The sequence below is a fragment of the Oncorhynchus nerka genome, linkage group LG22, assembly GCF_034236695.1.
Source record: "Oncorhynchus nerka isolate Pitt River linkage group LG22, Oner_Uvic_2.0, whole genome shotgun sequence".
NCBI lineage: Eukaryota > Metazoa > Chordata > Actinopteri > Salmoniformes > Salmonidae > Oncorhynchus > Oncorhynchus nerka.
In genome coordinates, this window is record NC_088417.1 from 90,034,607 (window position 1) to 90,322,964 (window position 288,358).

Genomic DNA, 288,358 nt, shown 5'->3' on the forward strand with positions numbered 1-288,358 from the left:
GTAAGCTGCTCTAACAGCTGATGCTTAAAGTTAGAGAGGGAGATAAGTCTCCAGCTTCAGTGAATTTTGCAGTTCGTTCCAGTCATTGGCAGCAGAGAACTGGAAGGAAAGGCAGCCAAAGGAAGTGTTGGCTTTGGGGATGACCAGTTAAATATACCTGCTGGAGCGTGTGCTATGGGTGGGTGTTGCTATGGTGAGCAGTGAGCTGAGATAAGGCGAGGCTTTACCTAGCAAAGACTTAGATGACCTGGAGCCAGTGGGTTTGGCGACGAATATGTAACGAGGGCCAGCCAACGAGAGCATACAGGTCGTAGTGGTGGGTAGTATATGGGGCTTTGGTGACAAAATGGATGGCACTGTGATAGACTACATCCAGTTTGCTGACTAGAGTGTTGGAGGCTATTTTTTAAATGACATCGCCGAAGTCAAGGATCGGTAGAATAGTCAGTTTTATGAGGGTATGTTTGGCAACATGAGTGAAGGAGGCTTTGTTGCGAAATAGGAAGCCGATTCTAGATTTAATTTTGGATTGGAGATGGATTGTAATGGCATTCCTCCTCCTCTTCTGAGGAGGAGAAGCGAGAAGGATTGGAGGACCAATGCACAGCGTGGTAAGTGTCCATAACGTTTATTTAAAGACATAAACTGAACGCTACAAAACAATAACCGTGAAACGAACTAAACCGAAACCGGACCGTGTGGCAACAAACACACACACGGAAAACAAACACCCACAACTCAAAAGTGAAACTCAGGCTACCTAAGTATGATTCTCAATCAGAGACAACTAACGACACCTGCCTCTGATTGGGAACCATACTAGGCTGAACTCAAAACCCCAACATAGAAAAACACACACAGACTGCCCACCCCAACTCACGCCCTGACCATACTAAATAAAGACAAAACAAAGGAAATAAAGGTCAGAACGTGACATGGATGCTGCACATCCACACAGACAGATTGATTCCTGTCATTTCTTTAAGATCAGCACTTCAGCTGAAGAGTGATATGGAGGGACAGGGGAAGGAAAGATGAGGAAGGAAGCATAGGTGAAGAGGAGGGGAGTTAAAAAGTTGAGCAATGTGGAAGAGAGAATTCCACTCTGTTTTCAAATTGAACTGATGCTGAAGTGGTCTGTTTATGTAGTCACTTCACTTGAAGATTGTTTTACTCACATTTTCAAGTGTCACTTTGATGCATCTCTGAGGCCACTAACACAATGGTTGACAACAGCAGGTGTGGTTAGTAATGGCCAGTGGCGACCCGTCAATCTCCCCACCTGTTTTGAGCCTCACATTGTTTTTTTGGATGGGGGCTTCCCTGTTTTGCATATTATTTTGGCATTAATACATCATATATCAGTTAGCAAACAATGTACAATATATATATATATATCATTGAATTAATAAAGATGCATACAAACATGGTCTCTTGTGTTTTCTTGATTAAGGCAGCTCCGAAATGCAGGTGTTTCAGCCTAGCTCAGTACTTTCTGTGGTGGTGGGGCCAAAATATGGAGCGTTGCACCGTGATTGGCTCAGTGTTCTGTAATTCATGGGGACACTAAGTCACCCCCAAGTCTAAGGGTGGAGCTTCAAAATTCTAGCCCCATGGGTGCTGCCATCCAATATGGCTCAAGGTCATTGGCCTCAGACAAAAGGACCTCAAATCACGTTATATATACAGCTTCTTTGATTGCACTGATGTCAACATCATACTTTCAAAATCTTAGTTAGCAGAGGCGTCATTACAGACACCCTGGTTTGAATCCAGGCTGTATCACAACCGGCCGGGATTGGTAGTCCCATAGGGCGGCGCACAATTGGCCGAGCGTCATCCGGGTTTGGCCAGTGTAGGCCGTCATTGTAAATAAGAATTTGTTCTTAACTGACTTGCCTAGGTTAAATTTAAAAAAAGATTTGCAGTTGTTTTGAAAACACCATACATCCAGAGAATGCCAGACTTTGATGACAAAATTTTCCCACGAAGGACCGTTGCGCCACCTTCCTGTTCAAGTGAGCATAGCACAACAAGGTGAGTCCAAAAATGTATTGTATGCTACTGCATAAATTAGGTAATATGCCAGATATGTATACTGTAACTAAGAAAGTAATACTATGTGATTGTTGTGTAGTAAGATGTTAGTAGCCCATGTGCCTCACCCTAATAATTTGGTCTATTTACCCTTCTAATTTCACCTACTGTTCTGACTTGGTGGTGCACATGTAGCCTATAACCTGTTTTAGAGAAATGTCATCATCGAATATTGTAAGTTTCATTGTCTGCTTATATGCCCCATTTATTTATCCTATGGTTCTGACTTGGTGTACAGGGAGAACACTGTAAGAACGGCCCATGTTCTGAATTCTGTCACTGTAAATTTCAAAAGTGCTATACATATAGTTACATTTACTACGTCCGTCCTAGCTCACTCATTAATGTCTTAATCGAAATTACGAATACCTCTTATCCGCTTGTCATCACCTTATGCCATAGTTTGTACATTTCAATTGTCATTAGAAACCACATTTGTTTAAGCAAGTCACCCATATCAGCCTTGTTTTTTTTAAAGGCATTAAATTACGCCGAATGAACTATTTCACTGCCAGACAAGGCTCCACTGATTGCCAGGTGTAACAGTGGTAAGATGTTGGGACTGCGGTAGGGACAGCTTTATGTAGACCCTAACCATTTGTAGGCACCGTGTGTCACCGTTATAGTGCAGTTCATGTATTGTTTAGTGTTGTGTTGTGTAGTGTAGTGGCTTTGCTGGCATGCATCCCACTTTTTTCTTTTGCCCCAACAAGATCTACATGCTAAAATCTCCACTGCTAATGGCCCCACTTCCACTGGCTACATTGTGAAAACAGTTACACAGATGCACTGTCATCAACAGCTCAATTCACTATTTATAACATTCCTCTTCAACATACCTCAACCCTAACAATGAGAAACTAACTATGGCCATTGGAAAGCCATTGCAGCCAGGGCACAAACAGAGCTTTCAGCCAACACTGTAATGCTTGGGTCAGCCCAGCTGAACAGTGCACAAGTTCTTAGAACTCGTTACAAAGATTCTTTAAAACTTTGGAATCGCATTTAATTATCCATCAACAGAACTGCGTTAGATATTTTAGTAGAAATGTACTTACTTGTAAGTGCCATGTTATAACCAAATTATTCTGAGCTGTTTTTTTAATATATATTTTTTTTAACCTTTATTTAACTAGGCAAGTCAGTTAATTAAGAACAAATTCTTATTTTCAATGACAGCCTAGGAATATTGGGTTAACTACCTGTTCAGGGGCAGAATGACAGAGTTGTACCCTTGTCAGCTCGGGGATTTGAACTTGCAACCTTTCGGTTACTAGTCCAACGCTCTAACCACTAGGCTACCCTGCCTCCCCTGTAGTGTAAAGTGCAACAGGTTACTTATTTTCTTGTGGCTTTCAGTATACCTCAGCTAGTCAGCACTGGGGCTTATTGTGGCCTAGACACTTCACACTCCTGGTGACTCAGGGGCTGAGGTAATGATGAGTGTCCATCCAGTCCAGTAAAATCTGGATTTCATATTCCCTTTGGGCAGACGGTTAAACAGTATGAACAGAAGGTATTATGCAAGAGTGCATGACGCTCTTCTCCTCTCTTCTCCACTCCTCACTTTTCTTCTCTGCTCCTCTCTTCTCCACTCCTCACTTCTCTTCTCTTCTCCTCTCTTCTCCTCTTTTCTCCCCTCATCTCTTCTCTTCTCTTCTCCTCTCTTCTCCACTCCTCTCCTTTCCTCTCCTCCTCTTCTCTCCTCCTCTTCTCTCATCTCCTCTCCTCTTCTCTCATCTCCTCTCCTCTCCTCTTTCCTCTCCTCTTCTCACTTCTCTTCTTTTCTCCTCTCCTCACTTCTCTTCTTCTCACTTCTCTTCTCTCCTCTTTCCTCTCCTCTCCTCTCCTCTCCTCTCCTTTTCCTCTCCTCACTTATCTCCTCTCCTCATCTCCTTTTCTCTCCTCTTTCCTCTCTTCTCACTTCAACTATCTCCTCTTCTCTCCTCTTTCCTCTCTTCTCACTTCTCCTCTCCTCATCTCCTCTTCTCTCCTCTTTCCTCTCTTCTCACTTCAACTCTCTCCTCTTCTCTCCTCTTTCCTCTCTTCTCACTTCAACTCTCTCCTCTTCTCTACTCTTTCCTCTCTTCGCTCTTCACTTCTCTTTGCATCTACTCTCCACACCTCTCCTCTCTTCTCCTCCAGAACAGTAAGTGCCTATTTGAACCATATTGAATGATTTCTCACTCTGTGTTGCTGATTAAATGAATTAGCATAGTCTACTGAACGTTGACAACTGCCTAAAGCACCAGGAAGAGGAGCAGTAAGTGCCCATTGCCCAACAAACACAGGGTTAGAGGCTGACAATTAGCTTGATTCTTAGGGTAAATCAAAATATGGTAACTAATGGTTAATTTAAAAATAATTCTGTCCCAAACCAGGAGGCAGATAGCCTCAGTATTTTTGTATTTACTAGGGATCCCCGTTAGTTCCTGCTCAGGCAGCAGCTACTCTTCCTCGGCTCCAAACACATTAAGGCACTTACATTACCCATAAAACAAAAGATAAAACAGTACAGCATAAAACATTATTACACCACTACATATCTACAATGCAAAATGTATAATACCACCATATAACAATATTACAATGTAATGTGTGTGTAGAGTGCATGTGCTAGCGTTTGTTTGCGTATGTGTGTGTCTGTATCTGTGTGTGTCTCTTCACAGTGTAATGAAAACTCAGGGAGAAAAAGGTGTAGATTCACACGCAGAGCATGGCAGGTGTTTATTTCGCCTTTGCAGAAGGCAGGAATCAGGGTCACAAACAGGCAATGTTCATACACAGGTAGACAAACAGGCAGGTGAATCAAAACTAGGACTGAAGGCTATAACTGGTTCTCACAAACGAGATAGGAAAAGGCTTGGTAGAGTCAAATTGAACAATACCTCATAAAGGCCCAAACAGAATGATCTGAACTAAATAAGGAGCTGATGAGATAGGCGAGTGTCACGCCCTGGCCTTAGTATTCTGTGTTTTCTTTATTATGTTGGTTAGGCCAGGGTGTGACATGGGTGATTTATGTGTCTTGTTTTGTCTAGGGGTTTTTGTAGTCTATGGGGTTGTGTTCAGTTGAGTGTTCTATGTAAGTCTATGGTTGCCTGGAGTGGTTCTCAATCAGAGGCAGGTGTTTATCGCTGTCTCTGATTGGGAACCATATTTAGGCAGCCATATTCTTTAGGTATCTTGTGGGTGATTGTTCCTGTCTCTGTGTTTTGCACCAGTTAGGACTGTTTTGGTTTTTCCACGTTTTCTTATTTTGTATAGTGTTCACGTTTTCATCTTTCATTAAAGATGTTTATAAATAACCACGCTGCATTTTGGTCCTCCTCTCCTTCCCAGGAGGAAAGCCGTGACAGTGAGTAACTAACGCAGGTGACATCAATGAACAAAAATGAAAGACAGGGCTACATTCAAGAACACAACGAAACAGAACACAAGGTTGACTAAGAAAATAAATACAAAACCTTACACACAGAGCTCGCTGTTCCATAACATTCATTTTTATCAGTTTTTAAAAAATCTGATTCTTCTGCTTGCATCAGTTACCAGATGTGGAATAGAGTTCTATGTTGTCATGGCTCTTTGTAGTACTGTGCGCCTCCCATTGTCTGTTCTGGACTTGGGGATTGTGAAGAGACCTCTGGTGGCATGTCTTGTGGGGTATGCATGGGTGGCCAAGCTGTGTGCTAGCAGTTTAAACACACAGCTCGGTGCATTTAGCATGTCAAAACTTCGTATTGACGTATTGATGAAGTCAATCTCTCCTCCACTTTGAGCCATGAGACATTGACATGCATATCATTAATGTTAGCTCTCCATGTAGATTTAAGTGCCAGCCATGCTGTCCTGTTCTGAGCCAATTGTAATTTTCCCTCTTTGTGGCACCTGACCACACAACTGAACAGTAGTCCAGGTGAGACAAAACTAGGACCTGTAGGACCTGCCTTGTTGATAGTGTTGTTAAGAAGGTAGAAACTAGGGCCTGTAGGACCTGCCTTGTTGATAGTGTTGTTAAGAAGGTAGAAACTAGGGCCTGTAGGACCTGCCTTGTTGATAGTGTTGTTAAGAAGGTAGAAACTAGGGCCTGTAGGACCTGCCTTGTTGATAGTGTTGTTAAGAAGGTAGAAACTAGGGCCTGTAGGACCTGCCTTGTTGATGGTGTTGTTAAGAAGGTAGAAACTAGGGCCCGTAGGACCTGCCTTGTTGATAGTGTTGTTAAGAAGGTAGAAACTAGGGCCTGTAGGACCTGCCTTGTTGATAGTGTTGTTAAGAAGGTAGAAACTAGGGCCTGTAGGACCTGCCTTGTTGATAGTGTTGTTAAGAAGGCAGAAACTAGGGCCTGTAGGACCTGCCTTGTTGATAGTGTTGTTAAGAAGGCAGAAACTAGGGCCTGTAGGACCTGCCTTGTTGATAGTGTTAAGAAGGCAGAGCAGCGCTTTATTGTGGACAGATTTCTCCCCAATTTAGCTACTGTTGTATAAATATGTTTTGACCATGACAGTTTACAATCCAGGGTTACTCCAAGCAGTTTAGTCACCTCAACTTGCTCATTTTCCACATTATTCATTACGGTTTAGGTTTAGTTGAGGTTTAGGGTTAAGTGAAGGATTTGTCCCAAATACAATGCGTTTAGTTTTGGAAATATTTCAGGCTAACTTATTACTTGCCACCCATTCTGAAAATAACTGCAGCTCTTTGTTAAGTATTGCAGTCATTTCAGTCGCTGTAGTAGCTGACGTGTATAGTGTTGAGTGATCCACATACATAGACACTCTGGCTTTACTCAAAGCCAGTGGCATGTTGTTAGTAAATATGGAAAAAAGAAGGGGCCTAGACAGCTGCCCAGGGGAATTCCTGATTCTACCTGGATTATGTTGGAGAGGCTTCCATTAAAGAACACCCTCTGTGTTCTGTTAGGTTACTCTTTATCCACAATATAGCAGGGAGTGTAAAGCCACAACACATACGTTTTTCCAGCAGAGACTATGATCAATACTGTCAAAAGGCGCACTTAAGTCTAACAAAACAGCCCCCACAATATTTTTATCATCAATTTCTCTCAGCCAATTATCAGTCATTTGTGAAAGTGCTTGTTGAATGTCATTCCCTATAAACATGCTGAAAGTCTGTTGTCAATTTGTTTACTGTAAAATAGCATTGTATCTATAAACACAATTTTTTTCCCAACCATTTACTAAGGGTTGGTAACAGACTGATTGGTCAGCTATTTTAGCCAGTAAAGGGGGTTTTACTATTCGTAGGTACCGGAATGACTTCTGCTTCCCTCCAGGCTTGAGGGCACACACTTTCTAGTAGGTGTAAATTGAAGATATGGCAAATAGGAGTGGCAATATCGTCCGCTATTATCCTCAGTCATTTTCCATCCAAGTTGTCAGTGGCAGTCTGTTTGTGCCATCATGCCAACTCCTTGTCCCTCATTGTCATGCCAATGTTTGGTTTGACAATGACTGCAGTGGAGTTGGCAAGAGTACAAACAGATCTGTGGCACAGCTGTTTACCATTTCAAGACTAAATGCCCTGGTCTCAGCAATTACTGTAGAACCAAATCACAATCAGTGAGTAACTCTTAAACTGTTTAGTAAGTAGACTAAAATTAGACTAAATACCCAGAAGGGACCGGGACCAGAACAAAAACTAACTGTCCCAAAAACATTCTTGTCCCACATGCAATGTTTGCTGTGACAAGATGTGATGCATTGTTTGCTGTGACAAGATGTGATACACTCATTGTTGAACCAGACCAGTTCAGACTTCTCTTGTGGGGGAGGGAGGGCAGGCGGGCGGGCAGGCAGGGGGGGGCTGTAGGAACAGTTCTGTCTAGGGTGTTCTCTTCTAGTTTCCTCATCTTCCTGAACGCCCCCTTCTCTTCCCCGTTCCCACCCCATTTATGTCCAAATCAGGTCAAGTTACCAGACACATGAGACACACACAAACCCTGCCCCTTGTGCACACAGACTTCAGTAAACAGAATGGTTCACTTGGAGCACTGACTCACTGAACTTTATCATCTCAAGTGTCTGGAAGAGATTATACTGACAACTCAATATAACACTGGTGTTCTCAGATTGAGGATTATCTCTCTATATAGTGACGGTCGTGAGTTCAGGGTGTCCCACACAGCAGGCCTGCAGGGAACACACTGCTTCCTGTTTGTCACATTCATATGCCCCATGCACCTGCAGCAAGGCACATGGCCCTGGCCGTGGCTGAAAACACTTTCAGCCCAATTACTTTCTACCAGGCAGAGAGAGAAAACAAAGCAGCACATGTTGTGAAACAGTAGCATGGTGTAAAAACACTCCTTGCCACTGGAGTAAATATAGTTCAACTAAACCCCATTGTACAACGCTTACAGACTGGTCCTGGTTTAATAAAAGAACGCAATGAGAGTTTGTTGTGGATGGATATAAAGTACTAGGTATTTTCCACTAAAACTATAGTCTTGAGTAGCTGGCCAATGGATGCCATGATCACTAAAACTAGGAGCGCTATTACTACATTGTGGTGAATGCACCAATTTGTAAGTCGCTCTGGATAAGAGCGTCTGCTAAATGACTTAAATGTAAATGTAAATGTCTGTAGACTGCAGCAGCTACAAGCATAGTTTACAGTAAACTGCAATAAATCCTTGTATAGCTTACAGTAAATCACCTTCACAGACGTGAATGTAGACCCAATAGACCATTCCTATTGGGCCACCTCCAAATATACACATGGCTTCTCAGTTCTAAGCCAATTAAACACATCTTCTTGAGTTTCTATCACAATATTCTCCAACGAATATGTCTGCATGTGACATGGAAGTAATGGTGCATGATCTCCGGGAAACAGGGGCTCTCCTCCACTGACACTTTCCATTTACCAGAAGTCCTCATTGAAAACAGACAGGAGGGGGAAACAGAGGGTGGAGGAGGTGGGCATAGTGTGTGGGGGCGTATAAAACCAGATTCTGCCAAAAGAGTGTATAACTTCTGGCTAGAAACTCGGTCCCTCGTCACACTGACACACAAAGAGCTCTGTAATCATCCATAGTGCTGTGTGTGTGTATGTATCTGTGTGTGTGTATATATATATATATATCATTATTATTGTCTAAAGGGAAGCTGGTTTGATGTTGATTTGTTTTCCCGTGTGCCAAATACGGCAGATATTGTTGTTGTGGGGGGAGGCCGGGGGGAGGGGCTCCTTTTGGAAGTGGGTTGTTCAATTGACAGCTCCATGGAGCAGGCCTTTGCCAAGAAGCTGCTTAAATACCAGCCCCTCGTGGCACGCTGGGATGCCTCGGGTGTAGGTGCAAGCTGGTGGCGCTGATATTTGGCAGTCTCGGCCAGGTACACAGGCTTGCAGGGCGTGGCCTCCAGTATGCAGCCTGACAAAAAACTAGGGCAAAGCAATTGTCTAGGTACTGCTCTGTTTCAGCTGTCGTGGGCAGCCTAGCTGTTTGGACAAGGAGATTCTTTCTGTAGCAGTGGCTATTCAAAAAGCTAGTCCGAGCAGGCTGCTTTTGATGAGGGTCAGGTCCTTGAGTGCCACGCATACAGGGACCTTTGAAATGTTTGGATCCTTTTCTTGTCTGTGTGCGTGTGTGTGTGTGTGTGTGTGTGTGTGTCATTCATACCAGTGTTGCATGCAGAGTGAATGTGTCAGTTGACACCCATTAGGCCTTCCGTCAGACAGTGGCTGGAGACAGAATACTTTGCAGGGTCGTTAAGTCTAACTTGTCTAACAGAGAAAGCTCCATGTTGGACCTAGTCGGGTAAAATGGGAGAGATCGGCTGCTGACTCACAGGCCACTGGGGAACTATAGGACTTACTGAAAGATTTCTGAGTCAGATAGGCACCCCTCCCTCATCCACCAGTCTCCCCCCTCTACCCCAGCCAGTCTATCCTCTGATCTCACAAAGTGGTCCGTCTGTAATCCCACTTACACAATAACACAGCCATGCTACGCTGATGTTTGTGTTTTCTACAGTTTTTTTTTTACAACAAACAAAAACATACATAAACAAAAACAATACACAACATCACATCAATGGAGGACCATCCTCAGTGAATTTCATTTAAAAACAATTGTAAAACATTTAAAAAGTTATCCTTTTTAGATTAAACTTAACTAAATATAATCACGTCACCATATAATTGATTAAACACACTATTTTGCAAAGGTCTACAGTAGCCACAACAGCACTCTGTGGGGTAGCACCATGGTGTAGCCAGAGGACAGCTAGCTTCCATCCTCCTCTGGGTACATTGACTTCAATACAAAACTTAGGAGGCTCATGGTTCTCACCTCCTTCCATAGACTTACACAGTAATTATGACAACTTCCGGAGGACATCCTCCAACCTATCAGAGCTTGCAGCATGAACTGACATGTTGTCCACCCAATCAATGGATCAGAGAAGTAATATAGTACTGAAAGCATAAGCTACAGCTAGCTAGCACTGCAGTGTATAAAATGCGGTGAGTAGATGGCTCAAAGAGAGAGAAGGACAATAGCTAATTCATTTCTTCCAAAATGAAGGAGAAGCAAGAGAGAAATATATATATATATAGAGAGAGAGATTATCATTTTTTTCAGTTTCACTTAATTAGCTAGCAAATGCAGCTAGCTAGTTTAGCCTACTGAAACACCCTGCTCAAACAGAGAGATGCTATGTTACCTGGCTGGCTATGACTTTCCAACACAACACTGAAACTCTTCCAAGTCAATGTAAACTTTTGAATTTGCTCATTTATTGCCACTGGGGCCCACCGGTGTAACTGCTTACTGACTATACACTGTAATGTTACTGCATGATTGTAGAGGGTTTACTAATGCGTTAGTTCTATTAGCTATGCTGACTATGACGTTACTTTAGCTAATATCGTGACAACGATGTAGGCTGTGTGTAGCGGTTAGTGGTTATGATATGAAGGTTTTCTCACCTGGTCACAAACAGCTGATGTGTTGTGCATTGAAGTTCACAAGTGAAGGGAACAGGTGAGAAGAGTGCATGGATGCGAGAAGGAATAAAACATGGCTGTGTGTTTACGCATGATCAGGGGTGTATTCATTCTGCCGATTCTGCTTAAAAACTTTTCTTAAATGGAAGCAAACAGAACAAAACGAGGATAAACATACTTGAATAGAAACTCTCGTTTGCAACTGTTGGACAAATGATTACATCCTATATCAGCTAGATGCAGACAAGAGTGTGCAAGGTGGTATTAAATGTGTCACTGTCTGTCCATGTGTCACTGTTTGTCACCTCAAATTTGTCTCTCGACCTGTGTGCACCTACGTTGCAAACTTTCATTCATAAGCTAGGTTGTAGAAAATTCTAGTTTCATGCAGTAGCCTAAACCTATCGCTGTTACATTGAACTGGGTGGATGGAATATGAATGATAGTCATCCACTATGCTGTAATAGAAATAAGACCAATAATCCTCCTCCCTCATTTTAAACGGCACTGATCGCCACTGCATTACATAAATACATTTCCACAAACATTAATGACATCACACTTGCTCAGACTTACATGTTCCCACCGCGTCCACATCCAACTCTGTTTCTAATACTTGCAAGACTCTGCCTCATATGACTTCAAATTGTATTATGTTGTTTCTGTCTGTAGACAGATACTTTTAAATATTTAAATAATAAAGCATTTTATTCTTCCATTCTCTTAATGTTGGAGAATCATGTGTTTTCTTCCCTGTACATTATTATGATAAGTGATAATGAACAATGCAATGGTGGTGTTATGTTGGTACTATGAAGTCAGACTAATAGAGGTACAATACCATAAATGATGTGTTTCTTACTGTTAAACAAAACTTTATAAGACATTTAAAACATCAACTACAAAACATCCTGGATTCTACACTAAACCAAACAATACAACTCCTCCAGATTTATTTTCAACCAACAGAACACAGTAAACAACATCCCTTCATCATCACGTAACTGAACATCAAGCATCCTCAGTAATAGAAGAGAGGTCCATTGTGAAGTGATGAGTCCTGCCTGGGTTTCACCTGAGAGGAGAGATAGGGGGGGAAGAGAGAAGGGGGGGAAAGAGAGAGGGAGAGGGGTGAGAGCAGAGAGTGAGGGGATAAAGAGAGGATGGGGAGAAGGGAGAGAGTGGAGATTGAGGGGAGAGAGAGGGGTGAGGGGAGAGAGAGGGAAGAGATATGGGAGAGAGAGAGGGAGAGAGGAGTGAGGGGATAAAGAGAGGAAAGAGAGAAGGGTGATAGGGGAGAGATGGGGGAGAGAGAAGGGATAAAGAGAGAGGAGTGAGAGGAGGGAGGAGAGAGCGGGAGGAGAGAAGAGAAGGGTGAGAGGGGATAAAGAGAGGGAAGGGAGATAAGGGAGAAAGAGGAGAGAGAGGGTGAGAGGAGAGAGTGAGGGGATAAAGAGAGGAACGAGAGAGGGAAGAGATATATGGGAGAGAGGAGTGAGAGAGAGAGGATAAAGAGAGGGAAGATAGATATGGGAGAGGGGGAGAGAGAGTGGAGAGAGGGAGGAGAGAAGGGGTGAGGGGATAAAGAGAGGGGAGAGAGGGAGGAGGAAGAGAGGAGAGAGAGAGGGGCGAGAGGGGAGAGAGAGAGGGGGCGAAAGGAGAGGGAGGAGAGAGAGAGAGGGGTGAGAGGAGAGAGTGAGGGGATAAAGAGGAACGAGAGAGGGAAGAGATATATGGGAGGGAGAGAGGAGTGAGAGGAGAGAGAGAGGGGAAGAGAGAGGAGAGAGTGATGGGATAAAGAGAGGAGAGAGGGGATAAAGAGAGGAAAGAGGGAGGGAGATAAGTGAGAGGGAGAGAGGAGGGAGGAGAGAGGAAGAGAGAGAGAGAGAGAGAGAGAGAGGGGGGGTAAGAGAGAAGAGATGGGAGAGGGGAGAGAGTGGAGAGAGGGAGAAGAGAGAAGGGTGAGGGGAGAGAGGGAAGAGAGAAGGGTGAGGGGAGAGAGGGAGGAGAGAGCGGGAGGAGAGAAAAGGGTGAGAGGAGAGAGGGATAAAGAGAGGAAAGAGAGGGAAGGGAGATAAGGGGGAGGGGAGAAAGAGGGGAGAGAGAGGAGTGGGAGGAGAGAAAGGGGAGATAGAGAAGAGAGGGGGAGGGAGAGAGAGAAGGGAGAGAGAGTGGAGAGATGGGAGATAGGAGAGAGAGAGGGGTGGAAGGAGAGAGGGAGGAGAGAGAGAGAAGGGTGAGAGGAGAGAGTGAGGGGATAAAGAGAGGAAAGAGGGAGGGGAGATAAGTGAGAGGGGAGAGAGGAGGGAGGAGAGATCGGGAGGAGAGAGAAGAGAGAAGGGTGAGAGGAGAAGGAGATAAAGAGAGGGAAGGGAGATAAGGGAGAGATGGGAGAAAGGGGAGAGAGATGGGAGAAAGAGGGGAGAGAGAGGAGTGGGAGGAGAGAGAGAAGAGAGAGAGGGAAGGGAGATAAGGGAGAGATGGGAGAAAGGGGAGAGAGAGGGGAGAAAGAGGGGAGAGAGGAGTGGGAGGAGAGAGAGAAGAGAGGGAGAGAGGGAAGAGAGAGAGAAGGGGGAGAGAGTGGAGAGATATGGGAGAGAAGAGAGAGGGGAGAGAGAGGGCGAGAGGAGTGAGAGGAGAGGGAGAGAGAGACAGAGAGAGAGAAGGCTGAGAGGAGAGAGTGAGGGGATGAAGAGATATATGGGAGAGAGAGGGGAGAGAGTAGTGAGGAGTGAGAGGAGAGGGAAGAGAGAGGAGAGAGTGAGGGGATAAAGAGAGGAGAGAGGGGATAAAGGGAGGGGAGATAAGGGAGAGAGGGGATTGATAGGGGAGAGATGGGAGAGAGGAGTGAGAGGAGAGAGGGGGGAGAGAGGGAAGAGAGAGAGAAGGGAGAGAGAGTGGAGAGATATGGGAGAGAAGAGAGAGGGGAGAGAGAGGGGCGAGAGGAGTGAGAGGAGAGGGAGAGAGAGACAGAGAGAGAGAAGGGTGAGGGATAAAGAGAGGAAAGAGAGAGGGAAGAGATATATGCGAGAGAGAGGGGAGAGAGTAGAGAGGAGAGGGAAGAGAGAGGAGACAGTGAGGGGATAAAGAGAGGAGAGAGGGGATAAAGAGAGGAAAGAGGGAGGGAGATAAGTGATAGGGGAGAGAGGAGTGAGAGGAGAGAGGGGGAGAGAGGGTGGAGGGGAGAGAGAGGGGGAGAGAGAGGGGGAGGGGAGAGAGGGGAGAGAGAAGGGATAGAGGAGAGAGAGAGGGGGAAGAGAGAAGGGACAGAGGGAAAGAGGAGAGAGAAGGAAGAGGGAGAGGGGGAGAGGGAGGAGAGGTGAGAGAGGAGAGAATGAGGGGATAAAGAGAGGAGAGAGAGGGGAGAAAAGAGGGAGAGATGGGAGAGATAGGGGAGAGAGAAGGGAGAGAGGGGAGAGAGGAGGGAGTGAGAAGAGGGAGAGGGAAGAGAGAGGGAGAGAGTGAGGGGATAAAGAGAGGAGAGAGGGGATAAAGAGAGGAAAGAGGGGGGGAGATAAGTGATAGGGGAGAGAGGAGTGAGAGGAGAGAGGGGGAGAGAGAAGAGAGAAGGGTGAGAGGAGAGTGAGGGGATAGAGGAAAGACAGAGGGAAGAGGGATATGGGAGAGAGGGGGAGAGAGAGGGGAGAGAGAGGATAGAGAGGGGCAAGGGGAGAGAGGGAGGAGAGAGAGAAGAGAGAGAAGGGTGAGGGGATAAAGAGAGGAGAGAGGGGATAAAGAGAGGAAAGAGGGAGGGGAGAGAGGGGAGAGAGGGGAGAGAGGAGTGAGAGGGGTGAGGGGAGAGAGAGGGGAGAGAGAAGGGGTAGAGGAGAGAGAGAGAGGGAAGAGAGGAGTGAGAGGAGAGAGAGGGAGGAGAGAGAGAAGGGTGAGAGGAGAGAGTGAGGGGATAAAGAGAGGAAAGAGAGAGGGAAGAGAGAAGGGAAAGAGGAGAGAGAAGGAAGAGGGAGAGGGGAGAGGGGGAGAGGTGAGAGAGAGAGATAGACGGGAGAGAGAGAGGGGAGAGAGGGAAGAGAGGGAAGATAGAGAAGGGTGAGAGGAGAGAGTGAGGGGATAAAGAGAGGAGAGAGAGGGGATAAAGGGAGAAAAGAGGGAGAGATGGGAGAGAGAGGGGAGAGAGGGGCAAGGGGAGAGAGGGAGGAGAGAGAGAAGAGAGAGAAGGGTGAGAGGAGAGAGTGAGGGGATAAAAAGAGGAGAGAGGGGATAAAGAGAGGAAAGAGGGAGGGGAGATGAGGAGCGAGGGGGAGAGAGAGGGGTGAGGGGAGAGAGAGAGAGGATAAAGAGAGGAAAGAGAGAGGGAAGAGAGATATGGGAGAAAGAGGGGTGAGAGAGGAGAGGGGAGAGAGGGAGGAGAGAGAGAAGAGAGAGAAGGGTGAGAGGAGAGAGTGAGAGGATAAAGAGAGGAGAGAGGGGATAAAGAGAGGAAAGAGGGAGGGGATATAAGTGATAGGGGAGAGAGGAGTGAGAGGAGAGAGAGGGGAGAGAGAGGGGAGAGAGGGGAGAAAGAGGGGAGAGAGAAGGGATAGAGGAGAGAGAGAGGGAAGAGAGGAGTGAGAGGGAGGAGAGAGAGGGGGAGAGAGAGGGAGAGAGAGGGGAGAAAGAGGGGAGAGAGGAGAGAGAGAGGGGGAAGAGAGAAGGGAGAGAGGAAAGAGGAGATAAAGGGGAGAGGGGGAGAGTTGAGAGAGGAGAGATAGACGGGAGAGAGAGAGGGAGAGAGGGAAGAGAGGGAAGAGAGGGAAGAGAGAGAAAGGGTGAGAGGAGAGAGTGAGGGGATAAAGAGAGGAGAGAGAGGGGATAAAGGGTGAAAAGAGGGAGAGATGGGAGAGAGGGGCAAGGGGAGAGAGGGAGGAGAGGGAGAAGAGAGAGAAGGGTGAGAGGAGAGAGTGAGGGGATAAAGAGAGGAGAGAGGGGATAAAGAGAGGAGAGGGGATAAAGAGAGGAGAGAGGGGATAAAGAGAGGAAAGAGGGAGGGGAGATAAGTGATAGGGGAGAGAGAGGAGTGAGGGGAGAGATGGGAGAGAGAGGGGAGAAAGAGGGGAGAGAGAAGGGATAGAGAAGGGTTAGAGGAGAGAGAGAGAGGGGGAAGAGAAGGGTTAGAGGAGAGAGAGAGAGGGAAGAGAGGAGTGAGAGGAGAGAGAGGGACGTGAGAGAGGGGGGAGAGGTGAGAGAGGAGAGATAGAAGGGAGAGAGAGAGGGGAGAGAGGGAAGAGAGAGAAGGGTGAGAGGAGAGAGTGAGGGGATAAAGAGAGGAGAGAGGGGATAAAGAGAGGAAGGAGAGAGGGAAGGGAGATAAGGGAGAGAGGCGATTGATAGGGGAGAGATGGGAGAGAGGAGTGAGAGGAGAGAGGGGGAGAGAGGGGAGAGAGGAGAGAGAGGGGAGAAAGAGGAGAGAGAGGAGAGAGAGAGGGGGAGAGAGGAGAGAGAGGGGATACAGAGAGGAGGGAGAGAGAGGAGAGATAGAGGGGGAGAGAGGAGAGAGAGGGGATACAGAGAGGAGGGAGAGAGAGGAGTGTGTGGGTGGAAGCTCAATCTGAGTGTTTATGGAAGGCAGGAGTCAGTCAGTTCACTAGCTTATGATGTCAGTGTGTGTGTGTGTGTCAGTCGAGTTATATACTGCCTCTCTTTGAGGGAAGCTGTGGCCCCCGTGCCCTAGCACTGTGGGTTGAATCTAATCGAAAGGCTCCACAAGGGCCCTCACCGAGCTGAAGCCAAGCCGGAAGCCATCTCCAGCTAGCAGTGCTTTCAGGTGGCTGGCGTGAGTGTAGGTGCAGTAGAATAGAACGTAGCCTATAGGCATTGCAGGCTTTGGCTTTTCCTGCGTGAACAATGATGTAAGACTATGATTGAGAGGCTGTAAATGAATACCACCCACAACCTGGGGCCCACACTCTGTTCTCTGTAAATCATGAAACCATCCTTATGTAATATGACTCAAATCAAATTGTATTCGTCACATGCTTTGTAAACAACAGGTCTTGACTAACGGTGAAATGCTTCCTTACCCTTTCCAACAATGCAGAGAGAAAGAAAATAGAGAAATATTAGTAAAAGTCAAATAAGATCAGCTCTTTTGTCTTGCTGATGTTGAGGATAGAGTTTGTTGTCCTGGCAACACACTGCCAGGTCTCTGACCTCCTCCCTATAGGCTCCAATTTTAAGAGGACATGCCCACTGTTGATGGAGGCGGGTCATTGCTACTAAAACATCTGTAGCTATCAGGAAAGATGTTTATTTCTCAAGTTCCATTGATCAACTTTCAATGGTCATGATTTATGCTGAATTTGGCATTTCAATTGATTTATGTCCAATTGATGTATCATTTTTTTTATTACCAATACATTGGTAACATTTATAAACTTTCAGTTAATAGATTATAAAGTCAAACTAATCATCAGTAATGAAACACTAGTTGAAAATGTGTGATTGTTCATTTGGTTCTTGCCAAAATGTGTAATAATTGCATGACTGTAGTGCTTTAGTGTCACGAGTGACCAAGGCCCAGCGGATGTTGAGATCCAAATCATTTTAATGATAAAGTGAAACTTACAGAGACAAAAACAAATAAACAATAAACTAACAACGAACCGTGACTACAGAGATGCTACGTGCACTAACTCAAAACAATATCCCATAAACACAGGTGGGAAAAACAGCTACTTAAATATGATCCCCAATTAGAGACAACGACTACCTGCTGCCTCTAATTGGGAATCATACACAATCACCAACATGGAAAAACAAACCTAGAACCCACATATAAATAAACTAGACTACCCCCCAGTCTGACTACCCCCTGACCTACTATACCATAGAAAATAAGGACCCTTTATGGTCAGGACGTGACATTTAGTATTTTTTATTCCTACTGTAAAGTGTTTTCAAATGTAAAACCACAAGGTCTGAGACAATTTAGACAGTATGTACCAGTCAAACGTTTGGACACCTACTCATTCAAGGGTTTTTCTTTATTTGTACTATTTTCTACATTGTAGAATAATAGTGAAGACATAAAAACTATGAAATAGCACATATAGAATGATGTAGTAACCAAAAAAGTGTTCAACAAATCAAAATATATTTTAGATTCTTAAAAGTAGCCGCCCTTTGCCTTGATGACAGCTTTGCACGCTCTTGACATTCTCTCAAACATCTTCACCTGGACCGCTTTTCCAACAGTCTTGAAGGAGTTCCCACATATAATGAGCACCAAATGACAGATTTCCACTGTTCTAATGTATGTTACTCGTGTTTCTTGGCCCAAGCAAGTCTCTTCTTATTATTGGTGTTCTTTAGTAGTAGTTTCTTTGCAGCAATTCGACCAAGAAGGCCTGATTCATGCAGTCTCTTCTGAACAGTTGATGCTGAGATGTGTTACTTGAACTCTGTGAAGTGTTTATTTGGGCTACAATTTCTGAGGTACAGTTAACTCTAATGAACTTATCCTCTGCAGCAGAGGTAACTCTGGGACTTCCTTTCCTGTGGTGGTCCTCGTGAGAGACAGTTTCATCATTGCGCTTGATGGTTTTTGCGACTGCACTTGAAGAAACTTTCAAAGTTCTTGAAATGTTCTGTATTGACTGATCTACTTTGAAGAATCTCAAATATATTTTGATTTGTTTTGGTTACTACATGATTCCATATGTGTTATTTCATAGTGTTGATGTATTTACTATTATTATATTTAGTAAAAAAGAGTAAAATAAAGAAAAACATTTGAATGAGTAGGTGTGTCCAAACTTTTCACTGGTACTGTATTTCACACTCCATATGGTGGACCAGCGCAAAAAACCTGGCCATGCCATATGCCTTCACACACTCCCCCTATCTCTCTAGCAAATGTCCTTTTCACTTTTTCCTTCTCACAAAACATTATATGTAACATTATGGTCCTATGTCGTTCAAAGAGAATCGATGGCTGGCAAACTGACCAATGAGAGTGCGCTAACGTTTCGCTTTTTCTGATTCTTCACTGTGATTGGCTTACTGCCATGCAGAACGATCCGCCTCTAAGCCTATTATAGGCTGTTTCACCGCTTTCTGTAAGTCATTTGAATACGGCTGGTCGTGGTCACAGTTTCAAATTACTTGTGATTCGAAGGACTGCATGGACACAATGGATGGACCATACGAATAGGAATTTCACGCTCTGAAAACACTGATCGGTAGTATTCATATGCTTTTTGTGATTTGAAGATGAATTTCTTACATATGATATTATTTTGCAAAGACTTGGAATAGCTGTATTTGATACACATAGTCTGTTAGTTTTTTCTAGTCGGGGTAAGTTGATCACAATATGTCCATTATGAAAGTCTTATTATTTGTAACAAGGAAACATGCTGGGAACTTTCCAGACAAGTGTTAGGCTATCCTATGCATTCCCAATAGATTTCTAATGACCGTGCTTTCAATGGGGTTGAGGGTTGCACTTTGAATGGAGGCAAAAACGGCTTATGATGGCAGATCTTGACTTTTACAAACAAAAATTCTTTGCAAAATCACTTACAAATCCCAGTCACTTATATATGATATAATTACAGCTAATTTCAGTTGTTTTGTACTTTAATTGTGTTATTGTTTTGCTTTAGTCTGCAGCATAATGCCTGCCTGTGTAATTACTTGCCTGGCATGCATTAGCCTACGTTACTCACTAGTGTTGTGACAGACTGTGGTTCAGCTCAAGTTCTATGGAAGACTGCTTTCCACATAATACGACCGCGCGAGTCAAGAGTAATAAACAGTACCAGGGGAGTGGGTTGGGTGGGTTGTGATTGGTTAGTTAGCTTGCTACAGTTAGCTGGATACTGGGCTGAGAAACATAACAGGGTGAGACATGAGATTTTTAGATACTATGTCCAAGAGGGATATAGCATATCTATCTTATTTTATTACTCTACATTTGCTTCTCTATCAGATTTTAGTTCTTATCTTTTTCTAGACTAGGGAACAGGCAAAACAAGGTGGGACATGTGTGGGAATGAGATATTTTATTCCCTCCATTTTATAAACAGTATCCATCTTATTGGACGTTATATCCAAGATAGATACAGTATAAGGTACTGTAAATCAGTCTTATTTTCTGACTGTTATTTTATTGGCTCCTTTATCAGATAGATTGAGTTCTTATCTGTTTCCACCTAAACCTTTAAACCCATTCAACCCCAGCCAGGCTAGTTTAGTGTAAGCCTGTTGAGTCAGTCAGAGAATGTCACTTTCATTCAAATGTAGTAGGTCTATCTAGTACACTGTAAAGGGGTTACTGTGAATTTGATAGTAGCTTCCAGGCAGCTCGGGGGCAAGTAACATTCTATATTTCATATTACAGTACTCCTACTTTAATACAAAGACGTATCAAAGCAAGTGCTATGTAATGACACAAGAACAATACCGTAAAATTGACTGTATTATATGGTTTTTAAAAAAGAAGTAAATGCTACCGTAATCGGATTGGATGAATGAAATTCATTGAGGGGAGGGGTTTGTATTTCACAGTAATTTACTGTCAATACAAGGGATTGGTGCAAGCAGGTTGGCTCCTAAGGTAAAGTGTTTTTACACATAACAGTATATTATTTCATATTTGGTGTTTTAGATCACTTGCACTTCTAGAGGCCTTAAGAAGGGCTTCCAAACTGCAGCGACTACAGGGCAAAACAGACCAAAAGGACATGAAAACAAATGCTCAAACATTACTGTTTAAGACTTGCTGCCATTCCAATCTGTCCCCTATACAAATTGATGGGGCACTATAACCACATATGCGTTAAATTGGTACAGCATTTTCACTCACTGGTGCAACAAATATAGCCTCTTACAAGGCACTCCTCAAAATATGTCAATGAGCCAGAAACAACAATAACATGCACCCACTAGTGGTCACTGTATTATGTGGCGTGGAATTACAGTACCATTCAAAATACAGCAATTATTTCCCCGTCCACAACATTTTCCCACAATGCATCATCATTTACAGTATGATACAGTATTGTTGATAATACGCAACATTACCATATCATTGACTGTTTTCCAGTTACAGCGTAGATCTAATCTTTACTGTCCCTGTAGTAGTAATGCTGGGTGGTGATTGGTTGAATAGCTCTTGTGTTTCAGATCGTCAGCTCCTGTTGTAGCAGGTCACCTTAAAGGCCACGTTGCAAACTACGCGAACGCAGCGACGGAGTGTCGTTTTCTACGTCGTTCTACGCACTTTTGTGCGGCTCAAATATTGGAATGGACTGTATACAACGCTCCGTGGCTCTGTTCGCGTTGGCTCCTTTAGCCCTGTTTAAACAGAGTAAAGAAGAAAACACCTTTAATCTCTTAACAGTGGAAGCCAGCAGGGAGAACGAGATCAGGGTTAGAATGTGCCAGGATGTCGGATGAATGAGACAGTGGTATAAGCAGGCTTATACCAGCATGGTGTAGACTAAAGACTCAGCAGTAGAAGGGATATGAGACAGTGACACAGTCAGGCTTATACCAGCATGGTGTCGACATACAGTAATAGGGTAACATTATAGTAACTTCACACACACTGCTAGTACTTATTACATAAGTTGTTACAGTTCAGCTTTTCTCTCTCTCTTACACACGCAAGCATGCACACACACACACACACACACCGCGCGCGCACACACACACACACAGACACACACAATAACACTGAATTGAAACCATGAAAAATAAAGTGATCAGTTAGGAGTTTAAGAGAAGAACAACAAAGATTGAACATGGTTTTTATATTTTCACATCTCTTCAACAGGTCAACATGCCTCCCACGACACCGTATGCTGGCAAGTTCAGTACCAGCACTTATAACAACAACATTCATCCCCACAAATACCACCAGCCCATGGAAGTGAGCTACGGGGACATGTGCTACCATGACAACAGTCTTGTTTCTGGCTCCCTGGAGGCCCTAATACAACATTTAGTTCCCACAGTGGACTACTACCCTGACGTGAGTGCTATCTCTGCTCCAAGAACAACAACAACATAAAACATGAACAATGGAATCATACAAACATATTTGGGGTTATGATAGGGTAAAAACAGGCTCAATGCATTAGAAGTTCTATTCTTCAAGAACATGATGCTAGTGGTGTTATCTCTGGTCCAATACGATCTCTTAGGGGGACTCTAATGACAACAACAAAAACATAAATTATGGACTTTTATTATGGACAAATAGAATACAGCTATATTCTGTGTTGTGTGTACTAATTAAGTCCATAAAGCATTCATAAGTTCTATCCTCCAAAAATGAATGGGTACAGTATACAATATATTATTAGCTGATTTCACAACTGAATAGCAGGAAAGGTGCCAGTATGTGCTGGGTTTATGCTGAGTTGATACTGGCTTTATGCTGGGTTGATACTGGCTTTATGCTGGCTTTATGCTGGGTTGATACTGGGTTGATACTGGGTTGATACTGGCTTTATGCTGGGTTGATACTGGGTTGATACTGGCTTTATGCTGGGTTGATACTGGGTTGATACTGGGTTTATGCTGAGTTGATACTGGGTTTATGCTGAGTTGATACTGGGTTTATGCTGAGTTGATACTGGGTTTATGCTGAGTTGATACTGGGTTTATGCTGAGTTGATACTGGGTTTATGCTGAGTTGATACTGGGTTTATGCTGAGTTGATACTGGGTTTATGCTGAGTTGATACTGGGTTTATGCTGAGTTGATACTGGGTTTATGCTGAGTGGGTTTATGCTGAGTGGGTTTATGCTGAGTTGATACTGGGTTTATGCTGAGTTGATACTGGGTTTATGCTGAGTTGATACTGGGTTTATGCTGAGTTGATACTGGGTTTATGCTGAGTTGATACTGGGTTTATGCTGGGTTTATACTGGGTTTATTCTGGGTTTATTCTGGGTTTATTCTGGGTTGATACTGTGTTTGCTGGGTTGATACTGTGTTTGCTGGGTTGATACTGGGTTTATGCAGGGTTGATACTGGGTTTATGCTGGGTTGATACTGGGTTTATGCTGGGTTGATACTGGCTTTATGCAGGGTTGATACTGTGTTTATGCTGGGTTGATACTGTGTTTATGCTGGGTTGATACTGTGTTTATGCTGGGTTGATACTGGGTTGATACTGGGTTGATGCTGGGTTGATGCTGGGTTTATACTGGGTTTATGCTGGGTTGATGCTGGGTTGATGCTGGGTTGATACTGGGTTTATGCTGGGTTGATACTGGGTTTATGCTGGGTTGATACTGTGTTTATGCTGGGTTGATACTGGGTTTATGCTGGGTTTATACTGGGTTTATTCTGGGTTGATACTGGGTTTATTCTGGGTTTATGCTGGGTTGATACTGGGTTTATGCTGGGTTGATGCTGGGTTGATACTGGGTTTATGCTGGGTTTATGCTGGGTTGATATTGGGTTTATGCTGGGTTGATACTGGCTTTATGCTGGGTTGATGCTGGGTTGATACTGGGTTTATGCTGGGTTTATGCTGGGTTGATATTGGGTTTATGCTGGGTTGATGCTGGGTTGATACTGGCTTTATGCTGGGTTGATACTGGCTTTATGCTGGGTTGATATTGGGTTTATGCTGGGTTGATACTGTGTTTATGCTGGGTTGATACTGGGTTGATACTGGCTTTATGCTGAGTTGATACTGGGTTTATTCTGGGTTGATACTGGGTTTATTCTGGGTTGATACTGGGTTTATTCTGGGTTGATACTGGGTTTATGCTGGGTTGATACTGGGTTGATACTGGGTTGATTCTGGGTTTATTCTGGGTTGATACTGGGTTTATGCTGGGGTGATACTGGGTTTATTCTGGGTTGATACTGGGTTTATTCTGGGTTGATACTGGGTTTATGCTGGGGTGATACTGGGTTTATGCTGGGGTGATACTTGGTTTATGCTGTGTTGATACTGGGTTTATGCTGGGGTGATACTGGGTTTATGCTGTGTTGATACTGGGTTTATTCTGGGGTGATACTGGCTTTATGCTGGGTTGATACTGGGTTGATGACAACATGAGTTGTTGTTGATTATCTTTTTTCTTGTTCTCCATCAGAGGTCCTACGTCTTCACCTTCCTGCTGAGTTCTCGTCTCTTCCTCCACCCCTACGAGCTCATGTCTCGGCTTTGTCACCTGTGTGTGGAGCAGCATCGATCTGGAGACCTGCTGCTTGATAAGGTAGCTAACAGACACACACGCATGCATACACAGACAAACACGCAGACACAAATCTGCAGGAACGCACACACAAACACACAGCGCAGACACACACACACACACAGGTGTTCTTAACAACCAGGAGTGGACACCACCTCCTTACAGTCTGTCTCACACTTGTCTTTCTCCTTGTTGTCCTCAGATCAGAATACGGGACGTTGCCCCAAAGATCGTGCAGCTGCTGACTGAGTGGACAGAGACGTTTCCTTATGACTTCAGAGATGAGAGGATGATGCACTGCCTGAAAGAGATGAGCCATCATCTGGCCAGAGGAGATGAGGTCAGCCCCCTGACATAACCTTTAACTGACTGACTCATTAGAGATGACAATAGACGTGACATCAGACATCTAATTTGACCAGTTACAGTTGAGTTTGACATCAGACATCTAATTTGACCAGTTACAGTTGAGTTTGACATCAGACATCTAATTTGACCAGTTACAGTTGAGTTTGACATCAGACATCTAATTTGACCAGTTACAGTTGAGTTTGACATCAGACATCTAATTTGACCAGTTACAGTTGAGTTTGACATCAGACATCTAATTTGACCAGTTACAGTTGAGTTTGACATCAGATATCTAATTTGACCAGTTACAGTTGAGTTTGACATCAGATGTCTAATTTGACCAGTTACAGTTGAGTTTGACATCAGATGTCTAATTTGACCAGTTACAGTTGAGTTTGACATCAGATGTCTAATTTGACCAGTTACAGTTGAGTTTGACATCAGACGTCTAATTTAGACACCTACTCATTTCAGGGTTTTTCTTTATTGTTACTATTTTCTACATTGTAGAACAGTAGTGAAGACATCAAAACTATAAAATAACACATATGGAATCATGTAGTAACCAAAAAAGTGTTAAACCAATCTAAATATATTTTATATTTGAGATTCTTCAAAGTAGCCACCCTTTGCCTTGATGACAGCTTTACACACTCTTGACATTTTTTTGACTGGTACTGTGTGTGTCACTCATGTGTTACTGTATGTCATTATATGTGTTCTGTGTGTTCCATGGGTTCCACGTGTTCCATGTATTATATGTGTTATATCAGTATAGACACAGATGTCAGATCTTAATTTGAGCCCGTTTGCTACAGCAGGAAAATTATCCTGCAGCAACAGGAAATGTGAATTATTTATGTGTATTTTTAATGGACATTTTTTTGTAGAGTTTTATACACTTTTTGTTAGGGTAAATCAAGTCTGATATTAAGTGGAAATGACCAACTTTAGAATACTTTTTAAACCTTGAATACACAATAAGTTGAATGTTTTGCTGTGCAGGAAAATTGTCAGCAACAAAAGAGTGATCAAATTAAAATCCTACATTTGTAGCATAGGAGGTGAAAATACACACTCATAACAAGTTCACACATTCCAGAGCCAGATAATGAACTCAGTGCCCTCGTCATTGTATCAGCACAAATAAAAATATTCCTGGATATTGATTTCTCTCTCTTGTGACTATACAAGTATACATTGATGTACAGATGTAGGATCGTAATTTGAGTGTGTTTGCTACAGCAGGAAAAGAATCCTGCAACAACAGGAAATGTTAATTATTATGTGGATAATTAATGAACATTTGTAAGGGTTGATACATGTTTCACAAGGGAAAATCAAGTCTGAAATTTCAAAGTGGAAATTACAAACTTCAGAAGCCTTTTAAAACCTCAAATACACTACAAGTTTTAAATGTCACGCCCTAACCTTAGAGAGCCTTTTTATTTCTCTATTTGGTTCTCTATTTGGTTAGGTCGGGGTGTGATTTGGGTGGGCATTCTAGTTTCTAACGACGGACGTAACGTTAAGATCTTACATCTGTAAGTATATGATATCTATAGATATTGATTTTCCTTCCTGTTTGTGCTGAACTAGAATATGTAGAAATATACGATACATATATTACATTTAATATCCTCTTTCTGTTGTGTTAAGTACATAACTTGAGCTCCTCTTTACGTTGTTATGTCAGTATGCGTATACAGTACATTCTCAATTTATTAGGTACACAGTTTATTAGGTACACCCATCTAGTACTGGGTCAGACCCCCCTTTGCCTCCAAAACAGCCTGAATTCTTTGGGGCATGAATTCTATAAGGTGTGGCGTTCAAACGTTGCTCAATTTGTATCAAGGGCCGTAACGTGTGCCTGGAAAACATTCCCCACACAATTACACCACCGCCACTAGCCTGTACCGTTGATACCAGGCAGGATGGGGCCATGGACTCATGCTGCTTACGCCAAATCCTGACTCTGCCATCGGCATGACGCAACAGGAACCAGGATGTGTTTTTCCACTCCTCAATTGTCCAGTGTTGTTGATCGCGTGCCAACTGGAGCCGCATCTTGTTTTTAGCTGATAGGAGTGGAACCCGGTGTGGTCGTCTGCTGCAATATCCCATCTGTGATAAGGACCAACAGGTTGTGTGTTCCAAGATTCTATTCTGCACACCACTGTTGTACTGCACCGTTATTGCCTGTTTGTGGCAGGCCTGTTAGCTTGCAGGATTCTTGCTATTCTCTTTAGACTTCTCATCAACGAGCTGTTTTCGCCCACAGGACTGCCGCTGACTGGATGTTTTTTGTTTGTTTCACCATTCTCTGTAAACCGTAGACACTTGTGTGTGAAAAGCCCAGGAAGCAATCGAACAGTAACTGAATACCTTGATGCCTGTCTGCCTGCTTTATATAGCAAGCCCCGAGCCATGTGACTCACTGTCTGTAGGAGCAAACCATTTTCATGATCTGGGGGGTGTAACTAATAAACTGGTCACTGAGTGTAGGTAGATTAACTCTACCTACATGTACATACTACCTCAACTAACCGGTGCCCCCACACATTGACTCTGTACCGGCAACCCCGGTATATATATATATTTTTTTTACTGCTGCTCTTTAATTACTTGTTACTTTTATCTCTTATTCTTATCCACATTTTTTTTAAACTGCACTGTCGGTTAGGGGCTCATAAGTAAGCATTTCACTGTAAGGTCTACAACAGTTGTATTCTGCGCATGTGACTAATAACATTTGATTTGATTTCTCTCTTGATGATGATTTATATCAGTACTCATATCTCTATGATGTTTTATATCAGTACTCATATCTCTCTATGATGTTTATATCAGTACTCATATCTCTCTATGATGTTTTATATCAGTACTCATATCTCTCTATGATGTTTATATCAGTACTCATATCTCTCTGATGTTTTATATCAGTACTCATATCTCTCTATGATGTTTTATATCAGTACTCATATCTCTCTATGATGTTCATATCAGTACTCATATCTCTCTATGATGATTATATCAGTACTCATCTCTCTATGATGTTTTATATCAGTACTCATATCTCTCTATGATGTTTATATCAGTACTCATATCTCTCTATGATGTTTATATCAGTACTCATATCTCTATGATGTTTATATCAGTACTCATATCTCTCTATGATGTTTTATATCAGTACTCATATCTCTCTATGATGTTTATATCAGTACTCATATCTCTCTATGATGTTTTATATCAGTACTCATATCTCTATGTTTATATCAGTACTCATATCTCTATGTTTATATCAGTACTCATATCTCTCTATGATGTTTATATCAGTACTCATATCTCTATGATGTTTTATATCAGTACTCATATCTCTCTGATGTTTATATCAGTACTCATATCTCTCTCTGATGTTTATATCAGTACTCATATCTCTCTCTGATGTTTATATCAGTACTCATATCTCTCTATGATGTTTATATCAGTACTCATATCTCTCTATGATGTTTTATATCAGTACTCATATCTCTCTATGATGTTTTATATCAGTACTCATATCTCTCTGATGTTTATATCAGTACTCATATCTCTCTATGATGGTTTATATCAGTACTCATATCTCTCTGATGTTTATATCAGTACTCATATCTCTCTGATGTTTATATCAGTACTCATATCTCTCTATGATGTTTATATCAGTACTCGTATCTTTATGATGTTTATATCAGTACTCATATCTCTATGATGTTCATATCAGTACTCATATCTCTGATGTTTATATCAGTACTCATATCTCTCTATGATGTTTTATATCAGTACTCATATCTCTATGATGTTTATATCAGTACTCGTATCTTTATGATGTTTATATCAGTACTCATATCTCTATGATGTTTATATCAGTACTCGTATCTTTATGATGTTTATATCAGTACTCATATGTCTATGATGTTCATATCAGTACTCATATCTCTATGATGTTTATATCAGTACTCATCTCTCTCTCTGATGTTTATATCAGTACTCCTCTCTCTCTATGATGGTTTATATCAGTACTCATATCTCTCTATGATGTTTTATATCAGTACTCATATCTCTCTATGATGTTTATATCAGTACTCATATCTCTATGATGGTTTATATCAGTACTCGTATCTTTATGATGTTTATATCAGTACTCATATCTCTCTGATGTTTATATCAGTACTCCTCTCTCTATGATGTTTATATCAGTACTCATATCTCTATGATGGTTTATATCAGTACTCATATCTCTATGATGTTTATATCAGTACTCATATCTCTATGATGGTTTATATCAGTACTCATATCTCTATGATGTTTATATCACTACTCATATCTCTATGATGTTCATATCAGTACTCATATCTCTATGATGTTTATATCAGTACTCATATCTCTCTATGATGTTTATATCAGTACTCATATCTCTATGATGGTTTATATCAGTACTCGTATCTTTATGATGTTTATATCAGTACTCGTATCTCTCTGATGTTTATATCAGTACTCCTCTCTCTATGATGTTTATATCAGTACTCATATCTCTATGATGGTTTATATCAGTACTCATATCTCTATGATGTTTATATCAGTACTCATATCTCTCTGATGTTTATATCAGTACTCATATCTCTCTATGATGGTTTATATCAGTACTCATATCTCTCTGATGTTTATATCAGTACTCATATCTCTCTGATGTTTATATCAGTACTCATATCTCTCTGATGTTTATATCAGTACTCGTATCTTTATGATGTTTATATCAGTACTCATATCTCTATGATGTTCATATCAGTACTCATATCTCTATGATGTTTATATCAGTACTCATATCGCTCTGATGTTTATATCAGTACTCATATCTCTCTATGATGTTTATATCAGTACTCATATCTCTATGATGTTTATATCAGTACTCCTCTCTCTATGATGTTTTATATCAGTACTCATATCTCTCTATGATGTTTATATCAGTACTCATATCTCTCATGATGGTTTTATATCAGTACTCATATCTCTCTGATGTTTATATCAGTACTCATATCTCTCTATGATGATTTATATCAGTACTCATATCTCTCTGATGTTTATATCAGTACTCATATCTCTCTATGATGATTTATATCAGTACTCATCTCTCTCTATGATGTTTATATCAGTACTCATATCTCTCTATGATGTTTATATCAGTACTCCTCTCTCTATGATGTTTATATCAGTACTCATATCTCTCTATGATGTTTATATCAGTACTCATATCTCTCTATGATGTTTATATCAGTACTCATATATCTTTATGATGTTTATATCAGTACTCATATCTCTCTATGATGTTTATATCAGTACTCATATCTATCTATGATGTTTATATCAGTACTCATATCTCTCTATGATGTTTATATCAGTACTCATATCTCTATGATGGTTTATATCAGTACTCGTATCTCTGATGTTTATATCAGTACTCATATCTCTATGATGTTTATATCAGTACTCCTCTCTCTATGATGTTTATATCAGTACTCATATCTCTCTATGATGTTCATATCAGTACTCCTCTCTCTATGATGTTTATATCAGTACTCATATCTCTCTGATGTTTATATCAGTACTCCTCTCTCTATGATGTTTATATCAGTACTCATATCTCTCTATGATGTTTATATCAGTACTCATATCTCTATGATGGTTTATATCAGTACTCATATCTCTCTGATGTTTATATCAGTACTCATATCTCTCTATGATGATTTATATCAGTACTCCTCTCTCTATGATGTTTATATCAGTACTCATATCTCTCTATGATGTTTATATCAGTACTCCTCTCTCTATGATGTTTATATCAGTACTCATATCTCTCTATGATGTTTATATCAGTACTCATATCTCTCTATGATGTTTATATCAGTACTCATATCTCTCTATGATGTTTATATCAGTACTCCTCTCTCTATGATGTTTATATCAGTACTCTATGATGTTTATATCAGTACTACTCTCTCTATGATGTTTATATCAGTACTCCTCTCTCTATGATGTTTATATCAGTACTCATATCTCTCTATGATGTTTATATCAGTACTCATATCTCTCTATGATGTTTATATCAGTACTCATATCTCTATGATGTTTATATCAGTACTCATGGCGGGCCATGCAGCAGATGACTCAGCTGTTGATCCAGAGATTGGCGGCTCTGGGTCAGTATGAGGAGGCGATCGCCACGCTCAACGCCTCCGCAGCAGAGAGACCCACCGCTCTGAAGGCCAAGCAGCAGAACGGACATCGGCATGATGTCCTCAGTGTCTGTGATGATGCCTTTATACTAGCCCAGCAGCTCACACACATTGAACTGGTAAGGAGAGATTATATTGTATATGTACCTTCTAGACATGTGGTGTTCAGAGAAGTTGAAACTGAATGGCATTTCTGTTTGAATTAGAAGTTATTGTTAACTTAAAGTTTCTCTTATACATAAACTTGATCCATCAAGTAACGTGAATGTAAGAATATTGAGTTTATACCTTATGATTTTTCCAATTCCAGGACAGACTGAGTTTTATTGGACCAGAGGAGTTCATCCAAGCCTTTGGTGTGAAAGATCCCCTGGTTAACCATAAGGTAGGCCTGGTCCACTACCGTGTACATAACATTGTCCACTACCGTGTACATAACATAGTCCACTACTGTGTACATAACGTTGTCCACTACCGTGTACATAACATTGTCCACTACCGTGTACATAACGTTGTCCACTACCGTGTACATAACATAGTCCACTACCATGTCTATAACGTTGTCCACTACCGTGTAGATAACATTGTCCACTACCGTGTAGATAACATAGTCCACTACCGTGTACATAACCTGGTCCACTACCGTGTACATAACATTGTCCACTACCTTCCACTGGTTGCATAAGAGACCATATGTCAGTCATTAGGGGGAGGTTACCGAATGTGTTGTGGCTGACTATCATTGTGTTAGCCTGTTAACAATCATCAACAGAGTACCTCACAACAAGTAGCCAAGAACTGACTGAGAGAAACAACTCTAGACCACGTTAATTTTACAAGACAATTAACAGAATTCACTGGATTGCTCCATCAGCAGTTTAATGTTGTAATTCAGCTAGATAATAAGTTGAAAAGTAACCATGAACTTTCTTTCCCCCTCAGAGTTTCTTCCGAAAACGCAAGACTACTAACCTGGAGGCTTATGTAGCTTGGTTTAACAGACTCAGCTACCTGGTGGCTACTGAAATTTGCATGGTGAGTGCTCTGTCTTTCTCTCTTGTTCTCGCTCTTTAGCTCTCTATCTCTGTCTCTCTCCCCACAACCATTATTTTTTGTCATCCATTCTTTCTGACTCTGTTCCCATGGTTTTGTGTTTTTCTTCCTTCCAGCCTGTAAAGAAGAAGCATAGAGCCCGGGCCTTGGAGTTCTTCATAGATGTGGCTAGAGAATGCTATAACATCGGCAACTTCAACTCACTCATGGCCATCATCAGTAAGTTACAATACAGGGCTCTAGAATAATTTATATATTCTGCAATAGTATGCTAAGAATTTGAATTTCAGTTTACTTCCTGAATTCCCTGAATTGAAATGGAATTGATCCCCAAACCCTGAATTGAAGTGGAATTGATCCCCAAACCCTGGTCTCTTCTCCACATAGGCGGAATGAACATGAGTCCTGTGTCCCGACTGAAGAAGACCTGGAGCAAAGTCAACACAGACAAATTTGACATACTGGAGCACCAAATGGACCCCTCCAGTAACTTCAGCAACTACCGTACTGCCCTGCGAGGAGCCACCCAGAGGTCTATTACAGCACACAGCAACCAGGAGAAGATAGTCATTCCATTCTTCAGCCTTCTCATCAAGGACATCTACTTCCTCAATGAGGGATGTGCCAGCCGACTACCCAACGGTCATGTGAACTTTGAGGTGAGTCTTACTGTAATGTACGGGATGCATTATTGTTGGGGTTATTGATAATGACAATACTCATCTTCTACTATGCTTTTAGTAGTGGGCAAAAGGGCGATGTTGTCAATATTGTTCATTTCCTGTTTGTCTATAGAAACTGTGGGACCTGGCGAAGCAGGTCAGTGAGTTCCTGGTGTGGCGTCAGGTGATGTGTCCCTTTGAGAGAGACAGGAAGATCCTCCAATACCTGGTCACTACACCTGTCTTTACCGAGGATGAGCTGCACTTGGCCTCCTATGAGACCGAAGGTCCAGAGAACCACCTGGAAAAGGACAGTCGGAGGTCTCTCAGGTGTGTAACTTTACTTTAGTTCACTTTACTTTAGTTCACTTTACTAACTTAATGTCAACTTCAATCGAGGTTTTGCACTCATACACGGCACAGTTTTTATTTAAATAATACCATTGTGTGATGTGTCCTGTGTTTCAGGACATCCCTACTGCATAGAGAGCATCGTTGAGTGACGGTCATGAGTGTGACACTGGGCGATCCTCTTTCGCTACGAGAGGCTCGCGGTTGACAGGGTCTGGAAGATTAAGATTTTCACAAAGGATGGGGAGAATAACTGTTTCAAGCACTCAGATTAATGATGCCTCCTATGGCTGGAGAACTGAAAATCCTGCCTCTCGCACTGTACATTAACAGATGATTCATTTGTAACTCGTCTACCCACACAGTATTACAGTTCTTTTACAGATGATTCATTTGTAACATGTCTACCCACACAGTATGACAGTTATTTTTTATACCAATGGGTCGAAATGGTTACTGGTGATTTTCTAAGCTTTTCTGAAGTGGCATGAGCTTGTTGCTGGTTGGCTTGCTCAGTGTTCTTAAAATGTCATCTATTTTTCTTTTATGTTTTTGTTCTTAGTAAATTGTGTGATTGGTATGTCATAAATTACTTAAATATTTGTGCTGAACATAAAAACATGCTCATCTTTGGTGAAAGGAATATGACCCAATAGCCTGTGAATAGTTAACTCTGTTTTTAAATGTTTTTGTATCATCATGTGTTTGTTTACCTTACAGAAATTACTTTTTATAAATATTTTATTTTTATGTATTCTCATCTTTTTTTAACGATTTGGTTTTGTATCGTGTATATTTTGTTCCCCCCCATGTGTTACTTATCAGGGTACTCTATATGAAGTTCTTATGAAATAATAGGTATATTTTTCTTTCAAAATAAAATAGAAAAATTGAAGCGAGTTTTTTTTCTGTCCCTGTAAATAGCTCTCTGGCACCATCTAGTGTTCGCAACTGACCTTACAATCAAGTCATAACACCTAAAATATTGTAATTTGTGTGGAACATAAGCATTTGATGGAAAAATATATGGCATTCAAAAAATGACACATTTTACAGAATTCTGAGAAAATTTTACTATAAAATGTCATCGGCTTGATAATTTACATTATAATAATTAACATAGTTTGTTTTATTAGTTCTCCAATTAGTATCTTCATCAATATGATGACACATTAAAATATCAAGATCTTACCAATGATAATAACTAATTGAACTGAACTCATGTGTGAGAGGTCAAGTGTCCCGCAAGGTGATGGCGTTGTCTGAAGACCTCGTAGATGCAAGACTTGAGCCTCTCCTCTCTCGCCCTTGCTGCTGTTGTTTCACCCCAGACCCTGACTCTGTGGCGTCCACCGCCCTCTTGTGGTGGGACCTCATTGTTGCACCAGGTCTGAGGTCAGGCGGAAGGAGACGTTGCATTTGGCACACCAGTTCTGAGCCGTCAGGCAGAGGGGCGAGAGCCGTGAGACGGAGGGGGACAGGAGCACCGGGGATAGGGTAATCTGGGGGTGGGATCAGCCTGTGGTCCTGGTCCAGAGAGCTGCTGGGCTGTATAGAGGGCGCCTCTGTTTCGAAACACCCTGGGCCAGCACCGGTCGGTGGAGATCAGTAGTAAAGGGAGTGATTGAGGTTTAAGCCCTCCCAAGCAGGGGGGTAGTTTGGGGAACGAAAACAGAGCGTGGGGGGCTGGGAGAAGGCACTCCTCCTGTTCTCAGACAGAGACCTGGCTGAAGGCAGAGGTGACAGTATCAGAGTCAGTGAAAGAAGACAACTCCTCTGAGTGAGATGGGGACCGTAGTGTTTCTGTCTTTGTTTTCTTTGGGTCTCTCTGAGGCTCTACTAGGCCACTAGCTAGTGGATGCTCTGATTCCTTAGGCTGGATGAAGATCTGAGGTCTTCAGGCCCAAAACCTTGTAAGTGTAGTTGGGTTGCTCTGTCTTTGGTGATGTTGTTCTTGTTGATGTTACTGGACAGGTGACGGGAGACTGGGCTGGGTTGTCTTTTTATGGTCAAAGTACAGTATCCTGTGTCCAGTGGATCCTGCGTTATCACCAGATGCTGGCTCACTGCACCTGTCCTCCTCTACCTCTGTGTGTTTCCCTATGAGGGAACCTCTAGTCTCAGAGTTCCTGGTGCTGGACGACCCTGTCTTAATATGATCCATATCCCGGGCTAAGTTATGGAAGTCTGTTGCAGGTTTGCTATCCAGTGGACTTGTTTCTGGACGGCTCTGTTTGAAGGCAGCAGCAGGAAGGGAGTCAGGTTTCACATGGTCAGTGTTGCCTTGACCAGGTTTGGTGCTGTGGCTGTTTGGTTGTCTCTGTGTGCAGAACTCAGTCTCAAAGCATTGGTTACAGTTGGCATATGTGTACGGACCAGTACCTGGTTATAGAGATGGATATGGATTAATATCACGTTATTCTGACAATATTGCTTGACATAAACCTTTGCCAATACTGTTTAAATTGTACAAATGTAATGAATAAATATAGTTATGTATAATTTCAGTCAGTATTAAAATCATGAAAATTGATATGAACAATGTGTATCTATAATGTAATAGATCATATTTGATTACTATGTAATAACACATAGAGTATGTAGACACACCTTTGCTTTGTATCTGCAGTGGGTTTAGGAGAAGAAGCTTGGCCAGGTGTTTCCCGTACCACACCAACCGCTCCTCTTCCTTCTGGATCGTCCTGAGGGCCCTAAAGAATAGGTGTCCGTTCTTCACATAGTGCTCCGGGTTCTGTTCTTCAGCGTTCCAGGCTGACTGGACCAGCCGCAGCCACATTGGACCATCAATGCGCTAAGGCGTCTGCCTGTGTAGCCAAATAGAAACGGGTCTCTGTCATACAAAAACAAGTAAAATACACAATTTTACTACCTGAAATGTTCTATGCATTTCAAACAATGATGCGGGCATGAGAAACTTGCCAACCATTGGTTTGGAACACATTATTTTCAGACGCACGGATTTGGTACGTGTTCTCACCCTCAAAATGTATGGTTCCGTTCTTCGGTCCATAGACTTGAGAGCAGTGAATGCGATGCTGTCATAAACGGATGTGTGTTTCAGCTCATACGGTCCAAAAACGGCGTTCTCGGGAACGTCGTAGGAGATGCGGACGCGCGTAAAAATGTCAGTTATCCATCGTTGCTGAGCTCTCGCCTCTGCGTTCCAAAATAGTTTCGACAGAATATCTGCCTCCAGGGTCTCCTGATAAACATATAATTTATATTATTAGGCTAACAATTGAGAATACATCATTTTAAAATGAGTTTGACAAACGCCAAAGAAACCGTGCGTAAACCACTCTAAATCCAAAACAATACAAAAAAATCTGCGATAAAGTTTGCTCTTCACTTATTTGCACGGTCCTTGCGTGTATTATACAGCGCGCGGTTTCTTGTAGATACCCACCAACACCTGCAATGGAACTGGTCTACTGGAGGAGCTGGTTTTATAATCTAGTCTAATCTGTACAATGAGATTTGACAGTTCTTGTTAGCTAGGTTACATGAATGATCTCTGACAATCAGAGAGTGTCGGTGGACAGTCTAAAGAGGTCATGGGTGTCAGGGGCCAGTGTAGAAGAAGCCCATTTCGATTGGATATTGAATTCATGACATTTGGTAAATAGGGACGAAATATAGTGTATTTAGGTGACGGTGGGTGATGTTCTGGTGTGCATGCCCCGAGGCCACGACGACAAACGCGGGTGTGTGTGCCATAAACGCGCTTTTCTGCGACCTCAGGCGATAGAGAAACCCTGGTTTTTGATGGATCACGCCAATGTTGGAATTCACTCTACACAGTATTCTAATGAGTGATGTCCATATTGTCACGTCCACAATGGCATGGACATTAGAATCAGTCGAATTTAAGTTTTCAAACGAAACAATGTTTTTGTTCAGTGTGTGGAATTAAATTAAAAGTCATATCCACGTCTTTCTATGGTTTGGCTATAATTAATTGCGTATCAAGCTTCAATAAAGTTTGGTTGTTGAACTGAAATAGTTACCTAAATTGTTAATTTAACAAAACATGTTGTCACCTGCTGTCTCCCCAACGCTGGTGAGGGAGCGATAGAGGTAAAAAAAATAAAGGTAAAAAAATAAATAATCATAAATAAATAGGGTTCGAAGTGTCCGGATATCTTGCGCATGCCCACTTCAGATGGGATGGTACAGTATCCGCGGTGATGCGACCGGCCAAATCATTTTATTCTCTCAATTCAGACAATGTATAGTTAACAACTATGCGAGTGGCAAGGACAATCATCGGTATTTACAAAGACATATGCTAGTAACATGTCGCGTAAAAGTAATGTCAGTTTCTTGTCCATTTTTTCGTTGGAAAATCAGTCAGTCTTGAGCCTTGATTTATCTTGTTTAACATACAAGGAAGCGCATGTAAGGTAGACAGTGAAATGTGCAAAATATAATTGAGAAAATATGATTTTTATCAAGGCAATGATCCTCAACGGACAAGGGATTGTATTTCTTCTTTCCTTTCTAATAAACACATTATTTTGTCAAAGCGAAGAGGCATCTTGCCATGGAGCTTTTGATATTTATTTCGTTTTAGATAGGTAAGTATTCTAGCCTCTAAACTAAATGGAAGATGTCGTTGATATGAACGTGACTTCTTGTTCTATTTTTTTATGTTGAAGTATCTTGTATCAACATAATTCAATAGCATCTATCAGGTGTCAGAGTGCACGTATCAAACATTTTATTATCAAGTTATGTGTGTGAAAAAAACAAATGTGTAACAAGTAGTCAAAATGCTAATGTAAATAGTATTAAAATGACTAATGTTCTTTTTCAGTCTGTATAGTCCTCGTATGGGTTTGTTTGGTTCAGAGAGTTTCATTGTGTGCTCTACAGGTCTGGTAGTGTGTATGATAACTGGGGAGAGATCTATGAGTTTGTGGAGCAACTCACCAACCGCTTTGTGAGGTAAACTGTCTATGCTCTCAGGTCAAGCTCTCTATGAGGTTAAATTTGCTTTGAACATGTCACAATCCATCAGGACAAAACCCACACAACTCTCTCTCTCTCCCTTTCTCTCATGATACAAGTTTTCAGTATATTGACTGTTTGAGCCCCTTTTATCAATGATTTACCAAGGGCATGTTTTCACAGCTGGAATCAATAGATAAACTGTAGTAAACACGGTCCTGTGAAAGTGGGGCATATCTTTATCGAGCAGAAGCCTAGGCATTTAACAAAAAGTAGGTCCACCGAACACTAGGATACTGCATGACTGGGATTATTTTTAAACTTAATAATGGGGTACTAAATTTAACTCCACAAAACATTCGGCACATCTGGCTGTGGTGGCAACTGGTGTATAATTGTAGGCTAATGTAGAAAAAAATGGTTAGCCCCAAAGGGTGTGGGGAATAGGGCTATGTAAAGCTACTGTTAGTGTAGTATTTTAAATACAAAATGACCAGTCATTGCTGGAGTTAATCTGCTTCTGCATCTTCTTGGGTGTTTAATCCCGTTTATCCCCTTGTGTATCTGTGTTTGTTCTAGTCCAAAGATGAGAGTTTCCTTCATAGTTTTCTCATCTAGAGCGGAGGTGATTCTACCACTAACTGGAGACAGGTACTACTACAGTAAACATATTTCACCTAACGAGACAGCACACACACTCTCTCGCAGTACACATCATCTCTCAGATAATATAGGACCTAAAATGCATATTTCTTGTTCCTTTGTAGGTATGAAATAGAGGAAGGCTTGAAAAAGTTAAGTGAAATCAGACCAGCTGGTGAAACATACATGCACGAAGGAATGAAAGTGGTATGAAGTTTTGATTCATAGCAGTTATATATATTTTTGTAGTTGTACTGTATGTGTTGTCCATTAAAACATGGCTTCCTACATGTAGGCTTCAGAGCAGATAAAGGCCCAGGTCACACGGTCATCCAGCATCATCATCGCTATGACTGATGGGAAACTGGAGGTCTATCCCTATGAACTGACAGTAGAGGAGGTAATGCCATTATAATAGACTGATGAGCAATAACATAGTACTTACTTTGCTTTGAGCTCTTACTAGTACACAGCTATTTTCCATAAATTCATCTATTGGTCCTCTCTTTTTGTTTCAGGCTAACGCGGCCAGGGAGTTTGGTGCTAGAGTGTACTGTGTCGGTGTGAAGGACTTTGATGAGAGACAGGCATGATTTTGAAGTCTCACTTTATCAATTGTAGGCTGGAGAAGCAGTCACAAACTGCACACAGCCATGCACAAACAGTATCCCTGCTGAAATATTTGTTTACATTGAAATCTGTTGGATAAGCATGCACAATGCTGTAACAGCTGATTGATATTGATAACATAGTGAAAGGAAAATGAGAGTACCAGTTTAATGATTTGATCGTCTGTCCCTCTCAGCGAGCGTTAGCAGTCTGGACAGGAAGTCCGTTGTACTGTAATCATCTAATAAAATCACGATCGTGCCAGCCCTGCTTCCTGTTATAGTTTCATTACATTAGATGAGAGCCTTGGAAAACCGGCAGGAAAACATCAATAGAGAGACAGAGTAATGTACTGACAATGAGGGAGAGAGTGCTATGTCGTACGTTAGATGTGGGAAGGCAATCTCTCAGATGTTGTGTAACATCATAGAGTATGCTTGCATTCTTATCTCTACAGCTTGTTGACATTGCAGACAGCAAAGACCAAGTATTCCCAGTGCTGGCTGGATTTCATGCACTCAAAACCATTGTGAATTCGGTGAGGTCAGAATAATTACATAGAACAATATGTCAGAATAAACTTTAAGACACATACCATGTAATTTACATCATCGTTATTTATATTTTTCACAGATTTTGAAGAAATCCTGCACAGAAATATTCAGTATAGAGCCCACTAATGTTTGTGTGAACGGTATGTTGCAAATATTTAGTTTGTCGTTATACTGATTAAATGTGATCAATATTGGTTAACATTATTATTAGTTTGTTCCCGAAAATCCTAACATTGTGACCCTCCATAACATTCCAGAATCTTTTAACATTGTGCTGAGAGGATATGATTTCACCCGTGGGAGGAGCCAGGAGGGGGTGATCTGTGTTCTCACAGTCAACCAGAAGACCTACAGTTAGTATACCCTACCACAAGCTCCATAATGCATCACATTCTGCATTCCAATATTGACACACCGACCTACTGTAAGAGTGCAAATTGACAATAACACCCCCTAACCGCTTGTTACATCACATTCATTCATGTATAGTACCAGATGCCACAGTCCTTTGTAGTTGTACACCAAACAATGCACTTCAATGCCATTCCTCAGGATTCAATCAATTTCATCATGGAAAGATGTTGGCCACCCTGTTCATTCTGTAGCCATACTAATAGAGTAATGAGGCCATGGAGTGAATGTTGGGGCTCACTATTTTCCCAAACCGGAGAGAACAGAACAGTGTCTTATTTAGTAGCTAGAGAACAGAGACGTCATTCTGTAGCCAGCTGAGTGCATGGAGCTGGTCTCTGTCTCATTGCTTAATATAGAACATAACAAACAATGTCTCTTCACTGAGAGGGCATAGAGATCACACACCCCTCCCTTTCACACTTTCTCTCGCTCCCCACAACCCCTCCCTCTCGCTCTCTCTCTCTTTCCCTCTCTCCCAGATGAGAGCCCTAGTGTGGTGCAGGATGGCTATCTGTTGTGTCCAGCACCAGTGCTGCATGAAGCCGGACAGTAAGTGCTGCACTTGATTCTCTCCTCGTGGAACTTCCTGTAGCCATAAATGGCCAGTGAGCTACTGAGCGCGTTCAGATGGGCAGATCAAAGGAATGGCATGTTGTCTGTTGGTTGCCGTGAGAGAAGAACCATGCTGAAACCCAAGCTCCACTGTCGAAGACTACACACACTTTCATTCAGGGTGGGCAGTTGGTTCGACGGGTAACGGATCGATTTCTTTATAAAAACAACAAAATAAAATAATTCAAGTATAAAAATAGAATAGAAGTTTGGTGGAGATTGGAGAATAAATCCGGTTCAGTCCTATTCCATTACAGTTACCTGCCTGGTTTCGTAATAAAATATAAAACGAATAGGCTGAACCAATGTGTAGTGGTGAGACACACCAAAATGGTTTGGCATACTGTCATTTAAACAGTTTAGTACATGAGGATGTTTTTGTGAGACTTTGTGACCCTGTTAGTGTTTACCCACTGGGCAAAAACGCATCGTATCAACTTTGTTTCCACGTCATTTCAACCCCCAAAATCTTTGTGATAACGTTGAATCAACGTGTCAATCTGATTGGAAAAGCACAGAAAAAGTCATCAACATAAGGGCAATTCTTTTCTCCCAACTTTTACCCTAAATCCAATGACATGGTGACACTTGTTGTTGATTTCACTTTGAATTCACGTTAGTTGACAACTCAACCAAATGTTAATCAAAACTAGATGTTGAACTGACGTCTGTGCCCAGTGGGTACCCACCGTTGACCATGTAATAGTGTTTACCCTGCCACCAGCATGCCTGTTTGCTATGGCACAGTGCCCTGGCATTTCAACGTTTGGTCTGCCAGGCCGATTCATCAATTAAGTTCGACTTGAACTACTTTGTTAGTCTCTTTCTCTCTCAGCAATAACATAGAAATGGGCTGGATTTCCTTTCTCTCTCAATAGATCGATAGATGTGCTGATCAGCTTGAACAAGGGTCAGTCCTACATCTCAAGTCCATTCACTATCTACGCTACAGAATGTGTGAGTATCAGTATTACAGACAACGCCAACACTCAAAACAAACAGCCTCACTCCACTGACATTCAGTTTGGTCAGTCTTAGTTCACCAAAGTCTAGTCTGATAAAGTCCATTAAATATTTAAGCAATAAGCCAGAGGATGTGTGGTATATGGCCAATATACCTCAGCTAAGGGCTGTTCTTAAGCACAACGCTACGTGGAGTGCCTGGACACAGCCCTTAGCCGTGGTATATTGGCCATATATCACAAACCCCTGAGGTGCGTTATTGCTATTATAAACTGGTTACCAATGTAATTAGAACAGTAAAAATATATGTTTTATCATACCCATGGTGTACGGTCTGATAAACCACAGCCTTCAGCCAATCAGCATTCAGGGCTTGAAACACCCAGTTTATCAAGTATTATATATTATATTTATGTTTGGTATAAAGTAATCTGTTCAAGTCTGTGTTGCGTACCAGGCTGCTTTGTTTACCATTCAGACTCAATGAGGGATTCAGATCAAATGTATATTCCACAAGAGGGAAATTAACTTGGTCATGTGCTTAATAAGATGGTACATAAAACATGAAAACACAGAAAGTACACAATAGAATTCATTCAGAGTGCTAGAGCTACACATTTAAAGTGACAGTGTCTCCTGATGCAGTCTGATGGGACAGTGGTGCTGGTGCTGGTCTTGGTCCTCCTCCTGCTACTGGCTCTGATTCTGCTGTGGTGGTTCTGGCCGCTCTGCTGCACTATTGTGAGTGGTTCAACACAGCACTTTTCCCCTTGACAAATAGAAACAGTATGAGTGAATCAGTTAAAATGGTTGTTGGTTGATAGTATATAGTAATAGAAGAAGGCTTCTATTTTACAGGTGATCAAGGACCCCCCTCCCTGTCGCCCCCCTCCTCCCCTCCTCCACCAGTACCTGTGAGTGGACTGTCGCTTAGATCCTTAAGACTGTTGTTTAAATCAACATGAATGTCAGTTCATTCAGCTCTTCACAGGGTTAATGCAGTGGTTTCGCTGTGTCTCCTCCAATAGGAGCCTGAGGAGGACCCTCTACCCAAGAGGAAGTGGCCCATGGTGGATGCATCCTATTATGGGGGAAGAGGTATCGGAGGAATGAAACGCATGGAGGTATGTCAGAATGAGTATTACCCCATTCAACCCCATCTATTTGGGCTGCACTATATCTTGACAGTGAGTTGTGTTACTTTATTTTGAGTGATGTTAGTAACTCTAAATGGTTATTTTGTGCTACAAAAAAATATATAAACAGTATAAAATGAAAGGTGAACTGTATAAAATAACCTAATGTAAAGTGTGTATTAGGTTCGATGGGGAGAGAAGGGTTCCACGGAGGAAGGTGCACGGCTAGAGAAAGCTAAGAACGCAGTGGTCACAATGGTGGAAGAGGAGGTGGATGAAACCATTGGAAGAAAACCAATGCCTCAGAGTCCACACCCCACCTATCACATCCCAGAACAGTCCAGATGGTACACACCCATCAAGGTCAGTTCGGATGCTTTCAAACCCAGTTGACAATGGCAGTCAGTAACTGACTTGATATCTTTAATATTTTTTACCGGTTTCATCATATCTTTGTTTAGACTGGTTTCATCACCACAATTCTCATTGTTTCTTTCTCTCAGGGGCGTTTTGATGCTCTAGTAGCATTACTCAGGCGCCAGTATGATCGAGTTGCTGTCATGAGACCAACAGCACAGGACAGGGTAAGGTACCCCCTTCTATAAAGGTTTCCAGATTACTTCCTGAATGGACTGCATTTAAATGGGATTGACCAAACCCTGACTGCAACAAAAGAAAGAGAAAGGAAGAGAGAGAACAGAAGAGAAAGAGAGAAAAGAAGAGAAAGAGAACGAGAGAAAGAGAAAAGAGAAAGAGAGAAAAGAAGACTGAGCTCTCTGTTTGGTCATTGTCATTCAGTTTTCACACGTTAGTAACCTTGTCTAGCTCATCAGTGGTGAGGGGTAGTAAGGGAGAGAAAGAAAACCTAGAAGGTTAGTTATGACTCTCCACTGAGAGAAGAGGATGGATGTCCATGTTGGTGTGACTGGCCACCCTGACCCTTAATGTCTACAGTGCATTAGGAAAGTATTCGTTCCACTTGACTTTACATTACAACCTTGTTCTAAAATGGATTAATTAAAAATATATATTTTGTGAAGTGCACCAGTCCCTCCTGCAGCAAAGCACCCCCACAACATCATGCTGCCACCCCCGTGCTTCACGGTTGGGATGGTGTTCTTCGGCTTGCAAGCCTCCCCCTTTTCCTCCAAACATAACGATGGTCATTATGGCCAAAGAGTTCTATTTTTGTTTCATCGGACCAGAGGACATTTCTCCAAAAAGTACGATCTTTGTCCCCATGTGCAGTTGCAAACTGCAGTCAGGATTTTTTATGGTGGTTTAGGAGCAGTGGCTTCTTCCTTGCTGAGCGTCCTTTCAGGTTATGTCGATATAAGACTCGTTTTACTGTGGATATATATATACCTTTGTACCTGTTTCCTCCAGCATCTTCACAAGGTCCTTTGCTGTTGTTCTGGGATTGATTTGCACTTTTCGCACCAAAGTACGTTCATCTCTAGGAGACAGAACGCATCTCCTTCCTGAGCGGTATGACAGCTGCATGGTCCCATGGTGTTTATACTTGCGTGCTATTGTTTGTACAGATGAGCGTGATACCTTCAGGCGTTTGGAAATTGCTCCCAAGGATGAACCAGACTTGTGGTCTTGGCTGATTTCTTTTGATTTTCCCATGATGTCAAGCAAAGAGGCACTGAGTTTGAAGGTAGGCCTTGAAATACATCCATAGGTACACCTCCAATTGACTCAAATGATGTCAATTTGCCTACCAGAAGCTTCTAAAGCCATGACATCATTTTCTGGAATTTATCCAAGCTGTTTAAAGGCACAGTCAACTTAGTGTATATAAACTTCTGACCCACTGGAATTGTGATACAGTGAATTATAAATGAAATAATCTGTCTGTAAACAATTGTTGGAAAAATTACTTGTGACATGCACAAAGTAGATGTCCTAACCGACTTGCCAAAACTTTAGTTTGTTAACAAGACATTTGTGGAGTGGTTGCAAAACAAGTTTTAATGACTCCAACCTAAGTGTATGTAAACTTCCGACTTCAACTGTATGAAGAGCAGTTAATCAAGGAGGTGATGGAGTCCAGGTGAGTCTCATTATGCACCTAACGCTGTAACGCTTATGTAACGCTTATGCACGTGACAGGTGTGCGCCCTAACGAGCAGCCTGGTGACCTAGAGGCCGGAGAGGGAGCACACGTGACAGACTGTATTTGGGGAGTTTCTCCCATTCTTCTCTGCAGATCCTCTCAAGCTCTGTCAGGTTGTTTGCGGAGCGTCGCTGCACAGCTATTTTCAGGTCTCTCCAGAGATGTTAGATAGGGTTCAAGTCCAGGCTCTGGCTGGGCCACTCAAGGACATTCAGAGACTTGTCCCGAAGCCACTCCTGCATTGTCTTGGTTGTGTGCTTCGGGTTGTTGTCATGTTGGAAGGTGAACCTTTGCCCCAGTCTGAGGTCCTGAGTGCTCTGTAGCAGATTTTCATCAAGGATCTCTCTGTACTTTGCTCCATTAATCTTTCCCTCGATCCTGACTAGTCTCCCAGTCCCTGACTCTGAAAAACATCCCCACAGCATAATGCTACCACCACCACCGTGCCAGGTTTCCTCCAGATTTCCTGCTTGGCATTCTGGCCAAAGAGTTCAATCTTGGTTTCATCTGACCAGAGAATCTTGTTTGTCATGGTCTGAGAGTCCTTTAGGTGCGTTTTGGCAAACTCCAAGCGGGCTGTCATGTGCCTTTTACTGAGGAGTGGCTTCTGATGTCCACTCCCCCGATTACTCAGTTTGGCCAGGTGACCAGCTCTCGAAAGAGTCTTGGTGGTTCCAAACTTCTTCATTTTTATGAATGATGGAGGGCATAGTGTTGTTGGAGTCCTTCAATGCTGCAGATATTTTTTGTTACCCTTCCCAAGATCTGTGCCTCGACACAATCCTGTCTCGGAGCTCTACGGACAATTCCTTCAACCTCATGGCTTGGTTTTTGTTCTGACACTGTCAACTGTGTGCCTTTCCAAATCCAATCAATTGAATTTACCACAGGTGGACTCCAATCAAGTTGTAGAAAAATCTCAAGGATGATCAGTGGAAACAGGATGCACCTCAATTTTGAGACTCATAGCAAAGTGTGTTAACATTTATGTAATAAGGTATCTGTTTTTTATTTTTAATAAATTTGCAAACATTTCTAAAAACCTGTTTTCACTTCGTCATTATGAAGTATTGTGTATAATTTGATGAGGAAAAACAATTATTTAATCAATTTTATAATAAGGCTGTAAAGTATCAAAATGTGGAAAAAGTCAAGGGGTCTGAATACTTTCCGAATGCATTGTATTATCACCATTATGTGAGGCCTCTGCCCTGTCACAGTTAGTAAACGAAGATGGGGGGATGTCATACTGTGTTCTTATACTCTGTCACGCTGTGTTCGTGTACTCTGTCACACCGTGTTCGTGTAGTACGTGTTAATTAAGACACTGGTCATTCATACTATTGTCCTGTCATTATAGACCAGACACTCTAGGTAAGTGCAGGATGCTGGTCATCGTCTTTCCATTAGTAAGGGAGGTGGGGTCTGTCTGGGGTGTCAGTTCATGTGATAATACTATACTGAATTTGTTCTGAATTACTACACTACATTTACTATAACAACCTTTTGAAATAAATGTTTTATTACATGGTTATGGTTTTGTAAGTTACAGGTCAGTTGAGGTCAAATGTAACTTATTATTATGGTGCCAGATTTCGGTTTCAACTTAAAACTGCAACCAAAATGTACTATTTCAAGCAAAACTCCGTAAAACATCTTGGCTTCAATAAGTAATTGATAAATGTGAACACTGAACAGGCATACTAGCTGTAAGCATGCGTTTAAACATGCACCAATTCCTCTTCCTGGTGTGCGGCTATAGGAGGGCTGGTACTTACAGTGGCTTGCGAAAGTATTCCCACTTTTTTCCTATTTTGTTGCCTTACAACCTGGAATTCAAATGGATTTGGAGGGGGTTTGTATCATTTGATTTCCACAACATGCCTACCACTTTGATGGTGCAAAATATTTTTAATTTGTGAAACTAACAAGAAATAAGACAGAAAAACAGAAAACTTGAGCGTGCATAACTATTCAACCCCCCAAAGTCAATACTTTGTAGAGCCACCTTTTGCAGCAATTACAGCTGCAAGTCTCTTGGGTATGTCTCTATAAGCTTGGCACATCTAGCCACTGGGATTTTTGCCCATTCTTCAAGGCAAAACTGCTCCAGCTCCTTCAAGTTGGATGGGTTCCGCAGGTGTACAGCAATTCTCAATTGGATTGAGGTCTGGGCTTTGACTAGGCCGTTCCAAGACATTTAACAGTTTCACCTTAAACCACTCAAGTGTTGCTTTTGCAGTATGCTTAGGCTCATTGTCCTGCTGGAAGGTGAACCTCCGTCCCAGTCTCATATCTCTGGAAGACTGAAACAGGTTTCCCTCAAGAATTTCCCTCTATTTAGCACCATCCATCATTCCTTAAATTCTGACCAGTTTCCCAGTCCCTGCCGATGAAAACATCCCCACAGAATGATGCTGCCACCTCCATGCTTCACTCTGGGGATGGTGTTCTCGGGGTGCTGCTGGTACACTCTGTTTATCATATATGCATAGTCACTTTAACTATACATTCATGTACATACTACCTCAGTTGGGCCGACCAACCAGTGCTCTCACACATTGGCTAACCGGGCTATCTGCATTGTGTCCCGCCACCCACCACCCACCAACCTCTCTTTTACACTACATTTACATTTACATTTAAGTCATTTAGCAGACGCTCTTATCCAGAGCGACTTACAAATTGGTGCGTTCACCTTAAGACATCCAGTGGAACAGCCACTTTACAATAGTGCATCTAAATCTTTTAAGGGGGGTGAGAAGGATTACTTTATCCTATCCTAGGCATTCCTAGGTATTCCTGGTACACTACTGCTATTCTCTGTTCATCATATATGCATTATCACATTAACCATATTTACATGTACATACTACCTCAATCAGCCTGACTAACCGGTGTCTGTATGTAACCTCGCTACTTTTATAGCCTCGCTACTGTATATAGCCTGTCTTTTTACTGTTGTTTTATTTCTTTACTTACCTATTGTTCACCTAACACCTTTTTTGCACTTTTGGTTAGAGCCTGTAAGTAAGCATTTCACTGTAAGGTCCACTGTAAGGTCCTGTTGTTTTCGGCGCACGTGACAAATAAACTTTGATTTGATGAAAGGTGTTGGGGTTTGTGCCAGACATAGCGTTTTCCTTGATAGCCAAAAAGCTATCTGATTAATGCCCTCCTTGCCTGGTCCATGAGTTTTGGCAGGTTTGTTGTGGTGCCATATTCTTTCAATTTTTTAATAATCGATTTAATGGTGCTCTGTGGGATGTTCAAAGTCTCCTTTGTCTTCATGGTGCCGCTTGCTTAGTGTTGTTGCAGACTCTAGGGCCTTTCAGTGTATATATACTGAGGTGTATATAGGTGTATATAAACAGGTGTATATATACTGAGATCATGTGACACTTAGATTGCACACAGGTGGACTTTATTTAACTAATTATGTGATTTTTGAAGGTAATTGGTTGCAACATATCTTATTTAGGGGCTTCATAACAAAAGGGTTGAATACATATGCACGCATCACTTTTCAGTTTGTTTGTTTTTAGAATTTTTTGAAACAAGTGATTTTTTTTCAATTCACTTCACCAATTTGGACTATTTTGTGTATGTCCATTACATGAAATCTAAATAAAAATCCATTTAAATTACAGGTTGTAATGCAACAAAATAGGAAAAACACCAAGGGGGATGAATACTTTTGCATGGCACTGTACCTGCTCTATACTCGCCTGGAATAACGATGGGGGCTCCCTTCTTGACCGAATGGGAGTGGCTGTCTGTTCAGCCAGTTATGCTCTCGTGCTTGATTGGCTAAAATTGATGTTGTGTCAATGCGCCGGCCCATTCACCATCTCCTCCTTACCCATTACAGGCTGCCTCAATTGAGTTTAATTATGATATATTATTGTAAATTCCAACTCTGCATTGTTCAAAAATGTCCATGATATGCCACGTATATAGCGACTCCCATTAGGAGCTCATTTTGTAACTGATGTACCTTATTTATCTGAGAAACAAGTCCATACATGGTGGGGAGAATGGGTAGATGCAGCCATGCACTATTGTTCATGAGGATTGGGCTGATATGGAGGTGGGGCTGGGGAGGTGTTACTGCTGTAATGAAATATAGTGTATGCCAAGGAAGTACTGCTGTACATTTTTTAATAAGTGTAGAATACAATAGGTACATTTAAGCCTAACTGCTCTCTATTGTAAAAAGAATGATGTGTTCTTAATAACTTACCTGGTAAAGTGAAAGGTTTAAATGGAATAAATAATCTGCATTTTGTTTTGTTTCAGGGGCGCTGTATGAATTTCACCCGAGTTCCCAATCATTAGGTCAAACACACCATAATCTGTGGACTATGAGGCTATGGAGAGAACAGGAGCCCGTATCCGTGGGAAGAATGGGTGCTGAGGGTGCTCTCGGCCCCCTGAAAAAAATATATATATAAAACATTTATTAATACATATTTTATTTTTATTTATATATATTTTATTTTTTAAATACTTCACAAAAGTAGTACACTGGGGCTTTACTAGTCCTGGATTTGCGGACCGATATAGCCGTCTGTATCAGCACCCCCACCCTCAAACTACTTCCTGCGGCTATGCAGGAGCCTATGGACAACATACCTAAAACATCCAACTGTAAATGTGCCTCTCCTAGGACTGATTATTTAACATGTATTTATCTGGAATAAAACAAGGCTGTTCAGTAGCATTCAACAATGTTAGCTCCTCATGTCACCGTTTCATTTATTGCCAGGAGTCATTCAAGTTCATGTCTGTTTATTGGTCATATAAACATGATATACGTGGATATACAATTAAATACTTAACTTACAGTTTCACCTCTTGACAATAAAATAACAATCGTAAGTAATTAAGTGAATAAAAGAGTACTAAAAATAAAGCTCAGTGAATTAAAAAAAAATTGGATACAAAATGTTTTTGTACACTTAGTGTATTTCTCTTATTTTTTATTCAAGCTCTGCTGTTTCGAATGTGGTTTTCTAAATAAAGATATTTTTCAACATTCTGTGGAAAGATTGTAAGGGTTTCACTTTCAAGTAAAACTACAACTGTCGTAGATAATTGTTACAGAAATATAATACTGTCTATAGAAATATAATACTCTCAGAAGAAACTGTTGAATTCAATGTAGACTTTAATGCAAGTTATCAAAGCCGTGCTGATCCGCGGAAAAGCCGCCGCTTCTTAGCACTGGCTCTACTTTTATACATACATAGTATTGGGGTACATCACATATGTAAATAAAGTTACTCCCCCTTAGTATCCGGTTTTGGTAACAACGATGGCAGAACTCTTTCCATGTTCTAAAAATAATGTATATACTGCATGCCCATGTTTAGTCATCAGTTATCTTGCCTACATCTTTCTTCCTATACCCTGCTGACCACTGCACGTACAGCTGTCATGGATGCACGTATGGTTTTGGTTAAAAATAGAGTATGGTCTGGGTGTCCTATGGCCTGGATATCATCTTCTCTAAATGTACATGTGCTAGCTACTTCAGCCTAGCAGCCAAGCATGCAATGCTGAGCTTACTTCAATGGTTTTCTCCAACACAACAGGGTCATATTTTTCACAAGCTGCAGGCCTAATCTCATTCATGTTGCTAAATGCCATAATACAAATCACATTGTTTATCTAATCCCATTGACCTAATGCTTATTGTACATAAACACCCTGCTTCGGTTTCCAGGCCCCGAGGACAAACAGAACAAGAGAGAATAATGTCAGATCCGCGTTTTATTTTCTAGAGGAGGTATTTATGGGAAAGACTATTATAATTGCAGAATGCAATGGGCTTGATACACATCATTTGCATGTAAAATCCAATGGGAATCCCAAAATAATTGATTTACATGATAAAAATTTACATAAATAAACAGTACGCCTACTCCTAAATTTTCATCAGTCTATGTGGCTACTTATTTTCCCATCATTGTAGCTGCCTATGATGTGATCATAAAATCTGGTGAATTTGCTTATCTACAGTACCAGTCAAAGGTTTGGACACACCTCAAGGGTTTTCCTTTATTTTTACTATTTTCTACATTGTAGAATAATAGCGAATACATCAAAACTATGAAATAACGCATACGAAATCATGTAGTAACCCAAAAAAGTGTCTAACAAATCAAAATATATTTAAAATGTTAGATTTTTCAAAGTAGCCACCCTTTGCCTTGATGACAGCTTTGAACACTCTTGGCATTCTCTCAACCAGCTTCATGAGGAATGCTTTTCCAATAGTCTTGAAGGAGTTCCCACATATGCTGAGCACCTGATGGCTGATTTTCCTCCACTCTGCGGTCCAACTCATCCCAAACCATCTCAATTGGGTTGCGGTCTGGTGATTGTGGAGGCCAGGTCATCTGATGCAGCACTCCATCACTCTCCTTCTTGGTCAAATAGCCCTTACACAGCCTGGAGATGTGTTGGGACATTGTCGTGTTGAAAAACAAATGATAGTCCCACTAAACGCAAACCAGAAGGGATGGCGTATCGCTGCAGAATGCTGTGGGAGCCATGCTGGTTAAGTGTGCCTTGAATTCTAAAAATATCACTGACAGTGGCACCAGCAAAGCACACCCACACCAGCACAACTCCTCCTCCATGCTTCACGGTGGGAACCACACATGCAGAGATCATCCGTTCACCTACTCTGCATCTCACAAAGACACAGCGGTTGGAACCAAAAATCTCCAATTAGGACTCACCAGATCAAAGGACAGATATCCAAATCAAATCAAATGTATTTATATAGCCCTTCGTACATCAGCTGATATCTCAAAGTGCTGTACAGAAACCCAGCCAAACAGCAAGCAATGCAGGTGTAGAAGCACGGTGGCTAGGAAAAACGCCCTAGAAAGGCCAAATCCTAGGAAGAAACCTAGAGCGGAACCAGGCTATGAGGGGTGGCCAGTTCTCTTCTGGCTGTGCCGGGTGGAGATTATAACAGAACATGACCAAGATGTTCAAATGTTCATAAATGACCAGCATGGTCAAATAATAATAATCACAGTAGTTGTCGAGGGTGCAGCAAGTCAGCACCTCAGGAGTAAATGTCAGTTGGCTTTTCGTAGCCGATCATTAAAAGTATCTCTACCACTCCTGCTGTCTCTAGAGAGTTGAAAACAGCAGGTCTGGGACAGGTAGCAGGTCCGGTGAACAGGTCAGGATTCCATAGCCGCAGGCAGAACAGTTGAAACTGGAGCAGCAGCACGGCCAGGTGACTAGGGACAGCAAGGAGTCATCATGCCAGGTAGTCCTGGGGCATGGTCCTAGGGCTCATGTCCTCTGAGAGAGAGAATAAAGAGAGAAAAAGAATTAGTGAGAGCATACTTAAATTCACACAGGACACCGGATAAGACAGGAAAAGTACTCCAGATATAATAAACTGACCCTAGCCCCCCGACACATAAACTACTGCAGCATAAATACTAGAGGCTAAGACAGGAGGGGTCAGGAGACACTGTGGCCACATCCGATGACACCCCCGGACAGGGCCAAACAGGAAGGATATAACCCCACCCACTTTGCCAAAGTACAGCCCCCACACCACAAGAGGGATATCTTCAACCACCAACTTACCATCCTGAGACAAGGCCGAGTATAGCCCACAAAGATCTCCTCCACGGCACAACCCAAGGGGGGGGCGCCAACCCAGACAGGAAGATCACATCAGTGACTCAACCCACTCAAGTGACGTACCCCTCCTAGGGACGGCATGAAAGAGCACCAGTAAACCAGTGACTCAGCCCCTGTAATAGGGTTAGAGGCAGATAATCCCAGTGGAAAGAGGGGAACCGGCCAGGCAGAGATAGCAAGGGCGGTTCGTTGCTCCAGAGCCTTTCCGTTCACCTTCACAGTCCTGGGCCAGACTACACTCAATCATATGACCCATTGAAGAGATGAGTCTTCAGTAAAGACTTAAAGGTTGAGACCGAGTTTGCATCTCTCACATGGGTAGGCAGACCATTCCATAAAAATGGAGCACTATAGGAGAAAGCCCTGCCTCCAGCTGTTTGCTTAGAAATTCTAGAGACAATTAGGAGGCCTGCGTCTTGTGACCATAGCGTACGTGTAGGTATGTACGGCAGGACCAAATCAGAGAGATAGGTAGGAGCAAGCCCATGTAATGCTTTGTAGGTTAGCAGTAAAACCTTGAAATCAGCCCCTGCTTTGACAGGAAGCAAGTGTAGAGAGGCTAGCACTGGAGTAATATGATGAAAATGTTTTGGTTCTAGTCAGGATTCTAGCAGCCGTATTTAGCACTAACTGAAGTGCTTTATCCGGGTAGCCGGAAAGTAGAGCATTGCAGTAGTCTAACCTAGAAGTGACAAAAGCATGGATTCATTTTTCTGCATCATTTTTGGACAGAAAGTTTCTGATTTTTGCAATGTTACGTAGATGGAAAAAAGCTGTCCTTGAAACAGTCTTGATATGTTCGTCAAAAGAGAGATCAGGGTCCAGAGTAACGCCGAGGTCCTTCACAGTTTTATTTGAGACGACTGTACAACCATTAAGAGTAATTGTCAGATTCAACAGAAGATCTCTTTGTTTCTTGGGACCTAGAACAAGCATCTCTGTTTTTTCCGAGTTTAAAAGTAGAGTGTTTGCAGCCATCCACTTCCTTATGTCTGAAACACAGGTTTCTAGCGTGGGCAATTTTGGGGCTTCACCATGTTTCATTGAAATGTACAGCTGTGTGTCATCCGCATAGCAGTGAAAGTTAACATTATGTTTTCGAATGACATCCCCAAGAGGTAAAAAATATAGTGAAAACAAAAGTTTTAAAACGGAACCTTGAGGAACACCGAAATTTACAGTTGATTTGTCAGAGGACAAACCATTCACAGAGACAAACTGATATCTTTCCGACAGATAAGATCTAAACCAGGCCAGAACTTGTCCGTGTAGACCAATTTGGGTTTCCAATCTCTCTAAAAGAATGTGGTGATCGATGGTATCAAAAGCAGCACTAAGGTCTAGGAGCACGAGGACAGATGCAGAGCCTCGGTCTGATGCCATTAAAAGGTCATTTACCACCTTCACAAGTGCAGTCTCAGTGCTATGATGGGGTCTAAAACCAGACTGAAGCATTTCGTATACATTGTTTGTCTTCAGGAAGGCAGTGAGTTGCTGCGCAACAGCCTTTTCAAAAAATGTTGAGAGGAATGGAAGATTCGATATAGGCCGATAGTGTTTTATATTTTCTGGGTCAAGGTTGGGCTTTTTCAAGAGAGGCTTTATTACTGCCACTTTTAGTGAGTTTGGTAAACATCCCGTGGATAGAGAGCCGCTTATAATGTTCAACATAGGAGGGCCAAGCACAGGAAGCAGCTCTTTCAGTAGTTTAGTTGGAATAGGGGTCCAGTATGCAGCTTAAAGGCTTAGAGGCCATGATTATCCTGTTTGGCCCTGTCCGGGGGTGTCCTCGGATGGGGCCACAGTGTCTCCTGACCCCTCCTGTCTCAGCCTCCAGTATTTATGCTGCAGTAGTTTATGTGTCGGGGGGCTGGGGTCAGTTTGTTATATCTGGAGTACTTCTCCTGTCCTATTCGGTGTCCTGTGTGAATCTAAGTGTGCGTTCTCTAATTCTCTCCTTCTCGCTTTCTTTCTCTCTCTCGGAGGACCTGAGCCCTAGGACCATGCCCCAGGACTACCTGACATGATGACTCCTTGCTGTCCCCAGTCCACCTGGGCATGCTGCTGTTCCAGTTTCAACTGACCTGAGCTCTAGGACCATGCCCCAGGACTACCTGACATGATGACTCCTTGCTGTCCCCAGTCCACCTGGCCATGCTGCTGCTCCAGTTTCAACTGTTCTGCCTTACTATTATTCGACCATGCTGGTCATTTATGAACATTTGAACATCTTGGCCATGTTCTGTTATAATCTCCACCCGACACAGCCAGAAGAGGACTGGCCACCCCACATATGCTCTCTCTAATACTCTCTTTCTTTCTCTCTCTCGGAGGACCTGAGCCCTAGGACCGTGCCCCAGGACTACCTGACATGATGACTCCTTGCTGTCCCCAGTCCACCTGGCCATGCTGCTGCTCCAGTTTCAACTGTTCTGCCTTACTATTATTCGACCATGCTGGTCATTTATGAACATTTGAACATCTTGGCCATGTTCTGTTATAATCTCCACCCGGCACAGCCAGAAGAGGACTGGCCACCCCACATAGCCTGGTTCCGCTCTAGGTTTCTTCCTAGGTTTTGGCCTTTCTAGGGAGTTTTTCCTAGCCACCGTGCTTCTACACCTGCATTGCTTGCTGTTTGGGGTTTTAGGCTGGGTTTCTGTACAGCACTTTGAGATATCAGCTGATGTACGAAGGGCTATATAAATACATTTGATTTGATTTGATTTTGATTTATTTTCATCATTGTGTCAAGAGATATAGTACTAAAACACTTGAGTGTCTCTCTTGATCCTAGGTCCTGGCAGAGTTGTGCAGACTCAGAACAACTGAGCGTTGAAGGAATACGCAGATATAAAGAGGAGTCCGTAATTTGCTTTCTAATAATCATGATATTTTCCTAAAAGAAGTTCATGAAATTATTACTGCTGAAGTGAAAGCCATCCTCACTTGGGGAATGCTGCTTTTTAGTTAGCTTTGCGACAGTATCAAAAAGAAATTTCGGTTTGTTATCTGCTATGACTACAAGGTCCAATAGGAATTCAGGGAACTCAATGATGAACGCTGTATATGGCCCAGGAAGGCCTGTAAACAATAGCTATAAAAAGTGATTGAGTAGGCTGCATAGATTTCATGACTAGAAGCTCAGCTCGTAAATGTTAGCAACACCTCCGCCTTTGCGGGATGCACAGGGGATATGGTCACTAGTGTAACCAGGAGGTGAGGCTTCATTTAACACAGTAAATTCATCAGGCTTAAGCCATGTTTCAGTCAGGCCAATCACATCAATATTATGATCAGTGATTAGTTCATTGACTATAATTGCCTTTGAAGTAAGGGATCTAACATTAAGTAGCTCTATTTTGAGATGTGAGGTATCACGATCTCTTTCAATAATGACTGGAATGGAGGAGGTCTTAATCCTAGTGAGATTGCTAAAGCGAACACCGCCATATTTAGTTTTGCCCAACCCAGGTCGAGGCACAGACACAGTCTCAATGGGGATAGCTGAGCTGACTACACTGACTGTGCTAGTGGCAGACTCCACTAAGCTGGCAGGCTGGCTAACAGCCTGCTGCCTGGCCTGCACCCTATTTCATTGTGGAGCTAGAGGAGTTAGAGCCCTGTCTATGTTGGTAGATAAGATGAGAGCACCCCTCCAGCTAGGATGGAGTCCGTCACTCCTCAGCAGGCCAGGCTTGGTCCTGTTTGTGGGTGAATCCCAGAAAGAGTGCCAATTATCTACAAATTCTATCTTTTGGGAGGGGCAGAAAACAGTTTTCAACCAGCGATTGAGTTGTGAGACTCTGCTGTAGAGCTCATCACTCCCCCTAACTGGGAGGGGGCCAGAGACAATTACTCGATGCCGACACATCTTTCTAGCTGATTTACACGCTGAAGCTATGTTGCGCTTGGTGACCTCTGACTGTTTCATCCTAACATCGTTGGTGCCGACGTGGATAAAAATATCCCTATACTCTCTACATTCGCCAGTTTTAGCTTTAGCCAGCACCATCTTCAGATTAGCCTTAACGTCGGTAGCCCTGCCCCCTGGTAAACAGTGTATGATCGCTGGATGATTCGTTTTAAGTCTAATACTGCGGGTAATGGAGTCGCTAATGACTAGGGTTTTCAATTTGTCAGAGCTAATGGTGGGAAGATTTGGCGTCTCAGCCGGTTGAGCATTCCTACAGCATTTCCTTCCAGAAACCATGAGAAAGTTGTCCGGCTGCGGAGACCGTGCGAGGGGATTTATACTAACGTTACTATCTGTACTATTCATCCTTTCGTTCACTGAAATTACCCTTGCCTAACTTTATTTATTTATTTATTTTATTTCACCTTTATTTAACCAGGTAGGCTAGTTGAGAACAAGTTCTCATTTGCAACTGCGACCTGGGCAAGATAAAGCATAGCAGTGTGAACAGACAACACAGAGTTACACATGGAGTAAACAATTAACAAGTCAATAACACAGTAGGAAAAAAAGGGTAGTCTATATACATTGTGTGCAAAAGGCATGAGGAGATAGGCGAATAATTACAATTTTGCAGATTAACACTGGAGTGATAAATGATCAGATGGTCATGTACAGGTAGAGATATTGGTGTGCAAAAGAGCAGAAAAGTAAATAAATAAAAACAGTATGGGGATGAGGTAGGTAAAAATGGGTGGGCTATTTACCGATAGACTATGTACAGCTGCAGCGATCGGTTAGCTGCTCAGATAGCAGATGTTTGAAGTTGGTGAGGGAGATAAAAGTCTCCAATTTCAGCGATTTTTGCAATTCGTTCCAGTCACAGGCAGCAGAGAACTGGAACGAAAGGCGGCCAAATGAGGTGTTGGCTTTAGGGATGATCAGTGAGATACACCTGCTGGAGCGCGTGCTACGGATGGGTGTTGCCATCGTGACCAGTGAACTGAGATAAGGCGGAGATTTACCTAGCATGGACTTGTAGATGACCTTGAGCCAGTGGGTCTGGCGACGAATATGTAGCGAGGGCCAGCCGACTAGAGCATACAAGTCGCAGTGGTGGGTGGTATAAGGTGCTTTAGTGACAAAACGGATGGCACTGTGATAAACTGCATCCAGTTTGCTGAGTAGAGTGTTGGAAGCAATTTTGTAGATGACATCGCCGAAGTCGAGGATCGGTAGGATAGTCAGTTTTACTAGGGTAAGTTTGGCGGCGTGAGTGAAGGAGGCTTTGTTGCGGAATAGAAAGCCGACTCTTGATTTGATTTTCGATTGGAGATGTTTGATATGAGTCTGGAAGGAGAGTTTACAGTCTAGCCAGACACCTAGGTACTTATAGATGCGTCTGAAGCTGGGCCTGTAGCACAGCTATCTGCGCCGTAAGGCGATCGTTCTCCTGTATATTATGAGTACAGCGACTGCAATTAGAAGGCATCATGTTAATGTTACTACTTAGCTTCGGCTGTTGGAGGTCCTGACAAACCACGTCCAGATAAAGCATCCGGAGTGAAAAAGTTGAATGAAAAAAAGTTGAGTGAGGGAAAAACCAAAAATATAAACGGTAATTAAAAGGTAAAAAACGTAAAGTTGTCAGGTAGCAAAGTAAGGTTGGCAACAAAACGCACAGCAACACGTAAACAAGTCTGCAAGTTCCACGGGTCTAATGTCCATTGCTCGTGTTTCTTTGCCCAAGCAAGTCTCTTCTTCTTATTGGTGTGCTTTAGTAGTGGTTTCTTTGAAGCAAATCGACCACGAAGGTCTGATTCACGCAGTCTCCTCTGAACAGTTGATGCTCAGAGGAAACCCTAAAAATTGTCAGACTCCAGTCACCCTAGTCATAAACTGTTCTCTCTGCTACCGCATGGCAAGCGGTACCGGAGTGCCAAGTCTAGGTCCAAAAGGCTTCTCAACAGATTCTACCCCCAAACCATAAGACTCCTCAACATCTAATCAAATATACTACCCATACTATTTGCATTGCACCACCCCCTCACCTACTCTTTTACGCTGCTGCTATTCTGTTTATTATCTATGCATAGTCACTTTAACTCTACCTACATGTACATATTACCTCAATTATCTCGACTAACCAGTGCCCCTGCACATTGACTCTGTACCGGTACCCCCTGTATATAGCCTCACTACTGTTATTTTACTGCTGCTTATGAATTATTTGTTACTTTTATTTCTTATTTTTTTACTTAACAGATATTTTTCTTCAAACTGCATTGTTGGTTAAGGGCTTGTAAGTAAGCATTTCACTCTAAGGTCTACACCTGTTGTATTCGGCGCATGTGACAAATGCAAGTTGATTTGTTTTGATGTGTCTGTTACTTGAACTCTGTGAAACATTTACTAGGGCAGCAATCTGAGGTGCAGTTAATTGCCGATTTCTGAGGCTGTTAACTCTAATGAACTTATCCTCTGCAGCAGAGGTAACTGGGGCTTCCTTTCCTGTGGCAGTCCTCATGAGAGCCCGTTGCATCATTGTGCTTGATGGTTTTAACGACTGCACTTGAAGAAACTTTCAAAGTTCTTGAAATTTTCCAGAATGACTGATCTTCATGTCTTAAAGTAATGATGGACTATCATTTCTCTTTGCTTATTTTAGCTGTTCTTGCCATAATATGAACTTGCTCTTTTACCAAATAGGGCCATCTTATGTATGGCAACCCTACCTTGTCACAATACAACTGATTGGCTCTAACACATTAAGAAGGAAAGAAATTCCACAAATTAACTTTTAACAAGGCACACTAGTTAATTGAAATGCTTTCCAGGTGACTACCTCATGAAGCTGGTTGAGAGAATGCCAAGTGTGCAAAGCTGTCGTTATTTACCTTTATTTAACTAGGCAAGTCAGTTAAGAACAAATTCTTATTTTAAATGATGCCTAGGAACAGTGGGTTAACTGCCTTGTTCAGGGGTAGGACTACAGATTTGTTTTTACCTTGTCAGCTCGGGATTCGACCTTGCAACCGTTCGGTTACTAGTCAAAGGCAAAAAGTGGCAACTTTGAAGAATCTCAAATGTTTAACACATTTTTGGTTACTACATGATTCCATATGTGTTATTTCATAGTTTTGATGTATTAACTATTATTCTACGATGTAGAAAATAGTCAAATAAAGAAAAACTCTTGAATGAGTAGGTGTGTCCAAACTTTTGACTGGTACTGTAGGTCATTTCCATCATGTCCAGATGATCATATCCAGATGGGCAATAAAAATACATTTCATTTCTGGACACAGACTTCTTCAACTGCGGTTCATGAAATCGTATTTTATTCAAGTAGTTTATAAAGTACAGGGGGGGGGTCCATGGGCACGTCTGTCGCAGGGCTATTGTGTAACTTCAGAACGACGATTTTTGGTTTCGTTGATGGACTAGCTAGCATGAGCTGCTGGGCTAGCCAGCTGCTTAGCATAGTGTAGTGTGTCATTGATTTAACTATAGTCAATTAATTAAAAGCTTGCTAGATCACAAAGTAAGGTGTATTGTAGCTAAATGACACCACGTAGACATCGATAGCATGCAACAAAAGGTAATTTTATATCTGCTAGCCAGCATGAAAGCTATAACGTTAGCTAGTTCGCTAGCTAGCATGCCCGGCTAAATTTTCAGTTGAACTTCATGTTATGAGAGGAATGCATATATTTCGATCAATCGCTTAGCTCTGATTTATTCCTAGAAACTAACTTAGCTATTGCCAAAAGCATGTTGACTTTCTGATTTTATTAGTCATATCCTCAGATCCTCTGTTAAATCTGCTATCAGCAGAATAGTACCTTGTTGTTGAACTACAAAAGCGCTCCATCTTTGTCAAATTTAGATTGCAATGAAACCGTAGTGCCACGCTATAACATTACCCTGGTGTGTGCCCCTTTCATATTTTCAGCCTTAAAACGGTGCCAGAACTCTGAAATCTGATGGTCCAAAATGCCTCAAAAACTTAAGTTACACAAGAGTAGTCACTACATTGAGCTGGGGAGTTACCAGTACTGGCCAGTTCTGGTGCCTCGGGGAATCCGCTTGTACACATTTGAACAGATCCCGTTATTCTTGAAAGAAAACCCATACATTACAGATGGATACAGAGCACACTTGACATCAAAACTATGTTTAAAAAGGTATGTAAAATCAAGAGAATAAGCCTAGTTGTAGCTTCAGTTGTAGTAATATATAGATAGTTGTTGTGTAGCCTGGTCCCGGATCTATACTGTCTTGCTAACTCATATGGTCCTCGTCACACCAAACAAAATTACCATAGCAGTTGGCAAAACAGCACAAACAGATCTGGAACCAGGCTAGTTGTTGTGTATTGTTTTCCACCCCTCTAGCATCTTTGTGCTGTCCAATGAAACAGTCAACATATGGACTCATCTGTTGGGCTTCCTCCTGTTCTTCCTACTGGGGGTGAATGACATGTCTACAGTCCTGCCGGCTTCAGGTGCCAACAGAGAAGACTATGTCATCTACTGCATAGGACTTTTCTGCTTTCAGGTGTGTGTGTGTGTGTTTGTGTGTGTGGGTGGGTGGGTGCATGTGACAGAGGTCACAGCGATCTGTCTTATGTCCATGAAAATCTTCATCTACTTTGCTTTTGTGCCTACACACCTGTAATGTTCCATTCTGCAGCTCTGCATTTAGTACTGTTGTAGTATTGCTACCTGTTGTTTTTCTAGGTGTGTATGCTGTGTTCAGTGGGGTATCACCTCTTTTCCTGCCACCGCTCAGAGAAGACGTGTCACCGCTGGTTGGCGCTGGACTATGCTGGAATCTCTGTGGGAATCCTGGGCTGTTACATTCCAGGGGTCTTCTATGCCTTCTACTGCAACATTGTATGTTGGACAATATAATAGCCATTTCAGCCCATTGTTTTTATTTCACCCATACTGGTATATATATATTTTTTTTTTCGCCCATAAAATATATAAATATATAGCCTTGTGAAACCAGACTGATCTGTCTGGTTTAACAAGGCTAATAAAGATAACATGTTAAACTTACTGTGAAGATATGCCGACATAAACGGTCTCTGAAATGTAATCCCTTCTCCTGCTCTTTTCTTTATTCTTGTTTTCCAACTCCCCCAGTTCTGGAGACAGGTGTACTTGGTGATTGTTCTAGCGTTGATATTGGCCATATTCTCGGCTCAGATCCACCCTCACTACCACTCTAAGGAGTGGCAACACCTGCGGACCGTCATCTTCTGCTCTGTGGCTGGCTACGGGGTCATCCCAGCTGTCCACTGGGTCTGGCTCAATGGAGGCTTCAGCTCCGCTGTCGTCCAGGTGAAACTGCAGAATTGTTATACAATTATTACAAAGATGAAATGCATACGAAGATTTATAAATACAAATATTACAATGCCAGAAAATATTCTGCACAGGAGTGAAGTATTTCTTACCGTATTGCAGTTGTTCCTCCCTCGTGTGATTGTGATGTATTTGATAGCTGGAGCTGCGTTCCTCTTTTACATCTCTAAAATCCCAGAACGCTGCTTCCCAGGTGAGCCTTCATGCTTGACACATCTATTCCACAATATTACAAATTACCTTGTATAGCAAATAACCACTCATGTGATTAAGATGAGTAATTGTGCACCTTGCTTTCCCAGGTGAGCTTCATGCTTTTGACCCATTTATAAGACATGTATAACATAATACTCTTTCCATTTGTTACTGTACACTGAGTGTACAAGATATTAGCAACACCTGCTCTTTCCATGACAGAGTGACCAGGTGAAAGCTGTGATCCCTTGAATGGGGTATGGTAGTAGGTGTCAGGTGCACCGGTTTGAGTGTATCAAGAACTGCAAAGCTGCTGGGTTTTTCACGCTCAACAGTTTCCCGTTTGTATCAAGAACGGTCCACCACCCAAAGGACATCCAGCTAACTTGACACAACTACGGGAAACATTGGAGTCAACATGGGCCAGCATCACTGTGGAACGCTTTCGACACCTTGTAGAATCCATGCTGTTCTGAATGCAGAATGGGGTGAAACACAATATTAGGGTGTTCCTAATGTTTTGCACAATGTATATTTCAGTCACCTTTTTTTTGCAACTTTTGATTGGCCAAATAGCCTCTGTCTTCCATTTCCTTATTCCAAGCTCAAAAAACTTTGAACACTTCATATTTGAAGTGACCTTTTGATGACCTTGTGATGCCCTTTGACCTCCACAGGTCAGCTGAACTATCTGGGTGCCAGCCACCAGGTGTGGCATGTCCTGGTAGTGTTTATGTTCTACTGGTGGCACCAGACTGCTGTGTATATAATGAACTTCAGACACAACCAGCCATGCCCTCCTCTCTACATCAATAGTGGCTAGCTGGAGCCACACAGACTAGCATCCAGCCACCAAGCAACCACAGCCTGTACTGTAGCCACTCAATGCAATCAAACCAGACTACAGACCTCCTATATAAGCCTATTCTACAGATGCCCAGTCAAGACCCATATCCAAGAATACCCATGACAGTACTGTTAAACCTTGTAGAAAGCTTGAAACCATCTCTGGTTTTAAGGTTTGCTATTGGTGGTATGCAATCGTATCTGCTTTCTGCTGAGACTTCTGTAAGGCCAGGTTATAAGAGATGGAAAGACAGGTCAATCATAGCCTGGTCGCAGGTCTGGGAAGCAAGATGGCACAAACAGATCTAGGACCAGGCAGGGTAAGTCACTAGACACACTGTACACAATACATATACCACTACAGCTGAACATTTTCTGTGCTTCTCCAATGATCTTTTCATATTCAAGATTTTTTTAACCTGATTTGTATCTATTAATTTGCATGTAAGCTACTGTTTGAATGTTACATACTGTGAAATGCTTCTCTGCTGCCTTGAGCAAATGGGACCTTCCAGAGGGTTATGTGCAATCTACCTACCTACTATCCTATGGAAATGGAACAACAACAAAAAAAGTTATTTTTGCTTGAGTAGTTTTATCTGTATTCATTAATACTTGAATTGTTTGTGTGTTGTATTATTGCCTCTGGCACAAACTTCATTGGGTTCTATGGTGGGGTTGAGTAGTTATCTTACTGTTTTTCATTAATGGTGGGGTTGAGTAGATATCTTACTGTATTTCATTAATGGTGGGGTTGAGTAGTTATCTTACTGTATTTCATTAATGGTGGGGCTGAGTAGTTATCTTACTGTATTTCATTAATGGTGGGGCTGAGTAGTTATCTTACTGTATTTCATTAATGGTGGGTTACTTTTAGTATTAGTGGTCAACTGACCTCCTTCCTCTCACAATCCACTTGAATCTAAGGGCTGATTCAAGAACTGTTTAGAGAAATGTAACCAACTAAACATAAACCCAATAAAATAGATTGGGATTAAATTCCCCTCGCTTTAATTTGTTAGTGTCCCTGTGTCACTCACGGGTGTGAACAACTGCATAAGAACAAAAGTCCTAATGGCCAGTATTATCGATTGTATATTATACACCACAATAGTGTAGTACACTTGAATTCAGGTTAGGTCAAATTACTACCCAGTCTCTCTCTATGCAACAATATACTGTACATCTTCTGCCATTTTAAAGCAGTTCCCAGTCATTTAATTAAAGGAAATGTATCCAGCAATGCAATGACATTTTGGTCACACATTTTTAGATTGTCTCCAGCTGACATACTTAGCCTCTAGTCAGATAAGGATGCTCTGACAGAGTCGTGTGTATAGGTGGCAGGGAAGTCGTGACATGCTCAGAACATATCACAGCCTGTAATGACTGGAAATGTAGCAGACTGTTTGCCTTGTAAATTCACTTTTGTTTTTAAGTATGACTTTCATTATTTACTGTGTAATTACTGTATTATTTTACCTGTCTGTCTTGTTTGTTACGTTGTTCAACATTTGTTTTTAATTTATTTTGGCATGGTTGATGGACCTTTAGTCAGTGCCAGTATTAAAAAGTAAAGGGGCACATTATTTTAATTATCTGTTATATGACATGTTTCTCTTTGATTACGATCGATAAATAAAGAATGCCTCAAGAAATATCACTGTTGAAGTTATGTAATGAGAATATTAAATTCATTTGCAATGACATTTACTTTTACTTGTAGCTACAGTTTTCAGAAAGTGCCCTCGTCCTCAAAATTGACTATATCATCATCTTCTCCTTGCAATCAAACGTCTTCCAGAACATAGGCTAATTTTGGCATATGAGGATTATATTTTCTCTAAACTCATTCTATAATATAACCTCCCAGCGTAAATTGAGGGATTATAATCTACAGCCATTGTTCTTTTCTTGCAGCCACTAATTAGAATTTTGTAAGGGTTTGAGTTGTCAGATACTCCCAACCTGGATTTCAAATCTCCAGATTACAGCCTTGCTGTCACGACTTCTGCCGGAGTCCTGCCCCTCCTTGTTCGAGCGGCGTTCGGTGGTCGACGTCACCAGCCTTCTAGCCATCACCAATCCATTTTTCATTTTCCATTTGTTTTGTCTTTGTTTTTTACACACCTGGTTTAAATTCCCCCATTTACATGTTCATTATTTAACCCTCTGGTTTCCCCCATGTTTGTGTGTGTGTTTGTTTTATTGTAAGGCTGTATCTGACAGCTGGTATATTTGTTGCTGGGTTTTGTTATTTACAGCCGTTTATTTCGTGGTACCGGTATTTTTCCAGCACCATAGTATTGTGTTTATACTGGTGTTTTCTTGAATTAAATACCTTGTCCACGCAACTCAGCTCTCCTGCGCCTGACTCCTTTCACCAGTTACCCACAGCCTTGACAGAAACACGCACCCCTTCGGAATGGAGTCAGCAGGAGCAGGTGCCCCTGCAGTAAGGGTTGAGGAGCGAGTCCAGCAGCACGCTGTCATGCTGCAGCATCTCGGCAGCGCCATGGATCGCGTTCTACAAACCATGGAGCGCTGGGAGAGAAGAGGAGTCCCTCCAGCGTCTCCACCAGTCTCACCATCACTCTCCCCTCCTTCACCCGGACCCAGTGGGATTCGGCTCGCCCTCCCGAGGGAGTATGATGGAACGGCGGCAGGTTGTCAGGGGTTCTTGCTCCAGCTAGAGTTCTACCTGGCAACCGTCCACCCGGCTCCTTCGGGCCGAGAGAGCGTTGCCACCCTCGTCTCCTGCCTCTCAAGGAAAGCCCTGGAGTGGGCCAACGCCGTATGGGGGGGGGGAGAAGCGGTGTTGGACCACTTCGAGGATTTCACCCGCTGCTTCCGAGCAGTCTTTGACCATCCGCCTGAGGGTAGAGCGGCGGGGGAACGTCTCGTCCACCTGAGGCAGAGGACGAGTAACGCACCGGAGTTCGCGTTGGAATTCCGGACCCTGGCCGCAGGAGCGGGATGGAAAGACAGGGCCCTGATCGATCACTACCGGAGCAGTCTGCGCGAGGACGTCCGTCGGGAGTTGGCCTGCAGGAACACCACTCTCACAATCGACCAGCTGGTGGACCTGTCCATCCGGCTGGATAACCTGTCTGCTACCCGCGGACGTCCAGATCAGTGTCTGTCGGTTCCATCCCCCAGCACCACCGCTCCGACGTTCCATGCACCATCTGTGGCCGCAGAGGGCACACTGCCGGTTGGTGCTGGGGAGGTTCCTCTGGGAGTCAAGGCAGCAGGCACTCTCGAGCACTCTCGTGTCACCCCAGGTGAGTCAGCACCAGGCTCACCCAGAGCCCCCTGTTGCTCACATGTTTTTGATTATTACTTTTCCTGAGTTTTCCCCGCATTCCCAGCATAAGGCGTAGATTCAGGCGCAGCTGGGAATTTTATTGACAGATCATTTGCCCATAGTTTAGGGATCCACATTGTTCCTGTGGATATGCCCTTCCCTGTGCACGCCCTAGATAGTCGACCATTAGGGTCAGGGCTAACTAGGGAGGCCACCGCTCCACTGGGCATGGTTACGCAGGAGGGTCACAAGGGAGAGAATCACTCTATTCCTTATTGATTCTCCTGCTGTTCCCATGGTGCTGGGCCTACCCTGGTTGGCCTGTCATGACCGCACTATTTCGTGACAACAGAGGGCTCACGAAAGTGCTCGGGAGGTGTTTAGGGGTTTCTGTCAGTGCTACTACGGTGGAAAGTCCAGACCAGGTCGCCACCGTGCGCATCCCCTCTGAATATGTCGATTTGGCTCTCGCCTTCTGTAAAAAGAAGGCGACTCAATTACCACTCCATCGACGGGGGGATTGTGTGATAAATCTTCTAGTAGACGCAGCACTTCCTAGGAGTTACGTGTATCCCCTGTCGCAAGAAGAGACGGCGGCTCTGGAAACATATGTCTCCGAATCTCTGGTGCAGGGGTACATTCGGCCCTCCACTTCACCTGCCTCCTCAAGTTTCTTGTTTGTGAAGAAGGATGGAGGTCTGCGCCCGTGTATTGACTATCGAGGCATCAACCAAAGCACTGTGAGGTACAGTTACCTGTACAGTACAGTTTCAGTTGCCTCTCATAGCCAGTGCGATCAAGTCAATGCACTGGGCGCGCTTCTTCACAAAATTGGATCTCAGGAGCGCTTACAACCTGGTGCGTATCCGGGAGGGGGACAAGTGGAAGACGGCATTTAGTACCACCTCATGGCACTATGAGTACATCGTCATGCCGTACAGGTTAATGAATGCTCCATCAGTCTTCCAGGCCTTTGTAGATGAGAGTTTCCGGGACCTGCACGGGCAGGGTGTAGTGGTGTATATCGACGACATTCTGATATACTCCGCTACACGCACCGAGCATGTGTCCCTGGTGTGCAGGGTGTTTGGTCGAGTATGACATATACGTCAAGGCTGAGAAATGCCTGTTCGTTAAACAGTCCGTCTCCTTCCTAGGGTACCGCATTTCCACTTCAGGGGTAGAGATGGAGAGTGACCGCATTTCAGCCGTGCGTAATTGGCCGACTCCCACCATGGTAAAGGAAGTGCAGCAGTTTCTAGGGTTTGCCAACTACTACCGGAGGTTTATCTGGGGCTTTGGTCAGGTAGCGGCTCCCATTACCTCACTGCTGAAGGGGGGACCTGTGCGTTTGCAGTGGTCAGTTGAGGGCTCTGTTTACCTCAGCTCCCGTGCTGGCTCATCCGGATCCCTCTTTGGCATTCATAGTGGAGGTGGACACATCCGAGGCTGGGAAAGGAGCCGTGCTCTCTCAGCGCTCAGGTACGCCACCGAAGCTCTGCCCCTGTGCCTTCTATTCGAAGAAGCTCAGCCCGGCGGAGTGAAACTATGACGTGGGGGACCGGGAGTTGTTGGCTGTCATCAAGTCTTTGAAGGCATGGAGACATTGGCTTGAGGGGGCTAAACACCCTTTTCTCGTCTGGATGGACCACCGCAATCTGGAGTACATCCGGGCGGCGAGGAGACTGAACCCTCGCCAGGCAAGGTGGGCCATGTTCTTTACCCGTTTTGTTTTCACCCTGTCCTAGAGACCAGGTTCCCAGAACGCGAAGGCAGACGCACTGTCCCGGATGTAGCACTGTCCCACAGAGCAGTGGTCCATGGATCACACTCCCATACTCCCGGCCTCTTGCCTGGTGGTACTGGCAGTGTGGGAGCTGGACGCAGACATCGAGAGGGCGTTACGTACAGAGCCCACTCCCCCCAGTGTCCAGCTGGGCGTCTGTACGTTCCGTTTGCTGTCCGCGACCGCTTGATCTATTGGGCCCACACGTCACCCTCCTCTGGTCATCCGGGCATCGGTCGGACAGTGCACTGTCTTAGTGGGAAGTACTGGTGGTCCACCTTGGCTAAGGATGTGAGAGTTTATGTTTCCTCCTACTCGGTGTGCGCCCAGTGCAAGGCCTCTAGGCACCTGCCCAGAGGGAAGTTACAAGCTTTACCCATTCCTCAACGGCCGTGGTCATACCTGTCGGTGGACTTCCTGCCGGATCTGGCTCACTCACAGGGTAACACCACGATCCTGGTCATTGTGGATCGATTTTCTAAGTCCTGCTGTCTCCTCCCTTTTCCCCGTCTCCCTACGGCCCTACAGACTGCGGAGGCCCTGTTCACACACTTCTTCTGGCACTACTAAGCTCTTGCGGTGGACGAATGGTTTAAGCGCATGGAGGAGACGTGGGACGCCGCTCATGTGCACCTTTAGCGGGCCGTGAGGCATCAGAAAGCCAGTGCAGAACGCCACCGCTGTGAGGCCCCGGTGTTCGCACCGGGGGACCGGGTTTGACTCTCGACCCGAAACCTGCCCCTCCGCCTGCCCTGCCGGAAGCTGGTTCCGCGGTTTGTGGGGCCATTCAAAGTCCTGAGGAGAGTGAACGAGGTCTGTTACAGTTTACAGCTTCCCCCAGATTACCTTATTAACTCCTCGCTCCATGTGTCTCTCCTCAGGCAGGAGGTTCCTCCGCCCCCTCTGGACATCGAGGGGGCCCCGGCGTATGCAGTCCGATCGACACTGGTCACGAGGCGTCGGGCGAGGGGCCTTCAGTGCCTCGTGGAACAAAGAGAAAGTTAGACGCACAGATATCATATCGTCCAAAAGATGCTAACTTCCCCTGTTATTGTAATGGTGAGGTTCGCATGTCTCAGGGGTATGATATTTTGTGTCTAACTTTCTCACTCATTATTCACGATTCATTCAGGACTATCCGTAATTATGGGAGAAACTCTCAGGTTCAAGTCCAGGCTTTGGCTGGGACACTCAAGGACATCCCAGAAATGTTCCATACTCACAAAATTAACATTTCCCACAAATATGCCCAAATTTGTTTAGTGGGCATTTAGGCTTTGCCAAGATAATCCATCCACCTGACAGGCATATTAAACAGCATGATCATTACACAGGTACACCTTGTGCTGGGGCAATAAAATATCACAAACAATGTGAAGTTTTGTCACACAACAAAATGCCACAGATGTTTAAGATTGAGGGAGCGTGCAATTGGCATGCTGAATGCAGTAATATCCACCAGAGCTGTTGCCAGATAATTTAATTCATTTCTCTACCATAAGTCGTTTTAGAGAGTTTGGCAGTACATCGAACCGGCCTCACAAACACAGACCACATGTATCGTGTTGTGTGGGCGAGTGGTTTGCTGATGTTAACGTTGTAAACAGTGCCCCATGGTGGCGGTGGGGTTACGGCATAAGCTACGGACAATGAACACGCATTTTATCGATGGCAATTTGAATGCAGAGAGATACCATGATGAGATCCTGAGGCCCATTGTCGTCCGCCGCCATCACCGTGTTTCAGCATGATAATGCACAGCCCCATGTCACAATGATCTGTACACAATTCCTGGAAGCAGAAAATGTCCCAGTTCTTCCATGGCCTGTATACTCTCCAGAGATGTCACCCATTGAGGATGTTTGGGATCCTCTGGATTGACGTGTACATCAGCGTGTTCCTCTTCCCGCCAATATCCAGCAACTTCACACAGCCATTGAAGAGGAGTGGGACAACATTCCACAGGCCACAATCAACAGCCTGATCAACTCTATGCATAGTCACTTTAACTATACATTCATGTACATACTACCTCAATTGGGCCGACCAACCAGTGCTCCCGCACATTGGCTAACCGGGCTATCTGCATTGTGTCCCACCACCCACCAACCCCTCTTTTACGCTACTGCTACTCTGTTCATCATATATGTATAGTCACTTTAACCATATCTACATGTACATACTACCTCAATCCGCCTGACTAACCGGTGTCTGTATGTAGCTTTGCTACTTTTATAGCCTCACTACTGTATATAGCCTGTCTTTTTACTGTTGTTTTATTTCTTTACTTACCTATTGTTCACCTAACACCTTTTGTGCACTATTGGTTAGAGCCTGTAAGTAAGCATTTCACTGTAAGGTTGATACCTGTTGTATTCGGCTCACATGACAAATAAACTTTGATTTGAGATGTGTTCCGCTGCATGAGACAAATGGTGGTCACACCAAATACTGACTGGTTTGCTGATCCAGGCCCCTACCTTTTTGTAAAGGTATCTGTGACCAACAGATGCATATCTGTATTCCCAGACCATGTGAAATTCATAGATTAGGGCATTAATGAATTTATTTAAATTGACTGATTTCCTTGAAATGTGAAATTGTTGCATGTTGCGTTTAGATTGTTGTTTATTATACAATAGATGTGACTCCAAAAGAACACAATACATCATTTACCTTCATTTCTATTGGCCACAAAATCTGAAACACAGCCAAAACAAACAGCAGATGCGTCCCACAAGTTTGTAGAATCACAAGCCTGACGTAATCATTGCGACCTAGGAATATGGGACCAAAACTTTTGACTACTTTAATACACAAGGGAATTTGTCCACTAAAATGGGGGGACTGTACACAAAAAGTGCTGTAATTTCTAAACATTTCACCTGATATGGATGAATTTCCCTCAAATTAAAGCTGACAGTCTGCGCCATCATTTCAAATCCAAAGGTCTGGAGTACAGAGCCAAAACCCCAAAAAAGTACTTTCCCAAAATGTTTGGAGCTCACTGTATATATATGTATATTCCAGTCTCTCACATTGCTTGTTCTGATATTTTTTATTTTATTCATTTTTTTGCATTATGTGTGTATTGTTTTTTTGTGGTTCTAGGTATTACTGCACTGTTGAAGCTGAAAACACAAGCATTTAGCTAGGTATTACTGCACCGTTGAAGTTAGAAACACAAGCATTTAGCTAGGTATTACTGCACTGTTGAAGATAGAAACACTAGCATTTAGCTAGGTATTACTGCACTGTTGAAGATAGAAACACTAGCATTTAGCTAGGTATTACTACACTGTTGAAGCTAGAAACACAAGCATTTAGCTAGGTATTACTGCACCGTTGAAGTTAGAAACACAAGCATTTAGCTAGGTATTACTGCACTGTTGAAGCTGAAAACACAAGCATTTAGCTAGGTATTACTGCACCGTTGAAGTTAGAAACACAAGCATTTAGCTAGGTATTACTGCACTGTTGAAGCTGAAAACACAAGCATTTAGCTAGGTATTACTGCACCGTTGAAGTTAGAAACACAAGCATTTAGCTAGGTATTACTGCACTGTTGAAGCTGAAAACACAAGCATTTAGCTAGGTATTACTGCACCGTTGAAGTTAGAAACACAAGCATTTAGCTAGGTATTACTGCACTGTTGAAGCTGAAAACACAAGCATTTAGCTAGGTATTACTGCACCGTTGAAGTTAGAAACACTAGCATTTAGCTAGGTATTACTGCACTGTTGAAGCTGAAAACACAAGCATTTAGCTAGGTATTACTGCACCGTTGAAGTTAGAAACACAAGCATTTAGCTAGGTATTACTGCACTGTTGAAGATAGAAACACTAGCATTTAGCTAGGTATTACTGCACTGTTGAAGATAGAAACACTAGCATTTAGCTAGGTATTACTGCACTGTTGAAGCTGGAAACAAACATTTAGCTAGGTATTACTACACTGTTGAAGCTGGAAACAAGCATTTAGCTAGGTATTACTACACTGTTGAAGATAGAAACACTAGCATTTAGCTAGGTATTACTGCACTGTTGAAGATAGAAACACTAGCATTTAGCTAGGTATTACTGCACTGTTGAAGCTGGAAACAAGCATTTAGCTAGGTATTACTACACTGTTGAAGCTGGAAACAAGCATTTAGCTAGGTATTACTACACTGTTGATGCTGGAAACAAGCATTTAGCTAGGTATTACTGCACTGTTGAAGCTGGAAACAAGCATTTAGCTAGGTATTACTACACTGTTGAAGCTGGAAACAAGCATTTAGCTAGATATTACTGCACTGTTGAAGATAGAAACACTAGCATTTAGCTAGGTATTACTGCACTGTTGAAGCTGGAAACAAGCATTTAGCTAGGTATTACTACACTGTTGAAGATAGAAACACTAGCATTTAGCTAGGTATTACTGCACTGTTGAAGATAGAAACACTAGCATTTAGCTAGGTATTACTGCACTGTTGAAGCTGGAAACAAGCATTTAGCTAGGTATTACTACACTGTTGAAGCTGGAAACAAGCATTTAGCTAGGTATTACTACACTGTTGAAGCTGGAAACAAGCATTTAGCTAGGTATTACTACACTGTTGAAGCTGGAAACAAGCATTTAGCTAGGTATTACTGCACTGTTGAAGCTGGAAACAAGCATTTAGCTAGGTATTACTACACTGTTGAAGCTGGAAACAAGCATTTAGCTAGGTATTACTACACTGTTGAAGCTGGAAACAAGCATTTAGCTAGATATTACTGCACTGTTGAAGATAGAAACACTAGCATTTAGCTAGGTATTACTGCACTGTTGAAGCTGGAAACAAGCATTTAGCTAGGTATTACTACACTGTTGAAGATAGAAACACTAGCATTTAGCTAGTTATTACTGCACTGTTGAAGATGGAAACAAGCATTTAGCTAGGTATTACTACACTGTTGAAGCTGGAAACAAGCATTTAGCTAGATATTACTGCACTGTTGAAGCTGGAAACAAGCATTTAGCTAGGTATTACTACACTGTTGAAGCTGGAAACAAGCATTTAGCTAGATATTACTGCACTGTTGAAGCTGGAAACAAGCATTTAGCTAGGTATTACTACACTGTTGAAGCTGGAAACAAGCATTTAGCTAGGTATTACTACACTGTTGAAGCTGGAAACAAGCATTTAGCTAGGTATTACTGCACTGTTGAAGCTGGAAACAAGCATTTAGCTAGTTATTACTACACTGTTGAAGCTGGAAACAAGCATTTAGCTAGGTATTACTACACTGTTGAAGCTGGAAACAAGCATTTAGCTAGATATTACTGCACTGTTGAAGCTGGAAACAAGCATTTAGCTAGGTATTACTACACTGTTGAAGCTGGAAACAAGCATTTAGCTAGGTATTACTGCACTGTTGAAGTTAGAAACACAAGCATTTAGCTAGGTATTACTGCACTGTTGAAGATAGAAACACAAGCATTTAGCTAGGTATTACTGCACCGTTGAAGTTAGAAACACAAGCATTTAGCTAGGTATTACTGCACTGTTGAAGCTGGAAACAAGCATTTAGCTAGGTATTACTGCACCGTTGAAGTTAGAAACACAAGCATTTAGCTAGGTATTACTGCACTGTTGAAGATAGAAACACTAGCATTTAGCTAGGTATTACTGCACTGTTGAAGCTGGAAACAAGCATTTAGCTAGGTATTACTACACTGTTGAAGCTGGAAACAAGCATTTAGCTAGATATTACTGTACTGTTGAAGCTGGAAACAAGCATTTAGCTAGGTATTACTACACTGTTGAAGCTGGAAACAAGCATTTAGCTAGGTATTACTACACTGTTGAAGCTGGAAACAAGCATTTAGCTAGATATTACTGCACTGTTGAAGATAGAAACACTAGCATTTAGCTAGGTATTACTGCACTGTTGAAGCTGGAAACAAGCATTTAGCTAGGTATTACTACACTGTTGAAGATATAAACACTAGCATTTAGCTAGGTATTACTGCACTGTTGAAGCTGGAAATAAGCATTTAGCTAGTTATTACTGCACTGTTGAAGCTGGAAACAAGCATTTAGCTAGGTATTACTGCACTGTTGAAGCTGGAAACAAGCATTTAGCTAGGTATTACTACACTGTTGAAGCTGGAAACAAGCATTTAGCTAGATATTACTGCACTGTTGAAGATAGAAACACTAGCATTTAGCTAGGTATTACTGCACTGTTGAAGCTGGAAACAAGCATTTAGCTAGGCATTACTACACTGTTGAAGCTGGAAACAAGCATTTAGCTAGATATTACTGCACTGTTGAAGCTGGAAACAAGCATTTAGCTAGGTATTACTACACTGTTGAAGCTGGAAACAAGCATTTAGCTAGGTATTACTACACTGTTGAAGCTGGAAACAAGCATTTAGCTAGGTATTACTGCACTGTTGAAGCTGGAAACAAGCATTTAGCTAGGTATTACTGCACTGTTGAAGCTGGAAACAAGCATTTAGCTAGGTATTACTTCACTGTTGAAGCTGGAAACAAGCATTTAGCTAGTTATTACTACACTGTTGAAGCTGGAAACAAGCATTTAGCTAGATATTACTGCACTGTTGAAGCTGGAAACAAGCATTTAGCTAGGTATTACTACACTGTTGAAGCTGGAAACAAGCATTTAGCTAGGTATTACTGCACCGTTGAAGTTAGAAACACAAGCATTTAGCTAGATATTACTGCACTGTTGAAGCTGGAAACAAGCATTTAGCTAGGTATTACTACACTGTTGAAGCTGGAAACAAGCATTTAGCTAGGTATTACTACACTGTTGAAGCTGGAAACAAGCATTTAGCTAGATATTACTGCACTGTTGAAGTTAGAAACACAAGCATTTAGCTAGGTATTACTACACTGTTGAAGCTAGAAACACAAGCATTTAGCTAGGTATTACTGCACTGTTGAAGCTAGAAACACAAGCATTTAGCTAGGTATTACTGCACTGTTGAAGCTGGAAACAAGCATTTCCCTGCACCTGCGCTAACATCTGCAAAGGGTGCTTCTAAAGCGGCTAGATGTTCTTTACCATTCGGCCATCAGATTTCCCACTAATGCTCATTATAGGACACATCACTGCACTCTATACTCCTCTGTATATGGTCATCTCTGTATACCCGGGCAAGACCCGCTGGTTGATGCTTATTTATATAACCCTCGTAAACCTCCCTCACCCTATCTGAGATATCTATTGTAGCCCTCATCCTCCACATATGTAACAGTATACCTTCCATCCATCCCCTCACCGGGCTCGAACCAGGGACCCTCTGCACACAGACAATAGTCACCCACAAAAGCGCAAGGGGAACCACTACTTCAAGGTCTCAGAGTGAGTGACGTGACCGATTGAAACACTATTAGCGCGCACCACCACTAGCTAGCTAGCCATTTCATATCGGTTACACATACAACACCCATTCTTCCAGTCACATTCTGTTAAAGGTCCCCAAAGCACACACATCCCTGGGTTGATCCTCTTTTCAGTTCGCTGCAACTAGCGACTGGAACGAACTGCAAGAAAACATTCAAACTGGACAGTTTAATCTCCATCTCTCTACATTCAAAGACTCAATCATGGACACTCTCACTGACTGTGGCTGCGCAATGTGATGTTGTTTTTGAACCATTTTGTCCTTCGTGCTGTTGTCTGTGCCTACAGTGCATTCAGAAAATGTTCAGTACTTTGTTGAAGCACCTTTGTCAGCGATTACAGCCTAGAGTCTTCTTGGGTATGACGCTACAAGTTTGGCACACCTGTATTTGGAGAGTTTCTCCCATTCTTCTCTGTAGATCATCTTAAGCTCTGCCAGGTTGGATGGAGAGTGTCGCTGCACAGCTATTTTCAGGTCTCCAGAGATGTTCGATCAGGTTCAAGTCCGGGCTTTGGCTGGGACACTCAAGGACATTCAGTGACTTGGCCTGAAACCACACCTGCGTTGTCCTGTTGGAAGGTGAACTGTTGCCCCAGTCTGAGGTCCTGAGCGCTTTGGAGCAGGTTTTCATCAAGGATCTCTCTGTACTTTGCTCCTTTCATCTTTCCCTCGATCTTGACTAGTCTCCCAGTCCCTGACGCAGAAAAACATCCCCACAGCATGATGCTGCCACCACCATGCTTCACCTTAGGGATGGTGGTGCCAGGTTTCCTTGGCATTCAGGCCAAAGAGTTCAATCTTGGTTTCATCAGGCTACAGAATCTTGTTTCTCATGGTCTTAGAGTCCTTTAGGTGTTTTTTGGCAAGCAGGCTTTTACTGAGGAGTGGCTTCCGTCTGGCCACTCTACCATAAAGGCCTGATTGGTGGAGTGTTGCAGAGATGGTTGTCCTTCTGGAAGGATCTCCCATCTCCACAGAGGAACTCTGGAGCTCTGTGAGGCATCAGGCATCCCGTACCAAGGCGCCCACCCCCATTGCTGTGTGTCTGGGCAACCGGCTCTAGGAAGAGTCTTGGTGGTTCCAAACTTCTTCCATTTAAGAATGATGGCAGCTACTGTGTTCTTGTGGACCTTCAATGCAGCAGAAAATTTGCCTCGACACAATCTGGCCTTCGACCTCATGGCTTGGTTTTTGCTCTGACATGCACTGGTCAATGGTTGGACCTTATATAGACAGGTGTGTGCTTTCCAAATCAGGTCCAATCAATTGCATTTACCACAGGTAGACTCCAATCAAGTTGTAGAAACTTCTCAAGGATGATCAATGGAAACAGGATGCACCTGAGCTCAATTTCGAGTCTCATAGCAAAGGGTCTGAATACTTATGTAAATAAGGTATCAGATTTTTTAAAAATAAATTTGCAAAAATGTCTAAAAACCTGTTTTCGCTTTGTCATTGTTAGGTAGTGTTTGTAGATTGATGGGGATTTTTATTTATTTAATCTATTTTAGAATAAGGCTGTAACTTCGGTCTAAGGTACTGCATCTCAGTGCAAGTGCCTTAGACCACTGCACCACTCGGGAGCCCAGTTACAGCCTACAGTCCCGTCCCTGGTTCGATTCCAGGCTGTATCACATCCGGCCGTGATTGGGAGTCCCATAGGGTGTGCACAATTTGCCCAGCGTTGTCCAGGGTAGGTTGCCATAAAGGTTAAATACCTTTTTGGGGAAAAGTCAAAGGGTCTGAACACTTTCCGAATGCACTGTAACAATGTTTGTGCCATCTCTGTACTGCTACCATGTTGTGCTGCTGCCATGTTGTCACACTGTGTTGCTACCATCTTGAGTTGTTGTCATGATGTGTCGTTGTCTTAGGTCTCTGTTTTATAGTGTTGTAGTGATGTGTGTATTGTCCTACATTTCATTTTGTTTATAGCAGCCCCCGTCCCACAGGAGGCCTTTTGCTATGCAGTCATTGTCACAGTCATTGAAGAAGTAACTATTTTTCATAAAATTGTACAGTTATCTTAGCTAGCTGAATTGCTAGCTGAATTGTTTACTTGTTGCTAAGCAGTTGCTAGGGACTCTCCTGGAAGAAGCTAGCTAGCTTACAAAGAATAACAACAAAAAATATCTAGTTAACAGAAGAAAGGAAGACAAAATAAGGACAGAAGAAAAGGGAAAAGAAAAAGGACAACAAAGTGAAACCTCTAAAGAAACAAGAGACCATAATACAAGAAACAGCACTATAGAGAGATAGAACAACAACAACGCAGCCACTGCCAGCTAGCCTACTTCAGCAGTACTGTATCATTTGAATTATTTTAGTCAATAAGATTCCTGCTACGTAAGCTTAACTTTCTGAACATTCGAGACGTGTAGTCCACTTGTCATTCCAATCGCCTTTGCATTAGCGTAGCCTCTTCTGTAGCCTGTCAACTATGTGTCTGTCTATCCCTGTTCTCTCCTCTCTGCACAGACCATACAAACGCTCCACACCGCGTGGCCGCGGCCACTCTAATCTGGTGGTCCCAGCGCACGACCCACTTGGAGTTCCAGGTCTCCGGTAGCCTCTGGAACTGCCGATCTGCGGCCAACAAGGCAGAGTTCATCTCAGCCTATGCCTCCCTCCAGTCCCTCGACTTCTTGGCACTGACGGAAACATGGATCACCACAGATAACACTGCTACTCCTACTGCTCTCTCTTCGTCCGCCCACGTGTTCTCGCACACCCCGAGAGCTTCTGGTCAGCGGGGTGGTGGCACCGGGATCCTCATCTCTCCCAAGTGGTCATTCTCTCTTTCTCCCCTTACCCATCTGTCTATCGCCTCCTTTGAATTCCATGCTGTCACAGTTACCAGCCCTTTCAAGCTTAACATCCTTATCATTTATCGCCCTCCAGGTTCCCTCGGAGAGTTCATCAATGAGCTTGATGCCTTGATAAGCTCCTTTCCTGAGGACGGCTCACCTCTCACAGTTCTGGGCGACTTTAACCTCCCCACGTCTACCTTTGACTCATTCCTCTCTGCCTCCTTCTTTCCACTCCTCTCCTCTTTTGACCTCACCCTCTCACCTTCCCCCTTTACTCACAAGGCAGGCAATACGCTCGACCTCATCTTTACTAGATGCTGTTCTTCCACTAACCTCACTGCAACTCCCCTCCAAGTCTCCGACCACTACCTTGTATCCTTTTCCCTCTTGCTCTCATCCAACACTTCCCACACTGCCCCTGCTCGGATGGTATCGCGCGGTCCCAATCTTCGCTCTCTCTCCCCCGCTACTCTCTCCTCTTCCATCCTATCATCTCTTCCCTCTGCTCAAACCTTCTCCAACCTATCTCCTGATTCTGCCTCCTCAACCCTCCTCTCCTCCCTTTCTGCATCCCTTGATTCTCTATGTCCCCTATCCTCCAGGCCGGCTCGGTCCTTCCCTCCTGCTCCGTGGCTCGACGACTCATTGCGAGCTCACAGAACAGGGCTCCGGGCAGCCGAGCGGAAATGGAGGAAAACTCGCCTCCCTGCGGACCTGGCATCCTTTCACTCCCTCCTCTCTACATTTTCCTCTTCTGTCTCTGCTGCTAAAGCCACTTTCTACCACTCTAAAGTCCAAGCATCTGCCTCTAACCCTAGGAAGCTCTTTGCCACCTTCTCCTCCCTCCTGAATCCTCCTCCCCCTCCCCCTCCTCCCCTCTCTGCAGATGACTTCGTCAACCATTTTGAAAAGAAGGTCGACGACATCCGATCCTCGTTTGCTAAGTCAAACGACACCGCTGGTTCTGCTCACACTGCCCTACCCTGTGCTCTGACCTCTTTCTCCCTCTCTCTCCAGATGAAATCTCGCGTCTTGTGACGGCCGGCCGCCCAACAACCTGCCCGCTTGACCCTATTCCCTCCTCTCTTCTCCAGACCATTTCCGGAGACCTTCTCCCTTACCTCACCTCGCTCATCAACTCATCCCTGACCGCTGGGTACGTCCCTTCTGTCTTCAAGAGAGCGAGAGTTGCACCCCTTCTGAAAAAACCTACACTCGATCCCTCCGATGTCAACAACTACAGACCAGTATCCCTTCTTTCTTTTCTCTCCAAAACTCTTGAACGTGCCGTCCTTGGCCAGCTCTCCCGCTATCTCTCTCAGAATGACCTTCTTGATCCAAATCAGTCAGGTTTCAAGACTAGTCATTCAACTGAGACTGCTCTTCTCTGTATCACGGAGGCCCTCCGCACTGCTAAAGCTAACTCTCTCCTCTGCTCTCATCCTTCTAGACCTATCGGCTGCCTTCGATACTGTGAACCATCAGATCCTCCTCTCCACCCTCTCCGAGTTGGGCATCTCCGGCGCGGCCCACGCTTGGATTGCGTCCTACATGACAGGTCGCTCCTACCAGGTGGCGTGGCGAGAATCTGTCTCCTCACCACGCGCTCTCACCACTGGCGTCCCCAGGGCTCTGTTCTAGGCCCTCTCCTATTCTCGCTATACACCAAGTCACTTGGCTCTGTCATAACCTCACATGGTCTCTCCTATCATTGCTATGCAGACGACACACAATTAATCTTCTCCTTTCCCCCTTCTGATGACCAGGTGGCGAATCGCATCTCTGCATGTCTGGCAGACATATCAGTGTGGATGACGGATCACCACCTCAAGCTGAACCTCGGCAAGACGGAGCTGCTCTTCCTCCCGGGGAAGGACTGCCCGTTCCATGATCTCGCCATCACGGTTGACAACTCCATTGTGTCCTCCTCCCAGAGCACTAAGAACCTTGGCGTGATCCTGGACAACACCCTGTCGTTCTCAACTAACATCAAGGCGGTGGCCCCGTTCTTGTAGGTTCATGCTCTACAACATCCGCAGAGTACGACCCTGCCTCACACAGGAAGCAGCGCAGGTCCTAATCCAGGCACTTGTCATCTCCCGTCTGGATTACTGCAACTCGCTGTTGGCTGGGCTCCCTGCCTGTGCCATTAAACCCCTACAACTCATCCAGAACGCCGCAGCCCGTCTGGTGTTCAACCTTCCCAAGTTCTCTCACGTCACCCCGCTCCTCCGCTCTCTCCACTGGCTTCCAGTTGAAGCTCGCATCCGCTACAAGACCATGGTGCTTGCCTACGGAGCTGTGAGGGGAACGGCACCTCAGTACCTCCAGGCTCTGATCAGGCCCTACACCCAAACAAGGGCACTGCGTTCATCCACCTCTGGCCTGCTCGCCTCCCTACCACTGAGGAAGTACAGTTCCCGCGCAGCCCAGTCAAAACTGTTCGCTGCTCTGGCCCCCCAATGGTGGAACAAACTCCCTCACGACGCCAGGACAGCGGAGTCAATCACCACCTTCCGGAGACACCTGAAACCCCACCTCTTTCAGGAATACCTAGGATAGGATAAAGTAATCCTTCTCACCCCCCCCCTTAAAAGATTTAGATGCACTATTGTAAAGTGGCTGTTCCACTGGATGTCTTAAGGTGAACGCACCAATTTGTAAGTCGCTCTGGATAAGAGCGTCTGCTAAATGACTTAAATGTAAATGTAAATTGTAAATAAGAATTTGTTCGTAATTGACTCGCCTGGTTAATAAATAAATAAAACAATTTAAACATACAAAAAGTTAAGCATCAGAATACCTCAGATCTCTTACCTCCCTTATAAACTCTCCTTTATACAACTTACACGTGCATACTGTTCAGAGTCATATTGTAATTCATGTTTATCCATAGATCAAAATGGCATACTGTGTTAGGAGGAGAACTGTGTTCTTGAGAGCCTTTTTGTGTATTTTCTTATCAAAAAATGAAGTGTCAAATAACTTTCTCTTTCTTATTCAATGTGTTTAACTTCTGTTTGCGGAAAGCTTGTGCTAATAAAGGGTTTCATTTTAAACTCAAAACAACAATGGGTTAATATTGTTCCCCAGACCGTAGGCCTATAATCTCATTCATGTTGCTAAATGCCATGATATAATCTCATTGTTTAAGAATGTGACCTAATGCTTACTGTACATAAAAACCCTGCTTCTGTTTCCTGTCCCTGAGGACAAACAGAAGAAGAGAGAATTATGTCAGATCCTTCTTTCATTTTCTAGGAAGGAGATAATCATTTTATGGGGGAAAGACTAAAAGATGGCTGTAAAATGCATTTGGCTTGATACCTTTTTTTTGCATATAAGCCTTTGTCAAAGAACCTGTAAATCTACAGCACCACCTACAATCCCACTCCAGTCGGATGGAGGCACAAGTTGTCTATTGCCCAGAGAATGAGAGGACGAAAAAGGACTGTAAGATGTCTGGAGAAGCAGTAAAGGGAGGCCTCACTGCTGATGAACATGTTCTTCAGACCATTTGGTGTAATAGTTGAAGATGGACAGAAGATGGGAAAAGGTGCCACTGTTGTGGTGCCATCATCATCATCTGCATGTCCTGCTACACCATCTTTGTTAACCTGCAAAGGCTAAAGCAGAGAGGAAGAGCGTGGAGGCCATCTTAATCATTGGTTGACAAATAGTGCCTCCCACTAGCCAGGTTGGCCAGGATGGCTGCATGGTGCAGCTGGTGAGAAGCAACTGCAGCGACACTCTAACCGGGACGACGCTGGGCTAATTGTGCGCCGCCCTATGGGACTCCCAATCACGGCCGGTTGTGATACAGCCTGGAATCTATTCAGGGTCTGTGTTGACGCCTCTAGCATTGAGATGTAGTGCCTTAGACCACTGCGTCACTCGGGAGCCCCATATTAATTTGACTATTCACAATAATCATATTATTTTGTGCATACTCAGTGCCGGCGGGTGTTCCTATTGATCAGTCAAACCGATCGGCTCGTAACACCAGCCACACTACATGATAAAGACAAAAAAACTGGGACACTGCTAGAACTTTGTCGGAACCTACAGCTGCATGTAGTGGTACTTAAATCAGCAGACCTAGACCCAGTCACACTGAACGAGCCAAGACATAGTGGTACTGAATCAGCAGACCTAAACCCTGTCACACTGAACGAGCCAAGACATAGTGGTACTGAATCAGCAGACCTAGACCCTGTCACACTGAACGAGCCAAGACATAGTGGTACTGAATCAGCAGACCTAAACCCTGTCACACTGAACGAGCCAAGACATAGTGGTACTGAATCAGCAGACCTAGACCCTGTCACACTGAACGAGCCAAGACGTAGTGGTACTGAATCAGCAGACCTAGACCCTGTCACACTGAACGAGCCAAGACGTAGTGGTAGTCTAGAGCGACTTCCTAGGTTAGTTAGCCAGCTATTGTCGTTCTTTTAACGCAACGTAACGTAATCAACACTGCTAGCTAGCCAGCTAGCCCCGAATAGCAGCACAGTAGAAACTATTACACTCAACGGAACGACTTGATTAGTGTAGTGTCAACAACGCAGCCAATGCCAACTAGCCTACTTAGTCAACAACGCAGCCTCTGCCAGCTAGCCTACTTCAGCAGTACTGTATCATTTTAATCATTTTAGTCAATAAGATTCTTGCTACGTAAGCTTAACTCTCTGAACACTCGTGACGTGTAGTCCACTTGTCATTCCAATCTCCTTTGCATTAGCGTAGCCTCTTGTGTAGCCTGTCAACTATGTGTCTGTCTATCCCTGTTCTCTCCTCTCTGCACAGACCATACAAACGCTCCACACCGCGTGGCCGCGGCCACCCTAATCTGGTGGTCCCAGCGCGCACGACCCACGTGGAGTTCCAGGTCTCCGGTAGCCTCTGGAACTGCCGATCTGCGGCCAACAAGGCAGAGTTCATCTCCGCCTATGTCTCCTCCAGTCCCTCGACTTCTTGGCACTGACGGAAACATGGATCACCACAGACAACACTGCTACTCCTACTGCTCTCTCTTCGTCTGCCCACGTGTTCTCGCACACCCCGAGAGCTTCTGGTCAGCGGGGTGGTGGCACCGGGATCCTCATCTCTCCCAAGTGGTCATTCTCTTTTCCCCTTACCCATCTGTCTATCGCCTCCTTTGAATTCCATGCTGTCACAGTTACCAGCCCTTTCAAGCTTAACATCCTTATCATTTATCGCCCTCCAGGTTCCCTCGGAGAGTTCATCAATGAGCTTGATGCCTTGATAAGCTCCTTTCCTGAGGACGGCTCACCTCTCACAGTTCTGGGCGACTTTAACCTCCCCACGCCTACCTTGACTCATTCCTCTCTGCCTCCTTCTTTCCACTCCTCTCCTCTTTTGACCTCACCCTCTCACCTTCCCCCTACTCACAAGGCAGGAAATACGCTCGACCTCATCTTTACTAGATGCTGTTCTTCCACTAACCTCGTTGCAACTCCCTCCAAGTCTCCGACCACTACCTTGTATCCTTTTCCCTCTCGCTCTCATCCAACACTTCCCACACTGCCCCTACTGGATGGTATCGCGCCGTCCCAACCTTCGCTCTCTCCCCCGCTACTCTCTCCTCTTCCATCCTATCATCTCTTCCTCTGCTCAAACCTTCTCCAACCTATCTCCTGATTCTGCCTCCTCAACCCTCCTCTCCTCCCTTTCTGCATCCTTTGACTCTCTATGTCCCCTATCCTCCAGGCCGGCTCGGTCCTCCCTCCCGCTCCGTGGCTCGACGACTCATTGCGAGCTCACAGAACAGGGCTCCGGGCAGCCGAGCGGAAATGGAGGAAAACTCGCCTCCTGCGGACCTGACATCCTTTCACTCCCTCCTCTCTACATTTTCCTCTTCTCTCTCTGCTGCTAAAGCCACTTTCTACCACTCTAAATTCCAAGCATCTGCCTCTAACCCTAGGAAGCTCTTTGCAACCTTCTCCTCCCTCCTGAATCCTCCTCCCCTCCCCCTCCTCCTCCCTCTCTGCAGATGACTTCGTCAACCATTTTGAAAAGAAGGTCGACGACATCCGATCCTCGTTTGCTAAGTCAAACGACACCGCTGGTTCTGCTCACACTGCCCTACCCTGTGCTCTGACCTCTTTCTCCCTCTCTCTCCAGATGAAATCTCGCGTCTTGTGACGGCCGGCCGCCCCTACAACCTGCCCGCTTGACCCTATCCCCTCCTCTCTTCTCCAGACCATTTCCGGAGACCTCCTCCCTTACCTCACCTCGCTCATCAACTCATCCCTGACCGCTGGCTACGTCCCTTCCGTCTTCAAGAGAGCGAGAGTTGCACCCTTCTGAAAAACCTACACTCGATCCCTCCGATGTCAACAACTACAGACCAGTATCCCTTCTTTCTTTTCTCTCCAAAACTCTTGAACGTGCCGTCCTTGGCCAGCTCTCCCGCTATCTCTCTCAGAATGACCTTCTTGATCCAAATCAGTCAGGTTTCAAGACTAGTCATTCAACTGAGACTGCTCTTCTCTGTATCACGGAGGCGCTCCGCACTGCTAAAGCTAACTCTCTCTCCTCTGCTCTCATCCTTCTAGACCTATCGGCTGCCTTCGATACTGTGAACCATCAGATCCTCCTCTCCACCCTCTCCGAGTTGGGCATCTCCGGCGCGGCCCACGCTTGGATTGCGTCCTACCTGACAGGTCGCTCCTACCAGGTGGCGTGGCGAGAATCCGTCTCCACACCACGTGCTCTCACCACTGGTGTCCCCAGGGCTCTGTTCTAGGCCCTCTCCTATTCTCGCTATACACCAAGTCACTTGGCTCTGTCATAACCTCACATGGTCTCTCCTATCATTGCTATGCAGACGACACACAATTAATCTTCTCCTTTCCCCTTCTGATGACCAGGTGGCGAATCGCATCTCTGCATGTCTGGCAGACATATCCGTGTGGATGACGGATCACCACCTCAAGCTGAACCTCGGCAAGACGGAACTGCTCTTCCTCCCGGGAAGGACTGCCCGTTCCATGATCTCGCCATCACGGTTGACAACTCCATTGTGTCCTCCTCCCAGAGCGCTAAGAACCTTGGCGTGATCCTGGACAACACCCTGTCGTTCTCAACTAACATCAAGGCGGTGGCCCGTTCCTGTAGGTTCATGCTCTACAACATCCGCAGAGTACGACCCTGCCTCACACAGGAAGCGGCGCAGGTCCTAATCCAGGCACTTGTCATCTCCCGTCTGGATTACTGCAACTCGCTGTTGGCTGGGCTCCCTGCCTGTGCCATTAAACCCCTACAACTCATCCAGAACGCCGCAGCCCGTCTGGTGTTCAACCTTCCCAAGTTCTCTCACGTCACCCCGCTCCTCCGCTCCCTCCACTGGCTTCCAGTTGAAGCTCGCATCCGCTACAAGACCATGGTGCTTGCCTACGGAGCTGTGAGGGGAACGGCACCTCAGTACCTCCAGGCTCTGATCAGGCCCTACACCCAAACAAGGGCACTGCGTTCATCCACCTCTGGCCTGCTCGCCTCCCTACCACTGAGGAAGTACAGTTCCCGCTCAGCCCAGTCAAAACTGTTCGCTGCTCTGGCCCCCCAATGGTGGAACAAACTCCCTCACGACGCCAGGACAGCGGAGTCAATCACCACCTTCCGGAGACACCTGAAACCCCACCTCTTTAAGGAATACCTAGGATAGGATAAAGTAATCCCTCTCACCCCCCCCCCTGAAAAGATTTAGATGCACTACTGTTCCACTGGAGGTCATAAGGTGAATGCACCAATTTGTAAGTCGCTCTGGATAAGAGCGTCTGCTAAATGACTTAAATGTAATGTGGTACTGAATCAGTAGACCTAGACCCTGTCACACTGAACGAGCTAAGACGTCCGACAATCATTTACAACCTAAGAATTTGCCCACGACATGGACATTTTGTCTGGGATGTAAAAATTATGGCAAAAGACAGCTAACATCGTACAGTCTGCAAAGGCCTTAACAGAACCTGCTGTGTATTGGCGTCCTAGCTAGCTAGTAATGCCTGCCGAACACCTGCCCTCGCAGTCGTTAACAGAACTGTTGGAAAACAGTGCCCGACAGGCGGGGATGAAGTACACTATCGGTGTGCTCGCTAGCTAGATACCTATACCACCAGAGTCCTAGCTAGCAGTGTCCTTCGCTCCCGCCTGCCGAACACCTGCATTCGCCGTGGTTAACAGAACTGCGGGAATGCATTGCCCAACAGGCGGGGTCGACAGTCTACCGTTGTCCTAGATATCGCTCCCGCCTCTTCTTATGATGCATTACCACCTACTGTACTGGAGCGCCCCCAACTCCCGCCTGTGTACCGGAGTCCTAGCTAAAAAAGGTACCAAGGGAAGTAGAAAGAGGGGTTCCTGCATACGATGCGGTCTGATTGAGACATGAAAAAAGGAAGGATAGCAGCACACTATAGGAGCTCAGATGCAATTACTTAATAACCTAATAACCAACGTAACGTAATAACAGACGTTGGTTATTATTGCATGTTGTCAGCAGCTTAGGTTATTATTAGGTTATTAACTGATTGCATCTGAGCTCCTAGAGTGTGCGGCTCTCTTTTCTGTTTTTGTGTGTTCTATTCTGCTAGCCAGAACATTGCCTAAACTGGTGTGCGTTTCTTTCGCCTCCAGTCTCATGGAGACATAACATGCGCAGTTTGATCTACTCTAGAGATATAAGAAAGGAGGAAATAGGAATCCCATTGGGCAATGAATGGAGGTAGTATAACGCCCCACCCAGCAGACTGTCGACCAATCGCTTTCACGTTCACGCGTCGTGCTACGCCATGTGGTTGCTAAGCTAACGTACCTATTTTCCTCGAAAGTACGCAATGTCACGATTTCAAAGCCATACAATATTGCATAGGAAATTAATTATCTTACATCTCGGAAAATATTTGTAATGTTGTACTTGATAACAAAATTCATGCTAATGTGTGTTTTTAAGCTAGCGCCCAATTGACTCCCATTCACTCCATGAAGGAGAGCTCTCCCTGTCCCAGAATCGTCCAGACTGCACCGTATGGCCCACTGACGTACAATGGGCAACGTACACAATAGGCGGTAATACGATTGCAATGGAGATTCCTATCTCCTCAAAAGGACTGTATTTCTGGCTACTCCAGAAAGTGATGTTGCACGCAACCTCAGTAACTCAAGCACAAGGCCAACCTGGGTAGTCTACTGCTGGCTGCTATTAGCAAATACATGATCCTTATAACTTCTTCTGTGAGCGATTTAAATAAATTGTTAAAAGGACATAGATCTGGTGTATTACAATAAATTATTGGTAACATAATTGTCTTGGATTTTTTTTTTTTTTACACAAAGATATACATTTTTCCATTCACTATAATGGGGCCTAGTTCTGCTAACAAATGCCTGCAGTACAGCGGTCGGACTTGAACTTCCGTGACTTCAAGAGGGAGCAAGCCGTCTCCTCCATAGAGAATGATAGATGCCTCTAATGGCCAAAATGCTATTTTAGCGTGGGTAGCGCTATTGCGGCAGCCACTATGCTTCCACCATTTAAAAGTAGTCAAAATAGTCATCTGGGTGGGGTTTCCTATGGGTTGTAGCCATAATGGCGCTGTGGCTGTCCATGCTGTCACAGATGAGTCCTCTATCTATCTCTATGTTCTCCCCTAGTCTGCTGCATACTTTTTTAGGGGGACAGCTGGGATACCTTTCTCGGCAATCAAAGCCAATCGAGGAACACGGCCAAACTGATCTCAGTACTTGAGTACTAGGCTATTGGAAATCAAAATGATTGATTTAGATTATGTATTTGGATAAATACCACAAAAAAATTTACAAATAATATTCTACATTCTTCAATAAATTGACTTGTTCATATCTTTCTATCTCTCCAGTATAGCTATTCATTGTAGTAAAATGAAATCATTGCTGTAGCTGTATCAAAAATCATATACATTTGGCCATTTGGGCCATTTCCATAATATCCAGATGGGCCATAAAAAAAGCTTTTATTCATGATCAGATATTTGGAGCCACCCAGACTTCAACTGGTGTTCATGAAATCGTATCACAGAGTTACTGTCTTTGATCGTATTGTATTCAGGCAGTTTATAAAGTCCAGAGAGGGGGTCCTCGGGCAAGACTTGCGCAGCCATGTCCATTGTGTAATTTTAGAACTCTGTTTTTTGTTTTGTGCTTATGTATTTTCTAGCATGAGCTGCTGGGCTAGCCAGCTGCTTAAAATATTGTATTAATAGCTTGCTAAATCACAAAGTAAGGTGTATTGTAGCTAGATGACACTACGTAGCCATCGATAGCATGCAACAAAAGGTAATTTTCTCTCTGCGAGATCAATTCCGCATGCTAGCATGTCCGGCTAAATTTCAAGTTGGAATGCATATATTTTGATCAATCGCCTAGCTCTGATTTATTCCAATAAATGATCTATTACCAAAAGCATGTTGACTTGCCAATTTTATTAGTCATAGGTTCAGATCCTCTATTAGTCTTTCCTAAAAAAAAGCGATCTAACGTTATGCTTGCCAGAATATACTGACCCCTACCATTATGCTTGTTTACACTGAGCTGCACCGGGGTCGGAACGCAATCATGGTTACATTAAAAGACAATGTATTCTTGATCTGTCAATGCCATCAGGAGGCTCCATGTGGAGGTTATGATGCAAAATTGCAGAGCCTCTGGGGGCTTGAAAAGGCCAAATCTAGCTCCATATTGCAATACATAGGGCTCAACAGCTCCACATAGCCAGTGCTTAATATTGTCAGGAGCTGAGTAGGGAAAGGGGGGATACCTAGTCAGTTGTCCAACTGAACGTATCTTCCACATTTAACCCAGAGAGCTGCAGGGGGCTGCCTTAATCAATGTCTTCAGCACCTGGGGAACATTGGTTTAACTGCTTTGTTCAGAATGACAGATTTTTACCTTGTCAGCTCAAGGATTCAATCTAACAACCTTCCAGTTCCTGGCCCAACGCTCTAACCACTAGGCTACCCACTAGTACCAGCAACTCACATTTTCTACTGCTTGAGCTCCTGTTCCTCTTACAGAATATTAGCTCAAAAGTATTGTAGAGCTGCTGCACGTAAATATAAACCGTACCGGCACCTATTTCAGTCCAAGTCAAGCACTGCATATAGCTCCACAATGACATGATTGGTTGATGGTAGGTGGGGGTGCAGTTCATCCTGTATAAACACAAACTCGCTTACTTCACAAAAAAACATGGAGAACTTTGACGAAAGACTATCATAACAAATTCACCAATATAATACATCTTTATGTAGGGATTTCAAAGACACAAAAATAAGTTTGAACTCCTGGAAAGACATTGTGGAGGAAGCTCCCGAGTGGCGCAGCGGTCTAAGGCACTGCATCTCAGTGCAAGAGGCATCACTACAGTCCCTGGTTTGAATCCAGGCTGTATCACCTGGCCATGATTGGGAGTCCCATAGGGCGGCACACAATTTGTCCCGCGTCGCCGGGGTAGGCCGTCATTGTAAATGAGAATTTGTTCTTAACTGACTTGCCTAGTTAAATAAAGGTTCAAAATAAATAATAATAGGTATACAATTTAAGTTGGGAGTTTACATACACTGAGGTTTGAGTCATTAAAACTCATTTTTCAACCACTCCACAAATGTGTTGTGAACAAACTATAGTTTTGGCAAGTCGGTTAAGACATCTACTTTGTACATGACACAAGTCATTTTTCCAACATTTGTTTACAGACAGATTATTTCACTTATAATTCACTGTATCACAATTCCAGTGGGTCAGAATTTTACATACACAAAGTTGCGGTGCTTATAAACAGCTTGGAAAATTCCAGAAAATTATGTCATAGCTTTAGAAGCTTCGGATAGGCTAATTGACATCATTTGAGTCAATTGGAGGTGTACCTGTGGATGTATTTCAAGGCCTACCTTCAAACTCAGTGCCTCTTTGCGTGACATCATGGGAAAATCAAAGGAAATCAGCCAAGACCTCAGAAAAACAATTGTAGACCTCCACAAGTCTGGTTAATCCTTGGGAGCAATTCCCAAATGCTTGAAGGTACCATGTTCATCTGTGCAAACAATAGTATGCAAGTATAAACACCATGGGACCACCAGCCATCAAACCGCTCAGGAAGGAGACTCGTTCTGTCTCCTAGAGATGAACGTACTTTGGTGCGAAAAGTGCAAATCAATCCCAGAACAACAGCAAAGGACCTTGTGAAGATGCTGGAGGAAACAGGTACAAAAGTATCTGTATCCACAGTAAAACAAGTCCTATATCGACATAATCTGAAAAAACGTTCAGCAAGGAAGAAGCCTCTGCTCCAAAATCGCCATAAATAAGCCAGACTACGGTTTGCACATGGAGAAATGTCCACTGGTCTGATGAAACAAAAATAGAACTCTTTGGCCATAATGACCATCATTATGTTTGGAGGAAAAAGTGGGAGGCTTGCAAGCTGAAGAACACCATCCCAACCGTGAAGCACGGTGGTGGCAGCATGATGTTGTGATGGTGCTTTGCTGCAGGAGGGACTGGTGCACTTCACAAAATAGATGGCATCATGAGGGAGGAGAATTATGTGGATATATTGAAGCAACATCTCAAGACATCAGTCAGGAAGTTAAAGCTTGGTCGCAAATGGGTCTTCCAAATGGACAATGACGCCAAGCATACTTCCAAAGTTGTGACAAAATGGCTAAAGGACAACAAAGGCAAGGTATTGGAGTGGCCATCAAAAAGCCCTGACCTCAACCCTATAGCAAATTTGTGGGCAGAACTGAAAAAGCGTATGCGAGCAAGTAGGCCTACAAACCTGACTCAGTTCCACCAGCTGCCAAGAGGAATGGGCCAAAATTCACCCAACACATTGTGGGAAGCTTTTGGAAGGCTACCCAAAATGTTTGACCCAAGTTAAACAATCCTACCAAATACTAATTGATTGTATGTAATCTTCTGACCCACTGTGAATGTGATGAAAGAAATCAAATCTGAAAGAAATCATTCTCTCTACTATTATTCTGACATTTCACATTCTTAAAATAAAGTGGTGATCCTAACTGACCTAAGACAGGATTAAATGTCAGGAATTGTGAAACACTGAGTTTAAATGTATTTGGCTAAGGTGTATGTAAACTTCCGACTTCAACTGTAGATGCAGTAAAGAGGTCAATGGAATGCAGACCATGGGGGATAGAAGGGCAATGGATTGGAGCACATTCAACAAATTTGATCTAAGTGAATATTTGTCAAATCCACCATGATTGATGTATTGTAACAGGCCCACAATCTGGGTACTAAATTCAGATTTGGATATATTTAGCTGTTTTCGCTGCATAACATTTAGAAGTTGTCCCTTTTCAGGTTTAGAAGAAGTGACTAGTAAATGCTAACTCCCGTTTGTTTAAGCAGGTTAGCGTAGCTAGTACATAGAAATTGGTGGTGTAGTCAAAGTCGTTTTAAACTGTAATGCAGTTGATTGATGACATGAACATGTATTGGGGTTGACCTCCATACAAACATATAGTGTGAAATACACATAAACAACAGCCTAAATGTAGGCTGATTTAGCTGGGGGGCAGTGAGGAGATTCGGGATAGAGATGCTGGTGGGAAAACGGTGCATCCTTTTCATGCTATTTTGGCTGAGCTATGTCAAGCAGCGGGAAACGGACTCCAACAACTCAGAAGAGGTAAGGTATTTTCTTTTTGTTTAGCCAGTTGCTCGTAATTAGCTGGATGGCTATAGAGATGAATCCTGAATCACTACGAGTGGTGCGGTGCAGACCAATTTATTGGATGCGTATGACAGCTGCCCGAAGCTCAAGATGTATGAATGCTCTGACTTCTGCGGCGGCCGCATCGCTGTAAACGCTGTACAGCCACTGCAGACTCGGATTGACCATAAAATCAGCTTTTAAGACACTGTAGCTGGCGCGAGATATGGATCGGAAAGCATTCCTCAATGCAGGATTGGATATGCCACTAAATTTGACCTTTATCCACACTGATACATCGAGAAGATTGAAATACTGCTAATTTTCCCAGAAAACTGCCCTTTTTGTTCTCATGTTAGCTAGCAGTAGCCACCGCAGTCATTTTGGAATGTAGGGTCAGCCAATCAGCTCCTTTGTTGTTCAACGCCACGTGCCATTCCATAATGGCTGCTTTGGCTGATGTTAGCTAGCCTGATAACACAAAGGACTGTTTTCCAGTTTTTCAGTGTGGATGTGTGTACAGTGTAGAGGAAGTGTGGATGAAGGTACAACTTGCAGTACAGTACCCATCCCTTTATTGAGGTACGTTTTCCGACCCGTATCTCCTGTCAGCTCCACAGTGTCTTAATGTAACCATGATTGCGTTTAGACCCCAGTGCAGCTCAGTGTAAACAAGCATAATGATAGGGTCAGTATCTTCGGCCAACCTTAGATTGCAGTGACCCCTTAGTTCCATGCCATAACTTTACCCTGTTGTGCCCTTTTCATCTTTTCAGCCTTAAACCTGTGCCAGAACCGTGAAATCTGATGTTCCAAAATGCCTCATAAACTCCTCAAGTTACTCCTGGGAAGTTACCAGTGGCTGGCCAGTTACTGGCCCGTCCTTATGCCGAGGGGAATCCGCTTGTACACATTTGAACAGATCCCGTTATTCATGAAAGAAAACCCATACATTACAGATGGATACAGAGCCCGTTTACAATCCAAACTTTGTTTAAAAAGGTATGTCAAGAGAATAATATAGCTAAGCTCAATGTAAAGTAGATGTTGTTGTACAGTGTTGTTGCTAGTTGTTGTATAGCCTGGTCCCAGGTCTATACTGTCTTGCCAACTCATATGGTTATTGCCATGTCAAACAAAATTAACCATAGCAGTTGGCAAGACAGCACAAACAGATCTGGAACCAGGCTAGTTGTTGTGTATTGTTTTCCACCCCTCTAGCATCTTTGTGCTGTCCAATGAAACAGTCAACATATGGACTCATCTGTTGGGCTTCCTCCTGTTCTTCCTACTGGGGGTGAATGACATGTCTACAGTCCTGCCGGCTTCAGGTGCCAACAGAGAAGACTATGTCATCTACTGCATAGCACTCTTCTGCTTTCAGGTGTGTGTTTGGGTGGGTGGGTGAGAGTGAGAGAGATGAACAGAAAGAAAGAGAGTGAGAGGTCACAGCTATCTGTCAGTCTTATTTTGTTGTGGTTTATAGGTCTTACCTGTGTTCAGGAGAAGTAATGCTGGTGTATTTTACCTGTTTTTCTAGGTGTGTATGCTGTGTTCTGCAGGGTATCACATGTTCTCCTGCCACCTCTCAGAGAAGACGTGTCACCGCTGGTTGGCGCTGGACTATGCTGGAATCTCTGTGGGAATCCTGGGCTGTTACATTCCAGGGGTCTTCTATGCCTTCTACTGCATCACTGTATGTTCAACAATACATTCCATTATTTGTTTTCTTTTTCCACTCATACTGTTTGTTTTTGTAAATGTATACTTGTGCAAACTGTCTCTGAAATCCCATCTCTTCTCCCCACATATCTTTCCCCGTTTCCTGTCTACTACCCCCTCCCTTTTTCTCTCATCAATAGTTCTGGAGACAGGTGTACCTGGTGACTGCTCTAGCGTTGATATTGGCCGTGTTCTTAGCTCAGATCCACCCTCACTACCACTCTAAGGAGTGGCGACACCAGCGTACTGCCATCTTCTGCTCCGTGGCTGGCTACGGGATCATCCCCGCCGGCCACTGGGTCTGGCTCAATGAAGGCCTCGGCTCAGCTGTCGTCCAGGTGAGGCAACAGATTCCTGAATCAACACTTTATTTGAAAGTGGGTTGACTTCATAACACATTCATAAACAGTACAATTATGCATCAGAGTCAAGTATTGTTACCCTTACCATGTGTTCTCTCTGTCTGCAGTTGTTCCTCCCTCGTGTGATTGTGATGTATTTGATAGCTGGAGCTGCGTTCCTCTTTTACATCTCTAAAATCCCAGAACGCTGCTTCCCAGGTGAGCCTTCATACTTGACACATCTATTCCACAATATTACAAATTGTATAGCAAATAACCACTCATGTGATTAAGTGCACCTTGTCTTGCTCAAGTGACCTTGTGATGCACTTTGACCTCCACAGGTCAACTGAACTATCTGGGTGCCAGCCACCAGGTGTGGCATGTCCTTGTGGTGTTTTTGCTCTACTGGTGGCACCAGACTGCAGTATATATAATGAAATTCAGGCATAGCCAGCCATGCCCTCCTTTCTACACCCAGCCTGGTCTCATAGACTAGACGTAACATAGTAAAAGTAAATCCGGAACACTCAAATTAGTATGATATGTTACGTTTGGTATGGGTGGTTGGTCGAGGTGGATGGGTGGGTGAATGCCTAGCTATCCAAAAGGTTGTGTGTTCAAATCTCATCACGGACAACTTTAGCAAATTTTCAACTACTTGAACTTTTTAGCTACTTTGAAACTACTTAACATGTTAGCTAACCCTTCCCCTAACTCTTTTAGCCAGCCCTTCCTCTAACTTTAACCCTTTAACCTAACTCCGAACCTTAACCCGTAGCCCTAAACTAGCTAACATTAGCCAGCTAGCTAACGTTGGGGACAACTAATTGGTATTCGTAACATATCATACGTATTACAAATTCATCCTAACCCTAACATATTGTACATTTACAGATTCATAACAAATTGTACATTTAGCAAATTCTTAACATATCATCCAAATTGTAATTCATAATTTATCATATGAAATGGATGATGACATCCACAAATTAATACATACAATATGAAACGTAACATATCATACTAAATGAAGTGTCTCAGAATTACATACAGAATAATACAAAATGCTGAGAGACCAGATTGCTACACAAGCAGTGACTAGAGCCTCAAGCTGGCCCAGCCACCGACTGAGCAACAACCTGTACTGTAGCCACTCGATGCAATTAAACCAGACTACAGACCTCTATCATACAGATGCCCAGTCAAGCAGACAAGAGAGTAGCCTCCCTACCAGAACAACTATAACCATACCGTTAGACCTAGCAGATGTCTGTAGAAAGAGCGAACAAGTAAAAGAGTGTAACCATCTCTCTGGTTTTAAGGATTGCGATTGGTGGTATGCAATCGTATCTGCTTTCTGCTGAGACTTCTGTAAGGCCAGGTTATAAGAAGGAAAGACATGTCAGCCATAGCCTGGTCGCAGGTCTGGGAAGCAAGATGGCACAAACAGACCTGGGACCAGTCTTGGTGAAGTCACTAGGACACACAGTACAGCTTCAACTGAACATATTCTGTTATTCTCTGATTATCTTTTCGTATTCAAGATTGTTTTTTTTAACCTGATTTGTATCTATTAATTTGCATGTAAGCTACTGTTTGAATGTTACATGCTGTGAAATGGTACTTCTTGAAATGCTTTCTTGAGCACATGGGACTTTACAAGGGTTATGTGCAATCTAGAATATATATCCTTTGGAAACCGAACATAGAGCCTATTTTCAGTTGTTTTTGCCTGCATAGTTATCTTACTGTATTTCATTAATGGTGGGGCTGAGTAGTTATCTTACTGTTTTTCATTAATGGTGGGGCTGAGTAGTTATCTTGCTGTATTTCATTAATGCTGGGGCTGAGTAGTTATCTTACTGTATTTCATTAATGGTGGGGCTGAGTAGTTATCTTACTGTATTTCATTAATGGTGGGGCTGAGTAGTTATCTTACTGTATTTCATTAATGGTGGGGCTGAGTAGTTATCTTACTGTATTTCATTAATGGTGGGGCTGAGTAGTTATCTTACTGTATTTCATTAATGGTGGGGCTGAGTAGTTATCTTACTGTATTTCATTAACGGTGGGGTTGAGTAGTTATCTTACTGTATTTCATTAATGGTGGGGCTAAGTAATCTTACTGTATTTCATTAATGGTGGGGCTGAGTAGTTATCTTACTGTATTTCATTAATGGTGGGTTACTGAACCCCTTCCTCTCACAATCCACTTGAATCTAAGGGCTGATTCAGGATTTGTTTAGAGAGTTGGTTACATTTAAACATAAACCCAATTAAATAGATTGGGAGTAAATGACCCTTGCTTTAATTAGTTTGTGAATAGACTATTTATGGATCCGTCCCTCTATTCACTTACTATATAACCTAACGTAGCGACGTAAAAGAAACACCTGAGTAGAATACCCCACATTCTGGTCCTGATGATATTTATTTTTTTAAATAACTTGTGGGAGGTTCTCTTCTGCACTATTCAACCAATCCAGTAAATGTGAAGGAGGAGTTAAGATGGAGCGTCGCCTTTTTAAGCGTCCAAAAGCTGAAGTCGCGTCACAGGCTCTTCCATTTCCACTGAAAACCGGTTGCACCCAGTGTTTGCAACCCCGCTGATGGTGCTTACTATATAGTACATGGGTGTGTGAACAACTGCATAAGAACAAATACTTTAGAGGCCAGTATTATCTATTGTATGACTAATACTGTACGGTATTACAATCACATTACTGACAGGTCTATCTATGCACAATATGGTGTCCTGTAGATCACAGGTGGCTGGTGGCACCTTAATTGGGGGGGCGAGCTTATAGTAATTGGCTGGAATTGATTTGATGGAATGACATAGAAGTGTTTTAATACCATTGTTATGAGCCGTCCTCCCCTCACCAGCCTCCTGTATTGTAGATCTCCTACTGTGTAGCTAATACCCATAGAGGTCATTCGACCGTGTCAGATAATGATGCTCAGAACATATCACAGCCGTTAAAGGCCCACTGTGACATTCACAGCCTATATTGACTGTTCGTTAGCCTTGTTTGTAAATGAGCTTTTGTTTCAAGTATGCCTTGAATTATTTCACTGTATTTTACCTGGTTGCTATAATGTCGGTCTTTGGTTGTCCAACATTTGTTTTTCCATTCATTTGGGCATTATTGATGGACTTACTTTTGAATGCTGGAATGCACTGACTAAAGGGACACATTATTTTAATCTGTAATATGACATGTCTCGAGTATTATAAATGAATAAAGAATGCCTAAAAGGATTGTCATTGTTGAAGTCAAATGTCAGAAAAAAGAAGCCATTACTCTCATTATTTACTTTCACTTGTGGCTATATACGGTTATTAGAAAATGGCATCCTCCTCAAAGTTAACGAGAGCATAGTCTCCTTGCCATCACATTTTATACAAAGGCATAGTTGTCAAAACAATATTTTCAATTAATCCCATTCTACAATCTGTTGTAATCTCTGACCTCCCAGTGCAAATTGAGGGATTATAATATACAGCCATTGTTCTTTTCTTACAGCTACTAACTGGAATTTTGTAAGAAAGGGTTAGATACTCCCAACAGACAACAAATCTCCAGATTAGACAGTCTTGTCTGAGATAACGACTAAGCATATCTTTCTTTATGACAATGTTGGCAAAACATTGCAGAGCAGGAGGATTTATCACACTTTGTCTCGCTTGACAAATTGCCTTTATTCTCGGGTGCAGACAGAGATTAAATGATCAGAATTAGGCTAAACAGCTTTACCTGCTTAATCACCGCATGACATGTCAACATTGTTTTGAGGATTACAGGATGAGATCTGGGCTTTGTATTAAAAGAAAAGCTCAATTTCACATCTGATTCAGAAGCATTGTCAGTGAATCCAATTCAAGTCTTTGTAAAAACCACTTTACAAGAAAACTGAATTTAACATTTCTAAACTGAATCACTGATCGACATGATATTCTGCAGATTTGCTTTCTCACCACCCACTGGACAAAAGACCACATGACAAGCAACTGTTAGTAAACATTTTTAATAGCACTTCTCATTCAAGAACAGATAGAATACCTTCCTGATATCTATAATAATGTGGATAACACCAATAAAGGTTTGCCTTAATGAGATGCATTCAGGAATGGAAATGTTGGCAACACATGAAAAAGAAATAGGTGACTGGCTAAGGAATCCTGGAGTGTGTCTGGGATGGCTGCTCACATGTTCCAGGTTACACATCCCAATGTCAAACTTTGTGAACATTGAAACAAACATATCCATGTTTCTCAGGGTAACAGTGAGTGTGTCTATAATAAATTGAACCTGTGCAGTGCAGTCTTCACATTGTTATGATCCTTCGGTGGGAGGCTCCTCAATGCCAAGTAGACAGAACCTTAGTCGTCTTCCCCACACAGCTTCAGCAGAGCTTGTCCATAACTTCCAGCAGTTTCAGACTACAATTGAACACAGGGATGGAGGGGACTTTTACATGGCTATGACAGAGTGATCAATTTCACAGATCTTATTAGTCAATCGTCATTTCCTCCACAGAGAATCTTCAGAGCGTTGCCAGAGTAACTGGACACTTACGACTGACCAGGCAAGAAAGAAAACATCACCAAAAAAAATCCCCAAATCACAATAAAAAGGTCTGATTCGCAATCGCATGCAGATCAGATTGGCTGACCAAATAATAAAATCACAAGATGGAGTGTGAAAATAAATACATTCCAATCATGTTTATTTCAGCAGCCATTCAATTAAAATCAGCAGATGCTTTGCATTCGGAAAGTATTTAGACCCCTTGCCTTTTTCCACATTGTTACGTTACAGCCTTATTATAAAATATTCTCCCCTAAATACACACACAATACCCCATAATGACAAAGTGAAGACAGAAATACATTATGTAAATAAGTATTCAGACCCTTTGCTATGAGACTCAGAATTAAGCTCAGGTGCATCCTGTTTCCATTGATCATCCTTGAGATGTTTCTACAACTTGATTGGAGCACCTGTGGTAAACTCAATTGATTGGACCTGATTTGGAAAGGCACACACACACACACACACACACACACACACACACACACACCTGTCTATAGAAGGTCCCACAGTTGACAGTCCATGTCTGAGCAAAAACCAATACAGGATTCTGTTGAGGCAAACATCTTGGAAAGAGTATCAAAATAAATTCTGCAGCATTGAAGGTCCAAGGTCACAGTGGCCTCCATCATTCTTAAATGGAAGAAGTTTGAAACCACCAAGACTCTTCCTAGAGCTGGCCGCCCGGCCAAACTGAGCAATCGGGGGAGAAGGACCTTGCTCAGGGAGGTGACCAATAACCCGATGGTCACTCTGACAGAGCTACAGAGTTCCTCTGCGGAGATGGGAAAAACCTTCCAGAAGGACAACCATCTCTGCAGCACAGCACCAATCAGGCCTTTATGGTAGAGTGACCAGACGGATGCCACTCCTCAGTAAAAGGCACATGACAGCCAGCTTGGAGTTTGCCAAAAGGCACCTAAAGACTCTTGGACCATGAGAAACAAGAGTCTCTGGTCTGATGAAACCAGGACTGAACTCTTTGGCCTGAATGTCAAGCGGTACGTCTGGAGGAAACCTGGCACCATCCCTACAGTGAAGCATGGTGGTGGCAGCATTTAAAAAAATGTATTTCACCTTTATTTAACCAGGTCGACCAGTTGAGAACAAGTTCTCATTTACAACTGCAACCTGGTCAAATTAAAACAAAGCAGTGCGACACAAACAACAGAGTTACACATGGGATAAACAAACGTACAGTCAATAACACAATAGAAAAAACTCTATATACAGTGTGTGCAAATGAGGTAAGATTAGGTAAGGCAATAAATAGGCAGTAGTGGCGAAGTAATTACAATTTAGCAATTAAACACTGGAGTGATAGATGTACATCATGCTGTGGGGATGTTTTTTAGTGGTAGGGACTGGGAGACTAGTCAGGATCAAGGGAAAGCTGAACGGAGAAAAGTATAGAGAGATCCTTGATGAAAATCTGCTCCAGAGCACTCAGGACCTCAGACTGGGGCAAAGGTTCACCTTCCAACAGGACAACGACCCTAAGCACACAGCCAAGACAATGCAGGAGTGGCTTCACGACAAGACTGAATGTCCTTCAGTGGCCCAGCCAGAGCCCGGACTTACACCCGATTGAACATCGCTGGAGAGACCTGAAAATAGCTATGCAGTGACAATCCCCATCCAACCTGACAGAGCTCGAGAAGATCTGCAGAGAAGAACTCTCCAAATACAGGTGTGCCAAGCTTGTAGAGTCATACCCAAGAAGACTTGAGGCTGTAATCACTCCCAAACATGCTTCAACAAAGGACTAAGTAAAGGGTCTGAATACTTATGTAACCTGTTTTTTTCCTTTGTCATTATGGGGACGTGTGTAGATTGATGAGGGGGAAATCAATTTATTCAATTTCAAAATGAGGCTGTAACATAAAATGTGGAAAAAGTCAAGGGGTCTGAATACTTTGAATGCACTGTAACTAAATTGGTCAAAACAAATCCAGCTGTAAAAGATCGAAAATTTACCCCATGAAATGTAGCTATGGGACAAGTATGTTACCAGTCAGCAAGATTATCAGCAAATACCTTGATGGTGGAGTAGAGAGAACAGCCAAACAGCTTTTTAAACTCTGCCCTGATGTCCAGCATGTCCATCTCAGAGCGGCCAACCATGATCCTGGTCAGAATGGACTCGGTGGTCCCCACGCCCTGAACACACAACCACTGGATTAATCCCAAAACCCCACAGATTAACGTTCTACACCACCGGAGCCCACTGGATTAGAAGAAATGAAACAAAAAGAAAACATGTCAGTCCCAGATCTGTTTGTGCAGTTTGGCATGACAATAGGAGTTGTCAAGACAGCACAAACAGATCTGACGTCAGGCTAGGCACCGTGCACTAGAGGTCGACCGATTATGATTTTTCAACGCCGATACCGATACTGATTATTGGAGGACCATAAAAGCCGATCCCGATTAAATCGGCCGATTCTATTTATTTATTTGTAATAATGACAATTACAACAATACTGAATGAACACTTATTTTAACTTAATATAATACATCAATAAAATCAATTTCGCCTCAAGTAAATAATGAAACATGTTCAATTTGGTTTAAATAATGTAAAAACAAAGTGTTAGAGAAGAAAGTAAAAGTGCAATATGTTCCATGTAAAATATGTGCCATGTAAGAAAGCTAACGTTTCAGTTCCTTGCTCAGAACATGAGAACATATGAAAGCTGGTGGTTCCTTTTAACATGAGTCTTCAATATTCCCAGGTAAGAAGTTTTAGGTTGTAGTTATTATAGGAATTATAGGACTATTTCCCTCTATACCATTTGTATTTCATTAACCTTTGACTATTGGATGTTCTTATAGGCACTTTAGTATTGCCAGTGTAACAGTATAGCTTCTGTCCCTTTCCTCGCTCCTCCCTGGGCTCAAACCAGCAACAAAACGTCAATTAGCGCGCGCTAACTAGCAAGCCATTTCACTTCGGTTACACGAGCCTCATCTCGGGAGTTGATGGGCTTGAAGTCATAAACAGCGCAATGCTTGACGCACAACGAAGAGCTGCTGGCAAAACGCACGAAAGTGCTGTTTGAATGAATGTTTACATGCCTGCTTCTGCCTACCACCGCTCAGTCAGATACTTGTATGCTCAGTCAGATTATATGCAACGCAGGACACGGTAGATAATATCTAGTAATATCATCAACCATGTGTAGTTAACTAGTGATTATGATTGATTGTTTTTATAAGATAAATTTAATGCTAGCTAGCAACTTACCTTGGCTTACTGCATTTGCGTAACAGTCTCCTTGTGGAGTGCAACGAGAGAGGCAGGTCGTTATTGTGTTATACTAGTTAACTGTAAGGTTGCAAAATTGGATCCCCCGAGCTGACAAGGTGAAAATCTGTCGTTCTGCCCCTGAACAAGGCAGTTAACCCATGGTTCCTAGGCCGTCATTGACAATAAGAATGTGTTCTTAATTAACTGACTTGCCTAGTTAAATAAAGATTTTAAAAAATATATATATTCGGCAGCAAAAACTTGAAATCGGCCCTAATTAATCGGCCATTCCGATTAATCGGTCGACCTCTACCGTGCACTATGACCTTGTATCCCGTTGGGCTCTGCGGGTGGAGAATAGTGCATGAGGCTTAAAAAATAAAATGTATACCGTAAGCAATTTGTAAAATGCATAAACAAGAAGACTTCTGCTCACCTTTGTGCTTTTGAACAGTCTCTCAGCCAGGTAGGCAGGAACACTCTTCACACATTTCACTGGAAAGTCAAAGGGTTTGTTAGCGATAACAGTGCATGACATCTTTGAGCGTGATAGGCAACAAGACCTGTGAATAGTCCTTCGTACCAATAGCCACCAGTAGATCCTCTAGAGTCCCTGACATCTCCCTCTCAATGCTCTCCTGTAGAGTTTTGTTGCTCAAGGCCTTATACTCCACTAGGGCTGTAAGGGGAGGGAGAGGATCACACATCATCATCATAGAAGACTACAGTATTGAGTCAGTCAGTGCTTTGCTAGACCAAGGTTACTAACTCTGTCTCAGCTGAGGAACACTCCGGTGACACAGGATGTCAATGAACTTGCTTTCATCAGTCCCCCACTTCTTCTCTCCTGCCTCGTACAGGGCCTAGAGAGGGGGAGGACACAGAGAGAGAGACAGAGGTAGTACAGTACTTGTTAGGCACTATCGTGCACTGGCTTGAGTGAGCGAACATGGAAGAGGAACAAACCAATATTTTTAATTACATTAAAGGTACACACTTAACGATAACAAGTCTTTGGCAGGACGTCTGAGTGAGTCACTCCCAAAAGCTTAAAACCAAGACCAGTAAAATACTGAGCATGGTTGTAAAAATCATCATATCTTAATGTACCTTAGCGTCCGCTTTAGCTTTAGCCGGGTCCACATTCGTACTCTCATCTCGCTTTCCCTTAAATGACAGACACCGAACCGAAAGATTGAAAAAGTCATCGAAGATTTACAGGTCACAAGCAGCTAAAAAAAACGATGTAACAGAAATACCACTGTTACTTGTAAGTCCAAGTCAAATTCCCCCTGGGGACAAAGTTCTTATTTTACCTCAGCCAAGATGAGAAGTGTTGTAGCGTAATCCCCAGATACCTCAGACTTGAGGTCGTGAGTCATCGATCGCCCAGTTTCTGTGGTCAAATACAATATCTTTATAGTATCCAACTAACAGATGACTGACAATCAATATGTAACTTTAGGCGACCGACCAAATTCACAAAAATGTGGGTTATAGATCTATCATTCTAAGAGGAGTAAACCTGTTTTACGTGCGCCATTTCTATGCTTCCCATTCTTAAATTTAGTTTTTGCATCTTTTACTTTCAGTGTAACTTCAAACAGCTAATACAACAATATTTTTCGTTATGGAAAATATAATTTCACAGTGGTTTGGATGGTACAATGATTATCTACACTATACTTGCTTATTTTATCACACAAACTGAAATTATGCAAACTATTAAGAGTTTTAGCAACCAGGAAATGGTTGTAAATTAGAACAAATTATAATTTACAATGACGGCCTACCCCGGCCAAACCCTAACCACGCTAGGCCGAATGTTGCTGCGCCCTGTAGGACTCCCAATCACGGCCAGTTGTGATACAGCCTGGAATCGAACCAGGGTCTGTAGTAATGCCTCTAGCACTGAGATGTGGTGCAGCAGTCTAAGGCACCACTCGGGAGCCCTTAGTAGTACATACTAAGATAGTTTAGAGACTACTAACCTGCTAAGTAAGCATCAGATAGAGCCTTGATTTGCTTGTTGGATCTTGAGGCAAATATCTCTGTTAAAGTCTCCTCAGTTGTCCCAGGACCCTGTGTGTGTGTGTGTGTGTGTAACAGGCAGGTTTGCACAAAGTACATGATAACTGGTCATTTACAGTAATGTTTGGTACCAGATAGGTACCTAATACAGATAAATGTCCCTTACCTTGATGGCTCCGATGACCTCATGACAGTCAAAAAGAGCAGGAGGCGTGACCAGAGCAACCAACAAGTCCTCAAAGTCCCCATGGGTGTCCCCCTTCAGGTCATCCACTAATGTCTGGGGGGGGGGGGGGGGGGTCAAAGGCCATGGGTTATCAACAGGGATGGATATTGACTCATGCAATATTCAGGGATATCTGGACAAGATGTTTTATATAAATTCTAATTTAAAAAACTATCATGCTGCTAATATTTAGAGTAGTAGAGGGATAGTTGTACCCTGTTGGCAGCTTCCTGGTACGCTTTACAGATGAGCTGACGCTGGGCATTGCTCCTCCCGGTTAGAACTTCAACTAGAGTCTGCTCAGTGGTACCTGAGAACATCAACACACAATGTTTATAGAAACTGAAATGTTACATTTTAGTCATTTAGCAGACACTCTCATCCAGAGTGACTTACAGTAGTGTGGGCATACATTTTCATACTTTAAAAAAATACTGGTCCCCTGTGGGAATTTAACCCACATCCCTGGCGTTGCAGGCACCATGCTGTACCAACTGAGCTACACAGGATCACATGGAGAGAAAATTCCTATCATGAGGCATCAAATAAGTTATTTCTTGGTTGGTATGTGGTAGAGTACAGTGAAGAGCTTAGAGAATACAGTGGGTTGATTGACATTCCTACCTATTCCCTCTATGGCCTTCCGTAGAGCAACTACATCCTCTGCTGCCAGTGAAGAGCTTAGAGAATACGGTGGGTTGATTGACATTCCTACCTATTCCCTCTATGGCCTTCCGTAGAGCAACTACATCTTCTGCTGCTTTGAATCCCGCTTTCTCTTTAATGGTTCCTCGGGCGGTGGACTGAGAAACAGAAACACATATCAAGAAACAGCAAAAACGAGTTACACTAAGGTACATAGCCCATAGTTGAAATACAAGTGTAACTTAGTAGGCTTACCGTTACTGTCAAAGAGGAAGGTGAATCCAAAAGGAGATCCAAGTCACCCTGAAAAGGAAGATTACCAGAGGATCGTTAGACAAAGACCAGCAGTCATCCTCCACTGAGTTCTTTCCCCCCAATCAACCTCCGACTCGCTGCGTGTAGACACTTCAAAAATGTCCATTCTTAAACTCTTGCCGTGTCCGTATGATTTGACCTCTTATTGCCTTTGTTTGCTGAAAATCATACTTTAATCATCAAATACAACCAACCACTATTTCCTTGTTAAGATTAAATTGCCACAATTTGTGTGGTTGTGGTACATTTGATTAACGTTTTATTAAAACGTATGAATTTCAGGAAACTAGGAATGGCACGCAACAGAGGACAAACATAGGTACATGGTAAGGGTGGAAGAATTTACATTTTGGAAGTATCAAGGCATAGCTACTCGAAAGGGTCTTGAGGTTCATTGTTGTTTTTTTTAAAGATGTGAGTCTGCTCTCAAGACTGTGGAGGAGTGAAGTTACTTGGAAACAAGTCAACAAACACAGGCCACGGACAGAAGTGGCTTAAGAGATGTGTAAACAGAACCAGCAATCATCTGAAACAATTAGTAGGAAAAAGTATTTCCTTTACAGAAATTAGAGACATATCTGGTAACTTACCCAAACATTGGCCATTACAGCAGTGGATATTTTACACCTGAGGGGGGAAGGAGCTGGGTAACAATTCATAGATTCATATTTATTTGATTATGCTCTGCATAGGCCTAATTTGTACAGCAATTTAAAAATCCATCTTCATTGACAGTGCAATGTTTCACATTCCACCGTACTGGTAGGTTAGCCCATTCATAGACATTAACGCTAGCACTTTTGTAAAGAGCACCGATACCTGCTATACACATTAAAACACATCCCTTGCAGTGTGGTTTTAGAAACATAAAAGAACACGTCTTTAATACCAGAAAGAAATCATAAACAAGTTAAATTACTAGGCCTTTATAGGGTAAAGGTTAGTGTTCCCACATGGCCATATCTCCATGTTACAGCGCTTGTTTATGTAAGACAGAGCTGACAACTTGTACCTATTTGCTATCCAACATGCGTCAAACACCTGTGTGGACGCGTCACTGAGGAGGAAGTGTAGTTCGTCACCTGGCGGCACAGTTTATGGCTCTGTGAAAATCTGCTACAGTAAGTATAATGTAAGTATCATTTTAATTTGAAAGATTATTTCTTGCTGATATCAAAAAGGGGCATATGTTTTTCGAAAACAGTTTCGCAAGCGATGATTGACATTTCTAAATGTTAAAACAGCTTCGGAATTATAGTTCACATGGAGCCAGCCGTGGGCGAAGTTATTAACCAGTGAAAACCCTACGGAGAGAAGGGGTTTTCGAGAACTATGGTAGGTGTGTTACTTTAGGCATTTAATCAGAATAATCTAAATCAATTGCGTATGTTAACGATTTTAAATACAACAAATATTTTTCGGAGATTGACAAACTGTATCACATCTGGTGAAAATAATTATTGTCGAGAAAAATAACTACTTGACGCACTTCACTAAACTTGAACAATAGCGTGGCATACCTTCGATAGTCCTAAATTTTCCGTGTTATAATTTGTTAAATATCAGAAAAAGCTGTTTCGCCTTACCTGAGCTATAGTTGTCAACTGGTCACACCTTTTTACTAGAGTGTAGAAGCCAACGCCCATAGGCACAACGGGAAATGAAGTCACTACCGGTAATATTCCCAAATCCCTCCTCGTTTTTAAACGGATAGAACAGTCAAATACATCTGTGGTACAGTCATACTAATATGATCAATTATGGTGGTCCTGGTGCATTTTTATTATCTGTCATGATGGTACTGGAGTTGCAAATACATTGTCGGACAACATTATTACATTGTTGCACCGCATAACCATATACATTGAATCAGCTGATCACAACCTGACGATGACCAGTCACTATTATGTTTCTCTTTGACAAAATATTTAACTGTGTCCTGGTGAAAATCTCACAGTCATGTAGCCACTGTCTATCCAATATAATGACTGCATTTGAATGGACATGATTTGAGAAACATAAGCATGCAGTATTGTAGAGATACTCCATAGAGACTCCCTTTTAAGGAATCTAACATAATACACATGTAGGAATAATGAGTCCAAAGTTCTATTTGCATTGTGAGGGAACAGTCGCAGATGTGTCTGTCCAAGTACTGAGTTACTAAGTTATTAATCAGTGAAGTTATTAATCAGTGAAATGAAAATAAATGCCTGCAGAAACAATGGTCAATGTGAAACCTTTTAGATACCAAAACAAGGTGTGGGAAATAGATGTATTTTTTATATACATGTCTTACTGCTATGTTTATCATGACTGAGAAACTATTTCAAATTGTTTACATAGATAGCCGCACCCAACGTTTAAAGTCCACTTACAATTTGTAACTTCAGGCCAACACCCCTAAACCTTATTTCTGTATTTGCAGATAAATAAAAGCTGTGAGGATGACACCACACATAGTAATTACACATAACAGTCTCAATTGTGAGTTGAGCCATAATACAATTGTGTATGGTATGAGGACAGGGGGAGCTATATCAATCTCATAGCACCCAGTGGCCCTACACCAATACCCTGCACATTTCAGACTCTATTACAAACGTTCAGAATGTATCTAGGCAATATCTAGTGGTCACTTGAGGCATGTTATCATACTATGGAAGGAAGGAGGTGAGGGGGAGACCCAGATGTCATATCCTCACACACATCTTTGCTTACAATCATATCATGAGTAACCTGCTTAATTACTCACAAGCCTCAACTTGTGACAATCCAACCTTGAACTGACTGAACATCCATCTGTACTCAAAGTAGCAAATGAGTCACTGTTCTCATTGTTCAATTGAAAGTTGTATCAGTTGGTTTTAATATATAATGTATAATTAAGCAATAAGGCCCGAGGGGCTGTGGTATATGGCCAATATACCATGGCTAAGGGCTGTTCTTAAGCACGACGCAACACGGAGTGCTAGGACACAGACCTTAGTCATGGTATATTGGCCATATATCACAAACCCGCGAGGTGCCTTATTGCTTTTATAAACTGGTTACCAACATAATTAGTGTAGTAAAATAAATGTTTTGTCATACCCATGGTGTACGGTCTGGTATACCACGGCTTTCAGCCAATCAGCCATTTGGCTTCTAAGCCATTATGTCTTTGTAACCATTTGCTGTTGGACACTAGGGCTGTTATCCCATCCATGTTAGCCTCTGGTGCTGTTAGCCTCTGGTGCTGTTATCACATCCATGTTAGCCTCTGGTGCTGTTAGCCTCTGGTGCTGTTATCCCATCCATGTTAGCCTCTGGTGCTGTTAGCCTTTGCATTTTTACATGACTACTTGTATCCTGAAAAGCTTTGTATTAAAATGTTTACTTCAACCAGATCCTGGAACTCAAGTCTCCTCTTCTACCTTGCCAAAGTCAACTTTGCTACTGCACAATTCAATCTACAGAGGGTATGTAAAATCAAATCAAAGTTTATTTGTCGCTTACACAGATGAGCAGATGTTTAAGCAGGTGCAGTAAATGCTTGTGTTTCTAGCTCCAGCAGTAAATGCTTGTGTTTCTAGCTCCAGCAGTAAATGCTTGTGTTTCTAGCTCCAGCAGTAAATGCTTGTGTTTCTAGCTCCAGCAGTAAATGCTTGTGTTTCTAGCTCCAGCAGTAAATGCTTGTGTTTCTAGCTCCAGCAGTAAATGCTTGTGTTTCTAGCTCCAGCAGTAAATGCTTGTGTTTCTAGCTCCAGCAGTAAATGCTTGTGTTTCTAGCTCCAGCAGTAAATGCTTGTGTTCTAGCTCCAGCAGTAAATGCTTGTGTTTCTAGCTCCAGCAGTAAATGCTTGTGTTTCTAGCTCCAGCAGTAAATGCTTGTGTTTCTAGCTCCAGCAGTGCAGTAAATTATTGTGTTTCTAGCTCCAGCAGTGCAGTAAATTATTGTGTTTCTAGCTCCAGCAGTGCAGTAAATGATTGTGTTTCTAGCTCCAGCAGTGCAGTAAATTATTGTGTTTCTAGCTCCAGCAGTGCAGTAAATGCTTGTGTTTCTAGCTCCAGCAGTGAATGTCTAACAGTACAATACTAATACACAAATAATCCCAAGAAGAAACAAGAAATTAAGAAATATCAGAACGTGCAAAGTCAGAAATACATATAAATGTGTGGTGTGTATAGATAATGTATCCTAAGTAGGAAATAGGTATGTACAGCAGTAGATATATAGGATGAGCTTTGTCGAGAATACAGTATGAGTGAGTAATCAATTAGCTTCATTTCTCAGAGATCAAATTACATTTCAACAGAATATTGTTGCAGGAATGCTAATGGTATCTCTATCTAACTACAGAAACGATTTCAGAACAATAAACAAGTGACCAATGTTCAATGAGTACGGTTATATGCACACACAATACGATTATTATGGATACTCAGATTAATATAATAGTTAGTTTAAAATGTTTACTTAAAGAACGATTTCTCTAATAATCCTGTTTACATGAACACATCTGACATCAGACTACCTGATGGGACTTATTTACCACCACAGACAGATGCTGGCACTAAGACCGCACTCAGTCAGCTGTATAAGAAAATAACCAAACAGGAAACCACTCACCCAGAGGCAGCGCTCCTAGTGGCTGGAGACTTTAATGCAAACTTCCGGCGCCGACTGAGATGGCCGCCTCGCTTCGCGTTCCTAGGAAACTATGCAGTTTTTTGTTTTTTTACGTGTTATTTCTTACATTAGTACCCCAGGTCATCTTAGGTTTCATTACATACAGTCGAGAAGAACTACTGAATATAAGATCAGCGCCAACTCACCATCAGTACGACCAAGAATATGTTTTCCGCGACGCAGATCCGGTGTTCTGCCTTACAAACAGGACAACGGAATGGATCGCATGCAGCGACCCAAGGAAACGACTCCGAAAAAGAGGGAAACGAGGCGGTGTTCTGGTCAGACTCCGAAAAAGGGCACATCGCGCACCACTCCCCAGCATTCTTCTTGCCAATGTCCAGTCTCTTGACAACAAGGTTGACGAAATCCGAGCAAGGGTAGCATTCCAGAGGGACATCAGAGACTGCAACGTTCTCTGCTTCACAGAAACATGGCTTACTGGGAAGACGCTATCCCCTCGGTGCAGCCAACGGGTTTCTCCACGCATCGCGCCGACAGAAACAAACATCTTTCTGGTAAGAATAGTGGCGGGGGCGTATGCCTCATGACTAACGAGACATGGTGTGATGAAGGAAACATACAGGAACTCAAATCCTTCTGTTCACCTGATTTAGAATTCCTCACAATCAAATGTAGACCGCATTATCTTCCAAGAGAATTCTCCTCGATTATAATCACAGCCGTATATATCCCCCCCCAAGCAGACACATCGATGGCTCTGAACGAACTTTATTTAACTCTTTGCAAACTGGAAACCATTTATCCGGAGGCTGCATTCATTGTAGCTGGGGATTTTAACAAAGCTAATCTGAAAACAAGACTCCCTAAATTTTACCAGCATATCGATTGCGCAACCAGGGGTGGTAAAACCTTGGATCATTGTTACTCTAACTTCCGCGACGCATATAAGGCCCTGCCCCGCCCCCCTTTCGGAAAAGCTGACCACGACTCCATTTTGCTGATCATTGCCTACAGGCAGAAACTAAAACAAGAGGCTCCCACGCTGAGGTCTGTCCAACGCTGGTCAGACCAAGCTGACTCCACACTCCAAGACTGCTTCCATCACGTGGACTGGGACATGTTTCGTATTGCGTCAGATGGAAATATTGACGAATACGCTGATTCGGTGTGCGAGTTCATTAGAACGTGCGTCGAAGATGTCGTTCCCATAGCAACGATAAAAACATTCCCAAACCAGAAACCGTGGATTGATGGCAGCATTCGCGTGAAACTGAAAGCGCGAACCACTGCTTTTAATCAGGGCAAGGTGTCTGGTAATATGTCCGAATATAAACAATGCAGCTATTCCCTCCGCAAGGCTATTAAACAAGCTAAGCGTCAGTACAGAGACAAAGTGGAATCTCAATTCAATGGCTCAGACACAAGAGGCATGTGGCAGGGTCTACAGTCAATCACGGACTACAAGAAGAAACCCAGCCCAGTCACGGACCAGGATGTCTTGCTCCCAGGCAGACTAAATAACTTTTTTGCCCGCTTTGAGGACAATACATTGCCACTGACACGGCCTGCAACGAAAACATGCGGTCTCTCCTTCACTGCAGCCGAGGTGAGTAAGACATTTAAACGTGTTAACCTCGCAAGGCTGCAGGCCCAGACGGGATCCCCAGCCGCGCCCTCAGAGCATGCGCAGACCAGCTGGCCGGTGTGTTTACGGACATATTCAATCAATCCCTATACCAGTCTGCTGTTCCCACATGCTTCAAGAGGGCCACCATTGTTCCTGTTCCCAAGAAAGCTAAGGTAACTGAGCTAAACGACTACCGCCCCGTAGCACTCACTTCCGTCATCATGAAGTGCTTTGAGAGACTAGTCAAGGACCATATCACCTCCACCCTACCTGACACCCTAGACCCACTCCAATTTGCTTACCGCCCAAATAGGTCCACAGACGATGCAATCTCAACCACACTGCACACTGCCCTAACCCACCTGGACAAGAGGAATACCTATGTGAGAATGCTGTTCATCGACTACAGCTCGGCATTCAACACCATAGTACCCTCCAAGCTCGTCATCAAGCTCGAGACCCTGGGTCTCGACCCCGCCCTGTGCAACTGGGTTCTGGACTTCCTGACGGGCCGCCCCCAGGTGGTGAGGGTAGGCAACAACATCTCCTCCCCGCTGATCCTCAACACGGGGCCCCACAAGGGTGCGTTCTGAGCCCTCTCCTGTACTCCCTGTTCACCCACGACTGCGTGGCCATGCACGCCTCCAACTCAATCATCAAGTTTGCGGACGACACAACAGTGGTAGGCTTGATTACCAACAACGACGAGACGGCCTACAGGGAGGAGGTGAGGGCCCTCGGAGTGTGGTGTCAGGAAAATAACCTCACACTCAACGTCAACAAAACTAAGGAGATGATTGTGGACTTCAGGAAACAGCAGAGGGAACACCCCCTATCCACATCGATGGATCAGTAGTGGAGAGGGTAGCAAGTTTTAAGTTCCTCGGCATACACATCACAGACAAACTGAATTGGTCCACTCACACTGACAGCGTCGTGAAGAAGGCGCAGCAGCGCCTCTTCAACCTCAGGAGGCTGAAGAAATTCGGCTTGTCACCAAAAGCACTCACAAACTTCTACAGATGCACAATCGAGAGCATCCTGGCGGGCTGTATCACCGCCTGGTACGGCAACTGCTCCGCCCTCAACCGTAAGGCTCTCCAGAGGGTAGTGAGGTCTGCACAACGCATCACCGGGGGCAAACTACCTGCCCTCCAGGACACCTACACCACCCGATGTTACAGGAAGGCCATAAAGATCATCAAGGACATCAACCACCCGAACCACTGCCTGTTCACCCCGCTATCATCCAGAAGGCGAGGTCAGTACAGGTGCATCAAAGCTGGGACCGAGAGACTGAAAAACAGCTTCTATCTCAAGGCCATCAGACTGTTAAACAGCCACCACTAACATTGAGTGGCTGCTGCCAACACACTGTCATTGACACTGACCCAACTCCAGCCACTTTAATAATGGGAAATGATGTAAATATATCACTAGCCACTTTAAACAATGCTACCTTATATAATGTTACTTACCCTACATTATTCATCTCATATGCATATGTATATACTGTACTCTAGATCATCGACTGCATTCTTATGTCACTAGCCACTTTAACTATGCCACTTTGTTTACTTTGTCTACATACTCATCTCATATGTATATACTGTACTCGATACCATCTACTGTATGCTGCTCTGTACCATCACTCATTCATATATCCTTATGTACATATTCCTTATCCCCTTACACTGTGTATAAGACAGTAGTTTTGGAATTGTTAGTTAGATTACTTGTTGGTTATCACTGCATTGTCGGAACTAGAAGCACAAGCATTTCGCTACACTCGCATTAACATCTGCTAACCATGTGTATGTGACAAATAAAATTTGATTTGATTTGATTTGAGGGAAACTTAAATCAGTTCTACCAAATCTCTATCAACATGTTAAATGTGCAACCAGAGGGAGAAAAAAATCTAGATCACCTGTACTCCACACAGAGACTCGTACAAAGTCTCCCTCGCCCTCCATTTGGTCAATCCGACCACAACTCTATCCTCCTAATTCCTGCTTACAAGCAAAATTTAAAGCAGAAAGCACCAGTGACTCGGTCTATAAAAAAGTGGTCAGATGAAGCAGATGCTAAACTACAGGACTGTTTTGCTATCACAGACTGGAATATGTTCCGGAATTCCCCTGATGACATTGAGGAGTACACCACATCAGTCACTGGCTTTATCAATAAGTGCATTGAGGACGTCGTCCCCACAGTGACTGTACGTACATACCCCAACCAGAAGCCATGGATTACAGGCAACATTCGCACTGAGTTAAAGGGTAGAGCTGCCACTTTCAAGGTGCAGGACTCTAACCCGGAAGCTTACAAGAAATCCCGCTATGCCCTGCAACGAACCATCAAACAGGTAAAGTGTCAATACAGGGCTAAGATTGAATCATACTACACCGGCTCCGACGCTCGTCGGATGTGGCAGGGCTTGCAAACTATTACTAACCGGTGTCTCTATATAGCCTTTCTACTCTTATTTTCAAATGTCTTTTTACTGTTGTTTTATTTCTTTACTTACCTACATACCTACACACACACACACACACCTTTTCTTCGCACTATTGGTTAGAGCCTGTAAGTAAGCATTTCACTGTAAGGTCTATACCTGTTGTATTAGGCGCACGTGACAAATAAACTTTGATTTGATTAAATAAATGCAGAAAATTGGCAATATATAAACATTATACCACAATAACCAAGTAATTTTGCAAAGACCATTTGATTTTAAGTTCAGACATATAAAGTTTGTATAGGAAAAATTATAATTATAATTGCATACTTTCAGTTTTTTCACAAATTTACTTCACTCGCATATAACTCGCATATAGGTAGAGGCCTGCACAGGCATGAATTTTAAGCCAGAGCCCAACCCATGCCCACAACATTCAGGCCATACCCTACCAATGCCCGATTGCTTCTGCCAAAGCTCTGTCTGTCACTCGCTCTCTGCACACAATTTGTTCTCTATGCGCTCTGCTCATGGCGGCTATGAGTTTGTGAGTATCCATATTAACAGCTCCGTTTGGGCTGCTCTGCTCAATGAAGAGACATGAGACAGCAGTTAGCTGTTTCTTTTCATCACTCTAAACTCTGACAAAACTCAAGGAACATTATTTTCTGTGAAATAATCTCTGCCGACTTATATTTGACGAGGTTGAAGCACTTCTGTCACCATGTTGTGATCTTAGTCGGCAGGGTAGCCTAGTGGTTAGAGCGTTGGACTAGTAATTTGAAAGATTGCTCAGAAAACCAGGTGTTTTAATTAGCATATACTGACCTTACTCTGATTAAGACAAGCAGTGTAAAATGTTTAAATAACTATTGCCATACTCAGTTTACATGAACACTAATAATTCGTTATTAAACGTGACTATGGCAGCAGTCTCTAAAGTGCAGGGCAGGGTACAGGCCGTGGCTCAGATGGCGGAGGTTCTTGTTGATCTTCTTGGCCAAGTGCTGTAGATATCTTGGAGGGCATGCAATGTGCCCCCAGTGATGCGTTGGGCTGACCGTACCACCTTTTGGGGAGCCCTGCGGTTGCGTGTGGTGCAGTTGCTGTATCAGGTGGTGATACAGCCTGACCGACTGTTCTCGATGGTACATCTGTAGAAGTTGGCGAGGATCTTAGCCAAATTTCTTCAGCCTCCTGAGGTTGAATTGGCGCCTTCCTCACCACACTGGCTGTGCGGAGGGACCATTTCAGTTCCTCAGTGATGTGCATGCCAAGGAACTTGAAGCTTTTGACACTCTCTAGTGGCCCCATCGATGTGGATGGGGACATGCTCTCTCTGCTGTTTCCTGTATTTCACAATCAGCTCCTTTGTTTTGTTGACGTTAAGGGAGAGGTTATTTGCCTGGCACCACTACTCCCTGTAGGCTTTGTCGTTGTTGTTGGTAAACAGGCCTTCCACTGTTGTATCATCTGCAAACCTGATGATTGAGTTGGAGACATGCATAGCCACGCAGTCATGGGGGAACAGGGGATCAGGAGGGGGCTCATCACCCACCCCTGTGGTTCCCCTGTGATGAGGATCAGCATGACAGAGGTGCTGTTATTCAAAATGTCAGTGAGTAACAATAATATACCTTTGAAAGAAATTATTCTAAACTAACCCTCACATTTTTCATGTTTATGCAAAAATATATATTATACTGAACAAAAATATAAACAACATGTAAAGTGTTGGTCCCATATTTCATGAGCTGAAATAAAATATCCCAGAAATGTTCCACAGACACTAAAGCTTATTTCTCACAAATGTTTTGCAAAAATTTGTTTACATCCCTGTTAGTGAGCATTTCTCCTTTGCCAAGATAATCCATCCATCTGACTGGTGTGTCATATCAAGAAGCTGATTAAACAGCATGATTATTACAGAGGTGCACCTTGTGCTGGGGACAATAAAAGGCCACTCTAAAATGTCCAGTTTTGTCACACAACACAATGCCACAGATGTCTCAAGTTTTAAGGGAGCTGCAGGAATGTCCACCAGAGCTGTTGCCAGAGGATTTACTGTTAATTTATATGCCATAAACCGCCTCCAACTTCGTTTTAGAGAATTTGGAAGTACGTCCAACTGGCCTTACAACCGCAGACCATGTGTAACCAAGCCAGCCCAGGACCTCCACATCTGGCTTCTTCATCTGCGGGATCGTCTGAGACCAGCTACCCAGACAGCTGATGAAACTGAGGAGTATTTCTGTCCGTAATAAAGCCCTTTTGTGGGGGAAATCCATAGATTAGGGCCTAATGGTTTTCTTATATGAACTAAAGTAAAATGATTGAAATTGTTGCGTTTTTATATTTTTGTTCAGTATAATATGTACAAATGTCCTGTCGCTCAAATTAAAACAAGTCATAAAACAAATGTTTTAAATGTAGTTTCAGTATGAAAGGCATGGTTTGGAAAAGCCCTTTCATATATCACCCTGTAGTTCTCATCACAAGGCGAGACAATTTAATATGTAAATAGTATACATGTAAAACATGCCAGTATCTAACTACTTGACTAACTAACTAAACATGTAACTACTGGACTAACTAACTAAACATGTAACTACTGGACTAACTAACTAAACATGTAACTACTGGACTAACTAACTAAATATGTAACTACTGGACTAACTAACTAAATATGTAAGTACTGGACCAACTAACTAAACATGTAACTACTGGACTAACTAAGCATGTAACTACTGGACTAACTAAACATGTAACTACTGGACTAACTAACTAAATATGTAACCACTGACTTAACTAAACATGTAACTACTGGACGAACTAACTAAATATGTAACTACTGGACTAACTAACTAAATATGTAACTACTGGACCAACTAACTAAACATGTAACTACTGGACTAACTAAGCATGTAACTACTGGACTAACTAAACATGTAACTACTGGACTAACTAACTAAACATGTAACTACTGGACTAAATAACTAAATATGTAACTACTGGACTAACTAAACATGTAACTACTGGACTAACTAACTAAACATGTAACTACTGGACTAGAATTTTAACTCTCACTGTAAGTACACCTGATCAGTTTGTCTCCACTTAGGACTGGGTCCGCCACTTTGGCATCTCTAGATAGAATAAATATATATTATAAACCGGGTCGTTCGAGCCCTGAATGCTGATTGGCTGAAGGCTGTGTTATATCAGACCGTATACCACAGGTATGACAAAAATGGCTTGACTACTGTTCTAATTACATTGGAAACCAGTTTATAATATCAATAAGGCATCTTGGGGGTTTGTAGTATATGGCCAATACACCACGGCTAAATGTTGTATCCAAGCGCTCCATGTTGCACGGTGCATAAGAACAGCCCTTAGACATGGTATACTGGCCATATACCACACACCTCCGGGCCTTATCGCTTAAATAAGAGGTACTAAATAAGGTTTCATCTTATTGTAAGAAAATAAATTATACTTACCAGTGATAAGGTTGCTTGGGGCAAAAGCAAAGAGAGACAGAAAACTGGAGGGTCGCCGGTTCAAATCCCAAGTCTCTCATGAAAAGATGATGGGAAGTGAGCATCCTAATTACATCTCCTACCATTGTGCCCTTGAAAAAAAAGCAGCATTCCCCAAGAGAGGATGACTTTCACTTTAGCAGTGATAAATTCATGAACTTCTTTGAGGAAAAGATTATGATTATTAGAAAGCAAATTATGGACTCCTCTTTAAATCTGCGTATTCCTCCAAACCTCAGTTGTCCTGAGTCTGCACAACTCTGCCAGGACCTAGGATCAAGAGAGACGCTCAAGTGTTTTACTACTATATCTCTTGACACAATGATGAAAATAATCATGGCCTCTAAACCTTCAAGCTGCATACTGGACCCTATTCCAACTAAACTACTGAAAGAGCTGCTTCCTGTGCTTGGCCCTCCTATGTTGAACATAATAAACGGCTCTCTATCCACCGGATGTGTACCAAACTCACTAAAAGTGGCAGTAATAAAGCCTCTCTTGAAAAAGCCAAACATTGACCCAGAAAATATAAAAAACTATCGGCCTATATCGAATCTTCCATTCCTCTCAAAAATTTTAGAGAAGGCTGTTGCGCAGCAACTCACTGCCTTCCTGAAGACAAACAATGTATATGAAATGCTTCAGTCTGGTTTTAGACCCCATCATAGCACTGAGACGGCACTTGTGAAGGTGCTAAATGACATTTTAATGGCATCGGACCGAGGCTCTGCATCTGTCCTCGTGCTCCTAGACCTTAGTGCTGCTTTTGATACCATCGATCACCACATTCTTTTGGAGAGATTGGAAACCCAAATTGGTCTACACGGACATGATCTGGCCTGGTTTAGATCTTATCTGTTGGAAAGATATCAGTTTGTCTCTGTGAATGGTTTGTCCTCTGACAAATCAACTGTAAATTTCGGTGTTCCTCAAGGTTCCGTTTTAGGACCACTATTGTTTTCACTATATATTTTACCTCTTGGGGATGTTATTCGAAAACATAATGTTAAGTTTCACTGCTATGCGGATGACACACAGCTGTACATTTCAATGAAACATGGTGAAGCCCTAAAATTGCCCTCGCTAGAAGCATGTGTTTCAGACATAAGGAAGTGGATGGCTGCAAACTTTCTATTATTAAACTCGGACAAAACAGAGATGCTTGTTCTAGGTCCCAAGAAACAAAGAGATCTTCTGTTGAATCTGACAATTAATCTTAATGGTTGTACAGTCGTCTCAAATAAAACTGTGAAGGAGCTCGGCGTTACTCTGGACCCTGATCTCTCTTTTGAAGAACATATCAAGACCATTTCGAGGACAGCTTTTTTCCATCTACGTAACATTGCAAAAATCAGAAACTTTCTGTCCAAAAATGATGCAGAAAAATTAATCCATGCTTTTGTCACTTCTAGGTTAGACTACTGCAATGCTCTACTTTCCGGCTACCCGGATAAAGCACTAAATAAACTTCAGTTAGTGCTAAATACGGCTGCTAGAATCCTGACTAGAACCCAAAAAATGTATCATATTACTCCAGTGCTAGCCTCTCTACACTGGCTTCATGTCAAAGCAAGGGCTGATTTCAAGGTTTTACTGCTAACCTACAAAGCATTACATGGGCTTGCTCCTACCTATCTCTCTGATTTGGTCCTGCTGTACATACCTACACGTACGCTACGGTCACAAGACGCAGGCCTCCTAATTGTCCCTAGAATTTCTAAGCAAACAGCTGGAGGCAGGGCTTTCTCTTATAGAGCTCAATTTTTATGGAACGGTCTGCCTACCCATGTCAGAGACGCAAACTCGGTCTCAACCTTTAAGTCTTTACTGAAGACTCATCTCTTCAGTGGGTCATATGATTGAGTGTAGTCTGGCCCAGGAGTGGGAAGGTGAACAGAAAGGCTCTGGAGCAACGAACCGCCCTTGCTGTCTCTGCCTGGCCGGTTCCTCTCTTTCCACTGGGATTCTCTGCCTCTAACCCTATTACAGGGGCTGAGTCACTGGCTTACTGGGGCTCTCTCATGCCGTCCCTGGAAGGGGTGCGTCACCTGAGTGGGTTGATTCACTGTTGTGGTCATCCTGTCTGGGTTGGCGCCCCCCCTTGGGTTGTGCCGTGGCGGAGATCTTTGTGGGCTATACTCAGCCTTGTCTCAGGATGGTAAGTTGGTGGTTGAAGATATCCCTCTAGTGGTGTGGGGGCTGTGCTTTGGCAAAGTGGGTGGGGTTATACTTCCTGTTTGGCCCTGTCCGGGGGTGTCCTCGGATGGGACCACAGTGTCTCCTGACCCCTCCTGTCTCAGCCTCCAGTATTTATGCTGCAGTAGTTTATGTGTCGGGGGGCTAGGGTCAGTTTGTTATATCTGGAGTACTTCTCCTGTCCTATTCGGTGTCCTGAGTGAATCTAAGTGTGCGTTCTCTAATTCTCTCCTTCTCTCTTTCTTTCTCTCTCTCGGAGGACCTGAGCCCTAGGACCATGCCCCAGGACTACCTGACATGATGACTCCTTGCTGTCCCCAGTTCACCTGGCCATGCTGCTGCTCCAGTTTCAACTGACCTGAGCCCTAGGACCATGCCCCAGGACTACCTGACATGATGACTCCTTGCTGTCCCCAGTCCACCTGGCCATGCTGCTGCTCCAGTTTCAACTGTTCTGCCTTACTATTATTCGACCATGCTGGTCATTTATGAACATTTGAACATCTTGGCCATGTTCTGTTATAATCTCCACCCGGCACAGCCAGAAGAGGACTGGAGGACTGGCCACCCCACATATGCTCTCTCTAATTCTCTCTTTCTTTCTCTCTCTCGGAGGACCTGAGCCCTAGGACCGTGCCCCAGGACTACCTGACATGATGACTCCTTGCTGTCCCCAGTCCACCTGACTGTGCTACTGCTCCAGTTTCAACTGTTCTGCCTTATTATTATTTGACCATGCTGGTCATTTATGAACATTTGAACATCTTGGCCATGTTCTGTTATAATCTCCACCCGGCACAGCCAGAAGAGGACTGGCCACCCCACATAGCCTGGTTCCTCTCTAGGTTTCTTCCTACGTTTTGGCCTTTCTAGGGAGTTTTTCCTAGCCACCGTGCTTCTACACCTGCATTGCTTGCTGTTTGGGGTTTTAGGCTGGGTTTCTGTACAGCACTTTGAGATATCAGCTGATGTACGAAGGGCTATATAAATAAATTTGATTTGATTTTGATTTGAGCAAGGCACTTAACCTCTGGAATGAGGACAAAGTATTCTTCCCCTTTTCTGTCATGTTCTCACAGGATCTCTGTGATCTCAGCAGATGTAACCCCTGAACTCTCCATGTCAGTTTCCTCTCCCTGGTTCTTCCAGCACAGGGAGCATAGCAGTACCACACAGGTAGACAGCCAACACCACCCCAAACAGCATGAAGGACAACAGGTTACCGTCCATGGTCCCACTTGTTGTGGCGCGGGAGGGAAAGAGCGGGAGGTGGGGACAGAAAGAGGCTCCTTTGACCTTCCAAATGGACAGACATTGTGCAGACCGTAGTGACCAAAAGGAGGATGATAGAATAAGTCTGTGTGTGTGTGTTCATGCATGCATGTATCTGTGTTTACATGGGAGACTTAAGTATTCTGTAAAGAGGACATAGTTGGTTACCTAGAAGCAGGTGAGTGTTTAAATGATGCCATTATCTTAGTGCAAACAGAAAGCACATTATTCTGTCAGTTTCCAACACTTTAACTACATGACATAGACTGACCAGGTGAATCCAGGTGAAAGCTATGATCCCTTTTTGATGGCAAATCCACTTCAATCAGTGTAAGGTGCGTGCAACTCAATATTAGGAAGGTGTTGCTAATGTTTGATATACTCAGTGTAAATACTATCTGCTTATCTGTTCAACCCAGATTAAATATAGAAACACACTATAGAAAACCTGTCACCCATGCCACATGGAATATTAGTGCAGCAAAGGTAGGCTACAGATTAGTAGTTACTTCTATGTGAGACTATCAGTCTCTGTCTCCCTCTGTTGGCTAAATGAAGCGGTGAAGGCAAACGAAAAGACAAAACAACCAATTGCTGAACACCACAGCTCAGTCAGGTGTAAGAACACTGAGTAGCCAGTAGCAGCCTTCTTTGTTTGAAGCCAACCATCCTATTTCCTCCCTCATATACACAGGTATGGAGCATGTTACCCTACCAAGGAGAAGAGGTAACATTGAGACATCACTGCTAGAGGGAAGCCAACTGGATCTCCCACCTAAAAACACTGACCCCTAGTGGTTTGAATATTGACTTTGATCTCAGGCCCTTTCTATGAACATTTCAACCCAATGAACATGTTTTGCCCACAGTTTATTAGCTGATACTGCATATCATGTTTCCCATGTTGATGATATTCATTATGCATTATGTTTGAACCACGAGAAGATATTAAATCCAGGCTGTGTCCCATAGGGCAGTGCACTGTTGGCCCAGGGTAATCTGGGTTTGGCCTGGGTAGGTTGTCATTGTAAATAATCATTTGTTCTTAACTGACTTGCCTACTTAAATGAAAAATATATAATTAAATTATGAAAAAGATTCAAGTAAATGAAATGTAAACAATAATGATTGATATTAACATGATGTATTCTATTTTTTTATTTTATTTTTTTATTTCACCTTTATTTAACCAGGTAGGCAAGTTGAGAACAAGTTCTCATTTACAATTGCGACCTGGCCAAGATAAAGCAAATCTAATCATAAAATTATATTAACATGATGTATTGTATTAAATCTAATCATGTTGACATAAAATTATATTAACGTGATGTATTGTATTAAATCTAATCATGTTGACGTAAGATTATATTAACGTGATGTATTGTATTAAATCTAATCATGTTGACATAAAATTATATTAACGTGATGTATTGTATTAAATCTAATCATGTTGACATTATGTAAATAACTGCCTCGTGTATTCAACATCTTGACACACGCAGTAAAATAAGAGTTTAACAGTTCGACTTTTTCATCCCTCATTACCTTAATTACTATGACACGCCCCTCACTGTGTTCATTGGCTGCACAGTTTCGCTTCATAACCTGGTTCAAGTGTTTACCAAGAAACCCTGAAGAAGGTACTGTGTGCTGAAACGTTGGTTGTCATGCCCATTCAACATTTGGGAGCATAATTAGAATGTGTGACTTTCTTTCTTTGTATAGTTTACACTCAGTTAGTCCAAATCTCTACAAAACATTTTTTGGGCGTGGGCTTCAATTAATGCATTTTTACTAGGCTAAATGAAGAATTACACAATTGTTTCTAGTCCTCCCTGACTCTTATGACAAACTCTATCTTAACTTCAGATTGGTCATTTGAGAACTCAACGGATGACATGAGTTCCATTACATTATAGACAGACCATCTCTGGCGTAAGGAGGGCTGTAAACATAGAAAAGGATATTGAGAATGAGTTGTCTTCTCAAAATCCTTCTCAGAAGTTTTCATCTTGTACGTCTTCTAGCTCCAACACGCGTTTAGTAGAATTTATTCACTCAAGATGGTATTTTCCTCTCATGAAGTGCTCTGCGTTTTTGGTTGGTTGCTTTTTTTAACGGCACCATTTGTCTATATTCTAATCTTGACTGTAGCAGCACTCAGAGAGACTGGGTCTGGAGATAATGAGGTTGAGGGAGGGGTTCTCTGTGATTCAGAACAGAACAAAGACTTTCATCACTGATGATTCTAGAACACTGTGAGAGTGTTCCATTAAAGAGAGAGAAACCTCTCAATACAACTGAAGGAGCACAGAGCTGAGCTCCCCAAGTAGCATAAAGACTCTATAGTCCACTGGGCCTATTCAGTCACAGACGGGCAGATAACACTAATTCCTTAACTTAAATAACAATAGCGTAACCACAGGAGTTATAGCAGCAGTTATAGCAGCAGATATATATATATCTTACTGGACTCAATGATTACAAAACAGAATGGTGTTTTTGGAACAAGATACATGGGAACACATATTGTATCCCCCTCTGAGTGTTTGTGGCAACCAGATAGTTAGTTTATGTGCTGTCACAAGGTGGTGCCCTCTCATCTCCTTGTAAACACATTTACAATGATGCTGAGAGGATGTGGACTCATGGTTACTATGGAAACCAACCATGCCTTAATAAACTACAGGTGAGAGGGTGATAGAAAAAAAAGTGTGTTCACAATGGATATAAAATCAATTCCCGATCTGAAGCATGTAGTCTGTAGCCTAGCCTACATCCAGTTTGACACTGGCAGGTTCCATGGCAAGTGGATACCTGGGTAAATTCCACCTGCACAGGTGAGAGAGGGAGGGGGAGTTAGAGAGAGCGAGACTGTGTAACAGAGGAATCCCAGTCTCAGACTTTTTACCTGCAACGTATCTTTAATCAGATCTGAAATAAGCCAACAGAAAACATTTCTGTTAGACACCAATCGGAGCAGAACATATGTTCTGCAGATTTCTGCTTTCTGGTCTTTCCTGTTTGCTGATTGACTTTTCGCATGTGACCTATGAAGAAATTACATGCTCCAGAACATTAATCCGCTAGCCTGTGCCACAAATACTTCTATAGCAGCCTGAGCCTAGATATTCAGATGGGCTGTGTCCCAAATGGCACCATATTCCCTTCATAGTGTACTACATTTAACTAGTGTCCATTAGGTGCCATTTGGGATGGGCCCCAAGGCTTCTGAGATCCTCCAGTCCTAAAAATAAAACAATTCTACATCCTCTGGAACTGGAACTCCTCACCAACTGTCTGATCTCCTCCTCCCACAAAATGACAGTTAAACCCATCAAATAGGACTTCTTCCTATACCCTAGGCCCTACTTCCTCCAACAACATCAACCATGTGTCTCAAATGGCACTGGGCAGGCACCATATTCCCTATTCTCTGTGGTCAAAAGTAGTGCACTAGGAAAACTATTTGGTCATTAATATTACAAAGGAAAGGGGCGGAAAGCATCAGGAACCAATTATTCAATAACGCTTTCCCCTCCTCTTGCCCTATTGGCGATGTCCCAAATCCTTATATGTTGCACTACTTTTGACCAGAGCCCTTTGCACTATATAGGGAATAGGATGTCATTTGGGACTTTTGACCAGAGTCCTTTGCACTATATAGGGAATAGGGCGTCATTTGGGACACAACCCTTGTATTCTAAATGAGAGGGATAGAGAGCAGGTAGATCTGTGTCGGGGTACGGCTCGGCGTCTCACCAGTTGCCATGGCCTTGAGTCAAGACTAGGGGTCCAGTATCACTACGCCACCATCAGTCAAACCTGGGTTCAAATACTATTCCAAAAGATTTAAAATACTTTATCTGTGCTTGATTGAGCTTGCCTGTTGCAATGGAACCAGAAGAAAAGTCCAACCCACAAACCCTGTTGCATCTGACTGTCACCCAAGGCAGGTTAAAGCGATCGCTCAAAGTATTTGACAGATTTAAAACACTATTTGAACCCAGGTCTGATCACTCCACCACCACCAACCAACTCACTGAGGTAATTGAGATCAGATGGGCTGTTGAGGCGAGGCAGGGTGTAGAGGCAACCTGGGCAAGGCAGAGTAACCTGGAAGCATTTATTTTATGGGAAAGATGTTTAGTTAAGTGCAGTGCTGCGACCTAATGAGTCTGGGCCTGCCCGGGCCGACCGGCTGTGATGAATATGATTGGTGAAAGATCTCAACGCTGGTTCCTGAGTCCTTCCTTCCTGCCGGATCAGGTTTCAGATTAACCAACTTCCTGTTTTATCTGTGGCCTTTGGAAAGCAAATGATCACTTCTTTTTTTATAAGGGAATTACAATGTATTAGTCTAGTTCAGGATATCTCAGAGGATGTCTCAGGATCGGTTAGAGTTTGAGCGACCTAAGGATTGGAGTCAAGTGGTGGACTGTGTGCTGAGGCATCTTTTAAGGGACTTTTGGGATGGGTTAGGAGGTAGTTTTGATTCACTTGATCTTTTAGGAGGTTAAAAAAACAGTCTTGGAGTAAAGATGCTGGGGTGTCTGTTAGAGATGGGAAGACTAGAGTCAACATACACAGACACTAGCAATGTGTCCAATAAACTGTTGTAGCACAAGTTAGTGTTGTAATTAACAGGTATCACCTGTTTGCAAGTTGGCCTTCAAAATTTCATCACAGTCCGGAAGAACGGCAAGTACATTCTCAATCATAAAATAGGCTGTTGAATCAACTGACATGTTGAAGCTTTAAGAGCACTAACGGCCACGACAGGCCTCGCACATGTCTTTATGTACATAGAGACAAGGCCACGAGTGAGAGGTCATTCACAAGGTCACAAAAGTCAAGAAGATGGTCAATGCAATAATATGTCTTGCAGCAACATCAACTATCAACATGTTTTGCTCTCTCAAACTGGTGAAGCCTTGCTATGTATGGGTGGGCTGTAACATTATAAACTATATACAGTGGGGCAAAAAAGTCTTTAGTCAGCCACCAATTGTGCAAGTTCTCCCACTTAAAAAGATGAGAGAGGCCTGTAATTTTCATCATAGGTACACTTCAAATATGACAGACAAAATGAGGGAAAAAAATCCAGAAAATCACATTGTAGGATTTTTAATGAATTTATTTGCAAATTATGGTGGAAAATAAGTATTTGGTCACCTACAAGCAAGCAAGATTTCTGGCTCTCACAGACCTGTAACTTCTTCTTTAAGAGGTTCCTCTGTCCTCCACTCGTTACCTGTGATGAAAATTACAGGCCTCTCTCATCTTTTTAAGTGTGAGAACTTGCACAATTTGTGGCTGACTAAATACTTTTTTGCTCCTCTGTACCATACATACTGTAACAAAAGGGTGTTTGTGAGAGTGGGGGACTGAACTGAACACCTCCATACATTTTCAAATATAGCCTTAGCCATTTACTTATGAATGTCTGTGCTGTAGTAGGGGTCATATTAGCATAGGAACACAGAACATTGTCATTTATGATACCCCAGCCCCATCACACCCTCGCCGTGCTGAGATCCTTGATTACAGTGTTCCCAGGGGATGAGGTCAACTCCTCAGAGATAGGAACCATTGAGGGTACCAATCACTTAAGATAAAAAAAAATGGGGGGGGGGGGAGAAATCACGGCGGACATAAAGCTAAATATATAATTCCTCTTGTGCCGGTAATCACGACGTCCAGACGATTTGGAATGAAAAAGCATCGCTCTGTTAGAAGGGGATCGGTCTTTCCTTACTGCGACGGGTGCACGGGCAGCCGAGCCCGTGGCGAGACGTGCATGGACGCGCCCAGGGACCCCCCCAAACGAGCGCACGTTCCACCTGTGACACTGAAATGGCTTAAAGGCCACAAGGCCAGGTCAACACAGTCATCACAGGCCACAATGCCAAGTCAACACAGTCATCACAGGCCAGGTCAACACAGGCCACAAGGCCAGGTCAACACAGTTATCACAGGCGATAAGGCCAGGTCAACACAGTTATCACAGGCCACAAGGCCAGGTCAACAGTTATCACAGGCCACAAGGCCAGGTCAACAGTTATCACAGGCAATAAGGCCAGGTCAACAGTTATCACAGGCCACAAGGCCAGGTCAACACAGTTATCACAGGCCACAAGGCCAGGGTAACACAGTTATCACAGGTGATAAGGCCAGGTCAACACAGTTATCACAGGCCACAAGGCCAGGTCAACAGTTATCACAGGTGATAAGGCCAGGTCAACACAGTTATCACAGGCCACAATACCAGGTCAACAGTTATCACAGGCGATAAGGCCAGGTCAACACAGTTATCACAGGCCACAAGGCCAGGTCAACAGTTATCACAGGCGATAAGGCCAGGTCAACACAGTTATCACAGGCCACAAGGCCAGGTCAACAGTTATCACAGGCCACAAGGCCAGGTCAACACAGTTATCACAGGCCACAAGGCCAGGTCAACACAGTTATCACAGGCCACAAGGCCAGATCAATATAGAGGAAATGAAGCAGTTTTCTTCCCCAGTATTAGTTACCTGATGATTAAGATGCCCCACCTCCTGCTAATGGTGTTTCATATACGCAATAACAATTTCCATACTATAATAAATATTTCTGAGTGGGTGGAAAGGCTTATAAGGCCTAGATTAGACCCAGTAGAGCATCATATAGGCTCAACACCCTCTGCATTAATGTATATCAGTCATCCTACATACTCATTTGACCCTATGACCCCAAAGTCACACATTCCAGTCTTCAGGTAGTCCTCACATGACATTCCATTAGCCCTGAACCGTATGCATAGCATGCCATCAAGATTGTAGCCTATCACAGTAGACCTACAAAGGCACTCTTTCTTATCTGAAAACAGACTTAATTGTACCGAACAAAAATATAAAAACACAACATGCAACAACTTCAATGATTTTACAGAGTTTCAGTTCATATAAGGAAATCAGTATATTGAAATAAATGAATGAGGTCTATGGCCTAAATCTATGGATTTCACAAGAGTGGACAGGAGAGCAGCCATTGGTGGGCCTGGGATTCATATTTGGCCCACCCAACCAGAATGAGTTTTTCCACACAAAAGGCCTTTATTACAGACAGAAATACTCCTCAGTTTCATCAGCTGTCCGGGTGACCTGGGCTGGGAGGTCCTGGGCTGGCGTGGTCACAAGTGGTCTGCGGTTGTGAGGCCGGCTGGACGTACCTCCAAATTCTCTAAAACAAAGTTAGAGGCGGAATATGGTAGAGAATTGAACATTCCATTCTCTGGCAGCAACTCTGGTGGACATTACTGCAGTCAGCTGTGGCATTGTGTTACAGTGCCTTGCGAAAGTATTCGGCCCCCTTGAACTTTGCGACCTTTTGCCACATTTCAGGCTTCAAACATAAAGATATAAAACTGTTTTTTTTGGTGAAGAATCAACAACAAGTGGGACACAATCATGAAGTGGAACGACATTTATTGGATATTTCAAACTTTTTTAACAAATCAAAAACTGAAAAATTGGGCGTGCAAAATTATTCAGCCCCTTTACTTTCAGTGCAGCAAACTCTCTCCAGTAGTTCAGTGAGGATCTCTGAATGATCCAATGTTGACCTAAATGACTAATGATGATAAATACAATCCACCTGTGTGTAATCAAGTCTCCGTATAAATGCACCTGCACTGTGATAGTCTCAGAGGTCCGTTAAAAGCGCAGAGAGCATCATGAAGAACAAGGAACACACCAGGCAGGTCCGAGATACTGTTGTGAAGAAGTTTAAAGCCGGATTTGGATACAAAAAGATTTCCCAAGCTTTAAACATCCCAAGGAGCACTGTGCAAGCGATAATATTGAAATGGAAGGAGTATCAGACCACTGCAAATCTACCAAGACCTGGCCGTCCCTCTAAACTTTCAGCTCATACAAGGAGAAGACTGATCAGAGATGCAGCCAAGAGGCCCATGATCACTCTGGATGAACTGCAGAGATCTACAGCTGAGGTGGGACACTCTGTCCATAGGACAACAATCAGTCGTATATTGCACAAATCTGGCCTTTATGGAAGAGTGGCAAGAAGAAAGCCATTTCTTAAAGATATCCATAAAAAAGTGTTGTTTAAAGTTTGCCACAAGCCACCTGGGAGACACACCAAACATGTGGAAGAAGGTGCTCTGGTCAGATGAAACCAAAATTGAACTTTTTGGCAACAATGCAAAACGTTATGTTTGGCGTAAAAGCAACACAGCTCATCACCCTGAACACACCATCCCCACTGTCAAACATGGTGGTGGCAGCATCATGGTTTGGGCCTGCTTTTCTTCAGCAGGGACAGGGAAGATGGTTAAAATTGATGGGAAGATGGATGGAGCCAAATACAGGACCATTCTGGAAGAAAACCTGATGGAGTCTGCAAAAGACCTGAGACTGGGACGGAGATTTGTCCTCCAACAAGACAATGATCCAAAACATAAAGCAAAATATACAATGGAATGGTTCAAAAATAAACATATCCAGGTGTTAGAATGGCCAAGTCAAAGTCCAGACCTGAATCCAATCGAGAATCTGTGGAAAGAACTGAAAACTGCTGTTCACAAATGCTCTCCATCCAACCTCACTGAGCTCGAGCTGTTTTGCAAGGAGGAATGGGAAAAAATGTCAGTCTTTCGATGTGCAAAACTGATAGAGACATACCCCAAGCGACTTACAGCTGTAATCGCAGCAAAAGGTGGAGCTACAAAGTATTAACTTAAGGGGGCTGAATAATTTTGCACGCCCAATTTTTCAGTTTTTGATTTGTTAAAAAAGTTTGAAATATCCAATAAATGTCGTTCCACTTCATGATTGTGTCCCACTTGTTGTTGATTCTTCACAAAAAAATACAGTTTTATATCTTTATGTTTGAAGCCTGAAATGTGGCAAAAGGTTGCAAAGTTCAAGGGGGCCGAATACTTTCGCAAGGCACTGTATGTGACAAAAATGCACATTTTAATGGCCTTTGCCCCAGCACAAGGTGCACCTTTGTAATGATCATGCAGTTTAATTAACTTGTTGATATGTCACACTTGTCAGGTGGATGGATTATCTTGGCAAAGGGGAAATGCTCACTAAACAGGGATGTAAACATATTTGTAAACAATATGAGAGAAATAAGCTTTTTGTGAGTATGGAACATTTCTGGTGATCTTTAAAATCAGCTAATGAAACAGGGGACCAACACTTTACATGTTGCGTTTATATTTTTGTTCAGTATATTTCAAACATCACAAAATATGAATTACAGATCAGAAACTGTACAGAGCCTATTATTTTTAGTCTGTGCCTATCCCTCCAATTTAGCCCCCCTCTCTCCTAACACCTCAAATCTTTCTGAACATCAAATCCATGATAATGTACAGTCTGATTTACACATGCAGTGAATCTTCCCCTATGACACAAACTGCCGGGCTGAAAGTCATCCCATCACACCAGAGGTGTATTCTACATCATCACTGATTGGATTCTTGATGAGATTGTCGGGTGGCTCGTACACTTCACAGGGTGCGGACGCGATAGGCATATGGGACACATTTCCATGGCCGCTGAAGTGCTTCACTGCCCTCTCTCTCGCTCTCTCTCGTTACCACCATTCAGGAACATGTGTTGGGTGTGTAATCAGAGCGGCACTGGCAGGGAGGTTTGATCGCCTGCACAACCCCTCTGCCAGGCGTTAGTGAAGTATACTCACCAAACCTAACCGATATATCAATGTTACACCATTGTCACAAGCATCTCACAAGACTCCAAAACTGTATAATTCAAACTTGCAAAATCTGCATGTAAAGTACGAGGACAAGGCCCCTGCGAGATACTTACAGTTCCTTGCTTCAACTGAAATAATATGTAACATCAGGGACTACAGCCAGGTAGTTACAGTAAGTCTCCTTACTTTAACCTCCCAGCCAGATGTTGGTGTCCAAAGGGAGTGCACTAACACTGTCAATTCAAAAGTTTACTGAGCCAATTAGACTTGTGCCGCTGGTAAAAATGTACAAGAAAATCAATTTCCTCTCTCCTCACCGTCCCTCTATTCCATGGCAGCAGTAGTAAAACAGAGCGAGGCTGCGAGCGGAAGACCAGAAATTCAGTTGATAAATGTCAAATGAAATTAAAGTATTCAGCTGAAAGCAATTTCCAGAGCTGCGTTCGGGGCCAGGGATTTGAGTCTTTCACTCCTCCATCGATCATGTTCTGGGCCAAGGTACACAATGCCCCCAAATTACTGACATATGGACCCAGACTCACAAGAAACACTGCCAGGTCCCTCATCTGTGCACTCCTCTAAACTGTTGTTTATCCAATGACCATCTGTGTGTGTGTGTGTGTAGCATCTCAGGGTAGGGCCACGCAAACCACCATATTAAGACCCTGCCTAATAGATGAATGGTGTGATACATTATAATTTAGTACAGAGGAAGAAAGTAGACCATTACCACTCACTAATCTAACATCTAACTCACATCAAAGGTAAAGAAGAAAAAACAGAACAGAGATGACATACAAAGCAGTGTTTCAGTTAATGGCACCCATACAGAATGGTAGTAGCCACTTTATTGTGTTGTCATTGGTAGCTGTAGGATTCATCCTGGACAAACTGACAGAACGAATCAGTGAGTTTGGTGTGGCGCTACAAGGGTTGCAGTCACTATGTCGAGAAGCTGCTTCCAAGTGGAAGGAAACAAATGTCATGTGTAAAATGGCTGAACTATCCCTTTAAGGGTGAATCTGAAACAAATGCTGGCACCACGTACATATCTCTTCTTCCTGTCCTCTGGGAGATCGTCTCTGTCTCAGAGATGCTTCCTACATAAACACAGCTCTCTGTAGCATCAGTTTGATTAGGAGGCTCCCAGAAGCCATTAAAAGTCCATTTCTCCCCTCTGTGTTTGTTTGAAGAGGAGAGTGAGTGAGGAACCCAGCAGCTGCTGTTGTGCGATGCCAACTTCTGGAACACACAAACAAGCCCCCAACGAGCGCCAAACAAACCTCCAACTAGTGTCCAGTATCGTGTGCAGTCATATATGCAGGAGGAACCGTTGCAAACGTGACAGTATCAAAAATAAAGGTGTGGTGCTGTTAGTCGTCATCACCCCAGCAGCTCTTTCGTCTTGGTAGTCAACTGCTTGTCTACATCTGCTGCAAAGCTGTCCGCCATCTGCCCAACCTGAGAGGTGGAGAACAGACACATTCTTATTAGACAACTATTACTATTATAGAAATACTGTAAAACGATTCGGGGTGCCACAAAAAAACAGTAAGGATTCATCTGAACGTTTGTAGCCTTCTGACTATTATAACCATTGTATTTCTGTCCTCCGATAGGACAGGTTGAGGTATCTCAGTACCTGTTTCTCCACCAATCGGATGGTGTCCTCGGAGACGGTGTCCTTGGCCTTCTTCACCTGAGTGATAGCGTTGGACCTCACCCTCCTCAGTGACTCCTTGGCCTTGTTACCGAACTGCTTCGCTAGCTTAGCCAGGTTCTCCCTGTGTTCCCGCGTCACCCTGCATGGATACATTAGCACACAGTGTTACGAGCGATAAACACACACACAGTCGCACGCACAAAGCATGAAAACACACACACACACAAAGCATGAATACACACACACACACTGTTTAATATTCTCTCTATGGGAGAAAGTAGGCACAAATCATATTAATGCCCAAAGCATTAAATTCCTTAAAACAATACCTGGCTAAATGACTGGCTCTCTTAATGCCACAACGTATTATGGTCACAGAACAGTCAACAACTTTGTTTTGCTGGTGTAACAGCTAACACTTTATTTTCTGTAATTGGTATTTTTGCCTGGGACTATTTGCAAACAATCCAAGAGTGGTATCTATTTACTGCAAACAATAATGTGTAATTACTGATTCTGGGCCAATCAAGACGCTCGCTCTCTTTGGAAATGCAAATGTTGTTGCGTGCTGAGACTGATTGCAGAGGAAGAAGGCGTCCGTCTGTCCGTCCCCCTATCCTGCGCTGCCAGACAAGCACCTGCTGCTGAGCGTACTTATTAATCACACAGCCTGCATCCCTAATGTATTCACTACAGGGTCAAAAGCAGTGCACTACATAGGGAGTAGTGTGCCATTTGTGACGTAGCCACATGTTTTTGTGGTTAAGCGAGTGACGGCTGCACATCAAGCTATTTGATTTGGCAGGGAGCAGAATTGGTCAGAGAACTGAAGACTTCTGACCACGGTTGGTGTTGTAGAACTGTTCCAGTTGGGTGACAGTCAGATAAATGTGTCAGAAACTCCTGGAAACCACAGACAGATCCATGCATTTCTTTACAAGGAGATGGATGGTCAGGGAAGGGACTGACAAGATAATTCATTACTGGAAAGAGAAAAAGTAGGAGGATAAAATATAAAGACATGGAGAGAAATGGTAAAACAGAGAGAGTGATGAAATTGAGAGGAAAAAGAGAGCGAGAGTAGAGACAGTGTTCTGGCCCAGCCTGGTTGACTCACTTGGGAATGGCCACCCTGATTATGGTTCCATCCACCTCAGGGTTGAGTTTCATGCTGCTCTCTCGTAGGGCGCGGGTGGCAGCAGCCACGGCCTGAGGACACAAACACACATTCGACCTGAACCTAATGACTGCCAGGTGGGACTGGGGCAGGAGTACTCTCACTGCAGACACAGGCGGTCCTTGGTCATGCTGGCTTTGATCCATGGCGAGCTGGGTGAACTGTGTAGAATCTCTGGTAGAGGGGGTTGGGGGGGGCTAGGGTGTGTGTGTGTGTGTGTGTGGGGGGAGTACATGCAGTGTGGAAGTGCTGCGGGATGCTGTCAGAGCGGGGTCTCCCGGGAACAGGGGGGGGGTATCTGGCCTGGTACTCACTATGCACTGGAAAAGGAGATTCTGAGTAGTTTCTTTCCACTATAGAATATATTCTATACAGCACAACAGTCTGGTGCACAACAGTCTGGTAGACAACCGTCATTATCTAGGAGATGAATGTTAGAACTAACGGTGGTTGAACTCCAATAGACAATTAATGAAAAGGCTGTAATCTGGATATATGATTTGTCTGTGGTGGTGGGAGAGGTGCCCGAGGGAGAGCGTCAGAAACAGGGAAGACAGAAAGGAGAGGTGCCCGAGGGAGAGCGTCAGAAACAGAGAAGACAGAAAGGAGAGGTGCCCGAGGGAGAGCGTCAGAAACAGGGAAGACAGAAAGGAGAGGTGCCCGAGGGAGAGCGTCAGAAACAGGGAAGACAGAAAGGAGAGGTGCCCGAGGGAGAGCGTCAGAAACAGGGAAGACAGAAAGGAGAGGTGCCCGAGGGAGAGTGTTGAACGGTGTTTCCTCCGACACATTGGTGCGGCTGGCTTCCAGGTAAAGTGGTCGGGTCTAGGCGGGTCATGTTCCGCAGGCCTCTCCAGAGCCCGTTGGGGAGTTGCAGTGATGGGACAAGATCGTGATCACGAAATTGGGGAGAAAAAGGGGGTTAAAAATTAATTATTAAATAAACAGCTTCTCCCATTCTCTGGTTCTCTCCTATTCTCTAGTTACTCCAGAGAGCCATCCCATACCTATGTTTGATTGTTCTCAGTACTGAATTCATCATTACTTCCTACAGCTCTAGCCATTAGGGAAAAGTGGGGGAATGCTGTGCTCTGTTCTGGCCAGCTCTGTAAACACCAGGCATGTTCTGGTTAATATGTTCAATTGTGGAATTACACTGAAGTTTGTGAATAAACACAGCCAGTTCAAAGCCACAGTCCAACCGAGAGGAATGAACAGAGCCAAAGTAAACAGCTGGTTAATGATGTTGAGGATCCCACACAGACCTTTTACATCCATTTGTTCCTTCAGATCCAAGTGGTTTAATTCATGCTGCCATCACCACTGCACAAAAGCCACTGGGGGTTTGCAGTAACACTGAACTGCAGTACTGAATGGCTGGAAAACAATGGCCTCTCGTTAGGATCATGGGTAATTGATGTGAATAATTATAATCCTATTTGCTCTGGGTGCTGTGCAGTCACCCCTGTGTTGCATTAGCAGGGCTGTTAAGACTATTAGGTAATGGGAGTGCTTTTGTCACTTCTAGGTTAGACTACTGCAATGCTCTACTTTCCGGCTAAAGCACTAAATAAACTTCAGTTAGTGCTAAACATGGCTGCTATAATCCTGACTAGAACCCAAAAATGTGATCATATTACTCCAGTGCTAGCCTCTCTACACTGGCTTGTTAAGGCCAGGGCTGATTTCAAGGTTTTACTGCTAACCTACAAAGCATTACATGGGCCTGCTCCTACCCATCTTACCAATTTGGTCCTGCCGTTCACACCCTTTGTTCATGCCAAGGGGGAGATCTTCTGCCTCATCTTAGGATGGTAAGTTGGTGGTTGAAGATATCCCTCTAGTGGTGTGGGGGCTGTGCTTTGGCAAAGTGGGTGGGGTTATATCCTGCCTGTTTGGCCCCATTCGGGGGTAACGTTGGACGGGGCCACAGTGTCTCCCGACCCCTCCCGTCAGCCTCCAGTATTTATGCTGCAGTAGTTTGTGTCGGGGGGGGGGGGTCTCTGATAATGACAATATGTTTATCCGCATGAGTTTATCCGTATGAATATTCACAAAAACAAATCTGCAAATCTAAAAGCTGTGATCTCTCATGAATAATGTATTAGTACACCTACGGTGACAAGAGTACTACGTTCCAGGTTCAGCTGCTCTGCAGTACTAAATGGATCTGAGCCAAGGCCAAACAGCATCAACCTCCCTTTAAAACTGATCCCAGAATTAGACAGGGACAACCCTCATTAACAACATAGGATGCTGGAGGGAGAAAAGACCAGGGGAAGGAGAAACCCAGGGAGGAGAGGGAAAGAGTTGTTCCCTTTCAGTGTGTCTGTGAGAAAGAGAGAATCTATTGGAGCAGTTAGCTCTCCTCCTTCCCAGAGGGCAAAGCACGGTCACTTCCTGCTGATGACAGCTGACCACAGAGTCTTGGCATTTGTTTCAATCTTATCCCAGAACAAAGAGCTTCCCTGAACCATCGATCACTAACCGACTCAAGTTTCAGAGAAGGAGAAAGGAGTAAGAGAGAGATCGATGGAGGTTGTGTGTCGACACTTAACACTGCTCAACCTTCCATGCACTGGATGAGACAAGAGTAGGAGATTTCAGTCCAGGTTTCTAAAATGACATGCCAATTTCAAAATGTGTTGCCATCAGCCCAGAGTGTGGTTCATACAGTGTGTGTCTGTACTGTGCATTTGTGAGCTCACCTCTGGGAAACCAGTCATGTTGACCACGATGAGCTGAGGGGACTTCACGGAGATCTGACCCAGCTGGTTCAGTGGGAACTTGCCGTCTGCCGTGGACACCACGATGTGATCCAGAGCTCCTGAAAACCCAAAAGGACCAGGGCCCATATTCATACAGCAGGTCAGAGTAGGAGTGCAGATCTAGGATCAGGTCCCCACTGTCCATGTCATGTTACTCCTCTGAGATGCTTTATGAACAGAATATAAAAACAATAAACGTCATTCTTGAGTCCCAGCATAAAACAAGACATGACCAAGACAACTAAACCGTTGTATGATCACTATGAAGCCTCAGACTGTTGGCAGAGAGTGGGATGCAGGTTTGGTTTCAGCTGGGGTGCAAGAGGTACCCCCCAACCCTCATCTCCTCTCTCGGTCACCCCCTAACAGTGCAGACTGCAGAACCAAAGCTTCAACATGGATCTCCTCTTCTCATCTGGCTTACCTCAGACGCTGCCGTTTCCTCCCTCGCCGTCCTCTGGCTTACATCACCAACTCTATCCCTCGCTAGTGGAGAAGTGTGGAGGGTGGGGTGGACCATAGAGTAATCTACCTTTTTTAGCCTGCGTTACTCGAGCCCTAACCTCGTCCCCAGGCTAACTGCTAGAGCCGGCTGGTCGACCAGAGACGACCTGGCTGCCTGCACATCTGCTAGCGCTTCCAGAGGGCACACAGGCATTTCCTAAACGGCATGAGGAGGGATGAGGATCGACTGGAAAGCCATTAGCCAAATGGACTCTTCCTGGGCAGGGCACAGGCAGTTGACCCAACATGGCCGAAGGTAGACTACTAGTCAACAATACAGGCCTTCGCCAAAAAAAAAAAAACATTTACCATGGGTTTTGTTCAGTAGGGCACACTGTAGAAAAACATTTTGCAACAGAATACAAAAATGTATCCTTACAGGACATATTCAGGTAAGAGCTACCTCCCCTTTCCTCTCTCTAGTTCTCGACCCGACCCGGGGTTCCTCGTGATAAAGTCCCATCAGACAGCAGACTTCCAGGTGGATCCTGTGTGACTTTACACTGGCGATGTTTAGTGGGTGGGTGCCCTGGGGTACCTTATGATCGTGAGGATGACATTAACTAGTTGTTTTGAACTATGGAAGCTAATGCTCTGACCCATCTCTGGGAGACAGACTGGGGTTGTAAATATGTGTGTTTGGGTTGAGGATGTCTGGCATCCAGACCTGATACATATATGGGTTGAGAAAATGCTCTTGTTTCAGTATATTCATCTGAGGCAGTATACACCGAGCTGTTCAGGGAGGACTGGATAGCCTGACGTTAGTCCAACGTTCCCATGGACAAGAGAGGTTAGTCTTCTAGCAGAGGAACTGAGAGGAACAGGCTGTAATACCTCCACGCTGGCTGAGAGTACCCAGATGCCTGGTTCACCATATTAACATGTCCTATACAACAGCCCTTCCTTCAGCTAAGCTGACTTTACTTACAACAAAACACACCACATAATGAGGCCCAGATGAGACTATCGAACACACACAAGAACAAAATTATGTCATGATTCCCCCCATTCAAGAATCTTTCCAGTCAGAATTTCTGTCAGCTCTAAATCCTGCCGCTTCCACAGATTACTGTGCATCTGGACCGAGGGGCAAATAGGTGGAGGAGGGGGGAAGAGGGGGAGGATGAGGAATAGAAGGAGAATGTAAGGAGAGAGGGATGGAGAAGGAAGAGGGGAGGGGTATTTAATCTGTGTATAAATCCTGGTATTACAGCTTCCTCCCCCTGGGGCCCTCCCTTCAGCTCCCCTCTCAGGGTTGGTCTGCCACGAGGGGAGAGGGGGAGGCTTTGAACTGGATGTAGTTCAGGAAACAGGGGTCAAGGTAAAGGGCAGGGATCACTCTTCCCCCCCTCAGGCCATTTGTCAGGGAGAAAGTAAACAGATGGAGATGCACTTTTTCCTCATCTTTTAACCAACAATCAATAGTGAAAACCAACAGTTGACTTTGGTCTTTTAAAGCTTACAAAGAAGGGCAACACTTAACGTCAGGCCTTCAGAGCTTTGCATCCCGCATTGAAACATCAGACAGTGGTACTGACAGAACCGAAAGGTTTCCTCTACTGACAGAACCGAAAGGTTTCCTCTACTGACAGAACCGAAAGGTTTCCTCTACTGACAGAACCGAAAGGTTTCCTCTACTGACAGAACCGAAAGGTTTCCTCTACATAATCTCAGCACCTAGAACCGAGTGCACTGGCCAGATAATCAACAGTCGGTCATGAGAGACTATCCTCTCCATGGAAATAGCCCCTACCTTACAGTCCACGGCCCCTACGCACCTGGAGAGGTTCTGATGCTCAGGTTGCGGCTGAAGTCGTCCTTCAGGGTGGTGAGGACGGCGGCCATATCCTCCTTCGTTTCCTCCAGACTGATGATATCCTCCACCAGCGAGGAATTGATGTTCACTTTGGAAGCCTGGCCCTTTGCTGTCTTCGCTGAGGGAAAAAATAAAAGCAGGCAGTTTTCAGAAAGACTTCAAAAGGGGAAAAACAGAAGGGGAGGATGGAGGGGAGGGCTGGTATTCTTGTCTATCACTGTTATTACAAATAAAAGCAAGGCACAGTGAAGTGGGGTTTTCAACCTCCTGAATGTTCTGACCACTTCAGTAGGTCTTGATCCCTACCACTATATTTCCTTTGATGGTAACACTACTAGCTAAATCCTTCAGCTAAAATAAAAAGCTACTGAGGCAAGCGGCCCCCCACTCACCTTTACTCTTCTTGGTGGCGTAGAAGCGTACGCAGGAGGCAGCAGGGGGGACCATGTTTTGATGAAAGATATTTGGGAGCGGCAGTTGGACCCTGGAGATGACTACCAGCTGAGGAGACCTCACCATGGGGACGAGGGATCGGCACAAAGCCGGCCGCATTAGGCCCAGCAGACTCAGTGTCATAGCTGTCAGACAGTGACAAGGAGAAATAAAGAAGAAACAAAGATGAATGGACAAGACATGATTACTGTCTGATGACAAAACACGACTGTCCAGCTAATAAAAACACTAAAGCTCTGAAGTGATCATATATCAGTTTGTAGATCTGGTTACAATTCTCTTTTCATCAGTACTGTACCACGCATGCCCAGTAGTAGCATCTGTAATACTTACCAGAAGGTGTCTGTCTATCTACATACTGTATGCTACTGCTTCAATTACAACAGTATGAGTCATAACTAGGGTTGCACATTTTGGGGAATATTCAGAGGTGGAAACTGTCTGTGGGAATTAACGGAAATATATGCAAATTAATATTAATACCATTTAAAATGTAGATGTTTCTTGCATTGGCTAAATGTACCATATCACATGGAGACAGAAACATAAACCTTTTACCTTATAAGTAGACAATCCCAAATTATTAAATCATTCCAATAGAAATAAAAATGTAGTAACAAACTGAACTTTAATTAAATGAGTTGACTCTTCACATGGGACGGCAGGTAGAGCGTTGGACTAGTAACCGAAAGGTTGCAGGATCGAATCCCCGAGCTGACAAGGTAAAAATCTGCCTTTCTGCCCCTGAACAAGGTAGTTAACCCACTGTTCCTAGGCCGTCATTGAAAATAAAAATGTGTTCTTAACTGACTTGCCTAGTTAAATAAAAAGGTCAAATAAACATGGGATGATTTCACTGAACTAAAGAGAATATGGAATGATCCCTCGCATCTCCCAAAAATGTTTTCAACATCAGAAATGAGAGTCTAGAAACTAAGGCTTTGGTTGTCTTCCTCTCAGGCTTCCATGTCTTCTCCCTGGACCTCAATGTTCACCTCTTGGACAGCAGACTGAGGTCTCATCTTCACTGTCACTTTCCAACTTTATTTTAAATGTTTCTAACATTCCCTATGGAAAAATTAATTGTGGAAAAATTTATTAGAACCATTTCCCTGTTTGACCTCTAGGTTGTATGGGTATGACACCTCCACTGTAGGGCTCTAAACAGTCAAATCAATCTGTTACGAATTTCCTCCCAGGGACTCTTAAGGGCTATTTATACCCTACGGAGACAGACCCTACGGAGCGTAGCGTCGCAATGTCATTTTTCATCACAAAAGGGGCGGCCCCCAAGTACAGCACTCCAACCATCTACATACTGCCGTGCCATATTAAAAGTGCAACAAGCTGTGTAATGGGGGCAGTGTTGTGTAGGCAATGAAGCTCACTTGGTTCCTTGATTTGATCTATAGGCTATGCATCAAAGTAACCCATTTTGCAGGTTTCCACACAAACCTTAAGCACACACTCTCATTCTAACAGCCCTCTCTCTGGGACACAAACTCTGCAACTTTTCTAACTCCTGCAGTAGGCTCCCCTCCTCCGCTGGAGCTTAGCAGGCTAGTAGGCTATGGGTAGTAAATTGGCCCTTCACGCCTCTGGCCATAGCCATCGATTGGTCGCTAGGGGTCAGGGGCCTTATCACACAGAGGGGTCAGCCAATCATAGGCATGCATCTTGGGTCCCAGATCCCCAACTCCTGTCTCCTTTTTATTTATTTATTTATTTTATTTCACCTTTATTTAACCAGGTAGGCTAGTTGAGAACAAGTTCTCATTTACAACTGCAAACTGGCCAAGAATAAAGCAAAGCAGCTCAAGACATAACACAGAGTTACACATGGAATAAACAAACATACAGTCAATAACACATTTGGAAAAGTATATATATACAGTGTGCAATTGAGGTAAAATAAGGGAGCTAAGGCAATAAATAAGCCATGGCGGTGAAGTAATTACAATATAGAAATTAACATTGAAGTGATAGATGTGTAGAAGATGAATGTGCAAGTAGATACTGGGGTGCAAAGGAGCAAGATAAATAAATAAATACAGTATGGGGAGGAGGTAGTTGGATGGGCTATTTACAGATGGGCTATGTACAGGTGCAGTGATCTGTGAGCTGCCCTGATTCTTAAAGATAGTGAGGGAGATATGAATCTCCAGCTTCAGTGATTTTTGCAGTTCGTTCCAGTCATTGGCAGCAGAGAATTGTTAAGAAAGGCAGCCAAAGGAGGAATTGGCTTTGGGGGTGACTAGTGAGAAATACCTGCTGGAGAGCATGCTACAGGTGAGTGCTGCTATGGTGACCAGTGAGCTGAGGTAAGGCGGTGCTTTACTTAGCAGAGACTTGTAGATGACCTGGAGCCAGTGGGTTTGGTGACGAGTATGAAGCAAGAGCCAGCCAACGAGAGCATACAGGTCGCAATGGTGGGTAGTATATGGGGCTTTGGTGACAAAACGGATGGCACTGTGATAGACTGCATCCAATTTGCTGAGTAGAGCGTTTGAGGCTATTTTGTAAATGACATCGCCGAAGTCGACGATCAGCATGGTCAGTCCTTCAAGCAGTCAGAGAGCGCAGCAAACTCATCTCTCTGGACTTGTGGGATGTGTGAATAAATAAATCCTTGTGTGTAACTTTGAGGTTGCCTTATTCCCCTCTGATGGGGGGGTGTGTGCTAGTCAGTGGGTCACAGATCAGCCCAAACATAGAGTCACCATCTTTCATAACAACAAAAAACATATAGTTCTGAAAATGGCTCTTTCAAATCTTTAACACACTTCACAACATTTCCCCCCAGGGACATTTTTCCTGAGGCAGGGGATCTCCATTCCAGGGTGCAGAACAGAAGAGCCCAGCAGCCACCCACCAAAACTCCCTCAAACTCTACTCATCCATGAGGGTCTTTCTGAACCGTGCCTTTCATTGGCAACGGGTGTGAACAACCAGCCGTGTATCATACCCTGGATGACTTCCTCCATTGTGTGTGATGAACACACCGTTAAGAGAAATGGGGCACTACACTATCACGCAGGTGGATACACACTGTCAACGTCACCCTCGTAAATCACCTCAACAGAATGTTTGTGTCCCATTTCCTACATAGGACTCTGGTTAAAAGTAGTGCACTATATAAGGAATAGGGTGCCATTTGGGACACGCCCTGCATCTGGGTGAGGGGCTTGGCTTCTAGTCATAATACCACCTTGCTTTGTGTGTGTATAGAGACTGAACATTAAGCAGGCAGGGGGATCCAGCACAGCCTCACCTGAAACATCGGTGTTGAGTACAGTCTGTAGCTCTTTACTCTATCAATACTAGAAGGCAGAGGCCATACACATGGTTTATTCTCTAAACAAACCCAGGTTGGCTGCGATTGTATCACTCCCTTCACAAAGCCAGCAGCCGGCCGCCTCCCTGAAAAACACGGCTAGTAGTAACGCTACAGGAAGATATCGTTTTTTTTAAAGCATGACTCTTTTGTGTCTCCACTGAGCGTCAGTGTTTATCATAGATATAACCATTGGCTGTGCCTCTGAGTCCAGTGGAAGGGATAGCGGGGGGATGATGGTTGTCTTTACACGTGAAGTGAGGCAGAAAAACTGTAGCACAGGTGTTCAGTGAGATATTGTATCTCTTTGATATTTCATAAACGGCAAGGGGCCAGCTGGCATGCCCACATTGCATGACACCTCTGAATAATTCAGGTTTATGTTGTTTTAACAGTTTAATACTGATTGTAAAATTGATGCCCTGTTACACTGGACTGAAGACTTTAAATTCAGAACAACAACAAAGAACATAAATGCAGTCAGAATACTTCCCTTTAATTAAAGGGCACGCCATCGTTCTACTCGCCTAAGGGCACTATTTGGTTACCTTATTATTTAACCTTAATCTGACTAGGCAAGTCAGTTAATGAAGAACAAATAATGATTTACAATGACGGCCTACTTCAGTTGGCTATATATCAATAATATCACTCATGCATGTTACACAATGTTAAACAAAAGCAAGCTAGCTAATATGATAGCAATGCCTCCATAGTCTTTGATGATATTTAACTAAAGCTAGCTAGCTAAACGGTGGTGGCATTTAGCTATAGAAAGGTCGTTGCGTACGCAGTCGAACTAAAACATAAATAATGGATCGATGCAGGAGAATATTTGGGATTGGAACATGTTTACATTGTAACTACTAGCTATATCAAGAACAATTGGCCTACATTTTAAAGTAGTTACTTACTTATATCTTGTCAAATGTGTCTACTTGCACATGGCTGTGACGAGCATAGGAAAAAGTTGAACCTGACGCTTGTGTTCGTCGTCATCATACATTAAATGCTATGTGTAGACTGTCATTAATTTGTGTGCTCTCAATGGGGTGAGGTTGTGCACAACGTCATTAAATGGCGCCTTTGTTTTGCAATCTCGCGGCTAGCAGCTAGCTCACCGGAGTACTGTGTACCGAAGTATTTTAACGAAATTATAGATGTCTATTGACGTACTATATGTACAGTAATCACCAGACGAGGAGTAGTTGAACTGTTCGCTGTCAGGCGAATGTTTCTACCGAATAGGGTAAGTTAAACGTCTGATACAAACACGTTAGCTCTATGGCAAAGGCTCATGGCAAATCCATATTGTTTACATTTACATTTACATTTAAGTCATTTAGCTATTGTAAAGCGAGCATAAACATCATACAAACAACTGTATTTTATAGTTTATCTTTAGTCATCTAGTTCTATCCCTTGCCAATAATAGTTAGCTGAATTGCTAACGTCAACTAGCTTGCTAGCGAATGTTTCTGGCTAAACAATGCAGTGACAAGTAGGTTATGATAGCAATAATGTATAACTTGTGGTTAGGCTACTTGATAGCTGTTTTTATTTTAATAGGGATTTATCAGTATTTATTCTTGTTTTGGGTCACATTATTTTGTCAAAAGCTTTGTGAGTGTATTACTAAAATGTGTCCTCCCTCTCTTAGGAGACCCATGGAGTCTGCAGTGGAGAGTTCCCCCATTGTTACAGAAAACAAAGGCATCACACTGCCTGAAGTGGAGAGTGCGTCCATTGTTTCAGAAAGAGAGAAACCTATTCTCTCTGCAGTAGAGACAGTGGAGAGTCCCTCAACCATTTCAGAAAACAAGGAACTCACACCTTCAGCAGTGAAGGACAAGGATGTCTCCATAGTTTCAGAATGCAAGAAAACTACCCCTTGTGCAGTGGAGACTAACGACAATGAGGATATCACCATTGTTTCAGAAAGCAAGAAACCCACGAAAGCACCGTCAGCAGTGGAGAATGCCTCTATCATTTCAGAAAGTTCGTCACATGAGGGCCATCGCCTGTGGATCGGTAACATCGATCCCAAAATCACAGAGTGAGTGAATCCCTGTGGCCCATGAATCCTGGGCTCACTCTCAATTAGTCTTTCTAATTGTCATTTACATCATTGTCCTTGCATTCTATCTCCTCACATCCTTGTACAATGCATTTTTGAAAAGGTGAGGAGAGAGGATGTGAAGAATCAAGAAAAGATTGATTGAGACGGAGCACGTCTTGCTTCTTACTCCTCCCAGCCCAGTGGAGTGGCCGCTGTGACTAGCCTGTATGATTGATTAGCTATGTGTCTGTGAGGGCTGGAGAATGAGCAGATGACGTTGGGCGTGTGAAAGAGAGGCACTCGGGCATGGCGACCTGTTCTGCTGAGGGGCTGCCATCATTTTTCACTCATCTGGCCTGTTTACTCTGTCAACCTGTAGCTCGCTGGCTGCTCCCTTTTGTTCAGGAGCAGGGTAGAGGAGGTGTGTGGAGGGGCAGCACAAGGTGGGATTGGCTGGTGGGCTCCTGGAAAATGTACAGCTTCCTTGGGCTGGTGTCTAGACAGGCGTTTCCTTCCAAACTACCTTCTGTTTTTCTTTAAATAACCTGGTGTACCTCCCCAATGGCAACCTATTCCCATAGTGCTCTAGACAAAAGTAGTGCACTGGATTGGGAATAGGGTACCATTTGAGATGCATGCTGCCTGGTAGAAGAAAAACAACAGAATATGCCCACAGGCTGTTGATTGGTAAGATTCATTAGTTCACATGCACCCAGTGTTTGTTGTAGCAAGACCCACTTCAGGGCTCTCCCTCAGAAAATTAGCATACAGGCATATGTCCATCCGTCTGTCTGTCTGGAGCCCAAATACGTGGGTAATTGAGATGTGAGTTAAAAAGCTGTGCTGTAATTTCTTATTTTTTCCCCTAATGTATATTCTCTGTCAGAGATTGATTGTGGTGGTGATAAGGAGATGGGCAGGGGCTTAGTCTGCCTCCCAGATATGTGGTGGGCCCTGGTTAAATATAGGGTGCCATTTGGGACAAAGACTCAGAGCCATTGATCACTCATTTCTCTAAGGAAAGTCCAAACTGGAAGATTCCCCCAGGGCTTCTGGAGCTACAGTAGCACTAAGAAACCTGGCAGGAAATGTTAACTCTTTTAAACCACCACATGGTTCCTACAACTGCTGCTAAACTATGTTCTCTCTCTCTGTTTCTCTCTCTCTCTCTCTCTGTTTCTCTCTCTCTACCTCTGTTTCTCTCTCTACCTCTGTTTCTCTCTCTCTCTCTGTTTCTCTCTCTCTCTCTGTTTCTCTCTCTACCTCTGTTTCTCTCTCTTACCTCTCTGTTTCTCTCTCTTACCTCTCTGTTTCTCTCTCTACCTTTCTGTTTCTCTCTCTCTCCCTGTTTCTCTCTCTACCGCTCTGTTTCTCTCTCTTACCGCTCTGTTTCTCTCTCTACCTCTCTGTTTCTCTCTCTACCTCTCTGTTTCTCTCTCTACCTCTGTTTCTCTCTCTACCTCTGTTTCTCTCTCTACCTCTGTTTCTCTCTCTCTCTCTCTCTGTTTCTCTCTCTTACCTCTCTGTTTCTCCCTCTTACCTCTCTGTTTCTCTCTCTTACCTCTCTGTTTCTCTCTCTTACCTCTCTGTTTCTCTCTCTTACCTCTCTGTTTCTCTCTCTCTCTCTGTTTCTCTCTTTACCTCTGTTTCTCTCTTTATGCAAAAATATATTTATTGTCTCTTGTTATTTTCCATGCGAATGAATCCAGGTCTTAATGATGTCAAACCCTCAGCACCATCACCATTCATGCTCCCAAGCCCTCCAGATCTCTGAAATGATCGAGTCTCGGACACAATGCTGAGAGATTGCTAAATTTCCCCTTTTCTCCTTGTTTTTGGAGAAACTAAGAGTGGTGGAAAAGCTCAGTTGGGAGATCATCTTAGTTTTACTAGTATCATTCCCAGGTCACAGTCTGCATTCTGTCCACACCTTTGAATGACATGGGCTGCATTTCATCCAGGTGTGCTACCTCCCGCTATCTCAGGGAGGTGCATCACAATAGCATACAGGGCACTACAGTGTGACCATTTTACTCGCATATGTGTCTAACTGTTTTGCTGTGCGACCTGGAATTATAATTTAGTAGCACCAGTGCGCCTAGAAAAAAATTGCCCCGATGATAATGGTTGCAATGATTACTTCACTGTACTGCAGCCCCTGAGTGCCATGGAGAATACACTGAGCGCAGATTCATGACTGTTTCACCATTACTATAAAGAAAACGGCTTATTACCTGCTCCTAAATATCTTTGTGCTTCTACATTTTTCAACTTTAAGGAAAATTACACCCAAAATCTATGTTATATTTTTTTAATTTGTCCATTGTTGACATAGTTTGTTCTATTCTATCCTCCCTAAGTTTGTTCTATTCACTGCTTTAGCACACTCTGCCAACCCAGATGTTCTAGCTGTGTCTGAATCCTGGTTTAGGAAGACCACCAAAAATTCTGAAATTTTAATTCCAAACTACAACATTTTCAGACAAGATAGAACTGCCAAAGGGGGCGGTGTTGCAATCTACTGCAAAGATAGCCTGCAGAGTTCTGTCCTACTATCCAGGTCTGTACCCAAACAATTTGAACTTCTACTTTTAAAAATCCACCTCTCTAAAAACAAGTCTCTCACCGTTGCCGCCTGCTATAGACCACCCTCTGCCCCCAGCTGTGCTCTGGACACCATATGTGAACTGATTGCCCCCCATCTATCTTCAGAGCTCGTGCTGCTAGGCGACCTAAACTGGAACATGCTTAACACCCCAGCCATCCTACAATCTAAACTTGATGCCCTCAATCTCACACAAATTATCAATGAACCTACCAGGTACCTCCCCAAAGCCTTAAACACGGGCACCCTCATAGATATCATCCTAACCAACTTCCCCTCTAAATACACCTCTGCTGTCTTCAACCAAGATCTCAGCGATCACTGCCTCATTGCCTGCATCCGTAATGGGTCAGCGGTCAAACGACCTCCACTCATCACTGTAAAACGCTCCCTGAAACACTTCACTTCACTTTCTAATCGACCTGGCCGGGGTATCCTGGAAGGATATTGATCTCATCCCGTCAGTAGAGGATGCCTGGATATTTTTTTTAAATGCCTTCCTAACCATCTTAAATAAACATGCCCCATTCAAGAAATTTAGAACCAGGAACAGATATAGCCCTTGGTTCTCCCCAGACCTGACTGCCATTAACCAACACAAAAACATCCTATGGCGTTCTGCATTAGCATCGAACCGCCCCCGTGATATGCAGCTGTTCAGGGAAGCTAGAAACCATTATACACAGGCAGTTAGAAAAGCCAAGGCTAGCTTTTTCAAGCAGAAATTTGCTTCCTGCAACACTAACTCAAAAAAGTTCTGGGACACTGTAACGTCCATGGAGAATAAGAACACCTCCTCCCAGCTGCCCACTGCACTGAAGATAGGAAACACTGTCACCACTGATAAATCCAACATAATTGAGAATTTCAATAAGCATTTTTCTATGGCTGGCCATGCTTTCCACCTGGCTACTCCTACCCCGGTCAACAGCACTGCACCCCCAACAGCAACTCGCCCAAGCCTTCCCCATTTCTCCTTCTCCCAAATCCGTTCAGCTGATGTTCTGAAAGAGCTGCAAAATCTGTACCCCTACAAATCAGCCGGGCTAGACAATCTGGACCCTTTCTTTCTAAAATTATCTGCCGAAATTGTTGCCACCCCTATTACTAGCCTGTTCAACCTCTCTTTCGTGTCGTCTGAGATTCCCAAAGATTGGAAAGCAGCTGCGGTCATCCCCCTCTTCAAAGGGGGGGACACTCTTGACCCAAACTGCTACAGACCTATATCTATCCTACCATGCCTTTCTAAGGTCTTCAAAAGCCTAGTCAACAAACAGATTACCGACCATTTCGAATCTCACCATACCTTCTCTGCTATGCAATCTGGTTTCAGAGCTGGTCATGGGTGCACCTCAGCCACGCTCAAGGTCCTAAACGATATCTTAACCGCCATCGATAAGAAACATTACTGTGCAGCCGTATTCATTGATCTGGCCAAGGCTTTCGACTCTGTCAATCACCACATCCTCATCGGCAGACTCGACAGCCTTGGTTTCTCAAATGATTGCCTCGCCTGGTTCACCAACTACTTCTCTGATAGAGTTCAGTGTGTCAAATCGGAGGGTCTGCTCTCCGGACCTCTGGCAGTCTCTATGGGGGTGCCACAGGGTTCAATTCTTGGACCGACTCTCTTCTCTGTATACATCAATGAGGTCGCTCTTGCTGCTGGTGAGTCTCTGATCCACCTCTACGCAGAAGACACCATTCTGTATACTTCTGGCCCTTCTTTGGACACTGTGTTAACAACCCTCCAGGCAAGCTTCAATGCCATACAACTCTCCTTCCGTGGCCTCCAATTGCTCTTAAGTACAAGTAAAACTAAATGCATGCTCTTCAACCGATCGCTACCTGCACCTACCCGCCTGTCCAACATCACTAATCTGGACGGCTCTGACTTAGAATACGTGGACAACTACAAATACTTAGGTGTCTGGTTAGACTGTAAACTCTCCTTCCAGACCCATATCAAACATCTCCAATCCAAAGTTAAATCTAGAATTGGCTTCCTATTTCGCAACAAAGCATCCTTCACTCATGCTGCCAAACATACCCTTGTAAAACTGACCATCCTACCAATCCTCGAGTTTGGCGATGTCATTTACAAAATAGCCTCCAATACCCTACTCAACAAATTGGATGCAGTCTATCACAGTGCATTCCGTTTTGTCACCAAAGCCCCATATACTACCCACCATTGCGACCTGTACGCTCTCGTTGGCTGGCCCTCGCTTCATACTCGTCGCCAAACCCACTGGCTCCATGTCATCTACAAGACCCTGCTAGGTAAAGTCCCCCTTATCTCAGCTCGCTGGTCACCATAGCATCTCCCACCTGTAGCACACGCTCCAGCAGGTATATCTCTCTAGTCACCCCCAAAACCAATTCTTTCTTTGGCCGCCTCTCCTTCCAGTTCTCTGCTGCCAATGACTGGAACGAACTACAAAAATCTCTGAAACTGGAAACACTTATCTCCCTCACTAGCTTTAAGCACCAACTGTCAGAGCAGCTCACAGATTACTGCACCTGTACATAGCCCACCTATAATTTAGCCCAAACAACTACCTCTTTCCCAACTGTATTTAATTTATTTATTTATTTTGCTCCTTTGCACCCCATTATTTTTATTTCTACTTTGCACATTCTTCCATTGCAAAACTACCATTCCAGTGTTTTACTTGCTATATTGTATTTACTTTGCCACCATGGCCTTTTTTGCCTTTACCTCCCTTCTCACCTCATTTGCTCACATTGTATATAGACTTGTTTATACTGTATTATTGACTGTATGTTTGTTTTACTCCATGTGTAACTCTGTGTCGTTGTATCTGTCGAACTGCTTGGCTTTATCTTGGCCAGGTCGCAATTGTAAATGAGAACTTGTTCTCTTGCCTACCTGGTTAAATAAAGGTAAAATAAAAATAAATAAAATAGTCCCAAAATGTTTTGCTTGTCAACAATCACATTTTCAAAATATGTAACCTTCAAAAATGATCCCAGTATGATGCATAATACATCATACAGGGATGATTTCTGTATTTTGAAAATTACAAATGTTGAAAACTTGATTGCTGACAAGCAAAATATTTTGGGATTATGTCAACAATGGACTAATGAAACAAATTCCAAAACATAGTTTTGGGTTGTGAAAAAGGTCATTTGTTTTTGGAGAGGAAGCTGGGCTGTTGAGCAGCAGATCTGATATGAAACATGTTGTGCACCGGTCTCCAGCTACCGGCTGCCTTAGCTAAAGCAGTGTGTCTTTACAGATGGTGTCAGTCAACAGGTGACAGAAACAATGAAGAGACCGTTCAACAACATCAACACCTCGAGCCGCCTGCTCGACCCGCATGCCCAGGCAGGTTTCCCTCACACACACACACAGACGACTCCACCCACTCCATTCACACAATGAGAGGGGCTGCTGCTGCAGTCTTGATTAGGCGCTGACATGTTGACCTGTCTGTCCATGCTCCATTGGGGCCCATTCATGACCAGTGATGGATCCAGCATGTGCTGTCTGAGCTGCAGGTTGTTTGTGGTACTAGACTGGGGGGTCTACAGACTGGACACAGGGCCATGCCCACACTGTGGATGCAGAAAAGATGGAAGGAAGGACCTGGCTGGGAGACATCACTGCCCTCTTTAACTTACCCTTTACCAGGAAAGACCAGCTTGGAAAGACTGCCTCTTTTACCTCGTGTCCACATGAGATAACCATGAAACATGACCTCTGGGTCATGAGATAACCATGAAACATGACCTCTGGGTCATGAGATAACCATGAAACATGACCTCTGGGTCATGAGATAACCATGAAACATGACCTCTGGGTCATGAGATAACCATGAAACATGACCTCTGGGTCATGTCAGACATTGGACCAGTGTAACGGATGGCTCACCAATCAAACAGATGTTTCGTTCTATCCTTGTCTTGCTTTTCCCCCTGTTTCTTTCTGGTGCCCAGTTTGAGAGTGAGTATTCAGATCCTCCCTTAATGACTCACTCCTCAGTCCTCAAATAGATGGCCTTAGAGTGGAGGACTTGCAAGTGCTGGGCCCTTTGTTGTTCTTTAGACATTTAACAGATGTCTTGCTTGGCTCAGCTTCATGCTTTCACAGAAGAGCACCCTCAAGCAAGGAAATCACTCTTCCCCTCAGTGGACCTTTCCTCCCTTCCACCTCCCCCTACCACCTCCTCCTCCTGCCGACCGGCACGCTTTATAGCCCCCAGGAGAAGTGCATTGTGGTCTTGTTAAAGGCCAGAAGTGGTTTGTCCCCTCCCGTGGTCCTTCCCGGTGTATCAGTCCACTATCAATTCTTCAATCTGTGCCAGCAGGTCGCAGGAAGACCCACCATTCCAGCCTGCAGAGGGTGGAGTCTGGGAAAGTGAGAAATTCTCCTTGGAGAAAAATCTCCTGGGAGGCCAAGGGAAGACATTAATACATCCAGGGCTGTGGCCCAAATGGCATCCTATTCCTTATATAGTGCACTACTTTTGACCAGAGTGGTCCCTGGACAAAGGTAGTGCACTATATAGTGAACCATTTGGGATCCAGCCCAGGACCCCCTGTACTCCCCCTCCTAGGCTACATACCTTTCTAGGATTAAATATAACGGTGCTGGACAAAAACTGTAAAAGTAACTTTGGCCCTAGCTTCTCAACATAATTCCCAGGCCGTCTCTCTGTGACTATCAAAGAAACTAAGTGATTAGTCTTCAAAAGGGAACATGTTGTGACATATCCCACTTTGTTTCTAAGCTTGAGATCAATAAATACCTGATGTTAGACCTAGGCTAATGTTAGACTTAGGCTAATGCCTGACCTGAGGCTCTATTGCACTGTGAGGAATTCAACATCTGCCAATGTACAGGGAACTGCCAAAATAATGGAAACACTTGAGTAAATGAGGGATACAAAGTGTATTGAAAGTGTATTCCACACAGGTGTGGCTCCTGAGTCAATTAACATCCCATTAGGGTCATGTATAAAAATGCCGGGCAGGCCATTGTTTTGGCTACCATGGCTATGCCCCCATAGGATGACAATGCCCCATCCACAGGGCACAAGTGGTAACTGATGGTTTGATGAGCAGAAAAACTCTCAAACCATAAGCCATGGCCGTCACAGTCACCACATCTCACACCAATTGAACACTTATGGGAGATTCCACCTGAGACAGAGTTTTCCATCAACAAAACACCAAATTATGGAATTTCTTGTGGAAGAATGTTGTTGCGTCCCTCCAATAGAGTTCCAGACACGTGTAGAATCTATGTCAAGGTGCATAGAAGCTATTCTGGCTCATGGTGTCCCAACACCCTATTAAGACACTTGTTCGTTGTTTCCTTTATTTTGGCAGCTACCTGTGGCTTAATGTCTTGCTTCCAACATACCTGTGATGACTATTAGTGCTGCGCGGGTCAGCTGTTTGTACAACCGCACCCATCTGCCACCCGTATATATGTGATAGGTTAGTTAAGAGAAGGCAGGACGTATATATGTGATAGGTTAGTTAAGAGAAGGCAGGACGTATATATGTGATAGGTTAGTTAAGAGAAGGCAGGACGTATATATGTGATAGGTTAGTTAAGAGAAGCCAGGACGTATATATGTGATAGGTTAGTTAAGAGAAGGCAGGACGTATATATGTGATAGGTTAGTTAAGAGAAGGCAGGACGTATATATGTGATAGGTTAGTTAAGAGAAGGCAGGACGTATATATGTGATAGGTTAGTTAAGAGAAGGCAGGACGTATATATGTGATAGGTTAGTTAAGAGAAGGCAGGACGTATATATGTGATAGGTTAGTTAAGAGAAGGCAGGACGTATATATGTGATTGGTTAGTTAAGAGAAGGCAGGATGTACAGTGGGGCAAAAAAAAGTATTTAGTCAGCCACCAATTGTGCAAGTTCTCCCACTTGAAAATTATAGGCCTCTCATCTTTTTATCATAGGTACACTTCAACTATGACAGACAAAATTTACATTTACATTTACATTTAAGTCATTTAGCAGACGCTCTTATCCAGAGCGACTTACAAATTGGTGCATTCACCTTATGACATCCAGTGGAACAGTAGTGCATCTAAATCTTTTAAGGGGGGTGAGAGGGATTACTTTATCCTATCCTAGGTATTCCTTAAAGAGGTGGGGTTTCAGGTGTCTCCGGAAGGTGGTGATTGACTCCGCTGTCCTGGCGTCGTGAGGGAGTTTGTTCCACCATTGGGGGGCCAGAGCAGCGAACAGTTTTGACTGGGCTGAGCGGGAACTGTACTTCCTCAGTGGTAGGGAGGCGAGCAGGCCAGAGGTGGATGAACGCAGTGCCCTTGTTTGGGTGTAGGGCCTGATCAGAGCCTGGAGGTACTGAGGTGCCGTTCCCCTCACAGCTCCGTAGGCAAGCACCATGGTCTTGTAGCGGATGCGAGCTTCAACTGGAAGCCAGTGGAGAGAGCGGAGGAGCGGGGTGACGTGAGAGAACTTGGGAAGGTTGAACACCAGACGGGCTGCGGCGTTCTGGATGAGTTGTAGGGGTTTAATGGCACAGGCAGGGAGCCCAGCCAACAGCGAGTTGCAGTAATCCAGACGGGAGATGACAAGTGCCTGGATTAGGACCTGCGCCGCTTCCTGTGTGAGGCAGGGTCGTACTCTGCGGATGTTGTAGAGCATGAACCTACAGGAACGGGCCACCGCCTTGATGTTAGTTGAGAACGACAGGGTGTTGTCCAGGATCACGCCAAGGTTCTTAGCGCTCTGGGAGGAGGACACAATGGAGTTGTCAACCGTGATGGCGAGATCATGGAACGGGCAGTCCTTCCCCGGGAGGAAGAGCAGCTCCGTCTTGCCGAGGTTCAGCTTGAGGTGGTGATCCGTCATCCACACTGATATGTCTGCCAGACATGCAGAGATGCGATTCGCCACCTGGTCATCAGAAGGGGAAAGGAGAAGATTAATTGTGTGTCGTCTGCATAGCAATGATAGGAGAGACCATGTGAGGTTATGACAGAGCCAAGTGACTTGGTGTATAGCGAGAATAGGAGAGGGCCTAGAACAGAGCCCTGGGGGACACCAGTGGTGAGAGCACGTGGTGTGGAGACGGATTCTCGCCACGCCACCTGGTAGGAGCGACCTGTCAGGTAGGACGCAATCGAAGCGTGGGCCGCGCCGGAGATGCCCAACTCGGAGAGGGTGGAGAGGAGGATCTGATGGTTCACAGTGTCGAAGGCAGCTGATAGGTCTAGAAGGATGAGAGCAGAGGAGAGAGAGTTAGCTTTAGCAGTGCGGAGCGCCTCCGTGATACAGAGAAGAGCAGTCTCAGTTGAATGACTAGTCTTGAAACCTGACTGATTTGGATCAAGAAGGTCATTCTGAGAGAGATAGCGGGAGAGCTGGCCAAGGACGGCACGTTCAAGAGTTTTGGAGAGAAAAGAAAGAAGGGATACTGGTCTGTAGTTGTTGACATCGGAGGGATCGAGTGTAGGTTTTTTCAGAAGGGGTGCAACTCTCGCTCTCTTGAAGACGGAAGGGACGTAGCCAGCGGTCAGGGATGAGTTGATGAGCGAGGTGAGGTAAGGGAGAAGGTCTCCGGAAATGGTCTGGAGAAGAGAGGAGGGGATAGGGTCAAGCGGGCAGGTTGTTGGGCGGCCGGCCGTCACAAGACGCGAGATTTCATCTGGAGAGAGAGGGGAGAAAGAGGTCAGAGCACAGGGTAGGGCAGTGTGAGCAGAACCAGCGGTGTCGTTTGACTTAGCAAACGAGGATCGGATGTCGTCGACCTTCTTTTCAAAATGGTTGACGAAGTCATCTGCAGAGAGGGAGGAGGGGGGGGGAGGGGGAGGAGGATTCAGGAGGGAGGAGAAGGTGGCAAAGAGCTTCCTAGGGTTAGAGGCAGATGCTTGGAATTTAGAGTGGTAGAAAGTGGCTTTAGCAGCAGAGAGAGAAGAGGAAAATGTAGAGAGGAGGGAGTGAAAGGATGCCAGGTCCGCAGGGAGGCGAGTTTTCCTCCATTTCCGCTCGGCTGCCCGGAGGGGGAAAAAATCCAGAAAATCACATTGTAGGATTTTTAATGAATTTATTAGCAAATTATGGTGGAAAATAAGTATTTGGTCAATAACAAAAGTTTATCTCAATACTTTGTTATATACCCTTTGTTGGCAATGACAGAGGTCAAATGTTTTCTGTAAGTCTTCACAAATGTTTCACACACTGTTGCTGGTATTTTGGCACATTCCTCCATGCAGATCTTACCTATTGCAGATTCAGTCTTCCCAGCCTGGTGCAGGTCTACAATTTTGTTTCTGGTGTCCTTTGACAGCTCTTTGGTCTTGGCCATAGTGGAGTTTGGAGTGTGACTGTTTGAGGTTGTGGACAGGTGTCTTTTATACTGATAACAAGTTCAAACAGGTGCCATTAATACAGGTAATGAGTGGAGGACAGAGGAGCCTCTTAAATAAGAAGTTACAGGTCTGTGAGAGCCAGAAATCTTGCTTGTTTGTGGGTCACCAAATACTTATTTTCCACCATAATTTGCAAATAAATTCATTAAAAATCCTACAATGTGATTTTCTGGGGTTTTCTCATTTTGTCTGTCATAGTTGAAGTGTACCTATGATGAAAATTACAGGCCTCTCATCTTTTTAAGTGGGAGAACTTGCACAATTGGTGGCTGACTAAATACTTTTTTGCCCCACTGTATTTATGTGATAGGTTAGTTAAGAGAAGGCAGGATGTATTTATGTGATAGGTTAGTTAAGAGAAGGCAGGATGTATTTATGTGATATAACCTGCTAATATAGAACATAGGTTAGTTAAGAGAAGGCAGGATGTATTTATGTGATATAAACTACTAATATAGAACATAGGTTAGTTAAGAGAAGGCAGGATGTATTTATTTGATATAACCTGCTAATATAGAACATAGGTTAGTTAAGAGAAGGCAGGATGTATTTATGTGATATAAACTACTAATATAGAACATAGGTTAGTTAAGAGAAGGCAGGATGTATTTACGTGATATAATCTGCTAATATAGAACATAGGTTAGTTAAGAGAAGGCAGGATGTATTTATGTGATATAACCTGCTAGTATAGAACATAGGTTAGTTAAGAGAAGGCAGGATGTATTTATGTGATATAACCTGCTAGTATAGAACATAGGTTAGTTAAGAGAAGGCAGGACGATTTGACAGGTGTTGCAGGATTCTTTTTTTGCCTGGTTTTAAATATGTTTCTGCTTTTAATTCTGCAGGAGTTAATGTTAAGGCAATGTGAGAGGTTATAGACCTACAGTCAGTGTCCAGATTTCAGTTTCCATTTTACCCATCTGAACAGTAGGCTACAGTTCCCTTGGCCTGTCATTGGCCTATTTGAAGTCCGATCTTGTGACTGTTGAATTTGTATAGCACCTCACAATCATCACACATAACATAACCGACACTGCTATCATCCTCTTACCACTTCACCAACTCTTTCCCAAATGTCTGTTCTGGCCCTCCCTTCTCTCTACTGACAAACCCTTAACCAACAATGCAGTTCAAGAAATAGGGTTAAGAAAATATTTACTAAATAAAGTCAAAAGTAACCCAATAAAATAACAAGGCTATATATAAGGGTACCGGTACCAAGTCAATGTGCTGGGGTACAGGTTAGTCGGGGTAATTTGTACATGTAGGTAGGGGTAAAGTGATAGATAATAAACAGCGAGTAGCAGCAGTGTAAAAACAAGGAGGGGGTCAATGTAAATAGTCTGGTGGCCATTTGATGAATTGTCCAGCAGTCTTATGGCTTGGGGGTAGAAGCCTTTAAGGAGCCTTTTGGACCTAGACTTGGCATTCCGGTACCACTTGCCGTGCGGTAGCAGAGTGAGCAGTCTATGACTTGGGTCATTGACAATTGTTTGGGCCTTCCTCTGACACCGTCTGGTATAGAGGTCCTGGATGGCAGGAAGCTTGGCCCCAGTGATGTACTGGGCCGTACGCACTACCCTCTGTAGCGCCCGGATGCCGCCATACCAGATGGTGACGCAACCAGTCAGGATGGTCTCGATGGTGCAGCTGTAGAACATTTTGAGGATCTGGGGACCCATGCCAAATATTTTAGGGGGAAAGGTGTTGTCGTCTCCTCTTCACGACTGTTGTGGTGTGTTTGGACCATGATAGTTTGTTGGCGATTTGGACAACAAGGAACTTGAAAATCTCAAGCCGCTCCACTACAGCCCTGTCGATGTGAATGGATATGTGTTCGGACCTCCTTTTCCTGTAGTCCACGATCAGCTCCTTTGTCTTGCTCACATTAAGGGAGAGGTTGTTGTCCTGGCACCACGCTGGCAGGTTTCTAACCTCCCTATAGGCTGTCTCATCGTTGTCGGTGATCAGGCGTCAGCAAACTTTATGATGATGTTGGAGTCATGCTTGGCCACGCAGTCATGTGTCAACGGAGAGTACAGGAGGGGACTGAGCACGCACCCCTGAGTGGCCCCCGTGTTGAGGATGAGTGTAGCAGATGTGTTGTTACCTACCCTTACCACCTGTGGGCAGCCTGTCAGGAAGTCCAGGATCCAGTTGCAGAGGAAGGTGTTTAGTCCCAGGGTCCTTAGCTTAGTGATGAACTTTGAGGGTACTATGGTGTTGAATGCTGAGCTGTAGTCAATGAACACCATTCTCACATAGGTGTTCCTTTTGTCCAGGTGGGAAAGAGCAGTGTGGAGTGCGATTGAGATTGCATGATCTGTTGGGGCAGTATGCGAATTGGAGTGGGTCTAGGTTTTCCGGGATGATGGTGTTGAAGTGAGCCATGACCAGCCTTTCAAAGCACTTCATGGCTACCGACGTGAGTGCTACGGGGCGGTAGTTATTTAGGTAGGTTACCTTCGCTTTCTTCGGCACAGGGACTATGGTGGTCTGCTTGAAACATGTAGGTATTACAGACTCGGTCAGGGAGTGTTTGAAAATATCACTGAAGACACCACTTACCAGTTGGTCTAGCAAAACAGTCCTGTAGCGTAGCATTCACAAGAATAATAAATTAATGATAGATGAGTGACAGATGAATGGTAGATTAATGATGGATTGATGATGGATTAATGGTAGATTAATGATGGATTAATGATGAATTAATGGTAGATTAATGGATTTTTTTCAAGGCATTGCTATATTTTTATTCAATCCACACAATATTTCCTGACCCACCCGCCCAGCTGATATAACCCAGAGGGCTGTTTGTGAGTCAACCCTTGCATCACAAATGACTATGACACAACGACGACCCGTTTTAGAGTGAGGATTCCATGAGAGATAATGAATATAAAGGTTATATTATGACTGTATGACAACGTAACCTTTCTATTCATGATCTGGTCATGCCCAGTCTACGCTGGAGATGCTGTTATAATGACCCCCGTGAATGAGTAGCGTGCAGCACAGACTCGTGACGTGCATGGACAGTGATATTTGGCTTGGATAACAGAGAAAATACACTCTCCTACGCACAGACTGCATGCTAGGCTGCCCACTAATACAGACAGTCGACATGGACATATGAAATTGTCTGCATCTTGTTCAGACTGCTCCTCCCCCATTTATATTACAGCTCGGACTAGACATACAGTATATCCTTTACTGTTTTCTTAACTTCTCTCTCTGTTCTAGGCTACTGTAGGGATGTTTGAGAGAACTCTCATAATCACTTCTACTTAAAGGGATAATCCACCCTGTAAACCACTACTTCCTATGATTAACAGTGTTAAACAATGTAAAATAACACTAATATGTGAAAATATATATTTTTTTATAAATATTACATTTTGTTATATCAAGGATGCTAGAAAAATCGTTATGGAAATCTGTTGAGGCTCAAGTTGACAAAACCCACAATGTCTCTCTCTCTGGGCTGGCTAGCTCACTAGCTAGCAAACGTAGCTACACACAATAATATCAATGTCAGCATGTGAAGTCGCTAGTTGGCAGTAAAATTGCCGTAAACAAACTTCACTCAATTTAGGAGTCTATCCCACCGAGTTCAGCTTACAGTTGGTCTCTTGCCCAGAGCCAGTTCAACTTGCAGTTGGTCTCTTGCCCAGAGCCAGTTCAGCTTGCAGTTGGTCTCTTGCCCAGAGCTAGTTCAACTTGCAGTTGGTCTCTTGCCCAGAGCCAGTTCAACTTGCAGTTGGTCTCTTGCCCAGAGCCAGTTCAACTTGCAGTTGGTCTCTTGCCCAGAGCCTGTTCAACTTGCAGTTGGTCTCTTGCCCAGAGCCAGTTCAGCTTGCAGTTGGTCTCTTGCCCAGAGCCAGTTCAACTTGCAGTTGGTCTCTTGCCCAGAGCCAGTTCAACTTGCAGTTGGTCTCTTGCCCAGAGCCAGTTCAGCTTACAGTTGGTCTCTTGCCCAGAGCCAGTTCAACTTGCAGTTGGTCTCTTGCCCAGAGCCAGTTCAGCTTACAGTTGGTCTCTTGCCCAGAGCCAGTTCAGCTTACAGTTGGTCTCTTGCCCAGAGCCAGTTCAGCTTACAGTTGGTCTCTTGCCCAGAGCCAGTTCAGCTTACAGTTGGTCTCTTGTCCAGAGCCAGTTCAGCTTACAGTTGGTCTCTTGCCCAGAGCCAGTTCAGCTTACAGTTGGTCTCTTGCCCAGAGCCAGTTCAGCTTACAGTTGGTCTCTTGCCCAGAGCCAGTTCAGCTTACAGTTGGTCTCTTGCCCAGAGCCAGTTCAACTTGCAGTTGGTCTCTTGCCCAGAGCGAGTGCAGCACTACGTTTTATTTCATCCACTGATACAACATAGGCTTTCGCCAAATTGACAGTTTCATGATTGTTATTTCTGGGGTATGGATTATCCCTTTAAACGTCAGTGTGTAGGCTGTGTAGAATGTATGTATAGTCGTGGCCAAAAGTTTTGAGAATGACACGAATATTAATTTTCACAAAGTCTGCTGCCTCAGTTTGTATAATGGCAATTTGCATATATTCCAGAATGTTATGAAGAGTGATCAGATGAATTGCAATTAATTGCAAAGTCCCTCTTTGCCATGCAAATGAACTGAATCCCCAAAAAAGAGCTTGCTCAGGAATGGCAGCAGGCAGGTGTGAGTGCATCTGCACGCACAGTGAGGCAAAGACTTTTGGAGGATGGCCTGGTGTCAAGAAGGGCAGCAAAGAAGCCACTTCTCTCCAGGAAAATTCTGCAAAAGGTACAGGGATTGGACTGCTGAGGACTGGGGTAAAGTCATTTTCTCTGATGAATCCCCTTTCCGATTGTTTGGGGCATCCGGAAAAAAGCTTGTCCGGAGAAGACAAGTTGAGTGCTACCATCAGTCGTGTGTCATGCCAACCGTAAAGCATCCTGAGACCATTCATGCGTGGGGTTGCTTCTCAGCCAAGGGAGTGGGCTCACTCACAATTTTGATTAAGAACACAGCCATGAGAGAGCAACTTCTCCCAACCATCCAGGAACAGTTTGGTGACGAACAATGCCTTTTCCAGCATGATGGAGCAACTTGCCATAAGGCAAAGTGATAACTAAGTGGCTTGGGGAACAAAACATTGATATGTTGGGTCCATGGCCAGGAAACTCCCCAGACCTTAATCCCATTGAGAACTTGTGATCAATCCTCAAGAGGCGGGTGGACAAACAAACCCCACAAATTCTGACAAACTCCAAGCATTGATTATGCAAGAATTGGCTGCCATCAGTCAGGATGTGGCCCAGAAGTTAATTGACAGCATGCCAGGGCGGATTGCAGAGGTCTTGAAAAAGAAGGGTCAACACTGCAAATATTGACTCTTTACATCAACTTCATGTAATTGTCAATAAAAGCCTTTGACACTTATGAAATGCTTGTAATTATACTTCAGTATTCCATAGTAACATCTGACAAAAATATCTAAAGACACTAAAGCAGCAAACTTTGGAAATTAATATTTGTGTCATTCTCAAAACTTTTGGCCACGACTGTAGGCCGTAATCTTCTTACAATGTTGAGACTCTTCTGTCTGGAGGCCCTCTGTATCACTGGTACAATTGTTAGCCATGTTTATGACTAATGAATCCAATTAGTCTATTGAGTCGTACAAGGCCGGGCTGGTCTAGTACAGCATGTGCCACTGTAGAGGACTCCTCCTAGCCTAACGTGTTCACAATGAGGCTATAGTCTAGACCTTCTCACAGTCAGATGGTCAAATAATTAATATTAGATTCTAGCTATCTGGGATCCTTGGGATGTACCAACTCTGACATTACCACATTGAAGTTGAAATGTTTTAGATAAGGGTTAAGGTTAGGGTTATGGTAGGGGTTAAGCTGAGGGTTATGGTAAGGGTAGGGGTTAAGGTTAGGGATGTCCGAACGGGATAGCACTAACCATTCATATTATTAATGGTTCCTGGATGTTGGTGAGAATGAATCCCATTGCTAATAACATAACATTTCCCACGAATTCTATAGGTTACAGCAGCATGGCAGCTAGCCTAATGCACGCAGTAGTGGATGTTTTTCTTGAATTAGAGTCTGTTGGGAATTCAGGCTTCCTCTGTTTTATTTTGTCATTGTCCTGCTGCCGTATCCTCTGCATTGTGTGGATATAAGATTTACTGTGCCTAAAAAGGTGTTAAGAGACCTGTCATTCTAATCAGGGTCAGCTGACCGGGATGCCTAATATACTGTAGTTATGTTACATGGGTGGATGATGTATATGTTAAGAATAGAATAGCACTGTCTGTGACAAAGGAACATTAACCAATTATGTTCTCATGTTCTTAGTTGATAGTAGACATTCATAAAGGCATATAGGCCTGTATTGAGAATGACATTCATGTGTTTGGAGATTACAAAATGGTACTTCAAAGTGACTTAAGTACTTTGAAACAGCAAATTAAAACTGAGAGACATGATTTTTTGGGGGGGACATTTTAGTAATTTAGCAGCTGCTCTTATCCATACCGACTTACAGAGCAATTTGGGTTTAAGTGCCTTGCTCAAGGGCACATTGACAGATTTTTCACCAATTCACCTTGGGGATTCGAACCAGTAAACGTTTGGTTACTGGCCCAATGCTCTAACCGCAGTATTGTTTGTGTTTTTCTCCCTCCCTCCCTGTACAGGTACCACCTGGTGAAGCTGCTGGAGAGGTTTGGGAAGGTGAAACAGTTTGACTTCCTGTTCCACAAGTCTGGACCAATGGAGGACCAGCCCTGAGGATACTGCTTCGTTAACTTCCACACCAAAGAGGTACAACACCAAACCAACCATTTCACATCTTTCAATTCCAAGAAAAGATTAGCTCACGAACGTGAAAAGTTAGGGCTAGTCAAAAGCTATAGACGGCATAGACAAGAGGCACGATATAGCCGACCATTTCCCATCTCTCCCCGTGAAAATATTGTTTCAAACTTAATAAGGCTCCACCAACGGTAAGATGGAGATCTCTTGTTTAGTGTGATGGGAGGCAGTCCCCTGGGTGTTATTCAGAGGAACTATGTGTATTAGCCTCATACACACACACAGACACATCATCATCAGCCATTATTGTCTCTGTTGTCATCACTCTATGAAAAGGAATGATGATATAATGATTTGTGTAAGAGGTCTTGGATAAGAGTGTCTGCTAAGTGACTACAATGTAATGATACTGACCTAGTTTCAGATGGGGGAAATTATGATTTTCATGAGGATCAAACACGTACTATTTTTCCAATCTCCAGGAAGCAGAGTGGGCGATCCATTGTCTGAATGGGAAGCTGGCCCTCTCCAAGAAGCTGGTGGTGCGCTGGGTACACGCACAGGTAAAGGTAAGGGTCCCTCTCTGAAACCTCGTCAAATCAAATCAAATTGTATTTGTCACATACACATGGTTAGCAGATGTTAATGCGAGTGTAGCGAAATGCTTGTGCTTCTAGTTCCGACAATGCAGTAATAACCAACAAGTAATCTAGCTAACAATTCCAAAACTACTACCTTATAGACACAAGTGTAAGGGGATAAAGAATATGTACATAAAGATATATGAGTGAGTGATGGTACAGAGCGGCATAGGAAAGATACAGTAGATGGTATTGAGTGCAGTATATACATATGAGATGAGTATGTAAACAAAGTGGCATAGTTAAAGTGGCTAGTGATACATGTATTACATAAAGATGCAGTAGATGATAGAGTACAGTATATACATATACATATGAGATGAATAATGTAGGGCATGTAAACATTATATTAGGTAGCATTGTTTAAAGTGGCTAGTGATATATTTTACATCATTTCCCATCAATTCCCATTATTTAAGTGGCTGGAGTTGAGTCAGTGTGTTGGCAGCAGCCACTCAATGTTAGTGATGGCTGTTTAACAGTCTGATGGCCTTGAGATAGAAGCTGTTTTTCAGTCTCTCGGTCCCAGCTTTGATGCACCTGTACTGACCTCGCCTTCTGGATGATAGTGGGGTGAACAGGCAGTGGCTTGGGTGGTTGTTGTCCTTGATGATCTTTATGGCCTTCCTGTGACATCGGGTGGTGTAGGTGTCCTGGAGGGCAGGTAGTTTGTCCCCGGTGATGCGTTGTGCAGACCTCACTACCCTCTGGAGAGCCTTACGGTTGTGGGCGGAGCAGTTGCCGTACCAGGCGGTGATACAGCCCGACAGGATGCTCTCGATTGTGCATCTGTAGAAGTTTGTGAGTGCTTTTGGTGACAAGCTGAATTTCTTCAGCCTCCTGAGGTTGAAGAGGCGCTGCTGCGCCTTCTTCACGATGCTGTCTGTGTGGGTGGACCAATTCAGTTTGTCTGTGATGTGTACACCGAGGAACTTAAAACTTACTACCCTCTCCACTACTGTTCCATCAATGTGGATAGGGGGGTGTTCCCTCTGCTGTTTCCTGAAGTCCACAATCATCTCCTTTGTTTTGTTGACGTTGAGTGTGAGGTTATTTTCCTGACACCACACTCCGAGGGCCCTCACCTCCTCCCTGTAGGCCGTCTCGTCGTTGTTGGTAATCAAGCCTACCACTGTTGTGTCGTCCGCAAACTTGATGATTGAGTTGGAGGCGTGCGTGGCCACGCAGTCGTGGGTGAACAGGGAGTACAGGAGAGGGCTCAGAACGCACCCTTGTGGGGCCCCAGTGTTGAGGATCAGCGGGGTGGAAATGTTGTTGCCTACCCTCACCACCTGGGGGCGGCCCGTCAGGAAGTCCAGTACCCAGTTGCACAGGGCAGGGTCGAGACCCAGGGTCTCGAGCTTGATGACGAGCTTGGAGGGCACTATGGTGTTAAATGTCGAGCTGTAGTCGATGAACAGCATTCTCACATAGGTATTCCTCTTGTCCAGATGGGTTAGGGCAGTGTGCAGTGTGGTTGAGATTGCATCGTCTGTGGACCTATTTGGGCGGTGATATGGTCCTTGACTAGTCTCTCAAAGCACTTCATGATGACGGAAGTGAGTGCTACGGGGCGGTAGTCTTTTAGCTCAGTTACCTTAGCTTTCTTGGGAACAGGAACAATGGTGGCCCTCTTGAAGCATGTGGGAACAACAGACTGGGATAGGGATTGATTGAATATGAATATGCTTGCCTTTACACACACGCACACACGCATACGCATGGCCAGTGATTCATTGTGGCTTCCTCAGTTAGGGTGCAAGGCTAGCCCAATACAGGTCATTAAGTTGTACAGAGTTAGCCTGTATGTTAGCGTCATGCATGCAACTATGTTTGCCTATGGTCTGGTCAGTGGTGTGACTGTTTTTGGGTGCTGCACTGTGGCAGCATGTAGGACATTAGCTGAAAGGCAGTAGTGTAGGACGTTAGCTGAAAGGCAGTAGTGTAGGACATTAGCTGAAAGGCAGTAGTGTAGGACATTAGCTGAAAGGCAGTAGTGTAGGACATTAGCTGAAAGGCAGTAGTGTAGGACATTAGCTGAAAGGCAGTAGTGTAGGACATTAGCTGAAAGGCAGTAGTGTAGGACATTAGCTGAAAGGCAGTAGTGTAGGACGTTAGCTGAAAGGCAGTAATGTAGGACGTTAGCTGAAAGGCAGTAGTGTAGGACGTTAGCTGAAAGGCAGTAGTGTATGACGTTAGCTGAAAGGCAGTAGTGTAGGACATTAGCTGAAAGGCAGTAGTGTAGGACATTAGCTGAAAGGCAGTAGTGTAGGACATTAGCTGAAAGGCAGTAGTGTAGGACATTAGCTGAAAGGCAGTAGTGTAGGACGTTAGCTGAAAGGCAGTAGTGTAGGACGTTAGCTGAAAGGCAGTAGTGTAGGACGTTAGCTGAAAGGCAGTAGTGTGGGACGTTAGCTGAAAGGCAGTAATGTAGGACATTAGCTGAAAGGCAGTAGTGTAGGACATTAGCTGAAAGGCAGTAGTGTAGGACATTAGCTGAAAGGTAGTAGTGTAGGACATTAGCTGAAAGGCAGTAGTGTAGGACATTAGCTGAAAGGTAGTAGTGTAGGACATTAGCTGAAAGGCAGTAGTGTAGGACATTAGCTGAAAGGCAGTAGTGTGGGACGTTAGCTGAAAGGCAGTAGTGTAGGACATTAGCTGAAAGGCAGTAGTGTAGGACATTAGCTGAAAGGCAGTAGTGTAGGACATTAGCTGAAAGGCAGTAGTGTAGGACATTAGCTGAAAGGCAGTCGTGTAGGACATTAGCTGAAAGGCAGTCGTGTAGCCAGCCAGTCCGTCAGTACCTCCTAGGCCGGGCCAGGGGTGATCTCTTGAACTCCAGCGACCCAGGTCTTTCCCTAACAATAGACAGCTGCCGTGTGGACTAAGGAAATCCTGTATAGTCCCAAATCACACCCCTTCTGTGCACACCCTGTCCCCTGTCTCCCACTCCTTGGACAACAACAAGTCTGTGTCCACACACACACACATACACACATAAGATAGATCAATCAAAAATAGGAAAGTAACTGGTATGTTGCCATATTTATTTATTTTATTGTATCTTTATTTAACTAGGCAAGTCAGTTAAGAACAAATTCTTATTTACAATGACGGCCTAGGAACAGTGGGTTAACTGCCTTGTTCAGGGGCAGAATGACAGATTTTTACCTCGTCAGCTCGGGGATTCGATCTAGCAACCTTTCCGCTACTAGTCCAACGCGCTAACCACTAGGCTACCTGCCAACATGCCATCCATTTACCCTTCTAAAACTGACTATCCTACTGATCCTCGACTTCGGCGATGTTATTCATAAAATAGCCTCCAATACCCTACTCAGCAAACTGGATGCAGTCTATCACAGTGCCATCCGTTTTGTCACCAAAGCCCCATATACCACCCACCACTGCGACCTGTATGCTCTAGTCGGCTGGCCCTCGCTACATATTCGTCGCCATACCCACTGGCTCCCGGTCATCTATAAGTCTATGCTAGGTAAAGCTCCACCTTATCTCAGCTCACTGGTCTTGATAACAACACCCACCCATAGCACGCGCTCCAGCAGATATATCTCACTGGTCATCCCCAAAGCCAACACCTCCTTTGGCCGCCTTCCAGTTCTCTGCTGCCAATGACTGGAACGAATTGCAAAAATCGCTGAAGCTGGAGGCTTATATTTCCCTCACTAATTTTAAACATCGCATAACTGAGCAGCTAACTGATCACTGCAGCTGTACATAGCCCATCTAAATAGCCCACCCAATCTACCTACCTCATCCCCATATTGTTTTTATTTACTTTTCTGCTCATTTGCACACCAGTATTTATACTTGCACATCCTCATCTGCTCATCATCTATCACTCCAGTGTTAATTTGTTAAATTGTAATTACTCCGCTACTGTGGCCTATTTATTGCCTTAACTCCTCACACCATTTGCACACATTGTAAATAGACTTTCTTTTTTTCTATTGTGTTATTGGCTGTACACTTATTTATTCCATGTGTAACTCTGTGTTGTGGTTGTTGTGTCGCACTGCTTTGCTTTGTCTTGTCCAGGTCGCAGTTGTAAATGAGAACTTGTTCTCAACTGGCCTACCTGGTTAAATAAAGGTGAAATAAAAAAATAAAAACCACATGCCGTCCATATTCCATCCATAAACCATCTATATACCATCCATATGCCATCTATATGCCATCCATATACCATCTATATACCATCCATATGCCATCTATATACCATCCATATGCCATCTATATGCCATCCATATACCATCTATATACCATCCATATGCCATCTATATACCATCCATATGCCATCTATATGCCATCCATATACCATCTATATACCATCCATATGCCATCTATATACCATCCATATGCCATCTATATACCATCCATATGCCATCTATATACCATCCATATGCCATCTATATGCCATCCATATACCATCTATATACCATCCATATACCATCTATATACCATCTACATATCCATCTATATGCCATCTATATACCATCTATATACCATCCATATGCCATCTATATACCATCCATATGCCATCTATATGCCATCTATATGCCATCCATATGCCATCTATATACCATCCATATGCCATCTATATACCATCCATATGCCATCTATATACCATCTATATACCATCTACATAAACCATCTATATACCATCTACATATCCATCTATATACCATCTATATGCCATCTATATACCATCTATATGCCATCTATATACCATCTATATACCATCCATATGCCATCTATATACCATCCATATGCCATCTATATACCATCCATATGCCATCTATATGCCATCCATAAACCATCTACAGTTGAAGTCAGAAGTTTACATACAGTCGTGGCCAAAGGTTTTGAGAATGACACAAATATTAATTTTCACAAAATCTGCTTCCTCAGTTTGTATGATGGCAATTTGCATATCCTACAGAATGTTATGAAGAGTGATTAGATTAATTGCAATTAATTGCAAAGTCCCTCTTTGCCATGCAAATGAACTGAATCCCCCAAAAACATTTCCACTGCATTTCAGCCCTGCCACAAAAGGACAGGCTGACATGTCAGTGATTCTCTCGTTAACACAGATGTGAGTGTTGACGAGGACAACGCTTGAGATCACTCTGTCATGCTGATTGAGTTCGAATAACAGACTGGAAGCTTCAAAAGGAGGGTGGTGCTTGGAATCATTGTTATTCCTCTGTCAACCATGTACCTGCAAGGAAACATGTGCCATCATCATTGCTTTGCACAAAAAGGGCTTCACAGGCAAGGATATTGCTGCCAGTAAAATTGCACCTAAATCAACCATTTTTTGGATCATCAAGAACTTCAAGGAGAGCGGTTCAATTGTTGTGAAGAAGGCTTCAGGGCGCCCAAGAAAGTCCAGCAAGTGCCAGGACCGTCTCCTATAGTTGATTCAGCTGCGGGATTGGGGCACCACCAGTACAGAGCTTGCTCAGGAATGGCAGCAGGCAGGTGTGAGTGCATCTGCACGCACAGTGAGGCAAAGACTTTTGGAGGATGGCCTGGTGTCAAGAAGGGCAGCAAAGAAGCCACTTCTCTCCAGGAAAAACATCAGGGACAGACTAATATTCTGCAAAAGGCACAGAGATTGGACTGCTGAGGACTGGGGTAAAGTCATTTTCTCTGATGAATCCCCTTTCCGATTGTTTGGGGCATCTGGAAAAAAGCTTGACCATTCATGCGTGAGGTTGCTTCTCAGCCAAGGGAGTGGGCTCACTCACAATTTTGATTAAGAACACAGCCATGAGAGAGCAACTTCTCCCAACCATCCAGGAACAGTTTGGTGACGAACAATGCCTTTTCCAGCATGATGGAGAAACTTGCCATAAGGCAAAGTGATAACTAAGTGGCTTGGGGAACAAAACATCGATATTTTGGGTCCATGGCCAGGAAACTCCCCAGACCATAATACCATTGAGAACTTGTGATCAATCCTCAAGAGGCGGGTGGTCAAACAAACCCCACAAATTCTGACAAACTCCAAGCATTGATTATGCAAGAATTGGCTGCCATCAGTCAGGATGTGGCCCAGAAGTTAATTGACAGCATGCCAGGGCGGATTGCAGATGTCTTGAAAAAGAAGGGTCAACACTGCAAATATTGATTCCTTACATCAACTTCATGTAATTATCAATAAAAGCCTTTGACACTTATGAAATGCTTGTAATTATACTTCAGTATTCCATAGTAACATCTGACAAAAATATCTAAAGACACTGAAGCAGCAAATTTTGTGGAAATTAATATTTGTCACTCTCAAAACTTTTGGCCACGACTGTACACTTAGGCTGTCATTAAAACTTGTTTTTCAACCACTCCACAAATTTCTTGTTAACCAACTATAGTTTTGGCAAGTCGGTTAGGACATCTACTTTGTGCATGACACAAGTAATTTTTCCATCAAATCAAATTTTATTTGTCACATACACATGGTTAGCAGATGTTAATGCGAGTGTAGCGAAATGCTTGTGCTTCTAGTTCCAACAATGCAGTAATAACCAACGAGTAATCTAACAATTCCACAACTACCTTATACACACAAGTGTAAAGGGATAAAGAATATGTACATAAAGATATATGAATGAGTGATGGTACAGAATGGCATAGGCAAGATGCAGTAGATGGGATCGAGTACAGTATATACATATGAGATGAGTAATGTATGGTATGTAAACATTATATGAAGTGGCATTGTTTAAAGTGGCTAGTGATACATTTTTTACATCATCAATTTCCATTATTAAAGTGGCTGGAGTTGAGTCAGTATGTTTGCAGCAGCCACTCAATGTTAGTGGTGGCTGTTTAACAGTCTCTCGGTCCCTGCTTTGATGCACCTGTACTGACCTCGCCTTCTGGATGAACAGGCAGTGGCTCGGGTGGTTTGTTGTCCTGGATGATCTTTATGGCCTTCCTGTGACATCGGGTGGTGTAGGTGTCCTGGAGGGCAGGTAGTTTGCCCCCGGTGATGCGTTGTGCAGACCTCACTACCCTCTGGAGAGCCTTACGGTTGTGGGCGGAGCAGTTGCCGTACCAGGCGGTGATACAGCCCGACAGGATGCTGTCGATTGTGCATCTGTAAAAGTGTGTGTGCTTTTGGTAACAAGCCAAATTTCTTCAGCCTCCTGAGGTTGAAGAGGCGCTGCTGCGCCTTCTTCACAACACTGTCTGTGTGGGTGGACCAATTCAGTTTGTTCGTGATGTGTATGCCAAGGAACTTAAAAAACTTACCCTCTCCACTACTGTCCCGTCGATGTGGATAGGGGGCTGCTCCCTCTGCTGTTTCCTGAAGTCCACTATCATCTCCTTTGTTTTGTTGACGTTGAGTGTGAGGTTATTTTCCTGACACCACACTCCGAGGGCCCTCACCTCCTCCCTGTAGACCGTCTCGTCGTTGTTGGTAATCAAGCCTACCACTGTAGTGTCGTCCGCAAACTTGATGATTGAGTTGGAGGCGTGCATGGCCACGCAGTCGTGGGTGAACAGGGAGTACAGGAGAGGGCTCAGAACACACCCTTGTGGGGCCCCAGTGTTGAGGATCAGCGGGGAGGAGATGTTGTTGCCTACCCTCACCACCTGGGGGCGGCCCGTCAGGAAGTCCAGTACCCATTTGCACAGGGCGGGGTTGAGACCCAGGGTCTCGAGCTTGATGACGAGTTTGGAGGGTACTATGGTATTAAATGCTGAGCTGTAGTCGATGAACAGCATTCTCACATAGGTATTCCTCTTGTCCAGATGGGTTAGGGCAGTGTGCAGTGTGGTTGCAATTGCGTCGTCTGTGGACCTATTGGGGCGGTAAGCAAATTGCAGTGGGTCTCGGGTGTCAGGTAGGGAGGAGGTGATATGGTCCTTGACTAGTCTCTCAAAGCACTTCATGATGACGGAAGTGAGTGCTACGGGGCGGTAGTCGTTTAGCTAATTTACCTTAGCTTTCTTGGGAACAGGAACAATGGTGACCCTCTTGAAGCATGTGGGGACAGCAGACTGGCATAAGATTTGATTGAATATGTCCGTAAACACACCAGCCAGCTGGTCTGTGCATGCTCTGAGGACGCGGCTGGGAATGCCGTCTGGGCCTGCAGCCTTGCGAGGGTTAACACGTTTAAATGTTTTACTCACGTCGGCTGCAGTGAAGGAGAGTCCGCAGGTTTTGTTTACAGAGGGTCTGCAGGTTTTGTTTACAGACAGATTATTTCACTTTTAATTCACTGTATCACAATTCCAGTTGGTCAGAAGTTACATACACTAAGCTGAATGTGCCTTAAAACAGCTTGGAAAATTCCAGAAATTATGTCATGGCTATAGAAGCTTCTGATAGGCTAATTGACATAATTTGAGTCAATTGGAGGTGTACCTGTGGATGTATTTCAAGGCCTACCTTCAAACTCAGTGCCTCTTTGCTTGACATCATGGGGAGAAAAAAAAAAGTCTGGTTCATCCTTGGGAGCAATTTCCAAACGCCTGAAGGTAAGTATAAACACCATGGGACCACGCAACCGTCATACCGCTCTGGAAGGAGACGAGTTCTGTCTCCTAGAGATGAACGTACTTTGATATAAAAAGTGTAAGTCAATCCCAGTACAACAGCAAAGAACCTTGTGAAGATGCTGGAGGAAACGGGTACAAAAGTATCTATATCCACAGTAAAACGAGTCCTATATCGACATAACCTGAAAGGCCGCTCAGCAAAGAAGAAGCCACTACTCCAAAACCACCATAAAGCTAGACTACTGTTTGCAACTGCACATGGGGACAAAGATCGCACTTTTTGGAGAAATGTTCTCTTGTCTGATGAAACAAAAATAAAACTGTTTGGCCATAATGACCATCGTTATGTTTGGAGGAAAAAGGGGGAGGCCTGCAAGCCGATGAATACCATCCCAACCGTGAAGCACGGGGGTGGCAGCATCATGTTGTGGGGGTGCTTTGCTGCAGGAGTGACTGGTGCACTTCACAAAATAGATGGCATCATGAGGAAAGAAAATTATGTGGATATATTGAAGCAACATCTCAAGACATGAGTCAGAAAGTTAAAGCTTGGTCGCAAATGGGTCTTCCAAATGGACAATGACCTCAAGCATACTTCCAAAGTTGTGGCAAAATGGCTTAAGGACAACAAAGTCAAGGTATTGGAGTGGCCATCACAAAGCCCTGACCTCAATCCCATAGAAAATGTGTGGGCAGAACTGAAAAAGTGTTTGTGTGCAAGGAGTCCTACAATCCTGACTCAGTTACACCAGCTCAGTCAGGAGGAATGGGCCAAATTCACCCAACTTATTGTGGGAAGCTTGTGGAAGGCTACCTGAAACGTTTGACCCAAGTTAAACAATTTTAAAGGCAATGCTACCAAATACTAATTGAGTGTATATAAACTTCTGACCCACTGGGAATAAATATGAAAGAAATAAAAGCTGAAATAAATAATTCTCTCTACTATTATTCTGACATTTCACATTCTTAAAATTAAGTGGTGATCCTAACTGACCTAAGACAGGGAATGTTGACTAGGATTAAATGTCAGGAATTGTGGATAACTGAGTTTAAATGTATTTGTGAAGGTGTATGTAAACTTCCGACTTCAACTGTATACACCATCCATATGCCATCAATATGCCATATATACACTATCCATATGCCATCCATATACCATCAATATACCATGTCTGACTCAGAGAGCCATTCTGAGTAGAACCTTTCTAACATGATGGTCAAGTAATGGTCCTTCAACGATATAGTCTATTCATTCAACGATATAGTCTATTCATTCAACGATATAGTCTATTGATTCAACGATATAGTCTATTGATTCAACGATATAGTCTATTGATTCAAGGATACAGTCTATTGATTCAAGGATACAGTCTATTGATTTGTATGCAATTGCAGTTCCTTGTGATTGTCATGATCTCTCTTTGTCTTGTCAAGTCACCTTGACCAAGGCCATGTACTGGAGATCCCCTTCAGCTTTGTCTTTAACCGAGGCATCATTTTATTTTTCCGTCACTTCAGAGACTGATTGCCTCATCTCTGAGCCTGACCTCTGAACCTGTGTACTTACAGATAATGGAGGGAAGAGACACTAATCTAAATCATCTGAAGATAGAAATATGAGACAGATCACACATGCAGAAAATAGACCTGTGGCCCTAGTCTATCCGGGAACATATAGGATACATTCTAATAGAAGGACTTGCCAAATAGAAGGGAGTATTTGAGGGTCATGGTCATATAAATGTATGTCCATTGTCTATTATGACTAGTGAGAAACAATTATGGGTGTGTGTTTACTTTCAATGTAATACTTATTTCTATGTTACGTTGAGGAATAAAGGTTTTCATCCATCCATCCATCCATTCATCCATCCATCCATACTGGATCAGAAAGCTAACTTGTGTTTTTTGAAACCAGGACATGAACTGATTACTGAACCTGGTAAGTCTGATATGAGTCATTTCTGGTATACTGAAGTGTGTGTTGTGGTTCTTCTCTCCACAGGCTCACATTGCATCAGTCACGTGGGTGAAGTTGAGGGGTGGTTTTGAGAGGAATTAATACACAGTTCTATTGCTGTGCCTTTCAGCTTCCCCACAATGCCTGTGGATTTGACCAAAAACAGCACCAGACAAACAGTGACACGCTACCTGCCTGGTCCATGGTGCGACTGAGCTAAACGGGCTCCACTCTGGTTACCTGGTCCAACCATGGTGCGACAGTAAGCTAGCCCACCTCGAAGCTCTGCTCCCTATCTCTGTGGTTACCAGTTCAGGCTCTGCTCTGCTCAGCAGCTATGTCATGTGGGAGGAAGTTGCAGTTCATTCTCTAAAACCTCTCCTCATATCTCAGAACTCATATCTCATACTTGGCTCATCGCGCTCTAGCGACTCCTTGTTGCGGGCCGGGGGCCTGCAGGCTGACTTTGGTCGTCAGTTGGACTGTATTTTCTCCAACACATTGGTGCAGCTGGCTTCCGGGTTAAGCGGGCGGGTGTTAAGAGGCATAGTTTGCGGGGCATGTTTCGGAGGACGCATATGACTCGACCTTCGCCTCTCCCAAGCCCGTTGGGGAGTGATGAAACAAGATCGTAATTGGATCGCAATTGAATATCACCAAATTGTGGAGAAAATGGAGGTAAAATACAAAAAAAACATCATTTTACAAAAGATAAACATTTCGGTTTAGTATTTTAATTGCTTGACAAGGAAGTCCCTTTTGAAAGGAGCTGTTATAAAAACAAATGGCCTCTTATCTCTAATTCATACTATTAGTGTTATTACTGAAACAACCATGTCTAAGATTGACTTTTAGGAAGAGTCCTTAGGAATGTATTTTACTGTAAACTTCAAAAATACACTTACCAACCATAGACCTGTCAGTGTGGAGGAAGTGATGAAAGATAAACAAAGTTTCCTTTTTCCCCCTCCTCCCCCCACACTCTCTAGTTTGCTTCCCCACTCACTCACTCTCCTCACAGTCACGCTCTCCCTCTCTCTATTAACGCTCTCCATCTCAGTGACTCTCTCGCTCTCTCTATAACGCTCTCCTTCTCACAGTCACTCTCCCTCTCTCTATACTCTCTCTATAACTCTCTCCTTCTCAGTCACTCTCTCTTCTCTCTATAACTCTCTCCTTCTGTCACTCTCTCCCTTTCTGAATAACGCTCTCCTCACAGTCACTATTGCCTCTCTATAACGCTCCCCTTTTCAGTCACTCTCTCCCTCTCTATAACGCTCTCCTTTTCAGTCACTCTCTCCCTCTCTCTAACGCTCTCCTTTTCAGTCACTCTCTCCCTCTCTCTAACTCTCTCCTTCTCAGTCACTCTCTCCTTGTCTCTAACTTTCTCCTCATAGTCACTCTCTCCTTCTCAGTTACTCTCTCCCTCTCTATATAACGCTCTCCTTCTCAGTCACTCTCTCCCTCCCTCTACAGCTCTCTCCTTCTCACAGTCGCTCTCTCCTTCTCACAGTCGCTCTCTCCTTCTCTGTCATTCTCTCCTTCTCAGTCACTCTCTCTCTTCCCCTCTCTCCTGTACAAAGTACAAGTGTGACGATCCATGCGATTGAGGCCAAGCTTCAGATGATGGAGAACCCAGATGGAGAGGAGTACCAAGGCCACTCAACCTACATGTACAACAAGCCCCCAGAGAAGAAACACCTACAGCCCTACAGCAGACCCTTCTGCAAGTTCAGGAGATGACACAAATGAGATGGAGACAGACCATCCAACACCTAGGCTCGAACAATTCCGGTAACTTTCCCAAAATGTCCAGGTTTTGCAGAAATCCCAGTTTGAAGATTCCCAGTATCAGAAGGGAATAGGCAGGAAATCCAGAATCCTCCAACCAGAATTTGTGGAAAATCTGGTAATTTTAGTAAAGTTACTGGAATTTTAGTAAAGTTACTGGAATTGTGGTCAAGTTACTGGAATTGTGAATATTGTCTAACTGTTAAGTTATTATTCCACTTTGGCACTCAGGCTACTTCCACTAGTCTGTTTGGACTATCATGTTTGGCTTGGTAATGACTGCAGTTTGCAAGAGCACAAACAGATCTGGGACCAGGCTACAGTGGGAGAGGTCAGGCCACCAAACCAAAACCTCTGTACTGTATGGCTTCAGGTTTGGCTTGGTAATGACTGCAGTTGGTAAGAGCACAAACAGATCTGGGACCAGGCTACAGTGGGAGAGATCAGGCCACCAAACCAAAACCTCTGTACTGTATGGCTTCAGGTTTGGACAGACAGCACAACAAGCCATTTGACAGGTGAAAGCCTCACATTGTCTGCTTTATTTTGAGCTAGTGTGTATTCTTACTTGGGAGAGGAGGGATTTTTTATTTGAGTTGTTTTTCTAATCTTATTTTCAATCACTTTTAACAGCTATATATTATATGATGTGTACAATATCACACCTTCAATTTATCTTACTGTTGTTTATTTTTGTCATTGTAATGTTTAATTTCTCTCTTTGCTGTTTAGTGTTGGGAGTTTGACATTATTAGCCTCAATAATTACCAACTTTCCAGGGCACGTCGTCACAAAGCGAATCAGAGTAGGAGTGCTGATCTAGGATCAGGTCCCTTCTCTTATTCATTATGATTATGATGTAGAAGGGAAGCCTAGATCAGCACTCCTACTCTGAGATGCTTTGTGAATATGGGCCCTGATTTAGTGGATCATATAATGTTTCCTATACATGCTCAGTCCCTTATTCAGCATGTTATGTTGGTCTGTAGTCACAAAAGGGAAGACATGGCATAAAATTGTGTCTTTTGAAAACTGAGTAGTTGTCACCTTTCTGTGTTTCTTGTGATCAAAAGTCATAAATGTATTTAATTAATGTTTGTTTGAGTGTGATTTGATGGCAACTTTGTACAATTGGAACTATTTTTATTCATGCTATGACACCCAGTAAACCAAGAAACTACATTGTCACTCAACTCATGCATGGTTCCTTCATTAAATAGTATTTTTATTTATTATATATATATATATATATATATTTGTTTTTGTTTTAGTTTGTTCTCCTTTTGAGTTCAATGTTATGCCCATATGTTTCTGTATTGTAGCCTACTTGTTGTTTTTTGGAAGTGTTTACAGGGCTGTTTTTTTCATCCCATAATTTGTAGATCTGCCAAATGGTTAGAAGATTTCCATCGCTATTTACCACTCCTCATCAATGTTGTGCACAGTAGCTCTATCCTCAATGAGGTTTTAATGTAATACCAGTCCTCAGTATAGTCTCGTCAAAAAACGCGAATTTGATTTTCTTCAATCACGAAATGAGTCACTTGATATCCCATGTTTGTGCTGCCTCACTGCACTCCCATTTAAATGTGTTGCAGGCAGCTGAAATGTAGGTGTCTATTTGATGCCCGTGTGAATGGCGCGTGATAACTCTGCCTGCAGCCTGAATGGTAAGAAACGGACATGATTCATTTAGCGATCAAGACCTGTGAGATCATTTCATTCAAACGTAATGAATTACCAGACTGGATCAGTTTAAATTAGGCTTTGCTTTTAAGAAATACAAAATAAATGTACAGTGAAATTATAGCTAAACCCTGATGATCGAAACAGCTTTGGTAACATCTTAAACTCTTGGTGCTCATTTTGAACGCCTTCATTGCGGTGATGTCCATGACAGTGGCAGATTTACCGCGAATATTCCAGATGCGCGCTGTTCTCAAACTGGTCAGCCTTGGTCTGTATATTGTCCTGATTATCGATCATTTCAAGCATGTATACATTAACTATAAGACTAGTTGGTATTTTTTTATGCTTGATGCTGCAGGGCTGTGTTCCATTGAAGTTGTCTTTTTCATAGCTAAACAAAGCATCTACAGATTCGCCCTCAATATATTATTGGATTAAAAAGCCTATATATTTGGGGTGAGAATGAGATGTCTTGTCTATTTATTTTGTGTCAAATTTGCAATAGATCCTCTTGCAGAATCAAACATGTACGTTTAGTTGAATCTTTTTCTAATCAGCGATAATAAATGAACCCCTATGATAACAATAATAATCAAAAAAATGAACTAATTTAATAATAAATGTATGTCTCGTTTGAAATCTTATGTCTATTTAGTCTCACAAACTCCAAGAATGCAATAGAATAAATGTATAACATTAATAATTCAACCTTAACTATTTACGGTGCATAATTGTGTTTTTAATTTTGCAAAATGAAAAACAATGATTCGATGAAGTGCTATGTTTCTCAAGACTATCCACTTTTAAATAAGTTTACAACAAATATTTAATTAAATCATCTCCAGACAGACATGGATTACTTGATCTTGTGATCAAGGGTCATACATGTATTTCATTCCTATTTGTTTATGTTTGGGTGTGATTTGATGTCAACTTTGTAAAATACTACAAAGTATATATAGCCTAACTAATATTATATATAGGATTACTTATATATTGTGAAATTCTAACATAATAAGTCGAAATAATACAAATCAACACCTACCATAGTTTTTTCAATTAAACCTAAATAAAAATAGCCGTGAACCTGAATCAACATTTCCCAGTGTCAGACTTACTTTCATTTTTAAATTGGTTATTTCTTACTAACAAAAATGGACAATTGAGGAAAAAAAGCTCCATCGTAGCAGTGCTCTATCAGAAAGTTCGTGTACATGAGCCGTATATAGCCTATACCTTTGCATGATACAACAAGTTTACCCTCCCCCTCCAAACAAGGGGCGCAACTAAACTTTCACTTCAGATGAGTTGCGCTTGGAGAGACGGTACCCTGCCTTGCTCTAGTTGTCTCGCGTTCTTGCCGATCTGGCGCAAACCTGCCAACCCATCCACTTCCTGTAGACAGCAAGTCCATCCCTAACGGAGGAAAACAAAGAGGAAGGAAGAATTGTACTAAGTGTTCTAAATAACGCGTTCTGAAGAGCAATCTCCACTTGCCGGTCCGTCCGCAACACCCAAGAGCTCCGTCATATAGGTGGGCTAGAATAACGTCTTACGCTTTATATCGCGTGTGTGCTGGGAGGCCGTTGCGTCGATCGTTGTGTAGAAGGAAAACACGCTGTGGGTGCAAAATAGAAGTGTATTAAAACCCCGAAGACCTATGGCACGGATGATACCATTGACGCTCAACTTTTTTGCATGAAAGAGAAATCAGTTCAAAGCGCTGAGTTTGGGAAGCGAACTCAACCTACGTTAAGCTATATCAGAATACCAAGTGCTTTCATGTATTGGAAAAATGAGGTCTTGGCCCCTCTACCAGAGGGAGATCAGTTTTTATCCGAAGGAATTCCCGCAAAACAGGTAATGTGACGAAAACTAGGCTATACAATGATACTCTGTGTAAATATATATGCGTAATAAAAAGTATTAGAAGATGCTCGATTGCTTTCTGGTAAACCACACATTGTTCGTTGATATTGTATAGACTACACTGGGATCTTACTGCTAATCTTCTGTCTGCTGTCATCATGTTGCTTTCTTAACTGAAACGGTTTTTTGTGTCTTAAAGTGGAGTCAGGAATCACTGGTTGTGTACAAAGATCAGCTGCGCAAGGAATAGGCACGCGCGTCTATTATGAACAGTGTGATTTGCAGTCCACCCTCTTCAACATGCCAATTCGCCAGAGAAGAATTCGATTTTAATTACTGCCATTACAAATCAAATGTGCAATTATTTGGGTGGCCCGTTGCCTTTTCTGATTGACAGTTGAAATTGACACTTCGGAGTCCCTCTTATCATGAGCATTTCAAGCTATTTGTAATTGCAGGTCGTTTTTTTCTTCGTTTCTCTGGATTGCGAGGAAAATACGACTACTTTAAGAGGCATGGGTTAAGTGAAATGGCTTCATTAAAACTGGGGCTTTTGTTGCAGGGCCCAAAATAGCCTACAACAGTTGAAATCGTGATTATTGTCTGGACGCTTTATATAGCTGCAGGGCTGCAATGTCTCTCAATGATTTCATGGCTGGAGATGGAAGGAACTTTAGCCGCGAGTTGACTTCGATTTCTTGCTGTTAAACCTGGTCTTGTAGGTCATTTCTCCAGGAATGCAGCAGAGTGCACCCGGTGCCTCGCGCTGTGTGGAAGCCGAACACGTCATGGTAAGAAGTTATTCCTTATTTTCAATTTCTGCAATGCTGTTATTATGGCATCTGAAGCTAAGTGTTTTATTGCCATGCGTAAATTGTCATGTTATTGCTAAAGATGCATAGGCTAAGCATGTCTCGGGTCATGAAGGCAGCCTGTAGGCTGTAATATTTGAAGTATGATGGCCCAGATGTGTTTACAACCTATCCATGTCCTTATTATTGTCTTGTTTATCATGCAGTCTCACTCTGACGGGGAATCCCACCGGTCGAACACGCGCTCCTCCCCGAGTCCCCCCTCTACTCCATCTATCTGCTCGCCTACCTCCACCGCCTCCTCGGTGCTGTCCACCCGGAAGAACGTGTGCGCGAGCTGCGGTTTGGAGATCCTGGACAGATACATTCTCAAGGTGGGAGTGCGCATGTTTTTGCCTATGCAAGAGTGTGTGCAAATGTAAACATCTAAAACCCCTTTTATAGCGTTTTTTTTTCTTCACAACTTTCAAATATGTTTGATGTATTTGGCACAAAGCCATAGTCTACATCCATGTTGGCTATATTATCTTCCGTACGAAATGTTTAAATATAAATATGAATATAAAAATAAAAAAGCATACTCCAAAATATGAAAAGCAAATATAATTTTGGGTTTCTGAATAACCAGTTTGGACATACATTTATATTCTAAACATAGGACAGGACAGTAGCCATAGATCTATGGGCCAGTATCATAAATCGTTGTTTTTTCTGTCTTTCAATTTCACATCAAGACCTCCCAGCCTTGCGTGCACTCGCGTGCTTCCAAGTAAAAACAACTGCTTGGTGTGTTTTGCAGAGATGCAGAAAGTGTGTTACTAAACTACGAAGATCATTTAGTCCGCTATCTGTCTCAATTTGTCTATATATGGAAACGAGGCATGTGGAAATGATCATATCAGGAATTGACGGGATGAAATGCATCAACCATAATAATCTTGAAATAGGTTATTTTCTAGGCTATTTCTCTTTCAATTATATGAACATGTCTGCTTGCTTCTCTAAAAAAAAATACTCAGAAAACCTCAAGCAAAATTATATTTGATGCATGTGATTTTTAGTCTGTTAAATCATCTATTCTAGACCTAGTGCTGCAAGGACATACTCCTTTATTTTGAACATTGCCCATTTTCTTACACGAAGAACGAAGTATAGAATCATTTTTGAATAACATAATGCTCATATTTAACTGATATTTAACTTAACTTAGTTCGGTGACAAACATCGGGGAAAAAACACAATTATAATATATTGTTTATAACATCTGAATTATCCTTCAACAGAATACACGGTTTAGGAATTATTTTAACTTTAACGGCACTAGTAAAATCAAACAATAGTCAACAATTTCGTATAGTCTGCATGTAGCCTGTGTGTGCACGATCTATCTGAAGTCAAATGGCCAATTGAACTATGATATATGTCATCAAATATCGAATTAAAGGTTACCGGACAGAGGGAAACAACAGAAATGTCATACTATTTTTGTAGCACCACCAAAATACCAAATAAGATATGGATGTTTTTTATGGGAACAAAATTCATTCATTGCAAAGGGGAGAATAGCCTAAATGAATATATGTTATTTTACTGTTGTCTATTGTGTTATTATTGGCTACAATTGGATTCATTAATTTGAATGCAAATCCATGGCATAATATTTGAGAAATATTATTAAACGGATAGTTTGGATACCGGATAGATACCAACAGAATATTAATGTGTTATTGTTATTATTACTATTGTTATAATTATAATTATTTCAGCGTTTTTTTTTACCACTTTTTGTTTTGCAGGTGAATAACTTGATCTGGCACGTGAGGTGTCTGGAGTGTTCTGTCTGCCGGACGTCGTTGCGTCAACACAACAGCTGTTACATCAAAAACAAAGAGATCTTCTGTAAAATGGATTATTTCAGGTAGGGTAAGTTTTTTTAACTTTGTTTTTAAAATATTATTGAGGTTAGGTTTGCGGCTGCCTGCCAAATGAAAACCTGACTCCTTTGCGTGTGGCCATGCAATAGTGAGATGCGGGTTGTCTCATTTAATGGGTCAATGTTTTAACAGGTATACAAAGCTTGAGCACAATAGGGGTTGGAGTTAACTGTGGTTAAGTTTTACGAGGACCATCGTTGAGGCTACACCATTGGCCTAAATATTGAGGTGTTACAAAATCATTTTGATTCTGATTATATAGGATTTAAATATGCAGGGTGCAGTGGGATGTGTTTTGAAGGAATTATACATTGCTGGGATATAGAGGCCTACATTCATTCTCAAGATGAAAATTCGATCAATGCAGACTACTTCTTTACCATACAGTTTTGAATTTAAAATGTATTAAATCATACAATTTATAAAACAACAACAACAAAACAATTGCAAAATGCCTAATATTATTTTGAAGTAATAGACCTATCAACAACAACACCGATGCCTCATCAGTAATAATGATGGTAAGACACTATTATTAAACCACAACTTAATTTGTATAGGTTTACACGTTTTAAATTAAGTGATTGTACACCAATATATTATTTATTTTAATTTTTTGATAGGAACCTTTATTTAACTAGGCAAGTCAGTTAAGAACAATTTGTTATTGTTTTGAATGTAAAGCCCATGGATCGTCAGCTCAGCTCGTCTTTTGATTTAAAAATGAAAGTGAGATCAACTGATTCATCTGATTGTAATATGGGATACTATTTGTCATTCGATTGTTATCTAACCTCTTGTTAGTGTCTTTGTGCCAGTAAAGGCCAGTAAATAGATTAACATTATAACTCATAACATGTATGAGTTATGACCAAATAGAAATCCAGACAAATCAATGATTTTGAGAGATTGTCTAATTGTAACAAAAGACAAGAAAATATTCACAGTAAATTAGAATGATTCTAACTGCTGCTACCTGGAAGACTACCATTTATTTGTCTATTTTTTTATGGCAGTGGTTCCCAACCATGGGTTCTAGGACCCCTGGGGGTACTTGGTCTATCCACAGGCGGTACTTAGGCCTACTGGTAAAATGCACATGAGGGGGGTACTTCAGGGGTACAATGGGCAGAGCAAAATTCAGTTGGTGGTACAGTAACTGAAAAAGATGGGGAACCACTGTCTAATAGCATGCTGTCATACACCCTTTCTACAGTTTCTACACACAATAACACCATTCATCATTGCTTTCAATGCTATTTGTTCAGTTTCATATTTTACCACATTAATTGACACACATACAATATGTAAAAACATAATTGCTTTAAATGCTGTTATATTTTCGATGATATGCTACATTTTACCAGCTTCATTCATATAACACATTTTACACAATATTTACAAAGGTCTGTAAATACATACATACATACATACATACATACATACATACATACATACATACATACATACATACATACAGTGCCTTGCGAAAGTATTCGGCCCCCTTGAACTTTGCGACCTTTTGCCACATTTCAGGCTTCAAACATAAAGATATAAAACTGTATTTTTTTGTGAAGAATCAACAACAAGTGAGACACAATCATGAAGTGGAACGACATTTATTGGATATTTCAAACTTTTTTAACAAATCAAAAACCGAATAATTGGGCGTGCAAAATTATTCAGCCCCTTTACTTTCAGTGCAGCAAACTCTCTCCAGAAGTTCAGTGAGGATCTCTGAATGATCCAATGTTGACCTAAATGACTAATGATGATAAATACAATCCACCGGTGTGTAATCAAGTCTCCGTATAAATGCACCTGCACTGTGATAGTCTCAGAGGTCCGTTAAAAAAAAGAGAGCATAGAGAGCATCATGAAGAACAAGGAACACACCAGGCAGGTCCGAGATACTGTTGTGAAGAAGTTTAAAGCCGGATTTGGATACAAAAAGATTTCCCAAGCTTTAAACGTCCCAAGGAGCACTGTGCAAGAGATAATATTGAAATGGAAGGAGTATCAGACCACTGCAAATCTACCAAGACCTGGCCGTCCCTCTAAACTTTCAGCTCATACAAGGAGAAGACTGATCAGAGATGCAGCCAAGAGGCCCATGATCACTCTGGATGAACTGCAGAGATCTACAGCTGAGGTGGGAGACTCTGTCCATAGGACAACAATCAGTCGTATATTGCACAAATCTGGCCTTTATGGAAGAGTGGCAAAAAGAAAGCCATTTCTTAAAGATATCCATAAAAAAGTGTCATTTAAAGTTTGCCACAAGCCACCTGGGAGACACACCAAACATGTGGAAGAAGGTGCTCTGGTCAGATGAAACCAAAATGGAACTTTTTGGCAACAATGCAAAACGTTATGTTTGGCGTAAAAGCAACACAGCTCATCACCCTGAACACACTATCCCCACTGTCAAACATGGTGGTGGCAGCATCATGGTTTGGGCCTGCTTTTCTTCAGCAGGGACAGGGAAGATGGTTAAAATTGATGGGAAGATGGATGGAGCCAAATACAGGACCATTCTGGAAGAAAACCTGATGGAGTCTGCAAAAGACCTGAGACTGGGACGGAGATTTGTCTTCCAACAAGACAATGATCCAAAACATAAAGCAAAATCTACAATGGAATGGTTCAAAAATAAATATATCCAGGTGTTAGAATGGCCAAGTCAAAGTCCAGACCTGAATCCAATCGAGAATCTGTGGAAAGAACTGAAAACTGCTGTTCACAAATGCTCTCCATCCAACCTCACTGAGCTCGAGCTGTTTTGCAAGGAGGAATGGGAAAAAATTTCAGTCTCTCGATGTGCAAAACTGATAGAGACATACCCCAAGCGACTTACAGCTGTAATCGCAGCAAAAGGTGGAGCTACAAAGTATTAACTTAAGGGGGCTGAATAATTTTGCACGCCCAATTTTTCAGTTTTTGATTTGTTAAAAAAGTTTGAAATATCCAATAAATGTCGTTCCACTTCATGATTGTGTCCCACTTGTTGTTGATTCTTCACAAAAAAATACAGTTTTATATCTTTATGTTTGAAGCCTGAAATGTGGCAAAAGGTTGCAAAGTTCAAGGGGGCCGAATACTTTCGCAAGGCACTGTACATACATACATACATACATACATACATACATACATACATACATACATACATACATACATACATACATACATACATACATACATGCACTGCAGCGTGAGAATAACACTCTTTGGCTAAAGCTAAGAAGTCAAGTCTCATGTTGTATGTAGGATTACAGAGTACTCAACACAGGGCATGAATGGAAGCTGTCAAGGTTTATTTTCAGTGTTAGGCTAATAATGTGAAGTGACGCTTCACAAGATGTTTTCTCATCACCCTTCACAGAGTCTGGCTGTAGCACAGTGTAACTATTGAGAACTGAACACCAACAAGAACTTGTGTTGTGCCACAGCATGCAGGCATGTAGAGCAGCTATCAAATCAACATCGAGCCTTAAACTACAGAACTAACATAAGTCAATGTCAACCGAGAATGTGTTACTGGAATTTCTAAACAGATTCACATCATGAAGAATACATCCAGGGATTGTAAACATGAGCATACAGCGGTTTAAGGAAGTATTCTGACCCCTTGTCTTTTTCCACATTTTGTTACATTACAGTCTTATTCTAAAATGGATGAAACAAAACATTTTCCTCATCACAATCTACACACAATACCCCATAATGACAAAGCAAAAACAGGCTTTTAGACATTTTAGAAAATGTATTAAAAATAAAAAAACAGATACCTTATTTACATAAGTATTCAGACCCTTTGCTATGACAATCAACATTGAGCTCCGGTGTATCCTGTTTCCATTGATCATCCTTGAGATTTTCTACAACTTGATTGGAGTCCACCTGCGGTAAATTCAATTAATTGGACACGATTTGGAAAGACACACACCTGTCTATATAAGGTCCCACAAAGTTGACAGTGCATGTAAGAGCAGAAACTAAGCCATGAGGTGGAAGGAATTGTCCGTAGAGCTCTGAGACAGGATTGTGTCGAGGCACAGATCTGCTGAAGGGTACCAAAAACTTTCTGCAGCATTGAAGGTCCCCAAGAACACAGTGGCCTCCATCATTCTTCACTGGAAGACGTTTGAAACCACCAAGACTCTTCCTAGAGCTGGCCGCCCGGCCAAACTGAGCAATCGGGGGAGAAGGGCCTTGGTCAGGGAGGTGACCAACAACCCAATTGTCACTCTGACAGAGCTCCAGAGTTCCACTGTAGAGATGGGAAAACCTTCCAGAAGGAGAACCATCTCTGCAGCACTCCACCAATCAGGCCTTTTATGGTAGAGTGGCCAGACAGAAGCCACTCCTCAGTAAAAGGCACATCGATGGGGCTGTAGTGGCTCAGATTGAGAGCTTCATGTTCCTTGGTGTCCACATCACCAACAAACTAACATGGTCCAAGCACACCAAGACAGCTACCTCAACAAAACCTATTCCCCCTCAGGAGACTGAAAAGATTTGGCATGGGTCCTCAGATCCTCAAAAAGTTCTACAACTGCACCATCGAGAGCATCCTGACTGGTTGCATCACTGCCTGGTATGGTAACTGCTCACCTTCTGACCGCAAGGTACTACAAAGGGTTGTGCGAACGGCCCAGTACATCACTGGGGCCAAGCTTCCTGCCATCCAGGAAGGCCCTAAAAATTGTCAAAGACTCCAGCCACCCCAGACTGTTCTCTCTGCTACCGCACAGCAAGCGGTACCGGAGTCTAGGTCCAAGAGGCTTCTAAACAGCTTCTACCACCAAGCCATAAGACTCCTGAACAGCTAATCAAATGGTTACCCAGACTATTTGCATTGCCCCCCCCCCCCCTTTTACACCGCTGTGACTCTGTTGTTGCCATCCATGCATAGTTGCCTTTGTTATTATGGGGTGTTGTGTGTAGATTGATGAAAAAACGAACAATTTAATCAATTTTAGAAAAAGGCTGTAACATAACAAAATATGGAAAAAGTCAAGGGGTCTGAATACTTTCCGAATGCACTGTTTTTATTTTCAATATGATAGATGTGTAATATGTTTACAAAACACTACTAATACTAATATTGAGTATATATTTGAATGCATCTCTCATAATGCAGGATCAATGTGAAACACGACCTGACTATAGCTTCTTATTTGATAGAGATCATGTTATTTGGACATATGCTACGGGTTGTTTTTAACCACGCCAAACTAGGTGCAAAACCACGCCCATGAGAAACCTAGCAACGTTCAAAGCCGTGCTGATTGGTCAGAGTTCTCTTCAGATTATCATACAGAGTTTATCCATAATAACTCCTGTTGATGTTGATCACTTATGGCTCAAAATTGTTACATATTGTTCGGTTCACTCGTTATTGTTCAGAATATGAACCACAGATATAATTGCTTTACAGCTGAGCACGGCCCTATATATAAAAACATTTGATAATTGCAGGATAACATTGCCTGTAATCTAATAATTAATCACCAATATGTTGAAATATGCACATTTACATATTTTTTTCTGATTAATGACACGTTTTCCAGATACATTTTTTTGTTGTTGCTGCTACCTTTATCTGGTAAAGTTGTATATTTTAAGAAAAACAACCATCTGTTGTAGGAAAAAGGAGTCCACCACTGAATACAATACTACTCACAGAACGTCCAGCATTTCTCCTTCATAATTAGTGGCCAATCACGTGACAGCCGGCTTCGTTTTATGGTGTTCAAAAAGATATTCAAAAGCTTTAACAAAAAAGCAGTTGAAGAGAACTGTAGGCAAGTTTGTAAAAGTATATTATTGTAAGAGATACGACCATCTGCTGTAGGAAAGAGGAGTCCAACACCGAGCACAATGAAACCCACAGAACTCTCCATCATTTTCCTTCATAAGTCCCCTTATTAACGCTGCAAACGGGTCCTTTCTAGTTGTATTTATTTTCCTCCGGAATAATTCCACATCATACAGATACATTTTTCCTGGAGACTGATGCAAGATATGTGTCCCAAATGGCACACTATTACTTATATAGTGCACTAATTTAGACCAGAGCACTATTCCTTATATAGTACACTACTTTAGACCAGAGCACTATTCCTTATATAGTGCACTACTTTAGACCAGAGCACTATTCCTTATATAGTACACTACTTTAGACCAGAGCACTATTCCTTATATAGTACACTACTTTAGACCAGAGCACTATTCCTTATATAGTACACTACTTTAGACCAGAGCACTGTTCCCTATATAGTGCACTACTTTAGACCAGAGCCCTATTCCCTATGTAGTGCACTACTTTAGACCAAATCACTATTCCCTATATAGTGCACTACTTTAGACCAGAGCACTATTCCCTATATATAGTGCACTACTTTAGACCAGGGCCTATAGTGCTCTGGTCAAAAGTAGTGCACTATATTGGGAATAGGGCTCTGGCCAAAAGTAGTGCACTGTATAGGGAATAGGGCTCTTGTCGAAAGTAGTGCACTATATAGGGAATAGGTTTCCATTTGAGAGACAGCCACAGAGTATGGTGGCATGTTGGTAATATAACTAGAGGCAGAATGTGATTGGCTGGCTAATGTATTATTGTGGACATGGTGAAAGGGCTTTAATGGTTCCAAGCCTGAGAGGGAGCCTGGCACTAATGTTGAGGCTAGGGATCAGTTTAGCCACAGTCAGTGGACACATTGGCATATCAGTGTGTGTGTGAACAGTTTAGCCCAACAGGCAGAGCCATAGCCAGGGGCACATTGGCATCTGCCTGCTCTGCTCCCACACCTCAGATGATGGCAAAGGACCCTGCAGAAAGAGGTGTGTTTGTATGCGTGCGTGTGTGTGTGTGTGTGTGTCATGGAGAGGTGAAGGGAGTAGGCCTTGTTGGGGGTGTGTGTGTCCTGGGGTGGTGAGGTTTATGCCGTAAGGGTTCAGCAGCTCAGAGCGGTGAGTTGGGTCTGCCTGGTGTTTTGCTAATGGTAACCTTATACAGAGCCACTGGTCTGAGGTTTATAATCACCCGCAATTAAAGCCCCCAGCCTAGCCCGGGTCAATGTGTTTCTGAACGTGATTCCTGTCACACTCCACACACATGCATGCTTGCACATATACTGACACACACACACGCACACGCACACTCCACAGACACTGACCCACACACCACACACATGTGCGCGCATGCAAATACAGACACACACACACTCACTATGTGTCTCTGGGCCTCCTGTTTAAACAGGCGCTAAGGGAAAAATGTATGTGGTTCTGATCCACATCGGTGTGTGTGTGTGTGTGTGTGTGTGTGTGTGTGTGTGTGTGTGTGTGCGCCATAGGAACCTGCTTATGTAGACTTTTGTTTATTTACTCTAGTCCAGCTGTCAATCATTGAGGTGTAATTTTTTTTTACAACGTGGAAATTGTCTGTATTGTGCTTCACAATAATAATGTTCTACGTGACCCATGACATCATAAGGCCCCATTCCCCATGACATCATACCTTCTCTGCTATGCAATCTGGTTTCAGAGCTGGTCATGGGTGCACCTCAGCCACGCTCAAGGTCCTAAACGATATCTTAACCGCCATCGATAAGAAACATTACTGTGCAGCCGTATTCATTGATCTGGCCAAGGCTTTCGACTCTGTCAACCACCACATCCTCATCGGCAGACTCGACAGCCTTGGTTTCTCAAATGATTGCCTCGCCTGGTTCACCAACTAATTCTCTGATAGGGTTCAGTGTGTCAAATCAGAGGGTCTGCTGTCCGGACCTCTGGCAGTCTCTATGGGGGTGCCACAGGGTTCAATTCTTGGACCGACTCTCTTCTCTGTATACATCAATGAGGTCGCTCTTGCTGCTGGTGAGTCTCTGATCCACCTCTACGCAGACGACACCATTCTGTATACTTCCGGCCCTTCTTTGGACACTGTGTTAACAACCCTCCAGGCAAGCTTCAATGCCATACAACTCTCCTTCCGTGGCCTCCAATTGCTCTTAAATACAAGTAAAACTAAATGCATGCTCTTCAACCGATCGCTACCTGCACCTACCCGCCTGTCCAACATCACTACTCTGGACGGCTCTGACTTAGAATACGTGGACAACTACAAATACTTAGGTGTCTGGTTAGACTGTAAACTCTCCTTCCAGACCCATATCAAACATCTCCAATCCAAAGTTAAATCTAGAATTGGCTTCCTATTTCGCAACAAAGCATCCTTCACTCATGCTGCCAAACATACCCTTGTAAAATTGACCATCCTACCAATCCTCGACTTTGGCGATATCATTTACAAAATAGCCTCCAATACCCTACTCAACAAATTGGATGCAGTCTATCACAGTGCAATCTGTTTTGTCACCAAAGCCCCATACACTACCCACCATTGCGACCTGTACACTCTCGTTGGCTGGCCCTCGCTTCATACTCGTCGCCAAAGCCACTGGCTCCATGTCATCTACAAGACCCTGCTAGGTAAAGTCCCCCCTTATCTCAGCTCGCTGGTCACCATAGCATCTCCCACCTGTAGCACACGCTCCAGCAGGTATATCTCTCTAGTCACCCCCAAAACCAATTCTTTCTTTGGCCGCCTCTCCTTCCAGTTCTCTGCTGCCAATGACTGGAACGAACTACAAAAATCTCTTAAATTGGAAACACTTATCTCCCTCACTAGCTTTAAGCACCAACTGTCAGAGCATTTTACAGATTACTGCACCTGTACATAGCCCACCTATAATTTAGCCCAAACAACTACCTCTTTCCCAACTGTATTTAATTTATTTATTTATTTTGCTCCTTTGCACCCCATTATTTTTATTTCTACTTTGCACATTCTTCCATTGCAAAACTACCATTCCAGTGTTTTACTTGCTATATTGTATTTACTTTGCCACCATGGCCTTTTTTGCCTTTACCTCCCTTCTCACCTAATTTGCTCACATTGTATATAGACTTGTTTTTTTACTGTATTATTGACTGTATGTTTGTTTTACTCCATGTGTAACTCTGTGTCGTTGTATGTGTCAAACTGCTTTGCTTTATCTTGGCCAGGTCGCAATTGTAAATGATAACTTGTTCTCAACTTGCCTACCTGGTTAAATAAAGGTGAAATATTTTTTTTTTTTTAAATCATAAGGCCCCATTCCCCATGACATCATAAGGCCCCATTCCCCATGACATCATAAGGCCCCATTCCCCATGACATCATAAGGCCCCATTCCCCATGACATCATAAGGCCCCATTCCCCATGACATCATAAGGCCCCATTGCCCATTTTGCCTCAAGCATCTTCTATTCCCTACAGTAGGAGGATTATAAGAAATATGAAATTCAGGATTTTATATTGCGAAATGCGCCATGGTTCAAAGCCGTACAATACCAGTGAGGTGTGTCATTGTTGTGGTTGTAATCTCGGCATCCAGAACCAAATCAGCTTTCACAAGACACTATTGCGTTTGGGACCAAAAGCATCCCCGAATGTGGGGTTGGTTTGTGTATGAGGATCGTAGTCATTGATTGGTCAGGTGAATCCACAGTGGGTTGATTGAATCCCCTCAACCTTACTGGTTTGAACCAGAAACCAACCAACCTGCTATAGAAAAGATTGATGACTGGTGTGAGTTCTGAGAGGACCAGAGCAAACCAGACCCGAGGGCCTCCTCCTTACGTTCTGGCCCTGGACAGAAAAACAAGGAGATATTTATCGTTTGTGTCAGTCTCTCATCTGGCTCTGGACTGACAGCTGCTGTAATGGGGCGTAATAGCAGGAAATCAGTGTGGGTTTACTCTGCCTGGGGGGGTGGTGGTAGGAGTGAGCAGGGGGCGGAGGGGGTACAGGACAGAGCACACGCTGTAGTACCTAAACCCTCTCTTTTAACCAGGCCCCGAAACAGAAAAACAGCCAGCCAGCCTGCAAGCCGTGAGCAGTTTGTGAGCCGCAGGCCACACAGGAAGTTGCAAAGCACCGCTAATCAGGGGCACCCTGAGATGCTGACATGGTAACCTGAGTGGCCGTCTGCGCTGCCGTGTTGCAGGGGAGGCAACGGCGAGCATGGGGGTTAGAGGCGACAGTGTGTGTGAGGGGCAAGCTGCCGTATGTATCCAACCCTCCTCATCAGCCCGCCCCGCTGCCCGCCCTCTTCCTGCCTGGCCCTGATGAGGTCTCCCTAGAAACCGAGAGGAGCAAGCCATGAGTGAAACCAGACCTGGATAGAGGAACGAGAGACTAGCGATGTCAGATTGTCTGACAGGAGAAGTCAGGGAGGTAAGTGAACACAGTGAGACTTTCGATGTACCGATTCCATGGCAACAATGGTGTGTGAAGTGATACACTGAAACAACACTTTTTCTATTTTAATTATGAAACAAAATTCTTGCCACCAACAGAATGTTATATATATATATGGGGCATACAACAATTGCAGCTCTGCAGATTTTGCTGCGAAGAGACAGATTCATGAGATCATTTATTCTGGTATTTGATATTCTGGCCTTATCAAAGATCATTACACAGGTACACCTTGTGCTGAGGACAATAAAATGTGCAGTTTTGTCACACAACACAATTCCACAGATGTCTCAATTTTTGAGGGAGCGTGCAATTGGCATGCTGACTGCAGAAATGTCCACCAGAGTTGTTGCCAGAGAATTTAATGTTAATTTCTCTACCAAAAGCCGCCTCCAACTTCGTTTTAGAGAATTTGGCAGTACGTCCAACCGGCCTCACAACCGCAGACCACGTGTAACCACAGCAGCCCAGGACCTCCACATCCGGCTTCTTCACCTGCGGGATCGTCTGTGACCAGCCACCCGGACAGCTGATGAAACTGTGGATTTACACAACCGCCAGAATCCGTCTCAAGGAAGCTCATCTGTGTGCTCGTCGTCCTCACCATGGACTTGATCTGACTGCAGTTCAGCGTTGTAATCGACTTCAGTGGGCAAATGCTCACCTTCGATGGCCACTGGCACACTGGAGAAGTTTGCTCGTCACGGATTCAACCCGGTTTCGATTGTACCAGGCAGATGGCAGACAGCGTGTATGGCCTTGTGGGGGTGAGCGGTTTGCTGAGGTCAACGTTGTGAACAGAGTGCCCAATGGTGGCGGTGGGGTTATGGTATGGGCAGACATAAGATATCGTGACGAGAACCTGAGGCCCATTGTAGTGCCATTCATCCTCTGCCATCACCTCATGTTTCGGCATGATAATGTGTAAAAGTGTTGCTTCCGTCCCTCTCCTCGCCCCAACCTGGGCTCGAACCAAGGACCCTCTGAACACATCAACAACTGCCTCCCACGAAGCATTGTTACCTATCGCTCCACAAAAGCCACAGCCCTTGCAGAGCAAGGGATACAACTACTTTAAGGTCTCAGAGCGAGTGATGTCACCGATTGAAACGCTATTGGCTAACTAGCTAGCCATTTCCCACCGGTTACAAATGCACGGCCCCATGTTGCACGGATCTGTACATAATTACTGGAGTCTGAAAATGTCCAAGTTCTTCCATTGCCTGCATACTCACTAGACATGTCACCCATTCAGCATGTTTGGGATCCTCTGGCTCGACGTGTACCAGTTGTCCAGTTCCCGCCAATTTCCAGCAACTTCGCACAGCCATTGAAGAGGAGTGGGACAACATTCCACAGGCCAAAATCAACAGCCTGATCAACTCTATCCAAAGGAGATGTGTCGCGATGCATGAGGTAAATGATGGTCACAGCAGATACTGACTGGTTTCCTGATCCACGTCCCTACCTTTTTTTAAGGTATCTGTGACTAACAGATGCATATCTGTATTCCCAGTCATGTGAAATCCATAGATTAGGACCTAATGAATTTATTTAAATAGACTGATTTCCTTAAATGAACTGTAACTTAGTAAAATCTTTGAAATTGTTGCATGTTGCATTTATATTTTTGTTCAGTATGTGTGTGTATGTGTGTATATATATATATATATATATATATATATATATTCCACTGATTCTGCTCCAGTTATTTCCACAAGCCTGTTCTCCCCAATTAAGGTGCCATCAACCTTCTGTGATTAAAATGTTAATTGCAGACTGGTCCTGGTGACTACAAACAGAGGGTGTTGTTGTGATGCATTGAAAGAGTCTATGCTTTGATAGTTGGGACATTTAATAAGACTTTTCCCACGCTCAATAATATGTTTATGTTAAATAATCTTGCAGATGAATATACCCTCTAATCATGCTCAACAGTATAGGCCTCTCAATGACCTAGCTACCTCCCTCCATGTAATGCACAATCAAACATAGCTCTCTCAGGGATGGTCTACCCCAGATTACAGAATTCCCAGAGCATACCAAAATGTATCCACAAAACGTTTAGGGCTGAGAGAAGGGCTGAGAGGATGGCTGGGGGGAGCTGAAATGAGGGCTGAGATGAGGACTGGGGGGAGCTGAGAGAAGGGCTGAGAGGAGGGCTGCGGGGAGCTGAAATGAGGGCTGAGATGAGGACTGGGGGGAGCTGAGAGAAGGGCTGAGAGGAGGGCTGCGGGGAGGGCTGAAAGGAGGGCTGGGGGAGGGCTGCGGGGAGGGCTGAGAGGAGGGCTGAGAGGAGGGCTGAGAGGAGGGCTGGGGGAGGGCTGAGATGAGGACTGGGGGAAGCTGAAAGAAGGGCTGCGGGGAGGGCTGAAAGGAGGGCTGAGAGGAGGGCTGGGGGAGGGCTGAGAGGAGGGCTGAGAGGAGGGCTGGGGGAGGGCTGAGAGGAGGGCTGAGAGGAGGGCTGGGGGTGCTGAAAGGAGGGCTGGGGGTGCTGAGAGGAGGGCTGGGGGAGGGCTGAGAGGAGGGCTGAGTGGAGGGTTGGGGGTGCTGAAAGGAGGGCTGGGGGAGGGCTGAGAGGAGGGCTGGGGGTGCTGAAAGGAGGGCTGGGGGTGCTGAGAGGAGGGCTGGGGGAGGGCTGAGAGGAGGGCTGAGTGGAGGGTTGGGGGTGCTGAAAGGAGGGCTGGGGGAGGGCTGAGAGGAGGGCTGGGGGAGGGCTGAGAGGAGGGCTGGGGGTGCTGAAAGGAGGGCTGGGGGTGCTGAAAGGAGGGCTGAGAGGAGGGCTGGGGGAGGGCTGAGAGGAGGGCTGGGGGAGGGCTGAGAGGAGGGCTGGGGGGTGCTGAGAGGAGGGCTGAGAGGAGGGCTGAGAGGAGGGCTGGGGGAAGACTTTCTGAAGAAGATTTTCCTCCTGAAGGTAATACGGACTGGAGGATTAACATACACAACCGTTCAAAAGTCTGGGGTCACTTAGACATGTCCTTGTTTTTGAAAGAAAAATACATTTTTTGTCCATTAAAATAACATCAAATTGATCAGAACTACAGTGTAGACATTGTTAATGTGGTAAATAACTATTGTAGCTGGAAACTGTGGATTTTTAATGGAATTATCTACATAGGCGTACAGAGGCTCATTATCAGCAACCATCACTCCTGTGTTCCAATGGCACGTTGTGTTAGCTAATCCAAGTTTATAATTTTAAAAGGCTAATTGATCATTAGAAAACTCTTGTTGTTCTTTGTTTCTGGCTATTTTGAGCCTATAATCGAACCCACAAATGCTGATGCTCCAGATACTCAACTAGTCTAAAGAAGGCCAGTTTAATTGCTTCTTTAATCAGGACAACAGTTTTCAGCTGTGATAACACAAGTTGAGTATCTGGAGCATCAGCATTCGTGGGTTCGATTACTGGCTCAAAATGGGCACAGGAAGATTGGAAAAAAGTGTTATGGACAGACTATTCTACGTTTGAGGTGTTCGGATCACAAAGAAGAACATTCGTGAGATGCAGAAAAAAATTAAAGATGCTGGAGGAGTGCTTGACGCCATCTGTCAATCATGGTGGAGGCAATGTGATGGTCTGGGGGTGCTTTAGTGATGGTAAAGTGGGAGATTTGTACAGGCTAAAAGGGATCTTGAAGAAAGAAGGCTATCACTCCATTTTGCAATGCCATGCCCTGTGGACGGCTCTTAATTGGAGCCAATTTCCTCATACAACAGGAAAATGACCCAAAGCACAGCTCCAAACTATGCAAGAACTATTTAGGGAAGAAGCAGTCAGCTGGTATTCTGTCTATAATGGAGTGGCCAGCACGGTCACCCTACTGAGCTGTTGTGACGTATGGTATGTAAATAGTGCCCATCAAGCCAGTCCAACTTGTGGGAGGTGCTTCAGGAAGCATGGGGTGAAATCTCTTCAGATTACATCAACAAATTGACAACTAGGCTGTAATTGCTGCAAATGGAGGATTCTTTGACAAAAGCAAAGTTTGAAGGACACAATTATTATTTCAATTAAAAAATCATTATTTATAAACTTGTCGGCATCTTGACTATATTTCCTATTCATTTTGCAACTAATTTCATGTATGTTTTCATGGAAAAAAAAGGACATTTCTAAGTGACCCCAAACTTTTGAACATTAGTGTGTATATACTGTATATTATTTTAATAGCAGGACACTGTAAAGTCCATTATCCCTATGAAGTGTATGAATTAGGCTGTTTGAGAAGGTTTTGAATCCTAAGCAACCTGCCTAGAAGTACAAGTACAATAGACCAACATAGCTACTGTAGTAGGTCAAAGCTGTGTGCTGGAAAACCTTGGTAGAGCATGGGTGAAGTATGCATTGTGGTGCTCATATGAATTTCCTTTCTTTACAATGTAAAAAGGGGCACATATGACAATCAAAGTACTACATTTATTTGATAGTTTATGATGTTTAAGATGTGTCATATCAACACCATAAAAGAGGGTATTGAGCGATCAGGCCTTAGTTTATTTGAACTGGCAGACAGACAGAGAAGGGCTGAAGTAATGACCAATCACCAATCATAGCAAACCAGGAAGGCAGCAGACTGATTTCGCAGCAGGCAGCATCTCCCAAAAGTGTTCTTTGGCTGTCCTCATAAGAGAACCCTTTTTGAATCCAGGTAGAACCATTTCGGGTTCCATGTAGAACCCTCCGTAGAAGGAATCCAAAAGAGTTTTACCTAGAACCAAAAGGGTTCTGCCTGCAACCAAAAGGGGTTCTTCAAAGGGTTCTCCTATAGGGACAGCCGAAAAGTCCTTTAAGGTTCTAGATGGCACCTTTTTTTTCTAGGAGTACACGGTGCGTCCCAAATGGCCCCTGGTCTAAAGGCGTGTACTATATAGGGAACAAGGTGCCGTAGGGCTCTGGTCTAAAGTCGTGTACTATATAGGGAACAAGGTGCCATAGGGCTCTGGTCTAAAGTCGTGTACTATATAGGGAACAAGGTGCCATAGGGCTCTGGTCTAAAGTCGTGTACTATATAGGGAACAAGGTGCCATAGGGCTCTGGTCTAAAGTCGTGTACTATATAGGGAACAGGGTGCCATAGGGCTCTGGTCTAAAGTAGTGTACCATATAGGGAATAGGGTGCCAGTTGGACTGCAACCTATCCCAGTTACAGGATGATACCATGGAGCTGAATTAGTTGTAATGAGCGTGGCTTCCAAGCTCTACTGGCTCCAGTGCAGAGAGAGATGTAGTCTGGGCTTTGTCCACTAAGAAATGACATGGTGAGGTCAAGAGAGGGTCTGAGACTGACTCTACAGACCTGCCTGGCTGGCTTTCTGGCTGGCAAGATGTCTCAGCCTTTTCCCTGGGAAAGAATGGTGTTCAACTCTAAATGAATAAGCTATAGTAGCAACCGCACACACACACGCACACAACTCCCTTCCTTCCTTCCCTGGCCTGATCACTTAAAATGCTTGGTACTCTGTAGCTCATGCATCTCCAGTTTACAGATATTGCTGCTAATGGACACAACTAAAGTGGATACAACTCATTATGCACAAATACACACAGCATGCTTTCAAAAGCCTCTGTGAAACCATTCCAAAGTGTATTGTGTACTTTAAACGGACTATCTACTGCCCTCTTTGATGACAATACAGTGTGTTGAGTAGAGGACAGCGAAACAAAGCAGTAATCTAACATGACATCGTGTCTGTCTCAGACTCTATGACACAACACAGGAGTGTGGTATGTGGTGCGTGTGTGTGTGTGTGTGTGTGTGTGTGTGTGCATATCATCGTCTTTCTTCTTCTACACTAGCTTTATATTTAATTATTCCTTTGTACCAAAAACCTGGTGTTTATACTGTGTTTACACTACCGTTCCAAAATTTGGGGTCACTTCGAAATTTCCTTGTTTTGGAAAGAAAAGCAAATTTTTTTGTCCATTAAAATAACTTCAAATTGATCAGAAATACAGTGTAAACATTGTTAATGTTGTAAATGACTATTGTAGCTGGAAACGGCAGATTTTTAATGGAATATCTACATAGGCGTACAGAGGCCCATTATTTACATTTACATTTAAGTCATTTAGCAGACGCTCTTATCCAGAGCGACTTACAAATTGGTGCATTCACCTTATGACATCCAGTGGAGCAGCCACTTTACAATAGTGCATCTAAATCTTTTAAGGGGGGTGAGAAGGATTACTTTATCCTATCCTAGGATAAAGTAATCCTTCTCACCCCCCCCTTAAAAGATTTAGATGCACTATTGTAAAGTGCATCAGCAACCATCACTCCTGTGTTCCAATGGCACGTTGTGTTAGCTAATCCAAGTTTATCATTTTAAAGAGATAATTGATCATTAGAAAACCCATTAGGAAGGGGTTTTCTAATGATCAATTTGTCTTTTAAAATGATAAAAATCTGCAGTTTCCAGCTACAATAGTCATTTACAACATTAACAATGTTTACACTTTATTTCTGATCAATTTGAAGTTATTTTAATGGACAAAAAATTTGCTTTTCTTTCAAAAACAAGGACATTTCTAAGTGACCCCAAACTTTTGAACGGTAGTGTATATATCATTAGTCTGTATGTATTTTTTTTAGATATAGGCCTATTGTAAATAGGTATTTATTGCAAAAAGAAATAACTTTAAGCTACATATTCATTTGCCAGGTAATGAACTGTCCATTGTTCAGAACAGCAATCTATAAAACAGAACCATGCTTGAAAAACAAGTAGTTCTGCGCTTATGTCAATATTAACTTTACAGAAATCAGGAATGCAAACAGGCTCTATTATGAGTGGCTGTGTCGAACACAACCCCTCCTGTTGTTATGTTGGGTATCTATTGACCCCCAAAAATATTTATAAAATATATTTCTTTTTAAATGACATGTATTGTTAATGTAAAGGTGTAAGGAAATACAGGCAGGCACCACATTACTACAAGACAAAACAGCTCACTCAATCAAGATGGTATTGTAAGTATAAAAGGAAAGCTTTCGTTCAGTCAGAATGTTGCTTTTAACATTGTGCATCCATTTAAATGCATGGATTTCGCTAGTTCAATTCACCTATAAGCATTGTCATATTCTGTATGTAAAGTTGACATATTTAATAACTTCTGACTGCACCTTTACTTTTTTGACATAGCAGAGTATTAATGCCACAGCCCTCTCCTCTCCTCTCCTCTCCTCTCTCTCGCACTCTCTCTCTCGCGCTCCCTCTCTCGCTCCCTCTCTCTCTCTCTCTCTCGCGCTCCCTCTCTCGCTCCCTCTCTCTCTCTCTCACTCTCTCACACTCTCACAGTAGGTTCGGTACAAAGTGTGACCAGTGTGGACGCCAGATATATTCCAGCGACTGGGTGCGTCGGGCCAAGGGCAATACCTACCACTTGGCGTGCTTCGCCTGCTTCTCCTGCAAGAGGCAGCTGTCCACGGGGGAGGAGTTTGGCCTGGTGGAGGAGAAGGTGCTCTGCAGGATCCACTACGACACCATGGTGGAGAACCTCAAACGGGCTGCCGAGAGTGGTGATTGGGCGCTCTATTACCTAGTCGTATATATTTATATATACTTAAATGTTTTGTCTTGCCCACTCACCCTCTGAATAGAACACATACACAATCCATGTCTCAATGTTCTCAAGGCTTAAACATCCTTCTTTAACCTGTCTCTTCCCCTTCATCTACATTGATTGGTGGATTTAACAAGTGCCATCAATAAGGGATCATAGCTTTCACCTGGATTCACCTGGTCAGTCTATGTCATGTTGTTAAAGTGTTGGATACCCAGTGCATTCAGAAAGTATTCAGATCCCTTTCTCAGATGTTGTTAGGTTACAACCTTGTTCTGAAATGGATTAAATATGTTTTCCCCCCTCATCAATCTACACACAATACCCCATAATGGCAAAACGAAAACAGGTTTTCAGAATTGTTTGCAAATGTTTAAAAAAATAAAAAAGAGAAATACCTTATTTACATAAGTATTCAGACCTTTGCTATGACAATCAAAATTGAGCTCAGGTGCATCTTGTTTCCATTGATCATTGATTGGAGTCCAGCTGTGGCAAATTCAATTGATTTGACATGATTTGGTAAGACCCTACAGTTGACAGTGCATGTCAGAGCAAAAACCAAGCCATGAAGTCGAAGGAATTGTCCGTAGAGCTCCGAGACAGGATTGTGTCGAGGCACAGATCTGGGGAATTTTTCTGATTTCTGCAGCATTGAAGGTCTCCAAGAACACAGTGGCCTCCATCATTCTTAAATGGAAGAAGTTTGGAACCACCAAGACTCTTCCTAGAGTTGGCAACCAATGGTCACTCAGACAGAGCTCCAGAGTTCCTCTGTGGAGATGGGAAGGAACTATTGATGATGAGAAGGACAACCATCTCCGCAGCACTCCACCAATCAGATCTTTTTGGTAGAATGGCCAGACGGAAGCCACTCCTCAGTAAAAGGCACATGTCAGCCCACTTGGAGTTTGCCAAAAGGCACCCAAAGGACTCTCAGGCCACAAGAAACAATATTCTCTGGTCTGAAGAAACCAAGATTGAACTATTTGGCCTTAATGCCAAGCGTCACATCCAGAGGAAACCTGGCACCATCCCTAAGGTGAAGCATGGAGGTGGCAGCATCATGTCTGGAGGAAACCTGGCACCATCCCTAAGGTGAAGCATGGAGGTGGCAGCATCATGTCTGGAGGAAACCTGGCACCATCCCTAAGGTGAAGCATGGTGGTGGAAGCATCATGTCTGGAGGAAACCTGGCACCATCCCTAAGGTGAAGCATGGAGGTGGCAGCATCATGTCTGGAGGAAACCTGGCACCATTCCTAAGGTGAAGCATGGAGGTGGCAGCACCATGTCTGGAGGAAACCTGGCACCATCCCTAAGGTGAAGCATGGTGGTGGAAGCATCATGTCTGGAGGAAACCTGGCACCATCCCTAAGGTGAAGCATGGAGGTGGCAGCATCATGCTGTGTTTTTCAGCGGCAGGGACTGGGAGACTAGTCAGGGAAAGATTAATGGAGCAAAGTACAGAGAGATCCTTGATGAAAACCTGCTCCAGAGTGCTCAGGACCTCAGACTAGGGTGAAGGTTCACCTTCCAACAGGACAACGACCCCAAGCACACAACCAAGACAACACAGGAGTGGCTTCAAGACAAGTCTCTGAATGTCCTTGAGTGGCCCAGCCAGAGCACATACTTGAACCCGATCGAACATGTGCAGCAACACTCCCCATCCAACCTGGCAGAGCTTGAGAGGATCTGCAGAGAAGATATATACAAAAGCAGGTGTGTGCCAAGAAGACTCGAGGCTGTAATCGCTGCCAAAGGTGCTTCAACAAAGTACGGAGTAAAGGGTCTGAATACTTATGAATGTCTAAAACCTGTTTTTGCTTTGTCATTATAAGGTATTGTGTGTAGATTGATAATGGGGAAAAAAAACAATGAAACAATTTTAGAATAAGGCTGTAATGTAACAAAATGTGGGCAAAATCAAGAGGTCTGAATACTTTCCGAATGCACTGTATATATCTGTATAGAGATATATATCACTGCTAAGAACTAGTCTAGATCCTGCTCTCTGACATAGTACAGTAGTTGTCCCTTTCCAATATATATGGTTATATGTATGTAGCTGTATAATCCCTGTCATATTGTTACATGTACAGTTGAAGTCGGAAGTTTACATACACTTAGGTTAGAGTCATTAAAACTCGTTTTTCAACCACTCCACAAATTTCTTGTTAACAACCTGTAGGTTTGGCAAGTCGGTTAGGACATCTACTTTGTGCATGACACAAGTCATTTTTCCAACAATTGTTTACAGACATATTATTTCACTTATAATTCACTGTATCACAATTCCAGTGGGTCAGAAGTTTACATACACTTAGTTGACTGTGCCTTTAAACAGCTTGGAAAATTCCAGAAAATTATGTAATGGCTTTAGAAGCTTCTGATAGGCTAATTGACATCATTTGAGTCAATTGTAGGTGTACCCATGGATGTATTTCAAGGCCTACATTCAAACTCAGTGCCTCTTTGCTTGACATCATGTGAAAATCTAAATAAATCAGCCAAGACCTCAGAATTATTTTTGTAGGTTCATTGGGAGCAATTTCCAAACCCCTGAAGGTACCACGTTCATCTATTAAACAATAGCACGCAAGTATAAACTCCATGGGTTCATGCAGTCGTCATACCACTCAGGAAGGAGACGCGGTCTGTCTCCTAGAGATCAACGCACTTTGGTGTGAAAAGTGCAAATCAATCACAGAACAACAGCAAAGGACCCTGTGAAGATGCTGGAGGAAACGGGTACAAAATATCTATATCCACAGTAAAACGAGTCTTATATCGACATATCCTGAAAGGCCACTCAGCAAGGAAGATGCCACTGCTCCAAAACCACCATGAAAAAAGCCAGACTACGGTTTGCAACTGCACATGGGGACAAAGATTGTACTTTTTGGAGAAATGTCCTCTGGTCTGATGAAACAAAAATAGAACTGTTTGGCCATAATGACTATTGTTATGTTTGGAGGAAAAAGGGGGAGGCTTGCAAGCCGAAGAATACCATCCCAACCGTGAAGCACGGGGGTGGCAGCATCATGGTGTGGGGGTGCTTTGCTGCAGGAGGGACTGGTGCACTTCACAAAATAGATGGCATCATGAGGAAAGAAAATTATGTGGCTATATTGAAGCAACATCTCAAGACATGAGTCAGGAAGTTAAAGCTTGGTCCCAAATGGACAATGACCCGAAGCATACTTCCAAAGTTGTGACAAAATGGCTTAAGGACAACAAAGTCAAGCTATTGGAGTGGCCATCACAAAGCCCTGACCTCAATCCTATAGAACATTTGTGGGCTGAATTGAAAAAGCGTGTGCGAGCAAGGAGGCCTACAAGCCTGACTTGGTTACACCAGCTCAGTCAGGAGGAATGGGCCAAAATTCACCCAACTTATTGTGGGAAGCTTGTGGAAGGCTACCTGAAACGTTTGACCCAAGTTAAACAATTTAAAGGCAATGCTACCAAATTGAGTGTATGTAAACTTCTGACCCACAGGGAATGTGATGAAAGAAATAAAAGCTGAAAGAAATCCTTCTCTCTACTATTATTCTGACATTTCACATTCTTAAAATACAGTGGTGATCCTAACTGACCTAAGACAGGGAATTTTGACTAGGATTAAATGTCAGGGATTGTGAAAAACTGAGTTTAAATGTATTTGGCTAAGGTGTATGTAAACTTCCGACTTCAACTGTATGTAGTTTTATAACACTGTATAACCCTGTTAACACTGGTTTTAAATGTGGCGTTTGCCTCATGTCCCTTTCTGTTGGTCTCTTTCTTTCTATGTTTCTCCCTCTCATTCTCCCCCTCTCTGTGCCGTGGTGTCTCAGGTAGTGGCATCACTCTGGAGGGGGCAGTGCCGTCAGAGCAGGACAGCCAACCCAAGCCTGCCAAGAGAGCACGCACCTCCTTCACTGCTGAGCAGCTGCAGGTTAGTCACAGAGAGGCCCCCTCATGTCCCTGTCTCCTCATTTTTCTTTCTAATAGTAAGTCAATAGTGAATGATCATGACTTCACAAAGTGATTTCACTGTCTTATTAACTTTCTAATGGTCTTTGTTGGTTACATTGTCAGATGTGGTTTGGTGTCTCATTCATTCCAATGGGCTCGCTGTCGTATATCTCTGCAGTAATATGAAAAATGGAAGCTGATACGGAACAATTAGCTCATGTAGAATAAAAATAACAGCGACGGAGGTCATACATTTGTAAAACTCTGTCTATAATTCCCAGGTGATGCAGACTCAATTTGCGCAGGACAACAACCCCGATGCACAGACCCTGCAGAAACTGGCAGACATGACTGGTCTAAGCAGGAGAGTCATACAGGTGACTGTCTGTTTACTCCGTCTCAAAGCAATGCTAGCAATGGCACTGTAAAGCAACTGTGACTTGCTTTGGATAACAGCGTATGCTAGGTGGCATAGTTAGTGCATGAATAATGGTCCTAAAACATTGAGAATATAGCTGCAGACACATCACGGCTGGTAACATTGCATTTTCATAGGTTTGGTTTCAAAACTGCAGAGCAAGACACAAAAAGCATACCCCCCAGCACAGCGGACCCCCACAAGGCCACCCCCAGTCCCGGATGCACCCCTCGCTGCCTGACGACCTGCATTACTCCCCCTTTGGAAGTTCTGAGAGGGCGCGCATGGTGGCCCTGCACGGATACATCGACAGTGAGTGTTACATAGGTTAGTCTGTCTACTACATCATCACAAAGCCCTCATCTTCCGGCTGTCTTTTCAGTCCTTTCATCCTTACGTCTCCTCTGTTAGAAAAGGAAACGGTCATGATGAAGACATAAAGAGAGATACAGAGGAGGGATCTGGACAGCCGAATAACCCTTTTGGAACCCTTTTTTCTAAGACTTTAACTATTGACCGTGTTTCCCTGTGTCAATAGTTCAAGTCCAAGTTTTCTGTTTATTTGCCATTTGTAATGAACACATTGGAAATCTCACTCGAGCGCTAACAATAATACAAATACTGTGCTTAAGTATGTCCCTCTACTGCTCCTCCATCTTGATATTTTAAATGTGTCCCTCTACTGCTCCTCCATCTTGATATTTTAAATGTGTCCCTCTACTGCTCCTCCATCTTGATATTTTAAATGTGTCCCTCTACTGCTCCTCCATCTTGATATTTTAAATGTGTCCCTCTACTGCTCCTCCATCTTGATATTTTAAATGTGTCCCTCTACTGCTCCTCCATCTTGATATTTTAAATGTGTCCCTCTACTGCTCCTCCATCTTGATATTTTAAATGTGTCCCTCTACTGCTCCTCCATCTTGATATTTTAAATGTGTCCCTCTACTGCTCCTCCATCTTGATATTTTAAATGTGTCCCTCTACTGCTCCTCCATCTTGATATTTTAAATGTGTCCCTCTACTGCTCCTCCATCTTGATATTTTAAATGTGTCCCTCTACTGCTCCTCCATCTTGATATTTTAAATGTGTCCCTCTCTTCTTTTCCACTAGGCCACCCATTCTCTGTCCTAGCGACACAGAGCCTGAACCCCCATCAAGCAATGTCGCTGTCCCAGCTACCCCTCAGCCGCTAACTAACGGATGCTGCCGCCATCACCCCTGACCTCCCATCAGCAACCTCCGTTTGCCGACTCGACCCCAGAGGTCAAACATGAAGACGTACGGAGAGGATCAAGATTCAAGATGCCTGAGAGACCGAGGCAGAGAGAGACCGAGGCAGAGAGAGACCGAGGCAGAGAGAGACCGAGGCAGAGAGGGACCGAGGCAGAGAGACAGACAGACGGAGAGAGAGAGAGAGAGAGAGAGAACTCTTTTTCTATGAACAGGATCATGATTATATATTCCACCTATTGTTGTCATGGAGGACATGAGCCCTTCCTTTTCCTAACTGGGACTTATTCACTGTCAAGATACATTCAACTCGACTATGAACTCTCTGTGCGTGCAGAAATGGACTGAAAGGTCTCTTCTCTCCATCCTCTGAAGGAAGTGATGGGACCAGACTAACAGGAATACACCCTCATGTGTGGTCAGATTTACTCATGAGGAGAAAAAAACAGCAAGGGACACTGAGGTAAGAAACCTCCCCTTTCACTCTGTGATGATACCATGAAGGAATGCAAAATAACTGACAGTTTTAGGTGTGGAATCTGCTACGAACTAAAAACGAATACGAATTTTTAAATCACAGTTGTTAGTATTGATGTTGTATGAAATCATCAGGTAATCAGCTGTTCGTTAAAGGGAAATGTTTAAATAAAAATTCATCTTCATATTCATCTTCTCCAGCACCATCCCAACATCAATATACAGTTGAAGTCTGAAGTTTACAAACTTAGGTTGGAGTCATTAAAACTTGTTTTTCAACCACTCCACAAATGTCTTCTTAACAAACTATATCCAACAATTGTTTACAGACAGATTATTTAACTTATAATTCACTGTATCACAATTCCAGTGGGTCAGAAGGTTACATACACTAAGTTGACTGTGCCTTTAAACAACTTGAAAAATTCCAGAAAATGTCATAGCTTTAGAAGCTTCTGTTAGGCTAATTGACATCATTTGAATCAATTGGAGGTGTACCTGTGGATGTATTTCAAGGCCTACCTTCAAATTCAGTGCCTCTGTGCTTGACATCATGGGAAAATCAAAAGAAATCAGCCAAGACCTCAGAAAAATAATTGTAGACCTCCACAAGTCTGGTTCATCCTTGAGAGCAATTTCCAAACGCCTGAAGGTACCATGTTCATCTGTACAAACAATAGTACGCAATTATATGTTTGGAGGAAAAATGGGGAGGCTTGCAAGCCGAAGAACACCATCCCAACCGTGAAGCACGGGGGTGGCAGCATCAAGTTGTGGGGGTGCTTTGCTGCAGGAGGGATTGGTGCACTTCACAAAATAGATGGCATCATGAGGAAAGAAAATTATGTGGATATATTGAAGCAACATCTCAAGACATCAGTCAGGAAAGTTAAAGCTTGGTCGCAAATGGGTCTTCCAAATGGGCAATGACCCCAGGCATACTTCCAAAGTTGTGACAAAATGGCTTAAGGACAACAAAGTCAAGGTATTGGAGCGGCCATCACACAGCCCTGACCTCAATCCTATAGAAAATTTGTGGAAAAGCGTGTGCGAGCAAGGAGGCCTACAAGCCTGACTCGGTTACACCAGCTCTGTTTAAAAAAAAAAAATTTATTTCACCTTTATTTAACCAGGTAGGCTAGTTGAGAACAAGTTCTCATTTGCAACTGCGACCTGGCCAAGATAAAGCATAGCAGTGTGAACAGACAACACAGAGTTACACATGGAGTAAACAATTAACAAGTCAATAACACAGTAGAAAAAAAAATGGGCAGTCTATATACAATGTGTGCAAAAGGCATGAGGAGGTAGGCGAATAATACAATTTTGCAGATTAACACTAGGGTGATAAATGATCAGATGGTCATGTACAGGTAGAGATATTGGTGTGAAAGGAGGAATGGGCCAAAATTCACCCAACTTATTGTGGCAGGCTTGTGGAAGGCTACCTGAATTGTTTGACCCAAGTTAAACAATTTAAAGGCAATGCTACCAAATACTAATTGAGTGTATGTAAACTTCTGACTCACTGGGAATGTGATGAAAGAAATAAAAGCTGAAAGAAATCATTCTCTCTACTATTATTCTGACATTTCACATTCTTAAAATAAAGTGGTGATCCTAACTGACCTAAGACAGGGAATTTTGACTAGGATTAAATGTCATGAATTGTGAAAAACTGAGTTTAAATGTATTTGGCTAAGGTGTATGTAAACTTCCGACTTCAACTGTATGTGAAAATTGCGCGTTTCTATGTTTTGTAGTAAAAAATTTGGAATGTAGAGGAAATGTTTCCAATGACATCATCAACCAATTAGTAGACGATTAGTGAGCAATGCCTACTCATAATTGGTTAAAATTAGACGATGCACAGTGAAGATGTCATTGGTATCACTTATTTTCCTCTATCTTTTTTTTTTTACAACAAAACATAGAAATGTGCAATTTTATCATGTGCTGGAGATGATGGAATAGACATTTTACATGTCCCTTTAATACATTGTCATCAGCAGCCTTCTGTAAAGGATATGAGCCTCAGATGAGGAGAGATTGTGTGCCTTATCTTCTACATGATGAGAAAACCGTCATTTGGTTGTTTTGAATTATCAATCATTTTCAGGCAGCTGAGGTAAAACACTCAAATTCACAGAGAAAAAAACACATTTATTAGGATGATTTTTTTATTACACCTTTTTTTTGGAAAGGTGTAACTTTCAATCTGTACTGGTGAAAATATTAAAATATGATTTATTTGGTGTGATTTGAATTTCCAATGCTCGTGTGCAAAAACACATTACAATCTATTGTTATGGACATTTCAATAATTTGAAGCTCCAAATTGTAGTTGTCTAAAATCATGATTTATTACTGTAACACCCGTGTGAGACTTTTGAAATTGACAAAACTCTTTTAAATGTTGAACAATCACATTGTGTATGAGAGAGGTAGATCTGCAATGTATAAACAGATACGTCTTCCCCCAGTGGTTAAGGACTGAAAGACCGATACATGTCACATTCCATGTTTAAACAGCTGTTTTGTCAGCAATTTAGTGTTTATGTCTGTGCAGGATCCATGTCCGTCAGCTTTTATCTTCTACAGTGGTCCAGCCTGTGTGCTTCACTTCTATGGGTTGAAATGGAGATGTGGTACAATGACAGTTAGCGGACTGGGGATATGATATGTATATAGACGTCTGTGGCTGGCCAGCCTGACTGGCAGGGTAGAGGGAGGTTGTGTGAAACTGTAACTTTGTGTCTTGGCTGTGGAGTGGAGTCAGTGAGGAATAGGATCCTGTGTTTACGAAGGGACTAAGGGAGACAAGACTTCAATGTTCTTGTATTTATTGAGACAATAGTCTGTAAGCACTTTTTTTCTCAGAAAATGTCAAAATAGTATTGTTTTATTAAAAATGAAACAAAGGTTTATTTGATTGACTGTGTTTTGTGTACTAAATGCAATAAAATTGACTTTAAAATGCGAAATTTGTATTTTTTAAAAAGAATTTCAGTTGGACCACAACAATTTGATGCAAGAAGCACTTTAACCTCCTTATCCCAAACAATCAATAAAGGACACACACGCAGAGGTGCCAATTTAAAAATAGATCTTGAAATATGAAATCCGTGGTCAAGGTTAAGTGATCCTGCTGGATAACCGTGTCTGAACATGTTACGCTATATGCATCATTCATTGTAAATTTGTATAGGCCTCGGAGTTATTCTGGTGTGTTTGAATTTTCCTTAAACCTGGGTTTGCCTGGTTGTGTGCGTGCGGGTGTGCCCGGCGCGGGGTAGGAAGCAATCACAGGCCGATGGCTGTGCTAGTGAGCGCTTCATGGGTCAGTGTGTGCAGTAATAACTATTCTCCTCTCCTCTCTTTCTCCACGGCTCTGCTGCTGATTCCTCCCGCGAGCCCAGCGGAGCGCCATCACAGACAGGAAGTCACTGTCAGGCTGCATCATGACATTGATCCCCTACTCTGGGTTCTGTTTCAAAGGGCAGCTCTCGCTGAGGCTAACGTCTCACTCAGAATATAACCTTGTCTGTCTGTAGAAAAACACACACAAATGTAAAACCCTCAAAATCGAACATGCATAAAACTACAGAAATATGCCCCCCCCAAAAAAAAAACAGCATTATAGTAGAAAATACAATTATCGGAGCCAAAGCCTTATATTGAGATTTCTTTGCATATTTCTATTGTTGAATGTATGTTCGATTTTGAGGGTTTTACATTGGTGTGTTTTTGTACAGACAGACAAGATATATCTCAATATAAGACTACAACTGGAACAAAGCCTATAGCAACTGCATATATTGCACGTATAACAGGAAGTCATCTCATGTTGATTTGCATCCATTAGGCTGCTACCTGCAGAGTCTTTCAGGACACTTGAGAGAACAATCTGACACTGATTACACAGGCAGCACCAAGCACCATGCAGAGAATTAAGGACAAACATTACACGTAAACAAATGGCTTTACACGTTAGAATGTTTTTTTTCCTCATTCTGCATGAACATGTTTGAAGCATTAGCATCTTTTTCGATCCAGACTTTATAACATTTCATTTCAGTATAGGCTGGCTACATTACATGCGTCTCGCTGTGTTTTTGTGCATCTGAAATAAACCTACCGATGTTTTTATGCATCTGTTAAAATCATATATATTTATAACAACGAAAATGTGTAATATTCCATATTTCACAAAATATGATTCACAGGTAGCCTATACAGTTAAACATTCCATAAATTAGCTGCCTTTAAATCAGCAGCTGCTCAGGCCCCTCAACTCAATGTCCAGTTCTGAAATTCAGCCTAGTTGTCAGGTGAATGTCCAACGATCTCATCCCAGCTCTTGCGACAAGTGGACACAATCCACTCCCGTTCATAGTCATCTGCAGGAAAATAGATTTTCAGAATAATCAAGTAATACCACGAAGGTCAGAATAAAGCAACAACCTTTTAAAACACGTTTTAAACACACAATTATTCTAACTGAAAGGGTATAAAGAAATAACTTATTCTAATAGTTCATTAAATAAAATTGTAATCTTAAAATGTGATCGAGGAAGACGAAAAAAGGACACTGGACTGGATGCATATAATTATATCAGAGCTTTTGAAATGGACACATTCAACTCAATAACGATTTACATCTCAGTGAAAAATCAGGGTAACAATTAGGAGAAAATAACTTCTTAGTGGTACTTCAACCACCAATAAATCACCAAAAAATGAACGACAATTTTAACAAGGATGACTCGACTACCAAAACTGCGGATAATATAGTGTTTTTCATAGTTAAAACTGAAATTACTTGATAATTGCAGAGCAAGAGGTAGCATCTCTGCTGGGACTGAATCGGAGCGTCGCAGCTGCACACACTTGAGAGCTCATCTGGGGGAACAGTGTGCGCTGGGCCCATTGTTGGGCACAGGTCTGAAGCTCTAGCCTGATTGTTTGTAATTGCCTGCGATAGCCCCAGCCACTCCAAGTCGCCTCTCTCGCCGCTCTACCTGGCGCGCGCGTTTCAGAAATAGAAATCACAGTTGCGAACGGGCCACGGTCTGCTCCATGCACCACTGTAACTGCATGCGAGAAACAGCCTATCCACCCTTTTTGTCGCGTTGTGTTGCCTCCCCCTTCTCAACAAACGGAGGTCAGCGTCAAGAAGGTCATTTCATCACTATTTTAAACCAATTAATACCACTGCACCGGTTTCTGCCTGTTGCGAGGTCTTACAGAACTGCAATTAGGCCTTCCGTTTCTCCGAGCGCGTATGGTAATGAGATAGAATTCACACATTTTCATATGCTGTAATTTGCCCTGGATTGTGGTCGTTCACAGAGTGTTTAAAAGTCACTCCTACTTTAATACAATTCTATTTGAGGGCACAGGTGGCCACCATGGTTCGGAAGCAATCTGAAATAAAATGTAAATTGTGAACACTTAACATACACTTCATGTGTTTTTAAATTGTTACTGTGGACGTCTTATAGAAAGCCTTCTATAATGACTGTTTAGGGGCGTTTAGGGACATTCATTTGGAATGTATTAATTATTGGAAACAAGAATTTAGCCTACACATTTTAGTAAAAAAAAAAAAATCCTAAATCTGTTCCAAAAAATATTATCCACCAGATCCAAATAATTGTAGGATGCATGGTTGTATTGTTTGATTCATTTATCTACACATGACTGTCATGAAATAAAATATGATAAAAGTACAACAACAACAAAAATGATTGGGAACACTGTACACTAGCTGTAGGCTATATTGCCTGTTACATATAACTTGTGGAATAGACACGGCTGTAATGCGCTTAACCAATCAGCATTCAGGATTAGACCCACCCTTTGTATAATGCATATCAATTAGCACATCATAAACATGACATTGTTGGTGAACCACTTTTCTCCTACTGACTATGCCTTTCCCTCTAGCCCCCCCCCCCCATTTGCTGCTGGCCATTAACTGGATATCAACTAATTCCCCAAACTCTCTCACAAAAAAGCTCAGACTCACCCAGGAGCAGTGGTGTACATGGTGCGGTAGGGAAACGATAATGGCTCCTTGTTAAAACATGTTTATCTTAATCCTTAAAATACACTCAAAGGGAAAAGTGTTTCCTGCCAACTAATGCAGAAAAAACACTTTAAAGTGTTAAATGAACTTAATGGCTGTCAGATCAACTTGACCAATAGACTTAACATTACTTAATGCTGCCAGTCGGTTACTTGGGCTAATACTGGAGTATGGTTGACATTGGAGTTGTCATGATTCTGGGGGAGTCTATTTGTTGAAATGTAAATAATTATTGATTAATGTACTGCATTGTCGAGCGACCTGGAACATAAGCATTTCGCTGTACGTGATGAATACATTTTGATTTGAATTTGATTTAGGATTGTAGAGGAGATGGTTTCAGGAAAGAACATAATGCGATATTACAGTAAACATGAACACGATGACCTGAACCCAGTGATATTACAGTAAACATGAACACGATGACCTGAACCCAGTGATATTACAGTAAACATGAACACGATGACCTGAACCCAGTGATATTACAGTAAACATGAACACGATGACCTGAACCCAGTGATATTACAGTAAACATGAACACGATGACCTGAACCCAGTGATATTACAGTAAACATGAACACGATGACCTGAACCCAGTGATATTACAGTAAACATGAACACGATGACCTGAACACAGTGATATTACAGTAAACATGAACACGATGACCTGAACCCAGTGATATTACAGTAAACATAAACACGATGACCTGAACCCAGTGATATTACAGTAAATATGAAGACATTGACCTGAACCCAGTGATATTACAGTAAACATGAACACGATGACCTGAACCCAGTGATATTACAGTAAATATGAAGACATTGACCTGTACCCAGTGATATTACAGTGAATATGAAGACACTGACCTGAACCCAGTGATATTACAGTAAACATGAACACGATGACCTGAACCCAGTGATATTACAGTAAATATGAAGACACTGACCTGAACCCAGTGATATTACAGTGAATATGAAGACACTGACCTGAACCCAGTGATATTACAGTAAACATGAACACGATGACCTGAACCCAGTGATATTACAGTAAATATGAACACGATGACCTGAACCCAGTGATATTACAGTAAACATGAACACGATGACCTGAACCCAGTGATATTACAGTAAATATGAAGACATTGACCTGAACCCAGTGATATTACAGTAAACATGAACACGATGACCTGAACCCAGTGATATTACAGTAAATATGAAGACATTGACCTGAACCCAGTGATATTACAGTGAATATGAAGACACTGACCTGAACCCAGTGATATTACAGTAAACATGAACACGATGACCTGAACCCAGTGATATTACAGTAAATATGAACACGATGACCTGAACCCAGTGATATTACAGTAAATATGAAGACATTGACCTGAACCCAGTGATATTACAGTAAACATGAACACGATGACCTGAACCCAGTGATATTACAGTAAACATGAACACAATGACCTGAACCCAGTGATATTACAGTAAATATGAAGACACTGACCTGAACCCAGTGATATTACAGTGAATATGAAGACACTGACCTGAACCCAGTGATATTACAGTAAACATGAACACGATGACCTGAACCCAGTGATATTACAGTAAATATGAAGACACTGACCTGTACCCAGTGATAATACAGTAAACATGAATACGCTGATTGTATCTGCTTGAAAAGGCTTCAGCTTGTCTGCGTCCCAAATGGCACAAGCCCCCATCAGGCTCCGGTCAAAAGTAGTGCACTATATAGTGAATAGGGGTGCCATTTTGGGAACACATCTCGACTCACAACCAAGTGGCAGTAGCTCAAACCAAGGCTGTTTTCCTTGGCAGAGGGATGTTTTGAATGTGAACCCTTACGACTTTCAAAAGAAGTTATTCTAGAAACAGGAAACTGCAACAAACACTGTGGCAATAGGGTTCCTGACCACTTGTAGGGCTGGTCCTGCTCGATGCCAGGGCGAACAACAGACAATTACAGACAGACAGATAAATACCAGTGGTGGAAAAAGTACCTAATTGTCATACTTAAGTAAAGATAGCTAAATAGAAAATTACTCAGGTAAAAAGGGTAGTCACCCAGTAAAATACTACTTGAGTAAAATTTTTAAAGTATTTGGTTTTAAATATACTTACGTATCAAAAGTAAATGTAAAATTGCTAAAACATACTTAAGTATTGAAAGTAAAAGTAAAATTATAAATCATTTCAAATGCTCTATATTAAACAAACCAGACAGTACCATTTTATTTTTTCTATTTATGGATAGCCAGGGGCACATTCCAACACACAATTTATAAACAAAGCATTTGTGTTTAATGAGATCAGAGGCAATTGCGATGACCAGGGATGTTCTCTTGATAAGTGCGTGAATTGGGCCATTTTCCTGCTAGCCATGCAAAATGTAACGAGGACTTTTGGGTGTCAGGGAAAATGTATGGATTAAAAAGTACATGGTTTTCTTTAGGGATGTAGAACAAGTTGTCAAAAATATAAATAGTAAAGTAAAGTACAGATACCCCCCAAAACTACTTAAGTAGCACTTTAAAGTATTTTTACTTAAGTACTTTACATTACAGATAGTTAGTTTTGTGCTGATAAGACTGCAGAGATGTAGTGTGTATCAGCTCAATCTGTTCCTGTATTCCACTATTGACTCTGTTCAGTTTGTAGCGTATATTGTGTGCTGGATGATGCACTCTATGTATCTCTGGAATTAAAAAGCTGATCCATAAGAGCTCTTGTATAGCTGGAGAAATTCAAGCATGTCAGTTGATCAGGCAGCAGTGGGCTCCATGTGGCGTTGGTTGGCAGGAAGGTGGTGGAAGTAAGACGCACCTTATTTCCACCCGCGCCACGACTCCACTCCCCCGACAGGACCGACCTCAGAGGGGTTGGGTCTAGTCCAGATGACCCGTTTCACCTCATCTTTCCTCAGCTGGGCTGCTGCTGGGAAGACTCAGAGATTCTTCCTCAGGGCTTCTTCCTTCCATCTGCTTTTGTGCTTCTTTTCATGTCTTGGCCCAAAGCCTGGGCACTTCCCTGACCCTTCCTGCCTGGCCCAGCGTCGCTCTGGTCTGAGGGCCCTGCTCCACTCCCCCTTCCCCCCGCACACATCCCTTCTTCTGTCCTCTTCCACAGCGGTGACTGCACTCTTTCCTCTCCTCTTCAAAACACATGGTCCCCACAGGGAGAGCAGTTCCTCTCAATGTCCAGTTAGTGCCGGGGCCCTCTGCTCTTCTCCTTCCTGGATGGAAGCCATTGGCATTAAATTCTGTCTTCACACCCATTTTGACAGACATACCTTCAACCTCTCAGAGATTATTAACACAGATCCAGAGGACACAGTGTTCCTCGTCACGTCATGTGACGAGGCCCAATGATCCTTCTTGTGCGTGCGGTTCCTCACACACACTGGCTGTCTATTGAAAGCTTATATGCATATTTCATTTTAAATTCTTCACTATATTAGTTCCTAGGTAAGGGCTAACAGAAATGGAGCATCAAGATAATGGATCTGAGGGGTATATTAAAGCATTAAATATACGGCCAATATGGTAAATATACCACGGTTAAGTGCTGTTATTAGGATTTCGACAAACCCCTGAGGTGCCTTATTGCTATTATAAACTGGTTACCAACATAATTAGAACAGTAAAAATACATGTTTTGTCATACCCGTGGTATTCTTTCAGACAATCAGCATTCAGGGCTCGAATCACCCAGTTTATAATGGTGGTTTTGAATGGCTGACATTTCATCCCTGATAGTAGCTGTAATAGCCAAGACCGTCTACGGTATACTGCTAAATAAATCAAAGATTTCCTGTAGAAAAATGCCCTACCAATACGCAGTACAAACAGCAAATGAATCTGAATCCAATGATTGGAACAACTGTATTTTATAGCTCCTCCTCTTTTCTCCTTCAACACTATCTTCCTTCCCTCCGTTTCATTGGTCAATACCAGAACTGTTATGAAGGAAAAAATCTGAACATATTTCTTATTGCACATGTTCAGGACATCTGTTCAGGATATGCATCTCTTTGTCTGTTTTTGTCTGTCTGTTGTCTATATACATAAATGAGATTTGAATGCTCCGGATCAAGCAGTGATTAATATGAGGACACTCATCTGTATCATGTTGCGTATAGTTACTCTAGACAGGGTTTACCAAACTATAGTCTGGCTAGTACATCCTAAACCACTGCCTACCTGTCATGGTCTGGCTGGAACCACTAGTACATCCTAAACCACTGCCTGCCTTTCATGGTCTGGCTGGGACCACTAGTACATCCTAAACCACTGCCTACCTGTCATGGTCTGGCTGGAACCACTAGTACATCCTAAACCACTGCCTGTCTGTCATGGTCTGGCTGGAACCACTAGTACATCCTAAACCACTGCCTGTCTGTCATGGTCTGGCTGGGACCACTAGTACATCCTAAACCACTGCCTGTCTGTCATGATCTGGCTGGAACCACTAGTACATCCTAAACCACTGCCTACCTGTCATGGTCTGGCTGGAACCACTAGTACATCCTAAACCACTGCCTGTCTGTCATGGTCTGGCTGGAACCACTAGTACATCATACACCACTGCCTGTCTGTCATGGTCTGGCTGGGACCACTAGTACATCCTAAACCACTGCCTGTCTGTCATGATCTGGCTGGAACCCCTAGTACATCATACACCACTGCCTGTCTGTCATGGTCTGGCTGGAACCACTAGTACATCATACACCACTGCCTGCCTGTCATGGTCTGGCTGGAACCACTTGTACATCCTAAACCACTGCCTGCCTGTCATGGTCTGGCTGGAACCACTAGTACATCCTAAACCACTGCCTGCCCGTCATGGTCTGTCTGGGACCACTAGTACATCCTAAACCACTGCCTGTCTGTCATGGTCTGGCTGGGACCACTAGTACATCCTAAACCATTGCCGGCATGTCATGGTCTGACTGGGACCTCTAGTAAGTCCTAAACCACTGAGTCAGTCAGTGATCATCCACATACACACACCTGTGTTTGTGGCAGGCTGATCAAAGGCAGTCATAAATATACACTTTCATATCATATTTAGCATTTTATGTGTGTATATAGTCTAAGCCTATACACTCACTGTTTCCAAATAATGCCGGCTTAGCTGCAACCTATGGCAAGAGATAGAATATAGTGTGGCTATTATTTCACAAGACAGACGATGACATCACAGCTGGGCTGTCTCCCATAGATACACCCCCATCCATCCCATTCACAGAGAGACGATTAGATCCATAACCGTTCGTAATCCATGACATTGTCTGGTGATGCAAAAACAAAAATATCTATCTCAAAACCTGACAGACCTCGTTGCCTTCAAATCAAAGATCCCACATCGAGCACTCAATGGGTGGAAAAAATGTGTTTAAAATGTTCCCTTTGAAAACAAAACTAAAATGACTGCAGTGGAGAGGCATGCTTGGCTGAGAGAACTACAGATGATGAGGGTAATAAGGCTGCCTCAGCAAAGTATCTGGCTGAAATAATCTTACATTAGAGAATATGGGTAATCCGTTTATAGTATTTTATCAGTTTTTAATATCAAATGTTTCCCAGGTGGCCAGAGCTTACTGATGGGATAATAATTGCCCTGAACATTATAATAAAGCAGGGGTGCAACTTTCGCTGGGGACGAGGCACACCGTTGCCTCGTTTTGTACTACATTTTTATCATTGGAATGTGATACAAAACAAGGAAGCTGTGTGCTTTAGGGCCATGTGGACGCTTCTGAGTGGTCGGGTAACCTGTTTGGGGTGTTTATCCAACTGGATTTAAAATGTATATATAAATAAATAAAGTTATGTCCCCCCCACTTCTAAAACCAAAGTTGCACCCCTGTGATAATTTTTTATATTTTTTTATTTTACCTTTATTTAACCAGGCAAGTCAGTTAAGAACAAATTCTTATTTTCAATGACGGCCTGGGAACAGTGGGTTAACTGCCTGTTCAGGGGCAGAACAACAGATTTGTACCTTGTCAGCTCGGGGGTTTGAACTCGCAACCTTCCGGTTACTAGTCCAACGCTCTAACCACTAGGCTACCCTGCCACCCCAAAAAGGAATGAGGCCCAAAAATATGATAAGTTAAGATAAAAGACAAAGTCAAACTCAGTACTGGAAAATTGGAGGTTACTGCGCATTCAAATGAGCCGGAGGTCAGAAATATATGTGATACAATACGCCTGGATCTGTTTTCACACTCAGTGTCAAAACCTTGAAGTGAGCTCCAACAGTCTCTGCTCACCTGCGTTCCTCAGGAATTGATGCTCATAGTCAGTGATAACCCTGGTGTTGGGGTCGTAGAAGCCGTCCCCACAGTCATAGCAGCCATCTGGGATGACACGCGGCGGGTCCAGGTCTGTCAGCTGAGACTCCCCTGCCAGGACAGATAGACAGAGAGTCAGTGACTGGTCAAGTCCTGAGACAAACAACAAAAAACAAGGTGACTGAATTTGACAAAACATACAGATTGTGGTAAAAACCATTGAGATAATATGTTCTATCCCATTGCTATGGTATTAAGACTGAAAAGATTATTATCCTAATACTTTAGGATTTAGTCTGCTTGTAAAAAGGTAGATTTTCATTTTAAAAAGAAGTGCATGTTTTACCTGCAGGTTTGAGTCCATTGCACCTCTCAGTGTAGAACTGTCTGTCATAACCATCACAGAAGTCCCAGTCCTTCTCCTGGTACTCCAGCCCATCAGAGAAGGTATACTTTCCCTGTGGATGAAACACTGTAGTATTCTGCAACAAACTGTTGTTATTTAGTCATAAACTTGAAACTTGTATCTAATGGCAAATAAGGGTTATTAGGGGGGAAAAAACAGACAAACTTTTCACCACTTCAATTCTGTTTGGATTGGGGAATTACATTTCACCACATCATAGGCATAAGTATGTCAATATGGTTGAATAGTCTTTAAATGTGCATCCTATGTTGAGAGATCTATGTTCCATATCCTGTGGAGTTTTTACCATGAAACAAAGAGAGGTCTGAGCTGGATGGGAGTGAGGTGTGTTTGGTCATGGGCTTGCTAAACCTAGATCATGTCTAATGGACCGCAGTAATCATGATAATAATCGAACGAACTGGTTACTATTATGGCTGAGATACGCATGAATGAACGGTTGACCAAAAAGGAATGTCTTTCCTGTGTGGAACATGCAGAGAGCACATGTTGGAGGAGAGGTATGGAAACGGAATAACTGCGACAATGAATGTGAATGATTGCTAAAGGGGACCAGATGTAATGGCCACTATAACCAATGCGAAACACACACACACACACACACACACACACACACACACACACACAGACCTACACAGGCATGAAGGTGCACACACACACACACACACACACACACAGACCTACATAGGCATGAAGGTGCACACACACACACACACACACACACACACGGACCTACACAGGCATGAAGGTGCACACACACACACACACACACAGACCTACACAGGCATGAAGGTGCACACACACACACACACACACACACACAGACCTACACAGGCATGAAGGTGCACACACACACACACACACAATCACAGAAAGTATGCTCCACACCTGTTTGGATATCCCTTTCTCCCAAGTTCCTTCATATTTGCTTCCATTTGGAAAATAGAGAACACCTTTTCCATGGAACATGCCATCCTTCATATCCCCAACATATCTTGTCTCTGTGGGGAATTTATACTCTCCTTCTCCCTCCATCCTGAGGAACAGAGCAAAGGACATAGCTAATTCACCAATGGTGAGATGATAAGAACATTCGACTTCAACTTGTGCCAGAACTGGTGCAAGTTAGCTAGCTACCCACTACTGCTAAAGTAAGCTAGCTAACGTTATGTCACATTACACTTTGACACAGAAGTTTTGCAAACTGGCCTATGGCAATTTTTTTTTATTAATTTACCTGCCATTCTTGAAGGCGCCAGTGTAACTGCTACCTGTGAACTCCATATTTGCTATGAAGTTACAATGAAAAACAGAGGTTAGCTTAGCTGACAGCTGTCTGGTTTCTGCAGCAAGCAGGTTGTGTGACGACGTCGCCATGGAAACGGGAAGCTCGTGCGGTGTCTCTTTTTTTTTCAAATTTCACCGCATGAAGTGTATTATGATAAAATAAGCCTAGCATGTTGTCTCTTGTCTTAGAAAATAGTAAGTCTTGTAAACACAATACTTGAATCCAATGTTCCCTCTAAACCGGGGCCTGCGCATCTCCCCATGAACTGCAGCGCAGAACAAAAACCAGCGCAGAACAAAAACCAGCACAGAGAAGCACGAGATTGAATTTTATTCAACTTTCTTGAGTGTTCCCCATTAGTTAACACTATCAAGTCAACGTTTCCCTTTAATGTGGGAATTGTGATCGAATCAACGCAATATTAGACACTTTCAACGCAACATACCCGAAAGAAAACGAACTATGCCAGACTTAGTATGCAAAACTAACTATATGCAAATAGACCATTGCCATATATGGATTTGCGCCGTTCACTTGGAACTGGACTGTTTTACTGCATGAGTGTCAGGATTATAATGGCTTGTTTTGAAATCAAAGCAAGAGTTGCATGTAGCCAGGTGTGTATATTTGTTCATATTCTTTGCTAGTTAGTGAGTTATTAGCCCAGTTAAAACTAATTTGTAGTCAGCAATGTGGGAGTGATTGCTTCCTACAAGAGCACAAACCTTGTACATTTCTAGACATATTTGAAAAGTGAGGCCATTAAGGAGCTTTTTTTCTTTGTCTTAAAGGGGCAATGTTGTATTTTGAGAAAGGCTTGAATAAGCTAAGTAGCCAATAGGCAGAGGGTAGCATAATTTGTCTGGTTCTCTGTAATAATGGTATGGGAATAATAATGAATTTAATTTTGTAAAGTGATTTCTTGCGTCAAAAAACACAACAACATTTTCAGTCACCTTGTCTGAAGGACAAGTGCATTAACAGGTTAATGTCAAGCCCTGCATGTTTTTTCAAAAGTCTCATGGAATGTAGGCCTACATTGAACACCACACATTGGCTGCTACCGTAGGCTGAATGATAGAACCTCTATTTTTATATTAAAATGTAATGTAAAGCATTTTCTCCATTTTTTTTTTAATAGTAGGCCACTCTGGTAGGCCTACCTACATTATGATCAAATAGCCACAGTAGCCTATAGCCACAGTAGCCTAATTGGCCACAGTTAAAACAATACATTAAAGTGTGTACAACCTCAGTGTTCACAGTAAATGTGCCGGAAGTTGCATAGAAATTTCACAAGGTTCAAGTTTGCGCTCAGCAGACCTGAAATGTGCTCAGTGCTTGAGACAATACAAATATTGGCGTACCACACAACGTAGGGAGTTCTAGGGGTCTGCCTCCCATCAAGTTGTTGTTGTAAATTAATCATTTTGAAAGAAACCCTCCCATGTCCTTCATAAAACTTTTAGAATTTCCACCTGTAGCAAGCCAAGTGTTTATGTTGTCCAATTGACATGGGTAGGTTAGGTCAGACCATATCATTTTTGGTTAGGGTTAGGCTTAGCTAAAATGCTGTACTCCATCTAGCTTCAACTAAAAGCCATCAGTTCCCAGAAACCATCATTGTCACCACACCGGGCCTCCAGCCATACCAATTCAGGCTCGGGCCCTACCTTTTGGGGTGGGTCAACATTCTAACAGCCTAATAATAAATACATTTAATATATGCTATCTCAAAAAGTATTTGGTTGTGTTTATGAAGGTCTTAACATTAATACGAAATAAAATGTATTTCAAAGAACACAATAGGATTGTTTATATATAGTATATATACAGTGTACTATCTATAGTTATATACAGTATTTAGCTGGAATTTATACACTATTAAATTATACTTACTTTGTTATTGAGTGGCTGACGCATTAAATCTATTTGTTTTTTTTAGGTTGGGAGGGGCACGAACTCCGATCTTGCAGGGGGTCCACAGAAACTGCAGTACACCACTGAATACAAATTGCTGTATTTCATGCAAAATCGAGCTGAAATGGCTCATGTTTTCTTTGTTTTTTTTTTAAACAGTGAGGATTTCTACAATCTTGTATGAAATGAAGTCATCTAATAAAACAAATGATAAGGGGTTTCTGTTTTGAAACCCGTCCACCATTGTAAAATGAACACACCTCAATGCAGGGGTGTCCAACTCATTCCATGGAGGGCCTAGTGTCTGCTAGTTTTTGTTTTTTCCTTTCAATTAAGACCTAGACAACCAGGTGAGGGGAGTTCCTTACTAATTAGTGACATTAATTCATCAATCAAGTACAAGGGAGGAGAGAAATCATGAAGACACCCGTGAAATTAGTTTGACAAATGTGCCTTAATGCATACTTTTACATAATATTATGTGAACTTAACACACACAAAATCTTATATTATGTATGAAGTTTTTCCTTAAAGTATAATTACTAATGTTACTGCCACCTCTACAACAAATACTGTACATACTTAATTAAATACATGTAATTTAAACAATTTATTTGAATACTGTAGAATTTCATTCATTCCTATGGAGGACTGCTCCTAGTGGTCAGAAAGGATAAACGTTTTTCCACCATTCATTGTTCCCATAGGGGATTTTAGGAACTCTTAAAATAAGGGCTGTGTTTCGTGTAGGCTTACACTGGCATGACGTTTCGATAACTGTGTAAATCTCTCTCAGACAAGGTGACTTTCATCAATATATTTTCCTGTATTTACCCCCCCCCAAAAAAATTAAACGCTAGTAAACTGCTAATGTGGCTATCATACACAACTACAAATGCCATGGTGCTCTGGATGAGACTGCCGAATCGAGGCAAAGGTAAGGATTTCTGGATTAACTATCTAATGTTAACTAAATTTAGTAATTCATAAATTGGCTAAATTTACTTAAATTGACAATTCTGTGAACTGTCTAGGGCAAGTTTTAAATTGACACAATACCTGTTAGCAAATGAGTCAGATAAAGATGAGGTGCAGGAGTTTGCAGTGATTTGTAGTCTTGCATGATGTCTACTTTTATGGTAACTAGCATTTTCAAATCTGAGCATAAATAGAACAAAATACACACTGCTCAAAAAAAGAAAGGGAACACTAAAATAACACATCCTAGATCTGAATGAATGAAATATTCGTATCAAATACTTTTTCTTTACATAGTTGAATGTGCTGACAACAAAATCATACAAAAAGTATCAATGGAAATCAAATTTATCAACCCATGGAGGTCTGGAGTCACACACAAAATTAAAGTGGAAAACTACACTACAGGCTGATCCAACTTTGATGTAATGTCCTTAAAACAATGAGGCTCAGTGTGTGTGGCCTCCACCTGCCTGTATGACCTCCCTACAACGCCTGGGCATGCTCCTGATGAGGTGGCGGATGGTCTCCTGAGGGATCTCCTCCCAGACCTGGACTAAAGCATCCGCCAACTCCTGGACAGTCTGTGGTGCAACGTGGCGTTGGTGGATGGAGCGAGACATGATGTCCCAGATGTGCTCAATTGGATTCAGGTCTGGGGAACGGGTGGGCCAGTCCATAGCATCAATGCCTTCCTCTTGCAGGAACTGCTGACACACTCCAGCCACATGAGGTCTAGCATTGTCTTGCATTAGGAGGAACCCAGGGCCAACCACACCAGCATATGGTCTCACAAGGGGTCTTAGGATCTCATCTTGGAACCTAATGGCAGTCAGGCTACCTCTGGCGAGCACATGGAGGGCTGTGCGGCCCCCCAAAGAAATGCCACCCCACACCATGCTGGAGGATGTTGCAGGCAGCAGAACGTTCTCCACGGCGTCTCCAGACTGTCACGTCTGCCACATGTGCTCAGTGTGAACCTGCTTTCATCTTTGAAGAGCACAGGGTGCCAGTGGCGAATTTGCCAATCTTGGTGTTCTCTGGCAAATGACAAACGTCCTGCACGGTGTTGGGCTGTAAGCACAACCCCCACCTGTGGACTTCGGGCCCTCATACCACCCTCATGGAGTCTGTTTCTGACCGTTTGAGCAGACACATGCACATTTGTGGCCTGCTGGAGGTCATTTTGCAGGGCTCTGGCAGTGCTCCTCCTTGCACAAAGGCAGAGGTAAAGGTCCTGCTGCTGGGTTGTTGCCCTCCTACGGCCTCCTCCACATCTCCTGATGTACTGGCCTGTCTCCTGGTAGCGCCTCCATGCTCCATGCTCCATGCACGAGCAGCCAGATAAGCTTGGATCCATTGGTCCCAAGTGTCTCTCTCTGAGATTGTAATGTAGTCAAATCCCTGGTAGGTAGGCAAGGACCTCACCCCGCCAGCTTCAATAAGCAGCGGAATCCCCAGATAAAACAGGTTAGGCTAAGCCGTGTTTCGGTTGTCCCTTTCTGTTGTGTACGGAGACAAAGCACCATCCTACCCAGTGCCCTGCATTATTCCCATCCGGAGCGTTTCCGACCTCACCAGTCCGGGCCCGAATCAAGTCTATGGCATTCTGCCATGGGAAATCCTGACATTCCCTCAAGGCCCTATTGAGAGAAGTAATCACTGTCAGCATCATAAACTCTGTTTGATCAAACATAATCCTCAACTTGATTGAGACTTCAATTGAGCACATCAACCACCCGAGCCACTGCCTGTTCACATCGCTACCATCCAGAAGGCAAGGTCAGTACAGATGCATCAAAGTTGGGACCGAAAGACTGAAAAATGCCATCAGACTGCCAAACAGCAATCACACACTCAGCGAGGCTGCAGCCTACATTGAGACCCAATCACTGGCTACTTTAATAAATGGATCACTAGTCACTTTATGCCACTCTAAATAATGTCACTTTAATTATGTTTACATATCTTACATTACTCATATCACATGTATATACTGTATTTTATACCATCTTGCCTATGTCGCTCGGCCATCGCTCATCCATATACTTACATGTACATATTCTCATTCACCCCTTTAGATTTGTGTGTATTAGGTAGTTGTTGGGGAATTGTTAGATTACTTGTTAGATATTACTGCACTGTCGGAACTAGAAGCACAAGCATTTCGCTACACTCATTAACATCTGCTGACCATGTGCATGTGACAAATAAAATGTGATTTGACTTGACAGACAGTGGCACCTAAATAGTACAGTTGGTGGAAATCCTGCCAGTCTGTTGGCCTGTCCAAACTCGTGCCAGGAAGTACCACACCGTGAGCACATTGTCTCTGGTAAAGTCTATCTCCTGGCTTACTTGATGCAGGGTCCTCCTGTCCTGAGTTAATTAAGCAGGAGTGATTGATCCTCCAGACGTCAGGATTGTGATAGCCAACACCATCAGATTGAGGATTGCTTAACCTGTTCAAGGCGACAAAACTAAATGGATTAACGCCACCGGTGTTCTATCTCCAATGAAGAAGGAAACCAATCGTAAAACAAGTTAACTCGGCGTTTAAATCCATGCAAACCACAGTATCTTTGGTGTTATTCTTTCGGTTTCTACACGTCACTGAAATGCGTTTCAAACCTGTGGACATGCGCAATGCACTCACTGACCTTCCTTATGCGGCCTCGTCCAGTAGCTAGACGAGGACCTTGAGTGTGTATGACATTGTTCTTTCATTTTGATTAATCTGACAGAAACCGGACCATGCCGGGTTCGGTGGAGGTTCCCACTTTTAATGACTTGAATGTTGAGGAGGTAAGAACGAGGCGTAACGTTGAGAAACAATCTGGTTAGCAATGCTAGCAAAGTTAGCTAAATCAGCAATCCAACTGGAGCTAGCATAGCAGGCTATTGTTAGCTAGCAAGCTTGTTAAATACTGGCTTTCCAACAAGGTTACTAGCTTTCGTTTTCTAGGTGTCGTGTTGATTGCAAAGTATTGCATCGATTGTGATACCGTCAGCTAACGTTACTTGCTGTGATCTGGAAGTGAAAGGTTAATGCTAGCAAACGTTAGTTAGGTACTATAACTTAGCTAGCGTTTAATTTATGTACAGCAGTCCCTGTTTGAGACAGCTACAGCTGTTACTATAATAACATGTTGTGATACCGTACAATGCAAGATACCTAGCAAGCTTGCTAACTCTATTATCATGTAAGTGATTGTATGCGTTCTGGCTAGCTAGCTACTTGGTTTAATTGAATTCCCCTCAAGTTGTCTCACATCAAAATGTATTTTTGGCTAGCTGTCAATCAGTTATGATATTTAGCCTGTCCTTGAGTGCATTTACAGGGCAACTTCAGTTGGCCTACAACAAGAATACAGTTGATGTTTGGGGCGCATCTAAAGACATCGATATAATGTCGCGATTTGTATTCTGAGCAATATGTTTTGAACGGAATAAAATGAGACCTGTAAGAAATAGGAGCTCGTGCCCCTCTGATTGCCATGATCAAAAACACTGATGTACTTTAATTGATCTCCCCACTCCAAATACTAGTACGCCAGATTTATGCTCTCAAAAAGTAATGTTTTTTTTTTCCAAAGATGGCATATCTGACAATGTTCACCTTTGGCTTTTGTCATTATATTCGGCTGTTTAGGGTTTGAAATTGAAGTAAGCTATACACTTGTCTATATACAGTATGTGTGTCCGTGTTGAGTAGTGTCTGTAGAGTCTCATTCTGCCCTCGCCCCTGTGTAGATCAGTGTGTCATCTGCGGTGCTGAAGGGAGCTGCCCACCACTATGGCTCACAGTGTGACAAGGCCAACAAGGAGTTCATGCTCTGTCGCTGGGAGGAGAAGGACCCTAGGAAGTGTCTGAACGAAGGGAGGAAAGTCAACGAGTGTGCACTTAACTTCTTCAGGTAGGTAATCATAGTGTTGACTGACTATTAAACACCCACATGAAAAATGTTGGTCTGTTTCACATGAGCCACTTTAATGCTGTTTTAGCATGATTAAGGACCAGTAATAGTTGTGATGACATGATATAAGATCTTAAGCCTGCATGTGTTTTTACAACAGAAATTGAAAAGATGTGAACCCTTGCCAGGACTGTATGTTTACTGTATCCACATCCAGCAGCTTTTGCTGAACTACACTGTCTGCCGTTTTAGATTCATGGTTCTGTCAACAGTTTTCAGCCGAATAAAGCCTCAACCTGGGTGTTTTCATATGGCCATTACAACAGGGTGAATAGATTTCAACTTAAAGCGTACAGTTTCCATTTCACTTCTGTTCTGCAACTGACAAATAAGAGTCAAGAGAGTGGTAGGCTAACTATATGCTATCTGTCAGTCAGACATGGTATATACAGGTAACTGACAAAATAAAGGAAACCCCAACCTTGTGTCTTAATATGGCGTTGGGCCACAACGAGCCAGAACAGCTTTAATGGAACTCTTGGCAAGGGATTCTTGCACAAGAAATTCCATCATTTGTTTTTTTGTTGATGGTGGTGGAAAAAGTTCTCATGCACCGCTTCTGAATCTCCCATAAGTATTAGATTGGGTTGATATCTGGTGACTGAGATGGCCACGGCTTATGGTTTTCATGGGTTGTCTCACGGTGGGGGTTGACTGGCGGCTTTGTTTACAGAAGGCTGCTGTGCACTAATAACACCTATTAATGCTGGACACACAGGCACATACCTCTGCAGTGACTGGTATCTGTCTGTGAATTGGGCTGGGTTTGACATGCAGGCTTGCTCTGTGTAAGGTCCACAAATAAAACCCCACTTCCAAAGCAGGAACACATAAACAGTTCTGCTCCCAGATGTAAACAGGCTGAGTGGTAAAAGATGGCATTATTGTAATGGTACAAGGTTTTGTCAAACTTGTAATTACAACTGGTTGTTTATTCTTTTGGAGGTCCTACACCTACCTTGAAGTGGTACCTTGCCCACATTTAAAAAGGTCAATTAACATAGGGCTAGCTAGATAGTAAAAACAAGTTTTATCCAGGATCATAATAGTATGTAGTATGTACTCAAGTGTTATTTTGAGCATAAGAAAGCCAACTCTTGTCCAGCATGTAGGGAAAGGGATACATTTAGAACTCACTTCAGTTTCCTGTGTGAGATGGGGGACATTTGTCAACAGCCTATGCTCCTTAAAAGAACCGAGGGCTTAAATAAGTAAATAGATGCCTGGGGAAGGGATTCTGTCTGAATTGTCACCTGAGTGGCGCAGCGGTCTAAGACGCAGCGTCTCAGTGCTAGAGGTGTCACTACAGACTCTGGTTCGATTCCAGGCTCTATAACAACCGGCCGTGATTGGGAGTCTCATAGGACTATTTACACCTTTATAACCCTAACCCTTTATAATATAAAAATACATCAGGAGTCACTTAACAAACAAAGGCCTTATGCTTGTTAACATTGTAGTGAAGAGTACACTACAGGGTCAGAGTAATATGGTGATTTCTCTGTAGGGACAATCGAGTTTCATTGAGAACCTTTGAGGCCAGTTCCAATACTCATTAGACAGTTTCCTTGTCAGACAGTGTGTGGATATCAACAGCTTTCTCTCTATACGACTCTGAAGGGTTAGTCCCAAATGGCACTCCAGGGATCTGGTCAAAAGTAGTGCCAAGTAGGCGAGGGTTTGGCCGGGGTAGGCGAGGGTTTGGCCGGGGTAGGCAAGGGTTTGGCCGGGGTAGGCAAGGGTTTGGCCGGGGTAGGCAAGGGTTTGGCCGGGGTAGGCAGTCATCGTAAAATAAGAATTTGTTCTTAGTTAAATTAAACAACAACAACTGTGTGCTAATCAGATGTTTCCTTAATGTTTCCTCCAGGCAGATAAAGGGGAGCTGTGCTGAGTCCTTCACAGAGTACTGGACCTGCCTGGACTACTCCAACCTGGCAGAGCTGCGTCAGTGCCGCCAACAGCAGCAGGCCTTTGACAGTTGTGTGCAGGACAAGCTGGGCTGGGAGAGACCCAACCTGGGAGAACTGTCCAAGGTGAGGCCCTTTAAACTATTACCAGAAGGAGAAGTCGGCTCATTTAGTAGACGCAGAGCGACTTAACAGTAGTTAAGCGGTGGTCCTGAGCTGGGTGATGTGCAGTGGGATGGAGGGGATGAAGGGGAAGGGGTTTGAGAGGTGATGGAGTGGCACAAGGCAGGGCCTGCCTGCATGTGGTGGGCAGAGGAGTTGAGGGTGGAGTCCACACATGTTTCATATGTGTTTTTCTTCTACTGGTCCCTCGTGAGAATTGAACCCACAACCCTGGTGTTATAAGCTCCATGCTCTACCAACTGAGCCACACGGGACCTCTCTGCTGCTCCCAGACATCATCTTTCAATAAAGCTTTGGGTGATTCAATTCAAAGATCACGTTTGGGAACAACAAAAGAATGATTGAACATTCTCTATGTATTGGACCTTCATTTAGTCCAACTCCTGTTATTATGGATGTTTAAAACCCTGTCCCATTCTCTTGCCTATACTACCAGCAGGTTGGTACTCTCCATTTGCCTCTGTCCTCCATCAGCGGTGCAAATGCTAGGTAAACAGTACTCCCTCACATTTGAAAACAGCTCTAAGCCTGTTGACACAGATCTTCATTGAACCAATATGCTTTCTCTTTTACCAGCAAAACATTCACTTGTGTTTTTAGTACAGGCCTACAAACCAGTCTGCCTGCTCCCCGTCTCCTCTCCTCTTTGCTGTGGATTTATGTAACGTTTCGGCTCCTGTGTTTCTCTTCAGGTGACAAAGGTGGACACCTCTCGTCCCCTTCCTGAGAATGCTTACCACTCGAGACCCCGGCCAGAGCCCAACCCTGTGATCGAGGGCCAGCTGCAGCCAGCCAAGCACGGCAGCAGACTCTTCTTTTGGAGCTGGTAAAGGGTAATCTTCCCAGCCTCCGCACCAATCCTCACCTTAACCATTAGTGGGGGGCAAAACTAGGGGCAACTTCACCCTACACCGGAAGGCAGTCCTCCAGAGCCTATCCCATCATGCCTGCTGTCTTGTCCAGTACAGCCACCATCATCAGACCTGGTTGGACAGGAAGGGACGTCTGCGTGCACCAGCCATCGTCACATCTCCTCCTATGTTGTAGAAATGATCATGAATGAACAAAAACTACTTGTGTTTTTTGTTGTGAAATAAATGCTAAATGTTGAAGTTGTTTAGAAATCTCCTGTCTGGTAGTTAGAATGTTACGTCGGTTTTAAAGGGAATGTTCAGCTGAAATGTCTTGTATTTTTGCATTTGGTTCAAAAGACTCAAGGAAATGTATTTTCTACAAACTGTAGGAGATCATTGATTTAAGTTATGATGTTGCAGACAGGAACAGTGTCTGTCTCACCCCCCTTGAAATCCTGCAGTGTAGTCATCATCAACTGTATTGTTGGGTTCAGGGTCAGTACCCATGAGCACTGTCCAGTTTCCTCCTGTTCTCCCTGCTCACTTCCTGCCTGAGACCCGGAGGATGGTCCTGGGAAGACAGACGGGGTCAGTTCAAAGACAGTCTTCTTCCCAAATTGCACCCTATTTCTTATATAGTGCACTACTTTTGACCAGATCCCTGGAGTGCCATTTGGGACTAACTTTTCAGAGTCGTATAGAGAGAAGCCTGTTGATATCCACACACTGTCTGACAAAGAAACTGTCTAATGAGTATTGGAACTGACCTCAAAGGTTCTCAATGAAACTTGATTGTCCCTACAGAGAAATCACCATATTACTCTGACCCTGTAGTGTACTCTTCACTAAAATGTTAACAAGCATAAGGCCTTTCCTGATGTATTTTTACATTATAAAGGGTTAGGGTTATAAAGGTGTAAATCTGAAACAAATCAAATTGTATTTGTCACATCCGCCAAATACAACAGGTAGACCTTACAGTGAAATGCTTACTTTACAAGCCCTTAACCAACAGGTGTAGACCTTACAGTGAAATGCTTACTTACAAGCCAGTTTAACCAACAGTGCAGTTTTAAGAAAAAGTGTTAAGTAAAAAATAAAAAACAATTCCAAACAGGAATGGAGTCTGAGGTCTGTCAGTGCAGTGTATAGTCTGAGGTCTGTCAGTGCAGTGTATTGTCAGAGGTCCTTGGCAGGGGGAGAAGCAGGGCTGCCTGTTGCTGCCAGGAATACAGGATCTGCATCCCAAATAGCAACCTATTTCCTCGGTAGTGCACTACTGTTTCTTTTGTATTTGATCATCAGTCTTAAGTAGTGAGGACATCCAGTCACTGGACATTTTTCTCACAGCCTCTTCATCCTCTAGAAAGCAGCCTCTTCATCCTCTAGAAAATAGCCTCTCTGTCCTCTATAAAAACAGCCTCTGTCCTCTATAAAAATAGCCTCTCTTTCCTCTATAAAAACAGCCTCTGTCCTCTATAAAACAGCCTCTGTCCTCTATAAAACAGCCTCTTTGTCCTCTACAAAACAGCCTCTCTGTCCTCTATAAAACAGCCTCTGTCCTCTAAAACCAAATCACAGATAAGATTGATCCCTTTGAATTTAGAAGACTTCAACAAAGGAGACATTACTGTGATAGCTACATTCCTATCCTCTCCTAATAAGAGAAACTCAATTGTCAGAGGGCTGATTGTCTTCTGTAGAAATCCCCTGAAGATCCCCTGAGATGTGGTCTCTGGTCTGTACCGGTGGCTCGTGCAGGAAGCGTCTGACAGCGGTGGTCCTGAGCTGGGTGATGTGCAGTGGGATGGAGGGGATGAAGGGGAAGGGGTTCGAGAGGTGATGGAGTGGCACAAGGCAGGGCCTGCCTGCGTGTGGTGGGCAGAGGAGTTGAGGGTGGAGTCCAGTGTCTCTAGTAGAGGGGAGTGGGTCTAGTGGCTCGTGGCAGGCCCGGCTCAGAGCCCCTCAGGAAAGGGGGAGGCCACCAACAGTTGAATTTGACCTGCTGCAGGAAGCCTACTCTGGCAGAGGAAAGAAATTCAACACAGGATTTTCTCGAAGCAACAGCCCGCTCGGGACAGTAAACCGCAGTGCTAAAACACAAACTAATTAACCTTCCCCAACTGTCAATATTCCCACTGTTCAGCCCACCACTTTGACAGAATCAAATTAAATATTTGAAGTGGCAGTGGCTCGTGGGTACAAACAGTCAGTTGCTGCCCAAATGTTTTAATCTCACAGTCATCAGGTCCTCTTGTGTTGGAGAATAGGGATGGAATTCTATGAGGTGTCAAAGGAAGTATTTCCATAAGCACTGTGTCTTTTCCCTATTTAGTGTTTGGTATAGCTGAATATCCTTCATTGTTAGTTGTAGTAATGCTCCCTCAAAATCCTTCTTTAGTCAAGGCAATCACCTAGATTTTTTGGCAGTTCTTGATTGCTTTTGCTATGAGGGTGTTGAATCAATCAAAATGCAAATGAGTTTGTCTTAGAAATCTGTCTTGTCTCGCAAATATGCCAAAAAAGTATCAATGCCATTATGAACCTCGTCAAGCAGACCTATTTGATCTGTTTATCCTCTAGTCCTCTGTAGAGCTCTCTGTTCCGTACATGGGTTGACTTCTGCTTTAATGTTTCTTCTCAACATGTACTTGTCTGCTTTGAACTCCCATGCAGGTTGTACTTAATAGCCAGTTGGACTCTGCCACTCATGGGAATTGTCATTTTGTAGAGTACAAAGAGATCTGGGACTGGAAGTCACTCCCCAGATCCCCACCAGTCTAGTCTAAATAATCCCTGGACTAGTCTTCTCTCTCTCGCTTGTTAAACCCAGACCTGGGCTCAAATAATATTTGAAATAATTTCATATACCTACACTGTGCTTTATTCAGCTTGTCTGTTGTAATGAAGCCAATAGAAAAGTTCCAAAAGGGCAAATCCTGCCATCAGGTACTCCAGTAAGGCTAAAGCCAAACTCTCCGTATTTTAAATAGTATTTGAACCCAGGTCTAGTTTAGCCAACAGAGAGAGAGTTGCATTGCTCCCCGAATGTCTTTCAGCTGAAGTTGGAAAAATCCTGGCACATTTCTGGAGTAACGCAAAACATGTTCCATAACATGAACATGATTAGCAGAGGAAGAATTCTTGCATTTTAATGGGATTACTGTCATGTGTTTGACATGAGGGACCTACTCTACAAACCCCACACAACCACCACAACCTCTGGTGTCCTGCCTGAGCAATTACAGAAATCAGGGCACCAAGGAACAGTTTAGGCCAACATAAAGAGCTGTTTCTGTCCCCGGTTTCCCTCCCACCTTCTCTAATGTCTACCCAGAGGCCTCTTGGAATGAATTCATTTGGCAAGTTAATGCTTTTCAGCCAGATATCAACATTTCAAAGTATTGTCATTTCAGGGTCATTTAAAGGTGGCTGAATATGCAGATTCATATTGTGTGTCTAAATGCTGCATAAATTAAATAATTACTCAGAAAATTAATATTCTAATGTTATCACAAAGGGGGATACCTAGTCAGTCACACAACTGAATGCCTTCAACTGAAATGTGTTTTCCACATTTAACCCAACCCCTCTGAATCAGAGAGGTGAGGGGGGCTGCCTTAATCGACATCCATGGCGCCCAGACAGCGTTGTTTATGGGGGTTAACTGCCTTGGTCAAGGGCAGAACGGCTGATTTTTCCACCTTGATGGCTCAGGGTTCAAATCAGCAACCTTTTGGTTACTGGCCCACTGCTCTTAATCACTAGGCTACCTGCCCCCCTTTAAAGAGGGAATCATAGAGGATGACAGAACCTTTTGGTTACTGGCCCACTGCTCTTAATCACTAGGCTACCTGCCCCCCTTTAAAGAGGGAATCATAGAGGATGACAGAACCTTTTGGTTACTGGCCCACTGCTCTTAATCACTAGGCTACCTGCCCCCCTTTAAAGAGGGAATCATAGAGGATGACAGAACCTTTTGGTTACTGGCCCACTGCTCTTAATCACTAGGCTACCTGCCCCCCTTTAAAGAGGGAATCATAGAGGATGACAGAACCTTTTGGTTACTGGCCCACTGCTCTTAATCACTAGGCTACTTGCCCCCCTTTAAAGAGGGAATCATAGAGGATGACAGAACCTTTTGGTTACTGGCCCACTGCTCTTAATCACTAGGCTACCTGCCCCCCTTTAAAGAGGGAATCATAGAGGATGACAGAACCTTTTTAAAGTGACAGATTCATTGTTTGTGGCTTTACACTTCAAATACGCCTTTTAAAATGCCTATGAATGGTTTGGTTAAGCTAACATTTAATAACGGTGTGTGTGTGTTTCAGTGAGCAAGGTGTTAACAGGGCAAAGACAAGACAGCGCATGTGAGCTCTCTCTCACCCCACAGCTCTCTGATGACGCAGCCAGGTGACTCTCTGATGACGCAGTCAGGTGACTCTCTGATGACGCAGCCAGGAGACTCTCTGATGACGCAGCCAGGAGACTCTGTGATGACGCAGCCAGGTGACTCTCTGATGACGCAGGCAGGTGTCTCTCTGATGACGCAGCCAGGAGACTCTCTGATGACGCAGCCAGGAGACTCTCTGATGACGCAGCCAGGTGACTCTCTGATGACGCAGCCAGGTGACCCTCTGATGACGCAGCCAGGAGACTCTCTGATGACGCAGCCAGGAGACTCTCTGATGACGCGGCCAGGTGACCCTCTGATGACGCGGCCAGGTGACTCTGTGATGACGCAGCCAGGTGACTCTGTGATGACGCAGCCAGGTGACTCTGTGATGACGCAGCCAGGTGACCCTCTGATGACGCGGCCAGGTGACCCTCTGATGACGCGGCCAGGTGACTCTGTGATGACGCGGCCAGGTGACTCTGTGATGACGCAGCCAGGTGACTCTGTGATGACGCAGCCAGGTGACTCTCTGATGACGCGGCCAGGTGACCCTCTGATGACGCGGCCAGGTGACTCTGTGATGACGCAGCCAGGTGACTCTGTGATGACGCAGCCAGGTGACTCTGTGATGACGCAGCCAGGTGACTCTCTGATGACGCAGCCAGGTGACTCTCTGATGACGCAGCCAGGTGACCCTCTGATGACGCGGCCAGGTGACCCTCTGATGACGCGGCCAGGTGACTCTCTGATGACGCAGCCAGGAGACTCTCTGATGACGCGGCCAGGTGACCCTCTGATGACGCAGGCAGGTGACTCTCTGATGACGCAGCCAGGAGACTCTCTGATGACGCAGCCAGGAGACTCTCTGATGACGCAGCCAGGTGACTCTCTGATGACGCAGCCAGGTGACCCTCTGATGACGCAGCCAGGAGACTCTCTGATGACGCAGCCAGGAGACTCTCTGATGACGCAGCCATGTGACTCTCTGATGACGCGGCCAGGTGACCCTCTGATGACGCGGCCAGGTGACTCTGTGATGACGCAGCCAGGTGACTCTCTGATGACGCAGCCAGGTGACCCTCTGATGACGCAGCCAGGAGACTCTCTGATGACGCAGCCAGGAGACTCTCTGATGACGCAGCCAGGAGACTCTCTGATGACGCAGCCAGGTGACTCTCTGATGACGCAGCCAGTTGACTCTCTGATGACGCGGCCAGGTGGCCCTCTGATGACGCGGCCAGGTGACCCTCTGATGACGCGGCCAGGTGACTCTGTCATGACGCAGCCAGGTGACTCTGTGATGACGCAGCCAGGTGACTCTGATGACGCAGCCAGGTGACTCTCTGATGACGCAGCCAGGTGACTCTGTGATGACGCAGCCAGGTGACTCTGTGATGACGCAGCCAGGTGACTCTCTGATGACGCAGCCAGGTGACTCTCTGATGACGCAGCCAGGTGACCCTCTGATGACGCAGCCAGGAGACTCTATGATGACGCAGCCAGGAGACTCTCTGATGACGCAGCCAGGAGACTCTCTGATGACGCAGCCAGGTGACTCTCTGATGACGCAGCCAGGTGACCCTCTGATGACGCGGCCAGGTGACCCTCTGATGACGCGGCCAGGTGACTCTGTCATGACGCAGCCAGGTGACTCTGTGATGACGCGGCCAGGTGACTCTCTGATGACGCGGCCAGGTGACTGTCTGATGTCGCAGCCAGGTGACTCTGTGATGACGCAGCCAGGTGACTCTGTGATGACGCAGCCAGGTGACTCTGTGATGACGCAGCCAGGTGACTCTGTGATGACGCAGCCAGGTGACTCTCTGATGACGCAGTCAGGTGACCCTCTGATGACGTGGCCAGGTGACTCTGTGATGACGTGGCCAGGTGACTCTGTGATGACGCAGCCAGGTGACTCTGTGATGACGCAGCCAGGTGACTCTGTGATGACGCAGCCAGGTGACTCTCTGATGACGCAGTCAGGTGACCCTCTGATGACGCAGCCAGGTGACGCTCTGATGACGTGGCCAGGTGACTCTGTGATGACGTGGCCAGGTGACTCTGTGATGACGCGGCCAGGTGACTCTGTGATGATGCAGCCAGGTGACTCTGTGATGACGCAGCCAGGTGACTCTGTGATGACGCAGCCAGGTGACTCTGTGATGACGCAGCCAGGTGACCCTCTGATGACGCGGCCAGGTGACCCTCTGATGACGCGGCCAGGTGACTCTGTGATGACGCAGCCAGGTGACTCTGTGATGACGCAGCCAGGTGACTCTGTGATGACGCAGCCAGGTGACTCTCTGATGACGCAGCCAGGTGACTCTCTGATGACGCAGCCAGGTGACCCTCTGATGACGCGGCCAGGTGACCCTCTGATGACGCGGCCAGGTGACTCTCTGATGACGCAGCCAGGAGACTCTCTGATGACGCGGCCAGGTGACTCTGTGATGACGCAGCCAGGTGACTCTCTGATGACGCAGCCAGGTGACTCTCTGATGACGCAGCCAGGTGACCCTCTGATGACGCGGCCAGGTGACCCTCTGATGACGCGGCCAGGTGACTCTCTGATGACGCGGCCAGGTGACCCTCTGATGACGCGGCCAGGTGACTCTGTCATGACGCAGCCAGGTGCCTCTGTGATGATGCAGCCAGGTGACTCTCTGATGACGCAGCCAGGTGACTCTCTGATGACGCAGCCAGGTGACTCTCTGATGACGCAGCCAGGTGACTCTGTGATGACGCAGCCAGGTGACTCTCTGATGACGCAGCCAGGTGACTCTCTGATGACGCAGCCAGGTGACCCTCTGATGACGCAGCCAGGAGACTCTCTGATGACGCAGCCAGGAGACTCTCTGATGACGCAGCCAGGAGACTCTCTGATGACGCAGCCAGGTGACTCTCTGATGACACAGCCAGGAGACTCTCTGATGACGCAGCCAGGTGACTCTCTGATGACGCAGCCAGGTGACCCTCTGATGACGCGGCCAGGTGACCCTCTGATGACGCGGCCAGGTGACTCTGTCATGACGCAGCCAGGTGACTCTGTGATGACGCGGCCAGGTGACTCTCTGATGACGCGGCCAGGTGACTGTCTGATGTCGCAGCCAGGTGACTCTGTGATGACGCGGCCAGGTGACTCTCTGATGACGTGGCCAGGTGACTCTGTGATGACGCAGCCAGGTGACTCTGTGATGATGCAGCCAGGTGACTCTGTGATGACGCAGCCAGGTGACTCTGTGATGACGCAGCCAGGTGACTCTCTGATGACGCAGTCAGGTGACCCTCTGATGACGCGGCCAGGTGACGCTCTGATGACGTGGCCAGGTGACTCTGTGATGACGCAGCCAGGTGACTCTGTGATGACGCAGCCAGGTGACTCTCTGATGACGCAGTCAGGTGACCCTCTGATGACGCAGCCAGGTGACGCTCTGATGACGTGGCCAGGTGACTCTGTGATGACGTGGCCAGGTGACTCTGTGATGACGCGGCCAGGTGACTCTGTGATGACGCAGCCAGGTGACTCTGTGATGACGCAGCCAGGTGACTCTGTGATGACGCAGCCAGGTGACTCTCTGATGACGCAGTCAGGTGACCCTCTGATGACGCAGCCAGGTGACTCTCTGATGACGCAGCCAGGTGACTCTCTGATGACGCAGCCAGGTGACTCTCTGATGACGCAGCCAGGTGACTCTGTCATGACGCAGCCAGGTGACTCTGTCATGACGCAGCCAGGTGACTCTGTCATGACGCAGCCAGGTGACTCTCTGATGACGCAGCCAGGTGACTCTCTGATGACACAGCCAGGTGACTCTCTGATGACGCAGCCAGGAGACTCTCTGATGACGCAGCCAGGTGACTCTCTGATGACGCAGCCAGGAGACTCTCTGATGACGCAGCCAGGTGACCCTCGGTAGATCTACTGTATGTTCAAATGGGAATCCCCAAAAATGATCACTTTCAACTTGTTCAGTTTCTATATGTGTTCCCTGGTCTGATATCCGTCCAGGAACATTTGTTCATTTTTATTTGAAAAATACATTGTTTATATTATTTCAATTTGTCACCTTGAATAGTGCTGTGCTAGTGAGGTAAATATATTTGTAAAGAGTTTGCACCTGTCTTCTTCAGGAACAATAGAATGTGCTTTTTAAACAGTGTTAACAGCCTAATGTGAAGACTGTGTGTTGACATGATATGACTCCTATTTCTCCCCAGAATGTTGTCTCTGCTTAACACTCCATGAGTTGTGGGCTATGTCCTAAATGACACCCTATTCCCTATGTAGTGCACTATATAGGGACTATATGTGGTCTTGTTAAACTCTTTTTTATCCCCTGGGTATTGTTATACACTGGCAGGAGGATTTGTATTTTTTTGTCCATGTCAAGGATGGACTAATATTAGGTCTAGAATTACAGTACTAACAGATGAGTACTTGGGGGTTAGGTTCAAAACACAGGATACAAAATGGTTGTGTCTGTTGTTTGACTACTATTTGAGTCAGTGAGGGGGAAGAACCATCTATTGAATGATGGATGGATGCGTGTGTGTGTTACGCAGATGAGCACATGCATGTATGTCTGTGTATGCCTGCCCACACATGACTGTGTGTGTGTGGGCACCGTGGAGTGGTGCTGCGGATCCTTCTGGGCTGGCTCTGGCCTGTGTTTGTGTTGGCTCCATCCCAGGCCTTCATTACTCCTCCTGAGATACAGCCCTGGGTTCACTCCCAAAAGGCACCCTTTCCCTATAGGGCCCTGGTCAAAAGTAGTGCACTATGTAGGGAATAAGGTTCCATTTGGAACGTAACCCTGGCCTCAGGACTATTTACAGCTTCTCTGTTCCACTGTGGCGTGCAAGATAAAAATCCTCTCCTCTCCTCTCCTCTCCTCTCCTCTCCTCTCCTCTCCTCTTGTCTCCTCTCCGTGCAGGAGAGCTGGAAAGATGGAGACAGCTCACCTGTCATGTGCGCCGATGTTTGTTGAAATTCCTGCCGATTGATCGTTTTCTCTCAGTGGGGAGAGTTAGAATTCCAAAAAGTTATTTCTCTCCCCGGTCTTCTCAGCCAAGCCGAGGGTCAAGAGAGAGTGTAGAAACATGTCCATCTTCCACTTACTCTCTCTCTCATCCACTCCTCTCCCTCATCCACTCCTCTCCCCCATCCACTCCTCTCCCCCATCCACTCTTCTCTCTCATCCACTCTTCTCTCTCATCCACTCCTCTCTCTCATCCACTCTTCTCCCTCATCCACTCTTCTCCCTCATCCACTCTTCTCTCTCATCCACTCCTCTCCCTCATCCACTCCTCTCCCTCATCCACTCTTCTCCCTCATCCACTCTTCTCCCTCATCCACTCCTCTCTCTCATCCACTCCTCTCCCTCATCCACTCCTCTCTCTCATCCACTCCTCTCCCTCATCCACTCATTACATTTACATTTACATTTAAGTCATTTAGCAGACGCTCTTATCCAGAGCGACTTACAAATTGGTGCATTCACCTTATGACATCCAGTGGAACAGTAGTGCATCTAAATCTTTTAGGGGGGTGAGAGGGATTACTTTATCCTATCCTAGGTATTCCTTAAAGAGGTGGGGTTTCAGGTGTCTCCGGAAGGTGGTGATTGGCTCCGCTGTCCTGGCGTCGTGAGGGAGTTTGTTCCACCATTGGGGGGCCAGAGCAGCGAACAGTTTTGACTGGGCTGAGCGGGAACTGTACTTCCTCAGTGGTAGGGAGGCGAGCAGGCCAGAGGTGGATGAACGCAGTGCCCTTGTTTGGGTGTAGGGCCTGATCAGAGCCTGGAGGTACTGAGGTGCCGTTCCCCTCACAGCTCCGTAGGCAAGCACCATGGTCTTGTAGCGGATGCGAGCTTCAACTGGAAGCCAGTGGAGAGAGCGGAGGTGCGGGGTGACGTGAGAGAACTTGGGAAGGTTGAACACCAGATGGGCTGCGGCGTTCTGGATGAGTTGTAGGGGTTTAATGGCACAGGCAGGGAGCCCAGCCAACAGCGAGTTGCAGTAATCCAGACGGGAGATGACAAGTGCCTGGATTAGGACCTGCGCCGCTTCCTGTGTGAGGCAGGGTCGTACTCTGCGGATGTTGTAGAGCATGAACCTACAGGAACGGGCCACCGCCTTGATGTTAGTTGAGAACGACAGGGTGTTGTCAGGATCACGCCAAGGTTCTTAGCGCTCTGGGAGGAGGACACAATGGAGTTGTCAACCGTGATGGCGAGATCATGGAACGGGCAGTCCTTCCCGGGAGGAAGAGCAGCTCCGTCTTGCCGAGGTTCAGCTTGAGGTGGTGATCCGTCATCCACACTGATATGTCTGCCAGACATGCAGAGATGCGATTCGCCACCTGGTCATCAGAAGGGGAAAGGAGAAGATTAATTGTGTGTCGTCTGCATAGCAGTGATAGGAGAGACCATGTGAGGTTATGACAGAGCCAAGTGACTTGGTGTATAGCGAGAATAGGAGAGGGCCTAGAACAGAGCCCTGGGGGACACCAGTGGTGAGAGCACGTGGTGTGGAGACGGATTCTCGCCACGCCACCTGGTAGGAGCGACCTGTCAGGTAGGACGCAATCCAAGCGTGGGCCGCGCCGGAGATGCCCAACTCGGAGAGGGTGGAGAGGAGGATCTGATGGTTCACAGTATCGAAGGCAGCCGATAGGTCTAGAAGGATGAGAGCAGAGGAGAGAGAGTTAGCTTTAGCAGTGCGGAGCGCCTCCGTGATACAGAGAAGAGCAGTCTCAGTTGAATGACTAGTCTTGAAACCTGACTGATTTGGATCAAGAAGGTCATTCTGAGAGAGATAGCGGGAGAGCTGGCCAAGGACGGCACGTTCAAGAGTTTTGGAGAGAAAAGAAAGAAGGGATACTGGTCTGTAGTTGTTGACATCGGAGGGATCGAGTGTAGGTTTTTTCAGAAGGGGTGCAACTCTCGCTCTCTTGAAGACGGAAGGGACGTAGCCAGCGGTCAGGGATGAGTTGATGAGCGAGGTGAGGTAAGGGAGAAGGTCTCCGGAAATGGTCTGGAGAAGAGAGGAGGGGATAGGGTCAAGCGGGCAGGTTGTTGGGCGGCCGGCCGTCACAAGACGCGAGATTTCATCTGGAGAGAGAGGGGAGAAAGAGGTCAGAGCACAGGGTAGGGCAGTGTGAGCAGAACCAGCGGTGTCGTTTGACTTAGCAAACGAGGATCGGATGTCGATCCCCCATCCACTCCTCTCCCTCATCCACTCCTCTCCCTCATCCACTCCTCCCCCTCTTCTCTCCCCCTTTCTCGCCACGGCTTCTCTCTATTCTCTTACCTCCTCCAATCTTAGGATGCCCTTTCTTCATTTTCATGTCTACTAGTCAATGCAAACCTTCTTAAGTCGTTGTTAAAGCCACTTTGCTGTTGTCTATCCTTATTAACTAGTTCCCACACACATATAGAATCAAAGCTCAGTGAGAGAACTTTAGTTGGCAGCGCTACATGTTTGCTATATGTTTGCGCAGTTGCCCAATACCCATTCATTTTGGCCAATGTCATTTTACTGCTGTTGTGTGTGGTTTCCAGGAGGTATATGGAGGCATTCCTTTTTACTGCTCTCATCTAAACAGATTTAGTTGAAAGGGACGCGTTACGACGCAGCGCAGCTCAGCTCCTCCGGTGGTTCCTATCTGACTGCTAGCTCAGCCTGCTAGGGTTTCCTACACATGTCAAGGTGGGTTAGTCTTTCCCCCCGTCTCCGCTTGCTGAGGCCTTGGTGGGCTATCAGTCACACCGCCGGCCGTGCCTAGGTCACCTCACTCCTCTAACCCTCCCTCCCCTAACCCTCCCTCGCCTAACTCTCCCTCCCCTAACCCTGGCTCCCCTAACCCTGGCTCCCCTAACCCTCCCTCGCCTAACTCTCCCTCCCCTAACCCTGGCTCTCCTAATCCTGGCTCCCCTAACCCTCCCTCCCTAACCCTGGCTCTCCTAACCCTCCCTCCCTAACCCTGGCTCCTCTAACCCTCCCTCCCCTAACCCTGGCTCTCCTAACCCTGGCTCCCCTAACCCTCCCTCCCCTAACCCTGGCTCTCCTAACTCTCCCTCCCCTAACCCTGGCTCTCCTAACCCTGGCTCCCCTAACCCTCCCTCCCCTAACCCTGGCTCCCCTAACCCTCCTCGCCTAACTCTCCCTCCCTAACCCTGGCTCTTCTAACCCTGGCTCCCCTAACCTTGGCTCCCCTAACCCTCCCTCCCTAACCCTGGCTCCCTAACCCTCCCTCCCCTAACCCTGGCTCCCTTAACCCTCCCTCCCCTAACCCTGGCTCCTCTAACCCACCCTCCTCTAACCCTCCCTCCTCTAATGCTCCCTCCTCTAACCCTGGCTCCCCTAACCCTGACTCCCTAACCCTCCCTCCCTAACCCTCCCTCCTCTAACCCTCACTCCCTAACCCTGGCTCCTCTAACCCTCACTCCCCTAACCCTCCCTCCCTAACCCTGGCTCCCCTAACCCTCTCTCCCTAACCCTGGCTCCTCTAACCCTCCCTTCCCTAACCCTGGCTCGTCTAACCCTCCCTCCTCTAACCCTGGCTCCTCTAACCCTCCCTTCCCTAACCCTGGCTCCCCTAACCCTGGCTCCTCTAACCCTCCCTTCCCTAACCCTGGCTCCCTAACCTCCCTCCCCTAACCCTGGCTCCCCTAATCCTCCCTCCCTAACCCTCCCTCCCCTAACCCTGGCTCCTCTAACCCTCCCTCCTCTAACCCTCCCTCCCTAACCCTCCCTCCTCTAACCCTGGCACCCTAACCCTCCCTCCCTCCCCTAACCCTCCCTCCCCTAACCCTGGCTCCCCTAACGCTCCCTCCCTTAACCCTGCCTCCCCTAACGCTCCCTCCCTTAACCCTGCCTCCCCTAACCCTCCTTCCCGTAACCCTGGCTCCCGTAACCCTCCCTCCCCTAACTCTCCCTCCCTAACCCTCCCTCCTCTAACCCTGGCTCCCCTAATCCTCCCTCCCCTAACCCTTTCTCTCAACTGTCACCTTTCATCCTCTTCCCTATGACCTATGACCTGTGTCTAAACACAAGGCAATGGACTTCCTCCTAATACTGGTCAGTTGCCCCCCCACGCCAGGGCACACCTAACGTGTTCCGGATACAAGATTGTGTCCAGAATCTGTCTATTTTAGGATTCCTTTCCCTCAGCTCCCCCTTAACTATCAAGCCACAAGTTCAACAAGTTGAGATGGATATATTTATTCAGGTAACCACAGCAGGATAGTGTGGGACGTTAGAAATCCTGTTTACTGAATGGGCCCATCAGGCTGCAGCTGCTCTTGCCTGTTGGTGGAATTAACACACACCATCAGGCTGATATAGAAGGAAGTCCAGCACTCCTCAGACACGCACGTACATACGTTTGGCAGGGATGCAAAAGGATTTTGCCCCTCTGAAACATTATTGTCCGTAGTGGAAATGCCTTCACACACCCAGGTGCTTTCTGCTACATTCTCTCCACTATGACATCACTTGTTATCCAGGAAGTTTGTAGAATAGAATGTCTGGACTGGTTCCAGGTCATTCTGATAGTTGGAGTGTGTCGATGATTTTACAGCATGCACTTCTATTAGCCTCTGGGGAATAGTGCAGGTGTCATTCCAGATTCCAATATGGCAACCAAGGAACATGATGTAACATCTCCATGTTATATCAGTCCATCGCTACTCCACAGGAACACCTTGATGCTCTTTCATCAGGGCTGGAACTAACAGTTAAGAAATAGCACCACATGCCTGAGCAGGTTATACAGTGCCTTTGGAAAGTATTCAAACGCCTTGACTTTTTCCACATTTTGTTACGTTACAGCCTTATTCTAAAATTGATTACAAAGTTTTTTTCCTTCATCAATCTACACACAATACCCACAATGACAAGGCAAAAACAGGTTTTTAGAAATGTGTTAAACATAAAAACTGAAATTTCACATTATTTTTGTTTGTTTGTGTCACGTTCGTCATAATGATCGGACCAAGGTGCAGCGTGGTATATGTACATTCTTATTTTAATAAAGAAAGAACACTGAACAAACTAACAAAACGAATGAACCGTGAAGCTAATACGAATAGTGCAGACAGGCAACTAAACATAGAATAAGAACCCACAAACACAAAAGGGATAATGGCCACCTAAATATAATCCCCAATCAGAGACAACGATAAACAGCTGCCTCTGATTGGGAACCATATCAGGCCACCATAGACATATAAATACCTAGACCTACAAAACCCCTAGACATACAAAAACCCCTAGACATACAAAAACCCTAGACAATACAAAAATTAGCATACCCACCCTCGTCACACCCTGACCTAACCAAAATATTTAAAAAACAGAGATATTAAAGGTCAGAGTGTAACAGTACCCCCCCCCCAAAGGTGCGGACTCCCTGCCTGCTCTGCCTGCTCTGGACTGGGTACTGTCGCCGGAAGCTCTGGACTGGGTACTGTCGCCGGAAGCTCTGGACTGGGTACTGTCGCCGGAAGCTCTGGACTGGGTACTGTCGCCGGAAGCTCTGGACTGGGTACTGTCGCCGGAAGCTCTGGACTGGGTACTGTTGCCGGAAGCTCTGGACTGCGGAGGCGCACTGGATACCTGGTGCTAGCACTGGTGGTACCGGGCTGAAGACACACACCTCAGGGCCAGTGCGGGGAGGAGGCACAGGACGTACTGGACTCTGGAGGCGCACTGGAGATCTGGAGCGTAGAGCTGGCACAATGCGTCCTGGCTTGATGCTCACTTGAGCCCAGCAAGTGCGGGGCGCCAGCACAGGACGCATTGGGCTGTGCAGACGCCCCGGAATACGCAGAGCCGGCGCAGGATATCCTTTCCAAGGAGGTGTACTGGAGACCAGGAGCGCTGAGCCGGCACCATCCGTCCTGGCTGGATGCCCATTCTAGCCCGGCAAATGCGAGGAGCTGGAATAGAGTGCACCGGGCTATGAATGCGAACTGGAAACACCGTGCGCATCTCTGCATAACACGGTGCCTGTCTCCAACCTGACTCAGCCAATCTCCCCGTGTGCCCCCCAATTATTTTTTATTGGGGCTGCATCTCGTGCTTGCCTCGTTTGTATTTCTCCTCGTAATATCGGCGTTTCGCTTTAGCTGCCTCTATTTATTCCTTCGGAAGGCGATACTCCCCCACCTACGTCCATGGTCCTGCTCCATCCAGAATCTCTTCCCATGTCCATTCCTCCTGAACACGCTGCTTGGTCCTTTTGTGCTGGGTTCTTCTGTCACGTTCGTCATAATGATCGGACCAAGGTGCAGCGTGGTAAGCGTACATTCTTCTTTTAATAAAGAAAGAACACTGAACAAACTAACAAAACGAATGAAATGTGAAACTAATACGAAGAGTGCAGACAGGCAACTAAACATAGAATAAGAACCCACAAACACAAAAGGGAAATGGCCACCTAAATATAATCCCCAATCAGAGACAAAGATAAACAGCTGCCTCTGATTGGGAACCATATCAGGCCACCATAGATACCTAGACCTACAAAACCCCTAGAAATACAAAACCCCTAGACAATACAAAAACTAGCATACCCTCCCTTGTTACACCCTGACCTAACCAAAATATTTAAAAAAACGGAGATATTAAAGGTCAGAGTGTGACAGTTTGTTAATTTGACCTTTATTTAACTAGGCAAGTCAATTAAGAACAAATTGTTACATACAATGACGGCCTACCCTGGCCAAACCTGGACGACGCTGGGCCAATTGTGTGCCGCCCAATGGGACTCCCAATCACGGCCAGATGTGATACAGCCTGGAATCGAACCTGGGACTGTAGTGACGCCCCTTAGACCACTGCGCCACTCAGGAGTATTCAGACCCTTTACTCAGTACTTTGTTGAAGCACCTTTGGCAGCGATTACAGCATTGAGTCTTCTTGGGTATGAAGCTACAAGCTTGGCACACCTGTATTTGGGGAGTTTCCCATTCTTCTTTGCAGATCCTCTCAAGCTCTATCAGGTTGGATGGGGAGCGTCACTGCACAGCTATATTCAGCTCTCTCCAGAGATGTTCGATAGGGTTCAAGTCCGGGCTCTGGCTGTGCCACTCAAGGACATTCAGAGACTTGTCCCGAAGCCACTCCTGCGTTGTCTTGGCTGTGTGCTTAGGGTTGTTGTCCTGTTGGAATGTGAACCTTCACCCCAGTCTGAGGTTCTGAGCACTCTGGAGCAGGTTTTCATCAAGGATCTCTTTGTACTTTGCTCCGTTCATCTTTGCTTCGATCCTGACTAGTTTCCCAGTCCCTGCCGTTGAAAAACATCCCCACAGCATGATGCTGTCACCACCACCATGCTTCACTGTAGGGATGGTGCCAGGTTTCCTTCAGACGTAACGCTTGGTGAAGCTTGGCATTCAGGCCAAAGACTTCAATCTTGGTTTCATCAGACCAGAGAATCTTGTTTCTCATGGTCTGAGAGTCTTTAGATGCCTTTTGGCAAACTCCAATCGGTTGTCATGTGCCTTTTACTGAGGAGTGGCTTCCGTCTGGCCACTCTACCATAAAGGCCTGATTGGTGGAGTGCTGCAGAGATGGTTGTCCTTCTGGAAGGTTCTCCCATCTCCACAGAGGAACTCTAGAACTCTGTCAGAGTGACCATCGGGTTCTTGGTAACCTCCCTGACCAAGGCCCTTCTACCCCAATTGCTCAGTTTGGCCGGGTACCCAGCTCTAGGAAGAGTCTTGGTGGTTCCAAACATTTTCCATTTAAGAATGATGGAGGCCACTGTGTTCTTGGGGACTTTCAATGCTGCAGATATTTTTTTGGTACTCTTCCCCAGATCTGTGCCTCGACACAATCCTGTCTCTGAGTTCTACGGACAATTCCTTTGACCTTATGGCTTGGTTTTTGCTCTGTCAACTGTGAGACCTTATATAGACAGGTGTGTGCCCTTCCAAATCATGTGCAATCAATTGAATTTACCACAGGTGGACTCTAATCAGGATGTAGAAACAGCTCAAGGATGATCAATGGAAACAGGATGCACCTGAGCTCAATTTCGAGTCTCATAAGCAAAGGTCTGAAAACTTATGTAAATAAGATATTTCATTTTTTTTCTTCTAAAAACCTGTTTTCGCAATGTCATTATGGGGTATAAAGTATGTAGATTGCTGAGGATTTATTTATTTTTTAATCAATTTTAGAATAAGGCTGTAACGTAACAAAATGTGGAAAAATCAATGGGTCTCAATACTTTCCGAAGCCACTGTATACTTTCACCATGACCAGAGTTTTCATACCACTCTGTGTGTCTGAGAACTATTACAGAGAGGGACCTTGTTGAAAACAGAGTCACGGTGTTTCCTCTGTCAGGCTAGTCTGTGCTGTGTTGTTGTTCAGGTACTCCGTGAGAGAGAGACAGTCCAGGCCAGGGCACCGGTCCACAGCCATCTACAGCTTCAACCTGCCCACAGTGTGTTCCAAACGGCACCCTCTTCCTCATATAGTGCACTACTTTTGACCAGAGGCCTGTCGTCTCTGGTCAAAAGTAGTGCACTAAATACTGAATAGTGTGCCATTTAGGATGTATCCACAGACAAATAATCCCAGCACTTCCACGTTTGCCTTGCCTGTTAGTGTCCCATGTGGAGCCTGTACACAACCCAATTACAACACCAATGCTTAATTGTGATCTGCCAGTCAGTTTGTGAGTCAAAACTAAAATAACTTTTTGCAAAGAATAATAAACAGGACAGGGATTTTTCGTAGGAGGAAACCTTTAGTTTACTGTATGACATGTTTCTTAATAGTGCTAAAGTGTTCTGTGTTCTTTAGATAAACAGTTGGGAGTTTTGCATTCTGGGGCATGGAAGAATGCAGAGTTTCTCTGCCCCTTACACACACATGTCTGCAATTTGGCCGCCTTGTGTATTTTGGATGTAAAAAAAAACCTGCAGCATTTCAAAGTAAACGAAAGAAGGAAAGTCTTATCCGCCTGGCAGCTGTGTTCGGCACCAAATTGCTTTCAGCTGATGCACTGCAGCTCAAACCTGCTTGGATAATGTCAAGTGATGCATTGCAATACTGAGAAAACAACACAGACAAAACAAAGAATGAGAAAAGAAACGGTGGAAAGTTCCTATGTTTGTCCGGGCAAACCTCCCTACTCACCACCCAAAATCTCCCTACTCACCACCCAAAACCTCCCTACTCACCACCCAAAACCTCTCTACTCACCACCCAAAACCTCCCTACTCACCAACCAAAACCTCCCTACTCACCACCCAAAACCTCTCTACTCACCACCCAAAACCTCCCTACTCACCAACCAAAACCTCCCTACTCACCACCCAAAACCTCTCTACTCACCACCCAAAACCTCCCTACTCACCACCCAAAACCTCCAAACCCCCAACCTTCACCCACGTCCTCCTCAGGTCTCTGAAAAAGAGGATCATGGTACCTAAGATACGATCCATTGCCAGGTCATCATTGTAAATAACAATTTGTTCTATACTGACTCTCCTGGTTAAATAAAGGTTAATAATAATAATAAAGGCTTCATTAAATATAAAATTCACCTCTTGCAAAAAAATCAACTCCTAATCAATCTTCTCATCAGATACTTAGTAGGGGTTTGATACGCAGAACAACTGATAAGCCACTCTCCACTGCACATTGTGCCCTCAAGGAAACAGAAAACCTCAATCCTACAGATGATAATATGTGATGATGACGTGTCTGTAAACAATCCAATGAGGTGCAGAAGTTGGTATGATCATATATCCTGGAACTTCTTCCAGGAAGCAGAGCGACGTGAGCACATGGTGTGAGCACATGGTGTGAGCGGAGAGTAAGATACATTTCATTATTTTGCCTGTTTGAATAGAGATAACTTGACAATACAACATATGTACTTGTGTAGGAACCTCTAAAGAGAAAGAATGGGCCCCAGAAGGAGGTTTGATCGGCAGGGAAATACTCGTTTATGGCCCCTTTATGCCCATTTTGGTATGAAAATAGTTATTGTTTCTACTTTAGTTCACTTAATAAAATGGTCTGAAAATATCTGATTTTACTTGGTGTTTTAGTACCCTTATGGTACAGCGTTGCTCTGAGGCACTGAGGCTCTGAGGGTAAAAGTGATCTTTTTAACTATTGATACATTATCAGAAAGCATAAATCTTCCAAAAAATAGGATGGAATATTTTTTTTTTACAATGGAAAAACCGAAATGTGTGCAGTTGAGGGTTAACACCTAACTTTATCAGTTATTCTCCATTACAATGCAACAGCCCTGAAGGTGAATTCCATGTGTTATACAACTTTTACACACAGCTACATGTGTGTATGACTTCATGTTATTATCTCAACCCTGTAGGCATATATATGTATGTGATCTCTTTACTGATATAATCATGCCTTTCTCTCTTTAACAACAGTTAGGTAGCACCCCAAATGGCACCCTATTCCCTATTAGAGTGCACTACTTTAGACCAGAGCCCTATTCCCTATAGAGTGCACTACTTTAGACCAGAGCCCTATTCCCTATAGAGTGCACTACTTTAGACCAGAGCCCTATTCCCTATAGAGTGCACTACTTTAGACCAGAGCCCTATTCCCTATAGAGTGCACTACTTTAGACCAGGGTTCACAGGTCTCTGGTAAAGAGTAATGCAGTTTGTAGGACTGCCATTTGGAACACAGTTAGTTCTCTTGCTATGAATCACCCTCTAAGCACATCTCAATAGGTTACAATCCAAACCTTCAAGTACCTCAGTAGATCTTTAACTGCCTAAGTGCACCTTTCAATGGCTCGGGGAGTATAATGGATTTGAACCACTAACAGCCGTAAATTGGATAGTGTGTGCCGTTTTTCATAAATCCTTTTTTAATAAGCTTATTTTAACCGTAGTCTTACTGTTACTATGTGCCTTTTTTAATAAGCTTATATTAACCGTAGTCTTACTGTTACTATGTGCCTTTTTTAATAAGCTTATTTTAACCGTAGTCTTACTGTTACTATGTGCCTTTTTTAATAAGCTTATTTTAACCGTAGTCTTACTGTTACTATGTGCCTTTTTTAATAAGCTTATTTTAACCGTAGTCTTACTGTTACTATGTGCCTTTTTTAATAAGCTTATTTTAACCGTAGTCTTACTGTTACTATGTGCCTTTTTTAATAAGCTTATTTTAACCGTAGTCTTACTGTTACTATGTGCCTTTTTTAATAAGCTTAAGATTTCTGTTTTGAGGCAATGTGTTTGCGACAGTGCTGCTACCGCCATTGGGGGGTATGGTTTATAGCAGGCACTTCGTCAAGGGTCAAAGGTCATGGACGTAGGGGGGAGACTCTTTGACCTCTGTTAATTAGGGGTGATTTGAGTCTCGCTCTGCCACACGCATGGCGGGTGTAGGCTAGCTACCCTAGAGGAACACCTCCCCTCCCCTTAGCCTTCCTATAACCACTTCACCTCTCTAACCCAGAGCTCAGTCACTAATGTTAACCTTCCTATAACCACTTCACCTCTCTAACCCAGAGCTCAGTCCCTAATGTTAACCTTCCTATAACCACTTCACCTCTCTAACCCAGAGCTCAGTCCCTAATGTTAACCTTCCTATAACCACTTCACCTCTCTAACCCAGAGCTCAGTCCCTAATGTTAACCTTCCTATAACCACTTCACCTCTCTAACCCAGAGCTCAGTCACTAATGTTAACCTTCCTATAACCACTTCACCTCTCTAACCCAGAGCTCAGTCACTAATGTTAACCTTCCTATAACCACTTCACCTCTCTAACCCAGAGCTCAGTCCCTAATGTTAACCTTCCTATAACCACTTCACCTCTCTAACCCAGAGCTCAGTCACTAATGGAACCCTATTCCCTATAAACACTGAGTGTATGAAACATTAGGAACGCCCTAATATTGCGTTTCACCCCCCTTTGCCCTCAGAACAGCCTCAATTTGTCTCTACAAGTTGTTGAAAGCGTTCCACAGGGATGCTGGCCCATATTGACTCCAACGCTTCCCACAGTTGTGTCAAGTTGGCTGGATATCCTTTGGCAGGTGGACCATTCTTGATACACTTGGGAAACTGTTGAGCGTGAAAAGCCCAGCACTGTTGCAGTTCTTGACACAAACCAACCGGTGTGCCTGGCACCTACTATCATACCCCTTTCAAAGACACTTGAATGTTTTGTCTTGCCCACTCACCCTCTGAATAGAACACAGACACAATCCTTGTCTCAATGTTCTCAAGGCTTAACCATCCTTCTTTAACCTGTCTCCTCCCCTTCATCTACATTGATTGGTGGATTTAACAGGTGACATCAATCATGGATCATTGCTTTCACCTTGATTCACCTGCTCAGTCTATTGCATTGAAAGAGCCGGTGTTCCTAATGTTTTGTACACTCATTGTAGTGCACTACTTTTGACCAGACCAATGCCCTATAGGGAATAGGGTGTCATTTGAGAATCAGACGATCCTGGTGACCTGTTATCCAAATGTGTTTATTCTGTGAGGTTGCTATTACCCCCAATATGATCCCAAGCTCTGGGAGCTAATGGCTCCACGAATTTCCTTCTAGTTTTTGTGAAATAATTGATCACATATGAGTGGTCTGGCGCACGTTTCCTCTCCATCCTCTTGCGTTTTAGAAGGTGATATCATGCTGTGGTTAGACGGCTCTTGCGATACCGTGATTGTTTCCGGAATCGGAAGACGGAGGTAGATTCTGCAAGGTTTTACATCATTAAATCATCTGCACACACATATTAACGCAAGGTGTTATCGCTAGCCAATCACAAACTACCCTTGGATGTGAGCCACCTGGACAATAGCGTTCTACAAACCTGTGGTTTTAAGTCATTACGAGACCAGATAATTGGACTATATTAGACATGGCAAGAGCACATATTTTACAGATAACTCAATGGGAGTGTGATTTGTTGGCATTTCCAAACATTTCCATGGATGAGCAAGGTTCCATGTAGCAGAACTGAACAGAAAGGATGAGCAAGGTTCCATGTAGCAGAACTGAACAGAAAGGATGAGCAAGGTTCCATGTAGCAGTACTGAACAGAAAGGATGAGCAAGGTTCCATGTAGCAGTACTGAACAGAAAGGATGAGCAAGGTTCCATGTAACAGTACTGAACAGAAAGGATGAGCAAGGTTCCATGTAGCAGTACTGAACAGAAAGGATGAGCAAGGTTCCATGTAGCAGTACTGAACAGAAAGGATGAGCAATGTTCCATGTAGCAGTACTGAACAGAAAGGATGAGCAAGGTTCCATGTAGCAGTACTGAACAGAAAGGATGAGCAAGGTTCCATGTAGCAGTACTGAACAGAAAGGATGAGCAAGGTTCCATGTAGCAGTACTGAACAGAAAGGATGAGCAAGGTTCCATGTAGCAGTACTGAACAGAAAGGATGAGCAAGGTTCCATGTAGCAGTACTGAACAGAAAGGATGAGCAAGGTTCCATGTAGCAGTACTGAACAGAAAGGATGAGCAAGGTTCCATGTAGCAGTACTGAACAGAAAGGATGAGCAAGGTTCCATGTAGCAGTACTGAACAGAAAGGATGAGCAAGGTTCCATGTAGCAGTACTGAACAGAAAGGATGAGCAAGGTTCCATGTAGCAGAACTGAACAGAAAGGATGAGCAAGGTTCCATGTAGCAGTACTGAACAGAAAGGATGAGCAAGGTTCCATGTAGCAGTACTGAACAGAAAGGATGAGCAAGGTTCCATGTAGCAGTACTGAACAGAAAGATCCCCAGAAGGAGCTGGTCCTAAAGTAAAGGGCTCTGATATCTTTGTCCTAACAGTCCAGTTTATCCTAACAGTCCAGTTTATCCTAACAGTCCAGTTTATCATAACAGTCCAGTTTATCCTAACAGTCCAGTTTATCCTAACAGTCCAGTTTATCCTAACAGTCCAGTTTATCCTAACAGTCCAGTTTATCATAACAGTCCAGTTTATCCTAACAGTCCAGTTTATCCTAACAGTCCAGTTTATCCTACCAGTCCAGTTTATCATAACAGTCCAGTTTATCATAACAGTCCAGTTTATCCTAACAGTCCAGTTTATCCTAACAGTCCAGTTTATCCTAACAGTCCAGTTTATCCTACCAGTCCAGTTTATCATAACAGTCCAGTTTATCATACCAGTCCAGTTTAGTGCATCTGGATTTTTCACTCTTAGAACCACTTGGAGAAATGTAGCTATGTGTCAAGTTAAACCTACACAACACAGGACTGCTGTGACGAGGCCCTGCTCATAAACACTGACTGAGAGGGAGCCTCAGCCTGGAGCCTCAGCCTCAGCCTGGAGCCTCAGCCTGGACTGACTGTGTTAGCTCTAACTGTTCCCCTTGTTTCTCTCTCATTTTGACAAATTTGCGTTTCCAGGAAGCGACTGAGGTCAGCGCTACATCGGCATCTGTTGGTACTTACATCTCTGAGTCAAGACGCAGGCGAGGCAGGGGATAGCTGCTTAGCTTTGTGTGGGTTGTCCAGGCAACTGAGCCCCGCAATCAGATCTGAATGTCTGCTCAGGTCACGTGACTGTCTGTAGTAGTAGGCCTCAGAACTTTGGAACCTCAGAAACTCTGAACTTTGGAACCTCAGAACTTTGGAACCTCAGAACATCAGAAAGTTCAAATGAACTATTTAGGATGTCCCTGAGTAACGCTGGCAAGACATTTTCGGTTACGGGCTGGTGAGCCCTTCAAGGCTTCAACCACCAATCCCTCATATCCCTGTGTTTTACAGTGTGATTGTCCATTCATCCTTAGTGGAGTTGACAGAAAGTGGATATTTCTGGATTTCAGGGATACAATATTTTCAACTTAACTTCCATTTCCCCTGAAAAGTGGAAGAGGGGACTCCCCTCAGGCATCTTTCTACACCTGCTACATAAGGTTACATTAGGTCCTGTGTGGCTCAGTTGGTAGAGCATGGCACTCCAAACACCAGAGGTGTGGGTTTAATTCCCATGGGGGACCAGTACGAACAAATACAAAAATATATGCACTCACTACTAAGTCGCTCTGGATAAGAGCGTCTGCTAAATGACACAAATGTTACTGTCCATTACCTTTCAGACTTTCTTTGCAAAGTCGGCCTGCATTAATGACCAAACATGGAGTTGCCTGCCCTCAATGTCTCGAGTACCTCCGCAATTTTCATCAATGATAAAAAGGAAACAGAAATGTGTCTCATAATTATGGGAATTCGAAAATACATTGAATACCCAAGATGAAAGAAGCCAGACATGATCGGGAACTTTCGAGGAATGTTTTCTCCGGCCCAAACCAACAGGAACAGTACCTTCACAGCCAAGTCTCAAAGCCAGACAGACTCTCAGGTCGAACAGTCCTAATAAAGAATCCGACTCTATACAGTAGAGGAATGTACAACTAGAGAACTGTGTGGTTCAGACAGATGATTGGGAGCAGAGGATGGAACATGGAAGTCATGATGCAACTGTTGGATCACCTGAAATGAAACATCATCATTAGTGTCAGCTGGGTTCTTTGTGTCAGTTGCTCTGTCTAGTAGTGTCAATTTTACACTTTGAGATAATTCTGTATAATGAAAAGCGTTTTACAAATGTAATACATTATTTTATATATTCTTTTGCCTTAAAGCTCAAACTTTTTATTGGTAACGGGTAGAATACACCGTATCATCAGCCTCCATAGTACAATAGTCTCCCAGGTTTAATGTTCTGGCTGGAAAGAGCGCAGTATTGTGGTCCCAAATGTAACTTTATAATACTCAGTATGCTTGTCAATGTCAGACACATATCGTAACACCCAAGTCAACCTCAGTTTATAAACTCCAAAGGAACTCAGACATAGCAGAAATGTCCCCCATTTTTTACATCATAGATGATTTAGAGTTCAATGCAGAGAATGTGATTTAGCCCACCAGTACCTTGCCATTTGATTGACTTCCAGAGCCCTGTTGTGTTAACAGGGCAGGCGTGTTATACAGCGAGGAGTCGAAGACGACCCCACAAAGGTTTCCCTCCCAAAACTTAACCAGATGTGTAATGAGCGTCTCCTCAGTGTAATTCTGTTCACCTGTCCTGATACAATCCCCTGTGTCCGAAGATAGATGCTAATATGAGCAGCAACCCTGTCAGCACACACGCACGCACTCACGGACTCTCCCCTCTCTTTGTCTCCCCCTCTTCCCCACTCTGTCTCTCTCCCTCTCCCCTCTCTTTGTCTCTCCCTCTTCCCCTCTCTGTCTCTCTCCCCCCTCACTCTCTCTCCCTCTCCCCCTCTCTGTCTGTCTGTCTGTCTCCCTCTCCCCCTCTCTGTCTCTCTCTCTCTCCCCTCTGTCTCCCTCTCCCCCTCTCTGTCTTTCTCTCCCCCTTCTCTCTGTCTCTCCCTCTCCCCCTCCCTGTCTCTCTCTCCCCCTCTCTGTCTCTCTCTCCCCCTCTCTGTCTCTCTCCCCCTCTCTCTCTCCCTTCTCTCTGTCTCTCCCTCTCCCCCTCTGTCTCTCTCTCCCCCTCTCTGTCTCTCTCTCTCCCTCTCTGTCTCTCTCCCCCTCTCTCTCCCTCTCCCTCTCCCCTACTCTGTCTCTCTCCCTCTCCCCCCACTATGTCTCTCTCCCTCTCCCCTCTCTGTCTCTCTCCCTCTTCCCCTCTCTTTCTCTCTCCCCCTTTCTGTTTCTCTCTGTCTCTCTCTGTCTCTCTCCCCCTCTCTCTCTCTCCCTCTCTGTCTCTCTCTCCCTCTCCCCTCTATCTGTCTCTCTCTCTCCCTCTGTCTCTCTCTCTCCTCTCCCCCTCTCTGTCTCTCTCTCTCTCCCTTCTCCCTGTCTCTCCCTCTCCCCCTCCCTGTCTCTCTCTCCCCCTCTCTGTCTCTCTCTCCCCCTCTCTGTCTCTCTCTCCCTCTTCCCCTCTCTGTCTCTCTCCCTCTCCCCCCACTCTCCCTCTCTCCCTCTCCCCCTCTCTGTCTCTCCCCCTCTCCCCCTCTCTGTCTCTCTCCCTCTTCCCCTCTCTCTCTCTCCCCCCCTTTCTGTTTCTCTCTGTCTCTCTCTGTCTCTCTCCTGTCTCTCTCTCTCTCCCTCTCTGTCTCTCTCTCCCTCTCCCCTCTCTCTGTCTCTCTCTCTCCCTCTGTCTCTCTCTCTCCCTCTCCCCCTCTCTGTCTCTCTCTCTCTTCCTCTCCCCTCTCTGTCTCTCTCTCTCCCTTCTCTCTGTCTCTCCCTCTGCCCCTCCCTGTCTCTCTCTCCCCCTCTCTGTCTCTCTCCCTCTTCCCCTCGCTGTCTCTCTCCCTCTCCCCCACTCTGTCTCTCTCCCTCTCCCCCTCTCTGTTTCTCCCCCTCTCCCCCTCTCTGTCTCTCTCCCTCTCCCCCTCTCTGTCTCTCTCCCTCTCCCCCTCTCTGTCTCTCTCCCTCTCCCCCTCTCTGTCTCTCTCCCTCTCCCCCTCTCTGTCTCTCTCCCTCTCTCTCTCTCTCTCTCCCTCTCCCCCTCTCTGTCTCTCTCATTACCTCTCCCCCTCTCTGTCTCTCTCCCTCTCCCCCTCTCTGTCTCTCTCCCTCTCCCCCTCTCTGTCTCTCTCTCTCCCCCCCTTGTCTCTCCCTCTCCCCTCTGTCTCTCTCTCTCCCCCTCCCCCTCTCTGTCTCTCTCCCTCTCCCCCTCTCTGTCTCTCTCCCTCTCCCCCACTCTGTCTCTTTCCCTCTCCCCCTCTATGTCTCTCTCCCTCTCCCCCTCTCTGTCTCTCTCCCTCTCTGTCCCTCTCCCTCTCCCCCTCTCTGTCTCTCTCCCTCTTCCCCCTCTCTGTCTCTCTCCTCTCTCCCCCTCTCTGTCTCTCTCCCTCTCCCCCTCTCTGTCTCTCTCTCCCCCTCTCTGTCTCTCTCTCTCCCTCTCCCCCTCTCTGTCTCTCTCTCTCTCCCTCTCCCCCTCTCTGTCTCTCTCTCTCCCCTCTCTGTCTGTCTCTCTCTCTCCCTCTCCCTTCTCTGTCTCTCTCCCTCTCCCCCTCTCTGTCTCTCCCTCTCCCCCTCTGTCTCTCCCCCTCCCTGTCTCTCTCCCTCTCCCCCTCTCTGTCTCTCTCTCTCCCTCTCCCCTCTCTCTGTCTCTCCCTCTCTCTCCCCTCTCGGAATCTCCCTCTCCCCCTCTCCGTCTCTCTCTCTCTCCCTCTCCCCCTCTCTGTCCCTCTCGCTCTCCCCCTCTCTGTCTCTCTCTCTACCTCTCTCCTCTCTCTCCCTCTCCCCCTCTCTCTCTCCCTCTCCCCCTCTCTGTCTCTCTCCCTCTCCCCCCTCTCTGTCTCTCTCTCGCTCCCTCTCCCCCTTTCTGTCTCTCCCTCTCCCTCTCCCCCTCTCTGTCTCTCCCTCTCCCCCTCTCTGTCTCTCCCTCTCCCCCTCTCCGTCTCTCTATCTCCCTCTCCCCCTCTCTGTCTCTCCCTCTCCCTCTCCCCCTCTCTGTCTCTCCCTCTCCCTCTCCCCCTCTCTGTCTCTCCCTCTCCCTCTCCCCCTCTCTGTCTCCCCCTCTGTCTCTCCCCCTCTGTCTCTCTCCCTCTCCCCCTCTCTGTCTCTCCCTCTCCCCCTCTCTGTCCCTCTCCCTCTCCCCCTCTCTGTCTCTATATTTCCCTCTCCCCCTCTCTGTCTCTCTCTCTCCCTCTCCCCCTCTCTGTCTCTCTCCCTCTCCCCTCTCTCTCTCCCTATCCCCCTCTCTCGCTTTCTCTCCCTCTCCCCCCCTCTCTGTCTCTCTCTCTCTTCCTCTCCCCCTCTCTGTCTCTCTCTCTCTCTCTCCCCCTCTCTCTCTCTCTCTCTCCCCCTCTCTGTCTCTCTCCCCTCTCTCTCTCCCTCTTCCCCTCGCTGTCTCTCTCCCTCTCCCCACTCTGTCTCTCTCCCTCTCCCCCACTCTGTCTCTCTCCCTCTCCCCCTCTCTGTCTCTCTCCCTCTCCCCTCTCTGTCTCTCTCCCTCTCTCTGTATCTCTCCCTCTCCCCCTCTCTGTCTCTCTCCCTCTCCCCCTCTCTGTCTCTCTCCCCCTCTCTCTCTCTCTCTCTCCCTCTCCCCCTCTAAGTCTCTCTCATTACCTCTCCCCCTCTCTGTCTCTCTCCCTTCCCCCTCTCTGTCTCTCTCCCTCTCCCCCTCTCTGTCTCTCTCTCTCCCCCTTTGTCTCTCCCTCTCCCCCCTCTGTCTCTCTCTCTCCCCCTCCCCCTCTCTGTCTCTCTCCCTCTCCCCCTCTCTGTCTCTCTCCCTCTCCCCCCACTCTGTCTCTTTCCCTCTCCCCCTCTATGTCTCTCTCCCTCTCCCCCTATCTGTCTCTCTCCTCTCTGTCCCTCCCCCTCTCTCCCTCTCCCCTCTCTGTCTCTCTCCCTCTCCCCCTCTCTGTCTCTCTCCCTCTCCCCCTCTCTGTCTCTCTCCCTCTCCCCTCTCTGTCTCTCTCTCCCCCTCTCCCCCTCTCTGTCTCTCTCTCTCCCTCTCCCCCTCTCTGTCTCTCTCTCTCTCTCCCTCTCCCCCTCTCTGTCTCTCTCTCTCTCCCCCTCTCTGTCTCTCCCTCTCCCCCTCTCTATCTCTCTCTCCCTCTCCCCTTCTCTGTCTCTCTCCCTCTCCCCTCTCTGTCTCTCCCTCTCCCCCTCTCTGTCTCCCCCTCTGTCTCTCCCCCTCCCTGTCTCTCTCCCTCTCCCCCTCTCTGTCTCCCTCTCCCCCTCTCTGTCTCTCCCTCTCCCTCTCCCCCTCTCTGTCTCTCTCTCTCTCCCTCTCCCCCTCTCTCTGTCTCTCTCTCTCTCCCCCTCTCTGTCTCTCTCTCTCTCTCTCCCCTCTCGGAATCTCCCTCTCCCCCTCTCCGTCTCTCTCTCTCTCCCTCTCCCCCTCTCTGTCCCTCTCGCTCTCCCCCTCTCTGTCTCTCTCTCTACCTCTCCTCCTCTCTCTCCCTCTCCCCCTCTCTGTCTCTCTCTCTCCCTCTCCCCCTCTCTGTCTCTCTCCCTCTCCCCCTCTCTGTCTCTCTCTCGCTCCCTCTCCCCCTTTCTGTCTCTCCCTCTCCCTCTCCCCCTCTCTGTCTCTCCCTCTCTGTCTCTCCCTCTCCCCCTCTCTGTCTCTCCATCTCCCTCTCCCCGTCTCTGTCTCTCCCTCTCCCTCTCCCCCTCTCTGTCTCTCCCTCTCCCTCCTCTCTGTCTCCCCCTCTGTCTCTCCCCCTCTGTCTCTCTCCCTCTCCCCCTCTCTGTCTCTCCCTCTCCCCCTCTCTGTCTCTCTCCCCCTCTCTGTCTCTATATTTCCCTCTCCCCCTCTCTGTCTCTCTCTCTCCCTCTCCCCTCTTTGTCTCTCTCCCTCTCCCCTCTGTCTCTCCCTCTCCCCCTCTCTCTCTCCCTATCCCCCCTCTCGCTTTCTCTCCCTCTCCCCCTCTCTCTCTCTCTCCCCCCCTCTCTCTCTCTCTCTCCCCCTCTCTGTCTCTCCCTCTCCCCCTCTCTGTCTCTCCCTCTCCCCCTCTCTGTCTCTCTCCCTCTTCCCCTCTCTGTCTCTCTCTCTCCCTCTCCCCCCTCTGTCACTCTCCCTCTCCCCCTCTCTGTCTCTCTCTCGCTCTCTCTCCCCCCTCTCTGTCCCTCTCCCCCTTTCTGTCTCTCTCTCTCTCCCTCTCCCCCCTCTCTCTCTCCCTCTCCCCCTCTCTGTCTCTCCCCTCCCTCTCCCCCTCTCTGTCTCTCCCTCTCCCTCTCCCCCTCTCTGTCTCTCCCTCTCCCTCTCCCCCTGTCTCTCTCTCCCCCCCTCTCTCTCTCTCTGTCACTCCCCCTCTCTGTCTCTTTCTCTCTCAGCCCCCAGAACTTACTTCACATATATGTTATTTTCTTCCTCTGCCCTGACCATGTTTTTATACAAGTGTCAGGTTCTATACCCCTCAGGCCCAGGCCTACATATCACCCCTCCCCGTACCTCATCCCTCATATCGCCCCCTCCCGTACCTCATCCCCCTAACTCCCCTCATTTCACCCCCTCCCCGTACCTCATCCCCCTAACTCCCCCTCATATCACCCCCCGTACCTCATCCCCCTAACTCCCCTCATATCACCCCCTCCCCGTACCTCATCCCTCTAACTCCCCCTCATATCGCCCCCTCCCGTACCTCATCCCTCTAACTCCCCCTCTCATATCGCCCCCTCCCCGTACCTCATCCCCCTAACTCCCCCTCATATCACCCCCCGTACCTCATCCCTCTAACTCCCCCTCATATCCCCCTAACTCCCTCTCATATCACCCCTCCCGTACCTCATCCCCCTAACTCCCCTCATATCACCCCCCGTACCTCATCCCTCTAACTCCCCCTCATATCACCCCCTCCCGTACCTCATCCCCCTAACTCCCCTCATATCACCCCTCCCCGTACCTCATCCCTCTAACTCCCCTCATATCGCCCCCCCGTACCTCATCCCTCTAACTCCCCCTCATTTCACCCCCTCCCCGTACCTCATCCCCCTAACTCCCCCTCATATCACCCCCCCCGTACCTCATCCCCTAACTCCCCCTCATATCACCCCCTCCCCGTACCTCATCCCTCTAACTCCCCCTCATATCGCCCCCATACCTCATCCCTCTAACTCCCCCTCATATCGTCCTCTCCTCTACCTCACCCCTCTAACTCCCCCTCATATCGCCCCCCCGTACCTCATCCCCCTAACTCCCCCTCATATCACCCCCCGTACCTCATCCCCTAACTCCCCCTCATATCACCCCCTCCCCGTACCTCATCCCTCTAACTCCCCCTCATATCGCCCCCCCGTACCTCATCCCTCTAACTCCCCCTCATATCGTCCTCTCCTCTACCTCACCCCTCTAACTCCCCTCATATCGCCCCCCGTACCTCATCCCTCTAACTCCCCCTCATATCGTCCTCTCCTCTACCTCACCCACTCATTTCTACCTTACAGCTGTTGTTTTGGATTAGTGAAATAGCTGCTGCCAAATGAAAGGATCCTTTTCCACTGCCACCCACCATGCCGGGCGAGAATGACAGTTAGGTGTCAGGGGGAGGGGCCTAGGGCTAGTAGTTTGCCATGAGAATGGTGGTGGGCTTGACAGGTGCTCTCTTTCACTTCCAGGTACCGCGACGGAGCTGGAATACTGTTCACACCTTTCAGAGCTGTTTGTTGTTTCACGCGGACAAAGAATGTCATAAATTCCCACCTTTTCTGGAATTCACCTCTCCTCTCTCGTGTGGAGGGAGTCTTCTGAAAACGCCTTCTTCCCCCTCCTCTTATTGTAGAGTTCTGATAACTGACAGTCTGGTCAACCACACTGATAACTGACAGTCTGGTCAACCACACTGATAACTGACAGTCTGGTCAACCACACTGATAACTGACAGTCTGGTCAATCACACTGACAACTGACAGTCTGGTCAACCACACTGATAACTGACAGTCTGGTCAACCACACTCATAACTGACAGTCTGGTCAACCACACTGATAACTGACAGTCTGGTCAACCACACTGATAACTGACAGTCTGGTCAATCACACTGACAACTGATAGTCTGGTCAATCACACTGACAACTGACAGTCTGGTCAATCACACTGATAACTGACAGTCTGGTCAACCACACTGATAACTGACAGTCTGGTCAACCACACTGATAACTGACAGTCTGGTCAACCACACTGATAACTGACAGTCTGGTCAACCACACTGATAACTGACAGTCTGGTCAACCACACTGATAACTGACAGTCTGGTCAACCACACTGATAACTGACAGTCTGGTCAACCACACTGATAACTGACAGTCTGGTCAATCACACTGACAACTGACAGTCTGGTCAATCACACTGATAACTGACAGTCTGGTCAATCACACTGACAACTGACAGTCTGGTCAATCACACTGACAACTGACAGTCTGGTCAACCACACTGACAACTGACAGTCTGGTCAATCACACTGATAACTGACAGTCTGGTCAATCACACTGACAACTGACAGTCTGGTCAATCACACTGATAACTGATAGTCTGGTCAATCACACTGATAACTGATAGTCTGGTCAATCACACTGATAACTGAAGTGGTTCAGTAACATGATGGAGATGGGAGTGATGTTTTTCAATGGTTTGTAGAAAGAGTTACTAACTTTGCATGTGTGGTGTCCAGTGGCAATGTCAGAGTCAATGGGATATAGGGGGGGGGGTCCCCCCACAATCACCTCACATAATAACCATTACAATTCACAACAGACAGAGTCAATGGGATATAGGGGGAGGGGGTCCACCCACAATCACCTCACATAATAACCGTTACAATTCACAACAGACAGAGTCAATGGGATATAGGGGGAGGGGGTCCACCCACAATCACCTCACATAATAACCGTTACAATTCACAACAGACAGAGTCAATGGGATATAGGGGGGGGTCCACCCACAATCACCTCACATAATAACCATTACAATTCACAACAGACAGAGTCAATGGGATATAGGGGGAGGTCCACCAAATCACCTCACATAATAACCGTTACAATTCACAACAGACAGAGTCAATGGGATATAGGGGGAGGGGGTCCACCCACAATCACCTCACATAATAACCGTTACAATTCACAACAGACAGAGTCAATGGGATATAGGGGGGGGGGTCCACCCACAATCACCTCACATAATAACCGTTACAATTCACAACAAACAGATTCAACAAACAGGCTACTGAATTGTAAGCCGCAGGCCCCACACGTGCACCATTCAAACAGTAAATATCAGGCATGTTGCTCATCAATTCCTACTACAATAAACATCTGCGTTTCACAAATCAAGACAATCGAATTTAAGTGGCCGCTTTAATCAGCTACAACCGATAATGAGGGACAAGTCCTTTCCATCCACAGAAAGACAACATTCATGAAGCATTCATAAACCCTCTATCACAAAACAGAACTTTAGTTGGCATCGACTTCAACAACTCCATAAAAACCCTAGTTAGTGTTGTAATAGGTTTTCATCTTTCCTGCCTGTCTGTCGGTCTGAGGCCTACCAACCTCTAGTGCGAGCATTCTCCTTCAGCGTTAATGTGTGTATTGCTTGCTTTGAGTTAGTAGTGGGAGGCCCAGGGTACAGCAGGAGTCTAACCCACCCAGTCCTCATGTACCATACCCTGGCTGGCTGGCTGGCTGGCTGGCTGGTAGAGAGGTACAGCAGGAGTCTAACCCACCCAGTCCTCATGTACCATACCCCTGGCTGGCTGGCTGGCTGGTAGAGAAGTACAGCAGGAGTCTAACCCACCCAGTCCTCCTCTACCATACCTCTGGCTGGCTGGCTGGCTGGTAGAGAAGTACAGCAGGAGTCTAACCCACCCAGTCCTCATGTACCATACCTGGCTGGCTGGCTGGCTGGTAGAGAGGTACAGCAGGAGTCTGGCTGGCTGGCTGGCTGGTAGAGAGGTACAGCAGGAGTCTAACCCACCCAGTCCTCATGTACCATACCTCTGGCTGGCTGGCTGGCTGGCTGGAGAGAGGTACAGCAGCAGGAGTCTAACCCACCCAGTCCTCATGTACCATACCCCTGGCTGGCTGGCTGGCTGGCTGGTAGAGAGGTACAGCAGGAGTCTAACCCACCCAGTCCTCCTGTACCATACCTCTGGCTGGCTGGCTGGCTGGTAGAGAGGTACAGCAGGAGTCTAACCCACCCAGTCCTCCTGTACCATACCTCTGGCTGGCTGGCTGGCTGGTAGAGAGGTACAGCAGGAGTCTAACCCACCCAGTCCTCATGTACCATACCCCTGGCTGGCTGGCTGGCTGGTAGAGTCCTCCTGTACCATACCCCTGGCTGGCTGGCTGGCTGGTTGACAGCAGCAGAGTCTAACCCACCCAGTCCTCATGTACCATACCCCTGGCTGGCTGGCTGGCTGGCTGGTAGAGAGGTACAGCAGGAGTCTAACCCACCCAGTCCTCATGTACCATACCCCTGGCTGGCTGGTAGAGAGGTACAGCAGGAGTCTAACCCACCCAGTCCTTATGTACCATACCCCTGGCTGGCTGGTTGAGAGGTACAGCAGGAGTCTAACCCACCCAGTCCTCATGTACCATACCCCTGGCTGGCTGGTAGAGAGGTACAGCAGGAGTCTAACCCACCCAGTCCTCATGTACCATACCTCTGGCTGGCTGGCTGGCTGGTAGAGAGGTACAGCAGGAGTCTAACCCACCCAGTCCTCATGTACCATACCCCTGGCTGGCTGGCTGGCTGGTAGAGAGGTACAGCAGGAGTCTAACCCACCCAGTCCTCATGTACCATACCTCTGGCTGGCTGGCTGGTAGAGAGGTACAGCAGGAGTCTAACCCACCCAGTCCTCATGTACCATATCTCTGGCTGGCTGGCTGGCTGGCTGGTAGAGAGGTACAGCAGGAGTCTAACCCACCCAGTCCTCATGTACCATACCCCTGGCTGGCTGGCTGGCTGGCTGGCTGGTTGAGAGGTACAGCAGGAGTCTAACCCACCCAGTCCTCATGTACCATACCCCTGGCTGGCTGGCTGGCTGGTAGAGAGGTACAGCAGGAGTCTAACCCACCCAGTCCTCATGTACCATACCCCTGGCTGGCTGGCTGGCTGGTAGAGAGGTACAGCAGGAGTCTAACCCACCCAGTCCTCATGTACCATACCTCTGTCTGGCTGGATGGCTGGTAGAGAGGTACAGCAGGAGTCTAACCCACCCAGTCCTCATGTACCATACCCCTGGCTGGCTGGCTGGCTGGCTGGTAGAGAGGTATAGCAGGAGTCTAACCCACCCAGTCCTTATGTACCATACCCCTGGCTGGATGGTTGAGAGGTACAGCAGGAGTCTAACCCACCCAGTCCTCATGTACCATACCCCTGGCTGGCTGGTAGAGAGGTACAGCAGGAGTCTAACCCACCCAGTCCTCATGTACCATACCTCTGGCTGACTGGCTGGCTGGTAGAGAGGTACAGCAGGAGTCTAACCCACCCAGTCCTCATGTACCATACCCCTGGCTGGCTGGCTGGTAGAGAGGTACAGCAGGAGTCTAACCCACCCAGTCCTCATGTACCATATCTCTGGCTGGCTGGCTGGCTGGCTGGTATAGCTGGCTGGTAGAGAGGTACAGCAGGAGTCTAACCCACCCAGTCCTCATGTACCATACCCCTGGCTGGCTGGCTGGCTGGCTGGCTGGCTGGTTGAGAGGTACAGCAGGAGTCTAACCCACCCAGTCCTCATGTACCATACCCCTGGCTGGCTGGCTGGCTGGCTGGTAGAGAGGTACAGCAGGAGTCTAACCCACCCAGTCCTCATGTACCATACCCCTGGCTGGCTGGCTGGTAGAGAGGTACAGCAGGAGTCTAACCCACCCAGTCCTCATGTACCATACCCCTGGCTGGCTGGCTGGCTGGCTGGTAGAGAGATACAGCAGGAGTCTAACCCACCCAGTCCTCCTGTACCATATCTCTGGCTGGCTGGCTGGTAGAGAGGTACAGCAGGAGTCTAACCCACCCAGTCCTCATGTACCATACCCCTGGCTGGCTGGCTGGCTAGTAGAGAGGTACAGCAGGAGTCTAACCCACCCAGTCCTTATGTACCATACCCCTGGCTGGCTGGTTGAGAGGTACAGCAGGAGTCTAACCCACCCAGTCCTCATGTACCATACCCCTGGCTGGCTGGCTGGCTGGTAGAGGTAAAGCAGGAGTCTAACCCACCCAGTCCTCATGTACCATACCTCTGGCTGGCTGGCTGGCTGGTAGAGAGGTACAGCAGGAGTCTAACCCACCCAGTCCTCATGTACCATAACTCTGGCTGGCTGGCTGGTAGAGAGGTACAGCAGGAGTCTAACCCACCCAGTCCTCCTGTACCATATCTCTGGCTGGCTGGCTGGCTGGTAGAGAGGTACAGCAGGAGTCTAACCCACCCAGTCCTCCTGTACCATACCTCTGGCTGGCTGGCTGGCTGGTAGAGAGGTACAGCAGGAGTCTAACCCACCCAGTCCTCCTGTACCATACCTCTGGCTGGCTGGCTGGCTGGTAGAGAGGTACAGCAGGAGTCTAACCCACCCAGTCCTCCTGTACCATATCTCTGGCTGGCTGGTTGAGAGGTACAGCAGGAGTCTAACCCACCCAGTCCTCATGTACCATACCCCTGGCTGGCTGGCTGGCTGGTTGGTAGAGAGGTACAGCAGGAGTCTAACCCAGCCAGTCCTTATGTACCATACCCCTGGCTGGCTGGTTGAGAGGTACAGCAGGAGTCTAACCCACCCAGTCCTCATGTACCATACCCCTGGCTGGCTGGTAGAGAGGTACAGCAGGAGTCTAACCCACCCAGTCCTTATGTACCATACCCCTGGCTGGCTGGTTGAGAGGTACAGCAGGAGTCTAACCCACCCAGTCCTCATGTACCATACCTCTGGCTGGCTGGCTGGCTGGTAGAGAGGTACAGCAGGAGTCTAACCCACCCAGTCCTCATTTACATTTACATTTCATGTACCATACCCCTGGCTGGCTGGCTGGTAGAGAGGTACAGCAGGAGTCTAACCCACCCAGTCCTCATGTACCATACCCCTGGCTGGCTGGCTGCTAGAGAGGTACAGCAGGAGTCTAACCCACCCAGTCCTCATGTACCATATCTCTGGCTGGCTGGCTGGCTGGCTGGCTGGCTGGCTGGCTGGCTGGTAGAGAGGTACAGCAGGAGTCTAACCCACCCAGTCCTCATGTACCATACCCCTGGCTGGCTGGCTGGCTGGCTGGCTGGTTGAGAGGTACAGCAGGAGTCTAACCCACCCAGTCCTCATGTACCATATCCCTGGCTGGCTGGCTGCCTGGTAGAGAGGTACAGCAGGAGTCTAACCCACCCAGTCCTCATGTACCATACCCCTGGCTGGCTGGCTGGCTGGTAGAGAGGTACAGCAGGAGTCTAACCCACCCAGTCCTCATGTACCATACCTCTGTCTGGCTGGATGGCTGGTAGAGAGATACAGCAGGAGTCTAACCCACTCAGTCCTCCTGTACCATATCTCTGGCTGGCTGGCTGGCTGGTAGAGAGGTACAGCAGGAGTCTAACCCACCCAGTCCTCATGTACCATACCCCTGGCTGGCTGGCTGGTTGAGAGGTACAGTAGGAGTCTAACCCACCCAGTCCTCCTGTACCATACCTCTGTCTGGCTGGATGGCTGGTAGAGAGGTACAGCAGGAGTCTAACCCACCCAGTCCTCCTGTACCATATCTCTGGCTGGCTGGCTGGCTGGCTGGCTGGTAGTGAGGTACAGCAGGAGTCTAACCCACCCAGTCCTCCTATACCATACCTCTGGCTGGCTGGCTGACTGGCTGGTAGAGAGGTACAGCAGGTGTCTAACCCACCCAGTCCTCATGTACCATACCTCTGTACCATACCTCTGTACCATACCTCTATCAAATCACAATAGATATTCACTGAGTATACCAAACTGCTCCCCTGCCCTTTGACCCGGCTGAAGACGAGTACATCCAGGCCGCCTCCTCCACTCCAGGTTTCCTCTTCAGAGACAATGGAGGGGGGCGGGTGACACCTCCTGGGGCAGATTTATGACAGAGGAAATGGCGGACTGGTGTCAGCGGAGAGGGAACAATAGAGGATTCACAGCGCGCCCAGCGGCCCCTGGACAGGAGCTCACTCTCCTGCAGACCCCTCTCTTCCTCTCCTACCGCCGGCTGACCCCTCTCTTCCTCTCCTACCGCCGGCTGCTGGGAGGAAACTTCCTTCCTGACCTGCTGCAGGTTTGGCAGAAAAAAAATGACAGGTCGACATCCTCTCTCTCCAATTTAGGGGCTTTATTGGCATGGAAAACATATATTAACATTGCCAAAGCAAGGGAAACATTACATCTCCGTAACTCTCTCTCCTTTTAACTAAGCAAGTCAGTTCAGAACAAATTCATATTTACAATGACAGCCTACCAGGGAACAGTGGGTTAACTGCCTGGTTCAGGGGCAGAATGACAAATTTTGACCTTGTCAGCTCGGGGATTTGATCCAGTAACCTTTCGGTTACTGGCTCTAACCACTAGGCTACAGGCAGCCCCAAGAATACAGTATATGTATATACTGGATTATATACTATTCTAAGGTATCCTAGTAACTTAATGTTTACATATCTTGCTTTACTCATCTCATATGTATATACTGTTTTCTATTCTTAGTCCGTATCTTAGTCCGTTCCGCTCTGACATCGCTCGTCCATATGTTTATAGTCTTAATACTTCCCTACTTAGATTTGTGTGTATTGGGTATATGTTGTGTAATTTGTTAGATATTACTTGTTAGATGTTAGATATTACTGCACTGTCGGAAATAGAAACACAAGCATTTCGCTACTCACATTAACATCTTCTAACCATGTGTATGTGACCAATAAAATTTGATTTGATTTCTCTCTCTCTGTCTCACTCTGCCTCTCTCTTTCCTTTGTCTCTCTCTTTAAATCTCTGTCTCACTCTGCCCCTCTCTCTCTCTTTAAGTCTGTCTATCTCACTCTGCTTCTCTCTCTCTCTCTCTTTAACTCTCTGTCTCACTCTGCCTCTCTCTCTCTCGCTTTAACTCTCTCTGTCTCACTCTGCCTCTCTCTCTCATTAACTCTCACTCTGCCTCTCTCTCTCTTTAACTCTCTCTGTCTCACTGCCTCTCTCTCTCTCTCTCTCTCTCTCTCTCTCTCTCTCTTTAACTCTCTCTGTCTCACTCTGCCTCTCTCTCTTTAACTCTCTCTCTCACTCTGCCTCTCTCTCTCTTTAACTCTCTCTGTCTCACTGCCTCTCTCTCTCTCTTTAACTCTCTCTGTCTCACTCTGCCTCTCTCTCTTTAACTCTCTCTGTCTCACTCTGCCTCTCTCTCTCATTAACTCTCTCTGCCTCTCTCTCTTTAACTCTCTCTGTCTCAATGCCTCTCTCTCTCTCGTTAACTCTCTCTGCCTCTCTCTCTCTCACTCTGCCTCTCTCTCTCTCTTTAACTCTCTGTCTCACTCTGCTTCTCTCTCTCTTTAACTCTCTCTGTCTCACTCTGCCTCTCTCTCTCAATTCAATTCAATTCAATTCAATTCAAGGGCTTTATTGGCATGGGAAACATGTGTTAACATTGCCAAAGCAAGTGAGGTAGATAATATAGCAAGTGAGGTAGCAAGTGAGGTAGATAATATATAAAGTGAATCTCTCTCTCTCTCTCTCTCTCTCTCTCTCTCTCTCTCTCTCTCTCTCTCTCATTAACTCTCTCTGTCTCACTGCCTCTCTCTCTCTCTCTCTCTCTCTTTAACTCTCTCTGCCTCTCTCTCTCTCTCTCTCTCTCTCTCTCTCTCTCTCATTAACTCTCTGTCTCACTCTGCCTCTCTCTCTCTTTAACTCTCTCTGTCTCACTCTCTCTCTCTCTCTCTCTCTCATTAACTCTCTGTCTCACTCTGCCTCACTCTCTCTTTAACTCTCTCTGTCTCACTCTGCCTCTCTCTCTTCCCCTCTCTGTCTCTCTCTGCCTCTCTCTCTCTCTCATTAACTCTCTCTGCCTCTCTCTCTGTCTCACTCTGCCTCTCTCTCTTCCCCTCTCTGTCTCTCTCTGCCTCTCTCTCTCTCATTAACTCTCTCTGCCTCTCTCTCTGTCTCACTCTGCCTCTCTCTTCCCCTCTCTGTCTCCCACCACTCAGCAGTGGGACTGGGCTGGGACCCAGACGACAGGTCATCAGACAGCTGATATATGGAAGCCCCTCCCTCCACCAAGCAGAGCCTCCAGAGCAGAGACGTCTGAGTCCCAAATGGCACCTTATTCCCTATATATTACACTACTTTTGAACAGAGCCCTATGGGTCAAAAGTAAGGAATAGGGTGCAATTTGGGATGCAGACAGAGGGGTTCCTGCCCATGCTGCCTGCTTGGCCTGGATCCATGCCCAGGTCTGGGTTTGTTGGTGCAGAGCGCGGCCCAGCCACAACCCACTCTGGGGTTGCTATTGGCAGTCAGAGGAGAGAGAGGATTGGCCACCCTCACAGTCCCTCTCTCCTCCTTCATCAGACTGCATGTCAGCCCTTAACCCAAATCCCCTATGGTCAGAGAGAGGTTTTCAGGACAGACCTGATTGGATGTACAGGAAGGCAGAAAAGAGGGGTCTGTAATGCCATTCACTGTGTGCCATAGAGTCAACATGCTACATGCTATGCATGGCCAAGAGAAAAACAATGTACTTTTTTGAAAACATTTCTAGATAAGACTACTAAAGCACTAGATGCAGAATGTTGATCAAATTCACCCTATATTTTTGAAGTAGCTTACTAAGTCAGCCAGAAAACCATGTGTGTTAACGATATAATGGAGATGATGTCTGTATACAGTTAGTTACTCTATCTAACTAAGGAGAGTTACAGGACCTTTCCTCTCCTGCCCTCTGGCACCCCCAAACAGCAACGGGTAGAATGTCCTCTCTCAAGCCTGAGACAATAGCCCTGAGTGGCAGCTTTCAATCAATACTTTTCTTTTTCATATTTCCTTTTAACATGAGGCAATTGTTGTGCTGGTTACAGACAAATGGTAGGCCAGGCACGGGGACGTGATAGGTCTATAAGCCTGTTCTGTTGCAGCCGCAAGAAATAAAGGTGTCTATACAAATGCATAAAATGATGTTGTTTCATTAAGTTTGTCTCCCCTTGTCCTTTCACAATGTGGCAACGGCCATTCAGCGACATAAAGAAGCCTAAATATAGTGTTTAGAGTTGTTACACGCGCGGGCCTGGCTGGTAATTTAAACTTTTTCATTTCGCTTTTGTAATGTCATGTGTCTGCGGGGGTGATTGGCAGGCTCGAGTGGCCGCAGATTAAATGACTCCCGCGTTAATGAATAGAACGCTGATTGCAGGATCCCCGAGCAGCCAAATTACCGTGCTGCCACCCTGAGGTGTAATTACCGGACCCCTCGGCTCGTGGTATATTCATCGTTGCTGCTTTGCATATTGATCAACAACTTTAAAGCGCTGCAATTTACGGTGAACCAATGGTTGAGTAAAAAAAAGGAGCATGTTACCTTTTCTGTCGGGAGTTGAAATGTGGACTGAGTAGCAGGCGCAACGCGTGCCACTGCCCCTCACAGTTTACCACTGTAGTTCAGGATATTATTTTCCAACAAACTATTTTTAAAGCAAAATTCGGCATTTGGAGGGATTTTATTTCAATTTCTTCTTAAATAAACTCAATATTTCAATTTTTAAATTTGAAATACAATTGTTCAATAAACGGGCTAAAAAAATGTAGGCCCACTAGCCCAAAATATTTGCTAAATAATAATAATAATGAATAATAATAGTAATTCATCATCTTTGCATTCACTTTTTTATCCTGTTGCTCACTGCTAGTCCTGGTAAAATAGCATCATATAGCATCATATAGCATCATATGGCATCATGCAAAATGTTTTTGTTTTAATTCAAATAATGTATGTCTTTTCATTTGACAAATAACACACACACACACACACACAACACACACACACACACACACACACACACACACGCATTGTCTCTGTTATCGTTCATTGTTTTACTGAGCGGTTCTGTGATGACTCAAATTAACTCAGTATATTAGTCCATCTCTCTATTCAAGTGATGATTGCATTCATTGGCTTTTGTTCAAATCGTAGGTTATATACTGAACTACTGAGAATTCATCCAAAATGCAAAGTCACTTAAGTACTTTCAGGACAGGAGAAAGAGATGCAGTGTACATACGACAATGTTACAATGGAGAAATCCATCTCCAGATAAAGCTGAGCAACATTAGATTTAAGCCTGCCTCTCAAAACAAACAGACTACCACTACATTATCACTGGATCATATGACCGTATAATTATTGTCTTGTGTTTCTCTGTCTATGGCTCACAGTCGCACCCAATATCTATCTACAGAAAGCATTTCCCAAAGAAGAATTCAGTGTTGCTGATTATGGAAATATGAAGGAGTCTGGGGAACAAATTATGTTTTCATTTTGTCCTATTATGACATTTATATGACTTTGTATTTGACATTTGTAGGCTACCATACTTGTTTCATACCAGTTGTGAGAAAGCTTGAGAAGGCTTGCCAGCTTGCTGTTCTAATGAGCTACGGATTGCTCATTGTTCTTGCAGAACTAATGGATGCTGTGTTTTGTGTACATTATGTTGAAAATCACTACTTCTTTAATATCTTGCTTATATATTATATTTATAACACTTCTTTATTGCTAATACTAGATTATGTATATGGGTCAATTCCAGATTTGCTTGCAGTAAAAGAACTGAGTGATCCACATGATGGGGATTGCATTGTATTTGTGATCACAGACACAGGTCATTTCCACACCTGTCCAATCTCCTTTAATAGCCCTAAAACCACGCTAGTGTCTACCTGCTGTTTGGGGACTATTGCTACAGTCCAAAGCTCTCCAATCTCCTTTAATAGCCCTAAAACCACGCTAGTGTCTACCTGCTGTTTGGGGACTATTGCTACAGTCCAAAGCTCTCCAATCTCCTTTAATAGCCCTAAAACCACGCTAGTGTCTACCTGCTGTTTGGGGACTATTGCTACAGTCCAAAGCTCTCCAATCTCCTTTAATAGCCCTAAAACCACGCTAGTGTCTACCTGCTGTTTGGGGACTATTGCTACAGTCCAAAGCTCTCCAATCTCCTTTAATAGCCCTAAAACCACGCTAGTGTCTACCTGCTGTTTGGGGACTATTGCTACAGTCCAAAGCTCTCCAATCTCCTTTAATAGCCCTAAAACCACGCTAGTGTCTACCTGCTGTTTGGGGACTATTGCTACAGTCCAAAGCTCTCCAATCTCCTTTAATAGCCCTAAAACCACGCTAGTGTCTACCTGCTGTTTGGGGACTATTGCTACAGTCCAAAGCTCTCCAATCTCCTTTAATAGCCCTAAAACCACGCTAGTGTCTACCTGCTGTTTGGGGACTATTGCTACAGTCCAAAGCTCTCCAATCTCCTTTAATAGCCCTAAAACCACGCTAGTGTCTACCTGCTGTTTGGGGACTATTGCTACAGTCCAAAGCTCTCCAATCTCCTTTAATAGCCCTAAAACCACGCTAGTGTCTACCTGCTGTTTGGGGACTATTGCTACAGTCCAAAGCTCTCAATCTCCTTTAATAGCCCTAAAACCACGCTAGTGTCTACCTGCTGTTTGGGGACTATTGCTACAGTCCAAAGCTCTCCAATCTCCTTTAATAGCCCTAAAACCACGCTAGTGTCTACCTGCTGTTTGGGGACTATTGCTACAGTCCAAAGCTCTCAATGGAATTGTTTAAGGGGTTGTGTTAAAATAAGATACAACACTTGTTAAGTTCCACTCTTTCTGCATTGCTTGCTGTCTGGGGTTTTAGGCTGGGTTTCTGTACAGCACGTTGTGACACCTGCTGATGTATAAAGGGTTTTATAAGTGATTTCATTTGTTGTAAAAAAAAATATTTTAGAAAGAGGCTGGTTCCTGTCCTTCGGTGTTAAAGAAATAACTGTGTCATTTTTAGTCAATGCACTTATGTGTAGGATCTTGCAGACATTGTATTGCTTTTATTCACATCCTCCTGCAATTCAGCATATTCCTTCAATTTGATAGCAAAAACCGTCCAAAAGTGTTAGATGACCCTGCTTAGTGAAACTGTTTCTGGTTCGTCAAAACCAGTTCTTTCTGTAAATGTCTGAGGTTCTGAAGTTCTGTATTTTGGGTAAGTACATTAGGGGTACAAGGCTGGTTATGTGGTGTAGAATACTGTAGCAGCATAACACACACACACACACACACACACACACACACACACACACACACACACACACACACACACACACACACTAATCCCTCATACTGTGATGTGTGAGTGACACCTTTCCTTTACACAATGTAAATACCCTTTCATATTCAAAAAGTGTAATCCCTTAGTTTATTTTAATAGAAATTACATAAACTATGTGTTTGTAACCCAAACCTCTGTGTATTTGCTGTAGAGGTCTCTGTAGGGTCTCTGTAGGGGTCTCTGTAAAGGTCTCTGTAGAGGTCTCTGTGGAGGTCTCTGTAGAGGTCTCTGTAGGGGTCTCTGTAGGCGTCTCTGTAGAGGTCTCTGTAGAGGTCTCTGTAAGGGTCTCTGTAGGGGTCTCTGTAGGGGTCTCTGTAGAGGTCTCTGTAAGGGTCTTTGTAAGGGTCTCTGTAGGAGTCTCTGTAGGGGTCTCTGTAAGGGTCTCTGTAAGGGTCTCTGTAGGAGTCTCTGTAGGGGTCTCTGTAAGGGTCTCTGTAGAGGTCTCTGTAGGGGTCTCTGTAAGGGTCTCTGTAGAGGTCTCTGTAAGGGTCTCTGTAAGGGTCTCTGTAAGGGTCTCTGTAGGAGTCTCTGTAAGGGTCTCTGTAAGGGTCTCTGTAGGAGTCTCTGTAGGGGTCTCTGTAAGGGTCTCTGTAGGGGTCTCTGTAGAGGTCTCTGTAAGGGTCTCTGTAGAGGTCTCTGTAAGGGTCTCTGTAAGGGTCTCTGTAGAGGTCTCTGTAGGGGTCTCTGTAAAGGTCTCTGTAGGGGTCTCTGTAAGGGTCTCTGTAGAGGTCTCTGTAAAGGTCTCTGTAAGGGTCTCTGTAGGGGTCTCTGTAAAGGTCTCTGTAGGGGTCTCTGTAAGGGTCTCTGTAGGGGTCTCTGTAAGGGTCTCTGTAGAGGTCTCTGTAAGGGTCTCTGTAAGGGTCTCTGTAGAGGTCTCTGTAGGGGTCTCTGTAGAGGTCTCTGTAGGGGTCTCTGTAGGGGTCTCTGTAAGGGTCTCTGTAGAGGTCTCTGTAGGGGTCTCTGTAGAGGTCTCTGTAGGGGTCTCTGTAGGGGTCTCTGTAAGGGTCTCTGTAGAGGTCTCTGTAGGGGTCTCTGTAAGGGTCTCTGTAAGGGTCTCTGTAAGGGTCTCTGTAGAGGTCTCTGTAGAGGTCTCTGTAAGGGTCTCTGTAGGGGTCTCTGTAGGGGTCTCTATTGGTGTCGGTCCCTCTGCTGGTATAATCACATATGAGGGGTGAGGAAGTAATGTCAGGAGTTGCATTAATCATTTAGTTATTGATTAAACAACAACTTAAATCTATGTTGACTGACTCCTCTCAATTAACATGGGCGAGTAGAGACATTCACAAACTGCTGTTTCTTGGAGATGTACTGTAGTGTGCTACTGCCCTCTCTTGGAGATGTAGCTTGTTTACTGCCCTCTCTTGGAGATGTAGCTTGTTACTGCCCTCTCTTGGAGATGTAGCTTGTTACTGCCCTCTCTTGGAGATGTAGCTTGTTACTGCCCTCTCTTGGAGATGAACTGCCCTCTCTTGGAGATGTAGCTTGTTACTGCCCTCTCTTGGAGATGTAGCTTGTTACTGCCCTCTCTTGGAGATGAACTGCCCTCTCTTGGAGATTGTACTGCCCTCTCTTGGAGATTGTACTGCCCTCTCTTGGAGACGTAGCTTGTTACTGCCCTCTCTTGGAGATGTAGCTTTACTGCCCTCTCTTGGAGACGTAGCTTGTTACTGCCCTCTCTTGGAGATTGTACTGCCCTCTCTTGGAGACGTAGCTTGTTACTGCCCTCTCTTGGAGATTGTACTGCCCTCTCTTGGAGATGAACTGCCCTCTCTTGGAGATTGTACTGCCCTCTCTTGGAGATTGTACTGCCCTCTCTTGGAGATGTAGCTTGTTACTGCCCTCTCTTGGAGATGAACTGCCCTCTCTTGGAGATTGTACTGCCCTCTCTTGGAGATTGTACTGCCGTCTCTTGGAGATTGTACTGCCCTCTCTTGGAGATGTAGCATGCTACTGCCCTCTCTTGGAGATGTAGCGGGCTAGTGCCCTCTCTTGGAAATGTACTGCCCTCTCTTGGAGATGTGGTGTGCTTACTGCCCTCTCTTGGAGGTGTACTGCCCTCTCTTGGAGATGTAGCGGGCTACTGCCCTCTCTTGGAGGTGTACTGCCCTCTCTTGGAGACGTAGTGAATGCCTATGCTGCAGTCTTGAAGATCTGGCTTATGCTTTATCAGGTTTGCCCAATTCCAGTCCTGGAGGGCTGAAACACTTCTGCTTGTTTTTTTCCACCTGGTAGTTAATTGCAGACACCCGGTGTCCCATGTCTGGTCCCTGATTAGAAGGTGAGGAAGAAAACCAGAAGCTTTTCGTCCCTCCAAGACTGGAATTGTGCAGCCCTGTGCTATATCCTCCATAGTGGAGCCTTTTTCACTAGCTGGCAACAGTTACCTTTCTAATAGGGCAACTGCATTGTGTCACTAAGACTTCAATATTACTTGTAGATTTTCTTTGTCAGACCTAATCTCTCTTAGTCAGACCTAATATCTCTTTGTCTGACCTAATATCTCTTTGTCTGACCTAATATCTATTTGTCAGACCTAATCTCTCTTAGTCAGACCTAATATCTCTTTGTCAGACCTAAAAACACAGTTATGTTCAGAACATGTAGTAACCATCGTAAGCCACATGGTGGCAACAATACCTTGCCAGATAATAAAAAAGTCTCTAAACTTCTGGCTGTCATTGGATATTCCTTAAATGGTTGCCAAACAAAAGCCCTATACAGAGGATTATTCACTGACGATAGTCAAATCATAAACCAATGGAGGATGTATTCGTAATCTCACCAATGCAAATTATGTAAACATCATAAAAAGTATTTTTGCCATCCTTTACAAAATATGATATAAATGGCAGCTAACTTTCAAAGCTTGTATAACAATGACTGTGTGGTGTTTAACCTGAATTTTCTTCTCAAAGTGTGTAGCATATGTTATTCAAAAAAAGAGTGACAGATGCACTTTACCACTGAACCGCAATAACGCTTCAGGCTAGATACAGTATTTGCATGGTTCACCTCCTGTGGACGTTGTACAGTAGGATGCAAAACATTCACCAATGAGCTGACAATATGACTAGTATATATCTGAGACAGAATATCTCACTCTCCTTTTTTACTTATTTTTTTCTCCTCCACTGTATACTCAGTCCTCTTTTAACCAACGTGTTGAAAACAACTGTCTACATAGGACAAAACACACGTTGTCTACAGTGGAACTCGTAGAGCAGGATTTACTGACAGACCAAAGACTAGTTAGTGACAGGAGATTTTTACAACACTACATGATACTGTATGTCTTTTGTGTGCCCTCTATTTTGCTCTATGATGCTATTTCATAGTATGTATGGACTAACACCGTATGAAGACGTGTAATAACAGCATTGAGGCCAAGCTCAGTACCAGCTACTGTGGAACCTCAGGAAGCGCACCTGCTGAGACCTGTTGGAGGGAGATATTGTGGTTATGGCGGCAGGAAGTCAGGAAGTCATCAAGTTGGGATGGACCTTACTGAAGAGCAGGTGTGTTGGCTGTGATCAACCTGATTAACGTCACAGAGAGATGGGGGGGGGGGGGGGGGGACAGTTTACAAGAGGAAGACAGACTTATAGGAAGACCAGGAAATTCACAGTCTCTCTCTCTTCTCTCGCTTGCTCTCTCAAACATTGTTGTGTTACAATTTTTAGCACTGCCTCAGACCCCTTGACCTTTTCCACATTTTGTTACGTTACAGCCTTATTCTAAAGTGTGTTAAATATTTTCCCCTCGTCAATCTACACACAATACCCCATAATGAAAAAGCAAAAACAGGTTTTTAGAATTTTTTGCAAATGTATAAAAAAAATTTTTTTTATCCAGACCCTTTACTCAGTACTTTGTTGAAGCACCTTTGGCAGCGATTACAGCCTCGAGTCTTCTTGGGTATGACGCTACAAGCCTGGCACACCTGAATTTAGGGAGTTTCTCCCATTCTTCTTTGCAGATCCTCTCAAGCTCTGACAGCTTGGACAGGGAGCATCGCTGCTATTTTCAGATCTCTCAAGAGATGTTCGATCGGGTTCAAGTCCGGGCTCTGGCTGGGCCACTCAAAGACATTCAGAGACTTGTCCCGAAACCACTACTGCGTTGTCTTGGCTGTGTGCTTAGGGTCGTTGTCCTGTTGGAAGGTAAACTTTCGCCCCAGTCTGAGGTCCTGAGCACTCTGGAGCAGGTTTTCATCGGTCAACTCTCTGTAGCCTCAAGGGTCTTAAAATACAGCCACATACCTCCTAAACTCCTTAGAATAAACAGTTAAGCCCTTCTATAGCCCTCTCATTAGAATCGATATAGCCAATCACCTAAACTCTTCAGAAGTGATAGAATTATTTAGTATTGACATAGCCACACATACAGTAGAACTATTTAGTATTGACATAGCCACACATACAGCAGAACTATTTAGTATTGACATAGTCACACATACAGCAGAACTATTTAGTATTGACATAGCCACACATGCAGTAGAACTATTTAGTACTGACATAGCCACACATACATAATAACTATTTAGTATTGACATAGCCACACATACAGCAGAACTATTTAGTATTGACATAGCCACACATACAGCAGAACTATTTAGTATTGACATAGCCACACATGCAGTAGAACTATTTAGTATTGACATAGCCACACATACAGCAGAACTATTTAGTATTGACATAGTCACACATACAGCAGAACTATTTAGTATTGACATAGCCACACATGCAGTAGAACTATTTAGTACTGACATAGCCACACATACAGAATAACTATTTAGTATTGACATAGCCACACATACAGCAGAACTATTTAGTATTGACATAGCCACACATACAGCAGAACTATTTAGTATTGACATAGCCACACATGCAGTAGAACTATTTAGTACTGACATAGCCACACATACAGAATAACTATTTAGTATTGACATAGCCACACATACAGCAGAACTATTTAGTATTGACATAGCCACACATACAGCAGAACTATTTAGTATTGACATGACATAGCTATTTAGTATTGACACACATACAGTATTTAATTGACATAGCCACACATTATAACTATTTAGTATTGACATAGCCACACATACAGCAGAACTATTTAGTATTGACATAGCCACACATGCAGTAGAACTATTTAGTACTGACATAGCCACACATACAGTATAACTATTTAGTATTGACATAGCCACACATACAGTAGAACTATTTAGTATTGACATAGCCACACATACAGCAGAACTATTTAGTATTGACGTAGCCACACATGCAGTAGAACTATTTAGTATTGACATAGCCACACATGCAGTAGAACTATTTAGTATTGACATAGCCACACATACAGTAGAACTATTTAGTATTGACATAGCCACACATGCAGTAGAACTATTTAGTATTGACATAGCCACACATGCAGTAGAACTATTTAGTATTGACATAGCCACACATGCAGTAGAACTATTTAGTATTGACATAGCCACACATACAGCAGAACTATTTAGTATTGACGTAGCCACACATGCAGTAGAACTATTTAGTATTGACATAGCCACACATGCAGTAGAACTATTTAGTATTGACAAAGTCATACATACAGTAGAACTATTTAGTAGTGACATAGCCACACATGCAGTAGAACTATTTAGTATTGACATAGCCACACATACAGTAGAACTATTTAGTATTGACATAGCCACATGCAGTAGAACTATTTAGTATTGACATAGCCACACATGCAGTAGAACTATTTAGTATTGACATAGCCACACATACAGTATAACTATTTAGTATTGACATAGCCACACATACAGTATAACTATTTAGTATTGACAAAGTCATACATACAGTAGAACTAATTAGTATTGACATAGCCACACATGCAGTATAACTATTTAGTATTGACATAGCCACACATACAGAATAACTATTTAGTATTGACATAGCCACACATACAGTATAACTATTTAGTATTGACATAGCCACACATGCAGTATAACTATTTAGTATTGACATAGCCACACATACAGTAGAACTATTTAGTATTGACGTAGCCACACATGCAGTATAACTATTTAGTATTGACATAGCCACACATGCAGTATAACTATTTAGTATTGACATAGCCACACATACAGTATAAATCTATTGACATAGCCTTCTGTTGTTTGATTAGACCAATTCTCTTTCCTTCTTTTAAAATATTTGATTTTACTCTGCTGAATGAAGTTCAGGTGACTTCTAGCTACCTGCAGGAGAGAACAACTCCAATGTCTTACAGAAGCTTCAGAGGCTACACCCACTTTTAGATGTGGCCCCTCCCCATTTCTCACTTCTATATTAATGCACCTGTAGCATTAGTCTCACAGTAGACTCAGCATTCTCCAGGATCCCTCTCTCCGTCTTTCTCTTTCTCACTGAAGAAAACAGAATCCAGGTCAGTGGTTTCATTTCACTATTTCTATTTAGTCTTATCTTACATGAATCGAAGATTTAAAAAAAAAAAGAAAGATAATCAAGTTTGTCTGAATAACTGTAATGAAATTTATTTTTGAAAACAGTAAATGTATAATGACAAAAACATTGAAAACTAAGTTATAATGAAAGATTGTAATTCATAAGATTATAAATTATTGTTCAAATATCTTTATTTGTGCCTCTATCGCCTTATTTCTATATGTTTCTCTACTCATCACATCACAAAGGAAGGTTTTATTTTTTCTGATGTTTTGTCGTTGGTGGGAGAATCTCGTATTAAATGACAGAGAGAGTGTGACCTATTGAACGGCCCACCCACAGGTCCAATCAGTGTTGTTTCCATGTCATTTCAACCAAAAAACTCAATGTGATGACATTAAATTAACTTGGAAAACTGATCGAATTTGCAAAAAGTCCTCAACGTAGTGAATTCTGTATGTTTTTCACCCAACCTTTCCCCTAAATCCAATGACAGGGTGACATTTTTGGTTGATTTCACATTGAATTCACTTAAGCGGACAACTCAACCAAATGTAAATCCAACGTTGAACTGACATCTGTGCCCAGTGGCTGGTGACTGTGGACACTGTCTGTTTACCATGCAAACACCAAACAGTACTAGTATTGTTTTAAACAGAACATAACTCTGAACTCCTTAATCTGAACTCATGTTTGTTCTTGGTTTTGTGATTTCTGTCATTGACAAGAGGTAAAAACTAACTTTCTAACTTATTGTTGAATAGAATAATAACAACAATAACTATCCCCATAGTAATGTAAGATATGAAGGGTTTTCTGACAGTTCTTGGGAAACTCTTCTGATACCAGATTGGTAATTTACATGTTGATGATTGTACTGTAAGCTGGGATGAAGTAATTGTTGATTGTCTCAAACAGTTTAGTAGTCACAAAGACAGTCTAGTAATCACAAAGACAGTCTAGTAATCACAAAGACAGTCTAGTAATCACAAAGACAGTCTAGTAATCACAAAGACAGTCTAATAGTCACACAAACTGTCTAGTAGCCGTGAAGACAGTCTAGTAGCCATAAAGACAGTCTACTAGTCACAAAGACAGCCTAGTAATCACAAAAACAGTCTAGTAACCAGTGCTCCCGCACATTGGCTAACCGGGCTATCTGCATTGTGTCCCGCCAACCCCTCTTTTACGCTACTGCTACTCTCTGTTCATCATATATGCATAAATGTCACTTTTTTAACCATATCTACATGCACATACTACCTCAATCATCCCGACTAACCAGTGTCTGTATATTGCCTCGCTACTGTATATAGCCTCGCTACTGTATATAGACTTGCTACTGTATATAGCCTCGCTACTGTATATAGCCTCACTACTGTATATAGCCTCGCTACTGTATATAGACTTGCTACTGTATATAGCCTCGCTACTGTATATAGCCTCGCTACTGTATATAGCCTCGCTACTGTATATAGCCTCGCTACTGTTATTTTCAACTGTATTTTACCTATTGTTCACCTAACACCTTTTTTGCACTATTGGTTAGAGCCTGTAAGTGAGCATTTCACTGCTGTATTCGGCGCATGTGACAAATAAACTTTGATTTGATTTGATAATCATGAAGACAGTATAGTAGCCATAATGACAGTTTAGTAGCCATAAAGACAGTTTAGTAGCCATAAAGACAGTTTAGTAGTCACAAAGACTGTCTAGTAGCCGTAAAGACAGTCTAGTAGTCATACAAACGGTCTAGTAGCCGTGTAGACAGTCTAGTAGTCATAAAGACAGTCTAGTAGTCATAAAGACAGTCTGGTAGTCATAAAGACAGTCTGGTAGTCACAAAGACAGTCTGGTAGCCATAAAGACCGTCTGGTAGTCATAAAGACAGTCTAGTAGTCATATAGACTGTCTGGTAGTCATAAAGACAGTCTGGTAGCCATAAAGACAGTCTGGTAGTCATAAAGACAGTCTGGTAGCCATAAATACAGTCTGGTAGTCATAAAGACAGTCTAGTAGTGATAAAGACAGTCTAGTAGTCATAAAATCCGTCTAGTGGCCATACAAACTGTCTAGTAGCCGTACAGACAGTCTGGTAGTCATAAAGACAGTCTGGTAGTCAGAAAAACTGTCTAGTAATCATAAAGACAGTGTAGTAGTTATAAAAATAGTAATCCATTGAGGTTTATCACTGGCTGATTCTTAGTTTGAATAGACAGCAGCGGTGGGCTTGTTCAAAATGGCCCCCAGGCTGTGTTCTTTTTAGCCCATGAATATATTGTTTCCGTCTGATCAAAATCATGCACATTTGGTATGTTGACAGACCTGTTATACTAGCCTAAGGTTTACGTGCCTTTAATAATTATTTGCATACTGCAACAATCAATGGTGTAATGACCTTGATCAATTTTGTCCTCAAATAATTGAGGATTTCCATATGAAACTGAGCTGAAGCATCACTAGACTAGAGACATTTTTCTTGAGGCCACATTAGTTATGTGTAGTCGACACAAGTGTGTTTATTGCAACAGCATTCCGACCCTCAAATTTTTATCAGGTCTTCTTCCTCTTTGTCATCTCCCACACAGAGCCGTCATGTCGTCCAGTTTCTCAGTGCGGAGCTTCTCTGTGGGCCGTCAGCCCTCTTTCTCAAGCCTGTCTCTTAGAGACAGCGTCCGTGCCCGCTCCAGAGCTGCCGTGTCCACCAGCCCCCTGACCCGCTCCGCCTCCATCAGCCATGACCTGAACAGAGTTCCAGTCACCCTGAACCTCAATGGGCAGCTGGGCAACCACACCAACGAGAAGGAGGCCATGCAGGGCCTCAACAACCGCCTGGCCACTTACCTGGACAAGGTGGGTGGAAGGTAGCCTAGGGGGTAGAGGTTAGAGAAGTGGTTCAGCAACCGGAGGCTCGCTGGTTCAAATCATAGATCTGACTGGAAATCTAGTGTAGAGTGAGCTAGCAGCTATCCCGAACAGAGGAGGCTGGTGGGAGGAGCTTAGGAGGAAGAGCTCATTGTAATATCTGTAATGTCATTAATGGAACGTTATCAGACACATGGAAACCACATGTTTAACCTCATTCCATGGATTCCATTCCAGCCATTACAATGAGCCCATCCTCTTCTGATCCTGAGTGCCATCCTGTCGTTGTACCCTTGAGCAAGCACTTTGCAAGATAATGGATAATAAGTCTTGTTCTTAGGTGCGCTCCCTGGAGACGTCCAACGCAGACCTGGAGCTGAGGATCAAGCAGATAATGATTGAGCGCCTCCCTAAAGGTCACGACTTCGAAACCATGATGGCCCAGGCCCACCAGGTGGAACAGGAGGTGGGTTCCCAGCGTCCCTACGTTCCCATGAGCCCTCTCTCTTAATTAATCAATGCTCTTTTCTTACTGTACAATGAGGACACTGTGTCTATGTCTGAGTCAGGATGTGGATTTACACATTGTGAACATGGTCACGCTCAGTACACACGTGTGGCCCTACACGTTTACCATACAAGTGTTAACACAGTGACTCTCTTTAATAGGAGTTTAACATTAGCAGAAATAGACCCTTTTACTTAACCTGCGCTAGACTGCCCCACCAGATGGTGGGTAAAAGATGAGCATAAGGCCATTTTAAACGGGTACAGTTTAATGCGTTACCCAATATCCCAAGGATGCATATGGAGTCAGTGTTTCAGTAAGTGAGGGTTAGGTGACAGTGAAAGTATCAGTTTAAGATACATTAGAGATGATGGAAACCTTCAACTGTAAAATTGTACTAATAGTACATGGTAGATATGTGAGAGGTAACGCTTACCCTGATCCCTGTCTTTCCTCAGGTGAGGAAGAAGACACTGGAGAACGCTCGCCTCATGCTGGAGATTGACAATGCTAAACTGGCAGCTGACGACTTCAGGATCAAGTGAGTGGTTCTCTGTGTTTGCTTCTGAACATCAGTCCAGTTCAATTTTGAAGTGAAAGCTCTTCAAACATGGTTTGCAGATGTATGTTCAGGCTCCACACCAACGCTGCACTAAGTAGACAAATATTTGTCTGCATAGTGCAACTGTGTGCTTGTGTGTGTTTTAGTCTGTGTTTGTGTCAGTTAATCCTTCCCCTCCTCCCTCACCCCACCCCACCCCTTCTTTCAAGTGTAATGTTGATTTTACTATCTGTATTGAATACTTTAGAAACATTAGTCACCAAAGCTCTCACAATCTCTCCCTTCAGAATCTCTCACTTCTCAATCTCTTCCTCCTCCACCTCCTCCTCCTCCTCCTCCTCCAGGTGGGAGACAGAGTTGTGCATGTCCCAGTCTGTGGAGAGGGACTGTTTGGCCCTGAAGAAGGCCAAGGTGGACCATGATCAGATCATTGGGTCCCTGAAAGGAGACCTAGACAGCCTGAAGGAAGAGATCTACTTCCTGAAGAAGAACCACGAGGAGGTGAGAGGAGGTAGCTCCGTAGATCAGGACTTTATCCATCCTAAAGCATATAAGTCAGAAATTGGAGAGAGGTCGACTTTCTTTATTAAGGATGATGGTATCCCGACAGACAAAACTAGTGGAAACGATGTCATCAAGATGTCGTTTTAACCAGTTTTGACCTCTGGGATAGAGGGGCCAGGAGTTTTTCCTCACTTCATTACGAAGCCAGGAAAAACTATGGGTCCCTAGTTATAGCCAGGTTATAACTGAACCACAGATTTTTCCCATGGTCTCCTAGAATGGGGAGATATCTCTGACTGGAGTAAGACAAGGATGTCCTCTGTCACCTTTCCTCTTCTTACTGGCCATTGACCGAATGGTCTGAACTGAATGACAGACCACTGAATCACGTAAGTGGTCTGAAAGGGGAAGAGACTGGTCCTCTGTTCATTTCTGTCCCAGTGGTGGTATCACTCTACATCCCCTTGGAAGCTTGGAGTAGCAACCGGCTCAGACTCTGAAACCCAGCACCGGCCTCTTTGTCTTAAGTAACTCAAAGCCTGAGTAACTCAGGTCTTAGCTTTTTTTACTCAAGTCTATAGAGACCCCTCTCAAAACAGCATTGGTTCACTGGTTGCGCTGCTCTGAATAGGAACACTACAGACCTGTGTGAAGGAATAAGTCACCTTGTACTACTTGTATGTGGCACGGGGTAGAATGATGTGATTGTATGTTTCTTCTGGTGTGTGTGTGCACGTGCCTGCGTCCGCGTGCGTGTGCGTGCCTGCCTCTGTGTGTGTGTGGGTGCTTGGCTCATCCCTTCCTATTTTCCTATGGTGTGTGTATGTGTGTGTGTTTGTGTGTTGTCGATAACTGGCCCTAGATGTGCTCGGTGTGTCTATAAAGCTGGTTGTGGTGCCAATGCAGTGGTGCCATATGCTGAGTCTATTAAGATGTGTATTTCGCAGAGAGGGAGAGGGAGAGGGAGAGGGAGAAGGAGAGGGAGAGGGAGTGGGAGTGGGAGAGGAAGAGGGAGAGGGAGATGGAGATGGAGAGGGAGAGGGAGAGGGAGTGGGAGTGGGAGAGGGAGAGGGAGAGGGAGAGGGAGTGGGAGTGGGAGTGGGAGAAGGAGAGGGAGTGGGAGAGGGAGTGAGAGAGAGAGAGAGAGAGAGAGAGAGAGAGAGAGGGGGGGGGCAGTGAGAGGCCCCTGAGCAAGGCAGTTGACCCACTGTTCTCCGGGCACTGATGGCGTGGATGTAGATTAAGGCAACTAACTGCACCTCTCTGATTCAGAGGGGTTGGATTAAATGCAGAAGACACATTTCAGTTGAATGCATTCAGTTGTACAACTGACTAGGTACCCCCCTGTCCCTGTGGAAGGGAACAGTGAGAGACAACAGTGATAGGGAACAGTGAGAGGGAACAGTGAGAGGGAACAGTGACATGAGCTCACCTTCATCAAGTATTCATGGAGAGGATGTTAATAATGGAGAGGGTCTCTCTGTCACAGTGGGGTGTAGAATTCACTGACCTCTCTGTCCCAGTGGTGTGTAGAATTCACTGACCTCTCTGTCCCAGTGGTGTGTAGAATTCACTGACCTCTCTGTCACAGTGGTGTGTATAATTCACTGACCTCTCTGTCACAGTGGTGTATAGAATTCACTGACCTCTCTGTCCCAGTGGTGTGTAGAATTCACTGACCTCTCTGTCACAGTGGTGTGTATAATTCACTGACCTCTCTGTCCCAGTGGTGTGTAGAATTCACTGACCTCTCTGTCACAGTGGTGTGTATAATTCACTGACCTCTCTGTCACAGTGGTGTGTATAATTCACTGACCTCTCTGTCACAGTGGTGTGTATAATTCACTGACCTCTCTGTCACAGTGGTGTGTATAATTCACTGACCTCTCTGTCCCAGTGGTGTGTAGAATTCACTGACCTCTCTGTCACAGTGGTGTGTATAATTCACTGACCTCTCTGTCACAGTGGTGTGTAGAATTCACTGACCTCTCTGTCCCAGTGGTGTGTAGAATTCACTGACCTCTCTGTCCCAGTGGTGTGTAGAATTCACTGACCTCTCTGTCACAGTGGTGTGTATAATTCACTGACCTCTCTGTCACAGTGGTGTATAGAATTCACTGACCTCTCTGTCACAGTGGTGTGTAGAATTCACTGACCTCTCTGTCACAGTGGTGTGTATAATTCACTGACCTCTCTGTCACAGTGGTGTGTATAATTCACTGACCTCTCTGTCCCAGTGGTGTGTAGAATTCACTGACCTCTCTGTCCCGGTGGTGTGTAGAATTCACTGACCTCTCTGTCACAGTGGTGTGTAGAATTCACTGACCTCTCTGTCACAGTGGTGTGTAGAATTCACTGACCTCTCTGTCCCAGTGGTGTGTAGAATTCACTGACCTCTCTGTCACAGTGGTGTATAGAATTCACCGACCTGTCTGTCACAGTGGTGTGTAGAATTCACTGACCTCTCTGTCACAGTGGTGTGTAGAATTCACTGACCTCTCTGTCACAGTGGGGTGTAGAATTCACTGACCTCTCTGTCAGAGTGGGGTGTAGAATTCACTGACCTCTCTGTCACAGTGGTGTGTAGAATTCACTGACCTCTCTGTCACAGTGGTGTGTATAATTCACTGACCTCTCTGTCACAGTGGTGTGTAGAATTCACTGACCTCTCTGTCACAGTGGTGTGTAGAATTCACTGACCTCTCTGTCACAGTGGTGTGTAGAATTCACTGACCTCTCTGTCACAGTGGGGTGTAGAATTCACTGACCTCTCTGTCAGAGTGGGGTGTAGAATTCACTGACCTCTCTGTCACAGTGGTGTGTAGAATTCACTGACCTCTCTGTCACAGTGGTGTGTATAATTCACCGACCTCTCTGTCACAGTGGTGTGTATAATTCACTGACCTCTCTGACACAGTGGTGTGTATAATTCACTGACCTCTCTGTCACAGTGGTGTGTATAATTCACTGACCTCTCTGTCACAGTGGTGTGTAGAATTCACTGACCTCTCTGTCACAGTGGTGTGTAGAATTCACTGACCTCTCTGTCCCAGTGGTGTGTAGAATTCACTGACCTCTCTGTCACAGTGGTGTGTAGAATTCACTGACCTCTGTCACAGTGGTGTGTAGAATTTACTGACCTCTCTGTCACAGTGGTGTGTAGAATTCACTGACCTCTTTGTCACAGTGGGGTGTATAATTCACTGACCTCTCTGTCACAGTGGTGTGTAGAATTCACTGACCTCTCTCTGTCACAGTGGTGTGTAGAATTCACTGACCTCTCTGTCAGAGTGGGTTGTAGAATTCACTGACCTCTCTGTCACAATGGTGTGTAGAATTTGAGTTCCGGCATTTTTTTCTAGTCCCACAATTAAACTCAACAAAGCGCCTATGCAAAGCCCTCACTTCTCCTGAAGCATAGTTTACTGTAGTCTACTGATGATGTTACATAGGTTACTGTAGTCTACTGATGATGTTACATAGTTTACTGTAGTCTACTGATGATGTTACATAGGTTACTGTAGTCTACTGATGATGTTACATAGGTTACTGTAGTCTACTGATGATGTTACATAGGTTACTGTAGCCTACTGATGATGTTACATAGTTTACTGTAGTCTACTGATGATGTTACATAGGTTACTGTAGTCTACTGATGATGTTACATAGGTTACTGTAGTCTACTGATGATGTTACATAGGTTTCTGTAGTCTACTGATGATGTTACATAGGTTACTGTAGCCTGTAGTCTACTGATGATGTTACATAGGTTACTGTAGTCTACTGATGATGTTACATAGGTTACTGTAGCCTACTGATGATGTTACATAGGTTACTGTAGTCTACTGATGATGTTACATAGGTTACTGTAGCCTGTAGTCTACTGATGATGTTACATAGGTTACTGTAGTCTACTGATGATGTTACATAGGTTACTGTAGTCTACTGATGATGTTACATAG

At 44.2% G+C, this 288,358-nt stretch overlaps 10 protein-coding genes, 2 long non-coding RNA genes and 2 pseudogenes across 15 annotated transcripts in view; 9 read left to right on the forward strand and 5 right to left on the reverse strand.

Moving 5' to 3' along the window:
* The first annotated feature begins 19,144 nt into the window (after window positions 1-19,144).
* On the forward strand, window positions 19,145-33,814 carry LOC115105975 (ras-GEF domain-containing family member 1B-B-like). The gene is made up of 11 exons (XM_029628524.2): window positions 19,145-19,244; window positions 21,845-22,042; window positions 24,129-24,251; window positions 24,433-24,570; window positions 30,757-30,972; window positions 31,164-31,238; window positions 31,796-31,888; window positions 32,023-32,125; window positions 32,294-32,565; window positions 32,702-32,898; window positions 33,037-33,814. The coding sequence occupies exons 2-11, from the start codon at window positions 21,851-21,853 to the stop codon at window positions 33,065-33,067; spliced, it is 1,440 nt and encodes a 479-aa protein (XP_029484384.1). The 5' UTR covers window positions 19,145-19,244; window positions 21,845-21,850; the 3' UTR covers window positions 33,068-33,814.
* A 159-nt stretch (window positions 33,815-33,973) lies between these two features.
* Window positions 33,974-37,238, reverse strand: LOC115105977 (PR domain zinc finger protein 8-like; annotated as a pseudogene).
* LOC115105974 (anthrax toxin receptor 2-like) lies at window positions 37,087-49,983 on the forward strand (annotated as a pseudogene).
* Window positions 49,984-59,924: 9,941 nt separating this feature from the next.
* On the forward strand, window positions 59,925-64,614 carry paqr3b (progestin and adipoQ receptor family member IIIb). Of its 2 annotated transcripts, XM_029628528.2 has the most exons (7): window positions 59,925-60,139; window positions 60,494-60,725; window positions 60,936-61,098; window positions 61,281-61,436; window positions 61,692-61,889; window positions 62,016-62,106; window positions 62,786-64,614. In XM_029628528.2, the coding sequence occupies exons 2-7, from the start codon at window positions 60,535-60,537 to the stop codon at window positions 62,929-62,931; spliced, it is 945 nt and encodes a 314-aa protein (XP_029484388.1). In that variant the 5' UTR covers window positions 59,925-60,139; window positions 60,494-60,534; the 3' UTR covers window positions 62,932-64,614. The 2 variants fall into 2 exon arrangements, with proteins under 2 accessions (XP_029484388.1, XP_029484389.1); XM_029628529.2 differs by lacking the exon at window positions 60,494-60,725.
* A 23,786-nt stretch (window positions 64,615-88,400) lies between these two features.
* On the forward strand, window positions 88,401-97,330 carry LOC115105978 (progestin and adipoQ receptor family member 3-like). The gene is made up of 7 exons (XM_029628525.2): window positions 88,401-88,598; window positions 92,778-93,003; window positions 93,223-93,385; window positions 93,542-93,697; window positions 93,864-94,061; window positions 94,193-94,283; window positions 94,409-97,330. Exons 2-7 carry the CDS (start codon window positions 92,819-92,821, stop codon window positions 94,561-94,563), a joined length of 948 nt encoding a protein of 315 aa, XP_029484385.1. The 5' UTR covers window positions 88,401-88,598; window positions 92,778-92,818; the 3' UTR covers window positions 94,564-97,330.
* A 750-nt stretch (window positions 97,331-98,080) lies between these two features.
* Window positions 98,081-106,788, reverse strand: anxa3b (annexin A3b). Its single transcript, XM_029628531.2, has 14 exons — window positions 106,716-106,788; window positions 105,720-105,756; window positions 105,070-105,117; window positions 104,885-104,972; window positions 104,385-104,479; window positions 104,110-104,223; window positions 103,904-103,994; window positions 103,229-103,308; window positions 103,023-103,079; window positions 102,682-102,775; window positions 102,496-102,591; window positions 102,349-102,407; window positions 100,700-100,822; window positions 98,081-98,511 (listed from the first exon to the last, which is right to left on the reverse strand). The coding sequence occupies exons 2-14, from the start codon at window positions 105,732-105,734 to the stop codon at window positions 98,452-98,454; spliced, it is 1,020 nt and encodes a 339-aa protein (XP_029484391.1). The 5' UTR covers window positions 105,735-105,756; window positions 106,716-106,788; the 3' UTR covers window positions 98,081-98,451.
* On the forward strand, window positions 106,180-122,386 carry LOC135563835 (uncharacterized). 2 transcript variants are annotated; one of them, XR_010460592.1, is made up of 3 exons: window positions 106,180-106,250; window positions 119,851-120,042; window positions 120,269-122,386. It is a non-coding gene; the product is annotated as an uncharacterized LOC135563835 (long non-coding RNA). The 2 variants fall into 2 exon arrangements; XR_010460591.1 differs by lacking the exon at window positions 106,180-106,250 and having other exon boundaries at window positions 112,829-120,042.
* A 9,016-nt stretch (window positions 122,387-131,402) lies between these two features.
* Window positions 131,403-143,309, reverse strand: mrrf (mitochondrial ribosome recycling factor). The gene is made up of 7 exons (XM_029628542.1): window positions 143,225-143,309; window positions 138,916-139,101; window positions 138,486-138,641; window positions 136,141-136,259; window positions 133,376-133,467; window positions 132,238-132,397; window positions 131,403-132,056 (listed from the first exon to the last, which is right to left on the reverse strand). Exons 2-7 carry the CDS (start codon window positions 139,097-139,099, stop codon window positions 131,979-131,981), a joined length of 789 nt encoding a protein of 262 aa, XP_029484402.1. The 5' UTR covers window positions 139,100-139,101; window positions 143,225-143,309; the 3' UTR covers window positions 131,403-131,978.
* Window positions 143,310-143,367: 58 nt separating this feature from the next.
* On the forward strand, window positions 143,368-174,795 carry LOC135563834 (uncharacterized). The gene is given in 5 exon segments (XM_065007561.1): window positions 143,368-143,559; window positions 143,971-144,366; window positions 162,057-162,183; window positions 162,657-162,743; window positions 173,365-174,795. Coding segments are annotated over 4 exon segments (660 nt in total). The 5' UTR covers window positions 143,368-143,559; window positions 143,971-143,977; the 3' UTR covers window positions 173,422-174,795.
* Window positions 174,796-178,012: 3,217 nt separating this feature from the next.
* LOC115105981 (LIM/homeobox protein Lhx6-like) lies at window positions 178,013-208,368 on the forward strand. 2 transcript variants are annotated; one of them, XM_029628540.2, is made up of 9 exons: window positions 178,013-178,659; window positions 179,391-179,459; window positions 179,687-179,854; window positions 181,277-181,398; window positions 199,029-199,249; window positions 203,135-203,235; window positions 203,537-203,632; window positions 203,811-203,985; window positions 204,788-208,368. In XM_029628540.2, exons 1-9 carry the CDS (start codon window positions 178,498-178,500, stop codon window positions 204,868-204,870), a joined length of 1,197 nt encoding a protein of 398 aa, XP_029484400.1. In that variant the 5' UTR covers window positions 178,013-178,497; the 3' UTR covers window positions 204,871-208,368. The 2 variants fall into 2 exon arrangements, with proteins under 2 accessions (XP_029484400.1, XP_029484399.1); XM_029628539.2 differs by having other exon boundaries at window positions 178,018-178,659; window positions 203,811-204,000.
* Window positions 208,369-209,541: 1,173 nt separating this feature from the next.
* On the reverse strand, window positions 209,542-219,794 carry LOC115105983 (MORN repeat-containing protein 5-like). The gene is made up of 5 exons (XM_029628543.2): window positions 219,456-219,794; window positions 219,107-219,254; window positions 218,138-218,249; window positions 217,771-217,902; window positions 209,542-209,784 (listed from the first exon to the last, which is right to left on the reverse strand). The coding sequence occupies exons 1-5, from the start codon at window positions 219,593-219,595 to the stop codon at window positions 209,705-209,707; spliced, it is 612 nt and encodes a 203-aa protein (XP_029484403.1). The 5' UTR covers window positions 219,596-219,794; the 3' UTR covers window positions 209,542-209,704.
* Window positions 219,795-221,861: 2,067 nt separating this feature from the next.
* Window positions 221,862-225,029, reverse strand: LOC135563836 (uncharacterized). The gene is made up of 2 exons (XR_010460593.1): window positions 224,763-225,029; window positions 221,862-224,047 (listed from the first exon to the last, which is right to left on the reverse strand). It is a non-coding gene; the product is annotated as an uncharacterized LOC135563836 (long non-coding RNA).
* A 22-nt stretch (window positions 225,030-225,051) lies between these two features.
* LOC115105984 (NADH dehydrogenase [ubiquinone] 1 alpha subcomplex subunit 8-like) lies at window positions 225,052-229,583 on the forward strand. The gene is made up of 4 exons (XM_029628544.2): window positions 225,052-225,209; window positions 226,158-226,321; window positions 228,249-228,414; window positions 229,164-229,583. Exons 1-4 carry the CDS (start codon window positions 225,159-225,161, stop codon window positions 229,299-229,301), a joined length of 519 nt encoding a protein of 172 aa, XP_029484404.1. The 5' UTR covers window positions 225,052-225,158; the 3' UTR covers window positions 229,302-229,583.
* A 50,268-nt stretch (window positions 229,584-279,851) lies between these two features.
* Window positions 279,852-288,358, forward strand: part of LOC115115945 (keratin, type I cytoskeletal 18-like) — a 24,819-nt gene continuing 16,312 nt past the window's right edge. The window contains exons 1-5 of the mRNA XM_029644428.2: window positions 279,852-279,937; window positions 282,546-282,810; window positions 283,163-283,288; window positions 283,789-283,871; window positions 284,237-284,393. Of these exons, the coding sequence (XP_029500288.1) occupies window positions 282,553-282,810; window positions 283,163-283,288; window positions 283,789-283,871; window positions 284,237-284,393 (624 nt within the window). The 5' untranslated portion in view covers window positions 279,852-279,937; window positions 282,546-282,552. The remainder of the gene's footprint in view (window positions 279,938-282,545; window positions 282,811-283,162; window positions 283,289-283,788; window positions 283,872-284,236; window positions 284,394-288,358) is intronic.

Coding starts and splice junctions, on each gene's coding strand:
- LOC115105984 (XM_029628544.2), top strand. CDS start 225,159: ATGCCGGGTTCGGTGGAGGTTCCCACTTTTAATGACTTGAATGTTGAG. Junction 226,322..228,248: donor TGTGCACTTAACTTCTTCAG/GTAGGTAATCAT, acceptor TGTTTCCTCCAG/GCAGATAAAGGGGAGCTGTG. Junction 228,415..229,163: donor ACCTGGGAGAACTGTCCAAG/GTGAGGCCCTTT, acceptor GTTTCTCTTCAG/GTGACAAAGGTGGACACCTC.
- LOC115105983 (XM_029628543.2), bottom strand. CDS start 219,595: ATGGCGACGTCGTCACACAACCTGCTTGCTGCAGAAACCAGACAGCTG. Junction 219,255..219,455: donor GGCGCCTTCAAGAATGGCAG/GTAAATTAATAA, acceptor TCTGTTCCTCAG/GATGGAGGGAGAAGGAGAGT. Junction 218,250..219,106: donor AGAAAGGGATATCCAAACAG/GTGTGGAGCATA, acceptor TTTCATCCACAG/GGAAAGTATACCTTCTCTGA.
- LOC115105978 (XM_029628525.2), top strand. CDS start 92,819: ATGCCTCATAAACTCCTCAAGTTACTCCTGGGAAGTTACCAGTGGCTG. Junction 93,698..93,863: donor ATGCCTTCTACTGCATCACT/GTATGTTCAACA, acceptor TCTCATCAATAG/TTCTGGAGACAGGTGTACCT. Junction 94,062..94,192: donor TCGGCTCAGCTGTCGTCCAG/GTGAGGCAACAG, acceptor CTCTGTCTGCAG/TTGTTCCTCCCTCGTGTGAT.
- paqr3b (XM_029628528.2), top strand. CDS start 60,535: ATGCCTCAAAAACTTAAGTTACACAAGAGTAGTCACTACATTGAGCTG. Junction 61,099..61,280: donor TAGGACTTTTCTGCTTTCAG/GTGTGTGTGTGT, acceptor TTGTTTTTCTAG/GTGTGTATGCTGTGTTCAGT. Junction 61,437..61,691: donor ATGCCTTCTACTGCAACATT/GTATGTTGGACA, acceptor CAACTCCCCCAG/TTCTGGAGACAGGTGTACTT.
- LOC115105975 (XM_029628524.2), top strand. CDS start 21,851: ATGCCTCCCACGACACCGTATGCTGGCAAGTTCAGTACCAGCACTTAT. Junction 24,571..30,756: donor ATCTGGCCAGAGGAGATGAG/GTCAGCCCCCTG, acceptor TGTTTATATCAG/TACTCATGGCGGGCCATGCA. Junction 30,973..31,163: donor AGCTCACACACATTGAACTG/GTAAGGAGAGAT, acceptor TTCCAATTCCAG/GACAGACTGAGTTTTATTGG.
- LOC115105981 (XM_029628539.2), top strand. CDS start 178,498: ATGAAAGAGAAATCAGTTCAAAGCGCTGAGTTTGGGAAGCGAACTCAA. Junction 181,399..199,028: donor TGTAAAATGGATTATTTCAG/GTAGGGTAAGTT, acceptor ACACTCTCACAG/TAGGTTCGGTACAAAGTGTG. Junction 204,001..204,787: donor CGACAGTGAGTGTTACATAG/GTTAGTCTGTCT, acceptor CTTTTCCACTAG/GCCACCCATTCTCTGTCCTA.
- mrrf (XM_029628542.1), bottom strand. CDS start 139,099: ATGACACTGAGTCTGCTGGGCCTAATGCGGCCGGCTTTGTGCCGATCC. Junction 138,642..138,915: donor CGCCACCAAGAAGAGTAAAG/GTGAGTGGGGGG, acceptor TTTTTCCCTCAG/CGAAGACAGCAAAGGGCCAG. Junction 136,260..138,485: donor GAGCATCAGAACCTCTCCAG/GTGCGTAGGGGC, acceptor TTGGGTTTTCAG/GAGCTCTGGATCACATCGTG.
- anxa3b (XM_029628531.2), bottom strand. Junction 103,309..103,903: donor ATCTGATGCTTACTTAGCAG/GTTAGTAGTCTC, acceptor ATTTGACCACAG/AAACTGGGCGATCGATGACT. Junction 100,823..102,348: donor GACTGTTCAAAAGCACAAAG/GTGAGCAGAAGT, acceptor TTGTGTGTTCAG/GGCGTGGGGACCACCGAGTC.